Raw genomic sequence first — 288,358 nt, 5'->3', positions numbered from 1 at the left:
CATTTCCTATAAGTGAAACTGTGACCAGGTGGTAATTTATTTAAAGAAAAATACTGTTAAGCTCTCAATTCAGTCATGTCCTGAGAATGTATTAAATTCATTCTTCTTGCATATACCTACATACCTGCTTAATATAACGTATTCTTAAATCATGCCTGGGGTTTTTTTTGTGGTTTACATTAAAAATTCACCAAAGCTATAGGCTTTTTAAGCCCATAGTCTCTTTTAACTAGTGAGTTATGTGTATTACTCTTTAGAGAACAGTGTATTTTTTTTATTTTTTTTTTTATTTAAAGGCCACAAGACCTAATTTTAAAAGTTTCTTGTGCAGTTTCTTGTGAGCCATTGCAGTCTTTTGCTCCATTTCCAGGAAAATAACTTCAATAAATGTCAGTTGTAGAATGCCATGACATGTAATGACACTGCTGTAGCAAAGTTTGTAGATTTGTCACTCTTGCCTTAGACCATTGTCGCCAAAAATACCTGGGGAAAAAAAAATCCAGTGTGGTTTTCAATCCTGTTGTGTCTTTTGGAGACCATGCCTAATTCTTCTCTCTAATATGTTAAGATAAATGAAGACTGAACTGATCAGTCTCATAGCTGTAACAGTGTTGCCCTTGTTGAAGAAGAAAGGCTTTTGCCTGAGAATTGTGATAGTTCAGCATTGGGTACTTATTCCGCAACAGTGGCTTTTGGTTGTTGTGTTTTGTTTTGGGTTTGTGGAGGGTGGGGTGGTGGTTTTGTTTGTTTTTTGAGAAGCCTCTGCTGTACTGATGCATCTAGGGTAGGATTCATAATAATCAGCATGATTCCTACATGATGACTGATGTTCTTAGAACTTAATGTAAAAATTTTAGCTAGAGCAATACTAAGCCACATATTAGCAGTTTCCATGTGCACTTAGAATGTAACATTCAGTAGTTTTCAAAATGTAAATGGTGTTGTATTTTTGCATGGGATTTTCAGTTTGGGATACTTCAGCCTTGTTAATTGCACTGGATCTTCCATCATATATTAGTCATCCTCAGTGTATTAAAACCTTTAGAGGCACTATGACAGTACCTCAAGTTGATGTTTAGTGTGATTATTTGAAATGAGTCCTGAAAATGAAATTTGAGTAAAAATTATGACTTTTAAAAGTCTCATTTTGAGAAACTCATGAAAGAAAAATTGTCATTGAAAAGAATTTTTAAAATGACAGAATTCTTGTCAGACAGGTGCATTTTATTGCCAAGTCATAAGATTTTCTTACCAGGAGGAAATATTTCTTTTCACTTAAGAAGTGAAGGGAGACAGTCCTGCAGGTATTCCTATTTCCTCTTTCATAGAATATCCATGGGGAATAAAGCCATGTCTGTCCACAGTGACACAGAACTTCCTGGGATCTGCAAAAATATGCCAATTTCTTGTATTTTCTTTCCCTTTTAGGGCCCTCATCTTGGCTTTAATAAAAGGCCAAAGCACCATGCTAAAGCTATTATACTAATATCCTAAGGATTTAAGGATATAAAGCTAATACCCTAAGGAATCAGAAATTTTGTTCTATTTGGAAATGTTGTGACATCTTGTTGCTGTGTTGTAGCATTTTGAAAAAAAAAAAAAAAAAAAACCAACACTAATGAGTAAAATATCACAAAGCTTAAGTAGAAGTTCATGATGTGTAGGCCACTTCTGACTTTTAAAAGGCAACACTGATCTTTATGGAAAAATGAATGAATAGGTAAGAACTTTGCTTCAATTTCATGTCCTGACAGTGAAAAGAGCTCCATGTGCATGGAAACTTCAGTGAATGTCACTCCTTGTCAGGGTTTGCCAAAACATTTCTAAACATGTTCTAAATGTACTTGGCAACTTCTACTGAGAATTTGTAACAAGACTGAAGCAAGAATTTTTTAAAATTAACTCAACCTTGACATACAGTTGGCACATCATGGAGAAAATGTATCAGAACTCTGGATTAGTAATTTTCTACAGAGAAAAGGTAGATTTAAGGTTTCACAGATCCAGCTTTGAGAAGGCCCAAATATGCATTTTCATATTAATTCAACCTGATTAAGATGATTGGTATGCACAAGCTTACCTAAGGTAAGAACACGGCCTTATATCATCAGGGAAATTATTTGTGGAGGCAGCTTGTTTTATTCAGTAATAACCAGCTTTTCTATATCGAACCATGTCAACAACCAGGAGTTCCTTCTATCTCTGTGTATTCAACATTGTATTCCCTTTTGTGCCTTCTCAAAAATAAAAATCCAGCATCAGTCACTTGGAACAAATCTTAGTGATTTCTATTTGGTGCAAGCAGTGCAAACATGGATCATGTTTACTCTGACCTGTTGTGTATTCTGAAGTTACATATGAATGACTTAAGGATCAATTTGATCATTCAAGAGTTCATCAAAGGAACTTGAATGACTACAGCCACCATTTAGATATCCCCAACTGCCTCAGAATAGTTGCTGAGACATCCATCTAGTGCTGCTATGCATGAATTTCGGTGCCTTCATTGTGGTCTGCTAATAACCAAGTGACAAATTGTTTAAGTAATGCTTTTGCCTCTGATCTTGGAAGAGGAGCTTTCACAATGTGTCCGTGCCTCATACTTTCAGGGAGGTGGAAGTGACAAGAGGTAATGGCCTCAAATTGCGCCAGGGAAGGTTTAGACTGGATATTAGGAAGCATTTCTTTACAGAACGGGTTGTTAGGTGTTGGAATGGGCTGCCCAGGGAGGTGGTGGAGTCCCCATCCCTGGAGGTGTTTAAGAGTCGGGTCGACATAGCGCTGAGGGATCTGGTGTAGTTGGGAACTGTCAGTGTTAGGTTAATGGTTGGACTGGATGATCTTCAAGGTCTTTTCCAACCTAGATGATTCTGTGATTCTGTGACAGTGAACAGAACAGTGAATCCTTTTGATAGATGAAGAGGAAAAGGGGGAGTTTGTCCTGCTGCAGAGGGCCTGGTTAGAATATTTACCAGTGTTCTGGGATATCAATATTCCATCTCTGAAGCTATTCTAAAATTAAGAGTATTGGCTACTCTTGGTGCAGGCTGTAGAAAAGCATAAATGTAAGTATGTTTTAGTTTATGTATATCAATGCCACCACCTTACTTTGTGCCAAGCTGGTGATCAGCCTCTGGGGTTCCCACTGCATCTGTTTCAGGGATTTTTTTTTTTTTAATTTTTAAATATATATATATATATATGTGGACAGTCTCCTCCCTTAGTTTTATGGGCAGCTGTAGCACTTCTGTAGTGCCTGAAAAGTCTGTTAGGTACATAAGATGCCAAAAAACTGTATGTTACAATATGAAGTATTGTATTACTTAAGGCTATAGACCCTGTCTCAGGGAAACAACCTTTTGATCCCAATAGAGCTTTTGGTAAAGCTGAGTTGGAGCTTTGTTACCCATCTTTTTGAGGTACTTAGAATAAGGCAAGACACTCTTTTTTTCTGAAGCTACTGAAAATTTTTCTGCTCAGTAGGACTCTGTGTACCTGTTACAGACCTGCTGAGCTAGTCAGGCCTCAGATGCCAACCAGGAGCTAATCTGGTGTGTTGTATCAAACCTGAAAAGGGACTCTCCAGGCCTCACAAAGGAATTTGAGAGATGTTACACATTGGCATAGCTGAAGGCTGAAAGCAAAATTCACTCACAGTCCAGCCCAGATCACAGTTAACTGTTTGAACGGCCCCTGTCCTAGAATCCTATGCTTAATTTGTACTAAGTTTTGCTTTTCTCATTAGTCCTCAGGATTTATGCCAGCAATAACAGCCAAAAGATTTTGCCTCCAATAGCTAGTTTGGATTATGCATTTATTTGCCAGCTGAGCATCCCATTATTACAGTTTACCCCTCCCCCGTTGTGTTTTTAGCCTATCTGCAAATGTCACAGTTACTCCATTTCTTCTACTGTGGAAAAATGAGCATAATGTAAGGCTGGTTTTCCTGACCTTCCTAATCATGGCTTCACATGATTTTTCCCTGTAGAGTTGCCATGGTAACACTGGTTCTTTTAAAATTGATAGTTGCATTTACTAATAGTTGCTATTTATGCGGTCATTTGAGCTGCTAGTAGAGAGGAAACAAGTACATTCACTAAATAAAACCTTATTTGCACAATCCACATGCTCAATAGAACTTTGTTTCCTATATTACTAACATTTATTGTGTCTTGTAATTTTCCATTTGACTTACTCTGTTAATTTGTTAAAAGCCAGTTTCTTCAGCTTTTTTTCACATCCTTGTTTCCAGAGCACTAGCAATTCAAATGCTGTATGAAGTTTCTGTTCTGTTTCTGCCACAGAAGGCACACAATCCATTTCCCCTTTTCTTTTATAATTGGATTTGTAAATGAGTATAAATTTAAAGGACTTGCTCACAGTGCAGTAACAACCATGTGCTTACCCAGTAGCAAAATTTTGATAAAGCTTACTATTAAAGTAATTAATAGTTTAAAAAAAGGTAATGCCTTGAGATCTGTTCAACAAACAAAACATATGGTACTAATTTCTAGTTTACTTGTAGGAATGGGTGATACTGGAAAATAATCTAGAACAAGAATGCAGAATGAAGAATTAATATTCTTGTCATCTCCACAAATGAATGTGAAGTTTTCAAATTGTATAATGTACCATGGTAGAGGGATTTTAATACTTGGTATCTATTTACTTGAGGGTCAGCCTTGCGCAACTTAGATGCCTCTTGTCCTTGGACTCTTCACAGAAATGTGTATAAATAGCTGCCTGCAATGTTTACAGTAACTATGTATGGCAGCCGCATTCATGTGGAGTAAGGGAGGGCTTTCTGCTGCAGATTTACTACAACTGTTTCTCAGACCTTGAGAACTTCTCCTTTGTTATCCCTGCTTGACTCATTTGTCTCCCCCCCCCCCCACCAAATAGGTTGTTTTGTTGGTTTTAATAAAGTATTGTAAGCGCAATGTGATCAGCTCAGCATGGAATAAGAAAAGCATATCCCAATAGGCAAAATAGAGGCAGATCTTCATTGCATACTATCAGTGATGGGGGTTTATGCCTCTTGGAATTACAAATGAGATTATGAACTTGTTAGTAAAAATATTTTAAAGGGCAGGAAATAGCTAGTGTACAAATTAGAAAATGGGTTCCAGCCAAAGGTGATCATATAAGAAAAGACATGGAAGTAAATGTTGAGAGAGGAGGACAGGAAAATGAAGGGAAGGAAATGTTTTCTTGAATTCATAAATCTAAAGAACTGATCTGAATCATCCTGTAATGTATCAAAATACATTGATCTCATGTCTCTGTAACAAAATATTTTGGATTTTGGCATGAAACTACTTAAAAGCAAAATCATGCTGAAAAGCAGTAACGGCCAGAGGGAATTCTTTAAAACAAAGTACATGAATGAATATATGAGCCAGAGTCACACAACAGTGAATGCCAAGACTAACTATTACTGTGTCTGTCAAGTTTGGGAATGTAAATATCATGCCAAAAATGGAAGAAACCTTCACAAAGGAGTAAGAAATTTCACTGTTGTCAGAGCTACACAGAAGTTCATTTAGATACATCACAAAGTTGTACCAGGATAATTCGTGGTGAGAATTTATAAAATGTGAAAGTTGTGACTATAGAGAAAAATAAATAATCACCTGAGAAGAAGGCCTAAAAGCAATCTAATGAGCAAGCAACTAAACATCAGTAGAGATTTTACCTGGGATGTTTGCTACAAAAGACTTCTTACAGTTCATTTCTCAGTTACCTGGAAGTTAGAATGAGTTCAGAACACAGCAGGGATGTGACTGGTTTGAGTTTTGCATTTGCCTGCCTCTAGTGGGTTTGGGGATGGTGCTTACCTCTGCTTTCACACATTCACTTCTGGAACCTGGAAGTCTGTGTTGGGATTTGGGGAGGAGGGCAGGAGGGTTGTGCATATGTGTGTGTGACTTTTCTCCTCTAAAATACAGACTTCTGAAATTCACAGAGGAGGACTGGGAGAGATGGAAAGGTAGAACTTAAAATAACACGCAGGTAGCATTTCTGTCGCATGAAACAAATTTTATTCCACAGCAGGCTTAGTGTTGATGCAGGAAAGAAACCACCATTCAGAAATACTACTATTGAGACCTTCTTGATTCTTTGCAGGATTGCTCAACCTCCTCAAATCAGGTTGTTAGTCCACAATCATACCTCATTTAACCCTAACACAGTGTGTATATATATATATATATATATATATATATATGAAGCTGTATAAAGATGGTAGCACATGTGTAATGTGGGAGTAAATACGATAGTCTAAAATACCATGCTGTGTGATTAGCCTTTCAATATCTTATATCTGGTTGATATTGTGAACTGTTGTTTTCCCACACCTGAGCCTAGTATGTTTAAATCATAATTTGACTTAACACAGAAATCTAGCATGAGGGAGCAGGTGGAAGAGGGAGCAAAAAAAATGTAGCAGTACATTGGCAATTAGTATTTATACTTCCCAGTTAATAATGAGTTTTTATTCTTCAGTGAACAAAAAGCAAGTGAAATTAGAAACAAATGAAAAGCATTTAAAACTTTTCAACTGTGCAACATGACTGCATCCACTGAGGAACAAGATCAAAGGAGGTGCTTGGACTAGTCTCTCTCTGAAGGCTGCTCAGTCCCAGCCTTGCTTGTTGGAACACAGAGCTTTGAATCCCAGCTCAGCTCTGGCAGCTGGCAGCAGTTTATACGGCTGCGTTTTAACCCTCCATCTGCCTTCCCAGTGCTATCTTTGGTCTGGCTCCATGATATCTCAAGGATTAGCTGCGTGCATGCTCCAACAGCTTTGCATGTCTCTTGGCAATATCTAGCTTTAAACTTAATACAGTGGGAGGTCATTCTTCCCATTGCTATGCTTCTTATTTGTTTAGATTTCATTCAGTCGCTGGACCTGCCGCAAGCTTTGAATTCTTGCGTACTTGGTTGGCTAGTAAGTGCACGTGTGTAATTTACTGATAAGTGACACATTTTTGTCATTGTTTCCAGGCTGGTGTAGTTGTTACGCTTGCCTTGTGTGTGCAGTTTTGTGTTCAGTGGTAATCTCTTTCAGATGTTGTATGCTAATGTAACTTAATAAACTATTACTTCAGACAAAGTACCTGAATAATTTCATTATGCTTGTATAAATAAACATCTTTGTTGTTTTAACCCTTATCTTTCTAAGCGGAGATGTTAAGGCATAGTTGAGATAAGAATGCAGTAAACCAGTTTCCAGGACTCAGCATCATAATGGCTAGATACATACCCACCACCTTCATTACACTGGTGCCCGGTGATGGTAATGGTGCAAGGGTCACCAAATGAAGCACAGAGTTGCCATTGCCTTAAGGATTTCCATTGTGTAAGGATGTCTGGGAAGCTTTATTTACTTGGCTTTGCACTTACTGGAGGAAAAAAAAAGATATTTCTCAACAGGAAAAAGGGCAATTGTCTTCTGTGATATCCCTAGGTACTATAAAGAGGCTTATGGCATCACCAGGAATTTTGACTCTGATCTGAGAAATAAAATGAGACAAATGGAAACTGACAAGCAATCAATATTCCCTTTTTGTTTCACTTGCCAAAAGTCCTAAAAATCTAACACCAAAAATCTGTGCTGCAGTGCTCTTGCTTGTTTCCCTTAAAATAGTTCATTTCTTATTATTCTTTAGAAAATATTATCATATCATTTTTGGCTAGGCTATTACTGAAGAAAATCTCTGCTCTGACTCATATGATGCTTAAGCAGAACAAAATAAGTGGCAAAAAGCTCTTAACTCTTACTGATGTTCAGTCACCAATTAACTTTCTAGAGCATGATGCCTTGTTTGACATTCGAGGATTTATTGAAACATTGTTACTGTTTTACTTTGTTCAAAGTTTTTTTAAGCACAACAATGTATGTCTCTACTTTGGATTTCTTCATCCTATAACTTAAAACTAAATAAATGCATTTTAGTCTTGTAACTTTTAAGAATAAACTAATCTCCCTGCCTTGGAATAGCAGTTTATGCCTTAATCCTGAACCTGCACAGTCATACTTTGGAAATGCCAGTCACCTAGTGCTCACTGGTTTCAGAATGAAACACAGAATAAAACAAAAAATTTCATTTTGAGAACTCTAAAACCATTAGTTTTTACTTCTATACAGTTGTATAGAAAAAAGAAAAATCAAATGGTGTATAATTGTCCAAAACACTGTGTATTACTTACTCAAACTGTGTATGTATATTTGAATTTCACGCAGGGTTTTCCTGTGTTTTGCAGATTCCTATGAAGAATTTCCAGCTGATGCCTGGCTGTAACAGTGATGGCTCCTACCCCTGAGACCAAGGAGCAAGGCTGGAGGGCCAGAAGAAGGCCTTGCTGTTCGTTTTTGTGGCCACCGGGTGTCATCCTAGGAGCAGACTTTGGCCCGCCTGGGAGCACTACTATGGCAGCAATACTGGAGGCTTCACACGGTAAGTTGCCTTGCACCAAATCAGCCTGTAAAGCAATGATTATTCACCTTTTCTATTTTTTTTTTTTTTTTTTTTAAGAAAATAATTATTCTAAAGGATAAACAGTATTGTTGCTTTCCATTTCTGCATTCAGAATGTGAAACGCTGGAATGTAGCATAAAATACTGAGGGAGTTAAAGGTTTTTGTGTTAAGATGTTCTGTAAATGCTACATATGCAGCTTTGGAAACTTTTGCATCTAGACATCAAATTTGCATAAGCTTAAACACAGCATTTCTGAAGATGTTAATAACTATTTTTAATAATTACTTGATTAGTAGTTGGTTTGAATTTGTACATAACTGACATTTTACAATTAAAGTGTGGAAAGAATGGGGAAGCAGAATGATTTCTAACAGAACCAAGTAAGCTCTTTCCAGGTGGGTTTCTTCCTAACTCATGTCCAACAAAGAGGAAGTCCTAGAAAAGACCCACAGCACCATGTAAAGCACCAGTATGGGCTTAGCTTGGTGTTACACTGAACAAAACTTACTGAATTCAGTGTTTAACATATCTTGCTGGTCTTGTTTTAAACAATTTTTATGAGGGGTTTGTGTGGGAGAATCAGCAAGTAGGTGCACTGAATACATTCAAGAACAGGAATAGGGGCATGAAAAAAGCATGTGAAGGAGATGAAAGGTTTAATGAAGTGGAGCAAGGTCCATAGTACATGAAGCAATAAGGAGAGATTTTGGTAGAGCAGAGATTTATGGAGCCTTAAAAGTGAAGATGTGAAGCCTGACCTTAAAGGGGAAGGGCACTGTAAGAAAACTGAGATGCAAGCAGGAGTAACAGTAAGGATTTTGGAGAGCACTTTCAACATACTGAAATGAGAGAGAAAAAAGGGATTTTTGTCCAATTATGTGTATGGTTATCTTCAGCTTAGCATATTTGCGTCTTTAAGTGATAAAATACCACTAAATTGGAAGCGTTGGTGTCAATCCAGATAAATTAATCTGGACACCTATGCAGAATGCTACTAAGTTGCTGAGAAATTATTCAAGAAAACTGGGAACAGGCTGATAGTGAAGCTTCACAAGTAACATATACCAGAATCTAAGATAGTCCTGGAATTCTTGTTCCATGTGATGCTTAAAAAATAATTACACATACCATATGTAATGGTAATTCTCATTTGTTCCATTGCCATCCAACCCTCAACAAAGACACTTGATGTTTAAATTTTAAATACATTTGTGTGTATACATATAAATATATATATTTAAATGGTGTTTCTCCTAAATGGCACACGGAGAACTGTCAGCGCCATCTCGACCTACAGAATACCCAGAACCTACCAGGGAGCAGATACATTAGGACTTCCTGCTAAGCTGAGAGCAAGTTTTGTGGTGTGTTTATATGATGCAGGGTTTTTTGGGGTTGGGTGGAGGGGAGCAGACACATTTGTCCTCTTTGTGAAGGCTGATGCTTCTCCTGCCATCTTAGAGCTGGAATATTTCTCATATTTAGAATTCCCAAATGAAGAATGTTCATTAAGAGGACAAGCTGCAAAAACTGGCAGGATAAATAATGAAGAAATCGTTCATGGTTCTTGTTTTCTGTGCTTCTGAACAGTCTCAGCCTGGCTTACTCATAACTTGGGAACCTTTTTTTCTTGACTGTATGGGAATCCTGTCATGAATGTTGTCCTTACAACTATTGATGTAAAAATTTTTTTGAAGCAGTTGGACAACTTGTGTTTATCAGATAGATGAAATACAAACTTTGTTTTCATTGGATCAGACACAGGAACACTTAATTTTTTGTTATTCCACTATGGTTGCATTTCTAGTAGTGTCAGAACTTGAAAACTTCTTCTTTTCAAACCAATAGCTGTTTCAAAGACTGTCACATCTACTGCCAGTAAGCTTTCTTGTGAAGGTACTTCCATGAAGAATATAGTCAGGCCTCTCAAAAGATTTGGGCTTTACCTGAGCTGTTTTTACATTAGGAAATTAGTCCTTTTTTAATGCCACATAAAGTTGTGCCCTTATTGTTCTGTGTGGTACGGTCGACACGCTGGAGGGAAGGGATGTGCCATCCAGAGGGACCTGGACAGGCTTGAGAGGTGGGGCCGTGCAAAACTCATGAAGTTCAACAAGGCCAAGTGCAAGGTCCTGCACATGGGTCGGGGTAATCCCAAGCACAAATACAGGCTGGGTGATGAGTGGATTGAGAGCAGCCCTGTGGAGAAGGACTTGGGGGTATTAGTAGATGGAAAATTGACCATGAGCCAGCAATGTGTGCTCACAGCCCAGAAAGCCAGCCATGTCCTGGGCTGCATCAAGAGAAGTGTGGCCAGCAGGTCAAGGGAGAGGATTCTTCCCCTCCACTCTTGTGAGACCCACCTGCAGTGCTGTGTCCAGCTCTGAGACCCCCAACATAAGAAGGACATGAACCTGCTCAAGACAGTCCAGAGGAGGCAAAGATGATCGGGGGCTGGAGCACCTCCCCTGTGAGGACAGGCTGAGAGAGTTGGGGTTGTTCAGCCCAGATAAGAGAAGGCTTCGGGGAGACCTTATAGCAGCCTTCCAGTACTTAAAGGGCACCTACAGGAAAAATGGGGAAGGACACTTTATCAGGGAGTGTAAGGATAGGATGAGGGGTAATGGTTTTAAACTGAAAGAGGATAGATTTAGGTTAGGTATAAGGAAGAAATTCTTTATTGTGAGAGTGGTGAGACACTGGAACAGGTTGCCCAGAGAAGTTGTAGATGCCCCTTCCCTGGAAGTGTTCAAGGCCAGGTTGGACGGGGCTTTGAGCAACCTGGTCTAGTGGAAGGTGTCCCTGCCCATGGCAGGGGGGTTGGAACTGGATGATCGTTAAGGTCGCTTTCAACCCAAACCATTCTATGATTCTGTGATGATTGTCTCTACCATGCTGTCTGAGCATCTGCTAGTATTAGGTTAATTAAGGTGACAGGTCTCTCACATGATGCTTTCCTTTCTCTTCCCTCTTGCCCCTCAAATTTTTCTCCAGGAAGAGAATGCTGTATATTATGTGATGTATGTATGGTTGAAAGGGCTTTTATACACATGCTACTGTGCAGGTGTTAGAGACAGCAAAGCCAAACTAGTGTGTAAGTTCAGTTCAGAAGAGACATGCCTTGCAGTAGTTGCTCACATGAGGAAATGCTGGGTTTTTTTAATTTGGGCTGGAATCTGCTTTCTGAGGGGTTTGTCCATTTTCTGTGCTAGGCTTTTGATGACTTGGAAGAAAAAGTCAGGAGACTTGAATCCAGCTGGACGATAGGGTATCTCCTAACAACTGAAAATAGCCAAACTGTTAAATGTACAAGTTAAGCAGGAGCATAATGTCAGTGAAACCTGAGAGATAGTAGGTTGAATCAGCCAAGTGTGGCTGAGCAGTTTAAAACTCAATGGTACAGCACTGTGCTACCAACTCCTCTAAATCCTTTCCTGTGCATGATAGCATATTCTTCTGCTTCAACTAGCTGATTTTAATTAAGAGCTAAGTCATTCAAGTATTGCTTTGGCAAAAGTTAATATGATCAGAGATTGTGAATGATCTTACTGTTGCTATTTTTCACGTTTTAGTGCTCTATTAAAAACCATTTTCTGTCATTTCTAATCACTGCTTTAAAGATTGTTACTTCTATTGCCAATAAGCTTGCTTACTGGAATAATACCATGAAGAAAATATAAGCCATGTCCATTCAGTGGCTAGATGTAGATATCGGAGGTGGATTTCAGACTTTAAAATAAATGGTGTTGTTCCCATTCCTAAAAGGGCCCTTAACGTTTTAGTGTGTTCTTCTGGATGCGTGCCACCTGTTTGGGAATGAAAGTTATGTCATTTGTCAGCTTCGTTTTGCCTGGGGTTATAATAATATGCAGTTCACGTAGAACTGTTGGTATGTCTCTCAACCACCTTTTCTTTGCAGCAGAGTATTTATTGATTTATACCTGCCTGAGGGAGCTTCTTCCCAGAAGCTGTCAGTGGTGGTACAAGTCCCACCCGGGCTCTTTACAGGCTGATCCTTGACAGGAAACACTCCTTAGCCCCTGGATGCTGTTAAGAACCTCAGTTTTCTTCTGATTCATCTCCCATCTTCCTCCTCTTCCCCACCCTAGCTCTACACAGGCTTAACAGTGAAACAAGAGTGTCTATTTAGCAAGCATTTACAATCAGGATTTTAGGTAAAGGATTGGAAACAAAGATACATGTAAAAAGCTTTAAGATAGGATTGTGTTTTATAGCTCAGATCTGTAGCTGCCTAGTTTGCTTAACCTACTTTCTACCCCAGCATCAGTGCTAGGAATTCAGTGTGTAGTGACACCGTATTTCCCAAATGCTGCAGTCACTTCTGAATTTCCTTCCAGTGACTCTTGCCTTGGTGGTAAATTTTAGGAAAGAGATGAACTGTCATGAAGAACAATGACACCTAAAAGTAGAAAAGCTGGGTACTTTATAGAGATTTCTGCTACCTTAACTGATACCCAGTTTATTGGGACCTCAATGAAGCACTTCTTTTGACTGGATAGTTTGGTTTCTTAAGAGCCACTCATGTTTTAGCCAGTTGGAGGGATTGCACAGCGGCTCTTGGCTTTGACTTTCTACACTTAATAGTTTCATTTATATTAAATGTCGCCACACACATATTCTATGAAGTCTGTGATTTCTAAACAATCACCAAATTTGTCTTGTGAGTGCACATGATCCTATTGACACAGATAACTGATCTAGCCACATACTGTTTGGCTTAGGTGTATCTGTGAGATCAGGTCTTGATTTGTGCAAGTGTGTTCCCAATGTGTCATCTTAATCCTGTATTGGAGACAAAGTTTTGATTTTATTTTTATATCTTTTATAAGAAGTTACAATAAACAGTTTGGGGGCTTGCATGAGATCTAATTATACTATTGGGTTCTTAACGAGACAGAAAAATAGTATGTTGCATACAGCTAGTAATTACTGGGAGACTCAGAAGATATATTTGAAAAAGATCTAGTGGTAACTGCTTAAAATATTGCAGCTGCTGCAGAGTTTGCTTTTAATGTTAGGTTGGGTATATATTCATACAGAGTACATCTAGTTACCAAGTCTGACTTAACTAGTAGTTGTCTTGTTTGTAATGTTGAGCAATCAAAAAAATACCACGACTTCCTGTTTTTTAGTTTGGAACTTGGGTTCTCTTTCTTTTTAAAGGAATTTTTCTGGAATATCTAAGAACTACAGGGATTGAATGTATTGTCTTGAGCTCAGTACTACCAAGCTGAGTTTCACCACCTGTGCATTCTACCCTTTCAATGTGGAACGTGTTTAGAAGAGGGGGAAAAAACAGAGATCATAGTTTGCCAGAAGAGAATATTCTCCCCAAATGTCTGCCTATATAGAGTCACGTAGAGAGAAACATGGGCTGCTTCTGCAGTGATATCATCCTCTTCTTAGATATTTAGGTACCACAAAGACCACAGAATAAGGGAGGGAGTCTACACAGGCCCCGTTATGACTGAATTGCCAGGTTTAGACCAAGTTTCTTCTCAGGAGCACTGGAAAGTGAGTTTTACCTTCTAGCTCCAAAAAACTTTCTTGTTTTCATTTTGGTAGTATGATTCTAAGTTGAGAACCTTCAGCTGTGCATGCATGGCCTGATCTCTTCTTAAAATACAGAAGTTTGTATGTCTTCCTCAGTTGGAGAAAACTCTATTTGCTGTTGTTTACTGTTGCATGGGATGGGATGTTCTTGGTAATCCAGTCTGGTGCACTGTTTCAAGTATTAGCCATCTTTAACTCTGCTCAAATTTGTCTAAAGAAGAGAGGATGTGACTTGAAGCATGAAAATGCTGGAATCCAGCAATAACCACTTGTGCTTATTTGGAAAACAAGAAGTAGATTTGTTCTGTCCTTTTGCCCTTTTTTGGGGTGTCAGCCATAGATCAATCAAGTAAGACAGATTAAATCAAAGTAAGAGCTGGAACTTAAAGTTAAAATTGAGTTATTCCTCCTTCCGCCAGCTCAGAAGACAATACTTGGGTCATGTAACAGCACTAAAGCATGGAACTTTGTACTTTTTGGGAAAATGGTATTTGGTGAAAGTCTTTGTCTCCCTTCAGGTATAAATTAACTATGTTAGCTAATGAACATAGGCAACAAAGTTCTGTTCAGATAGTATATAAAATAGCTGCATTTAGTAATAATAATAGTGTGTAAATATCTCCAACAATTAACCAAGATATGAAAATATCTCTAGTTTAAATATTACTTTGTGTGGTCTTAGTTCACTCCAGCTCTCTCCAAGGCTTTTACTTCTATCTCCAGCAAACACCCAGAATCAATATGCACTGTGATATCATCAGATCTGCACTTCCAACACAGAAACTTAATGGTGACCTGATATGATTATAGCAATAATAACAGATCAGCATGCTTCACAGTAGCGCAATTCATGTCTTTTATGATTTATTTTGCCCTAATCCCACTAAGTGTGTGCAATATTTGTAGAGAGCTACTGAGTGACTGGAAGGCAACAAGTTCAGTTACATGTAGCTCCCATTTTGGAATTGATTTAGCTCTCTGGAGATGTTAAGTGAAGCTTTATTAAGGGTAGATACAAATCCCCTTTGATTTAAGGGTTGATTGTTTAGCAACATAGAAATTGAGTGGTACTTGTTTTATGTTCCAGAAGGTTACAGATTCTTAATTATTTTGTAACACTACCTTTTTCTGTCACTTTATTGAAATAGCTACTCTATTTCATTATCCTTATAGGTCTAGAGTTTCAGATGAACTGTTTCACCGACTGACTTTTCTCAAAAACCTGTAAAATTGTACTAATTCTTTTGGCTTTGACAGTTTATGTAACAATCATGGCACACCCACAAGGTCAGCTATAATTCTTTGGAAATGAGGCCAGGAACATTTCTTTAATTTGCGTTCTAGCAGTGTACAAAGAAACATTATGTCCTTATATCAAATGTTTCAATTAGACAAGACTTGATTTCTGAGGCTCTGGTTGGAAATCATCACAGTTTATGTGGCTGAGGTGTGGAGAGCCTAAATCTGATTCTAGAACCAGATGTTTTTTAGCAGACCACCGATTTTTAAACTTCAGATGCAAACCAATAATGCAACATATATGAGAGTGAGGGTGGAAGAGAACTCCCTCAAACCTTATGTAGAAAGGTAGCTGGAATTGATGATGTTGAAATAGCGAAACAAATATACAATTAAATGGAATTGATCAAGATTTCTTCATTGAACCTGTTTCTTTATTGAAGTCACCACTTGTATATTAGAATAGAAATTCGGCCTGTAGGTTTTTGTATGCACTGCCATTTTGGGAAGCTCTCTGAGACTTAAGGTGCAACCACACACATTTTGGATTCCCCCCCCCCCCCCCCCCCCCCCCCGCTGTGATCACTTGTGACTGAGACAAAATGTGTTCTTTAACATCATTGATTGTTCTAGCAAACAATAATAAGCTAGGTATTGCTTTCTTCCATCTAATTTGTATCTGTGTTTAAAATGCTTTTTCTGGTTGAGGACTAGGTCATATGGCTGCTAAAATTCTAAGTCTTTGCTGAAGGAACCCCCAAATCAATGTTTTGGGAGAATAAGGGTGAAGGAGTGGGTAGGCTTTAAAGTATTTTGTTGGGGGAGAGGGTAGATGCAGAAAGGGAGCAGAATTATTACCCCTTCTCTCTAGAAAGCTATTAATTTTTCAAACAGCATGATGCATGCTTTGACTTCCTATGTATAGACTCTAGTAAAACAGAAAAGAAACCCACAGAGTTGTCTTTTACAATACAGAATTAATCTTTGGGACTTCCCAACGAGGCCAAGAACTTATTTTTGTTTCTTTGGAAGGAACTAAATAGATAATTCTGTGGATGAAACTTCTATGAGTATATTGGAATAAAACCTGGTTTGATTTAGATGGATATAGAAACATGAATACCCCCTAGTCAGTGTAAGCTTGATTTTTTTTTTTTTTTATTTATTTTTTTTTTTCTGTAAGTAGTTTCTAGGACTGGTTAAAGAAACCTATGAATGACAGTTTCAGATATGGGGAATCTAGAGTTCAGTGACTTATGGCTCTCAGAGTAAAATGCAGCTTTCTACAGTAGTCTCATTTCAGTGTAGTAAAATGTGGAACACTGAGTTTGTCTATAGCTATTGCAAACATTTGATGGGGTGGCTGGCTTGTTCATGCAAACCACGATACCAGCTGCATAGAATGATATTGACACTTGTGTAGGGACAGGTAAAAACATTTGTTATGTTTTGCACTTGTACACAAATACCACACTATGCATAAAAAATTTAAAAAGCTAAAATTCTCCCCGGGTTAAGTCCCACTCTGTGTTAGTATAGGTGTGTCCTTTTACAAGCCAATCTTTAGTGCTTTGATTGTTGTATTCTTAAAAGGCAAACACTACTCCCTTTGGAGGCAGTTTCATAATCAATAGACTTCATTACAGGCAATGTTTTCCCTTACTTTGTTCATTTTATTAACCCTAAATGACTCTTGCAATCTCTCAGGAATCTAATCCTAACTCTGTTTGGATCACTCCTGTCCCCAGCCCCCACCCTTACCCCACGTACTTCAGAGATACTACACAATGCCTCCTAGCAAAAACTTGCAGGAATTAACTTCTCTTTGCACTGCTGAGCAAAGAGTGCACATAATTATTCATCTGATATACCTTCCAAAACTTTTTTTTTAATTACTTTTCTTCCTATTCTGTTTTACCACCTGGTCCCATTAAGAACAAAATTAGAACTAATTTTATTTCAAATGTTTGGGAAATCAGAATGGGGTGCAAGTCTAGGTTTGGAGAGTGCAATAAACATACAGCTGTGAAGGATGTTAAACTTCCAGTTGCCTTCCTAACCAGCACTTAAAAGCTCTTTGAGATGAGAGGGATATACAGGTTAAACTGATGCAACATAGTGGAATATACAAATTAACCTTTTTCTTTTATATACTTTATCTGCATAAATTGATGGAATAGGTCCTTTTACAAGTACAAGATTAACAGGTGGTGATCCCCTATCAGTGTGAAGTTAGAGATTTTAATTTTTTCCTCAAGAGTGCAGTAAACAGGGCATGGTATACAAGGATTAGCTTAACCTGGTATGTCTCCATTTATGAAAGGTCCTTCAAAGGAAAATCCTGATGTAGTTTGACATAAAAATGCTGTCAGCAAGAAGTGGGTTAAGCAATTTACTTTCCAATTAGAATATATTTATTGCTTACATGGGCCAAAATATTTGCAGAAACATGTTGAAACTCTTGTTCTTTTTCTAACTTGCCTTAAAATCATATCTCGGTATAATCTTATTCACAGCTTCTTTTCTTTAATAGTATTTTTTCAGACCATTTAAACCAAAAGCTATTATATCTTTTCTGATGGTGGGAAAGCTTTCTATGGTAGAGTACAGCTAAAAACAGAAACTGAAATGCTTGAATGTTCACCAAGATGGAACAAATTATTGGCATCTTTTTCTTTTGCAATTAGAATGTAAATATCGAACCCTGTGAGAGGTGAGTGTATAAGAAAATTAAAAAGCAGATTTCTTTCATTTTACTTGCTTCTGATCAGGTCAGAAAATGGCATAAGCTTTTCGTTGTCTGGCAGAGTAGGACAAAAAACAGTGAATGAACCTGAACAATTACTGATGATGTCTGAAACATTGTATAGTTACCACAGACCTATCATGGCATTGTTCCAGAAAAGGGCAAGCAGTTGTCTTATCCAGCACTACCAAACAGGGCCAAAGCCTTTAAACTCTGCCCCTTGAAAGCAGATTTTACAGTTTTTAACATAATAGTGATTTGTGGTTCTTGTAACTCTTTATATCATCACAAAAGCAAAATTTAATACTACAGAGGAATTAAAATAAACCCTCCATGCTCTTGCCATATCCTGAACTATTCGTATCCCTGGACCTGAAAGGATGAGCACACAGGATTCTGCCTGCAGTGTGCGGCACCCCCAGGTTATGAGTATTTAGTAAGAACCATGCCTATTTCATACTTTACTGCTTTCTAATGAAAAAGATAAAATTCTATGAGCATAACTATAGCAGCATGATAACGAGGAGAGTACTATGGCTACCAACTTCCTATTGTACAATAAACCAATATTTACTAATTTCAAAGTTTCCCTCTTGCTTAGAAATATGTGTAAGCCTCATCTTGCTCAGCTATTTGCAGATTGTTTCATTGGGCAGGAAAGTGAAACAGTTAAAATATGCCCTTAATGTGGGATTTCATACTTAGGCCATTATTCCAAAAAGTCACTGGTAAATTTTCCTTCAAAGACCAATCTGCCCCTCAGCAACTGAAACCAAACAAAAGTCAGTCAAGATCCTGTAGTAAGCTGTGTGTATTAATCCTGTTCATAAGCTTGTATAAAATATGATTCAGTATGTATGCTCCCATGAAATACATGATTAATTGTGTGGAAAGCCTTCACCCTGAAATCTGAACACTGCTGTGTGATGCAGGAAAGAGCATTTTATCTCACTGTGGGCTAATGATTTATTTAGAGCTTGGTGAAACATCTGTTTGAGGACAGCAGATGACCACGGCTCGTACAGCCATGGGATATTAGCATTTCTAAGGAGGTGGAAGCAGTTTTATATTCCAAAGAAGAATTTAAACTGTTTCATGAATTAAATAACTGGTACCAGTTTTAGGAAGGTATCTCTCTTTCCTAATGGAGCCCTGTGGGAGAACTTGGGCTTTTGAAAACAGACGACAACAAGAGAGGTGGGGAGGTTGGGGGGGTGAAGTATTTGTGACCAAAATAGGATTCTGTTTGCTGCCAGAAAACTTGAAGACAAAGATCTTACAGTACGGGGGATTGAGTTTACATGATTGAAAAACATCATAGCAGCTTTACAGCTCAGTACCACAATGTGAGAGAAGTCCCTGGGATGTGATCCAAAAATCTTAGCATGATTTTTTTTTTTAATACCCTTGGTTTACCTGCCTTTGTAATACATTGTATATGTTTTGGATTGCTAATGAATAGTTTATTCTTTATCTAAGCCTTTTATGCAAGGTCCCTTCAGAGTAAGTGTAGCGCACATGATTCTATTCTACTGGATGAGACAATTAAAAAACCAGGATAGTTGGGTAACTTTTATAGAGATCTGCAAAAATTGTGAACTCCTTTGTGAAGCTGAACGTACAGGTATGGAAGTTTATAAATACATCCATGTAGGAGACATTTGTGGTGACCAGAAATTTACTTGGCATAAAACAAGCCAATGGGGAGAACAACAAAATGTTTTTCACATCTGTTTTGCAAGAACTAGGAAAGATATTTTCGTTGTTGTAGGGTTTTTTGTTTGTTTGCGTGTGTGTTTGTTTTCAACTTTCAGTTTGATATCACAAAGGAGAAATACTGCCTTAGCCAGACTATTATTTTTTCTAGACTCTTCCCTTACAGCTAATCCATAAGTGTGAGTTCCAGAAGGGACAATTATGATTTATTTCTTCTTGGCACAAGCATTGTGACTGTCATGCAAGTCTCCTGGAGACTGCAGCTGAACACTTCTCTAAGGTTTATACTGCTTCCAGCTTGTAATTATTAAGGTCCAAAGGGAATAGGGCACTCAACTACAAGCTATTTCTATAACATGTACCTCCTCTAGACCACTTCGACAACCTGAATTTCAGCTCTATAGCCTACCATTATAATTGGATGCTTCATCTTTCAAAGTGAGATGATAAATATTGTAGTTTTAATGTTATAGCACTTCTGATTGTCCTGCTTTTCAGTAGCCTGTTCTATTCCAGCTGAGAGAGGAAGGAAAAAAAAAAAAACAAATTTGAACAGCCATATTTGCAGTCCATTCCTATTGTATTAAATAAATCCTGTTTTGAAGATTATTTAATTATCATAATCACTGGTGACACTAGAAATGCAAACAAGTGCTCTGGGAAAGCTGGTGAATGAGTTGCAATTAGAGAAGTTTATCAGTTTGGGATTTTTTTTTGCTTCTGTGTACCTTATGTTAAACTGATTGTATGATTCTATAATCACACAAAATATTTTTTGTTTGAATTCTCTGTGAATATCAAGTATTTGTACTACCAGGATATTGTCTTAATATCTCTATGTAGTCTGAATCACTGGTAAACTGTCAGACTGAATATTCAAAATATGTATCATAAAAGAACAGAGTGGACCTACATATTGGAATTTTACACACCTATATCTCATCTCTCTCAGCAAACTGTTCCCATTTAACTCTCATGATATATACTCCCCCTTGCAGCATCATGTGGTATGTGCACATTGTATATTTTCTCAGGAAAATATCTGAAAATAATTCTGCAATTGCAAGCTGAGAACATGCCATTCACCCTCTGCCTTCTGCATCTCAATTTTCCCTTGATTGCCGGAGTCATCTCTGTTGTCACTACGAGCAATGCATTGATTTTCCCCTTCAGATCAATTATTACACCACTTCTACAGTAAAAAGAGAGGATGAGTCTGTGCATTTGCTAGGAGTTGGGGCTCCAAGATTTATATCAATATAAGATAGAAGAAGCTATATTTCTGGGAGAGGGCAGAGCAGCAGGAGCTGCTATAATAGTTAAAAAGAAGTAAGTTATGTACTCCTACCAGTGCTAACTTCAAGAGGTAAGCCAATAAAAAGCAGAGCCCTGGCTCTGGATGCAGAAGACATGCACCTGACACAGGAATTTCTGCCAGCAGCACAATTTGGTTTTCTTATGTAGTCAGGAAGTCAAGCAGCTGCTTTATGATTACCTTGAGCACACATGCTCTAAGGGAGCAGCTACTGTTGGTTCTTTCAGGTATGTCCAAGTAGGAAAAGTCAGTACTTGGGCCTCTGTGTAGACAACCTGTAGATTTGCTGTGACTTACTGTACATTTTCTGCTTTTAAGATAAATGCTGAACCCCAGAGCAGTGTACAAACTTTGAAAAATAGTTGCATAATAAACTTAGTACTCCCTGTAGGCCTAGGCAGTACAGTATCTATTCTTGAGTTTCCTTTTTTCAGATTCATAGTGGATTGTTTAGGTTTGGTTCTTACATTCAATAAATTATCCAGGCTAGTGGTTGCTGCAGCTGTCAGTCCACTCTGCCCTGACAGATATGAAAGCAGAGCTCTTGAACTTTACATATTCAACTGCATCAAAGGAGTTCTCACTATGCCAAGCTGTGTAAGACGTGATTTTACATATAATGTATTAAAAAAAAAAATGGTTCTATCATTCTTTCTTCTCTCTATTATTAATTTTATCTGTTTTTATCAAGGATTAGCAAAATACAGACCTGGAAAGTATAGAATACTGTCTACTGTTTTGAAAAGATTCCCTCTGAGAAGAATACTTTAGAATTTCTCCACAGCCTATAAAACCTACATAAAATCATAAATTTTCTTTGGCAATCTTTCATTTTAACTGAAGGAAAGTAAACTAAAGATAATTTAAATTGAAAAAAAAAAAAAGAAAATGGTGGCCTCATGGGGTTTAATGGAGAAAGCAGATTATAAAGCTTGCTTTGGATCAGCTAAAATAGATTTCCTGACCGTTCCTAAACGGTTGTCTACTTGCATTCCTTTTTGAGAATTTTTTGCCTTGTTCCAGATTGGATATTGCATATTCATAGGACTATTTTAAAAAGCAGAGATGATTTAGAAATTTTTGCCTTGAAGAAACAGTCATAATTGGTTCCTTTCTCCCTCAGTTACTTACCGTTTTTTTTTTTCTTTTTTTAACTCTTAGGTGGCTAAGCTGCCAAGAGTATGCACATTACACATCCTGATTCTGGGTTTTGATAAACCAGACTGTAAATTGGTAAATCTCTTCTCTGCAGTGAGAATCTAGATATATAGGGAACAGAGAATTGAGCCTAGGCATATCGTATTCCAGGTAGTGTCTTAGGTACCCAGCTGTAAACATTCTTTGTTACTTGTCTCTTTGAGGAGACTCCAGCTAGCTTTGATATGTCTGGGTATGAGGAATACCCCCAGTAAGAAAGGCAGAGGAACACCTCATTTGTGAATCTCATCCAAACCCGCACAGATGCAGCCTGAAGGGGGTTCAAGGTAGTCTGAACTGTGGGGCACTGGCAGAACCTCATCAGCTCCTCTGTGGTTAGATGGCATGTTGCTCTTCATGAAGGTCTTTGATGCCTGCATGGTAGAATCAGACCCCATGAGACAGAAGTAGGTGCCTGGTATCTGCTGAGGATCTAAGCCTTGACATCTGTATAAGAATAATATTTGTGGCAGGGCAAACTGTATGTACAATCTGATACAGATTAAGTGGTAAAATTTATTGAAGGGTCTTGACAGACATGTTAGGGTGTATTCATCATGTGCTTCAGTTCTATTGGAAAATGTTAAATGTATCTTGTCAAGACGTGCATCTCTATTTGGTTCCAACCCTCTTCTGAAGTTTTGAATTTTTCATGTTACTGCAATCTGGATTTGCACTAATGTTACCTGGTAAGCAGATAATTCCCAAAAGGTAGACTGCAAGTGTAGATGAATATTGAAAGACTGAACCTATGTAAATGTGAATTCTTCAGGAAGTGACTGACCCGGGAAAGTTCAAACCTAATTCTTGACCTGAATTAAGACCTCTTTCTGTTGAAGCCCATGGGGGACTGCTCCCACGTTCTCCATTGCTACTTCTGCTGTGCCATTTAGTTTTCCTAATACATTGTTAGTGATTGACATTGTAGAACTATCTTCTCCCCTTATCTATTCATAGTGCTCTGCTGGCATACATTTTTCTTTTAAAATGGTGTTGATCTGCTGATAACGTGCTAGGTCTGTCAGTACTGCAGGAACTACAGGCTATGCTAAGTCTGACAGTACTGTTTAAAGTCAGGACTTCAAACTCTGTAGTCTCAAACAGTTCACTACTTCCCTTTTTATCTCCATATACTCCTCTTTACTTCTTTTCTGGTGTGTTTCTTAATAAATGGAGTCCTCACCTTGACTGCGCGGGAACTGAATCAGTCACAGGAGAATATGCACTAAAATCAGTTTTTAGACAGAAACATCAAGAAGTGAAAGGATGTTGTAAGCTCTGCACGGTAAAAGAAAGCTGAAGACATCTTTTACAGTCAGCAAACTTGGTAGTGAAGTTGGAGGAAATCCCCAAAGAGAATGTAATGGGAAAGGTAACTGGAAACAGAATAGTGAAAGAAGCTGATAGGAGAGGCTGGAAGTCCCCTGACTCAAAACAGTTAGTCAAAAAGTATTTAAAACAATAAAAAATACCAAAAAAACCATGGACTGCAAGTAATAAGGGGAATTTGTTGTCAGTTTGCCATGTAATTCTGGGCTTATTTGTCTTCTTCATGTGATGAATCTGCTCCATTCAACTTTATCAAGTTGAAAATTTGGAGGATTTCATTTAATTTCCCAGAAAATGAAATTGCATTGGAGATTTCACAGCAGTTCTGAAGTTATTAAACTGGTTTCAAAATGAGAACCAGTTAGATTTTGTTTCAAAAAGGAGCACGGGAAAAGGCAGACCCTTTTAAATAGTCTCTGCTACAAGCATTTCTTAAAACTGTAAAGAGCTAGCTAGATCCTGGAACTGAGAAAGGAAAAGGGCACATTTGAAAGGTGTTTCTCCACCTCTCATGTGGATAGACCGTATTTCGTCATCCTTGGAGTCACTGTAATAGGAGATCTGTTTCTGGAGAGGAGTATGAGATATGGAAGAACAGGACAGGCAAATCAGCCTCTTGGAAAAGAAATATCAGCAGTGAAGGGAGAACAACTGACATCATCATTTCACTTAGACTCCAAGCTTGCTAGCTTCTTCAATTGTGTAAAAACTTCTGGGATTATGGTTAAAATTACTGAATATACTTGCATAGGGCTAGCTAAAACATCACCCCATCTTGCCAAGACCCATGTTATAAAGTAGCAGATGCAGTACTAGAAATGAAAGAAAGAGTAATTAAGGTTATGTAAGGGTGAGAAATGCAGACTCCACACAGGCAGCAGCTGCTAATTGTGGCAGTCATGTAGGACAGTGGTCTGAGAGATGGCTGTGTAGCCATTTCTGAATTAGGTTACCCTTTGGAGAGGATGTTTTGGATGGGTTTGAGTGTGCTATATCATATCTTTGGATCTGTGGCATGACAAGTTCTAAAGGGAATATGTCATTACAGAAGAACTAACATTTTTTTTTTTTATATACCTACATAGCATACTGTAAGATTCTGATCTTTTATCAGCAGAGGTAACCCTAGTAGTGCTCAAGATTCTGAGCACAAGCAAGGAAAATTGATTTACCAGACATTCTGAAAATAGGAGAAAATGACAGTGATGATACATGTTGCTGCAGGATGCTACAGCATAAGTTTTCACAGGTCCTTTAAAAACCCAAGCACAGGGCATTTCTTTGGTATCCCTAATGTTCAAAGATTTAAAGTAAGATTAACACTGGTGGGTTGCAGTACTACTGCATAGTTAGTTCTGAGCATAAACTACAACTTCCTCAAGCCAATACACAAAACCAGAGTTTTTAATCTTATGCCTTTAGGCCTTGTATAGGAATAGAAACTGGCAAAGTCAGTTTTTCCACGACTGAATCAATGTCTTCACTTGGAAAGTCTGCCTCATTCATATTCTGAGTAAATTGTGGTTACATCATATACTATACCAGTGTCTGTTTTTGTCAGTTCAGTAATATAAGTACCAGCATCGAAATGTGTAGTTGAGTATGAAGATCTGCAAGGTAGAGACCTATGAGGTAGGCTTTTTTCTGCATCTTATTGCATATGCCAGACTATTTCCTACAATCTGTACAATTACATTTTTCTGAAAAGAAGGTAGTAGAAAAAAAAGTCTAAATCTGCATTTAAACTTACAATTGCGTAAGATATAGATATCAAAGATCTTTATTAGCAGTAGCCAGTTCTTGCTCAACTTGTTAAATCTATGCACTGTGACCTCTGAAGTCAGTTTGCTCATGCCCCTCCTTCCCTCCCTGGCACCTAGCTACCTGTTCAGTCTTGCTTGGGACAGGTTTTTCAGATGGAGCTGTAACTTTAACCACTTCCACTGAGACTGGACATATCAGGGAGTGAATTTTTCTTGAATCCTGGTGCTTTCCATCCTGTGGAGTGCACTGTGCCTGGAGTGGATCAGAAAAGCTGTAGCACTTGGCTGCTGGATGTGTAGCCAAAAAGAAAAGGAATTTGCTAGTAATAGTGCCTGAAATCTGTTAATTGAAGAGAATAAATACATAATGAAGAATCCAGGAAGGTAAGTGATTGTTGAAGCTTGTTAATGTATAGGAAATAAGAAATGATGTAACATAAATAGCAGTGCTGAGGGAAAAGTCTTATGAGCAGAGTTCATTTGAGAAGCTTTATGCCTTATACTCACAGAAATTAAAATAAATTTGTGTAGAGTACAAAATACTTACACTTAGCGATTCAGTCACACCTGAAGTCTGCTTAATATGAATCAATCATGGTGACCTAATACTTAGTATTTCTAAGTCACAAAGCACACTGTATATCTGTAGAGGAACAGTTGTTCAGCAAAAAGAAATATGTAGATAACACAGGTCTAGAAAAATGTTTTATTCTGTTCTTAATATATGGGTGATCAGATAAAAGGCTTTTTAATCAGAAATGTTAGAGGTTGTACTACTTTTATCTATTTAAAAATGAAAACAACAGAATAACCTGTTGCTAGGCAACATCATGCAATAAGTTAAAAGTTGGCAAAAATAATTACTACAAAAGATGTGACTAAGCATGCTGTGTATGAGGCCTGTCCTGAGCCGCTTTAGCTGACTCTCATAAAACACAAATTTAACCATGGAAGTATTTAGTGTGCATTTGGGCAACACTTACACAATAATTGGTCCTGAAAATTCCTCTTGCTAATGAGTTTTATGTCACTTGATGTGGTTGTGTCTGTATTTTAATATCCTCTGTGCTTTAGGACATCCTGGATGTACCAAAGTAATGCTGACAAATCAGATTATTCAACTGTTAAGTTTTCCTTGTGATCCCTGCTTCTCCATTATGGCTTACATTATCACAGTACTTCTAATTTAAGCTCTCACATTTGTTTAGAGGGGAATGAGATTACAGAAATATTGCTGTCTTAAATTATATAGCCCAGAGGTAAGGAAAATAAGCATGGGATAAAGCAGGATCTAAAGCACACAACCACTACTGCTAATTGTTTCTATATAAATAGCAGAAGATGGGCATGGGTTATTGGAGGCATCACAAGGTAACTGTGAGGACAGCTGCTTAATTGTTGTTAAATACATTGAAGATTCTAAAGTAAAGAAATGTTTGAAAACGTTCAACAGATTTGGAGGGGGGCGCTTTTTTTTTTCTTCAGATAGAAAGAGAAAGGACGATACCATCCAAGTAAAATAGTCCCACCATATGTGTAAAAGAAAGAGAGAAAAGGGGATTTTTATAGTTTCCCATTTTAAAGCAGTATTACAGATTAGACTACCAGGTCTCTTGTAGTGACTGTATAAGTGTTTGGCACAAAACACAGCTAACCAAATAACTATCAGAACATAATTTCAGTGTGTGCTATTAAATATGAGTAAGTATGCTTGAGGGCAGCTCAGAACTCATTTTCACTAGTATTAGCAAGAGCTTACAGAATACAGTAACAGAAACAACACTAGAAAAAGGGACATCTTCTTAGGATAAGAAGGTTTGTAAGGAGTCAGTGCTGGAAACAGAGCGCTTTCCTCTTCTCCCTTTGCCCCCATTTGGCTGGAGGGTTTTGCCAAAACAATTAAGATAGTAACAGGGAACTCTTTACTAGCCCAGCAAAACGTTTATCTTGAGATTTAGAGTCAGCTAAAGTGGTAGTTGACCATAGGGTCTCTATCAAGCTCATATTCCTGTGATTATTCTGCCTGGTAGCCATGTACTGTCACTGCTTACAACCTAAACCATTGCAATGAGTGAAAATGGCTAAAATGTATAAAAGAAAAAACACAAAACCAAAACCAACTCTTTCTGTAAAGCCTGACTATAAATGACTTGCAGTTGAAAGTAGTAGAGGATCCTACATAGAGCCAGCACTAGCTGGTGTATTAGTGCAGGATACTGATACATAAGCTAGAGCAACTGCGAAGCCAGTAGCTGATACTGATCCTACCAAAGCCCAAGTGAGTTCAGCATTAGAGCTTCTCTTCCATTACCACTACTGCCAGCCCCGCAGGTGATCTTTTTGCATCATGAAATTAGTGAATTAAGAAAGAGAAAGTAGAGCTACTTCTGTGTGCTGTATAATTACAGTATTTCTATCACAGGATGTGCTAGAGCTGCAAAAATGTTGTAGTAAAACTGAGGGGCAACCTCATTGCTCTCTACAGCTTCCTGAGGAGGGGAAGTGGAGAGGGAGGTGCTGATCTCCCTGGAATCCAATGACAGGATGTGTGGGAATGGTTCAAATCTGCACCAGGGGAGGTGTTTAGACTGGACATTAGGAAGCAGTTCTTTACCAAGAAGGGGGGTCAAGCACTGCAACAGGCTTCCTAGAGAGTTGGTTGATACCCCCAGCCTGTCAGTGTTTAAAAGGCATTTGGACAATGCCCTTAACAACATGCTTTAACTTTTGGTCAGCCCGGAATTGGTCAGGTAGTTAGACTAGATGATCATTGTAGGTCTCTTCCAACTGAAATAGTCTGTTCTATTCTATTCTAAACTGGGTAAGGAAAAGGGTGTGTCTATGCAATGCTGTAGATGACACTGTCACATGCAGTGATAATCAGGAAGAATGGAAGGGCACCCGCCCAGAGAGCAAGAAGATCAAAAGATCCTCACTAAGTAGCCTAGGCCAACTAGCTTTCCCACCAATAGACTGTTGCTTCTGCATGATGCAGGAAGCAGGATTCCAGAATCTTAGTGCAGGTTGGATGCAAACTATTGAAAAATTCCCAGAGAACAATCTGGTCTGGACCTTTATCAAAGCAAACATGCAGAAGCTGATACTTTGCAAGCTTTCATTGATCTGACAAAAGCACTGGATGTGGTAAGTTGCTGTGGTCTTTGCAGCCTCACAGAAAGTCCTTATCTGTTTAAGAAAATTACAGTAGACGTTAGAACTGCTTCATATAATAAAAAATTAAGTTCAACAGAATGATACTTTCCATAGAACAACTCAAAGAGTACATCTTAGAACTAGTCTTGTTCATGCCATTCAGTAAAGTGATGTATATGATCACTGCGATCTTAAAATGAGCATTTGGATTTTTGAAATTCAGGGCTGTCACTTATTCTCTCCAGATAGTCTAGTGGGTCTAAAAAAGCTAAATGGGCCAGATAAGAATTCTTGATTACAGCTACTCATGGGTTATCCACTCCAATTTCTGATTTACAACTGTTGGGACAGAAATGTATTCTTCTACAGACAGCTTTTGATTTGGCCCTCAGATGAAAAATTAGGGCTGCTTGAGGGAACAACAACAACAAAAAAAGTGTCTGTTGCCCCCTGAACTGAACTCCTCATTTGAGAGCTGCTTAGTTTTGGGATCTTTCCGAGTGATAGTGAATGCCAACTGAGAAATGGACTCTGAGAAGGACACCATCACTAACAGGCACTTTCAAGAAAATAGTATCACAGAATCAACTAGGTTGGAAAGGACCTTGAAGATCATCTAGTCCAACCATTAACCTAGCACTGCCAGTTCCCATCTACACCATATCTCTCAGCGCCATGTCGACCCTACTCTTAAACACCTCCAGGGATGGGGACTCCACCACCTCCCTGGGCAATCCATTCCACTGCCTAATAACCCATTCTGTAAAGAAATACTTCCTGACATCTAGTCTAAACCTTCCCTGGCGCAACTTGAGGCCATTCCCTCTTGTCCTATCACTTGTTACTTGGTTAAAGAGACTCATCCCCAGCTCTCTGCAACCTCCTTGCAGGTAGTTGTAGAGGGCGATGAGGTCTCCCCTCAGCCTCCTCTTCTCCAGGCTAAACACCCCCAGTTCCCTCAGCCGCTCCTCATACGTAGTTTGGCATCAGGCTCTCCACCAGGTGTATTAAGGTTTTGTGCTTTTTTTGTCATGCAGTGTAAGTCTTTAGAAGCTGGACAGAAGATAGGTCTGTGGACTAGAGGAGTTCTGCTATAGACACCTGCTTTCCCTACTCTGGAGGACCCTGTGATAAGTTGATCACTGGCAGTGTTCTGAATGTATGTTCACCAAGGCATTCTGAGTAAAGTCCAGCTGTGACAGGCCAGAGGTATTATCCATTTGATCTAAATATGAGCACCCCGTTCCTGTGTGGTGAGGTCAAATGGGGTTACAGGAAGTACAGTTACTGCCTGAGGGGCTTCTGAGGCTGTAAACATGCTCCTGTCTGCTTGCAACATAGTGCCTGACTCTTCAAGATCTCAGCCACGTGTAACAGTACAGGTAGGCTGCCATTTTGAGGGAAGACACAGGTCTATCCAAACTCTTTGGCTGGAAAAGCATTCAAGTCAAAGGATGTACCTGGCAGCAACAGCACATTGGCACACATACTGACTGGCAGTGTAGATTATTTACTACCTGTGGGTCTGTGTGCACCCCTAGCCTTGATTCACCTATGCCTCATAACACTGCCGTCCTCAGCTTTGAGGAATTTGCACTAGTGACACCAAGAATGATGTTAAATGTTATATTGTCTCTAATGTTAAACTTATATCGTACTGTAAATAATGAGCTTTTGACTGCTTGAGTCAGAGGTGAACCTGTCAAAACCACATTTGCTTACAATCTAAACAGGATTAAAGTTCTGTGCTCCCACATGCACACACAGAAATTTCAGAGGTGGAAAAGAAATGTGAAAATGAGATGAAATTAAAGAGGATTCTCTGATGGATGTGGGTGTGGCTGTTTTGAGGGTTTAGTGACCTGAATTATTCATTTTTCCTCACATCAGGACAACAGAACAACACACACACTTACTTTAATATGGTAATTGGCAGCATGAATAATTAAGTTAAACTGACAGTGAATGTAAATGTGTGTTAAGATTATACTGTGTAAGGCAGACCCAGGATGTTCATTTTATGTGGACAATTGTCTGCAGGAAAGGGGCAGTATGAGGTGATTCAACAGCATCAGTGTTTTTGAAGTGTTACAGCCAAAGCTTGCCTGTCTGAGACCTAGGTCTCACAAAAATTACTTTGCCTCCCCAGCTGCATTTCTTTATAGCAGTATAAATCCCGAGAATGTCCTTTTATACCTTAGACTTTTTTTTCCCTGTGCTTACAGCTTAAAACATCTTAAATTTTACATAGCGCTCTCTAATAGAATGAGATTTAAATCCTCCTACTAATTCTAATATTAATACTTTTATGCATACATTAATATCGTGTAATATGAATGTGAAACGATGCACAGCATTGTTCAAACAGGAGAAAAGTTACGGTCTGTACCTTCAGGCATTTATAATCTTTGGGCCTCTTCCCTCCTGAAACAAAGAGAAGTTCTACAGTTGTCTGTAAAAGATGCAGGACTAGATTCTAAATCATCTTACAAAGCATTAAGGCTCTATTAAAGAAATGTACTTTCACTAAGGAGCTGAAGAAAAAGCTGCCAGTCTAACTTATTCCGTATAACCAAGAGGGTGATTAAATGTTCCAAGTATGCAGAAGTCAAATGTCCCATTTCTGCTTTAAATCTTTTCCTTTTATAGGCTGTGGGTTATACTCCCTGCTTTGAAAACCTGTGCTGTTTAGGAACAAGAATTTATTTACAGTTTTAAAAACTTGCAACTAATCTTGGATGAATAGTCTAAATTAACCTTTGGCAGAGAAGTTGTAATTTCTAAGCCAACACATAACTGCATTTTGCATTAGTTCGGGAATATTGGGTACTTTGAGGGGTTAAGAAAGAAATATTTTCCATGATTCATATCTCTCTTAGCTTGAAAAGTCAACAACTCAGTTCCAATGTAGCCAAAAGGGTTTTCAGTCCAGAATGTATCGTTGCTTGCAATTAATTTGGGTTCTTGCAGTTAGGGTTTTGTATCACAATGCATTAATGCATGAAAGCAGCTGCACAATGAGTAGTGCCACATGTTTGAACTAAAAATAATCTGTGTATATTGTTGCTGCACAAACAGTTGTATATTTTGGTCACTGAAGATAATCTCCGTGTTAGAACAGTGGAGAGGCATATGGCAGAATCAGATGCTTATTGTAGAATGGTGAGGGGACGTTTGCGTGTGCCTGCTTGTGCCACATAACTACACCCCGTCCTTTTCTGTCTCAGCAAGGATGCTGAGTCCTATTATTTAAATTCATGAAAAAGCACAACAAAACTTTTAGTGATAAATATACTTAGGCAAATGGAAACAACTTCTATTTTCCCTGAAATAAGGATTTTGGAACTTAGACAACTGACGTGGTGCTTTAGGGAGGGGGAAAAAAGGCTTATACTAGTTTAGAATTAATTCTGTCTTGCAGACATATCTATGAGGGAAACAATAAAAAGCCCAACTGAAAATGGTATGCCTTCCAACTTGCTGAGCTCAATTCTTCTTCCACTTACAGGTCAGTGTTTTGTGGCCTCACTGAAGACTCTGTGCCTTTCAAGAAACTCCAGAAAATTAAATCTGATCCCCATCCTGCTAAGGTACATAGAGTGGCTTCCCAATGGATGACTCCTCATCCAAATTTAGAGTAACCTTTGGGTCTCAAAAGCACTTGCTTCTACTTCCAGCCTTGCACCTTAATCTCTGCTCTCCGTTCTAAAGTAAATTGTACAGAGGAAGAGTTAAAGATTATGTCTAAGTTTTTCTTTTGTTCCTATGTGAAACCAGTTCTGTGGCCTACATCTCCTACTATGTGCAATAGTAGCTCTCCAGTGGAATATTGCACTACACTAGAGCCCAGGTCTTCATACATGCTGGGAACTGCTGGTGAAGTGCGACATAATGGAGAAGATAATACCAATTTCCATTAGAAGATAGCAGGGCTCCTAACTATCACCGCTTAATAGCCACTGACATTTTAGGCGTGTTGTCTGTCTTTATTTTCCAAGCTTCAGTACAGTGCAATGTGTTTAACTGTCAACAGCCACAACTGACCGGCTTTGGTTGCTGCCACTTGCAACCTTTCAGCTGGGACCAATGTCTCCAGTCAACAAGATTGGATTATAAATTGCCAGCGGAAATGATGAAGCTCCGTTCCTGCAAGTAAGTCTTGATCTCATCTGATGGGATGCAGTTGCAGGTGGTTGTTGATTACCAAGTGAAACCCATACAGTATGTGCCCTGTCTGAAAATAACAGAGTGGTCATATGGTTGAAAAAACATACCCAGTTATAGTACTAGCAGATAATTTATAATAGAGCGTATTATAATTGTGGTTTATAAACCAGGCGCTTAAACCATTTACCTATCATTATGTAAATGTCTAGTGTTTTCAGTAGTTCTCTTATGTCTGTTATATAGGTTAATGATGATATATTATCGAGCTGATATATGTACTTGCTGGTTGTCTTTCTTCCAAAATGAAACAGCAGTTGCATACTGACAGTGGAGAAAGGGGGTCTGGGATCATGCAGCTGAGCACGCAGAGAAGGCAGAAGAGTCAGAGAAGTGTTCAGGTCCCCATTAGGAAGAAGCCAAGAGAGGGAGTTTAAGTCCAGAGGATTAGCTATAAAGAGACTTTGATTTGTGATTAAAGAAACTGACCGCTGTTGCATCTATTCCTGAGAAAATGGGATATGAAAATGGATATGTTCTCTCAAATTACAGCTAAACTTAACTACTTCTAAAAGTGAAGAACTTGACTATTGACTGAACCAGAAAGAGTGATGGTATTTGAGTACTACTTTTTTTTTTTTATTTCAAACATAGTTTCTGCTTTTAACTGTGTGTGCCTTTGTCCCTTTTATTTTTCCTTTTTTTTTTTGTTTTGAGAGTGAGATAATAGTAATATGTGCTGATGGAAGAACTTGCAATGTACAAGGACTTCCACTCTATATTCGCAGGCAAGTAGATGCAGTTCTGGCATCTCATTTGTGCTCACTAGACCTATACTGACAGTAAACAAACAAAAAAACCTGTGTGCTAGCAAAGTTTTTATTTGTAATTTTGCCAAGATGTGCTTGTTTGTGCACTCTCTCTGTGCCAAGATTTTCAATAACAATGGCGTTAAAATGTACCCTCTTCTCCTTTCTGTTATAACTACTAAGCTCATTTATTTTTCTTTAAATTGGCTATTTTAGAAATGCTGTTATCAGTTAAAACAGCTTCTCTTTTTTCTAGAATAATAGCATAGCTGTTTGTGTAAACCAAAAGTTCAGACTACAAAAAGCTGTTGTGATGTGGAGCTAGAGAAAAAGATATGCTACTTTCATATTATATTAAAGACTTCTACATTTCTCCCTCTCTTTACCACAGTAATTTGTTTGGACTAATTTTAATGTACTGTTTTGCCCTAGAAATTTCCAGGTTCTGAATTCTGGATTTTTTTTGAGAAACTGCCTAAAGCCAGCATCCCTGTACCTAAGATTTCTTTCTTAAACTTTATTTTATAGCACATGAACAAGGGACCTAAAATATTCATAAGCACAGAAAAAGGATTAGGATTCTTCAAGAATATCTAGGACTGCACATTATGTGTCTTCCAAGAAAATAAGTGGTAACTATAAACCCCTGAGAACGTCTTTATTGATTTATATAGAAAGTTTAACAACTAACCCCTAGGCTTCAAAGCCTACCTTCAAACCCATGTACACTGTGGGCAGTGCTCTGGAAGGTTTGGTGACTAAAATGGAATCCAAATGTTTAGGTTTCAAAGCAGGCATCTAAATGCAGCCAGTTAATAAGCTGCATCATTATTTTTTTGCATCTAATCCTTCCCTTCTCCTAGGTTTAAGTGTCTCTCTTTTCACTCAGAATCCACAGTCTAGAACCCTCTCTTTGTAGATGATGGAAAGAATGGAAATCAGGTTTTGTATATAAAAACCTTCTTGACTAGGCTGCCTGTCCAGCAGGTGGGGGAATTTCCTTCTAAGCCTGAAGAGTGACTGAACCAGAAGGATACAGTCTATCTTGGAAAGGGGGCACTATTTTTCTTTTGAAAGCTGTCCCAGGCTTCAGGGTATGAAAAAAAAATGCATCGTTCAGTAAACCCAAGGGTAAGCATCAGAACGTATGTGACAATTTATTAGTTTATTGGTTGTTATCTGTCTGGGATTGAGAATACCCCAACTATGTCAGCATTTCATATTAAATAGTAGCTAAAGTACTATATTTAGTGTTGGGAGCTGGAACTGAAAACTAGTGTTTGCACCATTACAGTTCCTGGATGACAATTTATCACTTTGTTTCCATTGCTTACTGTTCCTCAGGCTGTATGCATCTAACATTCACTGTTGCAAAGACACTCCATCTCAACAGCAGAAACAGAATATCCTCCACCTATCCTCATTTTTGCACAATAGCTGTGGTCTGACCACAGACACCAAATCAAACTTTCAGGGTCTTACATTTGGGGAAAACTTATTTGTCAATCCCAAGCCACCTCGTACATGGAATAATCAAGCAGGTTTGGAGCTCAGTCAGTATATTGATGCTTTAGGCTAGTCTCAATTATGGGATATTTTTAGTCATCATTTTAGCTTTGCTAGTAAAAAAAATAAAGGTGTGTGTTCACTTCTAATTGCTTAAACATATTAGTTACTCTTTTTACATCTCTACTGTTTTCACTGCCTTGGACTTCAATGTCTATATGCTATCATTTAATGTGCTCTTTTTCTTCCTTCTTTTCCTCTATCCTTGGGAAACTCAGCCCTTAGAAAATGAGATGCATCTGTGAAACTTTCAAAAGCCAAGATTCAGACAAAAACTTTGAAGGGGAAGGCTAAGGACGAAGGCATTTCAGGTTCCAAGATAAAACAGAGTAATACAGGGTTTTGAAAAATTTCCCGTTTGGATTCAAACACCTAAATTTCATTTCATGCTCATGTTAGGCACCTAAGTCAGTCTTGCTTTTTCCTTTCATTTTAAACAAGCCTATTGAGTCCAGACATTGTAATGCTCATGATTTTGTGTGTACTTGAGAATTGTTTAGGGATAGTTACTGTACCCAGTTGAGATAAGGCTGAAATGCATTCCCACACAACTGCATGTGTTGTCTTTCTGTAGATGCACTCTGTAAAGTAGCATAAGGAACAGGAATGAAGATGATGGGAGAGCTGAGGCAGAAAAAGGTATGAGAAAAGGGGGCTCTGGGCCTTTACCTTCTCTGTTTAAGGTGTCAGAAAGAGCATGTGTCATTTATTCATCAAGATTAGGTTTGTTTTTCAGTTTTATAAATATAATCCACAGAAGTGGTCCTTGTACAGGTAACAACCATTCCTTTTGTTAGTGCTCATGAAAACATCACAATGACCACTGTGAAATGTGGGAGATAATTAGCAGCCTATCAATTAACACAAAACAAAAAATTAAATGGAGCTCTGACCTGCTGGTTCATTTACACTTTCAGAAAGCTGTAGCTTTCTCATAAAAATGTGTACTGTTCATACCGATTTGCACTAAAATGATGTTCATATAGCCCAACTGCAGTGCGAGACATTTCTCTCCCATAAGAAAATGTAGATACCTAAATCCAGAACTGAGTCTGTAACTTGGCTGCTACAGACTAACACTTATTCCCTCATGATATGCAGTAATGTGGCTGGGGAAGTATTAGCTAATTGAGAGCTTTCTGAAAAAGGAGCTGTGGCAAGAAGCAGAGGTGTGAGAAATCACAAGACAGCAATGGAAGTCATTGGCCAAAGCCCACCAGAAGAGAGGAGACTGAGTGATCAAAGAGGAGCTCCCAGAAAGCTGTGAGTACAGTCCTGCATCCTGTTCTGAACAGGAACGCTTAGGCAGTGTGCTGCAAGCTCCTGGTGAATTAAACAAGCGGTACTGGAACAAGAGAGACAAATAATGCAGACGTCAAAGTAAGCAGTTCTGCTGTGTACTGGCACTATTAAAATACGATGCAAAGAGTTGGAAACGGAAGACTGTTCAATCCAGTGTATCAGTGCCAGAGATACTTGTTTGTATCCCACTTCAGGAACTTAGGGAAAAAAAAGACTGGAAAGCAGCGTATGTAAAGAAAGAGAAAAGGGGTGAGTTTAAAAGGCACAGAACTATTTAATTTTTTTTGCACTTAAAAAGTTTAATAAACAATGGGCACCATGTGATCAACCTGTGAATACGAGCTGAAGCTCCTCTCTGCATTTAGATAAGACATGCTAAAAAAAAAAAAGTGGATCTGCTGTGTCTGAACCACCTAGAAATGATGCTTAGGAGTATGAATTTGACCAAGAAGTAGGAAAACTAGTCTTCTAAATCATGAAAAAGTCTGGCTAGGTGAAATAGGACACTAAAGATCAATCTCGATTTCACAATGGCAAATAACTGCTTAATCAATAGCATGGAAGGTTGTTAATTGTGTGTGTTTGTTCAAGTGAAATAAATTATTTGCAGGCAATGGGTTTGCAGTAAACAAGTTTGTTTCTATGCACAAACAAATGAGAAGAGCATTCTTCACAGCAGCTCTTCACAGAGGACAGTTTGGGGGGGGTTGTTTTGTTTATTTGTTTTTTTCCACTAGCAGTCCTAAAGGGATCTAAACATAGTGTGGATCTGAATCAAAAATGGTTTCTTCTCAGTTTGTTGAATTGACAAGCTGCAAACAATTTACAAAAAAAAAAAAAAGGCATTTTAAATCTAAAATATAAACTAGTCAATCTAGTGAAACCTGGTTTGTGAAAAAGGGATGAAAGCAAACATGGAGTTCCATAAGGAATATATACGGGGAAGAACAGAATTGTGTAGACTAATTAGGAAAAAGTAACTGCAAATGAATTATATAGTAGTACTAGAGTATTAATGGTTTGTTTAGTTTAAAACTTGAAAAGATTAGTGCTTTGTACAAAAACACTAGTGGCTTTCTCCTGAGATACCTTGTGGCCTGAGTATGGTTTCAGTTAGCCTAGATTGTGCCCATCCCTTCCTGGGGGCTGGCAACATGTACTGCTCCCTTTTCCTTGCTCATGTTCTCTACCGATGGCACTTCTGAACTCCAGGCTGCTAGGTTCAAATGATGTGTTACAAGGGTAACAGGATAAAGGGTCTGTTTGTTCCTTTTTGTATTTGGAAAAGCAGAATGAGAAAAATGTGAAAATATCTGGAAAGTCTATTTTATGTTTAATATAGCTTCTGTCATTCTTAGAAAATAAGTACCCATATCTGATAAGAATATTGTACTTAAAATGCAAGTTGAGTTTATCCCAGTTTTGAAGTGCTGTTTCCACTTAGTGTAGTCTGCAAAGCTAGAAAAAAATAAATAGGACCAAGTTAACACGAAAAAAAAAAATTACTTAGCTAACAGAGATGAAGACTGTTGTAGGGGGTCAGGTCGGTGTTGTTTTGAGCCATTAGCAGAAACTGGTGTTTTCAAAGATGATGTAAGTTAGTCCTCCTCCATGTTTAGAAATCAGTATAATGTAGGTCAGGTGCAGATTTCTTCTTCCTGTTTCCTCACCAACGTACAAAGAGAAGGGCAGTGGATTGAACAGGTCTGTAAAAGCAGCATTCTGTTGGCCAGAACAGCTCATATGATACTGTGCATTCCTCCAGTTAAGTGTAGCTGACAAGTCAGTTCTGAATACTAAAGTCAACATCTTCTGTGCTTTTGGGGATATGCAGCTATGGTGAAAGTGCTGCTGCAAGTTTTTAAACTAATTTCTATTTTGCTTTGGAAAAAGTATATGGCTCAGAAATGCAGTTTTGGTGTCAAAAAGCTAGGCAAGTGCAAAATAATTATTCTTCATAATAGGTACAGCCTTTCTATGTATTATTGTGTATTAAATTATTAGTAAAATAAGTGGTAATTAACCATTAATATTCCAAATGCTAGTTGGCTTACAAATTTAGGTCTGGCAAATGGATTTGGAAGTGACAAGGTAACACACACCTAAAGAAGCCTGGGCACTGAATTTAGTAGTAGAGGTTGTTGCATCCCAGTCTTCACTGCAATTCCCTGTGGCTTACCCATGTAGGTACTCTTAATATTCTGATTTGCTGTCCACAAGAGAGTACAGAGCAACACAATTCTAACCTTTTATTCTGAAGTCCTTTTTGTAAATATAGCTAATCAATTCTTAGTATTAATGATACATAAATATGTTGTGAAAGTATGTATTATTTCATGTTAACTCCATTCTCAATATTGTACTGAACAACGTGCTAACTTTGTGTAGCAAAAGGCAAGATGAAGGTAGGTCTCCTGCAAGGTCTTCCTTTTACAGAAGTACACTTCAACAGCTGGAGCTATTTTACATAGGATTTGAACAACAGTAAACAAAAGACAGACTAGAGATGCTGTTAAAGCCTTATTCACAACAGGAACTCAGTTTACCACCAATTTTATGATCTGTCTGCCACTGTCTAAGCTTTCAGAAGACCAGAAGGGGCAGGGTTTTTGGATTGAGAGGCTAGATAACTATAACGCTTGGAGAGTCTGAATATTTCACAGCCACTAGGAAGTATAATCCTTAATCCCTCTAGAAATCTTGTCCCAAAAATTGAATGCAGCTATCAGGTCCCCTAACATGGGAATAGGGTCTCCTCTTCTTCCCCCTCCAAAGATGCCTGAGCTACCACCCTCTTGTCAGCTTTGTAAGACTCTGAACATAAAACACCTGCACACAAGTAATTACTGAAGGGTTTAAGTCAGTCACACAGAGCTAAGGTATCCACTAGAAACAGAACAGGACCCATGTACTCGTCTCAGACCACTGCTCCCACATGGATTTGGTCTGAGAAATACACACCTCTGCTGGTGGGTGTGGAGGGCATCTGAGCAGGCTGGTGATGGACACCGGCAGGAACTCACACTAGAAAGCAGGTAAGTCTAATTTCAGGCCCTGAATGTATGTACTGATACATCTAAATCCCTTTGTGTATATAACTGTATTCTGCAGCCTGCAGACACAGTAAGTTGCCTGTCACCATCCACTCAAATGATTTCTCAGATTTGTTTTCTTCACTGTGATTGAAGCATCAGCATTCTACTAGTACAATTTGAAAATCAAGTCTCATTTCCAAGTTTAAACATTATAAATCCTCTCATCTTCTTCCTAGTCAGAGAAAAATGCATTTCTTACTCAAGCAATATTTTAGGAACCTGAATTCATTCACATATCCTAGTTCATTTTATTAACTGAGTATTATCGCAGCAGTAGTAAAAAGAAAAATCAGGATAAAGGCATTTACATAGGTTATTATAACATGTTTTGTTAATGGAAAGCTCCTGTACGCAACTGAGAAGCTTAAAACATTTTTAGTATAAAAAGCTGTGGAACTGCAAAATTGAGTAGAAAAGAACTTGCAGAAATATATACCATAGATTTTGTGTTACAACTACCATGCATCAACTAACACTTCATGCAGCATTTCCTTCATCATTTAATTATGGATGTTGGTTACATATACACGCAACTCTGGGCAATGCTACAAAACATAAACTTGATGTTACTTTTTTTTAAAAAAAAAATAAAGCCAACTTAGTGATCAGAACCTATAAATAGTATTTCACACATTAAAATGCAAGCAAATTATGTGCTTTGGCTTATGTATACTTCTCCAAAAAGGATGGGATTAACAAGGAAAAAGAGAGGATGAACAACTTTGTGAGTGACATAGTAACTCATTTGGGAGAATAGTTTATCCAATATCAATTTAACAGGAGGAGCCCAGACTAGCATCTGTAATATCTTAGCTCCCACTTGCACCTTTCCTGGGGCTATACATATGTGTGCATTTACTGTTGAATGCTCTGGCCCTATATGCTATAACATCAACCTGGGGTCTACTCCTTCCTTTGGTTTGCCACTAAAATGAACTTTGCTCATCCCTTTCTGAAGTGGGAGAAATGAGAAATCCTCATTGAGAAGGTAAAAGTGGAGCAGTTCAAAGTGGGTAATTATTATAACTAACAATAGTTGAATAGTTGCTTTTTTTTTTTTTTAAATATCCACACTGATATTGAAATACAAAGCCCAGGTTATTCAAATGAGACTAAAAGGTAGAGGAAGCTGACCCTTTAGGGATGCTACTTATAATTAAGTACCAAAAGAAATGCTCACATAAAAATTCAGTTTATAAGTCTTGCTACAGACTGATATTTCAGTCCTTTGAGTCCCATCCTTTCAAATTATATTTGTGTTGGCACTTCATTGGCCTTTCCCACTCAGCCTCACTAGGGTTGTTGGGAACTGATGTTATTTGGGAGAGTTTATTTCTTAAAATATCTTCCTCTGTAACGAAGCTCATAACATAACGGTACGCCAAGCCAAGAAAACTAGTCTAGTTAGAAAAGAAAGCAGGGTAGAGGAAGTCACAGTCAGTACTTGTGTACACACTCTGGCTGTGGTAACTGGGACACTTTTCCTTTTGAGAGGTTTTGTGGCTTTGAGCAGGTTAAGTGGAACACCCCTCTGTTATAGGACTATGAAAAAAACCATAGAAAACTGTTCTGGTGCACCTTTCTCAACACTAGGTGCTCTACAGTCAAACAGCAAATATAAACAGGATTTAGAAAAGATCATTTTGACTATACACATTACACAGGCAGGAGAATATTAGACTAAACAAAAACTCAGCCCCATGGAAACCACTAAATAAATGTTTCCATCAAGGGGAAATGTATTCCACTTACAGCTTTCAACACTATATCTTTTTTTCAAATCAAATCTTTTTTCCTTTGCATACAGAATAAAAATGAAAGAGTAAATAAATAAATATGGGAAGGTTTCTCCATCAAAACATTGCCAGTGACAGTGACTCTGTCATCCTCAACAGAATTATTTTCATGATGTTCTTTGCAAGCATGGAGAACAAATTCATGAGAAGACCATCTGTTACTGTGTAGTGCTGCACCTGCTTATCTGTCTTCTGCTGTACAATATAAAAAACTAAATGTCATAATTGGTATTGCAACTGAAACAATAAAAGTGGCAAAGACTGAAATGAAAGTTTGTACTGAAGCTTTAATCTACATGTAAAACACAAAGTTTTCTTCTGGAAACTGATGGGGAAATGTTTCCCTCAGCTTGAAACCTCATCCCTTTCTCTAAAGCCTCTAACCATTCAAGTAACTGTTGGTCTGGTGACCTGTGGCTTCTTTTGTTGTAGTGCTACAGAGTGAATTGTGATGATTTCATTTTTGAAGTATCGTGTTCTTAAAACCAGCATTTATATGGAAGAAAAAAAGAAGCAGTAGTGTTACAGCATATCACGTAAGATGCGCATCTTAGGGTAGCTAACTTGCAAGGTGCTCTCATCATCTGTACCTTCCCTCCACCCCAAACTTCATTACAAATAGCTGAAAAGAGTCACTGTTCCTTCTACGTTCAGTCAGAAAGCCACACAATGAGACTGGGCTGCTCCTTGTCAAGAACCTCCTACAGTGCATTAGCATGCCCCATGACAAGTGAAGACCAAGAGACCATGCACACAGGAAGATAATTAGACTATGGTAAAAGAGTGACTGCCCTGAGGGAGTATGCAAATATAGTAGTGTCTATAATCTCTCAGAAGTCAATAACATCATAAATTAGGCATATGCTATGTTTACAGTTGTTTTTAAATTTACCCACCGTAAAATAATATTAAGATGAGATGTATAAGAGAACAGAATTTCACCATAGGCATTTCTTTTCTAGTATTGAGATATATGTGGATAATGCTTCCCTTATGAGAATGCACATACACAGAACTGTTTCACATCCTAGCAGATAGATAAAAATACACCTACTTACTGACACAGTTTATACAAGTGTTACTCTTCTGTCTCTCCTCTCACCTTCCCACTATGTGAACGCATGTCAGAGTGGATTATAAATAGATGTTTCATTATTATTCTCATAGTGAAAGATTGCATTCAACATTAGCTTTTAACAAAAATGATGTTCTCTTTTTTCTGTTGTTCTCTCCTTGGCCATTTCCTATCTCATTTGTTGGTTTTGACTACAAATGCAAACCCCAAACTTCTACTTCACAGCATATAATAGGACAGATTTTGGTGACAGAAGTCTGAGTGCCCAAACTGAATTATGAACTGCATTTTGTGATCAGTATGCAACTGTTAAGTCTTTGTTGTAGAGCTGGCTAAAGCTACAATGCCCAAGGAAGCATGTCAGTTTAGTGTCTTCCTTCCCAGTCCTCCTTGGTGGTAGAAAAGGTGGCAAGATTTGCTACCAGCAACCTCAGGGGCTTTCCCTTATACAGCAACCACTGGTCAGGCAGGAATGAGCGGGCAAATAACAGTGACTTTCACAGCTGGAAAGAGAGAGTGAAGTGTGGCACAGAAAGTGTATTCAGTGCCAGACACATCCAGGCAGGGAAGATGGAAACACATCAAACGAAGCCTCATACCTCACCCACACAACCAGCTTTTGCTCATATCCTTATGATTTTGAATTACTGGATCTTACTCGGTCTTTGAATTCACAGTTAATTTTCTGAAAGGCTGAATTAGTTCCATGGGAAGTCATACTTTTCCAGGAGGTATAGGCATAGGCTAGAACAGACCAGTTCACCGTTCCCAAGGCACTAAGAATGCACTAGGCTAATAGTTACCACATGCACATACAAATCCCAAGACCCATTTCCCTCATCACTGAAAAAATACTGGGGAGAAGAAGAAAAAAAAAAAAAAAAAGAGATACTGAAAAAAAAATGCTGAAAAAGCTTTAGTCTCTGACAGCACAAACATTAAGCTGTTTTCCTGATGTGAATGATCTTGGGGAGAAGAGAACATGAAGCTGCATCAACCACATCTTACAGAAGGTCTTAAACATTGTGCCCCTTGGTATAAGCAGAGGAGGAAGAACAAGCATCCTGTTCAATACACACAAGGCCTATTGCCATAAGCATTTTCTAAAACCTAGAATGGTGAGTTAGAAAATCCATTTTGATTTTATTCTGATGCTTCTGAAAGTCTTCGTCAGCTCTCTGTTGAGCTTCTGCACTCGTGACTCCAGCCAAAATGGAACATCTAATTTTGCAAGTCTTGATTTTGGTATAATTTCTTCCCTATTAAGAAATCAAACAACAGAAAACTAAGCCAATCTCCTGCATACTGATGAGACCCTCACAACAGATTTTTGAACTCTGTTAAACTGTAATTTCAGATCACAATTAAGTAATTCTGGGAACCCAATGAAGTGCATTACTGATATACTGATATAGTATGGGAGTGCTACGGTCCCTTGCTCCATAGCCACGAAGGGCCTTTACACCATGAATGGAAAACAAAGTCACAGAAACCTTTGATATCATTCCAATAAACCCTCACCACATTCATAGCCTCATAAATTCTGTTACTTGAAAAGCAACAGAACATACTCACATTGCTTTCAGTAGAGGAGGTGCTGGAAAGGACTTTCTTGTTTCAAGAACTTTTGTAGAGGGAGTTATAAAAACAATGGTAAATCTTCCCTTTGTATCCATCAGAGTACAAAACACTATTATCTAATTTCTGTCCATGCAATGACATTGCCTTTCCAGCAAAGTTAGTGAAAGCAACAAAGTGGTAGGGAAAAAAATAAATTTAAAAATCACTCTTGTGAACAAGCTCTGAATGCAGAAAGAAGCAAGAATTGAGGTTTCCTCTCCTAGATTTAGTGAAATGAGATTTGATTCTCAACAAAATACAATATGGAAGGCAAGAAAGGGTTGTGTTTAACATGCTGCTCACATCTCGTTCCTCACTCTAGCAGAGAATTTAGATTTAATTTACTTAGTTATCTGAGAAATTGGTATCTCTCTGCAGCTACCTGAAAGTCTGTTGTTACTGTGAATAACGGGAAGTGTATTACAATTTTGTTTTCCAACGGTTTTTGTATTTACTGAAAAAACTTCTACATCTTGTGGGGTCTAGAAAACTGGTGAAAATGGAGACAACTCCCCTAACTACTGAAAATAACATTTTAAAAACTACAACCAGCCAATGAAAAAACTTCACAAACCTAGAAGCATTTGAGTTTCCTTACTTATTTTTACTGGTATATCTTTTGATACAGCCAATGCACAAAGCTACTTCAATGGTATCTATAATAGGTTCTCAATATTAATATTCCTATCATTTATTAGATGCTTGTTTCTCCATCACTTTTAGAGGCTTTTATAGCTAGATGTATGATATGAAAAGCAATTCAAAAAATGTCTTTTGCAGCTTTAAATATCAAACACACTACTAGGGAGATAGATTCACCTTCTGAACCAGGAAGCAAAAGAAACAGATAAAACACAGAACTGATAGCAGAAGGATCTTCAAGAAGTCATAAATAGAAATTATTATTTTCTCAACACCTTTCACTGCTTTCTTTTCTGGACAGCCAGACATGGGGGCTTGCTGCTATACCATCCCTACACTGGAGGCAGATTGAAAGCTTTCATTCGTGAAGAAACTGATGCATGGCAACACGCATCAGGTTTTGCTAATGAACCCTATAAAGCAAGGTTCATTTATATTCAGAAATAAACACCTTTATAACATTACAGACATTATCTATACTTGATACATTTGTCCACTTCACAGGTGCACAAGACAAAATGAAGTCTAGTGCTTTTAGCAATTTTTAGTCTTGGAATAAACATCAAAAATCTGTTCCCTTAATTTATTCTGTAAAACATGTTATAAAGTTGCAGCCACTCATTTCTTTTCAGAAGAAACCTGAAACTTTTCTGAGATTTAGCTATACATTCACTCAGTGTAAGTTGTGCAGGCAGTCTGCCTTTATACAGAAATATATAGTAACGTATCATACCTACAGCTGAGCTTATCACCTACAGCTCAACAGCAGCACTTCCATGATCAGAGTGTCTGTTTACAACCTACTGCTCATCTGATTTATACCACTAGAAATCTAAGACAAGGTTTTAAAAAACGCATTTAAAAATAAGAAATGCAAGGTTAAAAAAGGGAAGGGAGCTTAATCCAGCTTTTCTTGCTGTTTGGGGTGACTTGGCTTGATTGCAATATTCATGGAGTAATGTTTGTAAGATGGCAAAGACTATATAACACCATTTGAGTTTTCTGAGCCTGACCACCATTTGGGGCTACAGTGTTCCAGAAACACAGACAGAATCCAAAGCTCCACTTCTGATGCAGAATTTCACCTGATTGATGCACTTCGACGACTAACTTGATGCTTGTCCGAGTTAAAAATCACTTTTCAGGCCTGCTCTAGTCTTTGGCTTTGCATACCTTACATGTCCCTGTAAAGCATATTTTATACAGTGGGCCTTTATGTAGTTTTCAGTAAGGTTCCAAGGACATGGCTGTATGTTTTTTTTTCTTTTCTTTCTAAATTTAGTTTGGTCAGGTTAATCTTTAAAGTTTACTTTGTTCCAAAGGGTCTGTAAGGATGCATGTTTGATTACAGTGTTTGAAAGCTCTTAACCATTTCCTTATTTGCACAGGAAAAAAAAAAAAAAATATTCTTTTAATGAGACATTTCCCACAATGAGAGTATTTTGAAGAGTTGCATACCATTGCTGTAACAGTGGCATAAGTCAAACCATACATCAAATGTTTCACAATTTGTAGTTTCCTTTACTAAGCATAAGGATCATCATTGAGCATAATACCTTATTCTGTCTGGAGTTCAAAACACTTTTCTAATATGTTAGGCCACTTCCCACAAACTTCAGTCTCAGGAAGTTTGAACTGGCTGCTTTTCCAAAGAGGTTTGAAGGATGCCAGTGTTCTCAGCTTTGTAAACTCAAAATGAACTTGTATTCATGTTTCAGATCAAATGAAGGGCTCAAATTTTGTATTTTATTTTTTAATCACTGCGGTAGCACTTTGGAATCCAAATATCCAGTTCTTTTTTTTTCTTCCCTTTGTAAGGGCCCACTCTGGTATTTTGCCTAGTCCATCTGCCAGAATCATTATCTTCAGACTTTTCACAGCAAAAGTAGGCAAACACAGATACTGCATTTCTAAATCAGAGGCTAGAGGAGAACTCAGAAAGGCTCCATAACAATAAACAAAACAAATATTAATGATTAACTGAAATAGCCAATACACAGTGGTCTCTCCAAGCACCTGAACAGATCCAGTTGAACACATCTCATACATTTATTTTTCTTTTTAGATGATGCTTATTAAATATATAAGCCTTAAATATTTTGGAGTTGAGTAGTATACTAAATAGTGGTAATAATAGCACTAGCAGGAGCAACATTCTTTTCTTAGCTCTGGAGGAAAACAAACCAACCCAATCAACCAAAGGAAACAAAACAAACAAACAAAATATCCCAACCCACTCGTTATCCCAAGGACTTCTAGAGCAGTATCAGTTCAAAAGTAAATTTTGAAGTGCAGCCACTCACAGGTATAATACAAAACAATTTTTACAAATACCCTACACAAATGGTGAGCAAAAAGAAACTAATAATACAAAAGAAAACACATTTGACTAGTAACTAAAAGTCTTAGGCCCAAATTCTAGCACAGCCCTATGGACCACTACTCAGGCTGTAGATTTGAGAGGGCTGTCTCAGGCCCAACCAAGGACAGTCTATTATTGACTGCAGGTAGCTTTTTCCTTGAGAATACCATTGACATTTCCCTCCAAGTTTTAATCTGTGCTCATCACTATCAGATACATATTGGACTATTTCCAGGAAGACATCCTTCCAGTAATCATTCAGAAAACCATAGGAGTCCACTGATATCAAACAAGGGTCAGATCCAGTAGATATATAGGCTTGTCAGCCGAGGGGGCCATCATCTACGCAGAAATACTGTGAAGCAGCCATAGTTCCTATTTTTAGCCATGAACTAACTGAAGACAAAGGTGGCTAACATTTATAACCACTTACTGAATTGCACTACAGCAGTTTACTCTTCTGCAAGAGCAGGAATCTTCAATTTCAACCTCCTTTCAGCTCTTCTCCTCTCCTACTTATGAGTGGTTTCACCTTCTGAAACAAAAGTCAGTATGACCCAACTGTCAGATGTGGATTTAAGAGAATACAGGATTTCCATTCAGTCGCTAGATAAGGTTCTTTAAAATAGGATGTGGAAAAATGTTCAGAATGAAAAAAGCACACGGAGCCAATGCTGCTGCCTACTGGTTGTCAGCTGGTGTACACAGCCCATTGCACTGTTGGAGGGAGCATAACAAACTCCTCCCAGTGACTGGAAGTGAGCAGCTCAGCTGAATATATTGGTTTTGCCTTCATGCCTCACGTGCACCAAACACCACCCTGACACAGCCAAAGATGACATCCTTCTGAAACATATTTAGATTTAGCAAATTAATTACAGTGTATCGCAACAAATGTCTATACCTACAAATCGGACTGAAAGTCTTTCAGGAGCTTGAAGTGTCTTCTCAATTACTACATTATTGAAAGAACTGTAGGGAATAATGTTTTACACGTTTTCTGTGTTTATTCATTTGAAGGGTTGAATGTTTGGGTGCTTTAAAAAAAAATGCTTTAGAAGAAATGAAAAGGAAACCTTAGAAGTCTTCAAAGAAACGCTGCTACTACCAAATGTAAAACAGCACTATAAAACAGTCACAGTCACATCATTTAAAATTTGTTTTGCACGTAAGTGAGCTGCACTACAATAAATATTCTGGACAGTAGATGTCCTAATTGTAATTTGGCAACACCCTTTGGTTGCACCAATGTAGTTAAATAAAGTAGGTGTCTAACAATTACTGAGTAAAATCTGCCTTATAGGGCAAAGAAAATACTTTAATCTGAGATGTGTAACAAGCAAGAAACATATACTATTAGGTTTTTCTTTTGAGTTAAACATAACAAATGTTTTTCTGCTCAAAGGTTCACAGTCTTTTGGGCTTTCTGGTGTTTCTTGTTTTGTTGGGGGGTTTTTTGGTTTTTTTTTGTTGTTGTTGTTGGGATTTTTTGTTTGTTTGTTTGGGTTTTTTTAATATTTGTGAGGGTTTGCTTGGCTTAATGACATGGACAGTTAAAACAATCCCTGAACCATGTTAATGTGATGTGCCCAGTCAGGGAATATATCAATAAAACTGGTGAATTCATTCACAAGATAAAAATAATGATACAGTTAGGAAGATCAAAGATAACCTTCATCATTGATCAGTGTTTGAAAGGCAGATACATTATACTGTGTAAACACAAAGGTCAGATAAGCCTTTTTTTTTTTTATATAAACAATAGGCAAAAGTGCTCTAAGACACAGAGAGCCTACACATTTGAGACAATATATATAAATGGATGCAAATTGTCTCCATCTACATCCAGTCAATCAATCCTACCCTTCAGTCTCAAGCTTTGTTGGCCAAATAAATGCAAACAGTGATTTTATTTACTCTATGGTAAGGGAGAAGAAGGTAAAGCGGGAAGAAATGGTACAATTCAGCGTCCAAACTATAAATAGCTTTAGGTTTTAGAAAAATATAAACCAAGGAACTGAGCATTTCTGGATAGCAAACACAAGGACTGGTTTTAGAAAAATGCATGCAGTAGGTCTTAAAATAAAACTACAAAGTAAAACTGTCAGTTATTTCACTGTTTTTCCAAGCTATTTTGAAATCTGTCTTCTCTGTAGAGAATAAATTTCAGTTGCAAGAAAAAATTTGTTCCATCACTGCACAGGTCTTTTCGATAACAAGAGACAAACCTAAGCATATTCAGAGTATCAGCTTATCATTTTCTAAAATTATCCAATATATCCAAGAGAATTTAAGTGAGTTAAAAATGTCATAGAAATAAACAATTGCTCAAAATTTGAGAACTCCTTGCTCCTGGAAAATACCAGAGGTGCCAAAACAGCTTACACAGGTCAGCAGCAAAAATTCAATGAATTTATTCTTGATACAGAAACACTATAACAAATGAAGAGTCAGATTTCTTGTCTGACAGATCCCAGAAATACAGGGAAACAAAGGTATTTGAATACAGACCATCAAATTATTTAAAAAAAAAAATCAATTAAAATATATGTCAGAGTTGGTACTACATTTCAGACCAAGATTTAGGGGTCAGGAAAGTAGTGAGAGCAGACATACCATCTGTTTATCTTAACCAACTGCTCAGAATTTGTTCACATCTAAGTAGTTGTCTCCAACTACTAATATAACTTCAGTCTAAAGCTCACACCAAATGCGCAGTAGTCGGCATATGTTAAATGAAGAAGTTTCTGCTCTGTACTGTTGAATTGTTTGACTACATCCCTCCATACAAATACCTATAAGGGTTATTGACTGAAGCAAAGCATGGTCTGAAAGAGGAATTGCCGTTATTAGATCAGAGCAAGGTTACTAGGATCTTTTCTTCTGAATCCAGCGTAAATGAAACCATACAAGAGGGCCATGTTATGATGCCTGTTTTGAAACCTTACAGATTCTGGATGTTAATTCAGAAAAACACCCATTATAAAAGAAAATAGCAAAATGTAGGCTGCAGCTTTTGGACCACAGATGCTATGTTTGTCAGATTATACTCAGTATTTCAGGCTGGTAAGACTTATCAGCTGAGATGAACAGATTCAGGGGGACTGGGGGTGGTGGAAAAGGGAAACACACTACTATGATCTTACCATCCCTTCCAGTTATGTCCTTGCAGATAAACAGTTCTCTTTCAGTAAGGCACATGGCAGATGTTAGCTGTTAACCCAGTTCAAACTATTTTTATTTCTTTTCCAGTACGTTCCGATCAGCGGCATGAACCACAAATAGTGCCCAGCAACTGGCGAGTGGCAGATGCCCGAACACCACGTTTTTCATCTCCTTTCAATACCCTTGACTCATGCATCCTGTCTGAGCTAATGTTAGTTTCCTGATTGCAGTGTGTCTGCACCCTTGGACTCTCAACAAGGGCCTGAGCCATCCCAGAAAGCTCGCTGTTCCTCTCTAGACTTCAGCTTCCCTGTGCTTTTAGAGACTGTCACTCAAATCTACCTTGTTATGCCAATCCACATCTGTAATCTCTGGATTTAAACTGATAGAGCAGTCCACTGCTTTTCCTCTGTTTTTAAAATAATTCTAGTCCGTCACATAAAAATACCATTCAGTTCTGACTTATTTGACCTCTAAAAATAAAATGAGCTACCACCACCACCAATTATACTCATCTGTCCTGGTTTAGCTAGGATAGGGTTAAGTTTCCCCAGCAGTGGTGGGGGAGCTCTAGCCGGGTTATTCAGATACCATGCTGATGTCATCTCCTGGCGCCAAGCAAGAGGGGTCGGTTAATACCTGTGTTATGCCATCGTGCTTCTCACTGCTGTACTGGTAGATATTTTGCTCTGTTCATTGTTATTACTGTTATTCTTATTGTTATTGTTGCTGTTTGTTGTGTTGCTGTTGCACTGTTGTATTAAACCTCTCCTTATCTCAGTCTCGGGGCTTTGTATTTCACTCCCTTTGTGGGGGAGGGGCAGCGGCCGCGTGGTTTCAGACCCTGGCAGGGACTAAACCATCACATCATCCTACCACCATTATTACATAATCACATTCTCCCATTTGAAAAAAATGCCCCCCAAACAGATCTGAACCAGAACAGACCCATTCCTTGGTTTTAAGGTACTTATGGCTTTATTTCCCTCATGCTCTGAAATTCTCCTCTCCAAATTGCTGTCATGTTCTAGATACTGTAGCAGTGATTTCACATTGCTTATGACCATTTATATTTCTACAAGTATGAAGATAAATTATGAAGTGTAATGAGGACTAGTCCAAGGTGCTGAGCTTTGAAAGTAAAATGATGCCTGTTAGAACAGAAAGAAAAATGAAAAAAAAAAAAAAAAGATTTATTTTTAGCTCTGATTCAGGAACAGCAGCCAGGAACAGAAAGAAAAGAACAGAGTTGCCAGGTAGCAAATTTTCATGAGCAAGTACCCTAGCTGTGATTAAAGGACAAAGAGTTGCAGTTGTGTTGCAAACTCATTAATAGCATTAACCAGGGATGCTAAACAGTTGTCTTTTTTCTCCTTTTAAGCTACAAAGTTAATGCAAAACTCAAATTCTGGTTATAGCTTTTATTTTTACATGCCACAGCAACAGGCCAAGTAAAAATACATGACAGAGTTGAACAAATGCTTTATTAAACTACTGATTTCAAACTTTAGTTGTGTTTATCTGCATGATCATTTATTTACCATAAAGTGCTTTTTCCTTATCATTAAACCTACTATTTCCCTACCATCAAAAATATTTCCCCCCAGATCTTGTGACAGGGCAATATTCTTACCTCTGATTTACAGAGGAAGGAACCAAGATACAAGGTCCATACAGGACATCTGTGGTCCAGCCAAGACTCCAGGTCTCCTGAGACTCAGTCCAACACTTTGACCACAAAGTCAAGCACTTTATCCTCTGCAGTCTTTTGATCTTTTATTTCCATCATGAATGACTAATCTATAAGGAATCTTTGTCTAAAGAGCAGACTTTAAGAATGAGTACACACTTAAGATTATTTGCAAAAACTAATCAAACATGCTTTTTAAGCAAGACTTGAGTCTTGCCCAATTCCAACTAGGTATTCAAAGCATGCAAGCTTATATGGAACTATAGACACCTAATGTTGTAAACATGTTCAAAAGTTTTAACAAATACAAACTCAGGGCCAATGAACTGTGCTCAAACAGCCCACAAAGAAACATACCACATAACCATCTTCAGTTTTCAAAAGACCAGTGCATGTACATTATTTGGGCAATGAGGGAATGTACAAGGCCAGAAGTCTACACGGTCCCAATTCAAATTTATTTGCTTAAGTAATGGACTATTCATCTAAGCAATAATTACCTCTATAATTAAGTGGGTGGAGGACAGTGTCTCACCTTAAACCATGACAGCAAGGGAAGAAATAGTAACAGTAGTAGCAGCTGCATACTCTAACACTTTGAGTAGGAGATTTACTTAACTTGAGGCAACAGATACAGGTTTAGTTGGCTGGTTGTTTTTTTCAAATCAAGAAAAATGCTGTTATCCCAAGGTGGTGTCCATGCTAAAGAAAAACTCAAAAGATGAGGAACCTGAAGGGTAAACATGAAGGAAGGAAGCAGCAAAGCAGGAAAAGGGATTCAAATGTCAAAGATCATGTTTAGTAAGGTATAAATCATACCTTACTACATCATAAACTTCTGTCCTCCTGGTTGGGGAAGAAAGTTATCATATTTTCCTTCTTCCATGGGCTACTTCTGCTGATTACTCACAGTGTTTATTCTACCTACCAACAGGCTGTGAAGGCATTAGCTGCTCTACCATCAGGCATGACACACACAGAGCAGAATCCTGCTGCAGAGTTTGGGTTGAACAAGACTTCCTCTTATGCACCAAAGAAATCCAGTAGTAATGCTACTACTGGGATGTTCAAAACAAGTACTAGTCATCTTCTAGTGATGCTGTGATAACCATGATTAAGTAGCTCTTCCTCAGTTCTGTTTTTAAGCACTGGGCACTCTCCTTTATTTGTGAAACAATAAAATCAACTTTCAAATAATACCATTTTTTTCTGGTTGCTCTCCTTTTATAATATAATACAAAATTACTGATGAAGCAGATCACTTTACAATAATGCAGTTCAACACTGAAGAAACGTTGAATAAAGTAAGATGATAAATATCACAACCCTGTTCACCCCAAGAAATTGCATGGGGTGTGCAATGCACAGCTGATTTCTGCTGTGATTTTCACACTCTACTGTTGAAAAGTTACAGTGAAAAAAAGAAATTGGTGGTTTTCATTCTGATTTGAAATTGTTCAGAAAAGTCTGTACTGGAATCCATGCTGTGCATCTGAATTATTCAGATGGTGTTTATTTGCCCACTTACTTTGTGAAAGGATAGCTTATAGCCCCTTTGATAGCTGAAAGGAAGCTATCAAAGATGTAGGAGAAAGAATTCATTATATTCCTCCCAGTATTTTTAAACTTCCCTATTCTTGAACCAAAGCATAGACTGCTTGATTATCTGTTCAGACCATTTATAATGAATGTGTGCAGATTAATACAAGAAATCTCTTCTTCCCGACTGTGCAAACACTGATCACAACAGCAGTCCCTAAGACCCATAATTTTCAGCTTCATTCCAGAAGTTTTGCAAAGCTGTATTTAACAGATCTCATAGCAGAGATCAACAGCAGAAGTTGATCCTTTCCCCTCTGAAGTGAACACGGGGCGGGGGGGGGGAGGGGGGCAGGGGGGAGTCGTCCCCAAAAATAAATGCTTTTTAAAAAAAAAACCAAAACCACTTTTTTTTTTTTTTTTTTAAATCTGATTTCATGGCTTAACTGAGAAGTAAATATAATGCTACATTTTATATAAAACTGCTTTGATATAGGTGTGATTATCTACATATCTTATTGTATAGGTTTAACATGATAGGTGTGACACCAGATTGGATATGAAATCCACAGAAATTAAACATCTTGCCTATGATTTGTTGGCATGGGGTTTTTTTTGGGGGGGGGGTGGTGTGTGTGTTTGTGCCTTTATTGACTGTGGTTTTTGAAAACCACTGCTATACAACCTTGATCATTATTAGCCAAATTTTTGCCAAAATATCTGTTCAAAAATTGCCCTTTAGATGTAAAAGTGTTTTGAATTAAGCATTTTGTGATTAAGAACATCACAATTTTAGTTCTTGGACATATCAGACATTCATTCATATTACATCTAATCAAGGGTCAATAGTTTCTCCTTGGAAACTATTCCTGGTAGAGTTTTTCAGGAACTGAGTTGTGATGTTATTATATGGATATTTCTCCATATAAAATATGGTTAAAATATTCAGACTAGCTAAGAACCTGATTCAAATCTGCTGTTGCAAAATGCAAAATGACAGAAAGTGACAAAGTGTGATGTTTTACATGAGCTGAACTCACAACATAGAGCACATCCGAAATTATTCTGAAACAGTCTGAATATTAGAACTGATTATGGTTATTTGTATTATCACTAGCATTTATAGGTATATTTTATGTTGCACTTATTGGAGAAAGCAACTGTATGATGATGCAGAATGCCCACATTCATCATATTCAAAGAGCTTACAGTATCTATTTCTGTGGGTGGTTATGAAATATTTATTGCTGCACACAGCTGATCTGATTGTTGTTAGCAAATCATACTGATAAATTTATTATGGGAGACTGGTGGCAGTAGCATATATAAGACTGAGAAAAGCTTACTGGTTTATGTATTCACATGATACCGTATGCAACACTTGTTTAATCAGTAAAAGCCAAAACAGGCCTGAATACAAACTGCTGTTTTCAACTTAGTCCCAAGAATGTAAAGAATTTACTTTTTAAGATTTATACATCTGTCTTGTCCACAGGGAGAACAAGCCCTAGCAGTCTATTGCTCTAAATTCAAAGACTGATCTCATAACATCTTATTAATAAAACTGTCAGTCACAACACTGATCTTAGTTTTTTATAGATTTCTTCTTTATTTTTCTATATCAAGCTCACAAAGACTTTTAGTTGATTACTTACTGTATTAAGAATAAAACAATATATGCCTAAGAGAAAAAAAGTGCATTTAAAAGCAAGTTATATTTTAAGATGTTGCAGGGAAAAAAAAAAACAAACCATGAACTGGTTTGAGAAAATAGAAGCTGCTATAGCACATGGCAAAGACTACCTATGGTTGGTATCTGATATACCGTTGTTTATCACCAAGTTCAGATGGGGTCCTGTAAAAACAAAGGTCTACATGTGAATGTTGGTAAAGCCATACCAATGATTATCTTCTGGAAGAACAAAATAAAAAGTGTGTTCACCATTCCATAACATATGGAACTTGGCAAATGGAGTCAGGCAAATCTTAAAAACAAGGGAAAAATATTTATTTGCTATTATGCCTTAGTCACATCACATTTTGCTAAAGCTATATCCTGGTTGATCATGTATGAACACTTCGCAGCAGTACTTAAAAGCCTGAACTGAACATCTCACCACAGTGCCTGGAATTTTATTCACAGCAGCAGAGTTTGGATCTTCATTACCTCTCTGCACATTATGCTGCAGGACAATGATGATTTCTTTCAATCTGCTGGAAGTTTTTGTTACTGTGGTGGTGAACTCAGTTCAGGTTTATATTTACCAACATCATTCAGGACAGCATATTTTCTGGTGGAGTCAAGTTAGGTTCCCAGTAGTCTTGTTTTGAGCAGTCTTCCCGCTAATCTTGAGCGCCTACTCCAGTAGAGCCCCGATTCTGTACAGATACTTCCTTTTTTATATTCTACATAGTCTCACTTGAATTTGAAGAAACCTAAATTTCTGCAGTTATTGCCATATCCTCTCACCTCAGATATTTTACAACCAGTTCAACTGTGATTTTATTTTCTTTAAAACAGTCATAACAGTCATAAACTTTTAATTAGGCTAAATAAAATCAACTGGTATAGACAACAGCATAGAAAACCTAAGATGTTTCCTATGGCAGGAAAAGTAATACAGAAAGCAGTAGTACATACCAATTTTTAAGAGAGTCTAAGTACCTCAACTAGGCCAAGTCAGCAACATATCCAAGATTTCCTATCCAAGATAGGAACGAATGCATAGGCAAAAATAGATGAATATTTGTTAGACATGTCCTCCCTCTCACATGGCTGGCATACAGACTTAAAAATGTAACAACGGATTTGAACCTAAATAGGACACCGTTTGGTCTACTCTCAATACTCTGAGCTATCTGGTCTTCCAAGTCCTCTTCCCTCCACAACATTTACAAATGACTCCATCAGAACCTCCCTCATTTAGGGGGAAGGAACAGGAGATAAATGTTTAGGAAGTTATCACTGTGCAAATTAGCTGTATTTCACAATTAATTTGGCTTGTGAAACTGAAGAGACTCCACCTACCCCTTTCCCCACACAGTAATGACAGCCTACTTTCCTAAGCATGTGTACCTATCTAAAGTTTCACAGCTCAAGCCCCAACTGTTCTTTGTATACAACTAAGCCAAGGTTCATGACTTTAAGACTTCAGTGACACCCACTGAATAGCCCAAAAGCCAAAAGTGCAATCATCATTCAGTTACTGTGAGGAAGAAGCAGAAGATTCAGTTCACTACAGTCTATGAGATTTTCAAGACAGCGTGATGAAGTTACATAGACAACTTGGACTTATTTTCAGTGGGGATGAATGCAGAACTTCCATAGAAAGGGGTAGGCAAAGTCTTAGGGACTGGGAATTACCTGCTATATTAGCCCTATACCTATTCTTTCAAGAAGAAAAGCATTAGTTTTGTTCTGTACAGGTGGATGCGCATGAAAACCTAAGCACATTTAGAAGCTTACCCACAATAATGAAAGTAATACCAAGGATGTTCTGAGCACTGTTTATCTACTGTTTCTGTATGAGAAGAAATGGCATGGTTACACAGGATGGGGAAATGAAATCTACCTCCCTTAAAAATAGTTCTTAACCAAATATGTACACGGCAATACTCTGTAGATGTTATTAGGAAACTTATGTCTTGATTTGTTATTTATCACTGCTGGAATGAAGTCATGCTTTTTCCTTTCAAGCCTCAAAAGACACTGTCAACACCAAATTGTTTTTGTTGCTTAAAGAATTAAACCATTTACACAATTCATTATTACTATTTTGAAGAAATTGAATTTTAATTTGAAGCCAAGTGTGGAAGCTTTGGCTTGGTTTTTTGGGGTTTTTTTTGTGGGGTTTTTTTTTGTGGGTTTTTTTTTTTTTTTCAGTCTAGTGCTGACACAAGCAATCAATCCATTTCTGTTCCGTCTTATTTCCATTCTCATCAAACCTCCCTAGCTCCTGAATGAGAGTAATTTCTTACTGAAAGACTGTTCCTTGTGCTGTGCCTGTGACTTCTGTGAGGAAGCCACAATAGTTTCTGGATAAGAACTAACCCTAAATGTTGTGCTATTCTCAAAGTCACTGCAGTGGGCTGCATTGCCTGAATCTGTTTAACAACAAAGTCTAAACATATCGTCAAGTGAATAATATAATTATACCAGAAACATCTACAACATTTTCTGTGGAGCTAGCTGAATTACAATCCTAGTATGACATGTCTACAAAACTTGCTAAATCTTCCAAATATTATCACGTTCAGGATTTTTTTGTTTTGTTTTTTGCAAGGGTGAACCTGTAAAATCATTTACATATAAAGTGCAGAATATCAGCAAATAATAGAAACTATGAATTTCAGTGAAGCAATATCCATTAAGAAGGATCCTGTCCCTGTCTATTAGTTCAGCATACCTACTGTAAATGAACTCGGAGTGTAACACATTTTGAAGCAATGGAAGTTTTATATACTATCTTCTCTTACAAAGTTGCCAGCTTCCAATATACTTTACAATAAATATAATGATTCCTATGCCATTCTCGGAAACCTTTGTAAGTTTGATTTTGAGCTCTAAGAATCAGTATTTTAGCCATTCTTAGCAAGTTTCTTGCTGTTCTGTTTGCTGTACACATCATGCATCTTTAAAGCCTCAAGCCTTCAGCCACAACACATCATCAAACCTGGCAAGACTATTGTTGATCCCACACATCTGGAAACCATAGCTTCAGAAAAATAAAAAAAAAAAAAAAACCAACCCAAAAAACAAGAAACTAACAAACCAACCAAAAAACAACAAAAACCCCCTGAACAACCAGAAATTCTCACTGTTAATTTTATTTGATCATACGCACTATACGTTTAAAAGTAATTTTATATATAAAGATTACACTGCTAACTGCAGTTCACTCTTATTTCTTTTATATACTATGCTCAATACTGATTCAAATTCTTTCTTTTAAATAAACTGAAAACCCCCAATTTTCTGTCCAAAAAAAAAAAAAAAAGAGTGTGTTTTCTGCAAGTAATACAGACTTTAAACGATAATAATTTTGGTTTCTAGTGATTCTTTCTAAAATAACTTTTCATTTAAAAAAGCAGAAATTTAAAGCACTGGAAGGTGTTTATTTTCATCTAACTTATAAATGACAGAGGCAAAAGAAATCCAGACAGTCCCCTTATTCTTTTTTGGTACTGTTTCAGAGTATGTTGTATTCTTAGACTGTAAGATCAGAATGGCAAGAACATTTTAATTTCCACTAGCGAACGCTATTACTGAGAAGGAGGAACAGGAAAAAACTCCTTGCACTGCTGTAGCATCCTGCATCACAGATCCACGCATCACTGGTCAAATGACCATAGGTCTGGATTTGATTAAGTATGTTTCTGTGGAGTATTTTGATTGTTCCCTCTCACTGTGGTGCTTGTGAATGGCCTAACAAGTGCCATGCTGGTCCATAAACTACCTGACTAAAAACCCTAAAACTAAGTTCTGATAGATACTGTAGCCTGCTTTTTCAGAAAATACAAGCAGATAATTTCCATATGCTGTGCTAAATAAACTAGCAGTTGATTAGCTCTGACACCTCAATGGTTGGTAGAAATACATGCAGAAGTAGTCTCTGCCACCAAAAGCCATATAAAAGTCTATATATCCAAGACATAAGACAACAGATGGATGCATATAGATACATTTCCTGCTGGCTGTCATTCAGGGTTATTATGTGGTGCAGGAGCCAACCTCCATAGTTAACCAGCTTCCCTTTGCTGTATTTATTCAGTAACGTCAGCCCCATGTTTGAGCTAGGAGCCTCTAATGTGGCAGCAACTGTGTCATTGTTAAATAAGTCAGGCAAGGTTAATTACCAGTGTGTTTATGTATAAAGATGATCTGTGACAAGAAAGACAACTCAGGAAAAGTACAGGGTGATTAAATACAGGTAAAACACCAGGTTGTTTGTTTAAGCTTTTCATCACTGTAGAAGTAATTTTCTATCTCATGAGCACAGCTTTTTCTTTTAGTCAAGAGGCCAATTCACTTAAAAGTTACCTTATTTAATAATAAAAAAAAAAAAATCAGCATCCCTACAGCACATTTTTTCCCCTCATAGGCTATCTATGTTGCTAAGTTGGGCAGTAACTGAATAGCTCTCACATGCAGATGTATTACAGACCTATAAAACATTACCACAATTTACAGAGCCTGGTGGGGATGCTTTTGTTACAGCTTTTGTTTTAAATCCAGTACTCTGTCTGCCTCCTAGACCCATGAAGTAAGTCTCTTTAAAAAGAGCTACAGATTTATTCTTCCACTTTGAATAAGTGAAAATGTGTTTTGTTGAAACCTCCTGAGAGTAAATGGATTTCCTATAGAATCCTCTTTTGTTTATGGGTTTGATGAAAGCATTTGGCACTTAATGGTTCCCAGGCTATTCCCAGTTTAAAAAAGAAGAAATCAAGTGTGCTGAGTGTTAAAATGTTTTCCACTAACCTCAAAGCAAATTTAATATAAAGACTTGCTTCAGGTGTCAAATTAGTGTGGAAGGGTAGTGCTTACTGTCTTGCCTCTTCAACATTTAAACTCCATATAATGTCATATTTTGTTCTTAAAACAGAGCTAAGGGGTGAACCTATCCAGGTAGCCATCTGAAATCCAAACCTTTTCCTCTCAGTCTTATCATCTGCTACTCCCATTACAAAAAAGTGATTGAGATTACAGGCAGGTGCTAACTCCCCACAACCAGCCCTATAACAGAAAGGACTGCAGATTGAAATTTATTTAAACGCAATGAACTTCCATTAGATTATTAAACTCCTCCTAAGAGATTGTTTCATATTCCACCACCAAAGTTGTTCAATGAACAAAATTTCTAACAGAGAGCTACCGACACTGTACATACACATACTAATTGTATACACATTGATACTAATTACTCATAATAAATTACAAGGAATTAACAAACTCTTTAACACAGAATACATCACCTACAAATCTCAGAACTACTTAGTCCCATTTGGAATAGTCAGGAATTTTTCAACATAAATATTTAAAATGTAAGCCACCTAAATTTTCTCAGAAACTACCAGCCATGTGCCATCCTAGATAACCGGTTTCTAAGAAAAGCTCAGCCATAACTTGCTTATCTTAGCCTATTCTCTAGCCAACATATTTCTCCCTTTCAGCACTTGCTCCTCCTTGTCAGCCTCTTGGAACTCTGCTCTTAGTATCAGTCAGATTGGTCATATTCCTCAAATTCAAAGCATTTACTTACAGAAACTGCAAGACATATCCATGTTCATGCAGAGTACAATGTATGATGTGCTAGTTATTACTATATTAGTTATTCTCAGTCTAGAAGGACATCTATAGAAAAAAAATCTCTAAGGTCATTCAACAGTTTATATCCTTTTTCACAAAGGCAGTTCAAAGGGCTTTCAGTTAGTCCCCTTCCCCATAATAAATCTACTTTAAATTTTTTCCTTTCAGGGGAACAAACTTCGTACTGAAGACGTCTATATAAGTTGTTATTTGAATGGATCCTTCAACAGGAAGAAGACAGACACCATATAACATGACTAGGCACGCAGAATCACTCTGCCAAAGAAGTTATTCTGTCTCTAAAAAAAAAATTCAACAAAAAAACACACAAAAAAACCCCAAACAGAAAAAGAATAAGGATAATCATTGCGTCCTAAAGTTCTTTCTTCTATCATGGATAGCTTTAGTCTATTCCCTCAAATGAATTGTTGTCAACAAACTACTAATGGAGACTGTGAGGAATAAACAGATATACATTTATATAGTTCTGTGATTTCATCACAACTTTCTTCAGTCACTACATACATCTAAAATCCAAGAGCTACTGAATGTTGAAGATACAGCAGATTTGGCTATCCAAACACACTTCTTCAGCTTGGCAAAAAGTTCTTCAGCTTGGCAAAAAGTTCCTCAGCTCTAAAGGGAAAAACTGCTACATTAAACTCTCAAGGTAATCATCCTTTGAAACCTGAAATTCTTGGAATCTTGGCCTTTTTGCTTCTATTCCACACACAAAAAGGGGTCTACAGTGAAAAACCTTTGAAGTACCTCAGGATATTTCTTACATATAATCCATTAATTATTTTGAGAAAGCCAATCATTATAATTCTAACACATTGGACTTAGCTTGTCTCTTGCTCCATTTATTATTGTTCTTTTAAAAAGATACAGTGTAGTGATGGCAAATCCATCCTAATTAGCAGACAATCACCTGCCACTGACCAGTCAAAACAGCCTTGTTCCCTTGTTCAAAGTCATCAGTTGCAGAGCCATTTGCAAAAGTGCCACAGTCTTATGATCTCTTGTTTGGGGAAAGTTTCTAAACTCCAGTTATCCCCTGCTCTATATCTAAAATAACCTTTCCTTTCATGTACGTTGAAACATGGCAGCATAACTAAGGCAGAATAATTTCCAAACTACAAGAAAGCAGCAAAATAAGCATCATTTTTGGTCTGTGTAACATCATTTCACCCTCACAATTGCCTCCTTTGACAGTTTAAACCTGCGGGTTACAGACCACTGACAGGCCCCAACTTGGGAGTAAGAGACATGCAAGAGTGAATCATAATTGCAGTTTTATGTGCATGAGCCATTAGACTGGCCCAGTTTAAAAGGACTTAACTCCTTCCCTTTGGACATTTTGGGTTCCCATTGCTCCCCTCCATGAATCACTAAGTCAGATATTGTGTAAAATTACTTCTCTATTTCTTTAGCTTCATTTTCTATTATACCAAGAAGTAAAAGGAGCTCACACAAAGAGTCTATGCACCATTCCTGACACAAGCAAGTGATGAGAGTAGCACTTCTTGTTTACAATGGCAGTGAAATTAATTGATTGTATAATTCTGTAAAATACAGTAAGAGAAGAAAAGCAAGCCAGCATCTTAAGGGTACAGTAAACAATCCTATGAAGACATCAGCTCAGTATAAAATAAGCCTACATTTTTGTTCTGAAGTGAAAGTACAAGTGACATTATTAGGGAGAGAATAACAAGTTTAGCACAGCTCTGATTTACTCTGGAAATGTTGCTCTTCTGTAAACTCACTGTCAGCAGACCTATGCAGAGAAAAGTGTGTTCTCGCTGGGGGGCATCTTCAAATCTGAAAATCAACAATCTGAAAGCTACTGACTGAAGCAAAGCTCTTAAGGAACATAAATTTTTTGCATCATCTTAACAAACCTTTATTACTAATGTTTCCTTTTTCCTCATTTTTTTTTACCATTTGCTCTTAACCATCAAAAAAGATGGCTCATGCTACTAATAGTCAGATAATGGGCAACCACCATCCTTTCCCTTCCCCAGTGAAACAGCAGAATCCCAGTAATTTTTCTTCTTTCCTGTCGCTTTATGCATCTTGGTTAACCATTGCACCATCCAAATTACTAAAACAGTTATAAAATTTAGGATAACATACATCTTGGCAAATTGCATCCCAGGAAACCTTAATTCACAGGAGATTCCCTGAAGCTTTATCACAGACTGATGGTGTCTACTGAAGCATAAAACCACCTACGCGACAGAAGATATATTCTCTTCCACTTAAAAATTGATCTGGAATATAATTCCTTGCAAGTAGCTGTCTCAAAATCAGTAATGTTTTCCTGGAAATGACACTGTGTTAACCACTATACCTGAATAAGCACAGTCCTTTGCTGGGAGTCCATCTCTGTTCCAGATGCTGAATGCCTGTATGGTTCTCTGAGTTGCAAAAGGATTGCATATTTTATGTTAAGATCATGTTAAATAAGATAACAAATCCTCTTTTGTTTGGTAAATTAGTTGCCATCTCTGGCAAGTGGAAAGAGGTCAATACAAAGTTTTTACAAAAATAAAAATGCTGTCACTGGTCAACAAGCATTTAACATAATTCAGGAAAGAAAAAAGCAAGACATCCTATTGCACATTACATAAGAGAAGTCACCTTCAGTTTTCTCCAAAGTAAAGCAAGGTATAGGGGAAGTCATCAAAACAGTTTCCCTTTCTTTTCCCACTACCAGATACATGCTTCCACAATATACCTGTGCTGGCTGTAGTACTCACTGAATTCAACTCCAGGATTGGTTTAACTCACCAACCTTGTGGAAAGAAATGCCATTTCCAGTCATTACAACCCAGATTATAATTTGTTGCATTTCAGATTATAATTTGTCGTATTTTATGAGTTGATTCAATTTGCCAAGGTTACATAAGCAAATAGTACAAATGACCAGTATAGTTCAGATCAGCTTGTACTGAAAACCTGACAGCCATACATGTGTCAACATTTTACCTCACGTCTACTTTAGTGCAAGTCTGGTCCCAGGAACTAATTCGCCATTAACATTTGAACTTTAATTTATGTGCCCTTCTAGATGGCATTTCTCATGTTAATTTAGTATGATGGTAACCTATTTTGTGTGCTTGAAGACCCCTCCATAATATGGTCCAAAGCAAATCAGAACAATCCAGAGATTTGCTTCAAAAGCACATCCCTGACTTGAGCTAAAATGCTAATGCAGAGGCAGCCCTATAGGTCCCATCAGCATCAGGGCCATTACAAAACAGGACCATAAGAAAATAAGGAAAGGGGTTAGAGGACACAAAATCATACTCTTTAAATAACAGTGAACCAACTCAGATACTCAAGAAACCACAGCCAGTGCTGTTCTGTAACCTAGTTCTTACATTTTATGTTCAAACAGCCAGGAAGCAAAACTAGGAGCAGGCATATTCTGTGGTATACATGCAAATATCTCAGCAAAGGGAGGAATACAAGCATTGCTCTTTTAGGAATACTCTTGCTTCTGGCAGCAAAGGAGTGTGAATAGGTCACTGGCACTTGCTCACTCACTTGTCCCAACATTACAGAGGACAAAGACAAGCCAAAACAGAAGGTGAACTTCTTACTTCATCTATTATTTTATGTTTTGCATTAAGGATAGTGTTTTAAAGGAAATTGGATAGGAATTTTTTTCCTCCACTTTAAACCAGTACTGAGTAGCATTTCAATCTTAGTACCTGCTTAACCGTATTTTGAAAGAATATGGCAGTATAACTTCAGACAATGTTTAACAAACATTACCTTCATGAATCAGGCTAGTAGCCAGCATATTTTATCTACTGATGATTAAAATTGGATGTTTCTGAGGAAGGCACAAACTGGATACTTACAGAATATCATGTTCACAAGAGAAGACTTTCCCTGAGCCCTATTAACATTTCAGCACTTAAAACCTAAATCATTTCTGTTCTGTGCCCCTTTGCCAAGTACCTCTGGCACTTTCATACCTTAGCATGAGCTAAAGCAAAGTTACTGGCTACTTTCCAGATTAATGAGTTTCCAGTCTCTAATGAAAAGACTAAAGAGAAACTGTAAGAAGTGCTTGCAAACAACTCAAGTAGTTTGCTGCACTAGCAGCGCATCTGCCTGGGGAGCAGCAGCCATCAGACCACATTTGTCTATTTTGGCATCCCATCTCTCCTGACTCCTTTCCTGCCATCACTTTTTCCCACCTAAGAAGAGTGCCAATATCAGCCTAACTTAAAAAATTAACTCCCATAACATCTTCTTGCCCTTCATGCTGTTCCTGTCTCCTCTTTCTCCATTTGGTTCTGGAGATCAACATGACAACAACAGCAGCAGCTGCAGCTGCATACGTTAGCTGAAAACATTTCAGCTGTAACTGATCTGAGACATCATAACTGTACTAACGTTCTCATTGTTAATTTGTAGTGCTCTCGTCAGTGCTTCAGACACAAAAAGAGATTTTTGCAATTGTACAAGTGAATTCATTCCAGTCTTGGCATAACTTTCTAAGTGGTTTCAGAAGTCAGTCAGTACATTCACTGAGGTAAATCCTAGTACACAGCATTAGTCATAAGAAGAGAAGAACCATCGTAACAAATACAGGAGCAAAGGAAACACAAATATCCCATATAGCAGGAATATTCCTTTCCAATACAGAAACTGCAAGATAACCACAAGTTTTAACAGTCTCAAGATATAAAGTGCTACTTGTAATCATCTGCCTGCTCACTGATATAAGGCTTTCCGGGCAGTTCTTGGTTTCTGACTGTCATGCTGGGCCTACTGCATGTGTGAGACATATTAAAGCAATTTTCTCCTAAAATCACTGCAGTGATGTTAAATTTAATGCATTCTCTATTTTGTTACACTTATCATTAAGCACAGCTACTGCTCATCCTGTATCGGTACCCATCTTCTTAAAACATGATAACCACAGACCTATTACCAGACTATTTCTGGATCACTCAAGTCCGCATTCACTACACACAGTTGTCATGGCAGAACAAGTTCAAGGTATAATACCACAACATGAACATGACATGAAGGTAAGAAATTCAGAGTGCCTGTGAAAAAAGAATATCTGGGAATGTTAGAAATTTATCACCAACATGAAAGAGTGATCACTTTATAGTCTTTAGAGGGGAAAAAAACCCCAACAACTCTTTTATACAGCACCCAGGAACTGTTCTTGGAATAAGTGCAAAGACAGAATACAATCCTATATTGTACAATTCCTAACTCTCCTATACAATTGCCAAAAACCAGCAGTTACTTCTTCACATGCTTCGTAACAGTTCCAGGAGTTCTGGGTAAGAACTCTGCTGGCATGTCATGCTCACTCAAAATTTCATAGAGGCAGTGGGGAGAGAACATTCAGACTCTCTCCTTCTACAACTAGCAGCTGCAATAACAAAAGCTACCCAGGACTTTCATTTTATGGGTCTGCATCAATCCCACTGAACAAGACTTGCTGCATTCTCTATGCATATATATATATATGCCAGCAAGCTCATTCGCTTGTTTTGAACTGCAAGAAATGGTAAGCCAATTCTCCTCTATTAAATTGATGTAAAGAAGGAAAAACTCAAATTAAAGAGCTTTATTGCCTTTTGCTTGTGTGTGCTTGTCTGCAAGTTTCAATGGATCCTAGGCTGGAATGTGTACGATTTTATCACAAAGAAAGTGTGATGGTATTATTCATGTTCACCTCTACTGGGATACAGAGTCCAGCCAACAGGAATGCCTGCAGTTTTGGGAAAACATAGGAAGCAAGTAGGAAAAGTTTCCCCTCTTGCTCCAGAGAGGCAGCAGAAACCCTATTTTCACTATTTTAGAGAACTCCCCTCTCTCCTCTCTCCCCATGCACATGACAATCCTACCTGCACCCAGCAGCAGGGCAGCCAGGGACAGCCCCATTGATGAAGACATTCACTTCGACCAAACTGAATCAGTTCCACTGTCAGGGAAAATGGCCCTGCTTCACTCTCAGAAAACCTACACCAGTGCCTAGGCCTCCTTGTCCAGACATGAAAGAGAAGTGCCACAGCTGGTTAAATAATTCTGCTCAGAAGACTAAGTATGTAACGCAGGCTGTCATGCTTTCTGTTGTTCTGATAACCGTGCACTTTACGAAAGATGCCAAGTGCTATTGCAAACACAGTTTCTACTTCCATGACAGTAAGTGCTTCTCTGCTCCTTTTCATTGCCACAAACCAGCACTTTTGATCCATCAGCAGTGCTCAACGCACATTCCCAAGGGAAATTCTTTGAAATGTACCTTCATCTTGATCACCAACCTCAAGCTGGTCCATACCATAAGCACTAGTGCAGAGCTGAAGTTGCTTTGTGCAGAACTTTATCTGATTACCAGATTTCAAAGCAGCTAAACCCAGGCTAATCCACCACATAAAAGAGTCAAACTATTTTTAATGCAGGTTCTTTCTTTCAGAACCCAACAAGGGGCCTAAAATTCAGACCAAAATTTAGCATAGCTTTTTTCTGTCCCAGACCAGTCTGCTAGTTTATCATGAAAGATTATATTGTATTAAAAATATTATCCTAGAAATAATAGATCATTAGAAATACTTAGGAAAATCAAACATACATACAGATCCAAGAAAATGTTATGAATACAACCCCCCCAAATACATGCAGAAGGTGAAAATGGAACAGCTTCATCTATTCATAAGCAATTAGCAATTATTAGTTTATTCTGATACTACTAATATATACTACAAGGACCTCAATGTTTTATATTTTGCTCAAAATAATGACTAACAAAGACTGCACATAAAGACTAATTCATTTATCTACTCCATTTGACACAGAAGTCACTTCATAGTAAGCTGTGTCAATTCTTTTTAAAAACACATAACATCTGCACCACTTAAAAATATATATATATGCTTAGGGATTGGGAGTTCCAGCTGCTGTGAGAATGAAGGAATCCTTATGACATCAGAAAGCAGGAATTATATTTCATTCACCCTTTTTGCCATGGTGAAATAAGAGTCAACATGATCCAGATGTTTGTTCTGGGTGTTAAAGAGCGTCTACTTGGTAATTATTGTCCGAGACACAAGCTTCTCCTTTATAATGCTGAAATAATTGATTTGATCCAGAAGAACTCAGAAATACAGCAACCTTCTTCCATTACCCTTCAGGGTAGAGGATATAGTTTAATATTTTTTCACATTTTGGTACCTAACACGAAGTCACATGAATTTACCCAGTGGCCAAACAAATCAAATAACATTCTAATCCAATGAGTATGTAAGAATAATAATTATATTAGTAAATAATGATGTAGTAGAATGGCAAGTTAGGTTTCCTACCAAGTCACGTGAAATCCTGTTTTTTGGTAATTCATGTTATTTGTCAATAAAATTACAACAATTTATAATTATTTTCAGCTCTATGCGAGAACGATTCTGCTTTTCTTCTCAACAGGGAGAGAAACTGAAGTTTTGAGTGCAAGGCATATTGCAACTACCCAAAATAATTTCTTTTTCTTTTAAACCTTGTGCACTTACTTGCATCAAAACCACTATCTCTGAGCTCAAACTCCCGAATCCACTCCTAGGAGCATGTATAAATATGGAGGAGCCAAGCATCCAGGGAGAAGAGAGCTGTCTCATCACAGGCCTAGCACGACTCCAGTGAGGTGACAAGCTGTAAAAGCACCCTGCTCCTCTAGACCAGCTCAGGCTTTTGTAAATACACCCAGCAGAGTCAGAGGTTTAAATCAGCCATCAGAATAGACACTTAGGCCTACATCACAACAGAGCATTAATATCACTGCTCTCAGAAGCATCAGGTGAAATGACAAGTATTCCTGTGTAACAGAAAAGAGAGGAGCAGTAAATAGCTACAAAAGCTTGCATAGAAGTTCCCATCATTAAATTACAGGAGAATGATATAGTATATATTTACAGCACATCCCCTTTCTTAACCTGTTTTACAATACCAGCTGTAAGGAAAAAAAAAAAAAGAAAATCACATTTCCTTATTTCCCTAACTGATGATCAGTGCTTCTCTGACACAGACAACCGTCATGTTGCACAACCTATGCAAATTCAACAGCAGCATAAATACAATTATACTTGCAAAATTATTAGAACTCTTAAAACAAAATACAGTATTTTTGTAACAGGACTGCTTCCTCTCAAGCAGGCTTAGAATAAAATGGAATTTTATTCAGCTGCAGAACCCAGATAGATCTAGTAACAAGCACACAGGGAATGCTCTGGCCTTGCCTCTTTTTGCTTTAGTCTTCGTGCCATTACCTTAACAACACAGGCATCACAGGTATAAATTAAAAGCCTCACAGGTAATAACTGCACAATTCTCATCTCTATAGTGAACAATCCACTGTGATGTCTGTAAAGCCTTCTAAACTCCTGCATATTGACAGTACAGTGCAAATAATTAATATAACCGATCAATCAGGCTGATGCAACCTTACATGTAACACCTGACTTCAGAGACTCCATCAACTGGAAAAAGATAATGTGAGCCATATAATGAAGAAATTTACAGCTCCAGTTAACTGAGTCTTTATAGACAAAAGGTATACGCTCCTTGTGGACCTGCATTATGTACCAAACAGAAATTAGTCAGAAATGCTGGTCTTCAGATACTGCTTAAGGGAACACACTTGCAATGGGCATTTATTTTACAAAGCATAATTTATTGCCAAATGCTGCAGATCCATACAAGCTGTGACCATGTTTGCCCACATCCGACTTGTAGTATTGGAATTAATCATGTGTTGCTGCAAAGCCTGAAATATATCTGGATTCCTCTGTAAAGAGGTAGCATATATGGCACAAAACTTAAAAGCCTCTGGAACAGGTCCTACTGAAACTTCCCTGAGGTGATCAGGAAACGATAAACTACAGTGAGGCTTTAATCTCTATCGCCCACCATGTTCGTGATTTAGCAATAAGAGGAGCTGTTCTAGGAAGACAGATGCTGACTGACATCTCTTTTGGTACAGAATGGCTATAAGATCACACTGAAGTTTGACAGGGGGCAGGGTAGGAATGAACCCAAAATACTGGCACCAGGTTTAGGAAGCTGTCTGGAAGTGCACAATTCAGCTGGGATACAGGACATTTCAGGAAAAGTAGCTAAAGCACAGATGAAAATCAAGTCATAATGTTCATGAATATGTTGCAAAAAAGATATCCTCTGAAAAAAAAGTTAGGATTTCAAGCAAGTTCTTGAATAAACTTCCAAAACAAACAAAAAAAACCAACAAGCAAACAGAACACATTTAAGTGAAATCCTATTAATTTTTAAGGATTTCAAGAATGTGTTGAACTGTTTTGTTGTCTAATGATTTCTTCAGAGCTTTGTAGATGAGGAAAACTTGGGCTCAATCTGTTATTCCCATTAAAAAAAAAAATCCAGTTTGTAACAGTCTGTGCATATGTATAAGGTGAAGAATGAAGGAAAAAACAAACAAACAAACCCCAATACCTAGAATGATTTAACAAACTACTTTTGCCCATATCCTTCTAACCATTTCTAACATTTTTATGGAGAGTGGGGCAGTTTTATGGAGAGTGGGGTGAAGAAAAACATCCCTATTTTTTAGAAGACTGAAACTTCTAATTAAACTATTTATGCAAGCACCCTACTTCCAGTGGTAGCAGCTAACACATCAAGACAAACTTTTTTTTAAACCTGATTGGTAACATGAATCCAGTAAGTTCCTTACACAGTCAATGTCCCCCATGCAATGATATGCATGAGTAGCATGTTCAGAAATGACTTGAAAACAGAAACCCCATTTCTTTCAGTAGTACCTCAATATTTGTAGCTGTATTTGATGACATCTTCAGACACTGAAACACCTTAAAATCAGGAAAGGTTTTGGTCTTAATCTTTCTGTATCTTAGATCTCCACTTGCAGCTAAAAGACCAGGATGCTGTTGCTTTGACTACCACTGTAACATGTTAACGTGGAGTTAGTCGGCAACAAGGGTTTAATCAATTTTTTTAATTTTTTTTAAATGAAACGTAAACTGGCAGTGAAGTACCCTGGATGTGATCTAGACAGGTACATTTAGTGACATAATCTCCCTTTACAGACAAGAGGAAGAAATATTTCTAGGAAATAATTCATTTTGCCACTAATAAGGCATCTGAAATAGGTCAGAAGAATCACCCCCTAAAGTTCTCTCTTTCTCTTCGAACATTTTAAAAGGAACTTAATGAGCAGCTAAGGGGCAGGCACCTACATCAGGAAAGTCCCATGTCCAGTTCCTGGCAAAGTTTCTAGGGTTGGTGTCATCTTAGCACTTAGGTGCAAGAATCACACCATTATCATTTCAGGATTTTTTTTTTTTTTTAAAATATGGACACAAGCCATTTTAGTGCCACTACAAACATTTCATATCCTGTTTTTCTCTCCAGAAGTCAAAAAAAACCCCTGCTTGACAAGTAGAGCATAAGAAGTGTGTTCAGAGCACATTGCAACAGAATATAAATTTCTCAGAAAAACAGGACTCCCTTCTCTCTTTTTCTTCCCTGTCAACAGATCAGTAGTAGCCTCTGATTACTCTGCCACAAAAGTTAACTGGCGGTTTAGAGGACTTTATGTGTTGCAAGACAGAGATTCTGTTTCAACATACAAAATCTTCTCTGGAATGAAAGAGGTTAAAACATATGCTTAAGTTAATGAAATTCCCAAAATGAATATTTACACAAGTGAAGATAAGTCTTCATGCATGTTTAACTTTGCAGCAGCCTGGGGAAAAAACAGAAGCATATTTTGTGCCAAACTAGACATCTCATTGTGTTTTTGTGGAAGTCATCACCCATATTCCCCATCCTAACTGCTAATATAGGGCCTACCTACCTTGGCAGGAAGAAAGAGAAGTCAAGGAAAAAAAACAAACTACATTTAGGCTCTATAAAAACAACAAGGTACAGGAAGTTCCCTTTTCACTTCAATTGGACTGAAATTCATCAGGATCATTAGTCTTGTATCTCATGTTCTTGAGGCTGCTCACAGACTAACCCCATTTTCCTTGTTTAGCCTAATTATTCAGCATCTCCTATAGACCAGCAGGCACGTGAGCAAATCAGGGAAACCACATGGTCAGGCTGAGCTCAGTCCTTGTGAATCAGTAACTGTTACTTTGTTTAACATAGTTGTGAAGGCCACATACCACAGCCTCAGAGTCCAGAGCATGGAAACCACCATCCTAGCCCTTCATTATAAATACCACAGTTATCAAATATAGCCAGTACTGAACTTCACAATAGACCACAAAATTATACTTGCTGCAAAAGCCAGAGTGGTCCTCCATTTCCACACACACCTGTTTTTGATCAGTATATTTGCATGGAGTTTTGGCTACTTGAAGCAATGTACTGGAGATGATACTATACATGGCACACAATCCTGGAACCCAGAACCACAGAAGCAGCAGCCCCGTGTGCCAGCACTGCACTCCCCGCCTACCTTCCCACACTGGTAGCTTTGTGCTGAAACACAGGGGATTTTTTCCTCCCCTCATTCACATAGGTAACGAACAGGAATTCTGTATGTAGAAGTCCAAAGAAAACATGGTCATGTTAACTAGTCAACTATCAAGGAGAGTATCATGCAGTATATTATTAAAAAGCAAGCATGCAATTAACAAAGGAGATATTGTAGGCAGGGAAGAAATACTAAACAATAAGAAAGTGAAATAAGCCAGGGACAAATAAGGCAACTCACTAGAATCTAATCAAGTTTGCTGCAAATATATTTCAACATCACTTTTGCACCTTTATATTGTTAGCATGCACAGACAGATTCTTCGGGAAGTTTCATTCAAAAAATGCGCACCTTAATTCTTAGAAAATGCGGATGTAGCATACATGGCAGCAGGGGTGGTGTGAGAAAAGAAGGAGGAGGAGGAAGAATGGAGGCAAAGCTCCCAATTATTTCTAAACAGTCAGGAGAAGATATGTTGCAGTCTCCACCACCAGCATAACTTTGGGGTTAAACAGCAAGGGGTTCATCAGTTGCCAACAGAGGAGAAGCCCAAGACCAAGGTGATAGAAATGCCAAGGTTGCCCCAGTCCTGCAAGCACCTTCTCTTGGCTGTTGACTATTTTGGGACTCTTAGCCTCTGTCCTGCCAGGACACAGGTTCTTTTCCCACCTAATGTCCTGGCTGGCCTAGAGCTTTATGGGTGATGTTAGGTCTTGCGACTTGGTCACAAAAAAATTCTTATTTGTAAGTTCATCTACTGTTTATCTGTTCTTTTGAGTTGCCCAGGCCTTTGGCACTGCTCAATGCATGTATTCAGGAGAGAACAGCATCAGACATACCAGTTGACCCCAACACTATTCTAAAAGTTAGAAGATTAGGAGTGCTTTCTGTCTTCTCATGCATTTTGACAACTTCTAATTAAAGCAAGGTAACAATAAGTAAAAAGGAGTTTAAACTACTTCTGATGGTTTTCAAACTGTATGTTATTCTACTGTTGCAAAAGCATCTGAAGTTTGATTGTAAATAACATGCGTCACTGAATGGATATACCGTACTCATGCAAGATTTTGTAAAAGGTGAGAATAAATTTCTCTTTTCCATCCTAATAAAAATTATAAGTGTCACATAAGATCACAGACAACTTTTCATACATATTATTGTAATGTTGATACTGGCTCCAAACAATATAAAACCATATCATTATGGTTTACTAGAGCACAGGAGTGGAGGACAAACCACACCTTACTTCATCATCCTGCTGTTTCAAGGAGTTAAACAGTTTTGGTTTTTTTTCAAACCGCTTTGGTTGAAGAAGCAATAGAAGACAAAGAGAAAAGCATCTATATAACAGAGGAGAGATGCTTGCTTAGGAAGCAGATTGAACAAGCACAGTCCTTATATTCTTTTTAGTAAAATACAGATGTATGCACCTACTTTGCAGCCAACGTTAAAAACAGAAAAAAAAAAAAAGAAATCTGCAATTTTGCACCTAATTTGACCATATTAAAAAGGAATAACATCCCAGGTAATTACAATCATACTAATGTACAGGTGGGTTGAAACGATTGTGAGAAGTACCAATTCAGCAAAACTCATTTTTCTTTTCATTTACTTGGAAATAGGTATTATCTTAATTACCTATCATTAAAATAAAGCACATGTCATGGATTTATTTTTAGTAGTTCATAAGATTCTTAGATTTAAAGTGCTGCTTTTAAATATTTAAAATGAACTATTTTTCCAGATTTTGATACTGGAGAATCAAAACATTTTCTTCTTTAGAAAAACATTTTTTGCAAAGTTATTTGGTCTCATGTAAACAATATTGGATTAATGCTTGTAAATGGTTTTTGTTGACATCCTTGTAATATTGCTCTGGTGTCCAAAACGTAATGACATTTTGTACATTTAAAAGATGGTGTTTTATTATGCCTAATATAACATATGAATCTGTAGATATATCTGAAGACAGATACTGAAATGAATAAACTTGAACAAGCACCCATTTGCAGTTTCAACTGGTGATTGATTACTTTCTTCTGAAATACTGTCAGACAAATCATTCCAAGTACGCAATGCTGTACACAACACGGCACATCAGATCTGTGCAGACAGAAGTACTTTGCTTGTAGAACAGGAGCAGCTTAGAAATAGCCATGCATTTATAGGCTCCCCCAAACCACTACACTTGTTTCTATGCTTAACCAGTAACTAACATGAAAACATCCCTATTGAGCTGTCAGTGTTTGCAGAAACAGTGTTTTACTCACCAACTCTTATGTATTTACCTCATTTTAGAAAGCCACAATTAGTGATGACAGTTTGGAGTTAGCATAAATGTATTCAGGCAACTTGAACACATCAGCCTGAAAATTTCATTCTCAGAAATCTTGTTTGGCTCCCACCTACCCTCTGAGGTACCTATATTTCTTGAAGGGGTTAAGCAGGTGGCTGAGACTCCTTCTGCACGAAGAGAAATATTTGCTTCTGGGCTTGCCCATAACTGCCCAAATTTTGGCAGAGCTAAACAAAGAGCACAGGCCCAAGCCCTGCCAGGATCTGCAAAGGAGGCGATCCCCTCCCTTGCCAGGCTTTCTCAGCCTATGAAGTGTACTTTTTTTCTTATCATTCATATTTGTATTCTTCAAAAAAACCCCACCAATCCTCACTCTAAATCTCACCTATCTGAGAGGGAAGGGAGGGATCTCCTCTACCCCAGCACCACCATTACTGGAGCACCTGGCCAAGGAACAAAACATGGCTTTAAATTCCCATCTCTGCTGAAGGTGATAGGACATGAAAAGTAAACTCTACAGGTTTACAGGGCTCTCTGTCATCTTTCTCCACAGAGGTAATTCTGCTTGTGTGGAAAGATTACATTCTTCCCAGGTCAGTGAGAACAAGAAAGAAAAAGATCGTAAGCCATTTTACAGTCCAGAGAGTGCGTAACCTAAGAGAGAATTTATTCAGGAGAGGGACAACTGGCCAACCATGCTTCATATTTTACATTAAACATGCCATCATTTCAATGGCTAATTGAAGCAAAATTGAGTGCTCCATCACAGAATACTTTTCCACTCCATGGCTTAAAGCATTCCCACTGGAGATAACTAAGTAGAGTTCAAACCTTTCAATTAGAGAAGGGACTTCAGCCTTAGTTTTTCAAAGCCTAAGCAAATATTCTAACCTCTAACTAGATTTTTATTTTGCTTTTAAGAGGTTATTGTTCCAACAATGTTTTCTTTCCAAGAAGCTTATAAGGAATACAATCTACTGATGGGATGGATATACTACGGCCACATTTTGTGGGAACAATAGTTGGTTCTTTTAAAACAAGCCAACCACAAGTGGTTTGTGTCTTTGGAACAGAAAGGAATTTAAACACAGCTCAGTATCCCATTAAATATCTGATTAGCTGTACTTGCCAGATTATCACATTTACTGACACCAGATTTATTAAATTTGATGAAACCAAATAAAGCAGGTTGGAAAAGGAGTGCCAGAAAACAGTACCTGCCTGTGTCTTACAGTGCTTCTTCCTTAAGGGCAACCGGAGGCTGCTGCAGTTTCAAAACTGCCATTTCAAAACTTTCTGGATCTTGGCCACAGAACATTCTTTTCAAAATTGCCATAGACACAGATCACTCAGATATGGGACACACAGAGACAAAACAAAAAGCCAGAGAGATACGTAGCTGCACATAAGCAGTTGCTGACTTCTGAAACAGGTCACAAGTGGACTATCCATAGGCCTAGCAATAATATTCTTTGTCCTTCAGCCCCCATTAGACATAAAAACTACAAAAACATTAAAGTATCTCTTAATTTTCTCAGCAGCTACATAAATACTTTAAACATTTGTAGTCTACTGTGCTTTTTCCTAGCCTTCTACACACTACAGATTTTCTTTAAGTATACTCTTACCCTTTGTGACAATGAAGATCACAGTTCAGCAACTTGCTTCTTTAAAAGACAAACGCCTGACTGCCACAGGAACAAAAAAGAAAAGAAAAATAGCAAAGTTCACAACTCTAGGCACACTGGAAGACCTCCATGCTAGTGCAAACACACTAAAGTACACACAGAGGCTCAGCTTGCAGAAATTGCACAAGCAGAAAGCACAACAGGTGTCTGCAATTGTTACCAGCTGAAGAGCAACAGCAAAATGTAATTGCACCCAACTGCTGGATACTGCTCCAGAACTCCCACCTGCCTCTGTCCGGCTGCTTTTGGAAGAGCAGGCCTGCAAAAAATACACTCCTGCAAAGAAGTGGGGGAGAGAATAACATAGGGAGTGAGTATCAATGCCTTTTCTTTTTAGATTAGTATATTTATTACTATTATATCAGGTGGGCACCATTTCTGGCACCATCTTTGTTTTAAAAATCCCCAACCAACAAAAAATGACACACATGTCCTCCCCGAAGTGATATGAATCATTTAATAAGAAACAGCCCTTTTGAGATTTTGTCAGTGCCTGTAGGCATTCCCTGTGAGCATGCAACAGATCAGCAGGACTGCCAGGAGCAGTGCAGCCAGTGCCCAGATTCCGGTGAAGGTGAAGAGGCCAGCTGCTCGCATCCCCCAGGCAAGGACAGCCTGGCCCAGCACAGAAACACATCTGCAAGGCCCTAAGAAGCACCTGGGGAGGGGAGGCAGGTGTTGCAAATTCAACCTTAGGTGCCACACAAAGAGGATATTTTACTTTTTGATAAATACTTTGAACATCCTAAATCCTTCTAAGGTCTCCTCTGGAGTGGGCCACAGTTGAAAAACTTGGTGTTACTTAATTTGCTTTCCAATTAATATGGATAAGGGAAAATATGAACCGCAGAAAATTGATACACAAACATTCTTAGCTGTCAGAGATCTGGTAAGGTTTACCCATGACATTTTTTTACTACACAGACAATGAAATGATTCACATAATAGTTACACTTTTTTATATCTCGCAAATCCTGAAAATATGTAACAAGCAAGTCTTAAAATAAGAATTGTGGAAGGGGGATTTCCGTCTCAGAAATAAATTATTGACAGAAAGACAAATATTTCATATAATGATGTTACCTTACATTTTGTTAAGTGTTTTAGCAACAGTATTACTATATCCCTTCTCCATTTGCAGTTCACTTACGTGTTCCTCATGTCTTTGCGTATGGTTACTAGGTATGCCTGTTTTAAGAATTTAATGCAATCTTGAGCCATTTCCATATTAGAAAATCCCAATGCCAACCTGCCAACTTTTCATGAAATGAGTGTATCTGTGTCTTAATATTCCAGTACTTAAAATAGAGATGAGTTTCAGATCCATTAACTCTTATACCATATATTAACCAGTAATTGTAATGCAAATAAGTGGGTTTTCAGCTTAAAAGTGGTGGAATTAATAACTATTAGTTTCCTAGGTGCTAAGAAGTGCAAAAGATGCATATTTTTGTGACAAATGTTTGGCATTGATTGATGGTTCAATTTTCTGTTTGAAAAATATAGTTGCTGAAACACAGGTAAAATGACATTATTTTGCATCTTCCAACTTCAGTAAATTAATCTGCTTTGTTATTCTTGTGAAAGCTGTAAGGTCATACAGTTTTACAAAGTGAAACATCTGATACAGGAAAATTTCTGCTTCATCAGGGTAAAAAAGTAAAACAAAATATTAAAGCCAATTTTCAAGAAAAAAAATAGTCTGTATAAACATCAATTGTAATAACTTAAAAAAGAACAAGAAACAAAATTGAAACACAGAACTGTTATTGCATACTGTAACTGTATTTCAGGTTGTTACTCTATGTTGCCAGAAAGAACAAGCAGATAGTTTGGGTTCTTTTCTTACAATCATTGCTATGATTTTAAGAACATGGGAATCTTTTAACTTTTCTTTCATATTTTCAATGATATTCATGACTTTTTTCTAGCAATTAATTTCTGCTTAACACAAATAAGCAGCAGGATTTAATTTTGATCACAGGACCTTAACCTTTTCATAGAATCATAGAATGGTTTGGGTCAGAAGGGACTTTAAAGATCATCTAGTTCCAACCCCCCTGCCATGGACAGGGACACCTTCCACTACACCAGGTTGCTCAAAGCCCCATCCAGCCTGGCCTTGAACACTTCCAGGGAGGGGGCAGCCACAGCTTCTCTGGGCAACCTGTTCCAGTGTCTTACCACCTTCACAGTGAAGAATTTCCTCTTTATATCTAATCTAAATCTGCCCACTTCCAGTTTAAAACTATTACCCCTCATCCTGTCACTACACTCCCTGATAAAGAGTCCCTCCCCATCTTCCCTGTAGGCCCCCTTTAAGTACTGGAAGGCCACTATAAGGTCTCCCTGGAGCCTTCTCTTCTCCAGGCTGAACAACCCCAACTCTCAGCCTGTCCTCATACAGGAGGTGCTCCAGCCCCCTGATCATCTTTGTGGCCTCCTCTGGACCTGCTTGGGCAGGTCCATGTCCTTCTTATGTTGGGGGCCCCAGAGCTGGACACAGCACTGCAGGTGGGGTCTCAGGAGAGCAGAGCAGAAGGGGAGAACCACCTCCCTTGACCTGTTGGCCACTGTGGTGGTACAATTCTTACCCCTCCCCACCTCTCCTTGTTGGGCTGCTTGGTGCTAGGTGTGATTCCACCCACCTCCCCCAAGCTATACACCAATCTGTGGAGATAAGAACTGATAACATTAAGGTGCCCCCTTAACGAGCCTGGCTCCTGCCCCTCCCGATCATCTCCTAATGGCTTGGCACACCTGTGCCTGGGATGTGGTCAAATGGGAACAATAACAGAGTTGCACATTCGTCAAGTTCTTGTGCAACTGCTGGAAGGCACCAGATGGTATCTGACAAAAGTCAATTATCTCAGACCCTATAAACTGCAACCGCAAGGGAGACCCTTTGAGCTCTCCTGGATTGTAGGGGGCCTGTGACCAGTATCTCCCCTGAGCTGGGACACCTCTCAGGTATCAAAACCCTTAAGGTGTTGTCTGCTGACAGAAGGCCAGGGTAAAGTCAACCTGCTCAAGTCTCAATTATCACCCATTGAGGAATGCCAAGGCATTGTGAGTATTTGCTCTAAACTTGAGAAGAGGGAAATTTTCTTTGAGCTAGCTTCTCTTTCACCTGTTCTTTCTCTGTTTATTGGTGTGTGGGTATGTACTTCATTTTATTGGATCCAAATACTTTTGTTTCTGTGTGTGTTTGTACATTTTGTGTATGTGCATGTATATATGTATAAATTAAGGTACTGTTAAGTAAGTTAGTGTGAATCTTGTCATTTTAGAATCTGTAAATAAGTTGATTTTCTTTCTTTAAACATTTTGGAATTATTTTGTAGTGATAAATTGCTGTTAGTTGTTAATAAATCTAGATTTCCTACTAAATCATTACCATGTCAATACTTTCATCTGTGACAGCCACACTTCTCTTGATGCAGCCCAGGATATGACCACAGGTGGCTTTTTATTGCATTCTCTGCTGCAAAAACAAGTTGTTAGTGTTGAGTCTGTACACCTTGCCAACCAGTATCCTTAGCAAAAAGAATGCAGATTTATTTTAAAAGCAATCTTAAAATCATACTACTACCTCTGAGATGAATAATCACAGTTTGCACAGCATAAACAAATCAAGTCTATTCCTAGCTTTGTAATTTTTCAAGTTTGTGTGATGTTCCATTTTAATTTCAATCATCCAAACATTAGAAAGTCAGGTAAAAAGTTTCATTGCGGTTGCTCTTGCTGATAAAGTGTTTGTCTGGGGTTTTTTGAACTGCATTTTATTTATCCTGGAAGAGAAAGCTTACACTTCTAAAACATGCACAGAAAGTTATGCACCATCTTTGAAAGCCACATGTAAAGCTTAGAGACCTCTGAAAATGCTTAACTGGTTTCCTGAAGAATTAAAAATATTATTCATTGAAATATTAGTTCACCACCTTTCTTGTAGGAGCCAGAAAAACCCATGAAGCAGCAGAAAAATATAAACTACAATTTATGTGTTGATTCCAGAAAAAAATTAAAAAGTTAAAAATAGATTGACTATTTACATGTAAAAGAGTGGCAGCATCTTACTCATGAAGACAGTGAGTGGCAGTGGATGGTACTTCTCCAGAGAGTAAAATTGCTGGTGAAGAAAATGAAGGTTGTTTTGAGTGACAGACAAACAAATCCTGCAGGTTAGGGTAGCAGAGGTAGAAACGTGGCCTGCCATGGTAGTAAGGGACTCAGTGTGCCACATGGACCTTTACACATTTGCTCTCATTTATCCTCCAGCTCCCTGTGGCAGTCAGTGAGTGACATGAAAAGACCAGTAAACTCACTCTTACTGGTTCCTGTCTCAGCACATACACAACGCTGCTTGTGCATGACACAGTTGCTTGTACAATGGCCCAGGCAGCATGTGAGGAGAGACCTCTTTCTCTGCAGGGATCATATTACTGCCTAAAGCATGAAGTTCAGTTTCCCTTATCCAGCCATATATTTTGTGTGCAAGACACTTTGTATTAACGAGGACAAAGAAGTAAACTGTGAAATACCCCTCTGTGCTACCACGAAAAATGTGAACAAGTTCTCCTAACAGGAAACCTGTTACCTGATATATCTTGCACTGCATGTGATTAAAATCAAGCAATTTTGAGGCAGATTCTTAGTTGCGATATGGCTGCTTTTTGCCACCCTGCACTGCTGCACTTCTGGCCAATGACTGCAGTCAAGGCAAAGTTTAAACAAAGCCTAAATCAGGGCAGTCCTCAAGTTGTTTTATGGCTTGTGGAAAGCAGCCCAGTCTGCAGGGGACCACACAGCTGCAGGAATACAGGAAGTGAAAAAATAGGCCACTGTTAAAAACTTGGTGATTCTGAGCATGCATGAGAGTAACTGCAAACTGGCTTAACATGGAACCATCTATCTTCACTTATCCATTTGAAGAGTCAAGGAATTTAAGGTGTCTTTGGAAGTAAGAAGGAACTTGGCTCTTTTCTCCCAGGAGCTTCATAGTGAGTAGCTCTGATGATGGGAGTAATATTATTTCAAATTTACAGTGGTGCAAGTAAGAAAGCAACAGAGGCTGGCTTCCTGCCCCTTTTTATTTGCATTGCAAAAACCATTTTTGCACCATCTGTGATCCTGTTGATGTATCTACGTGGGAATAAATATTACCTTCAGACTTTATCACAGATAAGACCACACATGGCAAAAGGCATGAAGAATGAGCTCCCTGGGGCCCTATTCCCAGATGTGGCTGAGTCTCCTCCTCTCATGGGTAACCAGCTGATCAGCTGCTGTATGGGCAGCTCCCCCAATTCCTGCTCCCTACATAACTGGGGGCAGCAGGGATTCAGTCATTCTCCCTACCGAGCAAGGAGCCGAAAGGAAGATTTTAATGGTCAGCCTTCTGTAATACATGAATATGCTTCCACGCTCCCAGAAGAGAGATAAATTGGCTGTACAACCACTTTGTACCAGACCAGAACAACACAATAAATCAGCAATGCTTTGTCAGGGCTGGGGACGTGAACTGTGGTGCTTGGTTCAGGTGTTTCTCAGCAGCTTTCAATATAATGTGCAAAGAAAATGCCTGCCTGGAGATGCATCTATAAAGCCAGCCTGTTCGTTGCCCATGGGAAGCAGGCACCTCTCATATCACCCTTCTTTCCCTCACAGTGCTTTGATTTTAGTAGTATGCCAAAACATCAGGCCCATCTATATTCAGGCACAGCTTTTGCATGGAAACCTCTGTATAGTGGGCAGCTTTCTGGCTTGTTTTTCATCACAAATCTTATAGAAGAGCAGCAGTTTCAAAGACTTTTACAAGGAAGCCTCGGGGCTTGTTTGCCAGACTTCAATGGATATGTTTGGAGCATGGTATATGGACGTTGAACTGCCTGACTCCCATTAACATTAATAGAGTCAGGAGGTGCCTGTGCACCATTCTGATGGCATACCCACAGCGTCTGGCAAGTAGCCTGCTGCCATTTCTAAGTGCTTTTGGATATGATGCTTCCCTCATCTATATCAAGGTGGCAAAATGAAACAAAGAGGGACAGCCTAGTTTCCTTCAGCTAACACATTCCACACAGCACAATAACCGTGGGTGTTTTGCCTCGATTTTAGTGACCTTCCACTTGCATATGAACTTCCTTATGTATAAGGTATCTAACAGCATTACAAAAACTGATTTAAAAACCCCATAGCAAACATAGACAACAAACTGCTAGCAACCTATTGGTTTAATATGAAAGGGTAAGCTAGCAGTTACCCAGGATTCATGGTCCCACCAAAATTCTAGGGTATTTGGATTATATGAGCTCCTTGAAAATTATAGATAAAGGAGGTACTTTTCTGGGATCAAACATAAGGCTGTTGCACAGCTGAATCAAGTAGCTAATTTAAAATTTAACCTGTATTTTTTTTTTCAAGATCCTTCATTCTCTGTTTATGAACACCTGCAGTTTATGTCACACACATTTTCATTGGAAACAATCTGTTAAATCTGTAAAATTATTATAGTGTAGTCCCATAGTATGTCACACTGTGGCAGTACCTTTGATCTCAGCCCCTGGGAAACATTTTTTCATGTGGGCAGCAGCAGCAGCTGTAAATACAATGTTAATACTATTGGGGTATTAAATTTCCCTTTTATTTTGCTGGCTGAAGTCTGAGGCCCTATGCAGTACTACACTTCCCATATAACATGCTTTCAAGTTTCTGAAGTTTCAAGATAATCTAGTAAATGGACTGTCTTAGATACTTTTACAGTGGTGTTACAAGTGAAAAAAAGAACCTCCCTGTTTCTTTCAAATCTGGGAAAATATACTTTGGTGATAAATCTTAATCTCTCAACATCTTGATCCTCCCCTCAATTGCCTCACAATTCACAGCTTTTCTGCTTTAACCTGATTAGAAACAACCTGCTGGCTAAATTACTCTCTTACAACCTACAGATATCCTGTATGTTTGAGTTTTTCACATGTGTAGTCCTACTTTAATGAAAAAAAGTCTCTTATTAAAATGTTATCTCTGTCCCTGATGGTTGTCTCATCACAACGCTAAAATTCTAGATCATATGCTGACTTTGCCATGCAAAACAGCACAAAAATCTGCCCTTAGCTTGCCACCCTGCTATGTAGCCTATCACCCATCACCATCACCACACACCCATCCCAACTACTCCTGAAGTCTATGGAATAAAGATTAGATAATGCTCTGAGCAGTGTAAAGAATAACTTGAGCTAGCCCTTATTCAGAGAGCTAGATTAATGCCACTCTAAACCCTACAATTTTATTCTGATGTAGTTGCTTTGCAATAAGAGCTTGCTTGTTCAAGTTTTATACTGGGAAAGTTATAAAGATTAGGCACTTCTTTTATCTTCCATGTACTGAGGGTACTTCTTTAGGAAGAATATTTATTAAACAACATTTAAAAAAAACCAAACAGCACAGACATTCTGTTAAGCAAAAATTTACATTTATACACATATCAGTAATTCAAGTGCCATTTGCCTTTCAAGAACATTTACATTAAAAAGGTTTTAAGAAAAGTAATTCTACCAAATGGCATGCGAACACTCTGAAGTGTCCAAATTATCTTGATTTAGCCTCTGCTATTCAGTGCTTTGCATTCTGAATGAGACACACAAGCCACAAGACCTGTTCTTCTTTGCATGGTCTGTACAGCTGCTGTCAAACGTGCATAATGACATCCATTTTTGTTCATTTTCAAATACCACTGTAATAGCCAGTTGTTTGCACACAAAGCTTTTCAAATGGGTATGTTGGGTTCTGTGCCTTAGGGCAAATCTCATTTTATGCTCTTTAGTATCAGTATAGTTTGGGAATGCAAGGACTGAAGCCTAAATTCAGGGTCTAAATCCAGAAAAAGACATAAAAGACCTGTTAGAGAGAGGGGGAGAGAGAGAGAGGCAAGCAGGCAAGTACACTTCCTACCAAGGCAGGTACATCCCTTTCCTCTTCAACGTTTGAGTATCCTTAGGCATCCAGTTGAGATTTACAACAGCCAGGAGGCTAACGTTCATGAATTTTTTTGTTAATCAGTCATCAGGTAAAGCTTTTAAATAACCACTAGCAAGGACTAGAAGTGATCCCTCTCCTTTTCCCAGGCAAGAGCTCTAACTGCCCCAGGACACCAAAATAACGTGACTATTCTGGCACAAATTCTGTGCATGCTCCTTCCTACCTCCCCCAGCTTTCAGTTTACTTATGGAAATAAGTACATATTCCTTTAAAATGCAGAGCTGTTTCACAGAGGAAAGCCATATTAGAATAGCTTTTAAATGGAAGATTGGGGTGAAAGGTGGGTATAAACCCTTCTGCCAAGCAGAGATTGAACCCAGGCTGCCCACATTGCCTACTCATACTCCTGTCAGAGGAATGAATGAGGACTCCCATCACCTCCTGCTGCTGCTGTACTTCAAGCACAGCCTGCACCATTAGTCATGCTAAGAGCATGCCAGCTGGATAGAGCCCCTCAGGTGAAACAGACTGAGGAATGCCTTGCTTATGAATCCAAATTAGGCTTAAATGTAAATTATGGCTGGGCCACTCTACACTAAGCTAGTTCTGGGATGCCCAGGAAAAAATTTACAGCCTTCAGGAAATACTGGGGTTTTTACATGGACTGGTGGCTAAAGACAGCTGCAGGTTCAGTCTGCACTCCCTCCAACCCAGCTCCACCTAAGCCTGCTTCCTTTGAGAAGCTGGACAGCCATGCCAGAGTGGCAACATGCTGAGGGCTCGGAAAAGTGCAGGACAATTAAAGAATTCAGATGGCTCCAAATTCATGCAGTCACTTAGGGGAGTTCTAAAGGCTGCAGTTTGGGTCACGGAGCCTTAAAGCAAGTATGAGGTGCCTTTGTTCTTTCAGGTTTGTCCTCTCTTGACTTTTTTCTGATTATTTATATGTTGGAAAATCCTGGTAAAAGAAATTCAGAATTTTAGGAAGGAAAATTTCACATGACTTCAAAAGTCTCAGAGGAAAGAATTACACAATCACACTGCAAAAGAAGGTGGTGCAGAAGAGAACAACCTGACAGAAGTGAGCAAAGAATGGAAAAGAAGGTGAAATACATGCTTCTGCAATGGAGAGACAGTCTAAAGCCTAAACAGATTCTAACAATTTACAGGAGAAGGCCTGAAACAATACAGAAGGCTCAGTGAAAGTATTTATATGGACTTCACTGTGAAAACAGTCAGTCCCAACATTTGGAAAGCTTTTTAAGAAAGTAAAATATAAGATTGGTAGTGATATTAAGGAAGAATAATGAAATTATTCTCTAAATTAAAAAAGGAACAAATACATAAATATTTGTGTGGTATGTAAATGGTAAATTGAGATGTTTATTTTGATAGAACTCTTAAGCTACCAGTGAAAGATTTGGTTTAGGGCTTTTCATGTAAAGAAATTTTTACCTCGAACTGAGGATTTTTTAAAATGATAAAGCTATATTTCTCATGTAATTTTGCATTCCTTCATTTTGACACAATCTGTGCCAGATTCAATAAGCTATGCTCCCCTTATTGAAGTGTTTGGTTAAGAAAAGAAAAGCTATTTCAGGTAGCGACGTATATCATGTGAAAAGAAAGAAAAGCTTTAAGAGTGAAACAGTAGGGCAAATATAGAAAATGCTCCTGAAAAAAGAAGAATAAGAGACATATTAAAGAAAGTGTTGTCAGTGTTCAGAAATCCCTCTCCTGGGAATTTCACTGTGGCTTGCTGAAGCCAAATATTTGGGGTGATTGCAATCTGAGACTGGTAAGCTTGGACCTCTGATGAGTGGGCAGCAGCACTTCTTGTGCTTCTCAGTTGTTTGTGGGATGCTGCTGAACCTACCTGACTCACCTATGCAGGTACCAGCTCTTGTTTGGTGGGGAAGATGGGGAAGAGAGGATATTTTCCAAGTTTCCAGTCACCTGATCTAAAACAGGCACATTGCACGAGGGGCTCAGTATGAATGTATGACAGCCTCCAGTGGCCCAAATCTATTTGTCTGCACTGAGAAAGCTGGCTCTTGGGCCACTCACTGCAGCCTGGCTCTGGGTCACAACTGCAAGTGCCTTTAACTGTGGTGGTAAAGAAAACTGTATAAGAACAAAGAAGACAAGAAGGAGAGATGTCTCTTTATAACTTGGAAAACCTATCCTGCCTGTCATATCAAATACTGTAGGGCTCCCACCTCAAAAAGTGCACAGGTTATCTCCCAAGCCAAAACTCCCATTCCCTAATCTCTTCTGTGTTACACACCTATACAGTTTTACAGACTGATAGGAAAAAAATAAATAGATTTGAATCAAAATAATTCTCAAAAATACTGTGATCAATGACAGGATGATGTATTTGTTATGGTACTTTTAAACTATGATAATGACATGTTCTTTGAGTACAGTTCTGCTATTTCTCGCTCTTGTTGCTGTACTAGACAGAGAGGAAACACTATGCTATTTATTCTATAGAAATCAACAAACTGCATTATATACAATGTGCGAAAAACTTAAATCACTTTTGTCAGAGTAAACATTTATAGATCTGTGACTTTAAAATATTGCAGTATTGTTTAGTAAAGAGTTTTTTCTGTAGTTCAGAAATATGAATTCTGGTCAAGAAAATATCTAGAAGTACTCTTTCCCACAGCATCCTGCTACCTGAGTTGGAACATAATTGGTGGTGGCTCTGGATGGGTGGTCTACTAGATGGGTGGAAACCTGTCTGGGCCCTGAGGCCCAAAGGGTGGGTGGTTAATGGAGCATCTTCTACCTAGAGGCCAGTTATGATTTTTTAAGGGGTTGTCCAGTGGTCCCTTGGACCTCCATCTGATGTCTTTTTCAGTGACCTGGAGGAGATGTCAGAGTTCGACTTCATTGAACTTTCAGATGACACCTAGTCGGTACATGCAGCCAGTCTGCTTGAAGGCATGGCCGCCATCCAGAAGCACCTAGGCAGGCTGGAGGGATGGGCTGACAGGAACCATAAGAAACAATGCAAGGACAAATGTAAAGTTGTGTACCTTGGATGGATGAAGGCCTTGCACTGGTACAGACTGGAGACCGCCTGGCTGTGGAGCAGCTCTGTAGAGAAGATCCTAGTGGACCACAAGCTAAAGTTGAACACGCTCTGGCAGTAATGGAGGGTAGCAGCGTTTGGGCTGTATCATCAGGAACATACATGGTGGCAAGGGAGCTGTCTATTCCCTTTACTTAGCACTTGTTAGATCATATCTAGGATAACTGTGTTCTGTTGTGGGCCTCTTGAACACGAAGGGAAGATATTGATAAACTGGAGCAAGTTTAGTGGAAAGCTGCCAAGATGGTTGGGGGCTAGAGCAGGTGTGCAGGTGTCCTGTGAGGAGAGGCTGAGGCTTGTTCAGCTGGGAGAAGGGATTGCTTCAGGGGGACCCAACAGCAGCCCCCCAGTGCCTATGGTAAGTTTAGCAAGACAACACAGTCCATGCAGGAGGGTGAGAGACAGCAGACAAACTGAAACAGGGAAGGTCCCACTGGAAATAGGAAGATGCTCTTTCACTATGATGGCAGTCAAGCAGTGGAACAGGCTGCCCAAAGAGGCTGTGCAGTCTCCAGACTTGGAGGCTTTCAGGACCCAACTGGATCAAGGCCTGAGCAACCTGGGCTGACCTCAGGACTGACTCTGCTTTGAGCAGCAAGCTGAACTAGAAACCTCCTGGGGCAATTTCGAACCTGAATTAATCTATGATTCATTATACATTTTAAGACCTTTCCCAGAGCTCCTTAATCACTACCTTCGTTAACTTTTTTTTGCTTTAGCATGAAAATCTGTTAAACTATTTTTAAAAGTACATCCCTCAAAATAACTATTCTATTCTAGATAAGTACTTTCATTATGTGTATATATATATTTAAATTCTGAATACTTCAGCTCATTTTGAAGGCCTCTTCATAAAATAATGAAAGCAAAAACAAGCCTTTTAAAATGAAATGTAGATGAGCTATGTAAGAATAACTTAATGCCTAAGGATATTCTGTCATATTTAAATCTAGGAAAGTATAATTACAAGTGCTACAGGTATAAAACAGAGCTTCTTAGACAGAGAAATTAAGACTTATTTAAGAAAAATAAAAGGAACTGCAAATGCCTGGGTGACTTCGGTTTCCTTCTTTTGTTACTATGGCTACAATAAAGAATTACCAATGGAGAGAATTGGATTGGTACGGTATTAAAGATTTGGCATGCTAATTAGTATTCTCCTTTTATTACTCTGATGGCCACATAATCCAAAGCCACTTTTTCTAAATCACTTAACTTGGAATACTTTTTAGCATTGTTTTGCAAGTAAATGCCAACCCTATTTCTTACACATTTGCCTGTATTTAAAAAAAAAAAAGACCTCTTTCAATTAACATAGTTTTGAAGTCTAGACTTCACCATTTTTTAAATACTCCAGACAGCCATTTATTATCAACTTTCTAGTGATTTTCTCTTGCACAAGTATATTATACGGTATGTTTCCTCTGATATATAACCATTTATGTGGTGCCTCTACACTTCTGGCTACACAAAACTGTATGTGTATTTGAATGTAAGCTTTCTCTATCCAAAAAGTAGCTGGTTTAAACTGAAACACATTCAGTTTTTGTACCATTTTAATTACATATTTTTATAATATTTTTCTAACATTGTAAAATTATATTTAAAGCCAAGCTGTCTATTCTGTGCTTGAAAACTGGTACAGTGCATTTTTCATCTGAACCTATATTCCTGTCTGAGTTTGCAAGATGTACATACACAAATAAAAAGAAAAGCATGCAAAGCTGTTTACAAATAAAAACAAAAGAAAGAAATAAGATACTTTTCTTGGGCACAGTTATATATTCAAATGTCAAACCAGTTAGTGAAAAAGAACATTAAATGGAAAAATCAAGAGGTGAGTTATTTCTATGTGTTAGGAGCTGAGCTTGGACTCAGATTTTGATCATTCTTGGCTCTGTCACAGACATGATAATGGACAAGCTATCTAATCTCCTTTCTGCCTGAGGCGGTAGTTCCTAAAGCTGATCTGCCTGCTGGCTGTCTCAGTCCTGCCGTCCTCCCTGTTTCAGCTCTGACCCTGGCTGAGCCATTTCGGTATGGAAGGCTATATGAAAGGGTTTTGTTCTCCCCTCCCTGCTTTTCAGGTTAGTTTTCTATAGCTCTAAGGCACTGAAACAGCCCAAAGCAAGGCTGGACAAACATTAGAACTAGTGTGACAAGAGGATTGCCAGCAAAGACAAATATGAACAGCAACAGCCCTAAGTGAGACTTAGTTACACTGCATGGGACAGCCGCTTCAGTTTCTCTGCCTCTAACATTGGCTTAGCATTGGTTCCCTCTTTCCTCCTTATTTATCCTAATTTGTTACCTGTAGCTTTTTTTTTTTTTTTTTAAGAGTGAGCCATCTTAGGTTAGTCCTGAAAATATTTGTGGACACTTATTACCTATACAGAAAGACCAAATGCATAAAAGCACTAAAGGAATGATGTTAGAGGCAACAAAAGGAGGCAACAAATGGATTTCTGCCAATAATGTGTTAAAATTAAAGGCTTCTGAGAATGTGTTTCAGCAGATGTGTAAGAGTATGATAAATATTTGAAAGCACTGGAGGACAGTTATACTCTCAGTCTTCATCATTACTATTAATAGGTATTTTTATAGATGCATTAACAGCACAATCTGCAATAATAAGACCAAGCAAATCACAGGGGCTTCCTTAAAAACCTTTCTGACCCAAAGATGGAACTAGAGGTCACCAGTGCTTCGCCACATTTTCATCACAAAGTGATTTGTTTGCTGTTATGTCTGGTCTGGAAAGAACATTCTGCTCCAGAAATGGTAAATTGGACAAGTTTATCCAATCCGTTCTGCTTACTATTTGAGCAGACAATAATTGCATTTGGCCATGCCTAGGTGATATTAACATTTTTTTCCAAAGCAAAAGGAACAATTGAGGATTTGACTGAAAGAAGGGCCAAGCTATCTTTTAATAATTAAGGGTTACAAAACTTATGTAGGGGAAAGAATTGGAAAATATTTAAATCTGAACAAAACCCCACTGCTTCCCAAGAAATAATGGGACAGAAGATACTCATATTTCTCCTTTTGCAAACTGTCTGGGGACACCAGGTGTGAGGTAGGACAGTGCTACTGATCATGTGCTTCAGAAGAATGCTAGTTTTTTAACGTGGGGTGGATAGGTGCAATTGCCTAGAAATCCCCCAAATCTGTGGGCATGGATGTCCATATTACATGTGACCTGAGAATAGTTTTTTTACAATGCTCATCCTCCTTGCAGAGTTCACTGAAATATCTGAACAGCAAGGAGGCACACCTCGATTATCTTCATGGGTGGACAAGACAAAAACATGTGTGAAAGAGCAGACAGATAACACAGGGGTCTGGGTATCTTCCAGTAAGCAACATAAGCCAGATAAGCTCCCTCACAGTAGCGGTCCTTACAAAGAAAAATGCTGTGTATAAAGACATGTATATTCAGATAATTTTTAAAGTAACCTTCTTTAAAAGCTTATACCGGCACTTCATGTACATAAGAGGTCTCATTGACTATAGCAGGACTACTCATGTATGTTAAACTGAGCCCATCTATAAGCCTTTGCAGAAGAAAGCTCTTGGCACGTATGTGAAACATGCTGGTGAGAATGAGCTGACAACAGTGAAGTTCTTTAAGAAACTCAGATCAGACCTGAGCATTAGGAGAAATTCACTGGGGAAAGGACTGGTGATCAAATGCTGTGCTACCCAGCTGCTACCAACAGATGGGTAGCAGTCCTGGCACACCGAGCAGCTTTTACAATGCTACAGTAAGAACTGAGGGTAGGAAAGGGGACACAGGTAGTAAAAACATGGAAGCAAAGTGGCAGGGGAAGTTACTGTGAATTTTTGCATAAACAGCAATGATCTCATACGAGAGGTTTTTTTTCATTCCTTCACAATCTTCTAGTAACTAACAAGCACAGAAGACCAACACTAGGTACAAGATGGGTATTTGGCAGCTACTGCTGTAGCATCAATCACTTGGCACGCAGAGTGAAATATCAGAAGAGAAGGACCCAGAGTAAACAACCTTCAAAATATATTCTTCCATTACTAATGGCTTTATAGAGCTATCAGAGCTGCAAGAATTCTGCAATATAAAGAGGTTCACCAAAACCCATACATAATCCTTACGAGGAACTTAAAGCCAGCCTGGGAAGTTTGGTGTCAGTGGCTACTTTGCATGTCCTTCACCTCAGGATAAGCAGCTACAGAATCTTTGAAGAAAAACAATAAATAAATTAGTAAAGCACTAGAACTGTGATCTGCTTGGGGAGTCTGTACGACAAATCAAGGTGGATTCATTGTTGTTAGCACCATTGTCAATACTCTTGTGTGCAGGGGACAAAGAGAAGCCTCTGTCAGAGGACAGCAGGCAGATCTAGACCTCACCATCTATAGAAAACTTTGCACAGCTTTCTTTGAAAGAGCCTTGCCAACATCAGTGACACTCACAATTCAAGTGCTACATTTATTACCACCATGTGACAACCCTGTCTCCCTGCCCTATGGAAACAAGATAACAAGCAGAGTTCTGGAACTGTCAAGAGTATTTGGAATTATTTTAAGGTCCACATCAGGCTTTTCTGTTCATTTTGTGTGCAAGATGCTCAAGTGTTACAGGGATGAGCTACAATAAAAAAAGCAACAAAGTTCCAGATAAACTTCATTTCAGTGACTTGCAAAATAACAATACCACCACCACACTGACAGAAATAATTCTAATAAGTTTTAATGTAAAAAATAGATGTAAAAACACAAGGATTTTATGACTCACCTGATGATACATCACATCTTAAAGGGATGTAAATAACACTTTAACAATCAAACATTTGGTCTTAATTTGATGCTATTATTGGGCATGAAATGGCACACAAGCACAAACATGATAATTGTTATGTGGCATTTATTACTTACATCACATAATGATCTCTAGAACAGAAATTCAAGAAACTGCAGTACAGACCCTGTGCTTTCCATCGAATTTCCTCGAACCCATGTCAATCTGTAAATAGAACTGTGGGGGAATTATTTGCATCTAATGTGTGCTGTTCATGGTTACCAGTGAGACAGATATTCTATGAAGTCTTTGATGAAGGTGGGTTTTTCAATATCTAGGTTGCATATTGAAATACTGCCATCAGAAGAAATCAGTCGTCTCTGGTATAATCACTTTGATAGGAAAAAGGCATTGGCATGGCACTGATATATCATGTAGGCACAGCAGAATCTCATCATAACTCAGAACGGCTAAAGCATTTTTCACTTCTGAAGCTAGAAGCTCTTACAATTACGTTTTTCTCTTCTCTAAATGTAATTTCTCCTAAGGAGTGATAAAAATAAGTGCAAGAAGAAAGGAAAACATCCCTCATAAATTCTTATAAAATTCTTGTTTGCAAATAGTTTTCAGATCAATGTCTATAATAATTCCAATCTCTTCACAATATAATTGAATGAGTATTGACTCATTTTAGAAAAAAAAATATTTCCTCCATTTGTCTTAAGACTTGTCCCATATCTTATTTCTGAGTATCTTTACCATTTTAAATAGAGAAAAATGTATTAGATTTATTCATAGGTAAATAAATGTTAATTGTAAATAAATAAAATATAAATACTAAAACCTTTATTTCATGATCACAGCTACAACAGAAATTATGTGCATGATTTTCAGTACTGGCCTATTCTGATTCCTTACAAAAGGAATTTCACTTCTTTGGACATAAAATTATGACTGATAAAAACTTTTGCAAACCACATTGACATGCATGCTTACCTACATAATCTGTTCAGTTATTAATTTACTGAATGTCTCTTAAAAATTCCTAAGTGTTCACTGATCATATCAATTATTAATATATAATATACATGCGTAAAATTTGTCCTATATATTTTACTGTCATTTAAGCTTTCTCTCAGTTGCCTTAGGGTATCAGTCAATCTCCCCTGTCCCCTTAAACTCATGATTTTATCTTCAAAAAAGTCAAACAAGTAAAGGGAAGCAGAATCTGACATATGCATTATTCAGTCAACTTCCTGTGTTATTCTTCCCTTTAAGTGGTTCACTGAAAAGTGCACCACTGTGCATAACAAGGTTATAGCACCTAGTCAAAGAAAATACATTTAAGAACCACTATTTCTTTCCCAAACTTTCCACTGAGACCATTCTTCACCTGAAATAGTTTGCATTTCTAGATTTTATCTGTTTAGTCTGATTACTTATAAATTTTATTACGTATAAAATATAGGCAGAGGAGCAATCAGTCTTAAGGAATCTGACAGTATAACACTCAGACACAACAATGACACAATACATCAGTGACTCAGTCTCCAAAGAGGCCTGGTCTTAAGTAGCTTGAAGGGTACCGTTATTATATCCCTGTATTTATTAATTATTAATAAACTGAATACATTGATTGAAAATACTGTGTGACCTTCAGGCTTTAGCATATGTTAATCAAGAATCTAGATATTTAAGTACGGTCACTTGAAATTTCAGGGCTATAATATTAGCAGTTGATAAAAAAGGAACATGCAGAAATGTCTGTGGAAATACGCTTGCTGGAGGTTCTGCTGGTTATTATTTCTTTATAGTGCAATCACGTCATGCATATTACTTAGGGTGTACTTTCATTGTTCAGTTAATGTGTCTGCACACGTAAATGGGCAAGGGTTGTGTATTATGGAATGTTGAAAGGAGTACTGCATTTGCCAAGTCGAACAAATACGAGTGCTATTCAGTCAGCTAAAGATGGCCCGCATGTACAACTCACAAATTGTCAGCTGTCTGTCCCTAATTAAATTCAGCCAACTCTTGCAATTTGGAAATGAAGGCATGAACAGCTCCAGTATCGGGCCAGTCATCTAAACATCTAGTGCCTCTTCCATCTTCTTGTATCCTAAGTGTAAAAGAATGTTATTTATAGCCCAGTACTCCTTGAGTCGTTTCTTGGAATAACTGCTAAAAAGGGAACTCTGGGAATTAAAAGCAGCAGGAAAGGACACTTTACCCATCTCCCCTCTTTGTACAAACTTTCACAGTATACATCTTAAATGCACAGTTTCTTAACAGGAATTTCATATATACCTATATACCTGTACAAGAACAATAAAACCTGTCCACCTTGATCTTCCTGATAGTGTTTGTGAGATACCTGAGGTTTTTTTCACATTTTCTGTGAGGATTCAGTCTTTCCATTCCTTACAATAAAGCTTCTCTCTAGTCTGCTCAGGTCCAGCAACTGAAAAGGACCTATAGAAAAATATGGGAGAACCAAATTATTCAGTTCAGCCTCTTTCCTGTAAGTAAAAGGCATGTTAATTAATGTCTTCTATGATGTTCCTGCAACTATTTTCAGACAAGATAAGAAACAGTTACTTCTAGCCAGTGACTGATTCGAAACACAAGGAGTTAAAGCTGTACACTGGGCTAATATATGGAAGTTGTTTTTACACATAGTGAAATTCTTTGTGGGTGAAAACGCATATACCCCGTCCAAGAAAGTGGTACATCATGATTCACACAAGAATGAGGGCTCAAAGATTGTACCTGTTGGAATCAGAAAATAGTAAAATAATAGAAACATGGTTCAGGTCTCACACATTTGAGAGATAGATCTAAAGGTGCCATTCAGAGAAGGCTTTTGTCTCTTTTTTCCAAAAAACTAGCAATAGGATTACATCAAATTGACTTTCTTTTCCAAATCAAGGGTCACTTCAATCAAATCAAGCTGTACTGAAGTCCCACCCTTAATTTGATTTAAAATCAATAGACTTCAGAACATGCCTAAGATTTCAAAGCTTCCAGAGATTTACACAACAAATCTGTACCGCACCATGCAGATTTTTTCGTTTCTGAGCCAACCAGCTGAGAGATGGTGCACATTACCTCTCATGCAGCACTATGCAAATATGCTCAAACTACATCTCCCTTCACCTACAGCGTCTTCTCACAGCTTTTCCTAGCACTTTTATTTCCGTGTTTAAAGTGGCTCGATGGGATCAGCTCAAAATTTTCAACCCCTGCTGACTCAGGCATGTCCTTAGACTTTGACACTCCGAAGACTCAAGTGTACAAAAGTGTTTGGGTTCCTAAGTGCATGGGCTAGACAGAATTTCAGTACCTAATTACAAGAGAGCAATTCACACAAAAGAAACTTGCCTCCTACTTGGGCAGCGATGAGCCTGGAGAACCTGAGTTTTCCAGCATCCCCACTGGCTACAAAGACCCTAGGCTCAGCCTACACAGCAGTCTGTGGGACAGGCACAGCAGCAGTGCCTCAGGTGCCTCTGTCACACAGGCCACACCAGCGTCACATACAGGGGCTCTGGCTCCTCTGCTCTTCAGGAGGCTCAGCCTAGCAGGGCTGAGGTGCATAGCCTACTTTGAGGCAAGAATGATTTCACAAAAGGCTAAAGGCAAGGATCCAAATCCAGGACTCCCATCTTCCTAGCTAAATGTCACTAGCATTGCTCTTGTGTTTAGTTTTACCTTGTAGCCCAGGAGTTTTTTCTTTAATGGAATGGGAATATAGATTCAGCTGAAATAGCAGAGTGCAACTTCACCCTGCATTTCCCGTTAGCCTTGGGATTTAGGGCAGCATCAGAGAAGCAGTTAGATAATGAAGCTGAAACCATTCATGTTTAGGAAGACATGGGATCTAGGCTCTTACTATTTGGTTGAATGACCTGCCTTAGTCAAAAATAATATAGACATATCAGCATGGCCCTGTTCCTAGTTAATAAGCCTTACCTCTGGCCATATTAGCTCAGATTTAGTGTCACATTAATGTACTCACACTGTTTCGAGACCCACAACAGTGACTGCACTGACATCATATGGCCAGTTAGGTGCTAAATCAGACCTAACTGGCCTTTTTCCACCATGCTCCATCACAAAACAGATGGATAATGTCAAGTAACTAACACTGGGGACCTGATGCTGAATCCTTTTGTGGATGTGGCCTTATACAACTTCTGAAAGTTATCCGGTTCACTTTAGTCTTTGGAATTTACCTTTCATCAGTTTTTCTAGTACAAATGTGAGCCTCATCAGTCAAACAAGGGATAAAAAATACATGACTGGTACCATATTAACTGAGCAGGCTCACTTGAATGTTCTTGAAATTTCTACTTTTCTTGTGACTTAGTGAAATCACCTAGAATATTTCTTTATATATGTCTGTTTAACAATGAGTTCAAGGCAAAACAAGGAAGGGGAAGGGTGGGGGAAGAATGCCTCCTGAGAAAAGGGGAAGATTCCTGGAAGCAAAAGTAACACTCTCAAAACATATGCCACTTTTAAGAAGTAATTACTGTGAGGAATTTGTGTGATAGTCTAGTTATTCTTTACTTCACTTGCTTTCCAGAGACTCTACAGTCTATAAAAGGACTGGAAATTCCTATAATGAATACTACAATGGAATTTATTATGCCAGCAGAATTAAGCTGATGTCAACACTTCCATTATAAAATCTTGCTTTTAAGAGTTTGTAACTTGTCTCTATAAATACTGCATGCTCCACTTTATTTCTGAATAAGTCAAGATAGTATTGTCTCACAACATAACACTGTTGCAGTGACATTATTGACTTTAAATGAACAAAGGTGTTGATTAACAAAGATGAAAGAGGGAAAATAACCTTATTGCTTTATCACTAAGCTGTTTATTTTTGCAACAGCGTGTTTGAATTTTAAAATGTATAACATTGGTTTGGTGTTTTTGTTTCTTTGTTTTGTTTCCTTTTATAATTTAATGCACCACCACTCAGATTCTTTCTGTGAAGAAGACTAGGTTGTTTTTTTGTTGTGGGTTTGTTGTTCTTTTTTTTTTTCCCAAACCCATGTCAGTTACAAAATTATGTTTTAGTCCCAATTTGAAAAATGACACTCTACAATTAGTGTGGGAGATGAAGGAGAAAACAGTCCTCATACATCTGCAGAAGCAGATTAAATGGCATAAATGGTATGAGAACAGATGTACCATCCTTTCTCTGTTCTACCTTACGTGCCTTCTATTCACTGCGACAACAGCAAATCTGATGTTGCACAGGAACAAAGCAATGTTCAAAGCTTTTGAGTTAATACTTGCTGGATTTATGGATTTACTTCAGAAATCCTAACTTTGAAAGGAGAGAAGAAACCAGGTGCTGTAAGAGCTCATGGTAATTAGACTGGGGGTAGGGAGCAGCTTTCCTGTTGTCGCAAGTGTAAGTGTAAAATATACACCACTGAAGGCTTCTGTGTTTAAGACATTACTTTCTGTGTAATTTTCTCTCTTTAGCACTCATTCTCTTGTTAATATTTGTATGCTTTTTGTTTTCATGAAGCTACCAACACGCTAGGAATGGCAGCATAGCAAATTAATAAAAATATGTATATGACACACAAGAATATACGTTAGGAAGACAGAGCTAATTTCATATAAAAGGTAACCGCTGAAACAGATGCACATGAAACCAATGCACATGCAACCAGGGATGTTTTTACATTAAATGAACAAGGTTTAGCCTATGAATGCACAAATAAAGAAATGCACATATAAAGAAGTATCAATTTTAGTTTTGAAACATCAATACTAGACCCAAGAGATTTTCAATAACCCAGTGCCAATCTAGAGCCACATTATTAATTTCATGTAGTTTTAGGCCTTTTTTGAATTATACCAATTTAGATAATCTGTCTCAAATTTTTTATTCTTACTGATAAGTTTTTACATCTGTAGCTGCCAAAAGAAGTATAAATTGGGATTTCTTGCAATATGAGGAGTGAGAAAGAAGAAAAATATATTCAAAAAAGCATTTGAATACTCTAAGATATTTTAGGTTATAAAGAAGCACGTCATGTCTATAAAGAAGATTGAGTAGTATAAAATTCTCCCAGCTACTTCAGAAACAGTTCTTAAAAACAGAAGAAAGTACCATTAGCAAATTGAACCAAACATTAAAATGGCTGCTAGTGAAATATTGAACATGGTTTTCTAATATATCAAATACGCAGTAAAGTGAGGGAAAGATATCTGATCTGGTTTCTTTCAGAATTCTGAGCGATGACCAGATGAGCGAAACAAGTAATTTCAATTCCATTAACCTGCACATGTCCAAATGATACATAGACAGTAAAATAATTTCCTTATTATCCTTCAAGCTATAGGTGGCAAGAAACAACTGCAAGGAAGACACAACCGCTAAAAGAACAATTATTCCCCTAGTCCTGGCTTTTCAGGTAATTGACTCTGTAAAACCAATCTTTGCTGGGCTATATTGTCTCTAAAGCAGTGGAGTCACAGACAAAACCACAAATTGTGGAATCCATTGTAATCTTTAAATAGCATTCCTGCTAATTTGGGAAGAAAGTTGCATTAATGAAGATATGTTAAAAAAACCAATCAAAACAAAAAAGTATTAGAACTGTTTTAATGCATACCTGAGTTACTGTGAGAAAGCAGAAGTTTCAACGTTATGAATGCAACACTTTGTGGAATAATTACCTGGGTGAACCACAGTCCTCCTCTCATGTGGCAATGCAATTACATGCCAGGAACTTCTGCAATTCCACTTCTTTTTCCTTTTGTATACCCCTGGGTCCATCTATGTGGTATTATTCCAAACAGCCTCATACCAAATAAAGTTGTATTCAATATTGCATTTTGTGTTCCATATTCAGAATTCAAAGTGCCTTGTAAAAAGAAGGTACCATCACCTACATCCAACAGGGTAAATTAAGAAAGGGAGAGTGACTTGCTCAGCATTACATTTGGCATCAGTGGCAGTGCCAGGATTATAATGCTGATTTCTAGTCTGACAGGTTCCCAACTTGAAGGAAGGGGAGGATGAGATGATATTATTATGTTAAACCTGGAAGCATAGTCTTTGCTTATAATAACACAGAATCTGTAGTTCCAAATAGCAGTCTCAACTTCTCTGTTTTCTTGTAATGCATGAAATCCTTAGTGATCTGGTCTGAAAAAAAGGAGATTTCCCATGTAAACTGAAAGGGAAGTTCATTACTATGTAATCTATTTATCTGTCAGTTCATTAAAGGCATTTCAGGAATATCACAAGATACAAAATATGCACACATTTTAGTTCAGAATATGCCTCTATCATCAAAGAAAATTCAATTTTAAAATCACTTGAAGCTCATAATAATCTAACTGCAACCTTGGCAGAGAGTACATTAAGCAAAGATCAGTATTAATTTGGAAAATTCTTCCTTTTTCATGCTAGTAAGAAAAGATTACCATTAAAAGGAGCTATTTTAAACAAGTATTCATACTGGTAGTCTTCCATCTTTTGTGCACATACAATTGTGAAGGAGGTATACAGGTGGAGCATGATGTAAACAGTGTGATCTGCTGTGCACAATCTATATGTTTAGGTATTTACATGCATTCCTGCTTAAAGAGTGCACTGTGCAGACACATCCATAGAAGACCATGTGGGCAACTTAGCAGCTGACAGACTGTTTGATGGGACACCATCCACTTCTTAAAAATAGAAGAATATAAGATGATTTGGATATCTGCACATTAGGGAAAATGTCAATATAAAGGGACAGTAAAAGCATGGAGCTAAGAGGTCTCCAGCCCAGGTCTCCCAGGCTGAAGGAGCACATTGTAATAACACTAAAATTTCACTTTGCTTCAGTGGTGTCATGCACCAGAGGTGATGAGGTGCACGGGTCAGGCAGCACCTCCCAGCACACAGCCCTTCCCTCTGCGGCTGCCCAGTGTGCTCTGCCGCCTATCCAGCAGTAAAGAGGATCTGTCTGTGTTTGCTGTTGGGTGAATGAAGCCATATTCATACGGCTAATACAACTGAACTGACAGTCAACATACTTGCAAATGGTCTTAAGTTCTCTTTTAGTGTCCTGTGAAAAGACAAAGGTCTTAGGCAAAAAACCTCAATGCATATGTCATAAAGTTTGCTAACTTTGGTGAAAGGCTGAATATTCCACAATAAATAAAAAAAATAATTTTAAAGATCTCTTGCAGAATGAACACATCACATTATTTTCCTGTTCTTCCCACATGAACCAATTTATTTCACCAAAGGAAAGCTCAGGAAAATGTACTTAACAGTATGTAGCTCCAGTAAACAACTTTGCTGGAGCTCCAATAAAAAGAAGTAGTTTAAAAGAGCACAAAATTAAACATAATGCCTCCGCTTACCAAAAATACTACACCCACAGTAAAAATGAGATCAAGCACAATAGGCTAAGGGAACACCAAGGAACTTAGCAAAGAGAAGACTAAACTTTCAAAGTAAAGATATTCTTGATTGCACAGTGGGAGATTGCCAAGAGATGTACCCAAGCTAGCTTTTTAAAAAAAATTAATTTCCCGCTTGCTAGACTTGAGGCTCAAAGTACTCATGTCACATAAATGGCCACTGCAGCAGCTCACTCCAGGTGCAGATGTTTAGGATTTGCTGAATTAAATAGTAAGAGACTGGAGCTGAAGAAGACATGCTACAAGAATTAGGAAATAGCCAATACATTGAAACTTTTTTTTTTTTTTGTTTAAAGCTAAATATTAGCCAGCTCAAGTCACAGTAAACTTATATCACAGGTCTGATTCTAAGTTTTTATGCATATTGTATGTTTTAAGCAAATGCTCAGCCTCTTGAAGTCTTCCTCAGTCATGTGCAACCACAATCAGCTCTTGTCATTACACTCTTGAATGGCTTTTCAGAAAAGAGCAGACAGCCTTTCTAAATCCCTGCACCACCTTGCAATGTTTTCCTCTATGCTTTGCAGATAATAAGCAAAACACAACACGAAACAGTTGGAGTATTTGGTTCATTCAATTTAAACACAATGCATGTCTCCTTTTAATCTATTAAATGCACATTCCACAGTCAGCTTAAATCTGCTACAAAAGCTGTTCATTTTTTTCCTTGCTGCAGTTCAGGTACCCATTATACAGCTTTTCAAGCCAAAGAAACAATATGTTGGCCTGTCCTCCAAGAATTACACCTTACCCTCTCCAAAGTAAATCTGCTCGCACAGGACAGATTATTTCTGCTCAGAGGCTGTGAAAGCTTTATGCCTATAGACGTCATGAACCCTCTCTTCCTTCTCCTCCATAACAGTATCTATGATAAGACCCATGGATCACAGAATGTTGCTATAACTATAGAAAAGTTCACTTTTTAATTTACTAGGTCAAAATTCAGGTTCAGCAAACAAAAATCAAACAATAAATATTGTCTGTAATCCCACTATATAATCCCAGAGTCAGAAGCTTGTGTAACATGACAAAATTAAATATTTTCAAGTATCCAGGTGGTAGTAACTCCCACTACTGCATTTCTTTAAGATGGAAGTAACCATCTACTGCTTCACAGATGGGCTGTCCCTTCCAGGCTGTAGCCTTCCTCTCCACACTCTTTCTCCACAGTCCCAACTCACTGACTGATGTCTCTGAGCTACAAACTTTCCCATTCAACTCCAAAAGCACTTGGCTTCCTGATCTCTGAATATTTCCCCCCTACAAGAAGCACACCACAGCTTAGTCCCACCAAAGCCCCACTTCATTTCACTGTCTCAATAGTTCAGTCCCTCCGCATCCAAGCTTGCAGTTGCCAACAGCAGGTAGTGGTTGACAGGCACTCTCTGCATTGCCTGCTCTTCCTCCTGCACTCTCTTTACGCTGCCTTTAAAAACAATCAGGTTTTGGCAACTGACCAAGTTACCAATGGACAAATGAATATCCCTCAACTGAGGTATATGGGACCCTGGATGCACCTGTAGTTAGTACTGATGCAAAATGAAATGCACTAGCTTGAGCCACCATTACAGCTGAGGCTTACTACTAGTAGCTGCAGCCCAGACCACTGATACACTCTTTCTGATGGCAGGATGGCAAAGACAGTAAAACATACAATGAGAAGAAGAAAAGGCCAAGATAATATTCTGATAAAACCTACTTCTTTTATGACCTGACAAAGTAATGACGACTTTGAATGTGAATGAATGAAGTGTGGGAGCTGAGTTTCCTTCTACAGCCTGAGAGAAGCCATACCACGCAACGCATGCAAAAAAACATCGCACAAGACAGCACATTTGGCACCCAGGTGTGAAGGCATGGCAGATCTCTCACAGTACAGCATATCCTCTGCCAAGATCCTCTCTGTCCCTGAGGGCATACCCTCACAAAGGCAGTCAAGAGTGCTCCTGCTTTAGTAGCCTTTGTGTAGACTTTTATGTAGGTGGAGGTGAGCTCCCTTCAGCCTGCCTGAGTCAAGGTGCCCATTAACAAGTAGGTCTCTGCCACCCTTGTTTTTAGCATCTTACACTGCCAGGAAGACTCAGAGCAGTGTAAAACTCAACTCATCCACCTGCAACTGAGAGGCGCACCCGTGCCCTTCAGAGCTCATCAAACAACGAACACCATCCGTTCCCAAACATGGTTATCTTCCTTTGCATCACCACCCTTAGTCTTGTGTTTAGTTTCTTCAGTCTTCCTGCACCTGGGTCCCTTTTCAAAGATATGTTCCTACCCTCATTTTCCTTTTGCTCAAAGGGGAGATTTTCAAAGGCCGTAATAAAGTGAGACCCTGCAGCCCACTGGCTCCCAAGAGGTGCTAGGTGCTTACCTTAAATTTGTGTCCATAAAAAGAGTTCCTCTGCCTCCTTCATTTTTCATCTGTAGAGATCCCGAGCTTATTTATTTGCACAGACTAACTGCTCTTCTCTGCTTACTAGTCCTACTGCTTAACTACGCTAACACTGATCTGAAACATCCAAAAAGACTGCATGCTTCCACTTTCTGGGGTCCATTAGCACAGCTTGAAGGCAAGGAGAAAATACATAGGCTCAGGTGGTCTAGATTCACTGCTTGTATTGCAGAAGAACATGTACAAAAAGAATATATGAAAGTGAATAAAGCTACATATTAGATTATAGGATACTTATTTTAATCTTCTTATATTTTCCTATGAGAGGGAAGGAAATTTAAGTTTTAAGAGACAAAATAATCCTAGCTGAGGAATGGGAATCCTCTTTCTGCCAATTGGGAATGATTTCTCTAGCCGTTTTCCTGAAACTTAAAAATAAATCTATGCCTGGCCTCTTCTCCTGAGTTTAAATAAGAGTGCTTTCATGACCTCACTGCTTAAAACTGTCCCACAGGTCACAGAGATTTTTCACTGCAGCCATTGCTCAGAGCAACCTTCAAGGAGACTACGAGAGCAGCCAAAATTCTAAAATCCATTAAGACTGCTTAAAATAGTTGAAAACTAAGCTACCATATTTAAGGCAACAATTTTACCCCACCACACAAAGTGGTTTAACATGATTGAGTGTGGTTAGTATAGCAGCGATATGTTAATGCAGGTACTTTGTAGAGTAAATTATTTATATAGAGGATCTTGTTCACTGCTTTCACACTGGAAAGAATGCTGCTCTTACTGATTTAAATGCCACCCTGGAGCATGGGTAAGGGAAACTGCAGCACTGCTTAAATAAATACTCTACTTGTCATTTCGCATTCCCATGGGGCACAAAGAATTTGTAAGTATCAGGGTAGTTTAACTAGCTCTTCATTCCTTCTTTTCCAGGAAGAGACTAGGATGATATCATTTGCCTTTACATATTCTCTCAAACAGAATAACCAGGACAAGTCAGTCTTTGAAGAAGTGGATGCTTTCCACAGTTGACTCCCAGGGGTACTGGTCCCCAACACTGCATCCTGTGGGTATTTACATACTGGACTATGTGTGAGCTGGTGATTATCATCGTCCTGTGTGGCACCGTTCCTGGCATTGCTGCCTCTGGGCAACATGCCATAAAGTTGCTCTGATGTCATTTCCTGAATGACTAGCAACTCCTGATCTCTATTTGCACTTATGAGGTAGGTACCTTTTGTCACGGCAAAGTACCGTTACCAAGTCTGAGAGAAAAATGGCTATGTTCTTATGCACTATGTAAAGCTAAACTAAAACACAGAAGGACTATTAGGTAAGCTATTTGGTAACAGTTCAAGGGCTATCACTTATACAAGAAACTTGATCTTACTTGAAAAATAAAGGTGTGATTTCACACAGGATATTGGCCTAGATATAGGCCTTTTCCGATCTCATAACATATGACTATTTCACATTCTTATCTTCAGTTTTTAATTTGAAAGTAATAATTAACAAAGCAGATATGAACCCTTAGAAGCCTATTCTGGGAGAAACTGAAGTAAAAGAACTTGTCATCTATCAGATTGTAAACATTACGAGGCAGTTTGATGCCTAGGTATATCCTTTACGGTGTGAGGAAATACATGACTCTCTGCTTATTAATTCTTAATTCTATGATGATTTGAATATCTCTGTGTTAAGATGTAGATTTAATGTTGGTGGACATTGTATGTGTGCTAAACACAGAATGGCTGAGGTTGGAAGGGACCTCTGGAAATCATCTGGACCAACCCCTCTGATCAAGCTGGGCCACCTACAGTCAGTTGCCCAGGGCCATGTCCAGATGGTTTTTGAATATCTCCAAGGAGGGAGATTCCACAATCTTTCTGGGCAAACCAAACTCTGCCAGTGCTCAGTCACCCTCACAGTAAGAAAATGTTTCCTGATGTTCAGAGGGAAAGTCCTGCTTTTCAGCTCATGCCCATTGCCTCTGGTCCTGTCACTGGGCATCACTGAAAAGAGCCTGGCTCCGTCCTCTTTGCACCCTCCTTTCAGGTGTTTATAAACATTGATGAGATCCCCCCAAGCCCTCTCTTCTCTAGGCTGAACAGTCCCAGCTCTCTCAGCCTTTTCTCATATGAGAGATTCTCCAGTCCCTTAATCAACTTAGTGGACTTTTGCTGCACTCTCTCCGGTATGTCCATGTCTCTATTGTACTGAGGAGCTCAGAAGTAGACACAGCACTTCAGGTGTGACCTCAGCATTGCTGAGTAGAGAGAAGGGTTCACCTCCTTCGACATGCTGGCAACACTCCTCCTAATGCAGCCCAGGACATTACTGGCCGCCTTTGCCACAGGCACACATTGCTGGCTCATGTTCAACTTGGTGGCCAGCAGGACCCCCAGGTCATTTATTTCAAAGCTGCTTTCCAGCTGGGTGGCCCCAGCATGTACTGGTGCCTAGGGCTGTTCCTCCACAGATGGAGGACTTTGCACTTCACCTTGTTGAAGTTCATGAGGTTCCTGTCAGCCCATTCCTTCAGCCTGTTCAGGTTTCTCTGTATGGCAGTGCAACCCTCTGATGTATCAGCCACTCTTCCCATTTTTGTGTCATCTGCAAACTTGCTGAGGGTGCACTCACTCTGCCCCAACAGCCAGATCATTAATGAAGATATTGAACAGGATTGGGCCCACTGTTGACCCTAGGGGTACACAGCTAATTACTGGCATCCAACTAGTTTGTTCCACTGACCACCCCTGGGCCTGACCATTCACCCAGTTTTCAATCCATCTCACTGCCAGCTCATCCAGCTCACACTTCATCAGCTTCTCTAATGTAGCTGTCTAGCTTAGTTTCACAAACTGCATGGGATAAATCCTTATTTTTACAAGTAGAAAAAGAGCTATATTAGTTTGGCATTAATGTGCCACACTGCTAAACTACTAGAAGTGTAAAATTGCCAAGGTAACTGAAAGGAAATCCTCACAGACCACATTTCCATTGTGGTTTAGGCCATAATTTTGTCTCTTTTATTTGAGGTGTTAACGACTCATCTCTGTTTAGAGATGGCTATGCTTTAAAGTTCTTGAATTATTGTTACCAATAGTAAAAGCTTCAGTTCCAAAAAAAATGCTAAAATTTTAATTTATCTGAAACTGATGAAGAAAAAGTATGAAAAATGTATGAAAAAAGGTTGCCCAACCTGAGCAGTGTCTTAGGGGTAATTACATGTATAGGAGGAAAGCATATATAGCACATTGACAGTGCTTTGTTACAGCAAGTAAATAGTCTGTATGACACTACTGCTTTTATTGAACACTTCATAATGCATGCAAGAAACGTGTTGCTTTTCTTGTGTAAATCTATTCTTCATTATCCCCCTGCCCTTCTGGTAGTGAAACAGCTAATCTGCCCCTTTTGAACACATTAAGCTCAGGTGTGGCAAAGGAAACCAAGCTTGTGACACGATAACCATCTCTCTGTTAGGCAGGGCCTGTGCTGAATTTCAGCTCTCTCTGATCACATCATACAGAAGACACATTCATTTATTTAAAGGGGTTGTGTTTTACAGCTGCTGCTGAGGATGTTATGGCCTGTAATTCAAACTCTGGCTAAAGGAGTCCCAAACTACTGATTTGTGGAATTTGGAAAGCGTAGTGTATTTGTACGCTTTCACTGACCATTGCCATGAATAGAGACAAAAACACTGAACTAGATGAACATCTGGTCTAAAGCAACACAGACCTTTCACTTCTTTTCTTATTCACAGACTCCTAATTCTTCATAATCCATAACCAGTTTTCTAAGTGGAAGCCAGCATGTGGCCAAGGACCACATGCAGATCATATCTCTCAGCAACATGTACAGAATGCTCCCCAAAGAGCCAGATACCATAAAGCAGTCAAGAAAGGATGCCCTCTCACCCTACCCCCACAACCAAGAGGTGATTGTTCCTGCCTGTATCAAAAATTTGTGTTTAAACTCTGAGATTTCAGTACAAAACATAACATGGAATGAGACTGTTGTTATGGTTTACTGAATGAATCAGAGCTCTAGTTACATAAGCCTCTGGCTGAAAAAGCTTTCTCATAGCTCAGATATACATTGCCTTTCAACACTCTATCTTCAACATGAGACATGAAAAGTAACTAAGTGGGTCACATGTAAACAAACTTATTTTTGAGGCTTTGCATGTAGGGCATATCCTTTCTGGAGAACAGTGGTGGAATTTTGTTCATTTGAATTCCATACACCCTTCAGTGATATCAAGCCTGCTATGACTTCACAATTATGTGAAGCCCCCCAAAAAGCCAATTTCTGCATAGCGCCTCATTTGTATAAGTATGCCAGAAGTCAGCTTAGGCACGCATGCATAAAGATGCTATTTGGTAGATAGGTCACCTACTTTTCCTCACTGAAGAGTCTATTCACAAATAAGAGATGTCACCCTGAAGGCAGAAAGAATTGGAGGGGGACCCAGCATTTTAACACCTGAGGAGATAGAGAGCTATGAGTTTATTTTACTGTTTTTGAGGGAAATTACTCAATTTATGACAAAAGCATACAGAATAAAAAGCAATTAGTCAGGGTGAAAAGCAGCCCCTCTTCTGAAATTGTGGAAAAACTTGAAAAGAGTGAAATGAAAGCTTAAACATCATTTTCTTCTCATCACTCTGTAAATGAAGCCTTTTAAACAAAGTGGTGCAGTTAATTTTATTATCTTTTGATTCACAAAGTTGCTAACTGTACTGATCACTGTGTGATGCTGTTCTTTAAAAAAGAACCCTAAACATCATGGCCTTCACTGGCCTTCTGTTTTAAATGAGTTTCATGTAGGTCTCTCTGAGAGGCAGAGACAACTGAAGCAGGACAAAGTGAGACAGATAAACAAGTTTTCTTACCAACCTTGTTAACTTTTTGGGATTCTGCACAGTGAATGAAAAACAAGTTCACTAAGAGAGAAGTGGTTTGTCACTTACTCCGAACAGAAGAGACACCAGAACCAAGCTGGCTTGCATCTGTCTTCAGTGCTGCAGAATCTGAGGAAGGCAGCATGGGCTTGAGTCAAACTGGCACTTCTGTCTTTACTTCACTAGGGAAAATAAAAACTTGCCAACTCAGCTGTATGGAAAACCATTCCAGACTGCAGAACTTCTTGAGATTCTTCTTTGAGAAATTTGTTCAGAAAACAGGCCTGTAAACGGGGTATTCCCATTGATTAACCTCATGCATCTAACAGAGCTGCCTCAACCAGGAGGGCCAGACTTCGACTCTACACTCGATGAAGACAAACGAGCTCAATGAAGACTGACACAGAGCATGATTCAGAGCAGGAATCTAGCTTACGTGCTCTGAATCACACTTTCAAAAAAGCTGTCATCTTTCTCCCTTGACTGAGCTGTAAACCTGTTTTTCTTTCAACAACCTAGGGGAGTTTCAGTAAGGCAACAGGCAAACTGTCTTCTCTGAAACACTTTGTCCAATTTATGCTGAAAAAAGTAGCCCTATTTTTACTCTGTGATTTTGGCAGACAAACAAAAACACTATCCCTGGGTTTAAAAGGGGCTGAAAGGACTTTGAAAGGCAAGTTGTCTGATAAAGCATCCCAATGCAAAAAATAATATGAAAAGCAAACTTACTGAAAGTATTTTAAATATCATATCGCAAGCAGCATCAGAAAAGTAAGTTGGTCTACTTAGCTTCAGAGCTTGGTTTGAATGAGAATCTTGCAATCATGATTTTATGAGAGAGCTTTTAACAGTAGCACTACTACCATGTCTTCAGAAGTCAAAGAGAAAGTAAATGTTTCCAATTTTTATTTCCAGAGTTTGGTGCAATCAAAGTGAGACTATTTAAGCAGCTAGTATCTGAATTGCAGATTTATAAGGGTTTCAACACAGTTCTCTGTTAGAAAGGACATCGGGTAACAGCTTACATTAGCTGATGCAGTAGCTACTAAATAAGGTAGCTTTGTGCTTCTGTCTGTCTTTCCCTTCCACACACACTGTTGTATCGTCCACAAATTTTTTCTCCTCTTCTGATGAAAAGGAGCTGTGAGCCTGTGCAACCGGGCAGACAAAGAGCAAGGAAACTTAAAAGAGTTTAAGAGCCAACAGATCTGCAGTTAACGCCCTTGGTGACTAAAGTTTTGGTGCTGCTCCACATCACTCCCATGCTGGCCATGGCTGACAGGAGGGTTCCAGGAATGTGAATATCTACAGAATCCATAAAAACAAGGCTCACCATCAGTCGGCAGCTCCCCACCTATTCCTCTGGGGGAAATAATTACTTTTAGCCAAAGCCATTTATTTGGAATATGATAAAACCTACAAAATACAGCCTACACTACTTGGACTTTGTGTGTTTACAGGAGCTACTTTATTCCACTCAGCTGTTTCCACAGCTTAGGCCCATTGGAAACAGTCATTTCACTCTTTATTCCCAAACACTGATGCTTACATTAGTGCAGTTCAGCAACTCACGGCTTAAAATAGACAGCAACAATTTAAAAAAAACTCCACAAAGATGCAAGATCAAACTTACAACTTCTATTCCACATAGAAACCCACAGGCTTTCTACCCACTGGTGTCAATCTTTTTCTACACATACGGCATCCTTGGCATTCAGCTGCGATGACATGTAACTGTGAAAGGCACCGTTGTTTGCTTGTTAGTAATTCATGATTAATATCTTCGTTAGTTTTTACCATGCTTTTTGCTCAGAAAAAACAGAACATAAATAATATTAATGAAACAAAACCCTGAGAGGAACGTTTCCTGGATACTGTGTGTAACTGTAGGTATAACAAGCCTTGGCTCACCTCGAGGCTGCAAGAAGTTAATGCTTCTCAAACACCTGACTGAAAAATTTCACCTTTGGGTAAGAAAATCTTCTGAGGGAGAAATTAAAACCTCTCAGTGGAGGAATTTTAAGTAAATTAGGAGAGGTAAAGTTAGGCAATTGTTTCTCTAAGTATAGTGTGAAATAATTCCTTTATGCTAAAACTGTACCTACCATAATTGCTACATTTATTACATGTAGTTCTAAAGTTTTAAATCAAGTATATTTTTCAAAGTTTAAGACCAAATCCTGGCAATGTTCAAGGCATCCTAATTAAACCCAGAGCCATGCGTCTCCCTGTTTCATCCCTTCTGCCGGCTGGCACCGTCCCCGCACTGCCTGCTGAGGACAGCCTTGCACCTGGGGCTGACAAAACCTCCCAAGGGAGGAAGGTGTCAGGGAGCTACAGGCCTCACGGTGGGGGAGCTGTCAGCAAATTAGGAGCTGTCAGCAAATTAGGAGACTATGGTCGTTAGCACCGTTTCTCTCTTGTCCTTTTCTGCTATATTTGCCCCCAGCAGCCCTGGCCTGGACCAGCCCACCCATGTCCCCTCACCCTTCTTTGCCTTGTCCCGCATATTTTACCTCACCTTACCCTTTCCCACCAACAGGAAGTCACCAACATGATTTATTGTTGTGACAGCAGCTCCCCTGAGCTGTCACAAGGACATCTTCAAAACATTTTAATGCTCTTCTGGATGCAAAGAGCACAGAAAACTGCAGGAGACCAAGCCTACCGCACACAGGCAGGACGCAGTATGGGTGTGTCCCGCCAGATCACCAGCAGTAGTTGCCCGCTGCCGGGGGCAGCTGCTCTACCCAGGAGGACGGAGGAGGTAGCACAAAGCAGAACTGCACTCTTCATTGCTTCGCTCGGTTGGTATCTTTCCCAAATCCTGCCCTTTAAAACAACTGAGCCTGTCCATACTCTTTAAGCTAGGGAAGAGGTGGAGTGCTAAATCCCCTGAATATCTGAGGGCAAGTGGAAAAACAAAGTCCAGGCAGTGGTAGTGAGAAGACACAGCTTCAGCATGGAGCTGAGGAGGAGGGAAAGAGGTTATGATGCTCGGCAAGAGGATGGCAAACAGAAGGGATGGTGATTTTGGATCAGATGAAAAAGAGCACTGTGAAGGGGGGATGTAAAGAGCAAAGGGATAAGGACTTCAGCTGCAGGTTTATAGCAAGCAATTGGGAACGAAACTGGTGCAAGAAATTGGGAAGGAAGAAAACGAGCCAAAGCCGGGGGGGAAATAGAAGAAATACTTGTGACCTTTGGAAAACATTACGCTACATACCCTGTATGGTTCCAGAAACTCCCCATTCCTCTGCTGCCACCAAATACCTAGCCCAAAATGCATGTCGTGCCTTCTTCCACTATCAAGTCCACAGAGAGGATGAGACCTCCTGCATCTCCTACAGCAGAAATTTCTGTAACCAAATTACATTTTAAAATTCTTCTGCTAAAGTATGATGCCAGAGGCTATGATTTCTCAACTCTTTTATCTCGACTTGCTTTTCAAAAGCTCTTTAAATCACAAAAAAAGGACAATATTAATGCAGAAAAATCCTCAACATCCCTGCAAAACACTTTTTATTCTGATCAAAGACTGAAAATTCAGTAAACCAGGTTTCTTGTGTGACCATAATTCTGCATTCTGATATAGGGTTAATATTCAGACTGGATAATTATATGTCACATTTACACCAGACATTTTTCTGTTTGGTAGGAGGTGAAGGGTGGGGCAAAACAGACCAGCTAAGACAGAATCAGAAGCCACCTGAGAATGTGCCAGAACTGATATCAGAAAGTCATGCCAACTTAGAAAAACCTCCACATTTTCATCAGAACTCATTTTCACAATGGAAAAAATAACAGAAGATGTTATTTCAATTTGATATCTTCTCATCCACACAATTTTGAACATTTTGAATGTTTATACAAAGAGCATTCCTTCTTTCCCCTTTTTCTTCTTGTGGATTTACAGTAAAGCAGAATTAATAAGGCAAGCGGAAGTCCTGGTAACAGAAGACATTTGTTTTCATAACTGACTTTCAAAATGGTAAGTGGAAGATCACCCTCTTTAACTTCTCCTGTTATTGTATATTGAACAGATACAAGTATGCAACCACACAAAAACATTTTTTCTCCCCAAATTAGCATTATTACTTTATTTGGTGATTCATTACAATCTGCAAATCCAATAGTCAAAAAAATAAACTAGGCATAATGCTAAAGCATTTTACAAGCAAAATACTTTACTGTTTCTTTTTCAATTTGCATAGGGTGGGATAAGTGTATTGGTTAAAGAATACAACCTACAGAAGAACAAAACCATAGTTCATCAAACTGTACCGAAGGGTGTTATGATCCTGTGAGTGAACAGTACTTAAACAGCTATAACCGTCAATGGAAAACCATACACTTGAACATTAATAAGGCTGCCTCCCCATGACTATGATGCATCATCAAGGCTGCAAGCCACTGGGCTTCTTTTCTTATGTTGTAGATCATCCTACTTTAAAGAAATTAAAGAGTTAAACAAGCCAGAATGCATCTACCTATGTTCATTTCTTTTCTACCTGAACAAAGGCCAGTATGAAGAGAGGGAATTTTTAAAGTCCACTTCTGAAACTACTTATAATAATGTCTGTCTCTCATATTTTCTGTCATGGAGCTAGCAAACTTAGAGCTTCATGCACACATCTCTGTTTATTATTACTGTGCATCCAGGTAAAAAACTTTTTTTTTTTTTCACTGTGTAGCAACAAACTGCAAAGAGATCAGGCTCCTTTCCCATTGTAACTACATCTCTGTTCCTCCAACTGTATAAATCTGGCTTTGAAGCCTCACAAAACTAAAAAATAGTTGATCTAGGCTGTAATAAAAAAAAGAATATTAAATACCTTTGGTAAAAATAGATATATTTAAACAAGTTTAGAAAAGCAAATAGTTATATTGTCAAAAGGAGAGTATAAAAATGTACACGATAAAAAAAATAACAAACAAACAAAAAATCATCAGCCATAATAGTAAGAATAAAGGCGCTGTTCTTTTCAATGTTTGCTTCCTTAGCTCACGATATTGTCCAGTCTTCTTTCTAAAAGGCAGGAGCTGTACTAGAGCATATGGAAAAATCCAGTCCTTCCTACCAGCATTGGACAAATTAAGTTTAATTCAGAACAAGACAGTCTGTTTTAAACCAAGTTTATACAACAGAGAATGCTTCGATTTAGAGTACATAGGAGTAGTTGAACACAGAAAGAAAGATTTCAGGTGTTTTCAACCAGAGGCCAGATGTACTGGAGCTGTAGAAATGAGACAGCCAGCAGGATCAAGTCTCCATGATGTGAGCCTTCTAACTTTATTTTTACTCCTACATTATAAATCCATGTATTGTCAAGAAAATTGTGGGGGACAAAAACAATACATCTATTTTAAATCCCTCATTGATGCCTTTCTCCCATCCTTTCACTGGGCCTCCAAACAGAGCTGTCACACAACATATAATCCCAGTTTGGCTTCTCCTCTTTTTAGAGATCACTGTAAATCTTGAAGATGGAAGATCCCCAAAGCAAACAACTGAGATTACAGAAGGAGATAATGCACAAGCCCCATAATAGAATCAGCCATTGATTGAATGTGCTTTGAAAGAAAACAGCACAATTAAATCATGTTTATCCTTCAGTATTCCCTTTGCACACACAGTCACACTCCTCGTGGTGTTCCAAGGGTACATCTGTCAATGATTTATGCAATCCTCGGACGCCAATCCTTGGCTTCAGCTGAAGAACCTAAAGGAGAAGCAGCCAAGCATCAAGAAAACAGCAAGTGCTTCATCACACACCTAGACTATGAGATAGATTGCACTGGAAACACACTGGATGACAGGAAGCATATTAAAAGAAATAGGCTTTCCTCAGCTGAATTTCTTCATTTATTCTACCCACTAATCATTATTTTTGCTTTTACCTCAAGCCCTTTACAAAATTGATTAAAACATGTTGAACAAATACTTGCTTTTATCAAAGAAGAGAGTCTTGCAGTTTCATATTTCTACTTAATTTTATTTAAGGGCTAATATTATAGTTAACCCAATGGAATTCTTAGATAATTCTATATTAAATAATTTAGCTATAGATTTGTAACAATGGAAATGGACAGATATCTGTTCCTTCATAAAGTTCACATCTACCACTAGAGAAAGCTGAACAAGGAGGTGTGGTTGTGATGTGTCTGAACTGCACCAGTAAACAAATACCTCAGGAATGACTTAATAGTTCCACAGAAAAGTACTTTAATAAGGAAGATATTACTTTTTTTATGTAACACCTCATTAAAATGATAAAAAAAATTTACAAGTCCAATATATAAAATTTTAAAATATTAATATTGGTAATATTTTAAAATTGGTAATTAATACTGGTAATTAATAATAGTAAAAATAAATTCCTTAATTGGCTTTCAGTATTTCTAAACATGCAAATGTAAAAAAAGCGCGTACCTCATGGTATTTTTTGGTGACTTTTGTTGGTACACATTGGCACTCATTGCAACTCTGGTGACAACAGGCACAGTTTCCACCACAACGTTTCACCAGGAGACACAATGGCCAGAAGATGGTGTCAGTTCGCTTCAGCTCCTCCCTCAGTGACACTGAGAAATTGCGAGGAGTACAACTGTACAGCCGCACCTCCTCCTTTAGGAGGTTGAGATCGACCACTGCAAAAAGACAAACAAACTGGTGCTTTTCTGATTTGTAATCCAACTTAATTGGTGGTAAATCAACTTCAGCAGTGCAGAACCTTTGAGGAAAGTTCATTTTTGCACAGGGGGTACAGGTTCAGCACACAAGTATAACACTACAGTTACATGAATACCATGAAATCTAAATGAAATGATCGTTGCACAGGAATATTCACCAATTATTTTATAACTCTGGCAGAGTTGGTTCAAAGTAAACAAAGCAAGCTTTGGCTACTATGTTCCCATTAATGTTTTATCAAATCAACCCTAATGTAGTTCCCTTTGTTCATGCTCATCCTCTGAGCTCTAGTATTGTTGCTATTCTACATTAATTTTGGATTGGAGAAAAGCACACAACAATTAAGGATCCTGCAAACCTCCAAACACATTTTCACTCATTTGCATAAAGCATTCAATCTTCTCTCCAAATGTACCACCATTAAGGAACAGAAGTAATGTGTAATTCACAGGGGTATTCTATCTGATAAAAAAAAAAAAAGAAAACCCTATGATAATATGGCTACCGAGACAACTGAAATAGAGGTCTCAAACAGTTAAACCAACTGTTTTTGAGCTAAATCAAGAAGAAACTAGGGAAAAAAAACCCACAGTGCATTGATGTTACTTGCCAATTATTTTATAGTTATTGCTAGCAGTTTGGAAATAAAAAGATATAAAATAAAGCTAAAATACGTCCTTGATCTGAATCACCCTCTAGAGAAATACTGCTTTTCCCCCCTCTACTGACTATGTAAAGAGCCTCTAGAGCTCACCAAGGAGAACTTCAGCCTATCAAGGCAAGATAAGACCTCTGAATTCTATTTAAACATGTAAGAAATAAAGAGAACTTAGAAGTTGCATTTCTCTAGTAGAAATGCTCACTAGTACTGTCCCAGGAGATCTTTGGGCAGCAATTTCATTCCGTGTTTCTTCAAACACTTCTTTTGCAGACCATACCCATATACTGGCATCCATAAGTAAGGGGTTTTGCTGTGAAAGGTCAGTTAAACACACTGAAGCTTTTTCTCTGCACTTACAGTGAATGCCAAGCTGGGGCACTTCATTCCATCACTATCAGGTTAACATAGGCTCCTAAATAAACAATCTGATTTTTAAAAGCAAGGAGTGTGTAATAACTCCAATAAAGTTAATGATAGGACGCCAGCCTGCCTCCCACACTGCAAGAGCATTCCTTGGAGAAAGCTGAGAAGGGAACAGAGGGAAAGAGAGACAAAACTTCCGGGGGAGAGATTCACTGTGAGAAATTAGAAATGATTTAAGCTCTTCTGATCAGCTAATAGCTCTAGGCTGAGTCATTTAGAGGGTGGACATGTCTACCTCCATTAATCAAGGACTGCGGATAGGAACGGAGTACTTCTTTCTCCTGTTATGTTTTCAAACATATAAGTAGTGAACTGACTGAATAAGGATAAAATGCCTAAAGCACAATGAGAGAAATGCTAGTCCTGCTAATACTTTCTACTGGTATATTTCTACAGAGACTGATGTGCTTGGTACAGTGAATATCACGATAAGCCTATGCGTCCTAACACGATTGCTGCTCAGCCCTTCACCATGAGAAACTGAAAAGGGAATCTGGGCACTGATGCCTCTTCCAGCAAGCTCACCGGCCAGTGGGAGAGAGATGCCTGTACGGTGCTGTGCTTCTCCATTACCTCCTGCCTACTGGCAGCAGCAGAGGAATGCATCCATTTCCCAGTACTAGCCGTAGTTATAACATTGAGAAAAGGGCAATGCACTAAAATGAGCAGCAAGTGTATTATGCATTTTGTCACAAAATTGGAATGAATTTGACCTGAACCCCTCAGACCTGCAGACCCAAATTTTAGAAAGGTTCTGTGGAAGAACACGCAATCAGGTCTTATCATGTATTTTTAGTGTGCCTTACTGGTACAACAGGCTTCAGGAGAGATGAAAAAATGTCATGTTTGGTTTCCATGCTTTACAATGTACTAAGGCATATTGCTATTATACCTCACAATGAACCCTTGCCCTACCTTATGTAATTCAATTTCATTAAAAGGTCTGTGGCAAATTTATCTAGTGCTTATATAATCACTTCTTTGAAGTGTGTGAATGAAGCTGTTATTTTTTCAAAGAATATCTGTCTGTCCAAAATTTATTTTAACACACTGTGGGCACGAAGCTAGATGAGAGAATGTATATATTCCCTTAAAAGTGTTTACTTAACCACAATAAAAGGTTATGTGGATTTCCCAAGTGCACTGAGTTACAGTACCTGTTATAATGTGAACATTTAAACACTCCTTCAACTTGGCTTCCACTCATGTATCATGTTTGACACAACAGTCAAAGGTCTTTTGTCTAGCACTAGCTCAGGAGGAATGGAAGACTCTGCAGTAGCACATGAATGGGAAACACTAAAATAAAAATAAGGGGAAAAGGAAGAAAAGGGAGAAAAAATGTAGATGCAGGCAGGTCTACAGTAAAGGCTATTTCAAAAGTGTGCCTTCACTGGCACATACAACTGAAGTAATCCATGTTCACACCAGCCTGAAAGTAACTGCTCTGCAATTGGCAGTGCAACTGTCTGGCATCTTCTGGGGGCATGTATCAAGTACCACAGGGAACCCTCTTTCTCAAACATTTTTTAGCTGAATGCTGCTCTCAAAGTCAATGAAACAAATTAAATGATGGTTGGGGTACTTGTGTGTGGGCACAGATAGTCACAGGATGGTTTTCATTCCTAAGAACCTTGGAGATGTTCCTAGAAGTGTAAGTTTACTGACAACAGGACAGGGCTATTACAAAACCCCAAATGAGAAGTAAAAAAAAAAAAAAAAAAAAAAAAAAGTCACATAACCATATGAGAAAAGCATCTATTAAGGACTATGGTTGGATTGTGACTCTTTTCTTCTTAAGCAGACTTCAGAATATGGTCTAATGATTATGCACAGATTTCTGTGGGAAGCAATGGGATTTTTTTGCACAGCAAAACATATTTTTAAGGATGTTTAATATTATAAAAGAATTTAGGACTATATGTAGACATCAAAGCCTCTGAACTTGGTGTTTCTTCTTTCCTGGCTAGAAGGTTTTGGAAGCATTTTATCCAGAGAAAACATCAGACACAGAAGTTCTGTGGAATTTAGGTTGTCTAAATATAGGCTTTTTCATATGAATTATTAAGTAGGAGTAGAGGACAATACTTTTCTCTACATAAAATAACATACACTTTTAATTACATTTTCATTTTATCTAGATGTAAACTGATGTTTGTCTATGAAAGCAGGACATTTAGCTTTTACACTGAAATATTGCAAAAAACCCCCTGATCTAATAATAGAATCAAAGAGTTTGAAAAAAACAAACATTTTAGGGCATGCACTTCTCCCAAACATTTGTTAAAAAGGTTTTTAAATACAGCAAACATTCTACTAGAAGGAATAAGATTTAAAAGGAAGAAAAAAAGAAAAAGAAAAAAAAAAAAAAGGTTTGCTCTCTTTATCTATTGAGCAGACCTAAAAGTTGATACTATGTCAGCTCAAGTGGACATATTTTCCACCTCAGGCTATTACATTACACACTCAGTAATGCAGTCTGAGGGTGGTCTCTTAAAGATAAATGTGGCAATGCTGTGATATGTTTATTCAGTGAAAAAATCTATTTCAGCATCTAATTAGAAGTCTTTAAAAGATTTACTCTGATAGTTTCTTTCTAAGATATGTCTTGCAGGGAGTTCCTTTTGTCTACATAGATGTTATCCAACACCTGCATTTTAGTTTATGTAAGGTTTCACAAATTACATTTTGTTTTTCTCCCACTTACTGTATGCTTATGGCATACATTTGGAAAATACTGAATCTCTTTAATTAGGAAAGTGTTAAATGACTATCTGAAAGGCATGGTCCATTGCTGAAAGCTTTTAAAAAGATTTCCTCCTCTTTGACTCTTGATTTAGTTGCTGTGTGCATAGTTGTAGCAATACAGATAGGGTAGAAGGGTTGATTTTTAGGCTATCAAAAACTTAAATTTGAGTTATGAAAGGCTTTACTTCCTCCCTTTTCTTGCTGATCAGATGATAGACTAGTTTACATCTGTCAACAGAAGAGTCTATTCAGTTATGCTCATATATTTTCATTTTCATGCTGTATGGTGGGCAAGGAAGAAGGTATTGCCTGAATGCTATCCATCCACATGAAATCCATAAACATGAAATAGTGGGTGGCATCTGGATGATATGCAGTAGAAAATTCATGAATGTCAAATGTAGATGGAACAAAATGACTTGCTGAACAAGAAATAGCTCCACAAGTCTTGAAATACATCATCTACTTTACATCTGATTAAGTTGACAACTGCATGATCAGACTGGACATGGACAGAGGAATTTCATGAGGTATCATGGAAGAGAAATATTTAGTTAATCGCTCTCAATTCATATGGTGTAGAGACTGGAGCAATTCTAATGAAATAAACCAACTGTTCACATGATACACTAAGTGTAAGAAATTACCTACCCCAAACAAAAAATAAAGTTTTTGCCCTCCATAGAAAAAGAAACCCACAAAGTTAGATTATGTCACCCATCCAAGATGCCCTGCTACTTTGTGGAAATAAAGATCTCCCAGGTTCCCTAGAGAAAACTATCAGCTTCTATTTTTTTTTTCCTTTTGTAACTTTATCCTGCTAAATTCCTTTAAGTTTTGAGTTTAGTTTGTTGTCATTTTTCAACAATGTAATGGTGAGAATAGCTAACAACAGTGATCTCTGCTGTATTTCTAACATATTCCTTTCTTGGAACCAAAATTCAAGGTGAAGAATGCTCTTAATTACTGTTTCTTTGTTAAGAAAACATACCCGTAGAAAGCTGCTAGGCCAGACAGAAGAGTAATTTACCTCTTGATTTTCTCCCATGAATATATGCCTTTCCAAGAAGTTGCCACGTTGGCCTGTACAAATCTTCCAAATCCAGTTGCCACCGATCTGGTTCAAGGTACCGGATAAGTTCTTCCACAGTACTAAATCCAGCAACGGCATTGTTTAATACATCTAATGGTAAAGCTGATGGGGGTAGCAATGATGGGCTGGGTGCTTCTGTGTGGTGCTGCAATCAAAGCCAAGAGAAGAGTACCAGTCAGAGGGTTAATGGATCTGCTTTGATGAAGTGCTCTACTTTATGAAGTTACATAGCTGGGAAAGTTTATAAGTGGCTAGCTTGTTTCCAATGTACAGTTTACCTAATAAGACAAATGACAAGAGTCAAAAAGTACCTAATTATTCTTCAGCGATAATTGTAAACAAACTTCCACTAGACAGAGTTTTCCCACTTCTTACGTTTCTGGCCTTGAAGATAGCATGCCACTATACCTGTCTTTGAAGAAGTTCACTGAGTGAGGGACAAGATTTTAGAAATGGAACGAGTGACTTGAAAATATGGTTCCATTACAGGCAATTAGTGTAAACCTCTAGAAATCTGAGGAAACACACATTTCACATGCTGCCTTTCCTCTGAAACAGCCACAATCTTTGTCTTGTCTTTCAATGTAAAATATGCACATACCCTAGCACAAAGATAGCAAATATTCCTGCTCTCTTCTATAGATGAAAAAAAAAAATCACCAATTGTGTTTCAGACAGTACTAAGAATTAAGTTTCTAATTAAACAATAATGAACAGAGTAATAACAACATCTGGCATTACTGTAATTATTTCTCCCTTAAGAAGAAAAAAATCCATGTTCCCAAAGATATCAAAAGTAGTTAAATGGTGAAACTGAGTACTGAAAAAGTCTATTTACTTTCCCACAGCACAAATCTCACTGACAAACTCACTGGATCAGGGGTACTCAGTCACAGGCAATTCAAGCAAAGTGAGACTTCTGGTTTTGCTCACTCTACAATCTGTTCAAAAATTATGGATTGATTCGTATTTTCAGAAGAATAAAAAAAGGCAGGAAGGGAAACCTAAGCAGGAAGCTGCATCACTGTAACTTTCTTTAGGCTTTTAAATAGGCAGATATCACTACAGACATTATGTCCACAGTACTACACTAGAGCAATTTATCTGGACCATGTAAGAAGGATGAGGAAAGATTTGAACATTTCCCTGATTTAGGGGATGGGAAGGATGAGAAATCTTGAACTTAAATGCGTAGTGCTACATGCATCACTGCTCTCAAGTGTAGTCTATATAAGATTTAGGGAAAATTTATTCACTGTAAGTACAGTCAGGATTCGGAAAAAGTTGCCCAGAGAGGTTGCACAATATCCATCATTGGAGGCTTTCAATACATGACTGGATAAAGCCCTGAGCAATGATTTGACCTCAGAACTGACCCTACCCTGAGCAGAAGGTTAAACTAGAGACCTCCTGAGGTCCCTTGCTGAATTTTCCTACAACATAGTATTAAGAATGAAGGACTGAATGTTCCTTCAGTAAGTGAACTAACACGCTTCTTGTCCCTTCCCTGTGCAGTGCCTGTTAGTACTGCACAACATTTACATACACATATCTATATTTATTAGTATGTATTTATAAATATTCAAAAATCCTCATACCACTTAGTGCCAAACAGCACTCTCAGTACGCTGTGAAGTGTATATATATTGTAACTTTTTCATCAATAATGTCAGATCAATTGTATTCATTTAACTTTTCAAAATGATCAGAGAAATTGATGAGAAATGTAACAGTTATGCAGTAAAAAATTATGTAATAAAATAATCCTTGCAACACTACATACTAACCAACAGTTTTCTAAAATAAATATGCCTGTGATAGCTGTATTTCATACCTATAAATATATTTTCATTTTTGTGCTCTCAATTTATTAAATGTGCATTTTTGGTTTCAGCTAAATGTGTGGTAGAAGGGGCAGCAAATGGAAGTAACAACCATGCCCTTCCTATTTTTTGCTTCAAGGTTTTTTCTCTCTCTATCTTCAAGAAATGCAGTCACTAGAATGATTTGTGCTGCTTTTTAACTGGGAATCTTACAAAGATAATACAAAACATAGATCTAGTGTGCTGCTACTGTTAACTTTACCGTATTTTCATCTTGCAAATCTATCATCATTTCCAATAGAGTGAGTGAAATAGTTGCTTCCCATTCTGGATGAATGTGGATTTCAAAAAGTTAAAATATTTCTTTTCCTCTTCTCTCCACTGCCCACATTAAAAATAATAACATGTTGATCCATCTATTAGGTTATGATAATAAAGCAACAGATTGTGGTCTATAATTTAAATATTTGCTCTTAGCAAAATATGCTACTCAGCAAAGTTTCAAAATAGTGCTGTGACACTATAATTCAGATGGTCAAAAAAATAATTCCAAAATTTTTCTTCCTGTTTTTCTCCACAATGATGTATTTATAACAGTCACATTTCCCAGTTGAATGTGTAGGGTTTTGCTAAGGTGAAAAACAAAATAAGGATCAAATAGTAGAACTAGTACCTGGAGAAAAAAAAAAAAAAATCTTCTATTTTGTTTCCAGCTGAAGAATTTACTTTGGTGTCTCACTTCTACTGGGATTTTTTTTTTGTTGCCAATGAAATAGATGGATTCCAGATGAAAATCCATTGGTCTAGAATCTATTTCCACATTTCCACTAATTCATCGATTTGTGTCATTCTGGATTCAGTAGGCATTTGCCTGAGTTAAAATATTATGAGGATATCATGAATCATTGCACTTAATGGTAACACAATTAAAGTTGTCATCACTTTCTAATTATTCTCACATTTCTCTAAAGAAAAAGCAATTGAAACAGCAAAATTGCACAACTTCGAAGATGTTTTAGAATAAAGTAGTTAAAATCAAGATTGAGAATGTTGTTTCTAATAATGTCTTAATTCAGTCAATTTAAATGACAGTTAAAATGTACCAAAGATTAAAGATAATTGATATCATAAACCTATAAATGCTGTAATTTATATTTATAACATAATAACCTTTATGAAATATCAATTCAATAAATTGTTTAATATAAATAGTAATTCAAATTATATTCTACAATACTATTACTTGCTAATAGGTACTACTTATTTTATAATTTAAATCTTTTGGACAGAATGTCTGGGGCAGCATAAATGGTACTCCTTCCTTAGACTAAAATTGTATCTTGGAATTTTATACAGTTTATAATTTCACTTGGCTTTCTCAGTTTTATTTTGTGTTCTATAGGCAATGTTTACACCCGCAGTAAAATGACTTAATGCAAGAAATTAAAACTCCACTGATGGACCATACCTTTTAGAAGAAGCAAATACAAAACTTCATCATAACTCTGAGATGTAGCATCATAGTCGCAACTTCAAAATGTTGAAATGCTCCTTAAATGGAGCTCTCCCTCACTTTATTGCAAGTCCATCACTTCCATTATAATTCCTTCCAGTTAAATAATCTCAGATAAAAATCCACATGTCTAGAATTTAATCTACATCTCTCTTGATATTCCTACTCTGACCCTTGCCTCCACCTACATGCCTGACACAAACTGGTGTTGTCAAGCCACTCTCTGTGCAGCGTTACTGACATCCATACTCAGTAGGTCTGAGAGATGCAATTTCACTGCAGAACGGTGGCGTGAAAGCCTCACAGGAGAACCACCAATAAGCTCTAGCTGTTTTGCTGCACAGTGTTGATGGAGACAGTAAAGATGATCTTACAATGAAGTAGCTATCCGTCAACTGTACATCTGTAGCTGGCATCATCTAACTTACTCCACAGAACTATAATCATGCCTCCCTTCGCAGGTCAGCTAGCACATAATCAACGTTTGATATAACAGTCATCTCTTTATCTAACAGGGAAGACATAACCAAAGACAGCAGACACTTGCTTAAGTACAGCAGCTATCCAAAATAGCTTTCCTGATGGAGACCACTTACTGGGAAGTGATGTTCTCCAAGCTTTTCTACAATAAATACAGACAGTAAACACTTTTTCTGTCATAGCAGCACATCCTCAATTAATAACCAATGTTTTTGGTTTGAGACCACCTTCTTTGTTTTTTTGCCTGAGCATGAATAATTTCTGTCAAGACAGATTTGAAAAATACATCAACAAGCTCTGTATTTTAATGTGATTCCTCTAGTAAACAAAACACACTATGGCTTTTGTGCCCAGGAAACAATTTCAATTTACTTTAATAAGAACAAACATGTTTAAAACCAAGATAGAGCCAAACAGTTGCATCTTTACTGTTAGTTAAAATGATTCAGGATAAAAACCAGAGCAGAAAACATAGGGCTTCTGCTGCCCTGTAGAACAGCCAAGAATGACAATTGGTGTTGGATCAAACAGAATTTTCATTAGGTCTGTTTATATTGTATTTCTGTATGTGTACTTCACTCTATCAAAACAAATACCTTATAGAAATTCCCTAAGGTGTTTACAAGTGTAAAAGACAGGAAAATAGACCAAATTTAGGCAACAGTTTAAGATATAGATTTGGAAAAAAGGAAGGAAATAATGTAAATACCAACTTCACAAAACTATCCAGCCCTGAAGATTATACAAAACAACAGTACCTCAGAAAAAACTTAGAGAGTAAAATGCATTTTAGGGTGCTCACAATGGTGGGTGTGCCCTATTAAAGGAATCAAAGCTACTCCATCTAGCCTCTTTCTCAAAGGGGAAAGGATAAGGCACTCTTATAAGCAGAATAAGCAGGTGACCATCAGTGAAGCAGTAAATCTGAACAAAAACTGCAACAAATGAATTTGAAATTACATAGTTGAAGCTCAGTCCTAAAGGACAATTTAGTATGTAGCCTAACTTGAAGACTTGTGATTAATTTCTTGCTCTGACACATATTTCCTATGTGATCCTGAGCACAGTATTTAGGCCACAGCTTCATGGTGTAAAGCATCTGGCAGTAGCATTTCCTTGCTATGCCAGCATGACTGTGTATGTGGCTGCATCATAAACAGAAAGCATTCTTTCTGAAAAAGAATATTTCTCATTTCCTTTTTTCTTTAACCGCAACCTTATTCACAGTGCAGACCTCCAAAGGCTTATAAGGCATCACAACCAAAAGCACAGAGGCTGCTAACACAAATATTTTTAGATTCATTCTGGCACCAGGAATTTCATAGCATACAGGTTTGTAACACAGCCTTATCAAATCTGTAAAATGAACAGAAAGGCAATTCCTTGATCTCAACTTCTGTGAGAGAATGAATATAACAACCATGTATTAGATGCTCATTACTGGTTTACTTGAAGAATCCAGAAGTAATTTAGATAGATAAAAGGTAAAACTTTGAATACGAGACTGTATGGTATGACCCTTCCTGGTCTGCCACTATCCATCTGTTCTTTCCTTGCACTGAACCTGCTCCAAGGATAAGCAATTCAGAACAAACCAGCACTCACCTACAATCTACACAAGATCAGCTCTTAAGCACCATCATGATCTAAGCAAATCCTTCCTTTTGCTCCTGTCTCATAGGGTAGGACTGTCAAGGTACTGACACTACCCTCTTCCAGTTAAAGGAGAGGCAAGAAGTAATTTTGTTGGTTTGCTGCAGCCAAGAGCGAGGAATTTCATGTTTAATAACGCAATCACTGAGTTAAGACTGGAACAACAAAAACAAGTGAGTCAAATACTTGGCATGACAGGACACTTACAAGTAGTGAATAATATGTCTAAAATAATTCCCTCCCCACAAAAGAAATCCCCATTTTTTAATTTCTTGTCTTGAAGAAAACATTGTCAAGCAGTTTGAGTGAAAACCCATTCATCAGTTGGCAGAGTTTGGAGAAACTGTTAAACATCAGCATGGTTTAATCAGACTAGAAGGGACTCTGTAACAAAGAAAACCTCAGAGGAACCTCCCCTCCTCCAAAAAACAACTAGGATCAGTTCTTTGAAAGAAATAACATATTTCTTCTAATGAAATACCCTCACAACTTTTTTTTTTTTTTTTTTTTTTTTTAATTATTATTGTACAGGAACACTCCAAGTCCTGCTTAGATTTAGAGATACGTTCTTGAAACTAATAGTACATGCACATTCTTGTAACACTCACAATAAAGAAAGCCTGTTTTCTTCCTTTATAATCACAAGTAGCCCTCCTATTAGCATCATTAGAAGCTACTGAGGGAAAACAGATATACAAGTCTTTCCGAGTTTGCCCTGAGGACATAGAAGCTTCTTGGCATAACAATAGTTCTTTCTTTTCTCCCATAAATACATGCGTTAATAACTGTGAAAAGCCTCTAGAAACCCTGACCTACCTGAAAAAGAACAAACTTTTACTTGCTGGCATGTATGCAGTACAAAAAAGCTAATCCACTCCTGAAAGTCTGTCACTTGTAAAGACATCATTAACCTGCACCACTGCTATACAAAACGTTAGTCCTGTTCAAGTGGTAATGTAGGAGGAATAGAAATGATCTGTAGCTGGGCCTCTGTGCAACCACCTAAGTAGAGATATCAAGTTCCAGGATCCTCCTCTTGTACCTCCAAGAAAAGAAATGAAAAAAAAAGAGGAACAAAAGCAGATAATCAATTTAGACTGCCAAAGCTGGGGAATAAGGCAAAGATATTTACTTGCATGTGATGGGGATGGAAGCCAGGAAGGCCGGCGCAGTTCCCATCCATTGCAGCACTTCTTACTTCTTTAGCTGAAGTTACTGTCACAGAAGCGAGGGTGGTTGCATGAGACACACAGCAGCTCCAGGGCTGCTAAGTACGTAGGTCTGGTACATTAAGCTCCAGTGCCACTGAAGTAAACATAGATCTTGTTCAGCTATCACTTCAGTGACATAACTTCTGCCAGTCAGATGACATACAGGTAGGGGTACCAACCCTCCCCAATTTATTCAGCTACTGCACACAAGATCCAGAATGCAGGATGACAGCACCTTCTTTCCTTACTGGGCCTCTAGCTCTCTCTCTTTCATAGGCTCCCTAAATTTTCTGTTCTTACATTGTGCTACAACTGCTTATCAAAATCTTGTCCAGCCGCTCTTCATATGCATGCAGGGCTTTCCTTTTATCTCACTGAGAATCTTACTTGCGGAGGAGTATCCATGTGCTTGCATCAATTTACACCTTAAAGCCAGACAGAGATGGCTTTCCAAACTCTACATCTGGTATTTTTGTTACAGCACTTTGGGGAATGCTTCCCAAATTGTGCATTATTTCTACTTCCCTTTCTGTAACTGCTAACAGGAAAAAGGTCACAAGGGAAGGGGAATGTGTCCGTGCCTTTCTGTCTTTGCCTGTCACAGGTGTGAATAAAAGAATAAAGATGTATAGAAGTAGTGTTGGGAGCAGCCTAAGATTTCCTCAGGTTAAAGTTTTGAGATAAAATGTATTTTTTGAAAAGTTTTAAATATTCCCCCAAACAGAGTTTCTGTACAGTTCACAGAGAAGACCTGGAATTCTAATTGTGCTGAAAACAACTGGGAGATGCTCACAAGGAAATCAGCAGCATGGAAATAGCACAGGATGTCTCTAACCAGCAGCTTTCTTCTGGCAAATTGAAGTTTTTTGCATGAAGCCTGTGTACCCTGACATCCTTTGAAATACACAGCATAGGTGTGAGAGCTACTGTTGTGAGGACGAAGATGACACATATCTAGAGCAAGTTCATAAACTCTCAGAGAATGCGATCAATAGCAATAATCTCTGGATTATTTTTCAAATCATTTTCAAAAACCTAGTGATTTGGTTAGTTATTGTCATAAATATGTATAATCAGATATGTGTACACATCTATATGTGTGTTTATATACATATAAAAATACATTTTGCTTTTTCCTGTGATCACATGTATCAGTAATAATCCACAGTAATTCATTTTAAAAGCAAAAAGAAGAAAACTAATGCTCACAGTACTGTATTGTATGGAAGACCTTATTGTCAATAGACTTCATCATGATGGTCATAGTGTTTTCTATTCCTAGGAAATATATACACACAGAGAACTATCTTTCTTGGATGCAGTTGCATGGAATTATTGATTTTTTCAGTGCATCTGGTAAGTTTCACTGAAGCAGTGCAAATTACTTCATCAGGATTTCATAAGCACTACAAAATTACAAAATTTCTCTCTCCTGTCTCTCCTCTACTGAAAGTATTTGTTATTCTACAAAATGATTCTTGTATTCTTTTGGGCAAGAACTTTAATTCACTGATTTATTCTTTCAGTTAATTAAGGAGAGAAGAGGTATAAACAATTCTGCTTGAAGCTGTGTCACCAGCATCTCTGGCAACTGCAGAGGCCTCAAACCATGAAGCGTACAGTCCCTGCAACCCCTAGAATCGACAAAGCTTGCAGATTCAGCCTGCTAGTTGCAAGAGAAGTCAAGTTTTGATGCCTTTCTACCTTTGCCATGGGTTTTTACTATATTTCCTTACATTAGGAGTTTGTGGCCATAGTACTGAATTACAGGATTCTAGATAGATGATTCAAAGAAATGCAAGACCTCTCATGACTTGGACACATTTTGATTCAGTGGCCAAATACTCAGCCTTGTTCTGAAAGCATGCCCTGACATACTGAGTTGAACAGGGAGCATTTAAAAGCAAATACTTAGTCTGTAATGAATCAGGTCTAATAGCATAGAGCAAGTTATGGCATAGACAATCTCCATGACAAAAACTTTCAAAGTGAAACCAGTATGTCAGTTTTCATCCAGAGTCCCTTCCTCAAATAATTTGTCTTTTTGTTGTTTTCAGATTACTGTAGATATGCAAACTAATTTTAGGTATATGATCCTTGAGTTTTGGTTCCCATAAAGTGTACTTGTGACAGAGAAATATCTAAACCATAACTACTTCCAAAACTTTAATTTTTAGTGACCACTATCTTCTTGTTTATCCATCTCTCTCTTCTAAATGAGACTTTAAACAAAATTTAGTGAGCTCTCCCCACTCCATACAGTTGTATATATATGCAATAAGAAAAAGTAAGTCTACCTTTTGTATCCTAGTAACAAATGCAAAATATTTTGATTTCTGAACTTCAGAGAAACTTGCCTTATAACGTCCTCGAACCAAACATACGCGATACATTGAAAACTAACTACATATTTACCTCATGCATGTGCACATAGAGTGACTATAACCGCACTTTAAAAAGTTAAAATCCAGTAGATAATTTTCTTTCTTGTATTATTTGAATGCTTAAGAAAAAGATTTAGTCTAGTTCGGATCATGGGCAATACTAATATCTGTATACACATTTTAAAGAGCACAAAGTATGTGTTTATGCAGATGAAGTACCTGCTGAAAACAACTGAAAATAGACTGTGTATAGGCAAAATGAAGTCCCAAAGTAATTTACTTAAGTACAGTTTCTCCTACCCCAGTCTCATAAAATCTTTGTCTGGAGAAAGCCCTGCAATGTGTCTTGTGCTTGCAGTATGGTGCTAAAACAAGTGAGCGTCTAAGAAATCATCATCTTCAAGTCTGATAGCATTTTTTTCTGTATTCACAGAACTATCTAAAACAAGTTAACAGCTGCAATGAATCATTTCAGTGTGTGGAACGTGTGAGGGAATGCTCGTCTTTTATAAGCGTTTGCTAAAAGTTTGGTTGAATCACTTGTAATGGATGTTGGCAGCAGTCTTTTGCCTTGATGAACCTCTGTTCAGGACAGCTGGGTATTCACACCATGTGGGACTGCTTCTGATTCCTGGATGTTAAGTTTTGAAAACACAAAGTATTTTCTTAAACAGTAAATCTGTCCTGCGTATCTTAGCACCTTCCTATCAACTCTTCCTTACTATACTAACTACTCGTCATAGTATTCAAGAACATTTAAAGTTTATCCCCTGCTTATCTATCATCTCTCGTTGTTAAAAGGCCATCTGGAGTCTCATGCCCATTTCCAGGGCAGAACTCGATATTGCTTACTTCCTGTATTTCTAATAAATGTGATGTTTTCTCCTCATATTGCTCTCACTGAGGAGCTAAAGTAGGACTCTAGAGAGACCCTTCTAAAACTACCTCTTCATGATTTCATTGCTTTGTGCCTTTCTGAATATATCCACTATCGCCTTTTTATATTTCAGCTATAAGCTCTAGAGGTAACTTGGTTTTTGTTTTATGCTTGAATTGTGCTGTGATTAAGGCAGTAGGGTACTTCATGACTGTTTTAACAGTAATAACAAGACTTTGCACTAAAATATTCTTTGATGGATGTCCAAAGATACTTGAATGAATGTATGAGTAGATAGCTGAATAAGAAGTGTTTTTCAAATGCTGGTATAAACAAACCCTTTACCTTCTTTTTGTGAATATAAACTTAAATGCAAAAATGTGTAGGGTCAATAACAGAGATGTATAAATATTATATACCCTATCCAACACTTAATTCTATTGGATGAATTAGATTATTTCTTCCTTATATATAGTACAGTAGCATTGCAACTGATATATTTTGTCCATTAAATGCTATTTTCTAGAACGTCTTATTTTGATTAATGTTGTGTCACATTTGCAATTCCTTTCTAGAAGGGAAACTTTATAAAGAATTAGATATCAAACACTGCGAGCAAGAAAGAGAATCCCTCTTCTCAGTATTTACAATGAGATCCTAATAAATTTTTTTACAGTTCAGATCAAAAGACGTATTTAGTGTACAAATATAGAAAGGGAGAAACAAAAGAATCCCACCACAGATTAACTTCTTTCACTGAAACTTTGATACTATGCAAGCCCTGTATTCACATATGTTGTAGGCTGAAATGTGGAATAGCTTTTACTTCAGTTAGGAGAAGTATTTGCAACAGAACAATCTGAATTATGCTTAAAATGTGAAATTATCATCTAAAAGGAGGAATATCATTGTAATTGAACAAGCAGTAATATAAGACCCTCAGTGCACAAACGAGCCAATGCAAAAAGAGATTCCCACAACCAGACTGCAGTGAGCACAGAGATATAGTCCAATGAATGTTTGCTCAAGTGGGGTTACCATGATTATTAATCACTGCATTCATAGACACACCTGAAATTCATAAAGGAAACACACTTGTATCTGTTACATTTATGATTTAGAGAAGGATTTTTTTTTTTTTGTTCTGTACACAAAGCTCTAGTTCTTACTTGACAGACAGTAGTTCATAAGGAATAAACAGCCAGCATAAATGCAGCTGTTCTGTATAGAAAAAAGTTTTTGTATGTTCTATAACAGGGGATGTGGTCAGCTATAATTAAAGGACATCATGTTTGCAGACCTTTTTTTAAAATTACTCATTTTTCTCAAAATACATGAATACTTATAAAAAGCTTAACCAAATGGAACAACAGCAAGTGTTTGGAGTCAAAGAATGAACTGCTCTAAGTTCCCTCTAGGTATTAGAGATGGGTAGTTGTTGTTAACAAAATGTTTACTTATCCCAGTAGGTTCACAGGAGGTTCATCAAACATTAAACCCTAGGAATGACTGTTTATTACAACTGGAAAGTGTATTTGGCAAGGATGATGAAAATTACTTCTACAGTGCATGCAATTTTAATTTGATCCTTCAGCATACATGTTGAATTGCATTCCACAACAGGTTTCTGTTCATTTCATATCACAATAAAAGGAACACACCCAACATTCCTGTACAGCAGACATTGCAAATCAGAGCTTGTCCTGCCTTGAAGGTAGAAAGTCCTTGAACAAAACATTACTTTACAGGGAAGGACCCTCAGCTCTGTCCTCACATATCTGTTCTTAGTGTCATCAAACATATTAGAGATTTACCATAATTTAAGATTTGTGAAGAAAAGTATTTTGTACTGTTTACTTGTCATATTTAAATTTGCTTTACACGTAGCATACACATCACAACCCAAAAAGCATGGTAGAGACTATGGCTACATTGCCCACATTAAGATTCTCACACTGTTTGAGCAAGCCAAATTTAGAATTTTTGAGCTAGCTTTTACAGCTCTATACTGCTAACCATAATGTTGTCCTAACATACTTTTAACGTGCATTACTCGTTAGCAGTATCCCTTCTACCTACATATTTTCCACTGTCTTTATCTCCTAATTTCTATCTCATGTTGCCTCATTATACTTTCATATATATAATACACACAAGTATAGTGTATGTGATTACACAACAACTGAAGATTAATCAGGAAAGTATGCTTAATAAGAGAAATTTAAGGAAAACATTTTAAAACCCCTTGCATTTAAAAGTAAAACATTAAAAGCATAAATGCACAAAATAAACAGTGTTACAGGGGACCAAAACCTCAACAGGGGACAATGTGATCCTGTTATGAAAAAGGCATATCTCATTCAGATAGATTCAGAACAGCACCATAAAGCCAGACCAGTGAGCTGCCAGAGGTCTCAGCTGAAATGCAGTGTTCAGATTTATCTCCAGCACTTTTAAGATATAGGCAGAGAGAAAAAGAATATTCAGAGGAAAGAGCAAGAAGAAAGAAAATATGAACTATGATAAAAGATTGAGTGATACAAGTTTCTTTAATCTTGACAAGACTAGGCTGACAGGAGATGTGATAACTAACATGTAAGACAGCATCAGATGATCAGCTGTTCCCTAGTCCATCAATGACAGGAAAGATTTATGTTACGTCTTAGAAAACAATTTCATACTATGTAAAGCAGTGCAACAGATGATCGGGAAAATCTCGGAAATCTTCATCCCTGAACTTCAGGAACAGGACAAATATCTAGCAAGAATGAGCTTGGTCTATCTACACCCTGCTTAGGGCAGAACAATGGCTCAGAAAAGATCCCACTGAATTCCCTTCCACCCCTGCATTTCTATGATTGCATTACATAGCTTCAAACTGGAAACCTCATTGTTTCTAGAAAATATGTAAAATTATGATGAGGGAAATGCTGAATTCTAGAAACAAATGAATTTAAATAATTTTAAAATCTGCGCTGTTGCCTAGCTATGCCCCAAACTCTTCTGTACACATAACCAGTCTAATACACCTTTTTCCTCAGTGATTATTTCTCCATTTGTACATTTTAACCCTCTAGATCTATTCTATTAATGCTGTAATAAAAATCAATAACTGCATGCCTGTATACCGAGATATGGAATATTTAGTAGAAAAATATGTTGGGGTTTTTTTGGTGCATGTCAACCCACAAGCCCTTAACTAACAGGAGAATATGAAAATTAATGATACTCCAGTTTTGGACTTTAATTTAACTGCTTTCTCTTGAAGAAAAGTAGGAAGTCACAGGCTTTTAATAAAATTTTGTTCCTTGGGAGCAGCAGAAGTTCCTTTGGCAGTATCATTTACAATTTCTTTGAAGCCTCAAAATAGTATGTAATATAAACCTTTTAAGAAGATGGTTTTTGCATCAGCTATAAAATAAGAGTAGACGCATGTCTGCCATGCTCTACTTTTTCAATCTCTATGACTGCTATTTAATATGGATCTTTCAAAGATGGTTTGAAAGCAGATTACTTCATTCTATTTCTGGTACACTCCCATGAAATTTTGTGCTGCTTACAGCATTAAAATATAACACGTTGAATTTGAAGGCACCACTACAAGTGCTTCGGCCTGATTCTTGGTGTTATTAAAAAAAGTATCTTTGAAACAGTCTAATTACTTTTATTATAATGAATAAATATGTTTTCCTGTGCACATGCAATTCCTTCTCAGCCCTTTCCTTCACACATGTAAAAAGGACAGAAAGAAAGATTAAATCTGCCAAGTAATAAACCCATAGTATTAACAAATCTAGTTACTGACATCATCTACCTGGACTTGTGCAAAGCATTTGACACTATCATCTCACACAACATCCTTGTCTCTAAATTGGAGAGACATGGATGTGATGGATGGACCATTCAGTGGATAAGGAATTGGCTGGATGGTTGCAAAGAGTTGCGGTCAACAGCTCCATGAGTGGAGAGCAGTGACAAGTAGTGTTCCTCAGGGGTGGGTATTGGGACCGGTGCTGTTTAACATCTTTGTTGGTGACATGGACAGTGGGATCGAGTGCACCCTCAGCAAGTTTGCCAACAACACCAAGCTGTGCGGTGCGGCTGACACACTGGAGGGAAGGGACGTGCCATCCAGAGGGACCTGGACAAGATTGAGAGGTGGGCCTGTGTGAACCTCATGAAATTCAACAAGGCCCAGTGCAAGGTCCTGCACATGGGTCGGGGCAATCCCAAGCACAAATACAGGCTGGGCAATGAGTGGATTGAGAGCAGCCCTGCGGAGAAGGACTTGGGGGTAGTAGTGGATGGAAAACTGACTATGAGCCAGCAATGTGCGCTCACAGCCCAGAAAGCCAACAGTATCCTGGGCTGCATCCAGAGAAATGTGGCCAGCAGGTCAAGGGAGAGGATTCTCCCCATCTACTACACTCCTGAGACCCCACCTGCAGTGCTGTGTCCAGCTCTAGGACTCACCACATAAAAAGGACATGGACCTGCTCAAGTAGGTCCAGAGAAGTACCATGATCAGGGGGCTGGAGCACCTCCCCTGTGAGGACAGGCTGAGAGAGTTGGGGTTGTTCAGTCTGAAGAAGAGAAGGGTCCAGGGAGACCTTATAGTGGCCTTCCAGTACTTAAAGGGGGCCTACAGGAAAGATGGGGAGGGACTTTTTACCATGGAGTGTAGGGATAGGACGAGGGGTAATGGTTTTAAACTGAAAGAGGGTAGATTTATGTTAGATATAAGGAAGAAATTCTTCACTGTGAGAGTGGTGAGACACTGGAACGGGTTGCCCAGAGAAGCTGTGGCTGCCCCCTCCCTGGCAGCGTTCAAGGCCAGGTTGAACGGGGCTTTGAGCAACCTGGTCTAGTGGAAGGTGTCCCTGCCCATGGCAGGGGGGTTGGAACTAGATGATCTTTAAGGTCCCTTACAACCCAAACCTTTGTACAATTCTGTGTCGTAGAGGAAATCTCATTCTCCTGAAGACTGCTAGTAAATCAACCGACTTCCATTAAGTCTGAAAGAGCTTCAGTTATAACACTATCACTGTCCACAGATGTGGCCAAATTATGTCTAACTAATCTGGTCAACTAGATCAGCTTTATATATATATAGGTATATATGTATTTAATGTCATTAAATTGGGCTCGTTAATATAATACGAGTAATGGTGGCACTCTAACAGAAATGATGGAAAAATCATAGTGACTTATGTTCTCAACCAGTCCATTAATCTTCCTTGTAATGTTTTAGGCAAGTTTATTCAGGCACTGATTATGCCCTCGATCCTGTAGCCAGAACTTCTAACACTATCACACTGATATAAAGGGACTTCTTTCTGTGTGCACACAGCTGCATCTTTCACATTGCTTCTCTGCTCTTGCACGTTCACCATGCTCTAAAGCTACAAAGTCAAAATGCTTATCTGCACAAGAAAGGAAGTGCCACAGAGTAACGCTGCACTAATCTTAAGCCATTTACAAACTAGTGTTCTACCTTACTATTACATTTAAATGTGAGGTGTGGGGTGTTTTTTATTTCAAAAGCATGATTTTAAAGAGTTTTAAAGCCTTCTGCAGAGGCACTGTTCATTCTATTTCTCAGATGTACCTTTTTTTAAAAAAGAGTTTTTAACACCCATTTGAAAATGAATATATGAATACACACATATTTTTCTGCTTGTATTTATACTTAAAATATTTTCTCCCTCAGTCTCTTATTTTCCTGTTCACTGATTCAGGAATACTGGGTGTTTCTGATGATTTCATGTAGAGTATATGGAACTAATTACAGAACACAGACATCAAAAACTGTGGTTTTCTAAGCTTTAATTAATTGTGGTTTCACAGGCTGCTATTCATTGCAATCTAGGAAGTGGTTAGATGCGGGGTTTATTATCAGTTTAAATAAAGAGCCAAAGTGTGAAGCACTGGTTCCACCTGAATTTTCCAGCCCATAAAAAAAAAATATGATTTTCTGTGAACTGCAGACATTGTTTTCATTCTGTTGAACCCAACTTTACACAAAGTTATTTGCTGCATTAACCTACTAGACTGAAAGATACCGGCAACCACAAGTTTATCAAGATAGAAAGTGTGCTTCAAAACTGTATGATTGAAAATGCTCATTTGGATGCTTGACAAAGCACTGTTTCACAAATAAGCCAAATAAGATAAATTAAGATGATATTAAAAAGACATTATTTACAAGCATTGATCACTGAGTATATATCTTAGTATGTTTTTTCCTGGGCATGAGGGACAGACATTACAATCTGCTGTAGAAGAGGGGGAAAAAAAGAAGTGGGGAAAAAAAAGCAACTTTGTAAGGAAACGCTGGTCAAGAACCTTCATTGAAGAGATCTGTGTGGCTACTTCTGGTGGGATTTTCTTCCACCTGCCCCGCACAGTGAAGCCCCATTAGATGATCCTTTTGTTTAAATAAGAATAGAAACCCATTCTGAAAGTTCTCAATACAAGACTGAAATGTAATTGAGATGTACTGCATAAATTACACATATGAAGCAATGTCAAACAAGTCGGGTAAATTGACTGTGATGACTGCTATGCTTTGCCAAAGAGTCAATATAGTATTTGGAGAAAATCTTTTCTGTTTTTGTAAATGGTTATACATTTAAGATACCTAATTGCCAAGAAGATAGTAATATAATGTTCTTAGACTTCTTCCACTATTTACTATTTAATTTGAGGCAGGTTTGCATCTTTCAGATTATCTGTCCAGTCGCACTGGACAAACATGAGGATATAAATGAACAAATTCGGATGTGTGAGCACAAACCACTTGCGGAATGGGAGGGGAGACAAATTGTTGTTTCAAGTACATCACCATAAACTTGATATAATTTGACTGAATTTAGATGAGTTAAAATTGCCTTTTTAAGTTTATATAGCAGTTAAAAGTTCAGAAGAGGACATTTTGCTATTTAACAATTAAGGTTATCTTTTCTCCTTAACACTATGTTAGGATTAGATATGGGTTACCTTTGCAACTACTACGTGTTATAAAAGAGAATTGTCCGAAACATGTTTTAGTAAGCAACTAAAATACTGACACCTCTTTTCCTTTTTTCTCCCACAGAAAATTAAACTAATTTTTTTGAGATAAACACTGATTTTGATCTCGGAATGATAACATCAATACTACTTTTAACCCAATTACCATCAAAGTTAAATTCTTCCAGGCAGTCTTTACTTCATTGCTGAAACTGGTCCATGGTATATAATTCACTCAGTTTGAAAATTAGAGGAATAGGTAGCAACTGTGAAATAAGATCTCACTGGGCAGAACATTATTCTCAGTGTAATAAATGCACATAGAGAAACAATTATTTGCCAATTAATTTATAAATATATTTTAAAAACCAATAATCTGCTTAAACTTGGATAACGTGGCCATTTTTTTGATGATGTGGTCATTGTTTTTCAGACTCCAATACCTAATATTTCCTGTTGAAGGCAATGGTAACTGCTTGTTTAAAAATCTGTCACCAGTCCCACTGTCTGTATGCAAGGAAGAACTAGAATCAGAACATCCAAAGATTTCAAGAAGTCTATAAATTGGAAAGTATAACATTATCTATTATTGCACTTTCAATAGTGTGCTTTTCACTATATAAATAGAAATGAACATTGAAATTACATGCAATAATAAATTCAAGTTGATGCATTGTTAGAATAACTTTAAAATACAATTATTCTACTGACAAAAACCACAGGAATACCATTTGCAAACAGAATGATTCAACCATGACAGTTTGGCACTATAACTATTGCCAGTTACTACCCCTCAGGTAACCTGACTATTATTTTCTCTTTCTCCTCTAAACCTCAACACACATCAGAAAACAGAAAACAGCTGCCATCCTTTTCCTGCAGCAAAAAATATCAGTGGAAGGTACAAGTGCCTGACTGCAAGGAAGCCATGGCCTATGACAGACTGTTACTGGAGACAGAACACTATGTGACAGAGCAGGGTACAATATACCCAGGTGTGCCCTGTGCAAGATGTGTTTCTTCCTGGTTCTCTTTGGGGATTCTCTAATTGCTTCATATTAGGAGATTATTTTTTGTAAGTATTTAATTAAAGAAAGAACAGTGTGGAATCCTTCATAAGTAAGTATATTCTCACACTTTATTAAGGAATTATATTTAAAGAAAAATAAAGATGGAAATTTTTTTTCTCTTAAAACTCTGTTGCTAAAATTATTTTCCTCTGGTTTCAGATTTTTATGATGACATCACCTTAGTATTTTGCCACTCTTCCAAGTATTAACCACAAAATTTAGTCCAGTCCCTATCTATACATTATCCACTGGCATTTTTGTGTGGCACTAGCTTTGTAAATTATAGCTTTGTACGGCTTGCTTAATGACACTCCTTAGGCTCACGTAATTGTTTTTAAAATTAAACAGCCTGCAGAAAAAAGTTGGTTCTGTTCACACTTGGGCAGCTTTTAATTTATTGATTTTCCAAATTCCCCTAGAATCTGTAAGCAGTTTCAGGTAATAAAATATCAAACCTTATCATGTAAATTTTCTGATTTTTTTTTTCTTCTATAACAGCATAGCAACTCTCTTTTCCAATTTAAAGTAGTGCCTTCCCAATGTAGTTTTTAAAAATATTAGATGTACTAGTAAGAGATACATAGTTCATAGAAAAGGAGTCAATAAGTGACAAAATATACAACAATATAAAACAATGGACAGCAACCACAGTCTCGGAAAATGATCACAAAAGTCCATGGAAGCGTACCTATTATCTAAAGGAACAACTGCAAAACCCCCTCACTATTTACTAACACTGTTACATTCAAACATTAGGAGTTAAAATTAAGACTAAACAGAAGAAGAGAAACTAAGAAAATGTATAAATTCCTGAACTACATAGAGATACCTGCTAGTAGCTTGCAAAAGTAACAGCTGATTTTACTTTGCTCTTCAGTCATGACATTACCTCAAAGGTGTTCTTAGGCTTTAACTTAAGTAGGAATATAGCACTGGCTCTGCACTATGTAACCAGAACAGTTCGGTTCACTACGGCAGAGCAGAAGGCTTCTGTGGGGTTGACAGCTGCCCAAAGACCTGCACTTGTGCTTCACCTCCATACAGTGGGCTTTGCACAGGATTCAGGTTCACCTGTCTCACATTTGCAAAATACCAGACATTCCATCTGATCACCTCTATCACATCAAAGATGTGCAGGTTTTTTCCTTAAGTTCTAATATTTTTAGATATGTTTTGTTAGCAAAGTAGTAAATTACTTCCAAATTTTATATTGTCTTTCATCCATGTAAATACCTAGCTGTAAAAGTAATTATTTTTTTTTATTCTTAACGACAATTTGGAACATAATTGAAAAACTCTGACAATTTTTCATTTGTCTTTACACTGTTGACTTGACCATTTATCTTTGATTTTTTGATGAAAAGCTAGGCTGTACTCTGAAGTGTTTTATATCAGCAAACAGTTTCAAGACACTCTTATGAACCTTAATTCTACATTTATGGTGCATCAAAAGATGTACTGCTATTTTAGGCACCCAATCACAAGGGTTTTTTCTACATGAAAGGTGCCTATGACTTTCTTAAGCAGAAAGGCAATCAAAAAAAAGTAAATACAGTATTTAAAGTTATATATATTTATGGAGCGCAAACAAGAAGAGATCAATTACAGAATTTACTTTGACTAAAAGACAAGAATTACAAGCCAACAAGGCATTACACAGATGACTCAAGAATGGGAAGTATTTTATTATTAACTTTTGATTACCCAGAACACCTCACATTGAAAAGCCCAAAGACAAATATGCACACATAAGTCAGAAGAGTTCAGAAGATCAGAGTGATTTTCAGAAGATAAGCAAGGGCAACCCTATTAACAGCTTACGTATTAAAAGCCTACATATATGTGGCTCACTGTCCTGCCAGTTATCAAGTTAAAAACGATTTGGCATTTGGCCCTTTCCCCCAAGAAACACAGATGATGACTGAGTGACTTTGACAATTTGGCTCAACTTAGTTATCTTACTCCTTGGCTACCTAGTTATTTTGGTCATGTCAGCCAGCAGGTAAATTCAGGGTCAGTTGCACCGAGTTAGCAAAATTTGTCTACAAAACAATTTTAGATTTTAGATGTTTTGAAGTTTCAAAAATAGTGACCTTTTTATATTCACATGCAGGCATAATAAAGAAAAATACTGAAAATAAAAAGTGAAAATTCAAATTTAAGAAACTATCTTTACTATGCCAACTATTCACAAAACCATGAGGATACTGATTTCTAACAAAATGACCTTAGCACAGCATCTGTCTTGTTAAAGACAGTAATGCTGTTTAAAGGGTATTTATCACACTGTTAGAAGAACATCTAGAACAAGAGATGTCTACTGAGAAACTTAAGTGCTACCAAAAGACACCAGGGCTACATATGGGACAATAAAGTGTCAAATGATTTCATTATCTACACCACTACACTGAAATTCCCCATACCACCTAACAGACTTACTCAGATGAGATCCGAGAACTGTTGTATGTGGTGTCAGGGTAGAGTTAGTATGGAGTTCCCCTAAGGAATCCTTTTGCAGCTGAAAGGGAAGGGCTGTCAGGAACCACCAACTTCAGTGTCTGTAGGATTACATGCAAACTTTCTTCCAAAGGCTGTGCCATCTGCCTTCACACCTCCACTTTTCAAGTGCCTTTGAAACTGGTCTTTCATGCACTAAATCACTGCCTTCAATTTGAAGCCCAGCATTTTAGTTCTCCTAAATGATTCTTAATATTTTTCTTCCTACGATTTATTTCATAGCTCAAAAGCAGAGTGAAATGAATACTCAAACAGCCCGAGTACTCTGCCTCTGGAAATGTCTTTTGCCAAACAAATTGCCCTCCACTTTCACATGCAAGGTTTTGTTAATTTAGTTTTCTTTTTTTAAACAATTACAGTTCTTTGACAACATGCACCAGCTATCAGGAGCAAACATGGAAGCAACTCTTCTGAATTCCTTCTCCACCACCCTAGCCAGAGATAATTGAAAGAACAGATGTAACTGAAAACTTTTCAACAAAAATCCTGGCTTCTTCAGCCAAACCTTTCATCATCATCATTAAAAAAGTTTTGAGTACTTATGAGAAGCTAACAACTGACAGCTCATAATCCCCATCTGTAACACCAGAGGCCAGGTACCACAAAGACAAGACAGGTGCAAGTTTTGGTATTCCCATAGTGCTTATTATCTATCCCTTTTTAGAAACAAAAGGATTTCTCTTAACACCACTACCAATACCCCACATTAATCTTTCCACAAGCAAACTCTTACCCTGAAGCTACAATACAGTGTTATTACTCTGTCAAGAATTTTTTCTCCTGAATTTAAAGAGGTGCTTCCACTAGTCTGTGGAGTTAGACAGTGCAGTCAGTCATCTACAGAAGCTGCTCTGCAGCTGATTTGATCTCAAATGTCTGGAGCTGCACCCATCATTCCATTTTTTTCCATGCAGTTCTGATGTTCCTAAGAGCCTTTCAGATCTGGACCATATGTTAAAAAATTAGACAAGTTGCACTGATTATGTCTGTTCTGTCCCAAATTCTTTCCTTTCGTTCCTGTTTTCACCTTTTTCTACCAGAATTATGGCAAGAAAAATTAGCACAGTACACACCACTCTAATTAGTTACTGCCTGTTTCTTTGGGGTGAGGTAAGGGATAGGACTGCAGCATGACTAAGATATTAATAATGGATAGGGACATGACATGAATGTAGCTAAAACAGCATAATTGAAAATTATGGTGCTGCCTGCAACCTAGTATCAAATATATATTTGCTTACCTTTTTTTCCACTAGCAAGCATGTCAGACACAACGTCTCAGTATTTGAAAGCACAAAAAATTTAGGACTGTGCCAGTTACACAGGGGATTACTTTGAACATAGGACAGAGTCACTTTGCTTTGGAATTTGTAGAGAAGCCACCAGCATGCTTTCTCAAAAAGCTGTGAATAACATGTTGATCCTGGAAATTGGAAAAGGGATAGTCAACTAGACAATTATGTAATACTTAAAACATAAAAAATAAAGGTAGCTAAAAAACAACAGGCCACCCCAGTAGAGCTAAAGGGACCTGGGAGAACAGGAAGGTGGTGTTGGAGGGGTTTTTTTTTTGTTTGGTGGTGGTTTGGGTTTTGTTTTGTGGGGTTTTTTTGTTTGGTTGTTTTTTGGGGGTGGGGGGGTGGTTTGGGGTTTTTTTTAAGCAAACATATAAGTGAAAAGTAGCTTATATAACATTTAGTAAAGGTTTAAATAAAAAAAGTCACAGACAAATAACTGAAACATTGCACTCTTCAGAATGGATGTGACCTATAAGAGCGAACAAATAAATTTGAACCATAACTACAGAATAATTTTAAAAGACTAAAGGAACATTTGAACATCATTATAGAATATTTATGTTGAGGTAGCATCCAACAGCTCCAATTACATGAGATCAGTGAGTTTACAGTTTAAGAGTGACACGTTTATATATATATATATATATATATATATCCCTCTAAAGTAAAGGAGTTTGAAGTTTGTCTTCTGTGAGGTGCCTATACAATCTGATTAGAGCAAAGGATGTTGTGAAGGCATGAAGTTTACCTGGGTTCAAGGGGTACATGGACAATTATTTGCAAGGAACATCTGTTACAGATTACTAAATAGACAAAGCACACAGGCTCAGGGAATCCCCCTCCTGCAGAAAGTAGCTGGTAAGTGGGCGAGTTCAGGAGGGGTGAAGAATCACATCTGTTTGACCTCCTCCCAGTGCTCCCTGCCATCCATTTATGAACACCACTGGTTGCAGGCTCCTGGGCTAGAGAACCTTGTGTTTGTTTCAAGGCAGCCTGACACTTGGGAAACTGGGAAGGCAATTGGAAAGGCTTAGAAACTTGACATGACCTGTTGAGTAATAAATTTTCAAATTCACATGCCAATATACATAACACATTAAATGCTTTACTGTAGTGGTACTGACAGATAAAGACTAACCAGCTTGATCTGATCCTCATTCATTTATAAAGAACCATTTTAGAAGTGAGATTTTGAGAAGCAAGAGAGAATCTCTCTGAAGATCAGTTGGTACAAGTAGAGAATAACATTTTAGGCTAATATTTAGAGTTGCTACAGAGTGGCAGTATTATTCTTTTATTAATTTCTTCTGTGTAATTACACTGATTAGACCTAACTCAGTCCTCCTTGAGGGAACGTAATGAAAGAAACCAAACCAAAAAGACTCAAATACTACTTGAAAAAATTTTATCAGTTAGTATAATGGTAGCCATTTCATTAAGTAAAAAACTCACAATTTGAAATGTCCTGCAAACTCTGATGTCAAAATGCAATAAAAGACATACTTATTTTTAAATCTTGAGTTTTGATATTTGTGTTTTACAATAATGACGCACTATCATAATGAGGACTCCCAGAATATACTCAGGACTACAATATTAAAATGTAACGGTTGAAAGTTGTTTTCATTAGGTGATGTGTTCCCTGCTTATCAGCAGGTGTAAATTTTAGTGTCTATTAAGTCAAGTTGAATGAAAAAAGTAACACCCAAGGTAACTGCTGTGGTAATCCACAAGGCTGGTAATTCACCCCAGTCCACTTTCCTCATGTACCATGTATTCTATTCCTTGCATCATTACTGCAGATTGGATTTTCCACATTACTGTCTTTCCTGGATTTGTACACATTTTTTTTTTCTTTTTTTATTTTCTCATCAGTTGGCAAAATATACTTCTTTCAGATTGTTCCCAAACAGAAATAATGTTACTTAAGATCCCACATACAGCAGCGAGACCACTCCCAGAGTCATGACATTGCAAGAGACTTTTTAAATTGCTCAAGACAAAACCACTCTTCTATCTTTAACTTTTGTAGATTTTTTGTAAACAACCGAGCGCACGTTAAAACTTATACATGCAGAATTTGTTTCAGAACACTAAGAATAAATGATAGACCATGTAATAGTAATACTAATTTTCAAATTAAATAAATACGCATAAACTTCCAATGAAAATGCTGAGACACACTAATAAAGCTTCCAAATAATAAAAAAGTCCCTGACAACACAATGCTTATTAATAAATAGAAACCTAAGAGAAGCTTTTACTTATTTACAGAAATTAAAGAAAAGAAATTGTCTCATATATTTGAAATACTTTTCCAATATGTTTTCTAAACTTTTTTACTTTTTAGGGTATTTAAAGAGGTTAAACATTGTTTGCACTGAATCATCCTACTAACTGCTTTTATGTGGGAATAGAGGGTTAATGTGTGATCAAAGACATCATTTGGGAAAAGGAGCAAAAGGGGCTGTCTGCTTTTTCTTGACAGTTGCAGTACCCCATCTCTTGTTTATGGCAATAATTTCTGCTTGAAACAGGTTGCCAGAGTGATCTAACTTGGACATAATGCTATTGATGACTAAAAGGAGAGCTGTTTCCACAAGCTCTTCTCTACCTCACTTTTTATTTCCCCTCAATACTGTCTTTCAAAAATACAGTTTAAGACTTACGTGAATGCTCCATAACCAGTATCAGTTATGTTACTTGTTGAACACTCCTGAACTTTTCAGGAAGAAATTCTACTGAAGTTGTTGAATAGAAAAAACAAGGCATGATATTTGAGGTGTGGTAACATAATTGTGTTTAATTTTGAAATTATTGTTACTTATTTAGAAATAAAATCAGCTGATTTTTTATATCTTTTGCCACAGTGAAACGGGGTGGGATATACAATAAACTTCCAAAATCAATTAAAATCTTAGTCAAATATACAATGAATTTGTAAAAATAAAGTCTATCCAAGAAGACAAAATTACTACTTCCTACATAGTCAGTGAAATGATTTCTGATTCGTTTCAGCCTGAGCCACTGTAAAACTATCAGGAAAATACAAAAGAAATGGTATATACTACATGAGAAACTACATGCAAATTTTGGTCAGAGGGAAAGGAACCTAGCCCTTCAGAGTACAAACCTTGCTATCATATATGCATATTCATTCCTTTTAAGAACTAAATGACAACCAGTTTGGTTCAAAATGTGTCTCTTCAGAGGAAATCCACACTGACCTCCCAGGTTGTGCGGGTCAAGGACACACTTCCACGGACTTCTGCACAGGCCCACAATTTTGCTAGATTCATTTCTAACCCCGTCTCTCTGTGAGGCTACTTCAGAAACACAGATTTTAAAATTTTCTATGATGTCTAAGTGACAGAATGAGATATGGTCACAGGAAAACAAGATGTTTTGATTTTATTAGGAAATATCCTTCAGAGATTCTTTCTGCTTCTCCTCTCATTGTAGTCCCATGGATAACAGCCATCCTCAGTTTTGTACTTTTTGTAGTTTTTTGATTAACCTGAAGCATGTCGCTCCTATCTATGTATTTTGGGGTGATAGGTCTCATTTAAGAAATTTTAAAGGAATTTCTCCTTAGACCTCAAGCACAAATTTAATGCAAAATGAATTCTTCAAGGAAAGAATTAGTCCAAAAACCTCTCTGATTTACAATTTACTTTTTGCCACACAAAAAAAATTTGAATGCTTGAATCTGCAAGCTGGAGCATCTTTAGTAGTTTTTTGATTTATCCAGGCTTAGGTTTCACTATACCTAATCACTGGAAACTCTGAAGTTTCATTTAAGAGTCCTTCCCATCATATGAAGGATTTTCACAGTCCTTTTTCACTTCATGTAGCATTGCAAAGTGCTAAATAACACTTGTACGCTCTCCTACTGCTTCAAACCACCTTGGCTTAAACAACCCCGAAATTGTATTATTTCCAAAATCTTTTAATTACTTCTTAAGACAGTGTAGAAAAACCTTTGTTTAGGAGATCAGTAATGTCCTTTATGATGTTTCTGGATGGATTTTTAGCGATTCCAGCCAGAGTTAAGCCTCTCGGGCTTTGGTACTGACATGTGAGATACACACCTGATATCTGTGAAATCTGTGGACTTTTGAAAGGAAGGGAACGTTAGGTAAGAGCTTTCCTTTCTCTGTTCTGTTAGTATGCACTTCTATTAGTATTTAAATTTTATTTGTCTTTTCCATTAAAAAAGCTCAATTAAAAAGGTTCCACAAACAAAATTAATATGCTCAAACCTAAAAGAGCAATTTGGGTGAAATAAAGGAACAATTATTAGATAGCCCTGAACAGATTATCTGCACAGTATCAAATTTAATCTTCATTAGTGTTAATAGCAAGAGTACTACTAACAGCATCTCTGCATCAAAAAAAAAACAAACCACAAACCCCTCTTGGATTGAAATCCAGGTAGCCATACATGTACTGCACCAAAATCACAAAACACCTGCCACATCACTTTTAAACCAGGTCAGTCTTTATGCAACTTCTTGGATTTTCCTCTTCATCTTTACTTGCATAGAAGAGGGTTAAGTCTGTTCTTTGCAAAGATCTTTGGCATGATCTTTGATGACAAATGACATGCTACCATATGCCAAAAAAGAAGGGGAATACAGTCACCCCCAGCTTCAACTTTAACTGGAGCTGCTTTGTTCTGAGTGCCCTGAATAATTAATAACTACTTTGGCAATCAGTCATGCATTCCTTAATGGCACCTCAGGCATCAAGTATCCCATTCACCCACTCCCCAAGTAACAATGGACTTTATTACATCAAGTTTTCTCTGCCAAACTTGTAACTGACATAATTTAAACTAAACAAGTCACTAGGAAGACTGAAGCCCAAACATATATTATAAGCATTTATAAGGTTTCTCTCAATTGCATGTGGCTACTATATGGATTAGAGCTGTAACTGGGGGAAAGTAAGAAGAAGGGGAAAAGAAATGAAATATGGATTGTTTTTGCAATAAAGTTCTAGGAGGGTTTAGGTGGTATAGTGCTGCCAAAACCAGGACTTTTAATAAATGCATAGCTGAACAGTCAAAATGCAGAACAACCGCTAAGCAGCCCTTAGTGAATAAAGCAGCTCACCAGTAAGCACAGACTAAGTGACAGGGCAGAGCATGAAAAGAGTGACTAAGAATAACAGCTGTGCTGAAAGTAGCATAATAATTTTGAAATAACACAAACTACATTTTCTTAGTAAGAATAAGCTTTTTCAACACTTCCTTTCACTTTATCATATTGCAGACAAAATTAACTTGCAACTATAGAACAGAGGAAAGGAAGGTGGGGTTAGACCAGAATTAAAGAATGTTCTAGATGTATCCAGGGTACACAATTTAAAATGGAAGAAATTCAAATTATTAAACTGTAATTAGCTAGAATCTGATGAAAAGCTTCATGTTTTTCTCACGGAGCATTCTGCTTGTGTACAGTACGTGCACTGCTTTTATACAGTGCCTTACAATCCTATGGCAAACCTTTCTAAAAAATTATGTTGCATCTATTGACATTGGAACTGCTGTGAGTCCTTCTGAGTGACTAAATCTTAGAAGTAATCAGATCAATAGCCATTCTCCCCTGACTTATTCATCATGTGAAAAGTTGGTTTGAAATATAATATACAAAGTAAAAAATATATATACACGATAAATTACAGCAGATTTAAACAAAGCCATTTCTCTTGCTCTTTAGAAGACCTGAAAATGTGTCCAGTCCCCCTCTCTGTGTGTGGCCTCCAAATACAGAAACAAGCTTGCACTGTTTTATTTCAGTTTTGCTTCATTTCTCCCCAAACAATCTCTCATTGCTAGTCTACCAGGCATCTCCCCCTCCCCCTCTTGTAAAAAAATTAGGGAAAAAAAAAATTTTTAACTGTTTAGGACCAATTCATTGAAGTGAATCACTAAGTGAATCAGTTATGTTTCTGCAAGAATTATTTAAAATTTACACCCATTCCTATAGCTGACATCTTTTTTGTGGAGAGGTGGGAGGGGAGGCTGTAAATTTTCATTTCTTTTGAAATGTTGTGTGAGATAGCATTATAGTTTTAAAGAACAACACTTTTTTTTTTTGCATCAGTTTTCAATTGCTTTAGGTACAAGAAACAGGTCTAATCCTGAAACTCAGCAATACAGATTTCATTTACAGTCTGCAGTCTGAAATGTGAAATTGTATTTTGCATGGCTTATTAAGACATAATTTTTGATGAAAAAGGTCACAGCCCTTTTAAAGAGAGGTTTGGAAATTAATACTCACAAACCAATGAGTAGTTGTTATGCTGCACATTCTGGGGCTAGTTCTGAATTCCATATGTGAGAGATAACATACTTGGTTTCTAAAACACTCTGTATGTATACTTCTTATGCCATATGAGCTTTGTTAATGGAGAAAAACAGGGAACTAAAAAGGCATCCTATGATGTCAACTCTGTTTTTGTCTATTGAATAAGTGATGTAAATATTTTGAAGATTAGAGAGTTGTTTTTCAAGTGTTGATAACTTAAATTTATAACCAGTTTTCCCCATCAAATGTCAGGGAAAAAACAGTCCATTTGTACAGCATGGCATAAAGATAATTATACATACACTCTGATATTTTTAGGTGCCTTTGTTTAATTCATTCCACAGAAATTGGATCATACGTAAGTCAGATAGATATGTAGCAGGTAGGATGTAATACTAGAGCTGCAACAACGAAATTTGGCATCAGCCCACAAATACATCTATTTAGGGATTTTCTTTTACCATTTTCTAAAAGTAAACATACTTATTACATTCTGCCCTCGGGTGTACAAAAGTTTAAACCTGGCCATATTTCAAGTTGGTTTGGAGACTGATTGACATTTTATTTAATTTCAAAATTCATCGTTATTAGGTCACACTATTGTACTAACAAAAGGGTCTAACTCACAAGAGAGTCAAATATTCAGATCAAACTTTTAATTGCTTTAGGAATAGTTCTTAGTTAGGCCTAAATATTTAAAAATACTTACAGGAAAACTACAGAAAATAACATACATATATATATGTGTGTACATACACACTACTACACTTCACTGACATCATCATCACTATGCTAAATGTATTATGTAGAAGATTATGTATTGTTGAAAAGATACATGGAATTGTTCTTTGCTTTTCAGTTACTGAAGTTTTGCACACGGGGAGAAGAGGCAAAAATGGCAAAAGCAATAAGCAAGCCAAATGCATTTTGAGTGAAGTGTGTGTCAGTGGGGTTACAACATGGATTCTTTTGATCAATTTTTTATTGAGCTTGCAGATATTTTCCACCAACAAAATACCACAGACCACAGAACTACTTCAGAGATTCACAAAGTGAATTATGAGGAATTTAACAAAAGTACTCCTTACTCTCTTTAATATGGAATACCTATTCTAAATCAAGTCAACCCTTGTTCTGCTCCACTCTAATGTTTCAGAACATCTCATCCTTAAAAATCTATTTTTTTTGTTTTGCTATCACAGATCTTTGCTATTTTATTGTTTTGCTATCACAGATCTTTCATTTGATGAAAAAAGGTAACAGAAATCTGTTGACAGTGAAAATAGTCACATTTTAGACAATGACTATTGTTTAATATCTGCAATTTACAAGCATTAAAAAACACTCAAGAGAAGTCTAAAGTACAGTTTCCAGGGAAAATGCAGTAGAAAATGAGTACTATGCATTGTCTGCTTTGTCACTATAATAAAACAGTCAAGAAGCATAAGGACATTTCTGGTTTTGAACTAGATATAATCATTTGGCTGTGTATGTCTAATAGCAGCTGACTATTAAAAACATTAATTTCTTCAATCTTTTAACTTCTTGATGCTCTTTCAATGCCACACAGCTGATTCATATGCTGATTTTTCTTTTCAAAACTAGAAAAAAAAGGGGGTTTGCGACTGTACTGTATTAGGAATGCAAACATTTTATTGAAGTTTCCACACAAACAACTGAGCCCACAACTTCCCAGTCCAAAGCCATCCAAGAACCACCACAAGAACACTCAGTTAGTTAAAAAACAGGAACAAAATGTACAATTCTGGAAGACAGATTTATTATTATTATTATTAAGAAATAAACCATAATTAATCCTAAACTATTAAAAGATTATTTTGAGCTACCACTTCAAAGATTTTGTCTTCCTGAAATGCTCCAATCTGAAACATGTTACTTACTGGCATAAGAAGTGTATAATGGATGCAGAATCCAGGTTCAGAAGGAAAATATTCATCAGACACAAATCTTATTCTGATCTGGTTTCCTTTGGAGATTTGTCTGCTTGGCACACTACTGGAACCACACCAGCGCCCTAAAACAGTGCCATCACTAGGCTCTTCAACTTCTACAAAGTCATACCTGAACAGAAAAGAAAATAAAATGTTTATTTACTGATAACATTTCTATAAAATTCCTGCTTTAATCAATAAACTGACTCAGCAATTTGCAATTTTTTTTTTTTTTAATTTAAATGCTAAAAGTATGCTACCAAAGCCAGCTATTTTAAACTTAGCTTCCAAGTTGCTACTGGCTTAAATACATAATAAAATCATGCAGTCAAGTTAAAAAAATAAAAGCAGAGTTAGCATTTTGAAAAGACCCAGGAGTATGGTTTTGTTTGCTCCTTTTATGGAAAGCAATTACAACATGTGGGACAGGGCAGAACAAAGTCAAAGAAAAAAGACTGAAATTGCCTAAGCATGGCACAGTAATTTGTACTGCAGTATCACTAGCAGTATACTGCATGTCACCAGTGAAAGTTCAGGAGCTTTCTGGCATGGAAAACTTGCCCTCTTGAAATACCAGCTCCTGAAGGTTCAGGTGGCGTAGGGAAACTTGGAAGCGCATTTAGAGTTTATACATATCCCAATGAGACGTTTGTTGAGCAAAGACCTAGACATACTGTGTGTCAGAAAGAACCTGATATTTTGGTAATACGAACAAGAGAGATATGGGTTGGGAGCTTTGAGAGAATGAAACATATTGAGTTTGATTTAGTTTCACTGGTTTTTAACATGTGGTCTGGGTATCCCTGGGGATCTGTGAACAACCTCAAATAGATCCATGAAAGGTGACTAAGAAACGCCAGTCAATTGTCATCTATAAGCTTCAACATGCCCCACAAGGTCCTTGCTTCCACTGGAAATGTTTAGGGGGTTCCCAAGTCATAAAAACATTGAAAGCCACTGCTCTAGATGGTACGCCTGGTTTCAGTGTTTTAACCTGTTTCATGTCAGCTCCCCGGCTGCCCACTGACAGAATAAACACTAAGCATTTCAGCTGGATTTCCCCTGCTGCAGCTTGAAACCCTCCAAGCCCCAGCGGCAGCACAGCTCAGTGCTTTGGGAAGGTGAGAGTGCGTCAGTTAAAGCATGGCAAGCATTTGGAAGTTCACAGCTGCAGCTTTCCGAGTCACAATTTTACTTTTAAACCACAATTTGTATTCTAAGCACAAGCATAACACACCTCTGAGAAAGTTTCAAAGTTTCTGATATTTTTAATGTTCTGTTACACATGTAGTCATATACTAAATACATCTCATGCAAATCTAAATTGGTAAATAGCATTGAATCCTTTTCAAGGGTGTAAACAGCTCTACTTCTGATGATAGAAAATACTCATATTTTAGAAGACACGCACACACACTCTACCAAACATGCCAAGCAATATTTAATGTGAAAATTATTACCTCATAAAAATTTTCTACTAAAGCTTTTTCTAGATTTTTTTTCAGTAAAGCTAATCTTTATAATGATTCCCAGTTCCCTAGTTAGACAGCAGGCAATAAATTCTTGTGTTGCATGTTTGTGCAAGACTGACTTGCACATTTATTATCTCCATTTAAAGGACCAGTATTTTTTCCACTTAATTAGAAATGAATGCAATGAATATGCTCATTAACTGTGTTCAAAATCCATTACTGCCATGTACCACAGGTTTAAATCTTTGTTGAACTTATGATACTAATTACTTTATCACCATCTTTTTTCCCCTCAAACACTAATTCCTTTAACTGGTCCACCAGTGTTTTTACTTTATGAGCAGGTATACAACTTATTACAAAGGCAATGTGTACATTAATTGTACTAAGACTTCAGGGCTCAGCACATTTATCAAATTGATTCTGAACACTGAATCTTTTTTTTTTTTTTTAAGATCAGTTTATGAAGTTTCTAAAGATAACCTTTTTTGGTTTTTTTTTAGTTAAGAATATGAAATAATTATCTACTTTTCAGATTTGTAAAGAGTGAATAAGAATCATTACATTTATTGACTTTGGCTTAAGATGTCTGGGGGGTCAGGCATAGTATAGGTGTTAGTGCTTCTACATAACTTTCAGAGTACTTTCTATTGCACCTTTTGGTCTCCAGGAACCCCTGAAGTAAAAGAGAAACTCAAATTCCATAGTTTAAATCCTAGACCCTTAAAATAAATGCTAATTCATTCCATTAGTTGAGAGGTAAAATAGAGGGAAATAAGTATGCTGAAAAACCCAAATAAAATTCAGCTTCCTGATGCACATGGCAGATCCACATAATTCCGTTTGTTGGGGTGTTTCTTCTGTATTCAGTTCTTTCCTCCTTGATCTTTATATGTGATATTTGTAAATATGTTGTCATTTGTAATCAAAATAATTTCTGATTTTTCAGTGTGTTATCAATGTTACCTTGATTGAGAGGTTTCTCAATCATTCTTCCCCCACCCTAATACCATTCTGGTCATCAGACATCCCCCTGTTTCCAAGTGATGAATCCGGAAGCAGTCTAATCAATATACAGCACTTGCTAGTACCGCATTGCAGTGTGCACAATTACCATTATCACTACTTAAGGGATTTATTAAAACTTATTTTATAAGTCAATTGAACTTTCTCATTTCAACATGGTACAGTACATGCGGCATGGTTTATAATGATTACTCATTCTTTTATATTCAACAAACAAGTCTGGTGTTGTAGAAGATTTCTGTTTTCATAAGCAAATATAGGAAATATAATTATTGGTTTCTTACTGTTGAACACAGATGTAGGTGGAGCTCACTGCACAATATAGATATTTCACCATCAGCAAGTGGAATCTTTAGAAATTTTGTCTACATCAACAGAAAAAGTCCTTCACATGTTTCCTGTACATAATGACATTTTTAGCCAGTAACTTTATTCCTGTCAGTTATCTAGGCTGAATGTGCTGCAAGAGCCTGCCGAAAGAATCTTCTGTGCAACTAAAATTCCTTGCATTGCACATCTGGACTGAAGTCTGAACTTGCTGTGAAAAGTAGCAAAACAAAAGTCGTTCAGATACTTCAGGCATTTACAAGATTGTGCTACATAATTCTGCAACTTCACGTCACAGGGCTAAAGAGCAGCAGGGACAATAGCACAGCCAACCCAAATTATTTCCTCTTCAAGAGAAGCTTGTACTTGAAATGCAAGAAAACTAGGATAAATAACCAAGAACTGAGAAGCTATTTTCCATCTGCAATGCAATAAAAAATGTTAAACTGCACGTTGAACCAAACAAAGAATCTTTCTTTTCTGTGCAGTGTAAAAAGGAGCAAACACAACCCTCTTTGACAACGACTAAAGAAATGCTCTGGTGGTGTATCTATGTTCAATACGTTATTCAAATACTACTTAAGTACAATTTATGACAAAGAGGTAGTCCAATCTCCTTTTCTGGGATGAAAGACGTTTTTGCCTTTAGTCATGATACCCACAATGTCTTCCGTTATACCTGCTGCAGAACATGTATTCCTCTTCCCCATGGCCTAAGGTGCCTGGGACCGTGGATTGAATTAGCAGTCTGAACAAAGACAATTCATTGGAAAAGAGCAGGGAAGCAACAGAAGCGACTCTAAACTTCAATGCCTTTCCAACAAGGAAATGTATTTTCCAGAGGAATAAGTTTTCTTCTCCTTTCTGTATTTTTTCTGTGGTTTACACTGTCGTTTGCTAAACATACTCTGACAGGCTGTTTACCTTGGCTTGCAGTTTTGTGACCTTTTTGTGCCTTCCCTCTGCCTTTGGAATTCCACAAATATGTCAATGAATGTAAGAAGCAGAAACCCATGGGGTAAAATGCTTTGTCACATCAGTGATGTTGGACATTTCCATCTGTACATAGATGCGTGCTAGACAAAATCTAGCACACCCATTAAAACAGCTTGAGAAAGGTGAAATAGATTTTCCTTCTGCCTTTGATAAGAACTCGTTTCAATTTTTTTGTTTGTTTTGGTTTTTTTGGGGGGGCGGTTGGGATTTGTTTTGGGTTTTTTTAAGTGAAGAAATAGGAAGTTGATAACTTTCCTTGTGCCGACATAGCACACTAAAATAACTACCTCAGCTGCAGATCAAAAGCATTCAAAGTCCTCTGGCAGTTCACCAGACAAACTGTTATTTAATAGAACTTAGATAGCTTATATTTGGACAGCTTCAATTTTGGAAACATTGGAAACTACTAAAAAACTGTCATAATGAAAAGATAATTTTGATCTTTTTCTAAGCAAAATTTTAACACCATCATTCTAAAGGAAAATTTCCTCTCCCTCTTCCAGCTCCATTTGAAATAATTTTCATTTTTGCTACCGAAATATTTAAATTTCCCTATGGAACAAAATGTTTGGTTTCCATAATTTGACTTAGCTGTGTATTTGTATAGACAAAACTGTAAGGGTATTTGTGACACCTTACATAGTCTTCATTTCTTAGATCACTTTTAAATCACATCTGAAAGTAATCATATTGCTCTTTGTGAAATAAATATCTTTACATATAGAGGTAAGTAAGGCTAAGTATTTAACTTGAAGACATTTTTTTCAATGCTTGTCAGCCTCACTTGCAATAGATTTTGGAGGCCTCCTCCAATCAACTCAACTCTAGTAATGCTCTGATGAGCAGATTCATGCTTATCTGAGTGGAAAAGAATCACAGAATCATCTAGGTTGGAAAAGACCTTGAAGATCACCTAGTCCAACCATTAGAGGGAACACTAGAGCATAACAGAGGCACTGAAATCCATGGTATCTAATGGCAGACCCAATGTGTTTAACCAACCTTGTTATTCCCATGTTGTACAGCCTCCAGCAAAAATCCATGATGGGACAAGGGGAATGCAAAGTCTATGACAAAGGGCAGGAAAATGGGAGGACCCCAGGAAGGAAGAAGGCAGAAAAGGAGAGAGTGGCATGCTTGATTAGAGAAATAAGTGGATTTCAGGCAAACTACAAGCCTACAGATGTAGCAATATAGTTGTTAAGAGTGTACTGCATCATTCATTCAATAGAAAAGAAGAAAGTTCTCCACCTGTTACCAGTACTGCCTCTCTCACTGAGGCTAAACTTTCCCTCAAAGACCAAGGCACAGAGAGAAAAGACACATCATGTGAGATAAAAATCAAAATGTCCCCAAAATTAAATAATTGGTAATAATGAAACTGCAGATACTTGTGCACTATTTTGCAGTTTATGTAATAGGAAATCTTACTTTTGATGTTATCTTTTTTGCCCTCCCATATGGCCAGGCCAGGCAGTATAATCACCTACCACCCAAGTTTACAAGCTTCAGAACAGCTGTTTAATTAATTCCTTTGCCTTTCAAATGCATTAATTTACATCATATTGCTTTGTATTTGTTGCCAGACAACAATATCTATATGAACCTCAGACTGGGAAAGATTGGCCCATTCAGTCCAGTCCTCCATTCAGCCCAGTAGATACAAGATTCCTGAAGCCACAAACTGCTAGCAGTGCACATCAGTAAAAGTTAGCTATTAATAACTCCACTTGTCAGCAAGGTGGCAGAGAAAAAAAAAAATCTCAAATGATACAGAAAGCCAATTTCCTGGAGGAATGGAAGGGAGAAGGCACCTTGGCTGAAATGTTGACCCTGTGACAGCACCAGCAAATACTCCACGCAGGGTAAAAGTTCAATAAAAATCATTCCACACGATGTTGTCAGAAATGTTTGACTGGGGCTACTCTGAGTGACAGTAAAGTCAGGATACTGGAAGAAAACTGTTTTTCTAAAACTACGTGATATAAGATTTTAATAATTTAAAATATTCCCCCGGGATTTTGCCTTTCCAAAGGAGTTTCTGAAAAAAGTTACTCAGAGTCATTTAACTCCACTTCCTGAGGTTCACAGCATGAGCAAGTCACCCCTAGAATTCATCCTCTTTAAGAGGATTTGGCAGTGTCTTCCAATATAAGAGGAAAGGCCTTTGGATTGTCCAAAAATTGAGAAAAGAGTTACATTCTGTGTTTTCTGTCATGCTTGATGTTTTAATGTTTAAAAAAAAAAAAAAAAGAGAGAAAAGATGATGGAACAGAAATGATTTGACATGAAATAAATTTCCATAGTAGTACCTGTATCTGCTGATCCTACACACAAGAAACAGCACACCCAGATATAATCCAAATAAAAAACTGATGAGGTCAGTTTTTTGTACTCAGAAAATGATGCTTAATTATACACAAATATCACTTCCAGCAACAGACATCACTTCAAGCCAATAGACCCAATGGAGCATAAAACCCCCAAGTATCCTGCCATGTCTACATTTTCTATGAAATAAAGATATTCAAGGTATAAACAGAACATTTCTAACTGCCATTCACCAAATATGGATTGTAGTCTTTGCACCAACCTACTTTGAATGCATCTATTTTAGAATATGTAGTACTGCACATTAGGAACTGCCTTATGGAAACACAGATTCATTCACAAATGTTAGATGGTTGCCATGGTTCTCTCTATTTAATCTTTCCTCATACTGATTAGTAACAGCCTGAGGCTTCTAACACAACCGCACAACTCTCTCTGTATTTCTACCTTGTTATTTAGGATACACAAAAAAAAAGTTTAATCCTTACATTTCAGTTTTTTTCCCCTTCATTCACTGTAAGCCACTTTGATCATAAATACACATTTACAACACTAAGTGAAAGGGAAAAACAAGACAGAGTTCAAACCCCTAAATTCTACCCTTCAAAGATTTGAAAACTTTTCATGAAAAGGATGCGCTGGTTATGATTTGGAGAAGTTAACTGTTGCATCACTACTCTCCAGTCTACCAGAAAACATATTTCCATTTTCTGTGGATCTGCTGAAAAGTTGAGGCACCATGTGAAGCTGAGACATACACATTTCTCATAGTAGCTTTTGTCACCTGGTGAACTAGAGTCAAAGAACTGTATGCAAAAATAAGAAATCCAAAGAAATGTATCTCTTCACCCTCCTCCCCAAAACTCTCCTTTCTATCACAAGTTTACTTCAGTGCCAATTGAGTATTGCTGAAAACATATCCTTTCCTTGATGACTAGTAAATTGGCACACAAACACCTCCAGGAAATAAAACATCATGACCGGTGTCTGAGTGCACTGGTAAGCACTTAAGTATCCTCATCTTAAGCACATGAATATCCCATAGTCTCTGAAAGTAACTTCTGCCTTGTGGGAAGGAAGGGGCATTAACTCTTCCACAAGAATGATAAATTGTAAACTAGATACATTGGTAAACGTACTTCAGGCTCTAAAACAAAACAATTCTATATTCAGACAGCAACCCTGTAATTATTTAAGCATATGTTAAACTACTGATATGGATAAAGCATGTAAATAAGTATTTTCTGGAATACAGCAACCACAGAATTCAGTCCTGTTCAGTCTGTGTTAACGAACTAATTTATATTGGTATAACTTCTGTTGATACATTATTTCAAGCACTTGAATAAGAATCTTATAGAAAGAGACATTATAATCCTGCAGATCAAAAGTGGAGGTAAGGGAAGAAGACGGTTTCCCAAACTCCTCCTTTTAAAAGGCCAACTGCCAAATTTCTTAGAAGCCACCTATACTTATCTTCTTTATATCAAAGAATGGCAGGTAGTCCTAATGTCTGTCAGGATAAGAAATGTGTTTAGCTCTCTTTAAATAAGTGTTAAATTTGGTCTAAAAATGGCACATTATGAGTAGAACAGAGATAAAAAACAAAAAAGTGCATGAAATTTCATACCAACATTACTATTAATCGAATACAAAGATGAATTTGGGAATATTGGAAAGCTTGGAAAAACATACTAACACATGTGAACCAGCTTGCAAATGATGCTCCAGTCCATTTACTTACCTTGGCCTTCATCTTAAAATGCAAAGGAAGTTCCTCAGGCAGTTTGGAAAACTCCTGTGAGTTTCCATCACCTAGGGTTACTATGCTATGCTTACCTTTTTCCTATTTGACTATATATTCTCCTGTAGCTATATAAAATATAGTGAGTAAAAAAGATTTTCCACAAAACTAAGAAGTCACTTGGAAAGGTTATTTTTCAAGGACTAGAAAATGGATAACATCTACATGAAACATTTTCTTGTACTGTTTCACCACCAATCTGTCTGCTTTCTGCTACTGACTGCATGTATGGACCACAGATTTCTTTAGTATCCTGCGCAACTTATGACTTGAAATAACAATGCATATAACAAAAATGGTAGGAAGAATGTTCTTATTGTGCTGCACACTAGTACTCCTATTCTTCATCATCCTTCCCCCGCCCCTGCAAAGGAATACCCATACAATTTGTTATTATTATGTACTTACAGTACAACACAATGTGGAAAAGGCCATCAGAATTCAGGGTCCTGCTGCACTGGACACTATACTCTCCAAAGCACATTTCCCATCAAAAAGAGACTGCCCATTGCTCCCAGACAACGTACCAGCTCAGTAAGTATCCTACGTCATGCAGTACTACACTCTCCAGATTTTAGAGAATGAAATGCCTTACCAACTCTTTCCCAGTACTTCTCTGTAAAGTCTGGTATATTTTACCTTTGGAATTACAGTGATCATAATAAATCATATGTTCCTACTGTACAGATCAATATTTTGTAGAAAACCAAAAACATTAGTGAAGCTCAGAGTTCACATCAACAGCCAAGGTTGTAAAGCATTCTTCCTAATCCACCATAAAATTTCTACTTCTACTCACACTGTTCATGGTGGTCAATGTATCTGTTCCAGCTTCTGTGAATCCATAATCATGTTTTTACCACTGTTTTTCAAGCAGCATTTTAAATATTTATTCTAGTATCCCAAATGGTAATTCTTTCTCTATGCACATTCCTTATATCCTGGAATGTAGCGATGGCTCCAGTCAACAATGAAAACTACCGGCTAAGCAATTTCCTAGTAATATTCAAAGGCATATTTTGGAAAACAAACAAACAAGAAATTCCTAAGGGGCATTTTCAGCATGTGAAGATTCACCCAGGGCAGTGCAGGCAGCACCCCTTCCCCTCAAGCACCATCTGATGATATAGCAGCATTACACACCTGGTCATTTCCCCTACTCCTTTTCCCTCTCTCCTGCCTACCTCAATGGAGATTGGGGTTCCTATCTATGTTTATTTAAATTAAAACACCTTTATTTCTTTAGTTCAACGACACAATAACATATGGTCTCTTGTCTGCTACACTAGCACACAGGATTTACCAATCCAGGACAGACCATTTGTCATGAAGTCCAATATCCTGCTTCAGGACAGGCTAGTAATTGCTATTTGAACAGAGAGTGAAAAATCCCTATAACGTAACCGAGCAGCCGCATAACACCACATGAGGCAGAAACAATGTGTTCCCAACCCTAGCAGGAGATTAGTTTTCACCTGAAGAGTGTAAGGAGTTTCCTCTCACTTCAGTTTACCTAGTTATAAATTCACCGTCATCAAATTATGCAAACCTATTTTTAATCCAGTCACAGCATATAAATCAAAGGCTGGTCTGAAGCAGTACTTCGTAATTGCTGCTAGTTTACTGGTCTCCCCCTTCTCATGTTACTGTCAGAAAAGGAAAAGATCTATTTATTTTGTCTTACAAAACCCCTAGGACACTCCCACAGGACCATCAAACTTTTTTTTATAGTAAGTAATCTTCCTTTTTGGAGTTTCTTATGCATACGTATCTTCTCAGATACCCCGATGATTGGATGAGAACAGATTAATGTAAATTGCTTTACATTTCACTTGTACTTTATCCTAATGGAGCAGCACCAAGTGCAAGACAGAAGTGTTACTGATTTGTCTGACAATATTTGCTAGCAATGCTACTACAATTTCATGTGAGCAACATACGTTGTTAAAAGGCTGATGATACACATAAAGAAGCAACCACAGCATCTAGTGCTAGAGAGGGAGAGAGGAAAGGAAGAGGACAAGGGGAGGAAGAGGAAAAAAAAAAAAGCTGTGTAACAGGTGAAGAAACACAACTGTCCATCTAGGAATAGGACAGTTGGTATGTCTGCTGTTCCTGGTGATTAAAAAGGAGAAAGCTTCTTATAAACCTGACGGTGATCCTATGGGCTTAACTGTACTTAGACTTTCAGTAACAAGAAAACATCAGGGAGGAGTGCGTGCTATGTATAGACTGGAATATTTAGACACCACACAGGGTAACTTTAGATTATGTTGCTGGGCCTGCCTTTGCAGCTTGCATTTCTCTTGACATCAGGACTTAAGAGAGACACACCAGAAACTGCAGGTGGCTACAGGGCCTGTCTATACCCCTGAGCTCAGGTGGTGGTGGCACATGATGTGTTTTTGTGCCCCCTTATAGTAGACGTTTACTTCTATCTTTTAATAAGTGGTGGGCTGGGAGCAGCAGAACTTCATTGATAACAACTGTTTCCAGAGTACCTGAGACAGAAGAAAGACCCAGCAGTGCCACACTCAAAGAAAATAACTTCAGTCTACACCATTGGAAACACAGCCAACTACAGTAACATGAAACAATTTTAGAAGCAATAAATTAGGATTAGGACCGTTTACGAAAATATTTTGATACCGTGGACATAGTTTACTTTATTCAAAGAGCTTGCTTGAGACTGAGAGGACTGGGAAGGAATTTTAAGGAGCCTAGAATGTTTTTTAAGTCAATGAATGTAGCCTCTGGTGTGAAAAAGGAGTAAGGGATTATGTCATCTGCCCACTCATCAGCAATCACTCTCCTAACACTCATCTGGGCTGTGTAAATAGATGTTAAATTACTTGCAAAATAATATGCATTATAGTGTCCTTCAGCAACAACGGATACTAAAAATGAATGCTGGATTTACTATAAAGGAGGAAAAAGTAGGTAGGCAAGAATGCACTGATAACCCCTAAATTTGTGCAGCATGTTCTTCTGATCACATCGTATAGGCTATGATGTCCTCCCATTCCCCTCAGAGCAGCATCTCCTTCTCTTCCCTTTTCTTATGGTTCACTCTGATTTGCTTAGAGTACAATTTTGGATCTATATACCCTTTCTGCAAAACTGAGTTTACTCTTTTTGAAGCTTAAGAAGTGTATGTTACAGAGTAGTCTCAGTTATAACCATACTGCATTTTGGTTTCCTAATTTTTAATCTTCTTTGACTGCCTGCGATATTTGTTTTGTCACACGTACAAAACTGCTATCATGAGAATGGTATTATGCAACTTCTAATAAGCAATAGAGAACCTAAAGGAATGTGTATACTTCTGGATATAGTACACACCTCTGCCACAGTGTGAACTATGGACAGCAGCTAAACCAGCAGAATGGGACCTGCTGAAAGATGAATTAGTGTTCCAATCATTTGGTAATCAAAGAATCAATTTTTTCTGGACTCCTGGAAAGTTGAAAAGAAAGAGCTTTCTTAAAAAAATGAAATAACAATGAAAAAAGAAAAACAAGGAACCTCTATTTTCTTCAATGAAATCAGAATTGAAAGGAAACAAATCCAGATACTTATTTTGATGCAAAAAACTACTTATTTTTTCTTCAAAACATAAGAAAGCAGGATGCATGAATTTACTGGACTCTTCTGCATTCATTAAACTGGAATAATATTGTTACAACTGAACTCACGTGGAAGAAATAACCTTGTAGTATTAATCGTTTTTCTTTAAAAGAACAATTTTTAGATAACCAAAGGACTCTGGTCCTAAATTAATCTAACTTCTTAAAAACTTTGATCTCCATCCGCTACTCTCATCCTCCATTTAAATCCACTTCAGCATTTAAACCTCTCTTGAACTGGTATCACTAATTGTCTTGCAAATGGATTGAGCAACTAAAAATCAAAGCCAACAAAACCAACCCCATAAACACCAGAAGAAATTACTCCATCAGTTGCCTTAACACAAGTTTTATGGCATTTTCTACACACTGCTCCTAAAATGCCACCTTCCTGCCACCAGTAATCAATGTTCCTACTAAGGACTTCAGCTTAAATTAGCTATTTCATAATAATTCTTTCCTATCAGTATTTCAATCAATCTAAGGCATTGAATGCTAGAACTCATCCCAGCCATTTAAATTATAAGATCTCCTTTCAGACTCTGAATAAAAATGATTAACAAGTAATTTATGTGTTGGGGAAAAAAAAAAACAAACAGTAAAAAAGAAATTGTGAACTGAGGAATGAGAGTTCATATACTTTTTATAATTCCATATACTAATGAAATCAATCCTATCCAAATGGATCTGACTTGCAGAACAGAGCTATAATAAAATTTAACTTCAGTATGATTTCACTTTTGCTGAAGAAGTTACAGCCAATGATGAAAGAGTCATTTAAGTATCACTGATATGTAAAGTCACCTAAACAGAGCCCAGCCCAACTTTATGTGCAACATCTCATAAAAAACAGGTGGCCTAAATGAAACACACTGAAATTCTAAAGCAACAGCTGTAAGAAAAGAGCTTTAAGGACTGGTCTTCACTGTAACATTAATTTCTGCTCTCAGAGTCTGTGGGTTTTGGTGCTCACTGTATTTTTTCCAATTTGAAGCCATAGAAATTTTGGGGACTCCTCACTGTTTTCTGAATTTTCAAATAGAGGTGGCAGCAGCAACCCCCTGCATCTTCAGAAGGGAAGGGGTGGTGGGGGTGGAGGTGGAAGAAGCACAAATGCCACCAGCCCAGCTACTTAGTGACATGAGTCGCCATGAACACTGTCTGCACCAGTTCCTCTTTAAATACAGAGTTCATTTAAAGGTCTTTGTCCAGTTATTCAAAGCCAACTTGAACTTTGTACTTACCCAAGAGATAACTTCACCCTCTGTAACCACAGTCCACAAGAAGCATTTAAGACTGTCTGACAGTAAGGACAGCCCACCAGTTGTCCAGAAAAGAATTTTCTTAGGAACTAGACCTTGATAAGGAACTCACTGCCCTCAAAAGCCCCAGAATTAATTCTTACTTTACGTGAAGTTATATATTTTTCCTGAATCTATGCTTGATATTAGTATGTTCTTCACACATTATCAATATTGCCTCTATAATGTACTCAAGGCAAAACAAAAAAATTTATTTTTTTTCTCTGGGGGGCAGGGTGTGGGTTGGAATTTCATCTTTCTAAAAGAAAAACATACTGACATTATTCTTTCATGCATATGCACTGTTGGTGCTGTAAGGTGCTTCCATGACAAGGGGCCAAACAGAAGCAAAGTATTTGTCCTCTTTTTTACCGAAGCACTCAGGGGTTGCAGTTATGCATCTGTATTTTACTCCACATGCTAGATGCACAGATATGTAGTAATTACAAGAAAGGAAGCTCTACATGTTGAAAGTTACTCATTGTGCCTTATATTACACAGAAAGGTCTCTTTAGAAAATTACATAACAAAATGTTTAGCCTTTTTATTGTGTTTACCATAACTTATCACTCCATAGAATGCATTTGACACAATTTATGTCAAAGAAAAAAAAAAAAAGACACCTAAGCAAATATTTTCCTTCTTCATAGCCACTGACTAAAGACAGCGCCTGTATGTTTCCTCTTAATACACTTGTTTTAGCCTTGTCAGACTGAGCCAGATCTTCTAATTTTTTAGCCCTTGCCAACAATTTCCTAACAATACATTCATTAGCAATCCATAACTGTTGAAGCTGGTTGGACTATGGTTTCTACCACAGAACCTTGGCGTTTCCTGAATGTAAGGGAATAGCTTGGGCACAGTTCAGTCACAACAAATCTGAAGTGAAGGCACATAGCTTATAGAAACATTAGGGAAAAAGGAGGTAGTAAATTTAATGCATGTGGCTTTGTATCATGAAGCATCATCATAAGAATCTTCAGAGGAAGAACATGTCTGATATTAAGAGTTAAGTATTTAATTTGATGTGAAGAGGAAAAAAAGTCACTACTCACATAGATTTTACCCCATGTTAGCACTGACAGCTGCCTTGAGCTTAACCAATTTTCTTCAGGCAAAAATTCTACATATTGCACATATTAACTAGACAAGCTTTAGGAATTCTTTCAAAACATTATAGATAAATGCTTCACATCTACAACTACATGAACAGATTCACATATGCAGCTGCTAAAAGCCTCTCCACACCCCAAAAAAACAACAAAAAAACCAACCCACAAAACAGACCATAGCTCATACTTTAAATTATTAGAGGACTGAAGAGAGTCGGAAATGAGTACAGCTATCATAGTATGAAGATGATAGTCAAATGACATCTATTATTCAATTATTGTTTGGTTCCACATTCTTTTACTCATGTATTTTATCCTTATCATCTTATCTACAGTAATTGGACTTTGGATTTGTGACACATTTCTGCGTTTTATTATATATAATAAAAGTCAAACAGTCTGTAAACATCTGATGATTAAAAAGACCAGCTGCAACCACCACTAAGATGAACTAGAGCCATTCTGTGCACAGGGAGAGAGAGAGTTTGACACATGCTACTAATGTAAGAAAGGGGTTTTTTGGGGGGGGGGGGGGAGTGGGGGTGGTGTTTGTTTGTTTGTTTTTTTCCTGTGCAGCCTTGCACTGTAATGCTCCAATGTACAACCTATTCACAACATCAGACTGCCTTCTAAAGGGAGCTGTAGCATCCATGTTCTTCCTGGAAGAAAGCTAAATCTATGTCTTCCTGTCACAGAGTTTATCACGGAGCTCTTATCACTGCATGTTCTCAGAGACAGAAAGCAACGAATTTGGACAACAAGCAACAACTGAGCAAAAATCAGTCCCTTTAGGTCAAGAAGAGTTATGGCATCTCCCTGATGGTAGGAGCTGTCAGGCGCAGAAGTCTAATGGCTTCATGATTAAAACAGCGTTGAGGGGTTAGCATCATGAAAATAATGACCTGTCATATCAGCTATCATATCAGCAGAAGAAAAGCTGCTTCTTTTCTTCATCACAAAGGGTGAACATACAGAATGTAAATCCACTATGCCTCTGTTAGCTGGAAACCCCCTTATGTAAGGAAAATTCACTGTCAGTTCTATCATCTGAACAGTACCACACAAAACAGCCAGGAGATTGCATCCTTCCCCTTTTTTGTTTGTTTGGTTTGCTGGGGGAATCTTTTTGTTTGTAACCTTTTTCTTTTTAAAGTCACAAATTAAATCAAACAAAGCGTACAAGACTGAAATTACTGCAATATTGCAGAGATTTGCATATTCCTATTACCAAGCAAATAACCCAAATCTCTTCTGAGATACATGCATGGACCTAATTTCCACATAAATTGGAATTTGCGTTCACTTTGGAAAGGACACGCTAGGATTCTTAACATTTTGATGATAGAAAGGATGCAGTGCAGATGAAGTAGAACTATTGTTAAAAAAATCATTAGCTGTATTTTAAGCAATCACAATTCTACAACCCGGACAAAAAACACCTAGAGAAATGCAGGCAAAATATCAGAAGTTTATTCTAAAAACCTGCAATTTAAACTTTGTTTCCAGAACATACAGAACACAGCAATCATGCTTAAGACTGGTGAGAATTAGCACAACTATTAGGACTACGCATTTTAATGCTGTTCCAGGTAAGGCTGGGTCAGGGTGGCTGGTCATAAACGCAGAATTTGCTGTGATGCAAATGCTCTATCTTAATAAATACTGTAAGTTGAATTGCAAGTAAAGACAGAGTGGGAATAAAAGCCATGCAGGATCACACTGATTCAGATTCAGGCAAGTATTTAAAGTGGAGACTAGACTGGTACCTTCATTGTATCTGTAAAATGTGATATTACTTCTAAATGAAAAGACATCACAGAATAGCTTGAAATGTCAGAACTGACTTTGGAGAAATCCAAGTGTGGAGGTCAGATCAGCCAGATTCAGGCAAAAACTTGCCATACCTTCAGGATACAAGGACATTTCTTACCACTCCCATTGTTTTCCTGTTATAGAACTATGTTAAACAAAAAAAGTCTTAATATACCTGGATATGTTTTTGGAAACAATGTGTGAGCAATATTTGAATTACTATGGGATTTAAAAGCTGCTAATTATCCTAAGCTAATATACTCCACCGTATTCTCTCATTGGCCCAGTGAGCTGACACTACAGGGCATTACAGCCTATAGTGATGGTAGAGAAAACTCTGTTATTGCACAGAATGTGCAGCTTAAGAAGCAGGTAGAGGAACTGAAAACTGTGACAGTTACCACAGCAGGTAATTCATGAGGTCCTCTCATACACTAGAGAAGAGAAAAAGATGTTCTGGTATGAAGTGTATGCTGTTGCATAGAAGGTCTAATGTTACCAGGCTGCAGTTTTTACCTAGTTTCAGTCATAGGTCAGAACTAAAGGATCAGGTCACTGTAAGGTATAAAGTTATAATTTCATGTCATATTTTATTCTGTCCTTTGTCATATAAACTTGCCTTTGAAAAAACTGTCAAGTATTCTACAGCAACAATACTGATTTGGGTGTTTCAAGATGGCAGAAACACAGTGGAGTAATAAAGAGTATGGGATGCAGTCAATAACAATCCTTAGCTTTTCTACAGAAGGTAGTGGAAAGAAGATGAAATAATTTTATTAAGAACAATGAGAGATAAGAAATGCAAGACATTACTTATAAAGAGATATTACTCTGATAACTGGTAACTTACTTGGGCTGTGTAAAATTGTTTTACATAATTAAAACACAGAGAGAGTTTAACTAATTCCTCAACTTGTCAATTATTTATACTCCCTTCACATCAAACGACGTACACTTTCTCTTTCTTTACTTTGTTACTGAATCTAAATTTCATAGGAACCCTAGCTATGTTTTTTTCTTTTACTTAAAAACAACAATATAACTCTCTTTTTCAGCGAGTCATATCTTCCAAGCCAAAAAGCTCAATGTGTCCTCAAAAGTGCATCTATCAGGAATTGCATTCATACAACCTCCTGGTATCCCTGCACAAATACAAGCATGATGAGGTTACGACTGAGTGAAGATTATGAGGGAGCAGTACTTTTGTATTCAGCACATTGCTTACTTAAAATAAATGTACTCCCATTAAAATACTATTCTAGTTATAATATTAAAAATATTTTAACTTATCTTACTTTTTTCTTTGCAAGTGGACGAATGAGTCACCCTACCTGGATTTTCTTTCACTTGCCACTTCACTCTGCCATATGCAAAGAAAAGAAAAAGCAAGCTAAGTTTTCATTTAAAGAAAAGAATCATTGTGCAAAGGGAGTGCACTCATCTGAGCAAACATATGTTTATAGTACTTAGTATTTATATTTGACATGGCCTTGACAATTACTCCTTTCAGAATTATGAAATATCTGCCCATCTATTATGAACCTCAGCTCCCAAATTAAGGATAAGTGCAAAAGTAGCCTCTAAGAAATTCAAATTTGCTATCAAAAGTTGCTACAAGGTATAAAAACAACTGAATTGTAATTAATTAGAAAAACTGAAAGCAAGAATCAAATTGAATGTATGTACAAGGTACTCAAAAATAAAACCCCAAACACAACAACAAAACAAACCAAAAAACTACTTTGAAAGAAAAATCTTCTGTGAAGTACCTCTCCAGGAACACATCAAAGGAGGAAATGACATATTTTATCTGTAACTTAATTTACTGAAAAGAGTTCAGACAACACACCACTATTCACACATTGGGTTTTTTTATGATGTGTTGCTGTGATGGCAGATACAGGATACAAGAGTTTAGGATCTCTCCCCTTCCACTCACCCACAGGAAGCGTATATATAATGCCAGCCCCTGCTGCCCCACAAAATATGCAAAACGTAATCAATCAGATGGCTCGGTTCAGAACTACATTCCTTCTGATGCCTGTTATGTCATGCTGTCTCTCTCCCGAGCTACAGAATCTTCAGCTGCAAATCATAGGAAGGAAATACAGATTCCACAGGTCCTACAAAAACCTGTGCAGTGACTGAGCAGCCAGAATACTTGTAGTCGCGAAAAGAGAATATGACTGAAGAATGTCAGTTAATGCAATACTGTAAGTGCTGTTTTTCGTAGAAAACTGAAAAACTTGACCATTAAAGGCCATTTAAATATCCTGCAGTAGGGTGTTGGGATTTTTTTGAACAGGGATGTTGTATGGTGGTGTGACCTGAATTCCACTTCAGGTAACTTGCTTACCTAAATTTTCTCTGTAAAAATTAAACATGCATTCCCCTAACATTCTGTCAAGAATATCTTCTCAGATGTCAAAGCTTTTATTTGAGAGATTAAATATTTCTTATTTTTGTATCATAAAATATCTGTGGCCCAGACACTGAATGCAGAAGGAAAAATGAGGGGATCCCAAAGCTTTCAAGTATGAAATCCTTTTCTAGCACTGCAAAAGAAAATAATAAACTAATATTTTAAAAGATGCATTTTATAAATACATTGACATGCGGGTGTCACATTTTTGCAAAACTCAAGCAACACTTTTATTCCAATCCGCACACCTCCGTTCAATTTTTGTAAGTTAAAGGAAAGGTAACTTACTTGCAAATGTCATCTTCTGGGTCCTCAAGCCCAAATCTTTCATCAAAAGTAAGCTGTATCCATACATTTTCATCTACTGCTACTAATCTCCACACTAGTACAGTATTGCGTGGGTACGTGTGTGGAAACTTGGGGCTGTGAATACTTCCATTAGTAGTCACAGTAATTATCTTCTCATGCTGAGGATCCTGCACACCTGTAGTAAAGACAGAAAACAGATGCATCAATATTAATTTTTTCTCCTTTTCCTGAAGTGTTTGTATAGTATGCACAGATAAAGATACTTCTGTTTGTTTGCTTTTCTTCATCTTGCAGGGAATTTCTGCTTGGAAAATCTATATAGTAACAACTACCCAAAAGTGATAAGTATTACTTTGCTGGCAAAAAGTTATTCAAACCCAAGTCTCAATTGTTATTCAGAAAGCAGAACAGAAGTTCAAGTGGAGATAAGAGAAACGTGACTGCAAACACCTGAATGCAAGACTGGACTCCTGATATGAGCCCAGCAGCCCAAGGGACTACATCATGCAGCCTGCTGATGGTTTCAGTTCTTTATTACTGGAGATTGCAGAGAGATCACACACAAGTACAGGGAGAGGTTTGCTCACACCTACCACAAAAGGGATGGTTTAAATTTGTCTCTTGTTAATGGAGACTGCCCTACATTTATTGAGTCCAGTGATGGCTGCCTCCTTCCTGAGGGCTGTATCAGAACAAAGTTATCCCAATACAGGAATGAAACTAGGACATGCTTGGGAAACCTGGGAAAGTCACCAAGTGTAAGAAATCAGGTGTTTACTGATGGGCTTCAAGTGAGGGTGTTCCTCAAAATTCTTCACAGCATTGTTGGATGAAACACATGTAAAATTAAATGAAAGTCTTACAATGAGGCAGTAAATTAATTCAAAAGAAATAAGCCAAGTATAGTTGATTTTTAAAGCACACAGTAACACTGAAACTACTGAAAAGACTCTTCAGGTTATGAATTTATAACTGTGAGGAGTTACCAAAAGGAAAGGACTCATTTAGTGAGCAGCAGAGGTGCCTTTCAGAGTCCCAACAACTCTCTTCACAGTAACTCAAGAACTTCATTCTCAAGTGCCCAGTATTAACAGGAATTCACATTCAGCAGCTGGACTCAGCTCATATTGGGTATTTAGCTGCAAAAAACAGAAACTGACCTAATCTGGATACATTTTAACACTGTAACATAAAATGAGATCTCTAAACTACGAAAGTTAATTCCACAAGCACATCAAATGAAAAAAAAACTCCTCCTTATGCTATAGCACATGACTTTTACTATCTTTGTTTTTTTTCTAAAAATCTGTATACAGTCACATTTGACATTTCAGTCAGTGAATCACAGGAATTCTCAGAGGTACCTATTAATAACTTCAGTAACAAAATAAGCTTGTAGTTTTGTGCTGGAGAGTTGTTACTTTTTTTTTTTTTTTTCAGCTATTCATCGTCTCTTTCAGTTAAATACTTTATCTTACTTTTCTAATTGTTTTATAACCAGCATTATGATGAACATTTATCTGAAGCTATATAAGACATATATGCTTCAGTCTGCAATGAAAATATAAGCTGCAATTGTACCTTATTATAGCTACATGTAAAGACTGACAGCTAAATGAATGCAGTGCAAGAAAAGAAGGCCACAGAAACAACATTGCTATTTTAAAATAATTAATCTATACTTAAATATAATTTAAAGTCTGACAGACTTTTGCCTTCTATACTGATAGACTTGTGCCTTCTACTTGTGGTATGAAAATGGTAAATTTTCTTTCAACTGGAATTACTGCTAATATAAAACTGATGGAGTTTGATCTTGCCAGCATCCACACACAGATGCAGAGGACTGTCTTGTGTACAAATAAGAGACAGCATGCAGTAATAATAAAAAAAAGCACAAAAAGACACAAAAACCAGATTCCTAATTTAGACACTTCATTGGGTTTTTGTTAGCTGAGTCACAAGCATTTTTCTATAATGTATAGTATGTCAGCTGAGAGCTGCATGCTAAACACAGGAGCCAACAATAATAAAAATTACTTTCCCAGAGATTAGTACACCAGAGTGCTATTTCCAAAGTATGCAAAGGACCACCAGTTCAGACAAACATGTCAAACTGTGGTGTCTGACAACACTATATTCAGTGGTTCATTTTGTCTTTAAAAGCACACACTGAATTACAAACCATGTTATATTTCACAACATATTAAGAAAGTGTTTTCTTTTGTATCAGGACAATGTTAACAACAGCACTGCAAGGACTGTAAATAGTCCAGGCATATCAAACGAGAAGTCAGTAAAAAGGGGCAAAGGAAAGAAAATGCATGTGGCAATTTAGTGAACAGAATTTGCAGCATCTCCAGTACCTTCAGCTCCTTCATTTGTAAAGGAAAAATATCTATTTACTTTAGCACACAACAGTGTTCCATGAACATATCAAATTCCCACACATCACTTGCTCCATTTCAAATATTTGCTCTTGAACAGTGGAATTTCTTCTCTTACAAAAGAATTATTTTGTATGACTACAAAGGCAAGTAATTGCTGTCACTGGAGAATGAAGCTTGCTATTTGTCTTCAGATAAGCCGCAATATTCTTTTTTATTCATTCTACATAAATTGTACCATTGTACCTCAAAAATCTAGCCTTCTTCTACTAAGTCCATGCATGTTCTGAAAATTTCTTTCAAGTAAACTGTGTGAAGAGCACAGCTACCCAAACGTGGCTAAGATGAGACTATAGTCTCTACCCTTTGTGGATTTTAGGGATATTTTAGGAATAAATCAGTCCAAGTTACACTTAAAAGGGAGTAACAAGTTCAGTCAGATTTACTGCAGTCAGCTGTCTAACTCCAAAGCCATATATATTGCTATATACATTGCTGCCGTGATGTCTGCCTTCCTATTAACAACCATTCTCCCCACCCTCCTCCCAAAAAAAGAAGATGATAAAATTATTACTGTACAGACAGCCTGAACAACACTGAAGAATCAGTTCAGGCAAGGACTGAGGTAGGCAAGGCACCATTTCAGCCAGGGAGCAACAACACCACACAAGGGAAACGGGGACAGACAAGGATCACAACAATGTATTTGCATCTTCAGTAAAAAGCTTTATCAGCAGATGGGCAACTGAGATCACCTGTAGGAGAAACTCCTGGAAACACGGCACACTAGATGGGAAAAATCCCTAAGCTGAACCAGGGATATGACATGGTTACACTTACTAGGAAAGGACAGCACACACTTAACACAGCCTGAAGTTGAAGAATGAGTTGCCGCAGCTGTCTTTGATGTGGTACAAGATGCTATCACCAGATTTATATATCTATCAAGGTAGAAAGTCTGCCCCTGAAAATTACAAGATTCCAGGCATTCTGAAAGCACTGCAGTGCCTAACCCTTCCACCAATGTGGTAACGCAGATGAAAAATCACGGTATCACCAAACAGATCAGCAGATGCCACTGTAAACTGAAATTAAACCCACTGACTAGACAAGCTCATTCCTGCCTACTTCAAAGTAGGTCTCTTCCCCCATGGGCACAACACATCTCACAAAGATCAGCACTGACACTTTTTAAATATAGCAAATACCTCTTTCCTAGTATATCATAATCACTACATTTTAGCGAGGGTCATCGGTAAAACTCTGAGAAATCACATACAGTTCAGGAGACAGACGAGGAGCTGCAAAAGAAGAGAGGAGCACCATGGGTGGAGTAACAGCCTCAGCACTGATTCACTTAAAAGGCTGATTCACTTAAGAGGTCACAAGTACTAGTAGAATTTTTAAAACTTTTTGCTAAACCTACACTAATTTCACAACAGGAGAATATGAGAGTACTGCTAATCATGCACTGTTAGTATATTATTTGGTTAAGTTCATTCAGTAGCCCTTAATCATGAAAATCAACTTTTAGGCCTTCAGAAACAGCATTGGCTCATGTGTGGCTATCACTGCTCTTAAAAAAAAAAAAAAAGCCAAATTCAAACCCAAAAAAGTTTCAACTCTAAATATTTACCAGTTAATACTAGAGCTTTTTCAGATATACAGTAATGTTGTAAGTATGTGTGAGTCCTCTGCTTTAAACTCAGAAACAGAAGATGACAGTAACTAGTTATTCATTACCACAGAACTTCAAAGAGAAGCAGGTTTTTTTAATTAAAGTAATGGAAAGGATTTCCTGAAAACATTCCCATATAATTTTTACAACACTCCACATATGTACAGAAACTGAGACTTTGCAGAAGAAATTCTTTGAAATGTAACATAACATGACATTTCCTCCTCTTTCACCAGACTTTCAAAAAGCGGTAAGTCTACTTTCAAAAGTAGTAACTTTAGACATAAAGGGGTACCCCTTTCTGTCCTCTGTCTTTGTTTCACTTGCCTCCAGGCACTTCTTAGCTATTATCTGAATTTGACAGTCAAAATGAAATTTAACTCTTTTGCTGGGTACAAAGGAAAATCTGGAAAATCATCTGTTATTGGCAGAAAATTGAAGACAAATAGCTCTGTTCAATATTGTTCATATATAAAATGAATATCAGGGCAAAGCTCCTCAAGATCATACAAATACTGCTTTGAAGAGTCCTCTGGAGAATTCCAGTCCCAGCTTGTCCTTGGGTTACAATTCCCGCTCACACTACAGCAGGTCAGCCATTTGAGGGTTAGCATTTTCTAGCCAATACTCAACTCCCTCACAGATGGAAACTCCACAGTGTCTTGGGATAACCTGTTCCAGTGCTGTACTATCTCCCAAGGAAGATGTTTTTCCTAATGTCCAATCTGAACCTCTCAAGATGCAATTTCCAGCCATGGGTTTTTCGGAGTTTGTTTTGTTTTTACACTCTGTGACCCTAGCAGGAAGAGTTTAACTTGGTCACCCTTGCAACTGCTTTTCAGACAACTGGGGGCTGCTACTAGAGTTCCCCATAGCCTTCTCTTCCCCAGACTAAACATGCCCAATCTCCTCACTCTCCACTCACTGCCTGCCACCAAATAGATGCTGAGCCTTCAAGCCTGGCCATCCAGTCAATTTTCAACCTACCTAACAAGGAGTCTGTTCTTCCCAATCACTGTGCCTCAAGTACCACAAGAAATGCTTTTGAAGCACCCAGGGTCTGTTTTCATCATCAAATTTTCAAGTAGTGAGAAAATAAAACTTCATACAGGCTTGCTATCTTCTGAGATAGCTTTCCTAAGTGGTATGGTTTGTGGCTTTTCTGGGTTAAATCTCTGAGACACATCTAGCCTTCTGTGGATTTGCCATTTTGAGTTGCTTCTATGCTTTGATATAGCTACCTATTTGAAATCTTGACATGATTCTTCGGGTATTAATATGAAATAACGTAGAGAGATCTGCACATATCCATAGTACACACACATAATATACACATATGACCTGTCAACTATTGTAGCGTAATAAATTCAACTTCTGACTAGAAATCTGCTAGTTTACACAGGTATTTGTGTGTAAATTAGCAAACATAATAAATACAACATATAAAGTTGTAAATATGGATGTAAAGTAACAAAGTAGAAACATGCAGGAGAACTATTACATCTTGTTTAGATTATTCCTCCCTCTGACACATACTTACCTCACACACTTGAAAAGGCATGTAAAAAAATTCCAGTTCACACAACTCAAGATGAATGTATAGAGGATTGTATTTGGTTTTTGGTTTGTTGTTGGGTTTTTTTTGTTGTTGTTGTTTTTTTGTTGTTGTGTTTTGTTTGTTTTTTTTTTTAAATTCTACAGTTTAACCTATTCCTTTTTTCTTCAGTTACTATTTTGAGTTCAAATTTGTACTGCTACCTTAGGCACTGAATATCATACACTATTTAACTGCTGGCTAAAGGTCTTTCTGCTGAAGCAACAACGTAAAGAACATTATGTGAAGGACTGCACACAGATGAAGTGAGCAGAGAAGAAAAAGCTTTCTAACCAGTCTTCAGGAACCCTTAGTTTTGGCAGTTGTCCCAGCAGAGAAGGACAAAAGGAAGAAAAATAAAGGAAAAATAAAACGAAGAAAAAAAAATACATCATTGGAGAACAGAGCATGGAACTGTAGCAAGAGATTTAATAAAGTTTCCAAACAGCTGCATGACTTAACGTCTTGCAGAAGATAATCATGACTAATCATCCACTAACAAACCTTCTTTGATTCCAAATTGCATCAAGAAACAAAAATGAGTTTATACTTTTACTTTACAAGTTTATACTTTATAACCTTCAAGTATTCTGCCAGTGCTTTGCCTAGTACTCTGGCTTCTGCTCAAAGAAGAGGATGGCAATTAAACAGGGTCTTTTGTGCATGGTAAATCTTCTTGCAATAAAAGTAACCTCTATTGAGATCTGTTTTCAGACCAAACTCTTTTGGAAGGCAGTCTTGGTCCTGCACTTCTCAATATCTTTTAAAACTAGATAAATACTACATTTTAGCCAAGATAAAGAATTCCTTTTGTTAAATGTTAGATGAGGTAACTTTCTGGTGTTATCACATGCTTTAAGATCTAATTGTTCTGGAGTGTTTCAATAAGCATTTATTCCAACGTCCACAGGTAAAGTCTTGGCTGCACTGGAATCAATATTAAAGCTCCTGCTGACTGGAATATAAAAGAAATTCCATCCTTATTAAGTACATAAAGCTGTTGGAATAATTATTTTATAATGGACTGAAATATTGTCTTCTTTTTTCAGTCACAGGCCAATAATTATCCTGAATTAAATAGGATTATTAGTATGTTCCATATTTGTAAACTAAATATATATTCCAGTCATTCAAAAATTAACAAAAAGCTCTGCAATATGACAATTAGAAAAACTGACTATAGCAATATAGTTTTTTCTCTTATGGATAAAACAAATGTCAATGTGGTCCTTTTCATAATATTTTTTCACATCTTTTCTTAGCTTTTTCCTAATAACAATATTCTATGGTAAGTAAACATAACATAACATACAGACTCTAAGTCAAGGACTGATCCTTATCTCTGTCTTCTTCCATTAAACTGTTAGCTTGAGTGACCCGAGTCATATGAGACAGAAAAGGCATCACTTAAGGAAATAAAGTTCTGGCCTCTTCCCACACCCAAAACTATTTAGATATTTAATGAATTAATCCAGAATCATGAGTTGTTCTGGAGGTGCAAGTGAAGAGGCAAGCATGTAACATTTCCAGCAGAAAGTGCTGTGGAAGTTTTATAGGCACTATATTATAGTTAATTCCAGCAAGAACAGAATTATTTGTAGGTGCACTGCTATATGGAAGCACAGAAGTATTGATAACTGTAAGAGCATACATATTTAAAAGATTACAGACTGGATATAAAAGAGCCTCCTTGCCAGATACAGGCAGAATAAAAGAAGCTGAGAAGCTAATCTGATACACATCTGTACTTTGTAAGCAAGAAGAAAACACATCAGGCTATCGCCAGTGCACACATTTTTAGTTTTTAATGCTATTGTCTGAAGAAATATTGTTCAAGAAAATAATTCTTATTCTCTATTTTTCATTAGTCATATATGGTTTAGATAACAGCCAGGCATTTGACTCCCATCTATATGCCATTACTGTATTAGATACAGTAGAAGAATCATTCAAAGTTCAGCAGCCAGGATGAATGAGATAGAAATAAAAATACCTGTTGTATGCACAGCAAAAGAACAGCTGTTTATACCCCTATTTTTCTTCCCTTTAAATGATTTATGATTCATTTATATTTACAGTATGGTCTCTAAATGCTGAAGTAGTATCTGGAACTGTGATGACAAAAAAAAGCCATAACAAAACATGTAACTACTCAAACTATTTTTTTAGTTCCTAAAGGGGGAGGGATGGAAGGAGAAAGAGTGGAAAGGAGAGGAGAGAGAGGAAAAGAAAAGTAAAAAAGAGAAAAACACACCATTCTGAGTGAATCACTCCCCCTGCCTGTTCAAGGATGGACAGATAGTAAACAGCTCCATAATCTATAGTATCAAGGGCCGATAACAGATATAATCAGCCTAAACACCTGACCTTCACCCATCAAAAGCATGAGGTCGTCACCACTTCCTCACCTTCCTACAACAAAACCTTTTCTTCCACTTTGTCATCTTTCTACAAAACCTTTCTAAACATTTTTATTTTCTGCTATATTCCAGACCATCAATCCATTACACAATATTTTTTGTTTTCTGTACCCTATTTTCTCTTCCCCTGCGGAAGGGGGAAGTGTTTTACATATTCTGCACTCACAAGTCCCTCTATACAAAATGATGTGAAGAGATACTGAAAACTGTCAAAGTTGAAACAAAGCCTAACAGTATGCAGCAATGGATCCATTTTCCAGGTGTATCTAGTGGAAGACCAGAACCGCAGGAGGTTCAGTCTTATTTAACAGCGAACAGGTAAAAGGAGAAATCCTCAATGCTAATGAGCTCTGAAAGGGATGGGCTTTTGAAAACTACTTACCCAGGTTTTAACAAACACGTCATTAAAACAGTCTGAGATAAGAAGAATTGTAAGTCTCCTTGGAAACGTACAACTTACGATACATGAAAACTGTTGTCAATAGAAAAGACATGCTGTAAGATTCAATGATGAGAGAGACAAGGAAGCAAGAACAAACAGTAAACCAGGAAAAGGGTTGCCCAGCTGGAGATATTTACACCTATTAAGAGATAACAAAGTTACTTTATTAAAAAAAAATGCATTTTTAAAATCTTAGGTGTTTGGGAGGTTGCATGGAAAAAAGTTAGTGAATATTTTCAAATATGTAATCTTCCCAACTCTTCTGCTACTCAAAATACTTCACGTGTTTGGTTTTTTTTTTTTTTCCCCTACGGGAAACTGATTTAGCAAAGCTTTGAAAAACCTTAACTAAATTCTTAAAGGTAACAAACATGAACATAAATTATAACTAAAAATAGTATCTATGGCAACAACAGAAACTCAAGCGAATGTGAAAAACATCACATGTAAATGTTCAAACCCAGCACCTCCAATTTGTTTTCAATTTTACGACAAGAGCATTTACAAGCTACATCCAAAATTAGTTCTGTTAGTACTAGAGACCACACACATGCCCAGACAGTATCAGTCAGTCTGTTTTGAAAGACTGTACAAACCAGCCAAGGTAGTAAGGGATAGGGAAACAGAATAGTATTACCCCAATTTTCCAGACTATGCATAGCACAGAGTGGTTACAAGTGCAAGAAGATAACTTCAACAAAACCATGACATGAACGTGGATCTCCCTTCATCTCAGTTAAAAGCATTAGGTTTCAATGTCATCTCTTAAAACCTACTTGTATTTCATTTTCTATGGCTCCCTGTATGCTTTTAAATGCATGTTATTCGTGCCCTTTACAGAAAAATTCTTTAAAATCTGACCCATTTGAAAATTTCATTTCTTGGTCTTAAGTCAGACTTTGTTGAAAAGCAAGGCTTAATTTTATTATGCTCCTTTTCTTTACAGTTCCTTCAGTTTATATTGTGCAGCACTTCTTAAGAGCAGATACTAGTAAACATTTGGGGAAAAGATTATCCATGGTCCATGTGGAATTCAGTCTGAATAAATAGACTCTATGGATACGGTATGTGTTAAACAGCTACATCTCATTTTAGGTATTATTCAGAATGAAAAATATAATCCTGTCCTGATAGTGTTTCAAGAGGGGAAAAATAAAATAAATAAATAAAAACACTACACTAATCTTTAGAAATACCAGTCCTGAAATGTTTTGATTTGCTTTTTCCATTGCTTTGCTATTTGTGTGGATTTTATTTTTTGAATTCTTCACACACTAGAGTGTTATAATGATAGCAATTCAAACATTTATGAAGATCATCAGTCATATTTCAAGTTTTTAAAAGGAAGTGTTGTTCAAGACAATTTTGAAAAGTGTTACTGCTTAGCTATATGAAAATATAACTCCGGTTAACATTTTTAGTCAGAAAATTACAGTGAAGAAGTTATGTAAGAGGAGACATAAAAGGAAACCACAGACTTAAGGGGTTTGTACACTACAATTGAAGGTGTGACTGCAGCACATGTAGGGCTAGTTTTAACTATAGAGCAAGAGTAACACTAAACTCAATGTGGCATTCAGTTCAGTGTCAAAAATGCAGAGGGTCCTAGGCAAACTACAACTTTGTGCCAAACTTTTGGTACAGAAATAAACATTGCTACTGGAAAATCCAAAGATCAGGTTAAAGCTGCCCCAGGCTTACATTACATATACAGAAAATGTACCTCCAGCATATCCTTATGTTAAAAAGGCAAGAGAAACAAAGTACCATAAAGAAATTATCTGGCATCTGTTCATGTATTTTCTGAACTGGACTACATTAGAATTACAAATTCAGAGACAAAAAAAAATTACATCTTTAATATCCATTAAAGCAAAAAAAGATTTTAGCTGGTTACCTGCTAAAACAATGCTTTTGGAAAATTATAATTACTTCATCTCATTAAAATTTGATTGCTAGAAGATGAGTTGGCAGAAAGTAGTCATGCAGTATCAATACTGATCTGCAGAGATGAATGCAATGCAACTGTTACTGAATGGGAGGAACTTCAAGCATACAGAACTCAGCACAAAATCAAATTTGAAACACTCATTTCGAGTATCTTTGCATGGAAGATGAAATCATGCAACACCCTAGAAAAGTCCAGAAGCAATTTAGAAAGGAAGCACATGTCCAGCTACAAAAGACAGTCTGTCCTCCTGCAAGGAGAAAATGAGAAGGTTTTGTACAGTATAAAAACTGCCATATGGGGGAATAATAGGTTTTACAACTCCTTCTGCTAACATGCATCTCTGATCCTGCTGGTTATTGAACTCACATGTACATGAACACCAAAGGATATCTTTTATAGACAGGCCATGATGACAAACAATCAATACTTAGAATAACTGATGAGAATTTTCTTAGGATAAGACAAAATTTCTAGCTTCAGTGACAGAACTCTTTCCATTCTCTCTAACTTAAGTGTAATACATGCCATTTTCAGTCAATTGCAAGTGGTATGAGCCTACCTGATCTTTCAGCCTTTATTCACACCAGGGACTTTATGGAAGTCAGATGAACAATCTTCTCACAATTGTACGCAATTTATTCTTACTTTACTCTGACCTTTCTATTTTTCCAAAGACAGACCATAAAGGCACACTAGAGCAGCCATAAGAGACCTATGTCCCATAGCACATGTAATACAGCAGCCTATTTTAAGTAAAACTGCTTCCAAAAGACCCTTTTGCTAATCTAGTACAGCAAGTGTCCTTGAGGAGGGCTAACCTTGAGGACTATCAGTCACAATTTATGTCACTGAAAAGATTATATGCAGTGTTATGGTCTTCAGAAATCTATTGGTATACCAATTTAGTCTTCATTCCCCAGTGCTGCAGTTGTTCACCTTATTTCACGTGTCAACTTATGATTTTATTTATTCACATACAATTTATTACTTATTTCACATGTGAAGCTCAAGCTTTTACCATTAGATCTTTTTCTGCCTACTTTTAACATAAAAATCTTCTTACAGAGGTATGTTTAACCCAAGATGAAGCAGCCTTACAGGGGATCACCTGAAAAAGTGCCACAGCTGCAAAATGAAGTGAGATTTAAAACTCAAGTCTCTCCAATATCCTCAGCTTCAGGTAAGTTTGCCATTTGTCAACCTTTTTAAAACTACGCAAGAGAACCATCTCTGGTGTTCCCAAGGGTCTTGGCAATGCTGTACAGAGATGTATTCCTTTAACATAATTCTCTCAATCACAGCATTGCACCAAAAGCTACTGTTCAGTTTGAAATCCAGCATTCCAGGTATGCTGCTCTCCACAACAGCATTCTCCTCAGTGTTATTCAGGATCACATTTAAGTAACAGATCAGTACTCAGCCAGATCTGTCACTTTACCTTTTTTAAAGCTTTAACACTTGCCAAACCATCTATAACATTCTTCAGTACTCTTCAAATTCTTTGGAAAACACATATAGGCATATGGGAGGATTAGGGGAAATTGAGGGTTAAAATGCATTTTGCACAATTCCCCTGCACTTCTGGAGAACAAGCTAACGGTGTAAAATGAAGTGAGACCCTTAGTCTTAGTAGCGCAGCTTGACAACTGCCCCGAGGAGACTGGCTTCAGTTTAGACAACATAGCTTTGGTTTAAGATTCAATGGTAGAACAAATAGTGATACTCCTCAGTAGTGGTCTCTTGCCCAATATGGATATTGGAAGCCCATCCGTCCACCAATAAATAAGAGCTGCTTCACTGATAATTTATCCTAGCCTAGGTCAACTGTAAACTAGGCCGGGATATTTGATGAAAACCACTGTCCAGTAGCTTCACACACCTTTCAGAAGGTGTTTTGGATGCCTGCTATGGCTGAACCTATATCCTCACTTGAACTCCTTAAGGTGGAACTATTCATTTCACAGGCACAGCACTGCATTTGTTAACTGTAGTTTGGACAAGTTGAATTCAAAGTTCACATCACATCGCATGAGTCTCAAGAAATTAAATCCCAGGACTCTATTTACTAAAACAAGTAAAATAAAAAGGATTTTGCCCTAGTTACACTTGAAATCACTACAGAATGACTTGAGTGTTAATCCCCATGCTGTAATTGTAAAAGGGAATTATATACTTTAAAATAGAAGAAAAGTGTAGCAATTTCAGTGAATTGAAATTGTGCCTTATATTAAGGCACAGCATTTTTCCAGGGCATAGCAGCAGGTTACTACAAAGAAGAGAACAGCTTTTATGAATAACCACATCTTGATGCACATTTCATTTATAATTTTATGGTTAAGCATTCCAATGTGTTCCCAACACAAGGCATTTATCAATGGTTTCAACACTAGTAGATGAAGCCGGTAATTCAACTGCAAAAAAAACGAGATAGGAACATCAAGCCCTCAAGATTATGCTCTCATGTAAATTAGAAAACAATATATGTATAATCTAATCCAGCACCACAATTAATGGGGCATTTGAATCACCTGGTGATAAACGGTCTACAATAGCTAAATGTGCATATCTCAAGCACATGATGGCTGAAGTAAATATTTTTCATATCTAATCAGTTCCCCTCTGCAGAATTTCAATAATATTAGTGTCTACAAACTTTGATGGTCCATAATTTTGTTTACTTAGTCCACCATAGCATTGCATGAAAAAGAATTCTATACACACAGTATGTCTAAAACTAATCTGAAATTTGTTAATTCAGTCCTTATTGAAATGTCTAGCCAAGTTAATCTTCTCTTCTTATTTCTAGGCACCTTAGCTGAAGTCTATTTTATGAAAATCTTGCACAGATAAAAAAAAAAGGCCAAAGTGCTATAGCAGCTGTTTGATTGAAACTGAGGGCTTGAAGTTAGGATTATAATATGCCACAGGTAAAGTATTATCTGCACATCAAAGCCTCACTGCCGTAAAGAAATATGAAGCGCTGGATGCCAAATGTTGACTGCCTCCATTCTGAAGCTGAAGAAGCGAGCAAAGATTTCTGAGTGAAAATCAACTAAGAACTTTTTTTTTTCTTTTGAGGGGTGGAGTTGTTGTCTTGTTCTTATCATTGGGGTTTTTTAATACAGCATATTAACATTTTAAAAAGATTTCAGGAACTAAGTGCAGTTTTGGTCTTCTGCAAAAAAAGACAAGTTAAATAATGTCACAATGTCCTTTCTAAACCTGTCTTGATGACTGGTGATTTTACTGTTTGAGGACTCCTTCCTCACTGGCCAGATTTGAGAGAAGTAATTGATTTGCCTCTTGCTGGTTGCAATTTAAATTAACACAATTTATTTGTGTAGTGACAGAATGGTGAAGTTAGCTTCTGGCAACATTATTCTCTCAGAAGACTGTTTTAAAACATGGACATTACATGCAATTTTCCTGGGCATGCTCGAAAAAAAAGAAAATAAAAAAATTCAAGCAAAGTTCCAAGTAATTTTTTTAAATCCAGAGATGTCTTAAGTTCACCTCACTTAGTGTAGGTCTTCAGCAAGCATTAGGGCATGAGAGGGTAAAAAGCAGAAAGAGGAGGATTGGTATTTCATGGTATTACCTATTTACATAGAACCAAGTGTTACTGGAACAGTTGATTTCACTGCAAGTGTAATAGTTTCTCTGCAGTGAGAAAAGTTTTCAAAATAACCTTTAACTTGAGGTGCACTGTTAAAAGAAGAAAGGCTGGACCACAAAGGATGAAAAACCATATTTCACTTTAAAACAGGACTTCTCTTTTAAAGCTAGTAAATACAGACTTGCTAACAGATATGCTTTCCTTCATATGGTATTAACTTTACTCTGGCTTCAAATTTCATTTCCACCAAAACATTACTTTAGAAAGAATTGGAGTTCACTCTCTATTAACAGTAATTAGACTAACTATGAACTATGCTGCAGTAGGAAACACATGCTGATACATAAAGAACTGATATTTTTTATTATTATTAGAATCTACAAAGTGGAAAAAATCCCTACGTACAAAACTTTCACCTAAACTGTTTAAACATTCTTGGATAAAGAACAGGAGGCTTTATGAGTTGCACTGCTGCAAAAACAAACCACATGCATCCATATGCAGGCATTTATTGAAGAACTGATGAAAAAAAATCTGAGCTCTTCCATCAATTAAGAATATTTGTTACATCACAGTTCAACAGTAGCAGCTCTGTGGTCTGTAAAGTATTTTCAGGTTTCACTCTGTGGTTTACAAAAAAAAAAAGTTTTCTTGGAATAAGATCTCATCCTAATCTTTTCAATTTTTATGGCATGTCTAATTACTGCTAAGTGCTCTTCTGGAAGTAACATCAAATCTACTTGTAAGATCCAGGGACTTCACAGCACAAGTGAAAGTGAGAAAATAATTAAAAAGAACAACAACAAAATAAGTCATCATCTCATTTTGAAATTGGCCAAATCTGATGAAGGCTAAAGTGATCACACACTCTCAGCTCATGGGAATGCAGATTTGCCTCTGGAAGATTCTTGTTTTCCCCAATTGGAAGAGGAGAGCAAAAACTGTTTCTGATATCTTTGAAGACCAGCTGCAGGCCTAAAACTAATAAAGATTAAAGTCTTTGTGCCCACTTCAGAAGAGATGGATGTGAAATATATCAAATATCAGAGGCATACATGAAATCAACAATGCTAACAGCCATGTTAAAATAAGTCCATACTATTAGAATCGTTACTAGCAGAAAAAACAATTAAGGGTAGAAATTCAAAATGTGGCCAGATTCAGACTGCCTCATTCCCCAGGATTTTTCAAATTATAATCCAAGTATATCCTCGAATCAACATTAACGAGTCTAATCATTCCACTGTCTTGGTGTGGAAACATTAAAAACATGCTCCAGTTCAGCAGGGACTTTGAGAGACATTAAATAGACTTTAAGTGTGACAAAAATGGTTAAAGATCTCATCGCCAGGAGCCCAGGTGATTCCACGAATCAAAAGCACAGAAAGTGTCCTCCTCGCCTCCTGCAAGTTTAATTTCCCATTTGCTCCATCTTTCTACCAGGATTTAACTGCAGCTCTGAAAATTCCAGTGGTGGGGCCCTTCCCCAGTGTGCGGGAGGCGAGTTCACCACAGCACAGTGCTGATGATGCTGCTTTCTCATATCATCGTCATTAGAGCCAAGCCTGGAACTAGTTGCACTACAGAACTTCTGGCTTTAAAGTAGTTCCCATCTCTTTGGGATACCATATATGCACACCATCAGAAAGCCACTAATATCTTCCTTTTCATACGCTTCAATATCTTTTCATACGCTGGTAGAAAGCAATTTCTTTAAGTTTGCTGGTCAAAGTGGAGAAAACAGAACACCCTGTTTATACGGATATTCATTCTCTCACGCACAGATATTCTGGGTGCAGTTTTCCTGAACCACATCATGACCATCTAATGTATTATAAGAATGGTACTTATCTGTGAGATAACAGACAGAAGAATGAATGTATATTAGGGCATTTCAGACGTTTGCTGTACTGATAGGATTTCCTTTGGGAGACTTCCCATAAGGGCTGGAAGTTTCCATAGGGGTCTGCATTTGCACTTTGTCCAGTGTTGCTTATTATCCTTACTACTTCTAGAGACTGGTCTAGGAAAACGTTAGGCAAAAGCCCAACTGAAACAAAGTAACCTTTGTAAAGTAAAAATAGTATAGATTAATAAAGGGGCTGGAAGCACAGTTTCTTTCTTTATTTTGGCATTTTTTCACATACAACTCCCTCTAACCCCCACCAGTTGGAAAATTGGGTTTCATTCCATTTTCTGGTACATCCTGCAGACGACAGTAAACCTGCTTTATCCATTTGAGAAATCACTTGCTTTCCTTGCAATTGCTGTTAAAATTCAAGCTGATAACAAAAACACTCCCTTACTCACAGACACACGTGCCATTCCCCCAGCCCATACCCTTCAAGTTCTAACGCCCACTGCAGGATGAGATCACTTGGGAGAAGTCGTCAGCAAAACCGGACATCTACTCACAGCTAAGCCCAAAGTCATTCATTAAGACCATATTCTTGGATTCACCGAAGGCATTTAGTTACATCCGTTCAGGTTTCCTATTCTAATTCTCTTCACAGGACCACTTTTTTTTTTTTTTCCCCCCCTATTAGTGCTACTGGAAAATAATGCCATATGAATATAAAAGCAACATGGATACTCATCAGCAATTCCCAATTAAATAGCCCAAGGACTTGTTTAATTCGTCTTCTAAAGTTTTAACTTTTACAGTTACTGTAATAAGAGGAGAGAAAAAGCCACTTCTTTATTTGTGTTATGTCATTTTAATAATATTCATTCAAATTCTGGTTACAAGCCAAAATAATTGTGTCTCAATATGAAAAGGCAGGAGATAAAATAACAAGTTTAAGGGCATTTTGTGTAAATATAAATGAAAAAAAAGCAACTTGTGATAAATACTTGCTGTGTCTATCTACTCTTGGAGATAAATCCTGAAAGATGATGAGAACCATCCCTTTTTTCAACAAAGTATGTAATTATCTTTTCACCAGGCTCATATTACCAACCAGTCTGGGCTAGAAGACCAGTCTTAGATTGCTAACATAACAAAACCTTACACTTTTAGTACAAATTTATCTTAAATCAAAGCAAAAATTAACCTAAAACATTTGATGACCTCCAAAGCTAAAGAAAACCCATAAGTGCACTAAACAGTTCACCATTATGTCTAGATTTTAGTATTATCTTGATATCAGAACATCAGAAATTCATTAAATCTTCCTTTATAATTATTATCGTTATTTATTATTATTATTGGGGGGTGAGAGCAGGGAGTTGTTTGCTTTTTATTTTTTTTCCTTTAAATTCAGAGTACTGTACCACTATTAATACCTGAATGTTTGAATGTTTAAATTAGCCATAGTCATTTGATGACACAATCTACTGGAATCCTTCTCATCTGCTCTTTCCCTCTTTTATTCCATGTACGTTACAGCTGGTAACGTGGATGAAATCCAGATGTTATGTAAAACAGCTGCAAATATGTGCTTCTATCTAAGCCTCCAGTGCTTTTACTCATACACAGAAAATGCTTATACTGTCAGTGTCTGTGAGATCAGTTGACTGAAAAAGAATTAAGTCAGCTGCTATGCCTCATTAACAAAAGTCAAAAAGAACCCCCAGCTAAACTCAGTTCTTGACTTAAATTTGTACACCAGTTGGTTATTAAGCTATTCAGTCAATGACAAAATGTACCATTTTGTGCATCAGTTTTGTGGTTCTTTCCCTATAAATTCATTATTCATTTCATTTTACTTTTTTATGTTGATCCACACATACATAACAGCACTATATAAAAGCTGATTATCTGTTCTCCGAGATTCATCAGTCTTATCTAAATCTGCAGTCCTAGTTCATTAATGAAAATGAAAGCTCTAATTTTTATCCCACTCCATTGCTTTAATGCAGAATCATATTATTTCTATTCACAACACTCTTTTTAGGCAAACTAAGTGGAAATATTGCTTGATCACAGTAGAAAAGCAAAGAAAAATAAACTCAAGCAATATGTGCATAGAATACAACCATAATAAGCACAGTTCATAGAAAAGAAAAAAAAAAAAAGAACGAAGAGAGAGACATGGATGGGTTGTATTTTAGTCTCATGTAAATACCAGATTTGTGAACTTGAATATGAAGTATCAAATATCAGTGTTTGTATACATGTTATATAATGAAAAATTATATTTGTCCAACACGGAATTAGAAGGTAAACTGATGACAAATTATGAAATGATCCTGTTAAACCAGCTATATTAACAGTCTGTATCAAGACAGTAAAAAAAAAAATAAAAATCTGTTCCAATTTTTTTCTCTGCACACACACAAGATGATACTGTCCTAATGCTAATGCAGTCACAGAAGATGGAAGAAAAAAAACTAATATCCACTTTTGATTAAGCAATTTCATCTTGAAAGGCAATACAGAATCCTCTTTTTAACTACCTACAAGGCTGTAAAATTTTAATCATTAGTCATCATTCCAGACTTGTTCCCAAGACCGGTGTCTTTGCAAGGAAAGGAGAGGAAGTAACCCGCAAACCTTTTCTGTCATTTATGATGCAGAACCCAGTATATTATTTTGACCAAATTAAGAGATATTATTTTTATTTTTCTATATATCCATATACATACACACATATACATATAGATACATATGCACACATAAAGGACATTTAAAGAATCGTGTTTGTGAGGATGCCTGTTGGGATGTACGGTGTCCTGGGAAATGTACCCAGTTCTGTCTAAATTCTAGCTCAGGAAGAATTACCTACCTGCCTCAGCATACTTAGCACACATGAGAAATTCTGAGCAAGACATCATGCAGGGACTCTCTGTAACACAACAATAGCTAACTGCCCAACTCTGTATCGCCAGTTCCCATTTTTTACTGTGGAGGGGTCTTCCAGAATTTTAGCATTAATAAGCAGCTGAGCACAGTCTGAAACAGCTGAATAATAAAGATGCGAGCATGAATGCAAGAAATAGTAAACCAGTTGCTCACTATGAGGCTGCAGAGAAGTTCTGAACACTCAGTACTGGTCTAAGATTACAGGAAGAGAACACTGAGAGCATTTCTACAAACGGAGTGCTGCAATATCCTACTACTGTAAGACTAAAGAAGAAAACTTAAAGATTAAAGAAAACTTTGATAGGTATGTATCTCCTCATTACTGGGGATGTAAGAAAAAATAAATGCTTCCAATGAGTTAAGAATAATGTGTGTCACAAAGCACAAAAAGAGGCTGACAGTGCAGTGCTGAAACAGCTAGGGTAATAACTACCTACAGTTTCTCATTTCCATGGGTCTCCATGCAGCAGGACTGTGCAAGGAGCACAGATGTAATTTGTCTCAAGTTATTTCTTTTTCCCTTTGTCAGATCATAATTTTGCTGGGTTTGTTTGGGTTTGCAACAGACGATTGCAAAGATTTTCTACTGGGAAAACTATTCCACAGATATCGAGTGTTCTCAATTTTCCCACCACAGCAACAAAACTGGGTAGTGCCCTTCCAGGACACTGCTTAACAAGTACTAACTGACCACTTACCATAATTGATTATAGACTGGATTATACCTTAACACGTTACAGTAAAATATAAGTGAGATTATCAATATGGGCACCAGTTTAGTTCATAGAGTAATGGCTTACTGATGATTGTATTCCAGAAGAAACAGTAGAAATGTGAAAACCTAACTCAACATTCATAAAATTCTGTATTCACGATTAGTCACCAGTTTTAACTGGGAAAAATAACTTATCATTTTCATTCCATATTATTCTAGGCTTTTTGATTCTCCATTTTTTACAACAAAATGCCATTTCACATGACATAATTCAGTATCGGCTGCAGTCAGACACTGACAGTAGTGCTAAGAAGTGGTAAAACCTTTAAGTACATGTATCCCAAATAAAAGACCTTTTTTCTCCCAAAACTATACTCCTTCATATCCCATTACTCACACTTTCCACTTCCATTTCCAAAGGCAGGAGTTTAAATTTCTTACATATCAAAGATGAAGCTTTACATTTTCTTCTTACTTTATTACGTTTATGATTTTCCCCATCCTTTCAATTTTGGAAAATTATGAAGTGAACAAGGAGGAAAAAAGGTCAGTTCTGGAAAAGAAATCTCTGCTTTGTTTTTGGAAAAAAAAAAAAGAAATAATTAAAAAAATATTTTCACCAAACACTACTACTTCTTCCCTCCCTTCCTCAATGAATCAATAAGAAAATAAGTACAAACCTTTTAATAAGTAATTAATCATTTTTACAAGTTGAAACACTTTTGATTTGTAAGATAACTGCTTCAAAATTTAGGTATAAATCTCATTACATTTGTTACTTTCCATTTACATGGATAAATTAAAAGTTTTCTGCACAGATCTTAGAAAATCACAGATATTATGCAAACAGATATTATCCAAACTTATGCAAACAAAATGAGAGTTCTACTATCCTACCTTATGCAGATTAACCCTATTTTCCAAAATAAAAACCCCTCAAGTTGCTTTTGATTCTTTTAGCAGATTCATTCAAGCTACTTTCATCTCTCTAGAAAGATAAAAATCTAGATAACAGTAGAACATAGATCAAAAAGCCTTTGCCTATCATAAACAACTTCAAATTAATGGCTCATAAAACAATAACACTCCAAAGTTTACTCACTGTGTCTGTTTCAGAAAGGTGTTTTTAGACATTTTTCCTGTAAGTTCACCTTCTTTCTTCCTTCTATGTGACTACCACTATTATACTGATAAGTCTAAGAATGTAGAGAAACAAAACTATTTCTAAGAATTAGAAATACTAGCATAGATATCTTACAAGATCAGAATGGAGGATTACCACATACATGCACATGTACAGCTGTTTAATATTTCTTAATTTAATACTATCTGTGTGCTTCTGCAGCCACCAAGAAGGTGCTGTGAGTGCTTTCTGGAGAGATACAAAGATGAAACGTTTTGATACCAGGTGCCTCCTTCCAGAAGGACAGGCTACCCCATGTGTGTGTAGTTAGGGAACAGGCAAGCTAAACAAACTAATTTTAAAGCTTATCCTTGCAGCTGTCTTCATTCTCTTAGTACAGCTGTGCAAGCTATGAAAAGTCTACGTCATAATTAACTATTTTGTTTTCACTTTTCATCTCCTCCATAAAAGACATATAATCAGTCATTTTTATGCTGAAGCTTGTAATATACATAAGTATAATTACCATTATGATAATTAAACCAAACTTAACAAGTGCTATTTAGTCAGAATCATAATGGCATTTACAGTGTTAACTAATGTCTGCTGCTAGTGACAAATTACTCTCAGTATGTACTTCATACAGCAAACGTCATTTCTCTTTCGGCTGCATTACTACTGGATAAAGAGATCACTTTTCTTTTTTTTTGAAAAACAGTTCTCAGCAGAGAAAAACCCAAACTCCCAAACTTAATTTGGGATTAGTTATAGGATGCTTATGTCCTGTTTTGCATTGGTGTTGTTCCTGTGCTCTAACACGGGTAATTTAGTAGGATTCTAATATCCTGCTGTTACCTCCTTTTTTCTGTCAGACTATATGTAAATATTCATAATTTTTGATAGCTGTATTATGTAAATACACTTTTTAAAAAAGTGTGTATAAAATATCTGAGAGCTTTTCCAGTCTAAATACTACCCCAGTATTTATTCTCACTACTATTTGTGAGGTCTCTGATTTCTGTAATCACTCTTGCAACTTACAACACTCACCAAGATCTAAATGACGCACAAAGAAACAGCTTCTGCCATCTCCCTGAGGACTACACTCAGAATAATACATTATTCATAATGATTAAGTCCAGTGGGATGCACTCCTCAGGAATACCAGACAGGCTGAATTAGCAGCATCTTCAAAGAAAAAAGTCTTCAGAGTAAAACTATTTTTTCAGTCTACCTCTGTTTGAAGCCCAACATAAGTCTAACAAAATAAAATAATTCTGTGTTTGCATGGCTCACAAGTGGTAAGAGTCAACTTTTGTCTCACAGAATCCAAGTTACAGTCAGGAACGTTATTACGAGCACACTTGCCATCTGTACTCAAACGCTAATGGCGCAACTGGATTGACTGTATATGGACAGAAATGGTCTCAGAAAGATTTGGATTACAAAGCAGATAAAATATAACAGATGTGCCCATCAGCAGGCAGGCTGGCATTCGCTCCACAGCAGCTGAAGCTTCCAAGAGTTAGCATACTGGAGTAATTCATCTGTTTTGAGCTTTCAAGTCACAAAAAAAGCACAAGTTCAAAAGTACCCTAAATGTGGGGGGGGGGGAAGGGGGGGAAGAGATTTCTTTCTTGGACCATGGATGATAAACAAGCTCTAGCTCTAAACCCTGTAGTACTGTTCTACTCTGGATCCAGCCTCAGCCAAATCATTCTGCAATTCCCACATGTGCCCTGACTCTATGGAGAGCTGGGCAGACCAGCTCCTTGTCCACAGGGACTCCAGGCACATCAGAAATGGAGTAAAATGAGAGCAAACACCATGATGCAAACCTGCAATGAGCAATCTTGCATTACCCACTTGACTCATGTAGGTTTAAGTGTTGCAATGTCCACAAGCCCCAGTACACCCACGCTAAGCAAAAGTCCATGGAGAAAAGCAGATTGCTTTGAAGAGTGGTCCTTCCCCACGGGGGAGGGCACTGCCTAAAGCTCACTAACGGAGGCACTAAGCACAATGTTATACAGCCAAACTTGGGCTCAAACTTGAACCAGACCTAAGCATTACGCACTTCTATCAGCATCAAAAGTCTGCCTTCCTCATGGGAAAACAGAGATGTTTGAAAATCCTGGGAAAATCTCCTCAGGCTAGGAACTGATCAGTTTCCCAAATCCCAAGCAAGCCTGTTAAGGCAAAGGGAAGGGAACCACCACCACCTCTTCTTGTAATCTTGTTTCTAAGTTACCAAAGCCAGTAACAGATTTACACTACAATTTTTTTTTTTCGCAGTATGTTCAGATGGTGTTCCACTTGCAAAGACCATAATTTATTTTGTATGTCACCATGTTCAAGGGGAATTTTTTTTTTTAAATTCCATCTTTAAATATTTGCCAAGATTCTACCAGAGTGGTAGGCATATCTGACAAAGTTTTATCCTACTTCACTAGTTCTGGAAAAAATGCAATAGATAGAAATACTGTTTCCAAATTGAAAGACAGAATTTTGGAAGAAGCCCATTTTCTTCCACTCTACTGATCTGAGAATGACATAATGACCTGATGAAGTCAACTGCCAAATACTTCTGAGGCAGGCTTCAGGAGCACCAGATGGCATTATTCAGAAGTTCTTGTAAGTCCTGGTCCTACTGGCTGCCTCAACGGCATTAAAAAAAATTATTTTCCATATGAAATCCTACTTCTGACCAAAGTAATATTTCCACTACAAAAAGGTTACATGCTTAGAAGTGACACAAGGCAGACTGGGTTTTGTCTCCAACCTTCAACTGAAATTAATATGTAGTAAAGCAGCAGAATAAGTTAAAAATCAATACTGTATCTATACTAAAAGTCTAAACAAAACACAATTGAAAATTAGATCTTGCAGATTATATGCATCCCAACCTTGTCTTGCCAGTTCCAACTTTGAAAAATTCAAGTTCTCAGATCATTCAATGCCAACAGAGCTTCTAGTTTTATATGAGCACTTTATTATACCTACTTTTGTCTCACTTGTAAGCATAATTTTAAGAAAAAGCATCCAAGTCTCTACAAAAGATTCTCCAAAGGTTAGCAAAAATACTGTCTATAGAAGATCTGAACATCAGCCTCATGTCAGAATTTAAGCATCATAGGAATTTGCATTAAAAGCAGCACAGATCTCAGTTTTCAACACATCAGGACATAACTGAGAGGATGTTATTATCCTATATAAAGAGATGCTTCCAAAGTTGTTGTTCTTTCTTCTCAATACCAAACAAAATAATAGTATAATCCACTTTGTTGTAACAGGAACTGGGCTGGCAGAATGAATGCCAGGTGTATGAGCTGCAGCGTTTGATTTTCAGTTGTTTTTTTGGGAGGTCTGGTCAATTGCTTTAAAAAAAAAAAATTAAAAAAAAAAAAATACTACCAGCTAATAATGGTGCTGGCTACTACCACCCCATCCTAAGGACTGACATCATCCTGCATATCATCTTTGAGAATCAGTACATAAAGATACAGAATAAGAATTCAAGTATACCTGATTTACAAAAGTCATTAATTAGCAATTATTTTTTAATGAGCCTGTTATACAAAGAGAGGGCAACAAAAAGAAAGGTTAATGACAATGCTCTGGCTGTGAAAGAGTTCCCCTCCTATTTGTCCTCCCTCTTTCCTCTTCAACTTGAGTGAAAAGTTTAAGTTTGACCTGCCAGCAATTATGCTCTCATTGCCACAAAATCTGATCTTATTTCAACATTACTAACTTTACTTTGCTCAGATTTCTGGTGGGCATTATAAAACAGCACAAATCAACAGTCAGGATCAGAATTAGCAGGCTAGCTGAACAACATGAAAATATCTTCAAACATATGGTCTCCAGAAGGCTGCACGTGAACCCAACTGCCATTTCCCAAAACAGCCAATGGTACATGAGGCAGATATTTGCTTCTAAAGAGACTGATGTTGGGCTGCCGGTGAAAGCACAAAGTAGTGTAATATCTCCAGTATGAGGTAACAATTAAGAAAAGACCAAAACACAGACAAAGAACAGTTAGACCAAAAATATCAAACATTATTGGAAATGTTTTAGTTATTTATACAAAATACCCAACAACGTCTTTGAAAGTTACTGAAATAAATTAATATTGAGGCATGCAGCAGCTGAAAGTCTGGTATTTAGTAAGGAATCCTCATTTGCAGGACTTATTTCTCTAAAGTCAGCATGAGCAAAAGGCAGTGCAGGTTTTTGTTCTTTGAAGATTATTCTGCACTCTTAATTTTGATCATTCTGAAATAAGAAAACAGTGTTGCAATGCCTTGGTATGTTAATGGCAACTTTAATAAGTTATTTACGTGAACTGTAAATTTACAAAATCCCTCAAAACAAACAAACAAAAAAACCACATCAATGAGACACATTTCTCCCTGTGAAACAGCTTATTATTTACAACCTCAATTTTGAAAACACTTATTCATGTGCTTAATGTTAAAGACTGCAGTTAGTACCACAGAGGTCAATGAAATCGTATAAGTAAATTTATACCTACACAAAAAGCATGCACATAAATGAGTAAAGTGTTTTTAATGGAATTTTTTGTTTTAATAGAATTTATGTAGAAACCTTTATTTTTTATTGTTTTTAGATGACATTTATAAGAGTGCCTTAGGTCAGAAGTGGATTCCCCAAAGACTAATAACTGGTAAAATACAGAAAATGAAGGGCAGGTATGTATTTTGAGGGTGTTTTGTTTGGTTTGGATTTTTGTTGTTTTCTGGGTTTTTTTTAAAGAGACAATCAATGTAGTCCTTCAAGAAACAGTGCTGCGACTACTGTTGTTGGTGTGTTTGTGATTTTAGAAAGTAGCAGAAAAGTGAAACAACAAAAAAGTTAATTAGAATGCTCATCTCTAAGGAATCCATGAGAAGCTGAAAGAAGAGTTCACAACAGCAACTGATAAAACTGCATCTGCAACGAGCACCAAGGTACACTTAGGAACAAATCATTCAGAGACCCTCTGAAACTATCAGGTCAAACTTCAGCTGTGATCAGAAACTGAAATATAAGATTGTTATGCCAGGAAAAAAAAGGCAAGGAGGAGGATCCAGGGGATGACAGTCAGTCTCAGTTCAATTCCGGGGCAGCAAACAGAATAAGTCCTAACTGAAACTATCTCCAAGCACAAGAAGAGCAAGGACATGACATACAGAAGCCACCACTTACTTGCTGTTCATCAACCCATCTTCTGTCATGAGATGGCTGACTCTGTGGGTGATCAGACAGCAGCCCATTTCATTTACCTTGACTTTAGCAAGGCTTTCAGCACTCCAACATCAAATATCCCATCACTTGTCTGTGTAGCCAAACTGAGGAGATACGGACTGGATGGGTAGACTTCAAGGTGGGTGAAAAACTGACTGGACCATCAGGCTCATAAGGTAGTGGTCAACGGTTTGAAGGAGTTTGTATTGGGACTGATGCTGTCTAATATTCTTACCAGTAACCTAGTCAAAAGGAAGAAACACAAACTCCCTATGTCTGAAAGTGAGAAGAAAAAGGGGGACGGGCTGGAGGGCAAGGCTGCTGCACAAAGGGATCTTGGCGGGCTACAGAAGCAGCTTCTCAGGAGCCTGCAGAGGGTCAGCCCAGGGCAAGGCAGCTGCCGGCAAGGACCAGGGCAGGCGAGGGCAGCTGCTGACAAGGTGGCAGCTCTGCAGGGAAGGTCCTGGGGGTCCTGGTGGGCGTAAAATGAACAAGTCAGCAGTGCACCCTTGCGGCAACGAGGCCTAAACACACACCCGGCTGCACACGCCACCAGATGATGGAACTGATCACTCCTGAGGCTGTATGAAGAGACCTGTGCCCAGCCCGAGAGAGGTGAACAAACTGGAGGCAGTTCAGTGGAGAGCCACCCAAAGTGCTCAGGTTTTTGCAGCAAATGATGCAGGAGGAAGGACTGAAGGACCTGGGTTTGTCTAGCCTGGAGAAGAGAAGGCTAAGGATGCATCTCATAGCAGGCTTCTACCACCTAAATAGGGGTCAAAGAAGAAACAGTCTAACTCGGGGCGCAAACACCAGGACAAAAGCCAGTGGTTGCAAGCTGCAGCAAGACAAGGTCTGACTGAACACAGGGATGACAAGTCTTCACACAGAGCAGTCAAGCACTGGGACAGGCTCCCAGGTAGGCTGCAAATCTCCATCCTTAGAGACTTTCAAAATTCAGCTGGGTAAGACCCTGAGCAGCCTCACCTAACAGCCTTGCTGTGAGGAGGAGGCTGGACAAGGTGACCTCCAGAGTTCCTCTCCAGACTAAGTTAGTGTATGACTCCAGGATGACTGGTGTGCAACAGCTTCGTTGTGATTCAGTGAAGCTGGAAAACAGTCAAACTGCAAGTCCAAAGACTACAAATGGACTTGTCATATTCATTAATAAAACACAGTGATTTCTTTAAACTCCAAATACTCCAAAGAACCTCGCATGTGGTTGCACTTGAAGTCTGTTCTTGACCTGGATTCTGCGTCACATATTACATTACCTCCATGCAGATGCAGGCTGGCTCCTAACAAACTCAGTGCTCCAGGCACACGGACAAAGATCTGCAACGTACGGTGGTTAAATAAGTGATGGAATGCAAGACCAGGTCTTTTCTTGTGTACTCCTTTATGATAACTACCTGGAGCACTGAGGGCAATCCAGAACAGAAAAACATTCACAAGCATTACTTTTGTGTGTGTGCAGAACTACTGAGAAAAATACATTTAAGATTAATGTAGAGCTAGATTACCTTTAACATTAATCCTATAAAGTTTAAAACTGTTTCAACTTCAAATTATATAATTACTCCACAGAAAACAATACAACAAAAAATAAAACTTGTTGGTAACTTACATGTTATCCTAAAACATTAGGATAACTTCACTACAAAAAGAACAAGACACATTCTCTAACAGTCTAATCTAAAACACACATACAGGGAATTCAAGTAGTGAATCCCAAAAGTCAAGGTACCAAAAAGACCATGTACCATGGGTACTGATTCTTTTATCCTTATCAGCAAAAATAGAAAATGTATGCCTACGTATCAATGATATGCACTAGCAACTGTCAAATGCAGTTTCTTTTCAGGAACGTGGTGGAGTGTTTCAACTTCTCACTCTACAGACAGACAGAGTAGAATGGAAAGCAAAGCATTTTCTGATGTATGCAACAATATTACCTACATTAAAAAGAAAAACTATAAAATCTCATAACTTTTGTCCATACGAAAGCCAATCTGCTGGAATTATTATATGTTCATGAAAGAAACCTGAAGTCTTTAACAGAACTGTACTTATCAAAAAACATCAAGTGCAGTTTTCCCAAAATAAAAGCTTTTCTTCCAAAAGTAATAAAAAACCCATTAAACAAGAAATTTAGGGCCACCTTCTTTTAAAAATTGGAACCAAACTCTCTCTCCCTCTCTATTTTATAACTCTACACAACAATAAATTTGATTCAGCTTTTGGAAATAAACTAAGGATACAAAAGTTGCTTTTCCTAAATATATTTATTAGTAAATGTACCTGTCCCTCTGATAAGAAAAGCAGGTGTTGCTTATGCTATGTGAATGACAGTAGAATGGTATTTCCTGCATTAGTAGCATTCTGCTTAATTGTTAAGTGTTTGTAATTTTGCACAAACAGGATTTACAATTGAACCAAATATTGAGAAAGTTAGAAAAAGATGTGTCATAGAAAGACAATTTTTAAAACTGCAAGTACAAGACAGTCATTCCCATTTAAGACGATGCTATCTCATGCAGCAACATGCATGGCTGTCCTGCAAGATATTCTGTAAAATTGTCCTAAACAGTAAAGAAACTGCTAAAAAAAAAATATTGAAATGCAACAGCTTTGAAATCTGCTTCACAAATTGAACTAGGTAGAAGAGATTTTACACAGAGAAGAAAAAGAGTAAGAAAATGCGTACCCACAGAATTTCTCCTTCATAAACTCAAGAATACATCTGCAGAAATTCACACACAGATTTTGCTATGTACATTCAACGTGAAAGTGAACACAAACCTCATGATTAAACCTCACAGATTTTTTAAGTAAGCAACATGCTTTGATTCAGCATTATGACCAATTCCGCAAACCAACACACTCACCAGGGTTATAAAATTATTCTGAAAGTGTGCCAAAAAGACATCCTTTAAGAAAAGAACTCTTTCTCTGGAAATGATAAGACTTACTATGAGTTGCAAGAAATGAAGTGTTCCTTGCACCAGCAATGTCCCAGAGCATGCTGCTTAGAACTGATATAGACACATTCACCAAACACTCACAGTTAGGACAAAGAGGACAAGTTCCACACTGTATGGAATTCATAAATGTATGTGCTATAGAAATGTTTTAATGAAACAAAAGGATGATTGTATTGGTTCCACCAGCCAAAAAGACTTCTACCTACATAACAATACTAAAACATTCCCTAAAAGCTGGTTGCATAAATGGGTATTCAGTAAGACTGCAGAAGAAATGAATACACCTAACTTGGCCTTTCCTGACACCACTCCAACTCCACACAAAAGAAGATATATATTAGTGATTTTTTTTTTAAATGTAATGTGATTTAATTATGCTTTTCCTTTAAGTTATTGTATTTTTCTGCTCATTCTCTACATGGCTTTTGCATTTAACTTGGCCTGACTACAAAAACAGATATTTGGTTGCGTCTGAAAGCATATAAGAGGAGGAAAAAAAAAGGCTCTTTTTCTCTCTGTTGTCTCATTAGGCATGTAGCTTCTTCAGCTGAAATGAGAGGTTGGGTGGGGTGGTGTAAAAATCTTAGTTTGCATAAGCAGTCATCTTTCTATGCTCAAATTTTTGTTGAGAAATTGGACTAGCAGTCACCAAAGTGTATGTGCAAATCTAGTAGATTACAAGTGAAACATCTATGGCTCAATCAGTTTCTTAACATAAATGGAATGAGCCAGAGAAGGTAAATTTACTTCCTCCAATCACTTATATCTAATTTAACACCTATCACCACAAACATTTACTGTCAGCTGTTGTTACAACACTATTCTCACAAGTTAATTTCTACAAGAACAGGTCCTTAGATAACAATGATAAACTGTAAAGTAATTGTACAGTGCCACAAACTTTATGACTCTCTAGGCAATCTTAGGAATAATCAATAAATCAGTAATTGTGCAGCTTATCAAAGGCACTGAAAATACAGAACACAGGGCTGAAGAAAAATTAAAATAGCAATAAAAGTATAAAGTAACAAAGATTCTCTTTGCTAATTCAGAGGACTCAGTGGCAATGGTGGAGTCCTCTAGATTGACCATACTAAATTAACTGTTCTGCACTGCCAACCAGAAATAGTATCGTTCTTTGGACTCCTCTCTTTTTCTACGCTATGCCCAGCTAGCTGGCAGTAAAGCAGATTTATAGAATAAAAACAAATGGTTATTATTTCTTCCTGACTCTTGTTTTCTTCTGATTATCTTCTGAAAGCTTTGTAATAGAGCCAAAGGTAATTTATAGCCAAAGTTAAATGAAATGAATAACAGGAAACTGCAAAGTGTTAGATTTCTTTATAGGGTAGCACTCCAAACAGTAGACAAAACAAACTGGCTTAGGGAGGCAGCTATAGTAAACTACGCTTCATTAAACACATGAAGAGTTTAATTCTGTTCAATAAGCTTTTGTTAAATTTCTGCTTCCTTGAAATCAAATTGGTCATAAAAAAGTAAAAGTGAGGTAACTTTAAAGGATTATAGCAGGAAGGCATCTGTTGTCCCACAGACATTCAATGCATTCATACTGTATTAGTGAAAGGGCTGAGAAAAGTGACGGAAACTCCAATTTCACAGCACTACAAAGTATAGTGCTCTTCAAGCTGTCCTTCAGTGGGCTGGCCAAATGAGGTTAATGATTCGAACTTTGAACATGCTTCCCCAAAAACCATGCTGTGATCATTGCTCCTGGGACCAGCACTGCAGGAAAAGCATTGCCACCAAATTTTCTGCTATGAATGACTGAAGAAATGGACCAGACAACACAATCGTACAACAGTTGACACAAACCATTCACAAACTCCACTTTTTAATACATATTACAAACACAGGAAATTCCCTCTACAAAATTACCACTACAGTGCTTCAGCCATTCTCACCCAAGGTAATCAGCAAGCTTTCAAGGACATTTACTCCTACATTCACTCTTCACAGCACCTCCATTAGCTGTTCACAAATCAAACCTCTTAAATTAACATCTACTTTCACTAACCTCACATTTCTTCCCAACGAGCCACAAAAACCATTCACTTATATCTGCATGTCCAACCAGATTGACAAATAAGTCTGTAGAAAAAAAATGCTAGGAATGCCCTTTTTTTTCTTCCTCTCAAGGGCCACACTAGGTCAGTCACTTCAAAGCTTAAGCTGGAAGTGACCAAAATTCTGCAGAACAAGGTCAGCACACAGGAACACCACATAGGCAGCTAAGAGGATGGCAGGGTTCACATCCTTCAGGTACTCCCATTTCTACAGTTACAGTTCTTACCAATAGTATTGGGTTTGTGTGGCAAGGTTTTGGTAGCAGGGGGGCTACAGGGGTGGCTTCTGTGAGAAGGTGCTAGAAGCTTCCCCCGTGTCTGATGGAGCCAATGTCAGACAGCTCCAAGATGGACCTACCGCTGGCCAAGGCCGAGCCCATCAGCAATGGTGGTAGCGCCTCTGGATAACTTATTAGAGAAGGTGAAAAAATGTGCTGTGCAACAGCAAGCAGGAGAGAGGAGTGAGAATATGTGAGTGACAACTCTGCAGACACCAAGGTCAGTGAAAAAGGAGAGGGAGGAGGTGCTCCAGGCACCGGAGCAGAGATTCACCTGCAGCCCGTGGTGCAGACCATGGTGAGGCAGGCTGTGCCCCTGCACCCATGGAGGTCCATGATGGAGTAGACATCCACCTGCAGCTTACGCCAAAGCAGGTGGATGCCTGAAGAAGGCTGTGACCCCTTGGAGAACCCGCGCTGGAGCAGGCTCCTGGCAGGACCTGTGGACCCATGGAGAAAGAAGCCCATGCTGGAGCAGGTTTGCTGGTAGAACTTGTGACCACGTGGGGGACCCACCCTGGAGCAGTTCATGAAGAACTGCAGCCCGTGGGAAGGACTCACATTGGAGAAGTTCATGGAGGACTGTCTCCCATGGGAGGGACCCCATGCTAGAGCAGGGGAAGAAAGTGAGGAGGAAGGACCAGCAGAGACAACATGTGATAAACTGATCACAACCCCCATGCCCCATCCCCTGTGCCACTGGTTGGGAGGAGGTAGAGAAGTTGAGTCTGGGAAGAAGAGAGGTCGGGGGAAGGTGTTTTAAGATTTGGTTTTATTTCTCATTATCCTACTCTGATTTTGACTGGATATCAATTAAACTATTTTCCTCAAGTCAAGTCTGTTTTGCCCATGATGTTAATTGCTGAGTGATCTCCCTGTCCTTATCTTGACCCACGAGCCTTTCATCATATTTTCTCTCCCCTATCAAGCTGAGGAGTGATTGACTGGCTTGGTGGGCACCTGCCTTCCAGCCAGGGTCAACGTACCACACCAGTATTAAGGACTACATTCAGCCCACACGAGGAGCATATATGGTGGCTTGTCCTGAGGCTCTAGATGCACAGCTGGGAGCCAGAGTCCACTATGGCTCCTGTCTTACCAGTGTGCTTCAATGTCAAAAATGGTTTAGAAAAGGCAAGAAGAATGACATAGATAGGAAATATCTTCTATTCAAGGAACAAGTAATCAATCTACAGTTCTTGCCTGGAAACAGCAGGACAAAGGGGTAGTTTCACAGGCATCTCTCAGAGCACAGGGTTCACAGAGAAAGGTGAGTGGGAAGAGGTCCAACCACTGAGGAACCGCAAATACAACCAGTGAATACTGGGCTCAAAACAAAAGAAAGTAATTATTTACAAAAATACATGACTAACCTGTAAACATTTTTACAAGACACTACTGTGGCTGCTGAAAATATACACAGATTGAAGGGGAAGCTGGACATGTTACCAGAATAGAAGTTCACTGTGCATAGAAACTGCCTCTGACTCATGAAGTCTCTGAATAACAGACAACTGCAGCCTGGGGGAGAATTCATGGATTGTATATGCTTATTCTCTTATATATTTACCAATCTGTTTACATTTGGCCACTTCTCAGCCAGGGAACACTGGCCTATACAGACTTCTGAACATGCCTACGCTCATGTTTTACAGAAAATAAAGTTACGTGTGTATTTGCAGGCTTTTCTTTTAATGTCTTCCAATATTCCACATTTTCATCATCAAAAACATAATCCTAAATGACAGACTAATGTAATGGATAATAATGGTATTGATTTTTACATTAGTAATTGCTTTGGATCGAATTGTAATTAGAGAGTACCTTATCCTTATTCGGTACAATTTGGCACAATAACATGGGAAAATTCAGAAAAAGGATAATTATTGGGTTAGTAAAATAATGTCTTCTAAACTGCATCACAGTTAGAGATGTAACTATCTAGTCATGTTACAGTTCCTCCAAGGCACATAAATCAATCTTGTCTTGAATTATCAAAAATATCTGATTTGCCCAATCTGCACACTATAATTTTTAAAAAAAAAACAATAAATGCAGTGAAGTAATTTAAATATTTAACACACAACAAAATACTATGTTGCTAACAGTAATAAACCAAGAATTTGGATTTTGATACTCTGACACAGGCTACAGCTTAGTCTACCCAACCTGTATGACCAGACACTCTCCAAGATTCCAAAAGAGTATTTTGAAAGAAATATCTTGCAATCCGAGCTTTCTATCAGGAACACAGGATGTTTAAACACAAAAGTTAGGAGCCTACTAAGTTTTTAATACAAACTCCCTAAACACTCCCTTCAAAGAGTGTTTTCTTTACCCTTCCTCAGGAGCAGAGCTCCTTCCTCTCTGCTCTCCCTCCAGGTGCTGTAACATTGCATTCTTTATTGCCCATATCACATTCTCAGGAAGAGGGATGAAGAGTGCTCCTATTCTCATTTGTATACAACCTGGTATCTTCTGGGATGCAAAAACAGCTGAGGAGAGCTCAGAACTACCCCCCTCATTCTTGGATGAATACTCTGAATAGTAGGCTACCATGGCAAAAACATGAGAGACGGGACCACCACTTTTTCCAGCCTTCTCTCTTTCAGGAAGAAATAAGGTAACTTGCATATAAGACTGCCTCACATGCCAAGGTAGGCATCCAACCCTTGCTAAATTTTACATAGGTTATCATTCCTGTAGAGTCAAGGCACTAATTTTTTGACTCTGGAGAGAAAGGAGATCAGGAACAGTAAAGAAATAATTGATTGGTCCTATTTTTACCCAGGCAGGGCAGACACTGTGCCTGTTCTTTTTCAGTTTGATGCAGATAACTAACTACATATTTTCCGCTGCCTATGATAAAAAAATATAAAAGAAAGAGCACATTACTTAACCACAAAAACACATCCAGTGTTGACAAGAAATTGAGATACAATTTGCAAACAAAATGTGATACACATGACTTTGGTTTCCTTCACTGACATTTAGCTGCCAGTATATGAAAAGGTCCTAAAAACTAACTAGAGAGACTGTAGGCTAAGAAACATCTGTTTAAAAAGGCACTTTATTTATAGCTTATTAATTTCAGGCAGATGGCCCTGGATCAATATTTATAGTATTTTTAACCAACAGTTGTTTAAAATAAATTATTTAATTCAAAACCTATTAAAAATAAATCCCACAGGGTTGCAACCTCTGCAGTTTTACTACTGCAGCACCAAATGATTGGTAGCAATGTGAGGAATGCAGGTGTTGAAGAAGACTGCAGATGGAAATACAGCCCTTCAGAGAGTTTCCCTCAAATCTATTCCAAGCTTTGAAGATAAGGATATTTCAAACCTTCTCCGAATGGGGGAAGGGGGACAACAAACAGTCTTTACTCCTCTCTTTCAACAACTGTTTGACTAATAGGGGTGGTGGTCTCCTGTGCAAACTTAATATTTGAGCCTGGGTTCAAAGTATTCTCAGGAATACACGGGCTCCTTTTATACAGAACAGACTAGGTCTGCTCTGGTAGTTGAGTATACAGAGCCCTGTATTAACTTCTCAGAAGGGCAAACTAGCCCATGCAGAAAATCCTGGTCCCAAGACTCCTGGATAATGCTGCACAGAGTGGAAATAAAGCCCTTGTATCCCTACTGAAACACTCCATAGATTCATGTTGCTTTAAAACAAAACAAAAAACCCCGAACACCCCAAAAACCCTTCTGCCATCCAACTATGCTGAAAAGACTTAGCTCTGCCAACATGCATGGGAAATAGTGCTTTCTCATTTTTTCTTGTCTCCTTAAAAGGAGATTTTTATTTTTTTTTTTGTCTTAAAGAACATTATCTACATGTTCCTAATAAGTCACGGAAACCAAAGTCTGAAGAAAGCAAAATGTTATTTTGAATGTTAATGTATTATTTTATTTTCTAATTTAAACAGTTATAAGAAGCACCAAGTTCAGATTTGGTATAAACACATCCAATGCCATTTAATATAAACATCTTCCTTACAGTCAGTAAGGATCAGCATGCCATCTTCAAATATATCAAGCCTGTGCACCCTGACCACAAACATTCATTCTTAGCCTAAACTACTGAAGTCCTTCTTTCCACCATAAGCAATGACTACATTGCCACACACTCTTCAAACAGTAAACTCTCCCATCTCAGATACTTCTAATTAGAGGACAAAACTAAGCTGCTGTCTAAATTTAACAGGGAAGGCCAGAGTTGAGGATCGTAATTCTGGCCTCAAGGGCATTCCAGTCACATCCACCACCTCCAGTCAGAGCCCACAACTCTCACATTCTCCAGCTAAGTTGGTAACACAACTTGAGAAAGCTCTACCTCCTCTGTCTGCAAGGCACCACTCTGCAGAAAAAACTGTTCTCATTAGTTCTTCAAAAGACATGCAACAGAAATCCAAGTCACTGGACCATGTTTTTGCAATTTTCCTCATCATCCCCAAATATATGTAAAATTCCTAAATGAATCCCTGCAGAAAGAAGTCTCAAGAAGTGTGTCTTGTTCTAGCCACCACATATACATATGTAATTCAGAAAATGTTGAGTGTTGAGTACTGTTTTCCTACCTCCCTTGCCCTTTATCCTCAGTCACAGCAAAAAATTGGTAGAACTTGAGAAAGAAAAAAAAAGTTACAACACAAAAAATGCAATTAGTAGCAATCACTGCATCTTATTCTAGATGGTTTGTAACCTACCTGAAAGGCAGTTTTCAAACTTCTCAGGAAGAGTTGTTTGTGGGTGTATGTGAAAACATGTGCTTATAACCCATCAGCATGATTTGTGATATACAACTTCTCATTTGAGAGCTGCAGCCTCACAGACACTGTCTTGCTTACCATATATCAGACAAAGAAAACATTATGTAAAAAACTGAATTTATATCACAGAACTTTCCAAAATAAGGAAAAAAAAGCATATCTGCAAAACATTTAAGTCTGAAAACAAAACAAATTTACTGGAAAAAGTTTTGGACTGACTGCTTGTATCAGGCACAGTAGTTAAAACATGGTTGTTAAAAACAAATTAAAGAACAGAAATACAGTACCACTAGAAAGTTTAGAGTTGGATTATCAGTTTTGAACTATATACCATCACATAAAGTCCTTTTAAACTGCCTTTTAAATGCTTGTTTCCACACTGAGTTTTTGACTGATCTGCTTATAGTCCAGAATCATTTTGTTATCAGTCACAGTGATTATTCATTTTATTTCATCTACATTTGAAGAAATGCTCCTCCTTAAAGGATGTAATTTCTCAAGGGAGAGGTGTGTTTCACACACCCTCATCCTGGCAACGTGCCTCAAGTTCCCTAAGGCCAGTGATCTTTGGATTCTACTCACTGGTCAAATTGATGTAACTTCCAGTGTTACCAGAAACACAGTATCTTAAGCAGTATCTGAAGTCCATTACCTCCTATGCTTAGCTTAGCATCTATAAATATATTCAGGAATTAGTTGTAAAACCCACATTATAATCATTAAGCCCCAAAATTTACAGGAAATATTTAATAAAACCAAATAGTCTTTCGGGAAGCTGAAAACACTTTCCAGCCCCCAAACAACTTGAGACACAGTTTAAAAACGACTGCCCATCTCATGCACAGGAAAAAAAAAAATATCATTGTTCTGCAGATTTACCAATGATGAGGATTACAGCATTGCCAGGAAAATTAAGTATCTAGAAGACCGAGCGTTTCTGTTTTCACATTAAATTATCAGCTCACACCTCTAACATATTTGTTTTAAAAAATCTGCAAGACTACAAAATTTTTCCTTAGACTCAAAAGTACATTTAGAGAGAGAGAGAAACTCAAAATTTGGTATTTTTAAGTGTTACATTTATATTTCAAAATATTTTCTCAAATTCTATATATTCTAAACTGGAAGGAACCATCCACAACAATTCAGGTTTTCCCAAACTGCACACAAGCATCACACATTTCTAAATGGAAAAGGCAAGAAGCAAGGTAAATTCCTTAAACTCAGCTGCATGATAATTAAACATGGTGTGCAGTTGTAACAAAAAATGTAGGAAAGATGGGTTGATTTATAGCTATTAAAATTTGAGAGGAGGACAAAGGTTTTTCTTTGAAGTTTGAGGAACGCAGATGTCACTTCAAGGTTGACTTCCGTAACTCCTGCTTTGCTATAAGCAGCCATATTTGTCTTACAAGTCAGTCTTAGTGTATCTAAGCATTTTACTGATAAAAGGTCAGATAACCTGAAATTGTTCAAATTAAATTTGAATGGTCCACTGAACCCTTAATGATGTCTAATCCCTTCTTTTTTGAGATTTTTTGAGTATTTTCCAAAAGCCTGTTGAAAAGACTATCTTCAAATAAGCCTGAGAAGCTTCTTAAGTCTCAAAGAGATTCAGAACAAGAGAGTAACCGGATCCAACTTAAAACCAGGAAAAAATTGTAGTGAATAATTCCACCTACAGTTAGTATAAAAACACACAAAAACTTAAGTCTTGAAAATGAAACAGTATGGTTTATACACATGAAGTTTGTGCCATGATTTAAATATCTATTTCACAAAACATTCCTAATTATTAATTTGCATTACCAGGATCTGAACATCTGGTAAATGTATTAGAAAAGCTTTTCGACTGAAAACCTTCTGAATACTTTTGCTGACTGCAATGTCAAAATAGTCACTAAACACTCCTAGTTCTAGTCACAAACTTAGCATTAATTATTAACAACCTTGTTTAGAAAACTTCACATTTCAAAAATAGAGAACCATTGATTTGTAAACAGATTTGAATCCATGTATATGCTTGCACATGCAGCATAAGCAATAATCTAAATTACACACAGCTTTAAAGACAAAATTAAATGTCTTCACTCCACCAGTTAATAGCTCATAAGACTGAAAAGCACACACTAAATTAATCCAACACATGCATTTTACTACTTAATAATATTACTTGATAGCATCCAAGAAACTCTTATTTTAATGTTCTTGGAGAGGCAATTAGAGGCAGCATTGCTGAAAAGAGGAAAATATAAATATCCCCTGTACATATTTGGCTGCTGAAATAATAAAACAACCACATCAGAATTTATTCCAAATGACCATGAACTCAACTACGCTTGAAAAGAGAAAAAACAAAAGAAGAAAAAAAGACAATCTAAATATCAACGGTTGTTATTATAGGCATAAGCTTTGCAATGAAGTTTCCTACACAGGGAATTCTCACTAGGATACTGACACAAATTTCTTTACTGAAAGTTTCAGCTTACTTAGCAGACAGTAAGAGAATCATATTATACTACAGATATTGTACTCCGAATTCCAATGTACACCTACCTTAGGTTTTTATGCTAACTATATTGCTTAATTGTGCTTTTAATAGCTGTATATTGTTTTACATACAATAATGCATATATTTATAATTTTAAAATATTTTTTTGTAGCAGGAAAAGGGGCTAAGCTCCTCTTAACCAGATTTTAAATATGCAGCAATTTATCCTATCACTTTTGAAAAATGTGTTTGTACAAATCACTTCAGCTACTGCTGAGCTTTCACAAAACAAGCATAGAATTGAGATTTAAACATTCCTGAAATCATTTTACAGGTTAGAAAATGGGATTGTCAGTAGCCAGTTTCTCTAAGGCAAGATTTCTCATGATGTGAATTTTAGTCCAACTATATTCAACAAGTGGTTCAGATGCACCTTACACTTGGTTCAGTGCACATGGAGAAAGATTGAACATCAATAAATTATCTCTGCTGTTTTCTTACGAAAAAGACAATGTCCTGCTTGCTCAGACCATGAGTAGTCCCAGCACTATCAGCTGACGACTACTGAAATTGCAGCAACCACTATAATGGCTCACTCTTGTGTTATTTTTATGAAAACTTGATGACTTATCATGAAACAGGGATGAATACCAAGAGCAACAGCACAGTATTTTGCATTTTTCTAATTAGCTGTATTTGAACATTAAGAGTGACATAAGCTTAAAGTAAACAGAAAGTTGTAATTCTTTCATAGTGCCCTAGGGACCAAGGCCTCAACAGATGTGACTTTTACTGCAAGGAAAACTGTTGGTTCTTCAGATACTGTGTCTTGTGGCTACTGATTTTCTTTTTTTAATATTTGGCCGTTTTATATTCTACAGCATCTTTCACCAAATCTCTAAAGGGGGTGTGTTAACAAGATGCTCAGCTGCCTGTATTGCCTAAACTGTACATGCAAATACCATTCTGAACTGTGTTTAACAAACATGGTATATTTTAGATTTTCCCCACTCTAGGAAGATAGTGGTTAAAACGTCGGTCTTAGAACAGATGCTGTAATATGGTATTCAAAGGACTTAGCATAACTGTGCATGGTTTGCTTTGATGAAGATTGTCTCACACTCTGCATTTCTAAAATTTATACCACTGTAGAAAGCTAGGTAATTCTGACTATTAATGGGAATCTCAAGGGAATCACATAAACTAGTAATCTCTCATGACATACACCTGTCCTACTGTGAGATCCTTAAATAATTATCAGCAGCTTCACTGAAAGCAACAGTTGATAAAAAGGGAAAGCTGATGTATATTCCACTACTTTACAAGGGGAATAAATTTTCTGTAAGGTCACGTTACATTTTAAAATCTGTCTTGGGAAAAAAAAAAATGGCATTCACAATTTTCACCATCTGCTTAATATTCTTTAAAACTTTTTTTTTTTTAATTTAATAATGCAGGACTTCCTTAACCTCCAAAGAGTAAGAGTCAATCCTGAGAAAAATAAACATTTTCCTCATTTAAAAATATGCTTGTTTGCCACTCCCTTAATTATCATTCTCCTACTGCAGCTCACCAGGAACTTTCAACAGACAAACCTTGCAATGTTAATCAAAAGGTTTAAAACCAGTCTACAGTAGAGAACTCAACCAAGAATTGTCTGTTGGTCCGCTAGCCGACTCAAGACCACTTCTGAGCAGCACACAGCAGGAGAAAGCAGTGTTGTGGGAACAAACATGCAAGCAGGGAAGCTTAAAGCTTTCACAGAGCTACTGCACAAGTTAAAACCGCTCATAGTCACCAGTTCAATTTTTCCCTAAACAGAAAGAACTTTGAAGTGCATTCATGTAAATTAGCTTGAATTTTAATGAATAAAAACTGTTTAGAAATCAATGGGAGTTGGAGGGGAAATCAATGAGGTTTTAAGGTTGGGCGAGGCCACTGAACCCAGACAGCCCAATGCATGATGTGCATCTTCAATCTGCCACTCACCAATCTCAGTTCTTCCCAGGTGGATTGAGCAGATGAACTGGATAAACTGTCCCTTTTCAAGTTGCTGAACACCGATAGAGTGAACTACACTTGTTTAAGATCTAAGTTCTCTGGGCCTTTTTAAATAGCTATGCATTATTTTGCAGACTTAGAAAGTGAAGTGCCAAGTATTAATACATTACATTTTGAGATAAAGACAACTGAACTTGTCCCTCTAACGTCAGAAGGCAGAACAACAGAGTTGCTCTCATTTTTTTTTTTTTTTCAGGCAAAATGGAAGTAAGGAGAAAGAGTAGGTGAAAAGCACGTGCAGCTTCAAATTCCTCCAGTAAATAGTTTTTTCATTGCACTCAGAAAACTACCATATTATTTCATGTATTTTTTCAAATTTCACTTTATTCCTCATAACCAGATTTTTCTTTTTTCTTCCTCTTTGAATGCCTGTCTAGCTACCATTTCTTCTCACACCCTCCTAAATATTTTTTCCCTTAGAACTTAAGCAATTTCAATTGGTTTAAGGTTTATTACATTTGCCTTAGCTATTGCTTAGCTAAAATACACATATTCAGCTCATAATTTGCTATAAATAACTCTGCAACTTTCCTTTGAGCTTTATCCAAGTCAGAACAGTATCTAGCTCCAAAAACAAGCTCATTGGAGTCCTATACTTTAGAGGAGGGAAGTTACAACTGCCCAGCATCTCTGGTTTTCATACAATAAGTTGAAAGAGTCTTTCTTTGCTACCACATGGCCTCACAGGTTTTCACTTCACTCCTCACAGTCCTCTCTGACGCCACTACTTTCACTAGTTCTTCCTTGGATTGAATTTCCATGTTCCAGTGGTATCAAAGTAATAATATTATCTTGTATCTTGTATCCATATTTCTTGGTTCTTGGCTTTTTGGTATTCATTTTTTTATCTGCCCATGAACAAATATTCAGAGAAATTATTCCCTCTTGATTCTGGTGTAAGTTTTGTTTTTGTGGTTTTCATAATTTGCAGCACACATTTTTCACCTCTTTTTCTGCTAAAGATAACAATATCAAGAAACCATAATACAATGTTACCACTGTGCTGCAGCCTTGCCCTTCTCAGATTCAAGCGAACTGAAGTCAGGACTTCTGAATTTCAATTCCCTTCTAATGAAAATATTGCATGAAGTAAAGTCAGCTCACCATCAAAGTTTTACTGTACTTCCTTATGCCCCTACTCATACTTTCCCTCTCCCTTTAGTCTTCTAACAGGAATTTCAGAGACAAAAACCCCCAAAGAAACAAAACACTCTGATGCTTTTAAAGATGGAGTTTGATCAATTTATGAAACATACTGTTCCTTCTAAACTGCACAGTCTGGGGCATCCAGTTCCTTGCCTCTATTTAAATAAGTTGCTTTTTAACCACTAAAATTTACAACCGTAGAGCATTCAATGTTGAGATACACAATGTTCAACCACAGTAACAGTGAGGAGCTGTGTCTCTAGAAATACTTTTTCTACTGCTCTATGCCACAATGAGAATGAGGATCCAACTGAAAGGCATCATGGACAATCCCCAAACAAGCTATAATTTAAGGTAAAGGCACTAAGAATACATGTGGAGACTGCACATTTAAAACCCAAGAATCCACAATACAAAGAAAAATAATTTATTTTTTTCCCTTTTGCCCTACTGGTATTCTTCTATTCCAGTCAACTTACCTAAAATTAATTATAATTTTTAAGAGGTACAGATTTGCGGGGCTGTTTGAGTTATATTTCCATTAGAGACCCACCACAAAAATAAAGTGAACATGCACGGAGTTCTCTTGTGGATACAAGTTGTACATAGCTGACATCCTACACTGGACAAGAGGAATTCCCCAGGCAGTACTCAAAAAACCCTCCCAAAATCAACACAGAAAGTAACCCTGAACAACTAAAACCAAAGATACTTATTCTGACTCCTGGCTTAGCCATAGAGATCTTTTGAATCTTTCCATGTGGCCATGCTACATACACAGTTTCTAACAAAGAGCTGAGAATTTGACCTAGGAAGGGGCAAATACCCAGAGGATACACCAGATTTCATGCTGTGAAAGCTATTCTTTCTCCCCTTCTCCTGCCAGATAGGTGTACGTTTATTTGTACACACACATACACATGCATGCACTTCCACTTACCCCTTCAGCCCCTGAGTTTGCTTCTGTTATCTTTAGCAGTGAGGGAAACTGTCACTTTAGAGTGGAAAGTTGCATTAGTTCTTACAAAGCGGTATAGATTTTTATTTCAGGGCCACCATTTTAATATGGCTGTGTGAAGCATACAACACTCTCCTATTTAGATGGGGAATGGGTATAAATATCTCAAATATGAGGTTACACAAGGAATTATTAAATACTCTGCATCATATGAGTGAGTCATGTTGGAATAAAATCCCAAACTATTTAAAAAACATATTTCCATTTAAAAGTACAGATTATCTACCAGCCCCAGATATTAAAAGACAAATTAAAAAAATGTAAGATTATCCTACAAAAAGGTGTGAGTTGATCATTAACAGAGTGCTATACTTCAGTTAAACAAAACCCCATCCTTGCAGATGCATAACCTATCAGTGTTTTGCTCAAAATAAAAATAATTACTTCATGAAAATTTTTAACTATGAAACTTTATAGTGTTACTGTTCTAAACGGCATCTAATGCAACCAAAGTAGTCCTTTTACATGAACTTCTGTTGTCACCAGCCCAAGATCTAATCCTGCATTCAGTGAATTCAGACACTGTTTTGAACTTGCTTTTAAAGCAACTAATTTGCTTTTTCAAGAATTAACCAAAAAACCCAGTACACAGGCATTTTTCTTACCTATGGGTAAAAATGGGTTAAAAAGTATCATAAACCATCATTATCTCATTTATATGTCCACAACTATGCAAATACAAATCTAACAGTTCACTTCACATGGGACTGTATGGCATTAGGACTGAGCAATACATCAGTGCTAACAGTTTTAAAACTGTGTTTTTAAAATTTTGTTGTGACTGACAAAGTTCTACCAGAAAAGCTGGCAGAAGGCATCCTAACTGCCTGTATTTGCAGGTTATCGAATTTCTTTCCATACATATTGTGGAGTTCATAGAAAAAGACCCAACAGTATAAATACATAGCAACAAGACATCCTCAATAGCAACTAGAGCTTCGAAAGAAAAGTCATCCTATGGAAACAACTTTTTTTTTTTTTTAAGGAAAATTTTAGATGTTAAACAAAAATACATACATATCTATCTATCTATCTTCCAAATCCTTCTCTTGCATATAAATACTTCAGCCAAAAGTTTTGCCCTAGTACAGATGAATGGTTTACATTAGTTGAACTTTGGAGCCTTTCAAGACTAAACAACACTTGTGAGTCTACTCTGAGGTAACACTTTGCCATAATCCAAGATTAGGACTGCAACTGGAACATACAATCTTGAATGCCCCAGAAATTTGCTCGTCTCCACATTCTGACTTTACTGTAGTGTTCATTATCCTTGTCCTACAGTAGTTACTTTTGTGATCTCTGGACTGTAGGCCTAACCCACAGAAAGAAAAACAATTGTCAACACAGTAGAGAAAAACTAATCACACAAATCCCCCCCCCCAGTGTTGTTATATTTATATAAATTTATAAACAACAATTTATAAAAATAAATTGTTGATAAAATACTGTGAGCACTAAACCCAACAAGAAATATCACTGCTACTTTAGGTGTGTTTCCCAGTATCCCATGTTCCTGGAAATGTCAAAAAGATACAGATTCATTCAAATGTTGCCAAGAAACAAGTGCATCTCAAACAGCAGTTCTGAAAGAAAGGAAGCTCAAATTTACAATGTCACACAACACTACACAAGCACATTTCCTCCACATACCAGGTGTATCTAGCAAAAATACAGATACATTGGAATAGCAGGTGGTCTGCATTAGAGACAATTTAACAGACATGTTCCAGTGCCAAAAAACCATTTTCTTACTGCTGCGAATAACTGGTTGACATTCTGAGGAAATTATAAACTATATTCCATTTTTAAAATCTGTGTTATTCAGAAAATTTCTACATGTGTACCACAATACAGAGAAAATTACATATTGTTTAAAAATACTGAATAACAATAATAATAATAACTGAATTACATGTCAAACCACTCATAGTTCTTGCTTGTTTCTGCAAAAAGGTCTAAACAAAAGAGAAAAAGCAGGCTTAATAGTATTTGCAATACGAAGACACTGAAGTATTAAGCAATGTGTAAAATGCCTTTTTAGCACAATCTATTTTATCTTCTCAAAATGGGCTCTGACAATGGGCTGCTTCAGAGTATAGCAGCATACTTGCTTTTTCCTTGCTTTGACTTACACTAACCACAGGCTTAGGCTGAATGACACCAAACTATTTCAATCAGTTTCAGTCTCATATTAGCCACTACAGTTTATCTAGTATTCTGTCTTTCCCAAGCAGATGTATTTATCACCTTCCTCATCTGGTCTTCTGTATCTGCCATTTCTTTCATTTTTCGATTCCTCCACAGGAAAGGAACTGATAAACCTTTCCACTTCCCTTATTTCCTCATCCTCTAGGATCAGTTCTTACATTCCTTTCCATCTCAGTTTTTTCCTACTTATTCCCTGTCTATATCCTTCTATATATGAAGGCATAGGAACCATATTCAACCACCACAGTACAGCTAATACACTCTTCTCTAGAAATTTTTCCTGCTGTGAATTCATCTTAGTTCTTCTTAAGCACTTTGGAATTCAGAACCAAATCTCTAGTAAGCAAGCTCACAAAATTCTTCAAGCAACTACCTTATAGCACACCAAAATTTCCCAATACATTATTTAGGAAAAATATATATATATAATTTTTAAATCTTCATCTAATGTAACAAAGAGACAAAGATGTCCTTCAAATCCTGTGCTATTGGCTGTTGGAAATGAGTAATGAATAGCAGGAACAAGGATGGATAAGAATACAGTGTTATGAAAAAAACAAAACAAATTGAATTATTTAGCAGTTTAACATTGGACCTGGACCATGCTAATAAGGAACACCACAAACACACACCTCATGAAGCAGAGTGAGAGAATCCTGTGTTTGCATGAGGAAGGCACAGAGTTGGAGCTTAACACACTCTTTAGCTGAAACGTTTATCTATAGAACTTCAGATTTATGCAGAGATTAAATCTATTACTTAAGAACACTCAACCACTGCTTCTCCATGGGAGGCCTGTTATTAAGATGTACATGGTGGGTTTCTGCTGTGAAAACAGCTGATGACAACAGTTAGGTCAAAGAAGTCAACTTCAACACACTACCAAAAGGAGTTGAGCACCACTATCTATCTAAGGCTCGCCAACACACACGGATATTAAATGCCAACTTCTATCCTTCCAGCTTTGTTTAATAAAAAAGACTGCCTGGGATCTTTAAGGGAAAAATGTTTTCAAGAAACATTTTCTGTGTCTCTCTTTCCTGAGACATACACTAGCAGGGACTCCTTGGTCAGAGCCATGTTCTGAGAAGAGGTCCAAACTAGTATAAAGCAGGATCACTCATTCACTGGGGTCAAGGAAAAGATTCCCAATGACTTCAGCAGGCACCAAGATGGGTTCTCTGTGTCCACAATCATTGTACACAGCTGATAGCTTGATTGCAGTCTTTTTTATTTATTTGTTTGTTTTTTAAAGCACTTGTCTGAGATTAATTACAGCTTTAAAAAAACATAGTCTTTGAGACATACAGTTAAGGAAGGGAAGACAAGGCACACAGCCCAGCAAAGTGAAATACAGTTTTGCAGGCCAGCTAAGAACACAGTCTTGCATTACCACATCTTCCAAAGAGAGAATTAACTCCAATTTCACATACTCATGTGAACTACTAGGTGAACTACAGCCTAAAATCAAGAGAGGTATACATTGCAATAGTCAGAAGTTTGTCATTGATTCAATAGTCAAGTACACACAATTTTGAGCATTTTATCATTAGCAGGAAATGTCATACAGGCATGTTACAGTGGGTGACACTGAAATTATCAGGCCTCTTGAGGAAAAAAAGTCAAATTAAAAAAAACCCAAAACACTGCAACTTTGTAACAAGCCTGAAATTACATGGAAACACCAGGTTTAACTCTAAAATGACAAAAAAAGCATCAAACCAAGACATTCATTCCATGTTCTACTCTGCAAAGGTGACAAGGATGCTGTTTGTTCACTGTGAGCTGCTGAGACAGCGAGGTTAAGCCAGGTGTCCTTGACACTGCTTCTGGCCTTTGTCATTTAAACCCTTCAGGGAAGGGCTGCTCCTATAGGAGCTAGAGCAGGGTACAACAGTACCAAGTCAAAAAAGATTAACACCCATTATTGTATCTGTTGTGCTTTGCAGATTTTATGTCACACATTAATTATGAGAGCTATACTTTTCAAGTCACCTCATTAAGCCTGAAACTTAACATAGTCCATTGTGATGATTATCTGATGATGGAGCAGCAGTTCTGAAGTCATTAGGATGATTTTAATGCTATAAAGAGATCCTCATGCAGAATGGGTGTAGAATGCAACCTCAGCCACTAAACAAAGTGAAAGAACAACTCATCTTTGCAGCCATTGGTGAGAGAATTGGCTTTATGAATGCCTGGCACAGACCTGCAACTCTTTTTTGCTTGCCATGACTCATGAGACTCCTGACAGACCAGACACAGTCATAGACCTACAGGATTTGGCCAGGTAAATGGTGAAACTGCTGCTTTGTGGCCAGAGCAATTTTACACAAGCAGAGCAGCAGATGACAGAAAAAACCTATGCTTTTATTTTCTGGGAAAGAGTTATCTCTACATTTTCCACATCAAATCAGTATCAGACCTAAATCCCAAGTAATGGAGTATATAATGTGACAACAGCACTTTACTGAAAGCTGAGATTAATGTAGACAAATAAAAATTTAAAACCAGTTCAAAATATTCTTAACCAGCCTTTCACTATTTTGCTAGATTTTGCAGGGTTTTCTTCTTTTCCTTTTTTTCCTTTTTAAAAAAAAAAAAAGAAGCAGTAAGGCTTCTCATATCAGCTTTTGGGAAAAGCGTTTATGAGATTCAGTGTTTGCAGTCCAGTGTGAAGTTTTGAACAGAGCAATGTTAAGCTGATAAATGTGTGACTAATTCACGGATTATTTAAATAGCATGCACAATATTACATGGGTACTGCTCAGATTTCTAGTGCTAAAGATCTGACCATGTTCTTTCAGTAAATTCCTGCTTTTACAGGGATAGAGATTAATATTTTGTAACCAATCTGGAATGGAATGGTTTACAATGTTTAATTTCAAAAGCATAACTAGGTTTGTGTGTGTTTACATATTTATAGGGCTGAAGATTCAACCATATGCATAAATTTAAGTTTATGTGTCTCAAAATTTGTAGTACATTACACATCACCTGTCACTTCACCACATTTGTCATTTCTGAAAACTTTGCTTGGTTCTAGCCATCTTCAAAGGTTTTCCTTCAAAACCACCAGCTAAACACCGAGTTTTGCTGTTACAGCATTTTCCATAAAAATATTTCATATACGTATATATGCTTTTATCTGTTTTCACATACATACAAATACCTCCCCATCAAGGAAAAAAATCCAGGCCTCATTTTATTATGTCTTTGTCCAAAACCAAAACACTGCTTCCTAAGAACAAACTAAAAATGTGTTTTGTTCTGTTTTGTTTTCAGGACAATTATGCTTTAGAATGTCTCTTGCTTTATTTTCTGTTGGGTGTCAGCTTCAAAACTGATCTGTATCTCTCAAGCTCCACCACAGTCAGGCAACTGCAACACTGCTTCTTGATGTATCTACAATCAAGACAAAGCACTGCGCATAAAAGTGAAGTAGCGTGGTCTGCTCATGTTATCAGTTTCATGGACTTTCAGTATCTGCAGGCTACTATCCTTGATTTTTCACTCATCCAAGCTATTCTACATTGCAAGACCACTCCATCAGCACAGTTTCTTAACTTCCCATTATTTTCAGCATTTATGAAGAACATGTCCAACAGCTTTTTTCACAATTTTTTAAAATATAGACTTCACTGACAGCAAAAATGTAAAAACACAAAAACAGATTTTTAACACAAGCTCATGGGCCACAGAATATACACATTATAAGTTAAGCATGTTATTAATTAACAGTTTAAAGAGAATGTGTGGGATGGAAATTTATATCTCCACAAGTTTCAAATTTTACTTTTAAGTTAGGAAAGTTGTTAGGGCTGGAAATGGAACTCCATTAGCCACTGGTTACATGATCCTCAGGGACCATTCAACAAGCTTTACCCAAAGAAATAATATGTAAAGTAAACTATCACCATTATTAAAGGGTAAACAACAAAGATTGATGAAGCAATTTGCCAGATACCTTAGAAACATACCCCTCACGGGAAAATTTGTGCTGCCGACTGATCTCATATCCCAGAATGTTTTACAAGTTACATGTAATTTATTGCTTTCTTGCATACATCCTATCTGAGGGCTTTAAGCAAGATCAGCCCTAAATGTAAAAACCAGCATTATTCAGGCAGTCTCCTCATAGTGCTCGAGCAGCCACTTTTATAGCCTGAGAGGACCACCTGTGTGAGCTTAACTTTTAGTAATAAAACTAGCATTAAAAAAATACAGGGAAAGAAACATAGGAAACATGGAGAGGGGACAGGATGGACACTGGAGGGAAGATGAGAGTCCTGTGATTAATTTTGTACATGCAAAAACATCATCCAATTTGTAATCAGCTCTAATTATTCAATGGTTTCTCACCAGCAAAGGATAGAATTTCAGGACTCCAGTCATACTATAAAGCCTACTGATTTAGAAAAGGTAATAATAATGTCAACAAGAAGCACTAAACATAACACTTCAGTGTATTCACCTTCCTGCAGAGAAAAAGAAACTCATCTCATACATAACATCAGACCTTTTAAGATCTGCAGGCATTCTGAACTGTTTCTTCACTAACTGCCTAATCTTGTAGGGTAGACATGACCTTACAGAGCACAACACACATGAGATATATTCTAGATACATGGATATAGAACATGATCACAATTTGCCAGTATAGCAATTAAATAAGCTCTAAGCCAGACATTTCATTGGGATCAACTCCACAGGCTGTGAACAATCCCACTACTTGTGTAAGGCTGTATGCAAAAGATCAGAGGCTGATTCTACCTAAATATGCACGCCCAACAGGGTCTCATTCCTGTTTTATTATAGAGGAGAACAAAGGTTGAACGGAACAGTGCTTCACTGCTTCGCATGCAGGGGACAACATTCACCCTTCTCTTGTGTCAACGCAATATTTTAGCACTGACAGCATGTCTTTGATGATAAACTAAAAGGCTTTTCAATTTTACATCTCTCTCTTTTTATCTCTCTGGTTTAACATCTCCTCAGTTTAAAGCACGAGAACTCTCCTTTTATGGTATGATACAATGGGCTTATGTAATAAATGGCTTCCACGAGAACTTGGGTATAATGGCCTTCAACAACTTGCTTACATGAAAATTCTGGTTTTCATATACTTGTCATGCAATTAGAGTTTTGTGGTCACTGAAGATCTATGTGTTTATCCATGCTCCAGTCCTTAATAGGACCATCATACTAACAGTACACTTTTCTACTTACGAAACAGACCAAACAAGACAACAATATTGGTACAGACTTGTATGTGGAGAAAAAAAGGAGAAAAAAACCATCTAGAATTATCTTAGAAGTCAGTGATATTTACATCAAGGCAAACTGGGCAATTTGAAAGCAACAACTGGAAATTGGAGATACACATCACCTTTACCAGAAGTTGCAACTCTCTTATTTATATATACACTGAGCTTTTAAAATTTCTGGCAACTAATTTCAAATTTAAATTGGGATAACATTATGACAGTCAAACTCAACCCTGAGTTCAGTTGAACTGGGTGTGTTTCCAACTTCACATTAACTGCAAAATCAAAATCTCAAAAGCCCTAATCAGAATGGTCTCAGTTTACCTTTCTTCCACTTAGGTAAGGCCAAAAATGTTTTTTTGCAGAATGAAAATAGATCACCAGAAAAACCATCAAGTCACAGTTTCCAGAACATCATTTTATAGGTCTGTCCTCCAGCTGGTACACGTATTGAAGTTGATATGTTATAATGCTGTTTATCCACATTTACATTTGTGAGTTTACAAGACTCACACATTGTATTACAACATGTTCATACAACAGATAAACAAAACTACATTTGCCGCTTCATTTCCACTAGGTATCTAAACAAGAGGACTTAATTATTTTACATTCAAATTATAATACCTCTTTAAAAGGTATCATATGCATCCTAATATTAAGTATAGAATTATTATTTCATACTCTCATAGTAGCATCCAAATCGTTATAAATACACTTACTGTACTTCATAGATTTATTTTGCTCACATGTTTCCAGAAACCAAAGCTGTATCAAATTCTCTTGCAAATTTGATGACTTGGGACAAATACTGAGTCTCTGAAGATAGTAAACTTTAAGCATTAAGTAGTGTTTATTACCTGTTGCACAGGCAAAATTCTCTAGGTTTTGTACTTTAGGGTTTTTTTTAATAAAGCATAAAGGATGAGTTATAAAACAGATTTCTGGAAATCTCCCAGTCAATGGGCCTCAGGTTACAGTTCACTGGAGGCTTTAGTCAAACAAGAGAAAAAAAAAGGTGACTAGGAGAAAGAGAAATAATGGTGAAATGAGGAATTCAAGAAGCTGACTTGACTGACCATCTCCGACTAGAGTACAGCTATTTTCTTAAGTTTGTATTTATCAAGTGGAATAAGATGATCAAAAAAGCAGCCCATCAACAGGAATACTTGCTATCTATCTATTGATACTGAAATGTAAATTATCAAAGTTTAAATTTTTAAATACAATGAACCCTATTGTATATTTTCACAAGCTCCTTGAAAACCAAGATCTTAAAGCCATGTTCCACAGATCTGCACTTTTTCTCTCCTCAGTACAGACTGTTCTTTCAACAGATTAGCATTACATAGCAATGAAACATGTAGATTTTCATTTTACCCAAAATCATGCCATAGAAGTGCGGTTTGGGTTTTTTTGGTTTTATTTGATTTTGAAAGTGGACAATTATCAATTTTTAGAAGAACCATACAAAAATCAGAATTTCACAGTATGAAAATATAAAAGGAAAGTTACAAAAAAAAAATCCCATAGGTGCTGCCATATCTAAATACTGGGTGCGTGGTTTCCAAGTAAATCAGGAAACCTGTACTAAGTCCCAGGGAGGGGGGGGGAGGATTTAAACAACAAAAACCCACACCCCCACCAGTTCAAATCAGTATGTGTACACTGGAAAGACTTAAAGCAGACTTGAGAAAATAAAACATTATGGCAGAGGAATATGTGGGGTTTTGGGGGGACTTTTTTTTTTGTGTTGGTTTTTTTTTTTTTTAAAGAAGTCCCCCTTCTTTCAAAGGCCTCAGTACCCCACTCAAAGTTGATCTATGTAGATCTGTAAGTCAGAATCTCCTTCCAAAGTTCTTAAGGTGCTCATTTCTTTTTTAAAACCAAACAGAAAGGAAAAGAAATGGGCAATTCTGCAACCCCACTTCATAAGCAACAGCCTCGTAACTTAACAAACACCAGGACTATTCAAGCCTTGGTTCAATTTCACTCAGAGACGTGTTCTAATTTATCAAATGGCATACTCTTGGAGGGATCCTTAAATGCCACACTACAGCTTTTCTCCAGAAATGTCAGATACAAGGTTTGAAATCCCTCAGAAAAAGGAAAAACCCTGTGCCTCTTCTGTCATGAGCTAAGCTTGAGGAAAGAACAGTGGATTTCTTTACTGCAAGCAAGAGGCACTGTCACTGTGCTTTGTGGGGAGCATATTTATGTAAATGTGTATAAAGTACAGTCTAATTCCCAATTAAAGCCCAGCTGGGAACTTCAGCAGAAGACCGTCATCTGCATTTGGAGACAGCTCACATGATGACAAAGCATCACCTCAGCTTGCCAAGAGTGGAGTATTTCTGGATATACATAAAAGCTGAGCTTTTTAGGTAGGCAGCAGTACTAATAGGAAGAGTATCAAGAGATGTTAGCTCTTTCCACGGTTAGATTATATCTCAGGAGCCAAACGTAGGACAGTCATTTTATGATGGTGAAAGTGATACTTGAATGACCATAAGTACCTAGCCCAGAATCACAAAAGAAAAACCCTGGGAAACCTAGAGATAGAATTAGACTTCCAAACCAAGGTCAAATGCCTTAAATACAACAAAACCTCACCTTTCCTCATGTCCATTCTGTGCACTGTATGCACTTTAACAAAGAAAGACAAAGAAAATGCCTCCAGCAATTACTTCAAGTATGAATTATGTCAGTTCAAAAATATTCTTATTTCATTATAACTTTAATTAATAATTTTAGCCCTGAACTTGAGCAGTAACTGAAGATACTATTACAAATATAAAATTGGCAATAAAATCTACTTTAGCTGAGTCTAACCTACTAATAACCAAACTCAGTGTACCATTCCCCACCTCATCACTTTAAAAACAGTACTTCAATTTTCCTGTCCAAAAGGTTCAAAATCTTATTTTCACACTGTTTTTCTGTATCCTGTTAAAAAAACCAAACTCACCAAAAAAGCCCACCCACACCGCAAAAAACCAAAACCAATCACTATCTGCTGGGGGTGCAAGAAAGGTTGACTCTAAACAGACAAAACTGAAAGGAGTTGTGAAAGCAAAGGATGCAACAGCTCCACAGTTCTGACCTTTAGAAGAACCCAGCTTTTCAGCAGACATGAATTTTTTGTATTGGAGGTGAAATGGCAAATATTTCCTGTTATTAAGGAAGGTTTTGGATTACCTTCTCCCCACTCAAATGCAAGACTTCTGATAAGTAACCACAATGACAATAGACTGTTAAGACTATCCTGAAGCTGTGCTAAAAAGCATATCACAATGTTGTTGGAAAGAACAATAAAATTGTACACATGGTCATCACAAAAATTGCATTAAGCTTTTTTGATGGTGTAAACAATTTCAGGGCTCTGACAGCTAAGAATTATTCCTCTCCTAATTTCAGGTACAAAACAACAACCATGGAACATAAAAACTAATGACCTGCTGCTTTAAAGGTGGAGAGATCAGAAAATAAAGACTGAACTTTAACCCTTTGGTGCCACCACAACCACAGATCCCACAAATATCCCAGGCTTACAAATAGAGCCTTTCTATCAGCTTAGGTCAGAAAGAGCCACAGGAATTTGAATCACAGAAAGGTTTTGTCTTTGGAGCTTTTCACTGATGATTCCACAACTGCAGAGTTTTGTTCGTTTCTTCTCTATATACCATGTTTTCAGCTTCAATGGTAACAGAGGATGCCATCTGCTTCATTATCGTTCAAAGCAAGAGGTGGCCTTTAAGTAACCAAACACACTTTTGTGTGGTTCAGAGCAACAACTGATGTTACATGCAGACAGACCATAAAAAGCACAGATAAGATGCAAAAACAACAGGGCCCTCCAGTTTAATAAGCAAACTGATACTTTGCATAGGTAATCAGGTTCAAATTACTATTTTGTAGCATCTATTTCTGATGTATTTGACTATGCGGGTATAATTCACGTGTTTCTATTTCAAAACACCATATTGTAACGAACCTTTACATTTTAAGCATCACTGCCCACTGGATCAGAAGAAATAGATCTGAAACTACAAGACACTCAACACTGACCCTGATCTAGCAAAGCACCTGAGCAGCAGCTGAACTTTTAGCACAGAGTCCTTCTGAAGACCTTCCTGGTAAGGATCAAAGTGCTCACTATATCTAACACAAGAGAATCACCTCCTATCTATTAAGTCATGGATGTGATTCTCACCTAAAACATTAATTAGCTCCATGATACTGTGTATGTCTAACTGGGGAAAAAGTTTAATATACAGCACAGGAAAGAGATAGAATAAGACCTTTGAGAAGTCACCTAGGTCATCCTCCTGCCTTCAGTAATGACATCATTAACCAACATCAACTACAAAATTACACAGAAGAGAAAATAACTCTTATAATGGGCTACCAATAATTATTGTAAAAGGTTTGAAATGGAAAAACAGTACAAAAGGTAATTAGTCTGATATGAGGAGACAGGAAGAAACAAAAACCAAAGAAAAAAGAAAAATAGCAAAATGGTGTCCTGGTTTGTAGAATGAGAATTCACAGAAGACATATTTTAGTCTAACATCAACAAAAAGGCAGCTTTAACTCAAAAATTTGCAGATTAGTTATTTGTAACTCCAGATAATTGCACATGGCATGCCCTGTGAATTAAGAGATTATTAAACACATTAAGTGACAACAATTGAGTTCTAAGAATACACTTGATCCCCTTGAGGCCCAATTTTCTCTGTTCTAATCCTGCTCACTTATTTCCACTTAAGTAATAGCTTTGCTTGCCTCTGGCTGAGCAAAACTCAGGATTACGCCACTAATTAACTAGTGGCACTGGGATTTCTAGGCCTATACAAAACAATGAAGAGCTAAATTAAGAAAGTGCCCCAGAAAGTCTATTATGCCACTGATTTTTACTTCTTTGGAACAGGAATTACTTTCTTGGCTCATCTTAAGGCAACAGATGATCACATAACTGTTTTCTCATTCATACAACTTTCCTGACTTCCACACAGGTAAATTAAGCAAGAATATGAGTTACCAACTCCTTCATAAACAAGAGATGGCAAGTGGCAGCTGAAAGTTCACCTGAAAGTAAAGCATCAACAGTATAGATTTGGCAAATTCATTCCTCTTGTGTGTCATATTATCACTTCTCTGTCCCCCCTCCCTTTTTTTTCCCCTTGTTCAGTAAACCCCTCATGACACGTTATCCCAAAAAGTTAATTTTACAACCAATTCTTCATTCCTTATTAGGAAAAAACCTACAGTACCACAAAACTTGAGAGTTTTGCCTGTGCAAGAACTAATAAATACAAGTACTACCTAATTCTTGAGAACTGTTTTACTACATGTTTTCAAAGATTACATAAACACTGGTTAATGCAAGAACATGACCTTGGAGAGAAGGGTCCCTATATTAGAAAAGCATCTGCAAGATGATCTTAATTCTTGTCTGAATTCCTACTTGTATGGACTGATTCAGAGAACTTAAGTCACATCCCCCCATAAAATTTTAAGCTAAATCCTTTATGGATGTCTTCACTGACTGCAAATTTAGACTTCTGTGTTCTAAACTGAAGAATACACCAATTCTACCTTTGCAGAATGATATGACCAAAGGCAGCCTAAGTGAAAAGGAACTGGCTATCACATACAATCCATCCTTTCCAAATAGAAAAAAAGCAAGCTTCCCAAACACTTGAATTGTAACCATGTAAAACGCATAAAAGCACTATAATTCAAAATATATTCTTGTAATTTATAATGACACAATGTTATTATAATGTTCAGCTTGCTGTGATTTTATTTTGACCTAATTAAGCAGTCTAGAAATTGAAAAACACTTCAATGGCAAGGCTCACATATTTCAGTGAAATGCATTTTTGGGAAACTAAGTGAAAATTTTGAAACCTATCCGTTTTTGTAATCAGCAAGTGATTATTCTTTTTCCTGTAGGCATTCTTCTTTTTCAGCAAGTATTAAAGATTTTTCTGTTTAATCTGAAGACAGCAAGCAACTGGTTTAAAGAAAAGCTATTTAAAACCTCTTAGTATAATAGCCAGAGTGAAGTACTGTGTGCATCGTGGCATAAATTCTAAAAACATTTTTTTAATAGCTAAAAAAGCTATAGCTCTTGTAGTGTATTTCAAGTGTTCCAAATTTTCTAACTTCAGATTATTTGCAGTCTTCGAAGCTCTGATGATCAGAAGTGATACAGTTGGTGGAAAATTAAACCCCACCTGAACACATATTTTGTACTGCACACTACAGTTTCCCTAAAACAGTTCACCATTTCACATGAAAAAGATAACAGATGTAATATGCTCTCTGCAGCTAAATTGCTTCATAAGTAAACTACTGCATTTGTGCCTTCTATATTAACTCAATACAACAGTACTTTTTAATAGCAGTGACATTTAAGTGTTCTGTATTCATCTCACAGTGTTGGAGATCAGTCAAATTGAATGAAAATTTTCTTTGATAAGTGAAAAAATAGACCTGAGAGTAGCTACTATTTTTGAAATATTTTCACGTCACCTAGATGGGTTTTTGTTTTGGTTTGTTTTGTTTTTTTTTTTTTTTTAAAAAAACCCCACAAAATCAATTATTCTAAGAATATTATTGCTAGAGTATGTTGATCTATTTTATTGCTAGAGTATGTTGATCTATTATGATCAACTGACACTGAATATACAGAAAGAGTTCTGGATAAATTCTGGATATTCCAATAAACTATTATCGACTGAATCTCTCTTGATAAACAGATATTTTGAGAAGAAGAGACATAGTCATGAGAGCTGGATCTAAGTGTTATTTTTAGAAGTGAATCTGAATAAGGCAATTCAGCTTAGCAAGGGCATCATCATCAAAACCTGTTTTTTTTTATCCTAAAGTATATTTCCACTGGAAAAAGAGAAAAATTACTTTTTGCCTTTAATCCCCCAAACGTCTTTATTTAAACTCAAGTTTACAAAGCATCATCTGTGAGTTTCTGAACTGCATACTTGGAAATGTGTAGTTCTCTGGATAGCTCACAGAGGGAAACACCCCCTCCTGACCATAAAAGGTCCGAGTGCATGTTCTCAAGCGGAAAACGTGTGGGATCTTATTTACAAATGTATAAATACATGCCATTCCTTTGCGCTCACAGGCACAGTTGAAAGCAAGCCAGAAAAGGAAGTACTAGCAACTTGATCTGAGATTTCCATTACATTTCACCTAGCATGGTATCACTTCAGCCTATATTTTCCTAAAAGCCTGATTATTTTAGTGAATAAAGCCACATAATATTCTCTAAATAAAGAAAAATATGAATCATTTTTATAAGCATTTTTCAGTTTGTGTACTGAACATCCATTTCTCTTCTTTCCTTCCCCTATACCTTTAGGCCCTCCTACGGCAGAATCAGGAGACTGGGGAAAAAGGCCCAGGTGATCGGTACTGGATCCAGCAGCAACCAAGAAACACATCTCTCAGCCAGCACCTTCTTCCTCTGAAAGGAATTCCCACAGACAAGAACTGCTGGTGAGCAGCATGCCACTGACACCATCCTCAGGGACACCAGTCCTTGCTGTTAATGCTGCCCACAAAGAACCAGGCTTGGATCACTACAGGCTTTACTTAACAAGGACATCCAATACTACTGAAGACAAAGAAAAAATTTCTGCAGAGTATGCATTAGGCTGTTCATGACTGCAGAATTCATTCCTCCTCTCTGAATCCATCGAAAAAAACCAAACCAAAAAACAGGACATCTAATAGTTCAATTGCTAGGCTATCTTTAAACATAATAGGCAATCTTGAAATTTATTTCTTGTAAGTCATCTCAAACACAAAAATGCTTACCAAATAACTTACCAGGGTAAATTTAAAGCTGACTTTCAATTACGCAATTTAAACATAACAGTGCCATGTCACCAACATTAACCTCATCAGGTAGAGGTGACAAGATAAGTACTAGATAGTAGCAGCTACTTTTTTTCTGGTAGTATTTTTATTTTTAAAACCTGCAGTTCTAGAGTTAATAAGGATTATCAGTTAAGTAGGTGTTATTTATTGTGTGCATACTAACCAGAACTTCAGAGCACAGAAGCCATCAGAGGTACACAAGTTCTCTCTTTAATATACTTTTCTATGAACAAATATTTTCTATTTATGTTTCAGTCAAAAAACACATTCCTAAATGCAGAATAGCATCCAATCGCTGAGTCAAGAGAAACTAGAAACATACAGTCTGGCGAAGCATCCGGTACTCTGAAGGGTATGGTTTTCTTCATTTAAAAATAACTAAGAAACTGTAGAAAATATTCCGTTTAAAAAGGAAGGGCCAGGGGAAATCAATCACTATCGTACACAAGATAGACAAAGAAATGGGGTTACCTGTGAAATTCACTGGCAAACTTTGTTACAAATAAAATTCAAGTCAGAAAGAGGGCAAGGAAAAGGATGGGAGACTAGCAACTCCTCTGCAAGATCTAAATATCATTGGCTACACTGAAGAACCTCACTGAAGAACCTGCTTACTTCTAGGGCAGGTTCCCCTTCAACTGGGGAGCTAAAATAACCAGCAAGGACAATTTACTGTCATTATGATGCTCAGAAAAACATCTCTAGATCTAATGCAAAACAAACTTTTCTACATGTACATGTCCTTCCCTCACATGAATGGCAAACAGATCACAGTTTTCACAGCCTCCATGCCACCTTCAGAAAGCTGCGATTTGATGATGACAGTACTGAAAAAAGCTCTTCACATAAACTCAGTAACTAGACTTGTTCCTTTTGCAGGTTGGTAAAGTAGAAGGAAAAGTCTCTGTTCCTCTTAGGCAGAGGCCTAATGAAGGAGTAGAATCCGGTCCTGAAGGTTTGCAAACCAAAAAAAAAAAAGTTTGTGGAAAGAAAACCAAGGCCAAAACAAACAGAACACCACTTGACACCATAACCTAATGCTCAGGAAAGAACACTTAAGAAAGTTTACTTCCCATTTTTACAGTCACCACCTGAATGACAACATCTTTTACCCGTATTAACAACAATATATTTGAAGTGGAACATGGAAACAGCTTGCTCCTGGGAAATTTACGGCTTCATCTCACTGCAGTTCCCACCACTCCCAGATCTGAACACAACACAAAGCAATTTCTCAGTGTCTTTCTCATGTGCAGAGCTGTGATTGGACTGGAACAGGATTACACCGCCAAGAAAAAAACTTGAATATTAAGAACCTGCAGCAAAAGCACAGAGAACGAGAGAAAACACTATCACTGTATAAATCCACGGTGTATCATCTCAAATACTGCTTACCAATACTTTCGATACTTGGAATACCAGAAGATACATACATATGCATTTTTATTCATATCTCCTATACCACACACATACATATGTGCATAGACATAGACGCAAACACTATACAGGAGAACAACATGGAAGATCCAAAGACTGAAGAAGCTCTTAGGTGAGGCTCCACAATAGCTGGTCAAATCTAAAAATCATAGGCAAAACGAAAGAATTAGATGACACTGAATAAAATGATCCAATAGTGCATGTGAAACAACCAAAAGAAGATATTTATCTGTTACACAGTTAAACTTTCTCATCACTAGAAACTGTAAATAGCAAGAGTTTACAAGGTTTCAAAATGCTATTGGACTACCAAACCCCAAAATTCTGTCTGCATCTTAAAAAAAAATTCTGACTACTGAAATTCTAGAAGGCAGAAGAGTAGATCAGGGAATCATCATTACGTTCCTTAATGTCCTGTCAGACACAACACGCTGAGTTAAACAGGCCCTTCATTTGGCCTGGAATGGCTGCTATTACCTTCTAGATATTTCTCAGGGAGTTGCTTTGGCACACAGGCTACATTACTAGTGCTTTCTTTTAATCTACAGTATTGTAGATCACAGCTTTATACTTAACCTTATCTCTTCCTTTTGGCCTCATTACCATGGAAGATATTCAAAATGCACATATTATTCCATATCTTTAATTACCTCTCCTTGACTACCTTTAAGAAAATTGTCTTATCTCAAATACAAAACACTTTTTTTTGAGTACGATCAAGAATACTTTTCTTGAATTCTCCTCAGCCTAATATTTAATAAGCTAATTAAACCTAAGTTTTACATCTTTAAAAATTTCCAGATTTAGAATGTAATTTGGTAATTCATAACTGAAGTTTTCTTGGTAAACTGGTGTCATGTTTGAGTCAGCTTTGTAATTGTTCTGCCCATAACTCCGTTCAGTTTCCCTTCTCTTTCTTAAAGATTTCAGCTGTGCTTTCAAACCCCAGTGCCACAACTGCTACAGTTTTTCTTCCTGCAGTTTCCACAAGTTAAAAATGAAACATAATAAACCATCATTTTGTCACATCTTTCATGTAAAGATCCCAAACAATACTAAAATATATCCAAAGTTGTGTAAAACTGGGCAACAGAACGACAATTCCATTATTATAGATCCAAATAGGGGATAAACAACGCAAAAAGTAGCTAAGTAGCAGCTGCTCTACACTGAAGGGATTATTGTAAAGCAAGAAAATTAAGTGTTTAGGAAGGAATTTATGGGGACCAAGAGCAATCCTCTGATTTGAATTTGGTCAAAGCAGCGTGTTATTCCTGCAGCAACTGATAGGTGATTTCAGCCACCATCTCAATCCTCCAACATGAGTAGGGGGAAAAGAAAAATATAGAACAAAACAAACAGCAAAAAGCTCACAAACAATTACAGGAGTAGCATCATGTCACATTCAGTACCAATACAAATGGAAGACTACCACACTGTCTCCAAACCCTCTTCATCTAACACTTTGTATATCTTTGGAAGCCTACTCAAGTAGTGGCTAAACCTAATTTCAAGTAAACTGCAAGAACAGAACAGGATAAATAGCTAGAGCTTGTGCTCTCAATTGTTCATGCTTTATTACTACCTGAATGATGCCATGATATTAAGAAATATAACTGAAGTGTTACACTGATAGGCTGTCATTATTAAGTGAAGTACCCGGCAATATTTTTGCATTAGAGAAGCAATAAAGAGGTCTTCATGATCCTGGAAGATTTCTGCAGGTACTTCAAGAAAGTTGTTAACACTGTTGAAAGCCTATCATATAGCTACAGCTTGAAAAGTTATAAAGCGATTGTTGGAGGTGGAATTATCATCATTAGGTAACCCTCTGCAGTTATATTAAGATGTTAAAATTTTAAAGTCAGGTCTTTAAGCAATTCATGTGTTTATGAGAAAGCTATGGAAAGAAAACAGAAACATATCAAGCCTGAGAAATTAACAACATAGAAATATTTTTTGCACTGTAAGAAAGGTGATGAGGTATCTGAAGCTATTTAGAGAGTTATTTTATGGACACAGTGTCTTTGAACGTAATATTGCTTATTTGAACTGGTAAATTTGTAAATAGATGTTTGAAGAAGCAAGGAAAAAAAAATGTACCCAGAACCAATGAACCAGGTACTCTTTTATCAAGGAAGAAAATTCATGAAAGCTGAATTACATACAGAAGACTTCAGTTCTGGAAGGGAAGGAAATTCCAGAGCAGCAAGAATTTTAAGATGAGGGCACCTATCCTAAAAACAAAACACAAAAATAATTGTCAGAGATTGAAAGCAGATTCCTTGAGCTGCATCTTGTTTGCTTAAAGACATTCTTAAATTTTTTATAATATTATTACTTTTGCCTTGCTTCTGTCACTGTCTTCTGTGGTTCCATAAATACTGTCTTGAAATAGAACTATCTTAATAGCATCTCTTCCTACACTGCAGAGAAAGTACCTGTTTACATTACCTAGGTGAAAACCACCAGTATCTTTCATGGAAAAGATCCGGAGCAAAATTACTTGCCAAACATGGCAAACATTTCACCTTATTTTTTTTTTTTTATTAAGACCATGTTCTAATTTTGCTCTGATCGTTGTAATTCTTTTTTAACAAACTATGGAGTTTCTCTACTGTTTGCTACAAAAGGTAGCAGTAACATTAACAGCTTGATCCTTTGAGCAAATGATCCCATTATGTTTACGGTGTGTTCTTTGTAATCAAGTGATATTGAAGAGAAGGACTGATTCAGTTTTGATTGGGTTTTTTTTGTTCGGTTTTCAGGAGCTGAATCACAGTCCACTCCAGCCACATGCAAGATTTCACAGAATTTTCACAGAATCATCTAGGTTGGAAAGGACCTTGAAGATCATCCAGTCCAACCATTAACCTAGCACTGACAGTTCCCATCTACACCAGATCCCTCAGCGCTGTGTCAACCCGACTCTTAAACACCTCCAGGGATGGGGACTCCACCACCTTCCTGGGCAGCCCATTCCAACGCCTAACAACCCGTTCTGTAAAGAAATGCTTCCTAATATCTAAACCTTCCCTGGTGCAACTTGAGGGGAAGATCATTCCCTTTAGCCCTTCTCTAACTGTGACAGAAAGCAGATGCTAGCTGAGAACTTAAAGCCTCATGTTGACCACCATTTTATTTCTGCAAAAGGTGACTCCAGGGGCTCCAGGGCTGTTCACAGACAGAGAAATTACCAAAGGTCCTCTTCCTCCTGCTTTCCCCATCCATACATAAATACACATCTAACCACTTCTGACTGAAATCTCTTGGGCAGGTGCAAGCTGCTGACCTTTCCACTCGAACATCAACACTGTAACCACTGTCTGGATCACACCCCTTTTCCTTAGGGCTCAGTTTATTTAAAAAAAAAATAAAAATAAAACCCCCTCAAAAACACAGATTCATTAAGGCTAAAGCCACTGCTTTTCCAACAGCTGCAAAATGGTTCCCCTTGTATTTTACTTCATTTTCCTTCTCCCATCATCTTACCACAGGAATGCACTTGTTTTCCACTACTCCCTCTTTAACCAAACCACCCATTGACTTTTATAGTCATTTGGTACATCACAACCAGGAGAGTGCTTTCAATCACAAATGAAGTCAGACTCACATTGTCCCTTCTTTTGAGAGAACATAATTTAAAACTTTCTATTAGATACTCTTGTTACTTTTGAAAAAATCCACTTTTAAGATATAATACAGGAAGTTAGACCAACTGGCTGCCTACATATCTAGATACTCTTGTGTAATGCACCTGTCAGGATACCAACACAACGGACACTCAATGCTCATTTTGACGAAACAACCACTGTTACAATTTTCAGTAATTAGTTTGATTTACCTCCTCATGAGCTTCTCTGTGCCCACCAAATAGCAATTATTTATTTCCATGAAGACTGCCTCCTCGTGGTTTATAAACATAGGCTCTCTTAACTGTAAACACAACTCTTGAAGGAGGGCATAACGTTATGTTCCTCCTATTTTGTTTTTTTTTTCAGTACACACACACAAAATTTATGTCTTACCAGTACAATGTTTAACAGAAGCTCTAAGCAGAGCTCCTCAACCCATACAAATAATTAAAAGTTAAGGGAAAAGAAGAAAGAAAGGGGTCTTGGTGTCAATCTTGTTTCTCCTCAGAAACATTTCAGGCGTTATGAAATAATTCTTTCCAAAAGTGCCAGGAATAACAAAAAAAAAACCCATAGTTGCACTAAATCTATTCTGGCACCAAGGTGCCATTGCGCAGTTTGTTACATTCTCTCCTCTTGCTTTAAGGATCAAGTTCCTAGTGGCAACGTAACCATGTGCCAGAAAATAAAGTATACTAAGAATTTTCAGAGAAACATATGATTTTTCCATTTACATTAAGCTTTATTTTTTAAATACTTGAAATAATACTTGAAGCTATTATCATTGCTCTTGTTTAAAGTAATGAAAATTATTGGTACAAAGCTGTCTCTTAAAACCACACTTACTAGCCACACAAAAGAGAAGCAATTCAAAAGGCCATGTCTGACATTTTGATTTTGGTGCACAAGGAGAAAACAGAGAAAAATAGAGATTGCTTATGTTGAGAATCCAATACCAATAAAAAGCCTAAGAATCTGATACTTTTCTCTATACATCCTCAGACATATAAATGCTTACATGACACTGAAGAATGTTTTAGGATGAAAAACTATCACAGCTGAAGATTGGTTTCTCTCTTCACTCCCTGGATATGAACTCTGATAAACACGAAGTGAGAGAGAAAATGGCACAGTATTCATGTCTTTCTCTGAAAAAGTAAACCTCCAGTCACATTGATCATTACAGATTAATAACATAAATACAAAGCCAATGACTTACCAATACTGCTTTGTAACAGGCCAACCTCAGGACATATTTAATGAAGCACCAGCAGCTTGCCTACCAGAAGTTTAGCTGAATGACAGTAAAGACCTACCTGTTCAAACAACCACCACCAAAACACACATATTCTATATTTTGAGGAACAGCACTTCAAAAAGACCTCCAGTCGTGCTGTAGAAGGACAAACGAAGCCACTATATAATAGTGTTCATGAAAACTAGATTGCAGTCTTTGCTGTTTACAGCTTCATATCTTGACTGTTACAGTGAAAAAATCTCTCAAACACCCCTTTTCAATACCTTTACATGGTGTAAAAATCAGGTGATAACTATGTAGCAGACTTATAAAATAAGATTTTCATGCACAACAATATGAAAAAAATTTAACCGCATTTGGTAATCACCAAAGAAGGGTTACTGTGCTGGAGCCCTTTTCTTCAGCCTTCTACTACAGAAAGAAAACAGATACACAGAAAGACACTTTCTATGCAGTGGGTTTCACTCATAAGATTTTTTTTTTTTCCTATAGATGGCTTTCAACACTGTTCTCCTTTTGACATTTCTGTCTTTACTTCTCAATGTGTACCACTTCTCTATATTATAATACATCCAACATTGCTCAACTATTCCATGAGCTGTGGAAAAGAACATTTCTCTCTTAGCATAAAGGCAGAAGCATTTCTGTTACAGTTCTCATCAAATTATTTTTAAATTCTTATCAACAGCACAGATTTCCATATCGGTCCATCAATATTTTACTGTAAATGGGGCAGAAGTCCTGTTGTTCTACATGCAGCTTGGATTCCTTAGCTTAGGAAAGGCACTGAATTAAAGAGAACTATAAAAGAAAATAATGCTCAAAATATGAAAGTATGATTAGCTTTTATATTTCAAAAAATACTTTCCATAAATAAACTTTATTACGCTTCAACCATTATTAATTTCATTTTTTTCCAGATAAGAAAGCAGTTCACATGCAGTAAATGATTTTTATAGCTAGACAGGCACAACTATCATAGCAAACATGAATACAATTGCTGAGCTTAATTGCACATTTTATGGACATAATCAAAAGTCTGAAAAAGAAGTCTTCTTGCTAGATATTTCCTTTTTCCAAGCTTCAAATTAATGACAATGGCTTGCTCTTGCAAATGTGCATCATGTAATTTTTTTCCTAGTAATTAGATCCAGTCACTTCTCAACTTCAGTGGAATTCCTCATACACAGTGAAAACTTTTTGGATACCTTAGTGAAAAACTGCTCAATATAGCTTTGCATCTTTTACACCTATCCAAAGTACTGTCATTGGGGAAGTTTAGGGATTAGAGCTAGTCAACTAGTAACGCACTATTTATAAGGAAGTATTCATGCTTATAAAATCACTTGTACATAGAATAGTGTGCATTATAATAAGCAGCAAGTTTAGAAAACTGCCTTTATATTAAAGATTTGACTAAAGCAGGGGCAGGAATTAACTAAATGCAACCTATTACCACAAATGTTAAATACTTTACAAAATGTCTGTTAGGGTAGAATTCAAGCTTCAAAGCAATGAATATCCTGCAAATTGATATTGGAAAGAAGTCTTAAGCCAGCCAAGGGAATGCCGTAGAGGCAATAAGAAAAAAAAGGGGAATGCTGCAACTCATTTATAAAACCGTTCACTTAAAAAACATATTCCAGAGTTGCCTTCTAAGATCCTGAAGAAGGGCTGGTGTGACAGAACTCAGAAATCAATACCTATTCTATTTCATATTCAGGGGCAACATCGGGGTGCACATGCACATTCCAAAACAGGATGGCATAAACCAGCTGCAGCCACACAGATGAGACATTATCCCCCTGCGGAGCATATTAGCCACATCCAAGCTGTATGTTGGGCTATGATCCACATGTTCAGCAACCTCTATTGTCTGGAATTAAATGAATGTAAGAACAGCTGACATGTAGAAGAGCAAGGAAGACCCCTTTTTTCCCAAACCCGAGAAAATGAAACTGAAATGTAAATATTATTTGTCATGTTACCTAACATTAGTTGATCTTCATATATGCATACAAGATTATTATTTAAACTATATACTATTTCATTTGTTGAACATCTGGGGACCCATTTAACGTACTGCTAACCCGCATTTAATTCAGTCAGAATAGTTTTAGCTCCAATATTCACCATCGCATGTCCAAACCAACTCAAAACTAGGGATTCTTGCTTTTTAAAAAACTACAGAGAATATATTCTCATCTGAAATGCGAACAGTGAACATAAAGTTTACCAAGTACTTTCTGAAAGTGAAATAATCAGAACAAGTCAATCTATCTCAAGAATATACCTCAATAAACAGAATTAGAACAAACATACATGAAGCATCCACATACATAAAAGTGTCAGAATAAACCACATAGAAGTGCACATTATAAATCTGAGTAATTAAAGACCATCTATTAAGCAACTGCTTCTAGAAATAAATGTTGTGCTGTTAAAATTGTCCAAAAGAAAACTAAGCCTCCATTCTATGGTGAAATATTTTAAACTGATTCAGATGAATCAGAACCATTAAAAAGGTTTGGTTTTTTTTCAATAATGAGCAAGGGAAATCAGCTTTATTCAAGGGCATTGACACAACCTTGAAACAGTATTCTTAATTATAACATTGTAGAGTCTCAGAGTTAATCTCAAAGAGAAGCTAAAGATCCTGTAAAACTAGCAGGCAGTGTTAGATATAGTACAGGCACATCATCAGTTTCTTTCCCTAATGCAAAGAACTAACCAGCTCTAAATTTTGGTAATGTAATTACATTAAAAGCAGTAACAATACAGAAGCATATCACAACTGTTTCATTAGGTATTATCACTACACAGTACCTTCACATGCATCTTGACTAATGAGGCCAGAGTTTTGTGAGATTCTCGCTGATAAGGCAAACACGTGCTTTAGAAACATATTTATATTTCTACTTGTCAACTATACAAAACCCTCTTTCCCCTCACAAGCAGTAAGATAAATTCACAAATCAGGTAGATATTTAAGTAACAGAGCTCTCTTTACTGGTACACTCACTTTTCTGAGGTGTGGCACTCTTCAGGTGTTAGGTAAGATCGAAGACAATCTCAATGGTATCTCTTGAGATGACAGTTAATGAGCTCAAAAACTCGCTGCCAGTCTTGTTTGGACTCAGTCTCAGACACCCCCTTCCCCACACACATACTACTTCTTGCTGTTACTGAGAACAGGTATAAAATAAAGATGCCGAATGAAAAAAGAAAAAAAAAAATATATGGTGGTTCTCAGCATCTTATGTCAATCTTCATAAAAGATCTTATGAAAATAGGTAAATATTGCTTAAAGACACTACTGGCAAAGACCCTTAGTGGTAATGATACTGTTCATCACAAATTAAAACTCCACTTCAGAAGGAATAACTACAAGGCTGCATTAGCACTAGAGCTAAGTACTTTGTGAACTCCTATACCAGCAAGTACTATGAGAAATACACTGTTTAGCAGAAATTTCTAGAGTATTTCAAGTTTTAGACTCTAGTCTGACTATAGACATGCAGTGCTCCCGGGGACTGGGTATTTTTTGAATGACACAAAAAAAAAGAAAAGAAAGCAGGCCCAACAAGAATCCTTAGCCATATCTTAAAAAGTAGCAGGTAAGGTCATATACAAGAGTTACATCTCCTTGTCTAGAAATCATGTCTGTTTTGGAGACACTACTTTTTAGCTGTCAATTACGGGACTTCACTTTCAGGTCCACTATAGTTACACAAGCAACAACCTGTTTGCAGGTATGGATCTCCCTGTGTAACAACAGACACACTAAGTAGTAAGGCACTGAAGTCTTACGATATTAAGGTAGATCACTTCCCAAAATTGTATTTTTAAACCACAAATTGCCAATAATATAAATAAAAACCTTTTGCAATTGACACTGTACAATGCAACATTCATTTGAATCACTTTCTGAAGGACTTCTTCAAATACTGTATAATCACACATAAATGCTTCCCAAGTAACAACTACTATTTTCACAGGCACAGTATCAATCATCTAAAAGAGAAGTCAACAGTTCATTATTTAGCGCTGTACCTACAAATAGGTAGCTTCACCCATGTACAGATAATTACAACTAACTCCAAACTTTTGCTGAGTATAAAGTTATTTGCATTCTGAAATGATCTGCAGATTTTAGTGCATGAAGAGTTATATAAGGTAGTTGAAGTTGCATTGGTAATAGCAGAGCTGAGCAACCACGTCTCTCGAGAAGGAAAGCACCCCATAGTAGCTAACATCAATGCCCCTTCCCCAAACTTGGGAAAATTGTCCATACATAAGCTTACATTCACATTGAAGCATATAAATTACCCTACAGAATGTATTTTAACATGCAAAAGGATTAGTTATCCTCTTTTTCATTCCACTTTTTCAGTACTCTCTGACAAATGATGAAATGAGTCACAAGGGTCTTGTGAGCTGACACACCATAGATGTGTGTTCAATGCTTCAATTAGATCCAACGTAAGTTTCTGAGACTAGCGCAGTTTAACTTGGATCACAGTTGCTGCTGTTCTGTGCAAACCTATTTATACAAACACAGCAGAGAGCCAAAACGGTTGCTTTGTAATTAGTTCAGGCATGTTTGAATCCAGAAAGGAAACTCTTTTGGTTTATTTTCCCCGGGAATGCTAAAAGTTCCACTACGGCTTTGCAGTGTAACCACGTGGATCAAGAAAGACCCCTCATTCACCTAGAGAAAGAACAAATTATACTACAGAATTGTTCACCCATTTCTCAGCTTTAGTCTGAATGCACTGAAATGTTTGAAAACACCATTTCTGAGAATTTGTCATCTGTAGTGTCAATGGCATTCCTGGCAGAAAAATAAAGTCTTGTTGAGGGCAAAATTCAGTCAAGATGACTGTAAAACCTAATCCACACCTATGAATTTGGACTGAATCTCCATCACTTAAACATCTTGTAAATGACCCAATTTGTTTACACGGCCCTGTACCATTTTATGACTTTTCCATAAAGAAGTTATTACATCCATTCCTTTTATTTTGTTTTAGAGCATTTGAATGAGCCCCAGAACCACAAGCAAGTGAAACAGACTCTCTGCAGATGGAAGTGGCCTCATATAATTCACCACTACCAGAGAAATAGTCAGAACAACACTTTCAGTTTGGAAATGCCATACCTTCACACACAGCAAAAGAATTTCCTGTGCCATATGTCTTTTTTAATGTTTAACTATTGTATAAAATGAGTGCTGGTTTCCTGTCAATCCAGGGAGGAACATGAAGCCCCTAGGACTCGTGCCTCTGACTGTTTTGAACAAGGGTGAAGGCACTCAGAGGGTTACGTGCTGAAATACACTGGGGGGGAAAAAAAAAGATTAAAAAAAAAATAAAATCAAACTTCTTAAATATTCTAGCTGCTATCATACAATGGCTCATCCAATGAAGCTCTCCAGATAACAGTTTAATAAAAGACTGGGCAACTTAATTCTGTGGAAAAGACTATAGCTAAAGATAACAATGAAAACAAGCGATATTATGCAGTGTTTCACAAATCAGTACCTCTTCCAGTAAATCCATTTTCGCACTTCAAGTGCTTTTAAACAAATGATGCTTAAAAAGTGGCATAGAGAGATTAACAGCTATGGATTGACATGAAAGGTGTGCTAAGAGTGTCTCCAAAATGATTTTTCCAGTGTAAACCACTCTTCAAATATGACACTCCCTCGTCTTTTACACCTGGACTTTTCCTTCACAGAAAATTACGACTTTGCTGATACGTGCCAAACCGAGTAATGGTTTAAAGATGTAGAATAGAATATCAAAACTACAAAAAGGGCACTACTCCTTTACCTTTTACTGCCTGAACCTAGTTTGAAGCCCATTTATCAGATTACAGGACCCATTCCCTAATTAACTGCGGTATCTAACCTCCTGCCCCCCCACCTTCTTACATAATTTATTGCCAGTTCATAAGAATATTACAGCAGAAGTAATGCAAAAAGGAATTAAAAATACAGGAAACACGAGCAGCATTTTCTCCTTTTCCCAAGACATTCTTTGCTTTTTCTGAGACAGACTTAATATTTCAAGAAATGCCACGTAAAGGTGATAAGGGAGTTTAAATCTAGCACTCAAAAGTTATCACCGGCTGTGCCAGGCATTTGCTGAAAACTTGGAAGACCTCCCTTGTTTTCCTTTAGTAGAGCTGCAATATCATAGGGAACATAATAGGATAGCTACCCAACTAATGCCACTGTTCATCTAGAAGACAGAGTACGAAAAATTTCAAAACAAAGATTTCTACTTCCAGCCACAATGCTGGCAAGGCGCATGACCAGAGGAAAGCCTTGGCCTCCCTGCTGCTGCCTGGTCCTTCACCTGGCTTTATTCAGAACCAGTGCATTCCTTGCACATCATGTAAAGAAATCAGTAGAACAGTGATCAAAGTGAGCCATGCCTCCATACTATTTTAATACAGTTAATAATCAGTTTTAACAAACTCAAGGAGAAATTTCAGTGTTTTGGGCTTTCCGGGTATAGAGGAATAGAAGTGCTCTTCGCCCTAGAAGAATCTCCTTAAAACATCTGTGTTTATAATGATACTTTGAATGAATTCATCATAAAGCGCGAGATTAATGAATAATTTATGAGGATTAGTTCACAGAAAGGCACGTTGCCACTGAAAAAAGGTGTTACTGGTTACTCCCTTGCAACTCTTCCATTCTCACTACTATAAAAGGATGCCACTACATGGTAAATAACCTTTGAACATTTTCTTATTTCATGTGCAAATGCTGTTTCTGCGTGTATCATGTTCTTTCATATTCTTTTTCCTCAACCCCAAACAGCTGCACATGAAAATGGCAGTAAGAAAACAAAACAAAAGCAGCAACTAGCACTGTGAACATCTTCACTGCAGACTTAACCTGCATAGTCTCAAATTAGACTGAATTAGATTGAATGAGAACAGCCACACAGGGAAATAATAATCCAGCGGCTCAAAGAGACTTAACTAAACAGCTGATGAGCTCTTTTAACTTGAGTTGCAGCCAGCTCATCTGAAGGTAACAGCACATTGACACAGGTTGAGGGGTGCCACACACTCACAGGACTTCAGGGGAATTCACAACGATAAGAAGCCAAGCAGCCTACGATCCCAGTGCAAATGTATCGTCATGCCTATACAAGATGAATGTCAAAGTCCAAAATTGTGGGTGTGTTTAACAAAGATGGAGTATTTGGAATAGAACTAATTAAACTCAGAAGACAGACAGCCCTTGCTAACCCTAATGCAGAAGGCCTGCAGGAGATCAAGAAATTAGCTCGGCTCTTTCCTCTCATTTATATTAATTTTTTAATAGTTCTTATACTGTCTGTGTATAAGACTTTCTCTGTGAGGGTCTAGAGTCCTGCCCTGTCTCACCCAGCCCACCACCTTCTCTAGAAACTGATTAGCTCATAAAAACATGTAGAGGTGCTATTTTACATGTGCTTTGTAAGATAGGGTACCTTACATAAAAGAAAACTGCTAAATATTCTGTAGGATCATGAAATTAAGCACAAATAACCCAATGTAACACTGGGGATACGTTTATAAAATCTCAGCAGAAGAATGTTGAGAAGATCAGAAGACAGATGAACTCTAAGGCTAGGATGTCTCCGGATGGAGCCACCAATTTCCTGACATTGCCACCTTAAAATAACATCCTACAATTTAATGAAGCCTCTAGAAAACACAAATTTATATTTTAGATTTACAATAGCACATTATGAATTTTCACTCACCTACCTGAATAAAAGCATTTTCTATTCAAACACAAGCTGCAAAAGTCTTCCCCAAAAGGGAATGACAGGGCTGAGTAAGTTTTAACGTACAATTAATTTCTCAGAAACTCCAAAACAACTAAGCACTCATACAGATACTTAAGTTCTGCTAAAATAACTGCATTTCTACATGTTAGCTTATTCATTTTCTGTTCTGTAACTTTTTCTAAGTCCTACAGGTTCCTGCTAAAAGACTACTTATGTACAGGCCAATTCCCAAGAAGCTTACATACCGGGAAGTGTATTTTCTATGGCACACACTTTGTGACTAAAAAGCAAAAGCATGGCTCTCCGGTAAAGCCAAGAGCTATCTATAAAGCAATTGAAGAGGCTCATTTCCAGCTAAGGGAAGTGGGCTTGCACAGCATGTCCTCTTTCTAGTAATCAGGAACTGCCAGACAGCAAAAACCAAAAGCAGCAACTACCCAACAGCAACAAGAACCCCCAAAACCACTCTACTATAATGCACCACCACCTCTGTAGGATGCAGACCAGTACTTCACTATTACATGTTGAATATGTAATAATTAGATTCAAAGGGTATGGATAAAGTTATAAGGTATAAAAGACAATATATTTATGTGAAGACAAAGCTCAACATAAGCCCTTTGGTAGTATAGCTGTCAGCGTCTCAAGGTATGCCGTGTGTTTCTTCTCCATTATAAAACCCTGTATCTCACTGAAAGGCAAACTAAAACCCCCTAAACAACATGCTATAAAGCTTTAAAGTTTGACCTGCAAACCTAGTAAGAACTAGTTACCACAAAACTAAGATGTTACATGTTTCTCCCTGAAATTCTATTCAAGATATTTTACAAAGGCACAGGAAGGTTGGAGTGCCTACATATCTGGGACAAGTAGCAAATGGTCTGTGCTTTTAAAACCCTTGCTTTTACTTAACAGAAGAAACCAAGAGAATCAGCAGGACTAAGAAGTCCCAAGCAGCACTCTGCTGAATGGCAGACAATATGCCAGATGCCAACTACAAAGACAGAAAAACGGTTTTAAAAACTTTCTTCCCCTACAATTTATTGCAATGCTGACAAAGTTCTCTAATTTGCCACAATCTTTTGCTTAAAGTCAAAAGAGGATGTGGTGCAATTCTTCACTCTCCAGGAAAAGGGCTTTAAAACATTTCAAAACAAGTCTTGGACTAAACAGAAATAGATTAAACTTGAGAAAAAATGCATTGCTATCAAGTTTCTCTTTAGATGACACATGCTCATATTTTATACTTCCTTATCTTCTCAAAATGAAGAAAATTTCTGCTACACAGCAGTAGTCAACAGACTGTACTGCTACTCATCAATTCAACAAGAGTCAGTGGAGGTATTGCTTTAAAGTATATTGGTTTATAAGAGAAAACTTTGCAGTCAAATGACTGCACTCAAGCAAAAGCATTGACATCCCCATCTGCAAGGATTCAATGCACTGCATCACTTGGAGACCCACACCTTCTTTCAGGTGTTCAGCCTGAGTTAAATGAACTTACTCATAAACTCTACATTGTGATGCTGTCCCCGCCCTTGAATAAACTGAAAGCTCCCTTTGGAGATGCATGAACCAGCAATGTGCGCTTGCAGCTCAGAAAGCCAACCGCATCCTGGGCTGTATCCAGAGAAACGTGGCCAGCAGGTCCAAGGGAGGTGATTCTCCCCTTCTACTCCACTCTCCTGAGGCCTCACCTGCAGTGCTGTGTCCAGCTCTGGGGCCCCCAACATAAGAAGGACATGGACCTGCTTGAGTGGGTCCAGAGGAGGCCACGAAGATGATCAGGGGGCTGGAGCACCTCCCCTGTGAGGACAGGCTGAGAGAGTTGGGGTTGTTCAGCCTGGAGAAGAGAAGGCTCCGGGGAGACCTTATAGCGGCCTTCCAGTACTTAAAGGGGGCCTACAGGGAAGATGGGGAGGGGCTCTTTGTCAGGGCATGTAGGGATAGGACGAGGGGTAATGGCTTTAAACTGAAAGAGGGTAGATTTAAGTTAGATGTAAGAAAGAAATTCTTCACTGTGAGGGTGCTGAGACACTGGAACAGGTTGCCCAGAGAAGCTGTGGCTGCCCCCTCCCTGGAAGTGTTCAAGGCCAGGTTGGACGGGGCTTTGAGCAACCTGGTCTAGTGGAAGGTGTCCCTGCCCATGATGGCAAGGGGGTTGGAACTAGATGATCTTTAAGGCCCCTTCCAACCCAAACCATTCTATGAGTCTATGAATCCTCTAGGTGGTTGTGTGAGGCCACGCACATGCTGAGGTGTTGAGAGAAGCTCCCTCTGACACTTCAGCTACTCGCTCAGTTCCAGCTGCATCCACCAACTTTTCCAAAGGATGGTCTGAGATACAAAAGTCTCAAACTCCAGCTCAAGGTCTTCTGCTTGGTTTTCTTTTTCTTTAAGTGACATAAATCTTGCCCATTTCAGAAGATTTAAGAAATACATTATGAAGTGATCAATTAGTGAAACTTACCATTAAGAGTTTCTATTCATGCGGTGGAAGGAAAAAAAACCACCAACCCCTTAAAAGATTAAGATCTATCAAAAGACAGATCATCACCAGTATATTACCTGCCCTGCAGGACTGACAGAAATAAATTAAGTACTTTGGTTTTCTAAGATTTACTTCAGCAACTCTATTTATTGCTGTTCATTCACACTTGAAACTGACTGCGGAAAAATTAATGCTTCTAACTAGTTGGTCCTGGTGAGTTGCTAACTGACCTCAGTTTCTTGTCCTTCTGTAGTCATTCATTACTACATTTTAAATGTACATGCCACATAAGCTATACACTTCATTACTTATGGCACACAATAGTAGTTTTTATTATTTTCTATGAAGACTTCCTCATATTTCTCACAGAAATCATAATAGCTGATATCTTAGAAAACTTACTTTAAGTATTTATCACATCTTAAGACAGCCAAGAAAACAGAACTGATTCTCCTGCCATCTCATGTTGTAATCAAATATAGATTAAACTAATAATATCATGTAAGCAGATGCACTCAGACCACCAGAGTTAAGACATCAGAATTAAGTCATTCACATCACTCAATCCACCAATATCTTCCTCAGACATTGCTGAAGCTACAGAAACAGGATGAAGATAATACCTAAAAACCCCAGTCAAAAGTAGATGAAAAGTAGCAAGAACTATAACAGAAAGAATAAATAACTAAACCATCCAAGTAATCAAATTCAATATGCAAGCGCTTCAGTTTTGTTCCTCAAAAGAAACTGAGTGATCAATTTTTCTTGACTCTTTACTTCTATATGGAAAAATGGTTATAAATATGTCAGACAGCCATAAGAGAACTGATAAAGCCACCTAAGTATGAAAAAGCCTTCGAAGCATAATCTGGTTTTCAACATGACAAAGAATTGTGGCAATGAAATCCATCCAGGTAAATAGGACCCATCACTACACACACCATTTACTGCTACTTCAGTTTCCAGAAAATTGTTGCGTAAACTTCTTTGATACTCCAGATGAACATTTATTCGGTTGAATAAAATAAAAACATTAAAGATAAATATGAATTTTTCAAGGAAATCACATAAAACCCCTTACTGTCAAGCAGAGTTACAAATAAAACCTGTTCTTAAAGAAAATCTGACTATAACAGTGGGCCAATAAAAACAAGGAGGTGATTTTAAGTGGTTTCAAATGGAGCTACACCAGCCCCACAACAACCATCACACTGAATTCCTAGCAGGTAGCAGCAAAATACCGTGTTCTAGGAATATATAATTTACAATTACAAAGAAATATTTACACTAGGAAATTGCCACCTAAAATGACACTCACTATGCAGCAGAAATAAGAGAACTCCTTATGTCAACATTTAGTAAATAAATGAGTCAAATTGTAATTTTGAAGTTAATAATCATTTAGCTAATAAATAAATAAATGCCCATTATGAAAAAATAAATCCTTAAGCACATGCTTACCCTTTGTAACACAAGTAGTCCCCCTGATTTAATAACTGGTCATAGACATCTTCAGTATCACCTCGAAGCAATAGCTACAGCACCCACGTGTGTAGCTGAGTAACACTGTAATCCATTCTACTGCAAAACTTCTTGGCCATTTAGCAGTTTTACAAGTAGAGGACAGAATTTTTATTTGTAGACTGCGTGAGTGAAAAATCTCCCTCTCCTGACCAAAGATTATTTGGCATGCAAACAGCAATATCTCATTCTCATACTCCAGGGAGTTTTAACCTGCCTCTAGCTAAAAGCTATACAATCTTTAGATTGCAGCAGAGTGTAAAAATCACTCTAATTAAATCAAGTAAGAACTGGTTCGACCAGTGTTACTGATCCCCCAAATAATTAAAATCAGTTAAGAAAATTCAGGGGTTGGTACTTAGCAGTACCTGAACTTGTGCTAATTTTTAAAACAATTTTTGCAACTGAACAACTGGGAAGAAAACTTGATGGAAGCTACAAGAAGAACCTGGACTGTTATGAGTATAAAGTACCACAGAATGCAGTTTCAGGGCACTTTAAAAAAAAAAAAAAAAAATAATTCTCCTGCCTTTGCATTTGTTCTAAGATGTAGTGACTGTATCTTAGAGCATGCCAAATTGCGTTGCAAACCAGTTGAAGCCTGACCTAAGGCAGCTGCATTTCTGATATATGTGAACAGAATCTAGTTTCTGTTGCTGCGTATATCTATCAGTTTTGTTTCTGTGCCATACGATCTACCTTTTACATTGTTGCACTCATTGTTATGTTGGACCCTGGTGGTCCTTCAGGACCCTGCTGCGTTACCCTGTAACAAACCTCTTAGGGCAAACTGACAGCATAACAGGTTTCTTTCCAGTCCTGACAAAGTTAAAGCAAAGCAATGCTAACTCTGTGTGTCGATATGCTTCATACGCACACCATGCAAATTTAACAGAAGGCAGCATAACAGCATGAGACTTTAGTATTTTAGTGCCAAGTCCATTTTGTCACAAACTGGTGCCCTAAAGCCTCTAAACACCAGGTAAGCTGGGAAGGGGTAGAAAGCAAGTGATTTCTTTTCTCACACAGAGCAGATAATTTCCTGTACTATGCACCAAGTCTGATTGGTTTCCTGTCAGAATAGCCGGGTCTCTGAGTCTTTTGATCACTTTCCTCTGGCCCTTCACAGTTGCTCTGATTAGAGATTGATCCCCATGCTGCTCTTTGATCAGCAGCTCCGGCAGTCCACAGGTGCCATATATCATCACATTAGCAGGCCACAGCAGTATTAATCTCCCCCTGCTAAACTTGCTAGCGCACTGCATATTCCACCCATCCACAGAGGTCTCCGAAACTTTGCTTTCTATTAAAAGATATGACGTAGAATACTTTTATCTGGGGAGTCCCAAGTTCAAAGTTGAGAGAATTGAATTAGCCTCGAATCCGCGTTTCTGCTTTATTTCATTACAGTTCAGAGTGTTTTGAGAGCTCCCAGCTTGGCCTTTTGTGTTGATTTGTGCCCAGGGAGAAAGCTTGTTCTAGCTGACATGCAAAGTACTAAATTTTTCAAACACCCCCACCCCCTCCTGTACATTAAGCACCAGGGTTTCCATGAATGTATGCTAACAGCCTTAATTTTTGATATTCTACACTAAGTGTGGTTTCATGCAGTATATAACGTTTCAGTTTGTAAAATATTCTTTAAAATGACTTCATAATAGCAGATCAAGAGGCAAGGCGCTTAAAAATCTGAATAATGTAAATCATATGGAGTTCAGAGGCTAAGCAAATTACACACCCCGAAGCTGCCCTTGCTGTATGAAAGGAGCCTTTCTCCAGCTCTGCGCAGCCCCAGCCCAAGGGAACTTGCATTTGAGAGTTTTCTAAACATTTCAGGTACACTTGAAAGTTGAAAGTAATTCTCATTTCCTATGCAGGATTAGCTCGTTTCCAGCCCGCACAAAACACCACTCATTGAGGCACAGACACAAAAACCCACACCCCCCTAGAGTTAAGAATTTAGGGCACAGAGGTGCGCGGGTCGTTGCTTGCTTTTTTTTTTTTGGGGGGGGGGGGGGGGGAAGGGAAAGGGAACATTCTGCACCTCCGACCGCAGAGGAGGGAGCCCCCGAGCCGGCGCTGGGCTCCCTGCAGCCGCCTGACCGCTGCCCTTTTACCCACAGCGCTCCCCGAACGCGGCGGGCGAACACCGGCTGCCCAGCCCCGCTCCTGCCGGCCCGGCCACGGCGCTTCCCACCCCACACGCACCCCCCACCCGCAACCGCCGCCCCGCGCGGGGCCGCGCTCCCTCCGCGGAGCCGGGCAGCCCCGCAGGCGAGGGAGCTCCGCGCCGCTCCGCGCCGGCCGGGCGCCCGCCCCCGCCCTGCCCCTGCCCCGGGCTGCGCGGCGGCGGCAGCGGAGCTCCTGCTCCTGCTCCTTACCGTTCTGCTCCTTGGCGCCGGAGAAGGCGAACTTGGTGCTGAGGTCGGACTCGGCGGCGGCCCCCTGCCTCCGGCCGGCCAGGGCAGATGTCAGCAGGAGCAGCCCGAAGAGGAGCATTGGGCCGGCGGGGCGAGGGGCTGCGGCACGGCAGGCGCTGGCTGCGCGGCACCGAGGCCCGGGCGTCTCTCAGCAGCGCCCGGCGCGGGCTGCGCCGCTGGGGAGAAGGCAGCACTGAGCCTGCTCTGGCAGCAGAGAATTGCAGGGTAGTTTCCACATAATCCCATCCAAAACTTTTTCCTAGAGCCCTTTTCTGTGTCTCCAGGTTTTGTTTTTCTTTGGCGCTTTTTTTTTTTTTTCCTCTCTTAAAAAAAAAAAAAAAAAAAGGATCAAAGCAAAATCTGGACTCAGACCAGCTTCCCAAGGACTAAACAATCCGGGTCCGTGCCGGGCGGGGGCCGGAGAAGCCGGGGCTGGTGAGGGCGCGGGGCACGCAGAGGGGCCAAGAGAGGCGGGGGCGAGCGGGGCCGCTGCTGCCGCGGAGGAGAGCGCACCTGTCAGCCGGCAACCGGCGGCGGGGCGGGGGTAGGGCGGAGGGGGGGCGGGCCGGCGGGCAGGAGGCAGGCCGGGCAGGAGGCAGGCAGGCCGGGCGGGGAGGAGGCCGGGCCGCGCTCCCACAGAACCACCTTCTTCACCCTCAACTCAGCTGCCAACTCGGGCCGCGGCTCCAGCCCGCCGTCCCCTTCGTGGTGAGGGCGGCACCTGGGGCGGCCGTTTAACGCCCCGGGAAGTTGTCGGTGGGGAAGAAGGAGGCGACGGGGCGGCCTTCGCCGCTGCCCCCTCTTTCACTGCCAAATGGCGGCGCAACAGGTGCCGGGGCGGCGGTGCGCGGGCTGCCGCTGCCCCCGCGGGGAGGGACACTGTCTCCCCCCGCGTACCGCCGCCCCAGCCAGCAACCGATGTCCACGAACGGGTCTGGGGCCGATTTCTGGGTTTGGTAACGGGGGTGAGACGTTGTGCCGCCTTAACGGTGTTCATTTACCGGGTTGTTCTTATGGTAATTGGGTTCGCGCTTGAAAATTTGATGCTTAAGCTTTTCACCTGAAGCACGGCCGTGATACTGAGAAGTAACACACGGAGAGGAGCCTTTTAAAAGACTCTGGATGCAGGTTATTTTTCTTTTGACAGAACTTGCTGTTTTGGCTACCCTGAAATGAGACCCCTGGTATTTACATAACCAGCTGGAAACACAGGTTCAACTTATTATAACTGCCCCTCGCTTGCTGAAATGCTGTGCGGTAGGTACTCGGTGAGGTGGTATCCCTAAAGCAGATAGGATTGGGTTTCTTTTTGCTGTTTCACCAGAAATCGGAACTGAATTTATGGTGAAGGGTATCCCCCATTAACACTGGTGAGAACTGGAAAGACTCTTGATATTCAACATCCATTAAGATGATGGTGTGTTCAAGCTTCTCTGCTAGAGCTGGCATTTCTAGATCACTTGGAGGAGGGTTTGAACCGTCACTACGTGATGGGTCTGGGTAACAAAACTGAATGCTAACTAGATACCAGGAGGGCAAAAGAAGCAGTAGGAAGGACAAATCTTTTTCTCTTGACTGAGAAGGTTTGGGAGAGTTTTTAAATGGTGACTTTAGCCCCCATGGCTCTGAGGTGCTTTTGAGGATGGATAAGACCTGTATAGCCGTGGTCTCGCTCGCTGTCTGTGCAAGATACGCAAGAGCGAAACTGAGTCTGCACTGCTGGAGTCTTGAGCACACACTATACAAATCTCTTATCCTTTGACCCAGCTCTTTCCATTATATAACTGAGCTGTTTCTTTGCCTCAGCCAAAGTAACCCTTGAGACAGTGATAAACATCCCTTCTGTTCCTAATAAGTGACATATTTCTAGTAGCAACTGAAAACTGTCCAGCCAAGCTGGGCTGTCTTCTGAAAGGCAGACTTGGAGCATACTGTAAATAGCAACCATTCCCTTACAGAGCATGAAGAAACAAATGTACTGCACAAAGCAGACTATGTAGTTACTTTTATTATTGTTATCATTATTATTATGATTATTTGGTTTTCACTAATATTTTAAAATGGAAATAAAGCCAGCATGCACTGCTTTTGCATGTCTTCCACTGATGATCACAAGCAGTGGGGAAAGTAAAGAAAGCATTGCACCGTAACTTATCCTTAGTCGTCTGAGGATTTTGTGGGATTCTTTGTATTTTGGGGAATTGATGACAGGTTGCCCCTGAAAAACGGACATAATGCCTCACACTATTAACATGAAAAGTAAAGCATCCTTCGTCTCCCATAGCTTTGAAAACCTAGGCTGCATGAGACCAGTGTTTCATCTGGCATCCTGGCTCTGACTTTTCAAAGGAAAATGCAAGAACCCACATAGTGGATGAATATGGAATAACACTGCCAGGAGAGGAAGCTTTAATTCTAAACCTCCTGTAATTAAAGATCAGGGTATATTTTCTATCATCAAGGCTCTACTTCTTTTCAGAAATGCTTTTGTTGTTAATCCTATCCAAAATATTGTGCATGGTAATCCCTATCCTTATAAATGTCCAATCTTCTCTGAAGTTCATGCTAAGCATTTATCACCAGCGTTCTATTTTTAATGTTATTGCTCTCCAGTTTCATCAGGTATATGTATGTGTTTGAATTATGAAAATAGGTAAATAGAAATGATTTAACTTTTCTACCTAGTCCATTTTCTGTGTTAGAGCCCTCTCGGATCCTTTCCCAGCTAGGCATTTTTAATACATTTTTCATCTGAATATCTCTGTGCCTCTAAGCTTTTCAGAGTCACATATATTTTTGTTATGTTTTATTTGGAGTGGGACAAACAGAACATGACATTCCAAGTCAAGGCCTAATCTTAATGTGTATAGTGAAGATAGAATGTTTGACTGTATATAGTATTTCTTATGCATGCCTTCATCTCTTTATTGGATCTACTCATGCAACGATCCACAGAAGTACTGACATTGAAAAATATTCTGAATGGTCAGATAATTGCAACAAGCTAATGTATGTGTAGTTGAGATTGTTCCTGCCAGTGCACGTTGCATTGCCAATACTGAATTTCACTTGGGACCACAATGCCGATGCATCTAAGAGTTCTGGTGACTCCAGTGCCCAGTACAGATTTCCCTGGATAACATCAAGACTCATCTGTATTTTGCTACTACAGTGTTCACATTCTTTTCTACATCTATAATAAATATTTTTAACTACACAAAGCTTTGTATTCCTAACTTTTCTCCATGCTGAGAATTGCACTTCAGTCTTTGTCTTTTGTATCAGTCATCATGCTGTATCTCATCTCACAACTACTTAGTTTACACTATGTAGTCTTTTTGATGGTGTATCAAAGACTTTTTTTCCCCAGAGGTCTTGTAATATGATCTAGAAAATTGTGTATCAAGTGGTTTTTAACTTAAATATTGCACAGACATTTGTCCATTAATTGCCATCCTCAAATAGTTTGAGACACAGACTTTGTTCTGTAGAATAGCTATGCTGATTTGACACATTTTCAGATTTTTATGACTTTTTTTTCATCATCCCCATTTAGAACATTTTGAAGCAGTTTTGCTTGTACTTGAATAAAATTTGAATTATCTGGATTATTCCACAGGAATTTATTGTTATTGAGACCCAGCCACCAGAGAAGGCAATGGAAATTTGGCCTGTTAGGACTCCAGAGACTTACTGGGGTAGTGTATAGCCTTTGTACTCCTGAACTATAAATATCCTTGAAATGAAAAGGCTTTCTCTGTGATTTATTAACTTATGGAGTTACCATTAAAATACACATTCATCACACAATCTTCACAAACTTCACTTATGACACCAGAAAGAATTCCTTTCACCAAAATCAAAATAACATCATCACAGCAGTGACAGAGGTGGATGGTTTACACATGATTCACCCTTTGTGCCTTCATCACTTTACAACAACAAAGATGCCCCACAGTTACTTGTGGCAATGGGCTGGAACTGACAAGGCGCATAGGTGTTCACAGGCCGCTCTTTATGATTTGAACTGATACCAAGAGATCTCGACTGACTGCAGGGGGCTCTAGATATCCCAAGCAAGTTCTGCAAGGAAGCATACTATTTCCTTTTCCTATATGCTGTCATCAGAAAGACATTTTCCCCCCTTCATAAGGTATGTTAGCGAGATAAGCATTTCTCTCCTGAGGAGGATTAGGGTGAGGAATGCAATATTTGGGGGGAAAATAGGAAAAGGCTGAGATAGAAACACATTTTAGACATGGTGTACAACCAAAGGGGAATGCTTCTGGAGATATGTAGCCCCACAAACGCAATTGTTTCTATCAAATTCATGTCTCGCAACAGTTAGAGCTAGGCATTTACATAACTTTACAAGATCAGACCCACTGTTAGACAAAGAAGATCGAGTCCCTTCTCTCCCCATGGCTTGTTTCACTTCCTGTTATGAATGAGGAAAAAAAATTACACATATACTTTTATATCCCCATATATTCTGAATGTACCTGTAGAATCCTTGTGAGATCACACTAAGGAAATAAAAGTATTTTGTAAAGCTTAGCATGTAATTTAAAACTATTAAATATCTGCTCATCCAGACACACAGGCAGATGTCTGCTTTCGTACAAGGTGCTCTTGATTTCAGTGTAGTTACGTATTAATTGTTTGCTGGTATAACAGGGTTGGGGTTTAAATGCTTATGTTCACATTATGGAGTTATTTTAAACTGCAAAGAAGTCTTAAACAGTTATTGAATATTATGTTTGTACAAAATCTTTTATGGATGAGTGATAAATATGAAAACAGAAATTTCAGTAGAAACACTAATTGTCTTTTAGAAAAGCAACAATATGATATTCTGCTCTTATGACCACGGAGCAATAGAAAAAGAGGCATTTGTACAAATAAACGTGACTCTTGTAATCTTACTAATATGAGGTAAAGAAGCTACATATGGAATTGAACAGAAAATAATTCCTGCATTAGAAAGTACTCCTGTAAATGAGGTAGTGCTAAATTTTAGTATGTCAGCCTTACTGTCCATTTCTACTGAATTTGTAACCAAGTTGAAGATTTGTGATCCTATTGCGTTCAAAAATATAATGAAGAAAAAGAGTAAAGTCCAAAGAGGCTTCAATTATGTTGATGCTTGTACAGTATGGACTGCTCAGACACAACCAGACAAGAAGGAGCTCCAAACATACTTTGGTCACTTGGATCATAACTCTAAATAAAGTGCCATTTATATTTTGCAGATCCTAAAATGAGGCATGGGACTTATAAATACACCTAAAGAAAAGCATTTGAACACAGACTTCTAAATACATCGATGTTGTTCTGCTCAACATTGCGTAGCTTAAACAATAATTTTTCAAATTGAGTCAAACATTTGAGAACCAAAGTCCTTATTGTATTTTTGTGTGATTTCCACTTATAAGTATTGCTTTAGAGCAGTCACATTTAATAATTCCAATTATTTTATCATCTACTACGTACACATACATAGTCCAAGCTACATGCCAGTGCAACTTTGCTTTACGTAGTCTGTGGGAGATACAGTGCAACAGAAGACAAGGAAGGAGGCCCACTAGAGGTCTCCCAAACTATTTAAAAGAATACTACCCACTTCTGGCACCTGGTGGCTCATTTGGGTCTTGATGGGCTTGCAAAGTCAACATGTGAAAAGTGGAACGTAACTAAGTCACTTAGGCCTTGTAACATGTTCGCTGAACTTAAGCGTGGACTACACTGAGGCCTAAAAGGGCAGCAGTAGCCAGTCTTGAAGTTGGCATTTTCACATGGGGTACATAGGATTGTTCTGGGTACAAGGGTACTCTCTCAAGGCATTCACTTTCTTCTGTATGCTTTCAGAATAGATCCTATGATCTCTTAAGGCTTATACCCCAGTTCGGATGCCCCTCAGTATTCAAACACCCTATGCTCTTAAGAACATACTTGAGTAGGTGCATGAAAGTCTGTGCCCAGATGACAGGCTTGCTCCGGTACACATGAATGTTTGCTTATTTATGACTATGTGTGTGATGACTTTGTTTATGTCAGAAGCTGGATAAGCTTTCTGGCTGCTTTTTAATCAGATGACATCAATTATGGATCAATAATGTCTTAGGTTCTATCAGCATGCATGAAATCCTGTCATGATTACAACTGAAGATGGCATGTCTCTATGTCAGCTCTAAGTAACTATTGAATTCTGAATAACTATTGAATTTGGTCTTCCAGTCTGTCGCCCTTTCACTGAGCATTGCAAGATACAGGTTTGTAATCAGAATACAAATTTTGATTAGTATTTCCAAGCATTACTAACCACTGCTATTTCAAAAAATACTATGTATCACATAGTTATAAAATTGGATAGTTCTATCCAGATTCCGTAAAGTTTAGGATACACTGTATTATCCAAAACACATATAAACAGATTATTTCATACACTGGTAAAAAACACTAGTAGCATTACAAGATTTTTTTTTTATTTATTTTCATACCAAAATATTTCTAAACTATTTATGTATGAATATTCTATGGCTTTGAAACTACTCTTCAGAGAAATGCTCAGGTATTTATGGGATGGCAGCATAATTTTGCTACCAATATTTGCAACGTACCTAGCAGTTAACTGAGTTAACAGTCTGAATGCAGACTGTCTATTGAATAGAGATACTTAGCTATTTGAGTTGAATATTTACATTTATTGTGTTTGGAGTAGAAAAATAACACTTCTTGATTTACTTTGATGTCACAGATATTTTATGTTTACTAAAGAATATTATTGATACTAAGAACTTTGGCTCATGACTATGTTTAATTGAACTAAATTTTTTTATATACCTGTGGCACTTCAGCTTTAGTCTTCCGGTACTCCAGGCCACACAGAGCAGGAGTAATGCTGAGACAATTACATTACAAGTTATGAGCCTTCGCTTAAGTTGAAATTCAGCAGAAGAGAACAGGAATCATATTGACAGCACCAGCCTCCACAGAGCATTGTCTTAAAGCTAAACTGAGATTACAGTTTAGTTGGTTAATGAAATCCATCTAAGGAGATATTGCAAGCAAGTTCGTAGGTTAGCAGAACTTCAGAAATCTAACAAGAGTAGAGGAGTAATCGGGAACCAAAGAGCAGACACAACAAACCAGGAATGATGAGGCACTGGAGCAAATGTGCTTCTGCTATGTATGCAGTATCTGTCCTCCCTAACCCTGACTCACCACCTTACATTTCCTCTCATTTGTGCTTGTCCTGTCTCTTCCCTAGTCTTCCTCTCTTTTACCTCTTCTGTTTCACCTTTCTTAATTAATTAGCTACCACTTCTACAGCGCTAATTATTTTATTAAAGTGTTACCTCCTAATCGTATTTCTCCACACTTGATTTAAGTACTAGCTTTCCTAATACACCTCCTTGGCTTCATAATTGGTCTTCTGATACTCCCTTGCACTAGGATTTGTCTGCTCTTAGTACTTTGCCCTGTCTTATTTCCTGTCACTCTCCAGTCCAGATTTGCTTACCATGAGAAACCTTTTTCCCCCTTATCATCTCACAGAACGAGACTTTCCCAGAACTTTACTCAGAGCTTTCATTTGTTCCACATAGGCTAGAGGGATGAATCAGTTGGTGCGACAGACCCAGCATCCACACTGTGGATATTTTGGAGGAGATCTTTTAGTATACTTCCATAAGAAAGTTCAAATTCTGCAAGACAACTGTGAGATGATAATCAATGCTAAGAGATGTGCTTCAAAAGGTATCTTTCTTATCCAAACTAAAACCCTAATGTAAACATACCCACTATCTTGTCTGCCCATCATTTATGACATTCTTCCCAGATCGCTCTTCTTTTAATCCATGGTACATACATCTCCTTATTGACAAAATCTCTCTACCTGTGAATGAGGCAGCTTCCTGGTTCTGCATTGCGTGGAGTCAACTGGAGAGAACGTATGCTAACAATTCAGCCCGATCTGGAGCATCATCTACAGAAACACCAAAGTTTTATTCACGCCATCTGGAGCTTTTCCAGAGGAGAAATTAAGAGCTTCCAAGGAACCAATCTGTAAAATTTAAGACTTTACTGATCACATGCAAATTGTAATTTTCCAAGTTTCTTAAATTTGAGTAGTTTATGTAAAATAAAAGCAGTAGGCATATGTTCGACAAAATAGTTAATACAACTTTCTAAAACCTGGACTCAGTAGAAATTTGGAAAAAAGCTTTAACATGGGGGGCATAAAAAATCATAAACACTGAGTTTCTCATTAGTTGCCTCATTCACAGAACTATCTGAATTATTTTGGCAGAAATAAGGTTCAGAATGGAACATGGAGGCTTTCATCCCATGCATTTTTCCAAACTCAGAAATAGGAAAAGTCTTTTAAAATATCGGGTCACCTTAGTAGATGGCAACAGTTCTCATATTTTTAGAATTCTTAAACAGATTCATTCATTAATATGTTTTAAAAGAATAAAAGATTCTACAGGAATCTTTTTCATGAGAAAAAATGTTATTGCCAATGCCTTAGGAGCCTAATTCTACCAAATTCTTTCCACCTTTCTACATATAGGTATTATTTCTGCAGTTTATAAATATATTAGAATAATCTGATATGCTAAAGAGCAGTTAAATGTTTACTGAGATTCACTGCAGAAGAACATAGACAAAAGCCTACTTTAGTATTAATATTTCAAATTATACATTAGTTTTTATATCTGTAAATCCAGGTATGCTGCAGCAAACTTAAAACTTAAGGGAATCAAGGACTGCCAGTTGGATAAGAGTATAAAAAATGTACAAATGACACATGATTCATACCAGTAAATTCTCATTGTTATTTCCTTGCCAATCCACAGAATGGGAATATACTACAAAGGAAAATAATTTTAAAGCTTTTTCCAGTAATTTTCAAAGCTATCCCACTATTAATCATTGAAGTTTGCGTCATCCAGTTAAGAATGCACAATATTCCAAAGTATTGCCAACATTTTTCTTTATTGATCAAACACTGGCATCGAATCACAGTATCTCATTCCCACAGCACCGTGAAGAAAAAAGAACTTCAGCTTCACTACCATCTGGATCACAGATCATCCCATAAAATCTGTTCAGGTTGACAGTAGGCCTTTGAAGTACTTATTTCATATTATGTTTCTGATACTGTTATATGTTGTGCCCTGTCACAATCCATTTTGAAACAAATACCACTCCATTAATGTTCAAGTTTATAAAAAATACTATTTTCTCCTTAGACAATAATCTATGTTTAGTTAGGTATTCAGGGTGGATTTGTAGACATAAACAATGATATTGTTATTCCCTAGTGCTCTCTCGGCATGCTGGTTACTGTCAATAGCCTGCAATTTAACCAGGAGCTGAAGGTGCTGAAGATGCTGAAGTTATCAGCATCTTTTTGGGTGGCACTCAGTACCTCACAGGTTTAGGCTCCCATTCAGAAAGCACGTCAGCAAAGCCCAGAATTAATTGTGTGATTAGAGGTGGGCCTAAAGAAGCCCTTAACCAATGAAAAATATGTATGTTATTACAAGGACCTATTTTGAAAGTGTAAACCAGTTTGGGGATGATATTTCTTAATCTACACAAAGGATGCTAATCTAAATGGATTTGTAGGATCAGATTCCTAATCCTGCCCACTACACTACTGGATGAGAGCCTAAAAACTCTTCTGCATGAGGAGTCCTATCACACACATAGAATGAGTAAGCCTGTTCATGCCTAAATAAAGCAAATATGACTTGATCCTCTGTAGCTCAGCACATTTCTGCTCAATCCTGTGAACCACTGAACTGAGTAATGTTAATTCCATTATATTCATTAAAAAATCAAAAACAAAGCTAAGAAAGAGTGCTCAGTCCTTCATGTAATTGGAAATTAATGAGAAAGATAGTTCAACAGTGGGTTCTCTGCATTCAGCTCAACAGTCCTGCTCACAGCCTGAATGGATTTTGGTCTTTTTTGATGAAGAAAATAATGAAAGCTCTATTTTCAGTGCTACACCTAGTCATGACCAGCTAAATCATACTAAAGCAGAATGGTCATTCTGAGGGCTGGGTAAAGCTACAGAAGCTGAGTTGTTTCCTTTTTTGTTGTCCAGTTTGTATCTCCCTCCTCAGTGTTCAGGACTCACACATTTCTATTCTTTTTCACCCATCTTCTTATTAAGTGCATGATTGTGTACTTGTTACTACCTACAAAAATATTTTATCATATAAATTTACTTCTTATGTTTCATATATTTCAAGAAGAAAAGTTCTGTGTGCAGTAAGTTTTAAGAAGTAATTACAGTAATAGCTTTTCCATGAGTGTCTTATATCTTATGAAGACAGTAGGAATTTTACTTTACCAAAGACAGCAGAGGACAACCAGTAGGCTGTCCTTTTTATCATGGTGTAGATGCTGTAGTGCAGCAGAATTCTGCTGATGGAAAGAGAAATTAGTGCTGGTTTTATAGTGGAGACTAATTATTATCACAGAATCACAGAATCACTCAGGTTGGAAATGACCCTTGGGATCATCGAGTCCAACCATCAGCCCTACTCTACAAAGTTCTCCCCTACACCATATCCCCCAACATCTCATCCAAATGACTCTTAAACACATCCAGGGATGGTGACTCCACCACCTCCCTGGGCAGCCTATTCCACTGTCTGACCACTCTTTCTGTGAAAATTTTTTCCTAATGTCCAGTCTGAACCTCCCCTGTTGCAGTTTAAAGCCATTCCCTCTTGTTCTATCGCTAATTACCTGTGAGAAGAGACCAGTACCAACCTCTCTACAATGTCCTTTCAGGTAGCTGTATAGAGTGATGAGGTCTCCCCTCAGCCTTCTCTTCCTCAAACTGAACAGTCCCAGCTCCCTCAATCTCTCATCATATGATTTGTTCTCCAGGCCCTTCACCAGCTTCATTGCCCTCCTCTGCACTCACTCCAGCACCTCGATATCCCTCTTGTACTGAGGTGCCCAAAACTGGACACAATACTCAAGGTGTGGCCTCACCAGTGCAGAGTACAGGGGGACTATCACTTCCCTACTTCTGCTGGTCACACTATTCCTAATACAAGCCAGGATGCCGTTGGCTTTCTTGGCCACCCAGGCACACTGCTGGCTCATGTTCAGCTGCTTGTCAATTAGAACCCCCAGATCCTTTTCTTTTTTCTTTTTTTTTTTTTTTTTAAGGTCATTGTAAATCTCTTCTACCAGTTTTATAGGCATGGACCATTTTTATTCTTCCAGCAGTCTTAGGTCCTCATATTTATGGGAGAGCTGTTTGTGAGGGCAATTCTGTCAAATTACGACTACTCTAGTCACTGAAAGAAGATCATTCAGTCACCATGCTCTTTCTTCCTGCAAACCATAGGCAGTCAAAAGTCCTTGTACTACAAGTGCCCACTTATTGCAAATGTACTTTTAACATCTGCAATTTTAGTTGAGACTAATATATGGCTTTAAGTAACTTAGAGAGATTAATACTAATTGAATAGATGAGAATAATATTATTCATTGCACAGAGTAATTCAAAACTGCTAATGCAGTTATCAGACTGAAGTTAGATTTGTTGTATCAGTTAATTCTTATATGAATATTATGGTATTGAGAATAGCTGCTTCATGTTGAAACAGTGGAAAATTCTAAATGCTTTTTGCAAACCTGTTCCATTTCTTTTTCCAAGGTTGTTAGCTTTGATTTGTAGTTTTTCATCTAATACTGAATTAATTTTTTTTTGCAGGACAAAGTGCATTAATGGCTTAGGGCAATATTATGAGTTATTTTAGGTAAATCTGCTCATAGAACAATGTTTACAGCTGCTAAATAATACCATTTTGGTTTTCAAGGTTATTAAATCAGGTTCTAACTTGTAATGACACCATGCAAAGAAAATAAGCAATATAATAAACTATATATTATTTTGGAAATTAATAAGCTTGAGAATCTGTCAAGTATTCAGTGTATAAAATAAGCATTCACTCCTCAATTTGCAGATGTGAACTTGTTCATTTTAATATATAGCAGGTTGCAACATCCAGAAGGGAAGAAGAAAAAACCAAAAAACCTTCCAGCAACACATTCCCTTTCTGTAGTCACTCATCACTCATCCCTGATATATCAGGGACAGAAAGTGAAGTGAGTGAAATATAAGAACCACCAAGTGACATCTGACATATATTTGCTCAGAACTGCTGAAACAGCTGCAAAAAAGAAAGCAGAATGGAAATTTTCACTTCAGAGAAATCACTATGGGAATTAACCAAGGGCTAACTGAATTGCATGCAAAGTTGTGCTAGCATGGCCATGCTACTTTTAGGATGTGAGCTTGTATATCTTTGCAGTGCTGCATTCTGCCTTCAGGAGGTATCAGTCCTCTCAGATAGCTTGAGTTTTTTCATCTTGGACCAGATGTTCAACTTAAATCCAGCCTGATCATGTGCCTCCCTGCAGCGGGTTCCACTGGATTCTCAGTTTGAAGATTACAACGATGGCACTATTGCGGGGCAGTGGAATCATATATTTGTCAACTCCATGTAAGTTTAGATTACCGTCATCTAAATTATGCCACAGAATGCTTATATTCCAGCCTACTCAATTCTCCTGATACTCACATCAGCTGAAAAATAAATGCTTCTGCAGTTATGGAAAAGTCTGTTAATACGGCATCTCCTATGGAGATTATATGCTTTCTATTCCAAAAGTAGCTGAGGAGACTGGTAAGCAGCAGCTACTAAAAATAACCATCTAAGGAAGCAGGTCTTACTGACTTGCACCTGACCCAAGAAACTTGTCTCAAGGGAATTTAAATATTTGTGTTAATTTTTGGTAAAGCTTGGTCTAATAGTTCTATAAAACTGGGAAAAGCAAGTGATTATAGCTCCACCTTAATGAGAGTGGGATATAACAGTCATTGCCACCTCATGTTCTGTGCCAAACTAAATTTAAAGTTCTTATCAGCAAATCCCCAGTTACTTAAAAAGGGGGACTAGAATGATCCAAGTCAGAAGAGATGTGTTAGCCTGACTTTGATAAATTAATGGAGAACTAAAGGTGATCATGTTTCTATTCATTAGTTGAAGTCATTCAGCACTGTTTATGGCAGATAGAATTTGACTTTTTTTTTTTTTTTTAGTGAGATTACACACTTAACTGTTAAAAGTAATAGTGTTAATGTAAAATGCCTCATAGAAATTTGAGTGTATGATGTGATACAACATAGCTTGTTGGTTAAAAACTGGAACATAAAATCAACAAGGAATGGAAGGTAGAGTTGTTTGGAGCCTTAAGGGCAGAAGGCAAGAGCAGTATCTTAGAACAAGTGCTCAGCTTCATGATTCAGGAGATGTGTAAGAACTCAGAGGAGCAATGCTACATGATGCCATTTAAAGTCTGACCCTTGAAGGAGTAGGTGAGGAACCTTGCTTTCACTGACACTACTAAAAAGCTAGAATTGATTTATTTACAGCTGTGACATGAGGACAGGATATGTCCCAGTGCGCATTGAGAAATAGAATATAATACAAACTTGCAATGAGATCTCCGACCAGCTGGCAAATTTTAATTAATTGGAATCACATTAGACCTCCAAATTAGGATAATATTAAAATGCATTGATTCTCTGCAAATCGTGAGAACAAAGCCTCCTACTAAATGTCTACTCATCAAAAGAGTGCCCCAAGGGACAGCTGCCTCCCCAGCAAATAGAAGGTTTATTATGATGAACCACCTCTGTTATCTTACATCCTCAGTGAAATCCTTCAGACCTGACTTTGGCTGTATGACCACCAACTGTGGTGCTGTGAATCTTGCTAATTTGAAGTCAAAGAGTGAGTGGACAATTTAAAAAATTGGTGTCCTGGTGCCCCCTTTCTCACAATACCTAGAAGCCCTTTAGTCCAGAATACAGGTTTGAACCTGCCTCTCAAGAGCACCTTCATGAGAAAAAACACTTCTTTGCCAAAAAAGCCTTGCCTAATATTTAAAGCTCTGTAGTGGGAAGCATAGATCAAAACTTAGTAAGGCTGAGAAACATGCTAAACCTGGGTTTCTGTGCAGTGTGTGGTGGCAGTAACCACTGTTACTGAGCAGAATGTAGAAGCAACTACTCTTCCATCTATCATTTAAATGTATGTGCAGTTAAACAAAGAGATTCTAGGCCCTAAGAAGACTTTCTTTATATGAAGATATTTTCAGCTGTAAATGCACCTACCTGACATGCTATATACAGGCAGGGGGAAATCTTACATGACTGTGGATTTACCTCCTAGCTATTTCTCAGAACATACACTGTTGAGAATCCAAATTTTAATGTGGCAGTTCTTATATATCATGCAGGGGAGCCTTTGTACTTAACTCAGGGCTGTAAAGACCACCAGACGACACAACATTTAAATAAGGTGCTGCAATACTCAATTCTATTATGAATCTTCTTCTAAAAATAATACTTTGCCTGATTAGCAGGTCATTCTAAGTTACATCACAATGTGACCATGGAGATCAGGCATCATGTACTTATTTAAGCTGACATCTGAAGGTTTTTCTAAAAATAAGCTTCCACTTTGCAGAGAGGATTTCTCAATCACCTTAATCTTTTGTGGTACTTGGGGATAAAAAGATGCTCCAATGGCTGGAAGATTTCCAAAAGGATGTCTGGAAAATTGCAAAGAAGTCATATGGTTTATGAATTGGCCATTCATTCAGGAGATTATCCTGTCATACTTTCTAGCTGAGGGCTGAAGGAAGCAGGCACTGGGTCATTCAACTTTCAGGCTCTTTGTCTCTGTGTATTAGATCCCTCCCTGGTACATCAGGAGGTGTCCTCCTACCATGTGAATCACCCATAAAGGATGCGCCTGCCCCATAGGGAGCCCCCTCCACTGCTGGCTTAGTGTTTGAGTACTTAGTAAAGAGAAAAACTGGGTTTAATTATCTCCTCAAGCTGATGGTGGCCTACTCACATGTCCTCCTCTGAGAGGCTATGAGGAAGACACATCCTCTACATGACCAGTTAAAGTGATATTAATGTTTAGCATGAAATCCCAGTTTCACTTGATGAGAGGAAGAAAGCACTGGCTCACTCAGCCTAGTTAACATTGCTTAGTGTGGACAAGGGAATACTAAACCCCTACTCATGTATTTCTTCCTAGAGTTTGGTGGAAACTACATCAAACTAGGATTTCCCAACTCAATTTTCTCTCTTCAGTGCCCTAACAGGTAGATAGTAGAATCATGTTCCTGTTTTATTCTCTTATGTAATCTTGCATTTTTTGCACAGTGACACATATTCAACAGGAAAGGCTTACGATATTTCTGTAGTTTCTGTAGTTTTGCATTGGAAAAGACTCATATTGTAAGTGTAGACTGGGAATTCCCTAAAAACATCCTATGTACTGGGCCCCTTCTGTTTTTTTCTGGAGAAACACTTAGTCTCCTGACTATTCTCCTGGGAGCCCATCAACCTGCCCAGTCCAGAGTGGTTCTGGACAGAAACAATACCCTGGGCATCTGAAGTACTTCAAGGCTCATGAAAGGAGACAACAGTAAGTTTAGGAGCTGCCAATGCCTAGACTAAAGCTAGATGGTTTTGTTTTCTTCAGTTGTAGTATCAGGCAGTCATGAGTCATGATATCGGACAAAGGGAGAGCAAAGTGTGCTTAATTCATCATTCAGACTGATGAGTATTTAATTAGCTTAATTACATTTACAAAACTGGGAAAATAACTTTGTTGTTTCTCAGATGGGGAAACTGATGCATAAAGAAAATAAGGAGTTATTTTGATATCGGTGTTACCTGCTCCCTAGCTGAAGTCAGAAGGCCAAATGTATTTTCCCCTGCTTTTCTGGACAGGCTTTTAGTGAAGATTAAATAATGAAATTGTAGTGAAGTTTGCCAAGAGTTATAGAAATGAGTACCTAGAAGAGACTTCCTGCATTATTGAGACCTCCCTTACCTGAAGGCTGCATTTTAGAATTATTTTTCTGGAATATTGCCCACAGTATTCCAGATGAGATTTTCACTTGATTTAATGCTTCTCCATCACTGCTTGAAATACTAAATCTAGTTGGAAACCTTATAAACTGCTAGCCCTCAATGCCACTAATGTATTTGTATCTCTGCTGTGTGGCAAATCCTAATAGACCTAATCCTAATAGGCTCATAGGAGAAATTCTTATTATTAATATCTTTTTGTCTGAATTTAAGTTTCATACTATTTTCCATTTCACTATTATTTTTCAAAGACTCACAATCATTCTTCATGTAAAATAAGCTGTTCTCTCCTTTCTTCATAATTCTCCCAAGCTCCACCATCAGAAAATTTTGCTAACACAGCAAAGCCATTAAGGAAATAGAGATCACTTAAGGGAAATATTAATTAAAAATCTGATTGAAGCACATGTTCAAAGGTAGTTTAAGACAGTATAGGATAAATAATTATCTCTTTAACCTCCTGCCACTCACCAGATTATGTTCCACTTGTGGGATGGATTTAATCAGGATGGTTACCACCATATCTTGGAATCTTGAAATGAGCTACACATAATTAATATTCCAGGAGCCCCATACTGCTGTTCAGAAGGGTATATTTGGATGTTTCTTGTTTGGGAAAACCAAAACAAAACCAAACACAACAGTATATACCAGATTATTATTATTATGTTAAAAACCACATATAACTACAAAAACAGAAGAAGAAAAAAATTGTTGGTCCTAAAGTGCTCGTAATTTAATAAGAAGCAAAACTGGGTTAGACAAAAATGTGGAAAAGTAGTGTCATAACTACTGCGTGATACAGTCATTCTTAAAAAAACAAGCCAATAATGAACTCATCTGCCTATCAACTCGCTGCTTATGCTACTGAAAAGATGTTTCAGAGAGAACTGAAAGAACCGGAGGGAATGTTTCTGAGAGACCAAATTTTCCTTTATCCAATATTTTGAAGTGAGGTGCAAACGTGATTTAGGTACTTGACTTTCATTTAAGATGGATTGATATTTTCTCACCAAAACTAAGCAACTTTCCTGATTTCTTGCTGAAACTATATACACTTTACTGAACTTTAGTCAAGTAGATAGTTAACTGAGTTCCTGTGGGGCTTGCCAGGCAGGCAGATTGGCAAGAGCAATACATATGTATCCCTGATATTTTCACAGGGGGTTTGGGTTTCCACAGCCCAGAGGTCTGAAGCAGATCTAACCAGGCTGTGTTCAAGTGCTGAAGAACCATAAAACCTTACCCCAGCTGTGAATATCTTAGCTTCAAAGAGGGAATTGGAAAGCTGTGTCTGACCAACGCAGCAGGTTACATTGCAAACTGGTGCCAGTTTGGGTTCATCTTCAGCTGTAATCTGCAGCAGGTCAGAAGTACTCTGCGTTAAGGTTCAGCCTCTCTCTGCTTGTTGTAGAAATGAAGAGTAGGTGAACACATGAGGAGAAAGAGAGTCTGTCACCTCTGCCTCTGAGCAACCACTCTGAAAGCCCAAACCCCATGAGGGCTCAGTCAGGAAACAAAATATTGATGGAGTGCAGCTGGCTTACTGTGCATGGTGTTCTCAAACACCACAAACACAGTTTCCAGTAGGGAACTTTCTTGGAATTTCTGGTTGCAGGTCACTGGAATGAAATTAAAGTTACAAAATATTGGAATTTCCCAGTTTTACTCACAGTAGCAGATCCCAAAAGTACAGTTAGAAAGAAACCTCTTTTGCAGTATTTGTTAGTAAAAGATTACTTTTTTTTCCCCCTTCCAGAATGCCAATAAATAAAAATGTTATACAGAGATCTGGAGCTGAAAGATTAATGAGAGTTAAGGCCTCACATCAGCATCTACATCATGTCTTTTGTCCAAGCTCAGCCTGGAAATGGCATTGCCTCATGGCCAGATATTAGATTACTAGTAGATCACCTACTTCTCAGCAGTTCTGTCTCTCTTATTCTCTAGTTCTGTAGTCACATAACATCAACCCTGTTGCCATTTTCTCACACCTTTGTTCTTTTTTAAGATGTTCAATTTAACACTGTCAACCTTCACCAAAAGTGGTTTTTGTTGTTGTTAAGATAATGTGCAAAACATCTCATAACAGAATATGTATTTTAATATTAATGTTTAGAAATAATATAAAACAACCTAGGTTGTTTGACAACGTTGAGAGGTAACCTGTTTGACAATATTACCATGTTACGTGTGTGCCAGCCTGAATGCCATTCGAAACAGGGAAAATGGGTTGAGTGGCCACATGGCAGGATTCAGCACTATGCCTCCTGGGACCATAAAAGTAGACAACTCTTGGATACATTTATAGAGGACTTTCTTTTTGGTTCATTTCCCTTCATATAGTCCAAAAAAATAGGTAGGTGCTCAAGATCCTGTCTATTGTGTAATACGATTTTAAAATAACTCAAAATAAGGGTTTTTTTTATTTTTATTTTTTATGTTAAACAACTTTGCGAGCGTTTTCTGATATTTTGCTAACATCTTCTCAACCCTTTAAGAATCCCCAAGATTCAAAATTGTGAGATGATCTACTTTGTATAAGATGCATCCTGCAATGAACGTCTCTAGTGAAGAAGGCTATTTGTGAGAATGCTGGTGCTAGGGACTGCTGCAAATAACCTTGTTATGCCTATAGGTCGTCAGGAATCTTCTGACAGAGTAGCTTTTGCTTAAAATCCAAAAAAACTGAGCTGTTTTGTGAAAATACTAATTATCTCTTGCTGACACAGTACAGGCTCCTTTGCCTGATTAATGTCTGTCTGTGATTATAACTCAAGCATCCATGTGAGTAACCTTAGGTATACAAATGAGCAGAAGGTGACCCATTGGACTTGTCCTTCTTGGTGTGTCTGGTTTTATTTGTCTTTATGCTTGTTTCACAAATCTTCAAGCCTCCTTTCCTAAGCCTGGGTTTTCTGGAGACTGTTTTTTGAAAAACCAGATTTTGCAGGAATTTGTAACCTAAGGATCTGGGCTCTTCCTTGTGATCTCAGAGACGTGGGTACAGGTCCTCTGCTGCAGCTCAACAGACCTGATACCTGAACTTGTATGTCTGCGTTCCCAGCAGAGTGGCCTGGACTTGGAGTTTCCCATGACAAAAATGCACGTTCTCTTCTGAGATTTCCTTCTTCGTAAATCTTGCTAAAACTAATGCTGTCCTGATAAAGTTTGATAACAGAATATTCTAAACTGGCTCCACCTGTAATCACTGATTTGAGGTCAAGGTGTGATGACTTCTACAGTTTGGGAGAAGAAACACTGACACTGTTCCCATTTCATTTTGAAGAGTAAATGTGAGTCATTTAGGAAGTCTCTGTTTGAAATTCAGAGCCCCTAAGAAGAAAACTAATAAGAAGATACCTGAGTGACAAGTCCTTCTTAATCAACAAAGCACAGACCATGGCAGCACTGAACAGTGGATTGTGTGTGGCCATCTAGTTACACACAAACGTAAATTGTTTAATCACTAGAGACATGGCTGTGGGTAGCTTATGTGAACTAACTTGCATACTTGCATTTGATTCATATTGAATCTCCACATCACAAAATCTATGTCCAAATTATAGAATTATAAATGATTTTCCCCGACACAGAATGTTTTACCAAAGCACCTTCAGATGTTTAACAAACATCAGTCAGAGAGGTCTACTTAGGTGGTGAATTTTCCTTCATTTGCTCTTCCTACATATTCTGTGCATAACATATTTCTTTGACTTTATTTCTCTAGGTCATGTATGAAATAGCTCCTGCAAATATTCTGTGTTTAAAATGTGCCTATTTGTTTTGACTGAACAAGCACTTCAATCTTGTTATTTTTCCCTGCCGTGATGTGAAACTGGCCTTCCATACCCATTTTAGAAATGTGCATTTCTACAACTGTTCTTACCACACACCTTCACTCTCATTTTAGAAAGAATAGAAGCAAAAGTGATATATGTATGGTCAAAACTAATTTTGTGAAATAATGCTTTTCTCTCCCTGTTCTTAACAGCTTTTTTTGGTTTGGCTTTTTGCTTTTTTTTTTTTCCTTGGTAAACATAACCATGTTTCCATCGCCTTTTGGACTGAGATGCAAGTCGGTACCAGAACTGCAAACAGAATGCAGAAAACCTACATGTTGTTTCTCTGGTGTTGTAGTCAGAAAAAAAAAAAAAAAAAAAATCAGTAATTGACTTAACATTCATAACATACAGTGCATTTATGTTGGTAATCACTTCACTTAAACTCTGAACTCTAAACCGTAAGGATACAAGAATAAACTTTACATATAAAACTTTTAAAATATGTTTTCTGAGTCTCTCTCTTCTCATTGAGACCTTTTCTAAGTTCTTTAAAAGATTTCAGACAAGAGACGGTAATTGGATTTCCAGACCTGTCTTTTATTACTTGAGCTAGAAAGAGACGTCCAGAGTGAAATGGTCTAACTTCTTGCCAGAATGGATTCATAACTAATACAAACTGGCTCTGCTTTTTGCTTCCCTAGGGAAAAGAGCCCTCTCATATTTATGCATTTAAAAAGAGTCTGATGGTCTTTAGAGATGTAAAAAGAAAAGTATTAGCATTAATTGCATCCTGATCTGCAACAATTATGTATATGCTTATTCAGAATTTAAAAAAAAAAAAAAAAGGCAAGACTGAGAGTAAAATGAGTATTAATGGCTTTTAAAAATGTGTAAATTTTTTTGTTGTTGTTTTTAACATTATCTTTTTCTATGCTAGAAACATTCTTTCCAAAAGCATACTCAGTCTGACATTCTGGTACTTTATTTTTCAGCAAACCTGCTGCTGTCTCAAAGTAGCAGAAATCTGTCTCCTTCTTTTTCCATCAGAGGTTTCCTAAGAATTTCCTAAGAACTAGGAATTCATTTTGGACAGAAAAGATGCCACCAACTCCATTACAAAAAAAAAAAAAAAAACAACAGGAAGAAAGAAAAAGATCTTGTTTTAGATGCATCTTTCTTTGACATTCTGAAATTGAAAACACCTGGGAAATTTTAAATGCATGTATAAACATTCTTTTCTATGTATACAAAATAAATTACTTCCTTAGATTTTCTGTATACTGAACTGATATATATAGGATATATAAGTAGTTATTTATAATGCAGTGTTGAATGGCTATAGGTTCCTTCTTATATGGAGAACAAGGCATTGTTTCAGACTGAGCTTGTATTGCTATCTCAGGATGTTTCTAACATGTCCACTATAGGGCAATACCCTCAAGGGAAATGGCTCTGACATTTTGGAGATTCTGTAGAACTGGACACCTGAATGTCAGTGGCTTCATGTTCAAACTGTTTGCTACTATGGGAATTTCTCCATTCAGTCTCTCACCAAATCCTACACGGACTGAAGTCAAGTGGTGGTTTTGGCTCAGATATCATTAGATCATGAAAGAGATACCTCCAAGTTTAAAGTGTTGGTAGGCATGACTATACTGCTAAACTAATTCTGTGGATGGAATAGATGTCAGAGGAAAATTTAATTTATTTGCTCAGATTGGTCTGTTATACTAACCAGATCAATGTGCAGTCAGAAAAGTAAATGCATGTTTTAATTCTGATTACACCTGGGGATACATCTTTATAGTAGATGGTGCCAATTTTATATGACTGTGAATACCCTTTGAGATTATGGATGGGCATAATTTGGGTTTCAAATCTATTTTTTTAAACATATTCTTTGTACCTTGTTTCATTTCCATCCTTAGATTAAGAATATAAATTTTTTACCCTGAAAAACCTTAAGAAAGACATACTGTAATTGTGGCAGAGAAATGTGGCATAAATGCTGGAGAGATAATGAAAGGCTGTTCCCACAGGTTTCTAGCCCACATCAATTTGCATGACCTTTGACTAATTCAAGTAAACCTCAAATAATCCTGTTTCTTCAAATTAAATGTAAACTTTGAACCTCTTAGAACTGCCTAGAAAAAAATATCCTGGAAATTAATACTACGTGATCCTCTATTTAAGCGTATTAATTGCACTGACCAGTGTCCAGAGAAATGACTTTTAATCTGCTCTGCTCCAAGTCAAGCATAACTACAGTGAGAGTACTGTATTCACAACAACTTGAAGTTAGCATGATACGCTAAAAATATCTTCAGACTTCCTTTCTCTCCACCCACAGCTATGGGCCTGATTATAGTGTCCTTAAATCCTGTCTGAATTTCTGCTAATTTTGCCAAAAGAACTGATTATGAAGCAATATTGAGTCACGCTGTATATCTAGGGAAGCTGTAAAATATAATTACAATTATGTGCTGACCCCTTGGTGAAAGTATGAGGTCATATATAACATATAAATGGTATCAAAACTTAAAACCAAAGTACTAACAGAAACAACGGTGGCAGTCAGATTTTTTTTTCCCCCCTTCTTGGATGAAGACATTCAAATGACTAGAAAATACATTTGCTCCCATTTTGGACATGCCTGAATTGTGCCTGAAAACCAGATGAACCGAGAAAGCAACTTTGCTGGGATGTGACAATCTTCAGATAGTTTACCTAATTTGAACATAAATTTATAAACAATCTCCATGATGCCTTTCATGCTGTTTTAATCTAGTTGTATTTGTAACCTCTTTCTTATTTTCTAACTTTTCCTGGTAAAAAGTCACTATAGGACAATTTAACCTACACAGAATGAATGGTTCTGGGGATAGTTGCAATCAGATGCACATACAGAGACAAACTGCCTGCTGACCTTAAGGGTTTTGGTACGAGATCTCAGCTTCAGTGCCCTGTTTCTAATTGCCCAAAAGGAGATTCCATTCCAAAAGGCAAGTAAAGGAAAAACAAGGATGCTCATGACTCAGCAGATAATAGCATATATTGTAGGAATTCCTGGCTGAGGAAATCAAACCTGGTCAGTCTCTGTGATGCCCCTGAACTGGAATGAAAAAGAAGGATGTGTATCAGTACAAAGCCTAGAATTTCTAACACCGGGCCTATGAGCTGAAATTCTTTCAGCAGGAGCAGCTTTGTTTTACATAAGTGAGAGAAGGATTATGACTCCTCAGCTTCCATACCAGCATTTGCTCTTCCATATTTCAAGATATTTTATTCTAGTTGCAGTGTTTTATTGTACTCTGCCAGTTTTTGTAATTCAAATCCTCAAAGGTTCTTGGGTCTGCAATGAATTGTAAGACTACAGAAAATACATTTCCTGTCTAATTAAAAGATTTGCAGGGAATCTTTTACCTAGTTATAGAACAAGGCTTGCTATTCAGTCCATCACTGTTAAAAGAAAGTCCTGGTCCTCCCTTTATTCATGGCTTGCTATTCAAAATAGGACTGTGCTTTTTGGGGTTGAGTGAACTTTTTGTCCTCTTCTGTTTCTTGTGTATTTAGAAATCATCCTTGAACAAATCTCCCTGAGGAAGAGGCCCATGTGATAGCAACCTGAAACTGAACCCTGGAATGAAATGACATTTAAAATTAAATTACATATTCATTTACAGAAATGCTGACTGATTAAATGCCTTAGGACTGCCAAGGTTCCCCTATGTTGCTAAAATGATTTTAGAAAAATGGTGGTTACATAACATCTGCTTGCTCCCGTCTGTTCATGTCCAGCCTGGTCTGTCAGGAGAGCCCTCCCGAGCCTCCTGCAGCCGGTGCTCATTTATTTGTTGAGGAGCCCCCCTGTTCCAAATAAAAGCACAAGGCGGTTAGCGTGGCCTAGAAAGGAGTGTGACTGCTGGTGACAGATGTGGCACCAGAGGAATCTGTGTTGTTCTTGGCTGCAGCCACTTCCAGGCAGGAAAACAATAGCTTGTTTTCTTCCTTCATCTCACAACCCCCGGCTTTCAGGACAGGAATTTCATTATACTTTGGATGGGTGGAAAAGCTATAGAAAAATGCCTGTGGCAGGTAGACAGGAAGTTTGCAATAGGCTATCAAAGCAGAGGGAGCAAGAAAAAGACCTTAAAGTTTCAAGAAAAACAAAACTTTTTCAAAGTGTGTTTTAGGGAACAGCACCTATTGTAGCTCAATCAGCACTCCTGGGGTTGATGGCTCTGCAGTCATCCCTGCTGTCAGGAGAGGAGTGAGAAGTCAGGAGGAGAGATTAGCTATGTCTGTCATGTGAAATACCAGGAAGAAATTGCTTTGTGTTCTCAAACCACAATGTCAAATATTTGTTAAAATGAAAGTCCTAGAAAAAGTGAGTAGAGGACTTGACTCTTTTAAGCGATCTACTTTAAAGTTTTCCAAGCATACCTAGCGTTTTGTAACTGTTAAACCCAGTGTGAGTCAGAATAGGACATACACATCTAATAGAAACGCACAAATTTAACTTCAGTTTTCTTTGAAAGTTGTTGGTAGGGTCTTATGTTTATTTTAATTACTGTTTTCCTTGCAAACATCCTAACTTTTCTCTCAAGCAAAAAAAGATGTAGTAGACTCCAGTACTGAAATGAAAAATAAAAAAAGAAAGCAACTGAGAGCACTTGGTTGAAAGTGAATGTTTCTGCATGTGCTTGTATCTGACTTTAAGCAGGGAGCCAAGGCCTGGCTTGATGCTGTTTTACATCAGCAACCTCACAGATAACCCTCCAGAGGAGAACAAAGTTCTGCATCCTCTGGCCTCTCAGCTCTTCATGAAGCACACTAGTGAGTTACCGGCTCTTCTGCAATCCCTCCAAAAGCCTACTAAAATAGGAAAAGACCAAAGAAGAAACTTACTCTTCATTAGACTTTAAGTACTGTATGATGGTGCATTTTCTATGGCATGCCTATGCAGCATGGTGGAGGCCTCTTCCATGACGGAAGGTCTGTGAGCCTCTGCTGAAAGAAAATAATGTTCTCATAGACATTTTGGGTTACAAGCATTTCTAATGGCAAATTTTATGTGGTAAACTTTTTTTTTAAAAGACAAATTTCAGTTGTTTGAGTTTAATGCTTTGAAACCTAGAAAGAACCTGCGAGTTATTTAAATGTGAGCTGCCAGTTTTCATTAAAGAATGGGAAAACTTCTAAAAGTAACAAACATTTTAAACAGAAAATAACCCCTGTGTCTTGTTCAATATAGGTTTGTCGTACTCATAAGGCTAATCTCATAAAACTTAGTTCTGAAATTATGGATATGATTTGTATTATGTGCCTTAAAGCTCTAAAATAGATTGCATAGAGGCCAGCTGTCCAAGTTTCTATGTAACAAAAATATAACAGCATCCTTGCTTAGATGGGAGACCAACATTCTCATCTAATTCTTAACAACCCTCTGGACACTTCTTTGTTAATTTCTTTTTCTCCTTGAAATATATAACTATAACACTATATAACACTGACTTCAACTAGGAGTGAGATAGAACTGTGTTTGTTACAGACACATAGTCCAGTAGTGCTAATATTGACATGTGTGTCTGAACTTCTTCATGTAAGTAATCCCACCGAGGTCATCACCGAGGACAAGAATACGCTAACAGCAGTAAATGCAGAGCCAATGTATTCTCACAAAATACCTTCCCTCTCTGATTTGAATATACTTTTAAAAAATGCACTTTATGCTTTTATGTTAAGAATCACTTTACAAGTTTAAATATTCACAATTGTAAATACAGTATTCAATTAGAAAAGGAATAACCATGACCCAAACTTTTAAGAAGAATTAACCCTTTCAGCCTGAAGTCTTTCATCTAGTTTATACCAGTGAGTGTCTCTGAAACTTTTACTTAAAATAAAAAATTTAAAAAAAGCATCGGAATACCTTTTCTTCCGACATAGAAAAACATATTCAGTAGATATCGGAATATTTCTTCAAGTTGGTAGTCTAAAGACGTTGTTTCCAACAAGCTTTCCTGTCTGCTTGTTTGCCTTTATTGCTCTACAGGGATAAACTGGTTTACTTTTAGTAACTTTTACAATTGTTTAGTCTGAGTTCTTGTGAAGTGATTCAGTCTTAAGGAAACAGATTAAACCAATGCTCTTTTTAATTTTTTTTTTTTTTTCAGAAAGCTTCCGAAAAGTCTTGTTGACCAGGAAATTTCTGAAGGGTTGGGTAAGGTTATGAAGTCAATAGCCTAAAGAGGAAACTGCTGCTGGCAGTTCTGGATATATTGAGCAATTGCATTTTCGAGTAATCCTTGTTTGTTTTTAGCTTTTATGGTAACCTTTCATGAGGCTTCATGTGGCCGGTGTTTCTGGTGTAAGCGCAAAACCTGGCTGAGAGATTTATTTTTCTTTTTAAAATCCTTTCTTCTTTTAGAACTGGAAAGTAAATAATAATTACTTGTGTAAGCACAATGACGCAGGAGTTCAATACTAAAAGTAGGGAATTGCAGAGTACTCATGCATGTGGATATCAGGAATATATGCAATTTGTCAGTAGTGATGGGAATTTGGCAAACACTTTTAATTTTTCTCACATCCTTTTCCTTTCATGATGTTCCTTTGGGAGTTGCTCATAAAAAACTCTGGGCAAAATTTCCCTGAAGTCCCTCACAACATTTCAGTTTGGACTAAAGATTATGCTTGGCATCAAGTCCACAGCCAGTAATGAACACTAGGATGGACTGCTCAATATACATAGCTATTTATCAAGGTTACAAAGTCAGCCAGCCTCCAATATAACAGAAATCTGAGATTATACTTTTATCTATCAGTTTCAAATAATTTAAATTCAAAGATTTATGCCAATGTGGATCTCTGAAATGCATGTGTGATAAAAGTGAGCTTGGGTTTTTTTGTTTAAAGAGAACTAATTCTAACAGAATTTCAGCACTGAATATTTATTTTATTACTTGTGGATGTGATCTCAACTAAAGATAACCTGGAAGATATAGACAAAAACATACTTTAAATTCCCGTATCAGTAGAAACTGTTCTTCAGAATTTGTAAGCTTTTGAATAAAGCAAATCAAGTCATGTTAAATGCAAAATTAGACTTCATAAGGGACATGTCCATCACTGTAATCTTTCAAAAACTCCTTTAGCTTATGAAACCCAGAAAATGTGTGGCTAAATTCTCTGTGTGGCTCTGAAAATGTTACCTTGTAGTTTAAAAACCACTGGAGTAAGATAGTATTTCCATATGGAAAAGTTCTGTCACTGATGGGGCCTTGTGTCATTCATCACTTTATTTTTCTCCGTGGAAAACAAGAAGAGGTAAGGAGGGTTGCTTGGTCTGTATAGGAGGAAAGGATAAATGTAATGCCCAAATAAGAAAGAGGTGGGACATACACTGATATAATATGTACTTTCTATTTAATACGTACTGTCTATTAAATATGTGCAGCCAAACTCAGCCCTAGCAGCAAGCAAAATGTTTTTCATTTTAAGCAAAAGAAATAGGTTAGAAATCAAGGAGAAAGAGTTAGTGGCTCAAAAGAAAATATAACACCATTAAAAAGTGAATTATCACTGGATAAATTAAACTAGCTGATGAAACACAACTCTTGAAAGTGAGAAAATCCATCAGCCAGGATGACAGCCCAAACAATAATGCTTTCTGCCTGAGTAGAACTTATCTCTAATTGGGGTCTAGTTTCTTTTGAATTCCATTCAAGACAGAAGTCAGAAGATTTGGTAACTTGAACTGGTAGACTCCCATTTTGGAGGTCAATGACATATCTTATCACCATCATGACAACTGCCTGAAAATGTCTTTCTCAGCCTGCAGTCCTGTAGGTAGGTATTCTGAAAAGTATTTCTAAACTGTGGTTCTGTCAAAGCTCTTTCTCATTCTTTTCCTGGGAAAGGTATGTATTCTTTATTCCTTAGGGTTTATGTAACTAGTGATTAATACCCAGGGGGAAAAAAAATAATCCCACAACTGATATTTCATTCTGATGTTTCTGTCACTTATTTAATTATTAAAATCCTTTGAAATACAACTAAAAAAAATTTCCAGGAGCCTTGTCAAACATGATTTTACCCCTATAAGTCAGCAGTAAGCATTTCAGAAGAGCCTCTTGTGCAGTCCCATTTTCAAAATTACTAAAATGTGGCTGTGTTTGTCTCTGAAATGTCGTAACTGGATCCACTGGAGCCTGGAAGGTCTGAACTGAAACTATCCAGAGGATAGGGACTGCACACTGGCCATACGGTTGTGCCAGGCATTGTTGGAGTTAGGTGGATGGTGTTGTGAGCAGGCATGGCTTTCTTTAACAAAATCCATTCTTGTTGTTCACACAAAAGGACTAGTAAGGCCATAGAGAAAAGGTCATCTCCTCTGTGTATACTCTTCCTGGTTGATCTACCAATACTTACAACTCCCATGGAAACCAACAGGAGTTGCCTCAGCTCAGGAGCAGAAAAAAGAGCAGTGAAGGAAAAGTTAGGGGCTTATTTTCTCTTATTTCATTTATCCCTGTTTGAAAGCAGGCCCTTATCACATTGTGTTTTGAGAACGCTTTAACAGATAAATGTAGAACAATACAGGAAGAATCTGTTGGTGAAGATATATTCTTAAGGATGGAAGAAAGTATTTGCTTGTGCCTCTTTGCTAAGTGAAAGGATTACAGATTAATCAGTGCCTGCCCACCTTGGAGGCCTGCTCTTCTGTCAGCTCATCTGCCACACCAGTTTCCATTTTACGTGTGATTTCTATAATATCTTCTTTCCTGTAAGTGGCCATTTCTTTAAACTCTACCATTCCTCATTGTATAAGCTGCATGTTATGCAAGAGACAGTCAAAACTGTTCTCTGTATCCTCATATATGGAAGAGACAACAAAACAGAGTTCATAAGTGCCATTATTTTCCTGTGAGACATCAGATTTTTTTATGGCAATTATTGTTCAAAGAGGAACTCAGAGAATGGAGATCTGGGAATGAAACAACACTTTATTGGTCTGTTGCCAATGATTTTATTTCATAAAGTTTATAAAATTGGGAAACTTATTATCAAGCTTTCTAGATGCAAAACATGAGAACTAACTAATGACGAAAAGAAATTTTGGGAGAGAATAGAGGAGAAAGGAAATTTTACGAGGTGCTGGACTGTCTTTTCCCTTTTTTTGAGGTAGCTGGAGTGAGGTCACTGTCAATGCTCACCCTGTTCTCAGCCACAGGGGTTTTTTTGTCATTTTTATGTGTGAGGAATTGTGTAGAAAACTGCCATTATTTGAAAACTGAACAGATTGTCATTCTTGCTTTTAAAGCATTCTGCTGTGTAAGCCATTGTCATAATCCACCTGTATGTCAAATTCAGGGATTGTGTTATAATATCATTAGATACATGGAGACGCCAGGGACTCTGCAAAATTATCTTTACTTTGCCAAAGCAAATAAATGAAGGGAAATCCCCAAGGGTAAGGGATGAACGGAACAGATGTGATAGCTTTACTTCACATTCACTCTGCCTCATATATAGGTGCCACGTAAGAGGTATAGTTTGAGTGTTGTTATACTTAACCAATAGTCAGCAATAGAAAAGTCTCTTTTAGTATGTGGGCAGCTGAATTTAAGTCATATCAACCCTAAGGCTGCTGCAAATTATTCAAGATGCTGAACTCAGGATAATTTACAAATCTCCTTTTGAGTTGAGGCATACCAATCACTTGAAAAGAGAATTGCAGTTTCATCCTTGTAATCTTGCTCTTCTACCCTTTACACCTTAATAAAGTGGGATTTTTTTTCTGCTGCAAAACACAAAAGAGAAGGAAAGAAAAAAAAAAGTTGCCAACTGGCTGATTTCCAATTTACATGGGTATAACTGAAAACAGAATCAGTCCAGTAATTGGCTTTATTTAGAAACACAGGCCTTTGTCCAGATCCCATTAAGACTGATGAAAAATGCACTTCATTGATTTCACTGACAGTGGATTGAGCCCATTAAGAAAAATGAGTTTGGTGTCAGGGTAGCGACAGTTTCTGTGTAAACTGGAATGGATGTAATCATTTGTAGACCAAAAGAACATATTTTCACAACTTTAATATGAATTCCAAACAAATGCATTGGTTGAAAAATAATTCAGAGTGAAGCTAGTGCCTGTGCACAGTTGTGTTTTTCTTACTGAGCAACACTGCTGGAGGAGTATAATATGTCTCTTGGTTATCCATCAAAAGGAAAACAAAAGTATTTGCAAAGACTGGGATTATATTCCTAACATATCGATCACTGTGGATGTACTAACTTTAAAGAGAAAACCATTAGCTCTGATAGACTTCTAATAGATGACTCCTATCCCACAGTCTAGGGAGAAACAGATGAAGAACTGATATTTTCTTTTACTGACACTAAATGGCTAATGTGAAGTTAACTCAAAACGACTGTTTTGCTCTGGGGGAAGAATAGCTGCACATTTGTGATTTAGAGTACCAGAGGGGTTGAATTTGCCTTGCACTTACAGTTGGAGTCTTGCAGGATGTGTCAGAGCGTGTGACTGCTGTGCTGGGAAACGGTTTCCCTCCTGGTGGAACCAAGGTTGAAGCCACTCATTAGAGTGCCCTTGACTCACCTCACTTGCAACATTACCTCTTCATGCATGTGTGGTGTGTGCCTACAGTCAGATATTTGCACAAATATAATTTTTGGTAAAGACACCATATGCATATACAGTCCTAGGACCATACAGAATTATAACACAACAAACCCTTATTCCTTCTGTTTCACTCTGCACCACTTAGTAATGTCAATGCAATCCTAGTGCCTGTTAAAATAGAATTTTCTCTTAAGCCACCAGAAGAACAACATGTCTAAAGAATCTCTCCAATTTGCATCAGCCTAACAGTGAAGCCCAAATCTCAGCCTAGTCCATGCCCATGAATGGAGATCTATACTGTGTCAGATATAAGGAAATGCCTCAGTTCCTTAAAGAGAACAAGAGCATGTGGGGAGATATATTACGGGAAAGGTAACATTTTAATTTTTTTCTCCAGCAACACTATGTTCTTATGACACACTGAGTTTATTGCTTTTTGAAGAATGTATGCTCCCTGAGGCAGTGAAAGCAAGGTGAGTCTCATGGAAGTGCTGGAGAGATTTTACTAGAGAAAAATCTAATAGTAACTTCACTGCTACCTCATCGCAGAAAAAAAAAACCAACCCACAAACAGGCTTGGCAGGGGCCCAAGCCTCTCTCTCCATTAATGTGGATAGCCACACCCATCAAGTCAAGAGGAAAAAGGGCAAATACAGGGGCTTCATTTATATTCAAGAGTCCTTTCGAAGAAGGGTGTTTTTTTACCCATTCCTTCTCTTTTTTCCTTTCCTTTTTTGTGCTTTTTTCTTTTTTTTTTTTTTTCCTTTTAATGTGTTTTTCCCTTTGCAGTTTCTTTGTTGTTGTTGGGTTTTTTTTTTTCCTTTTTCTTTACTGTCTAAATCAGATCCTGTCTAGGGTTCAAGTTCATTCAGGATATGATAAAACCTGACCTCACTTCAGGGCTGAATTCACTGCTGGGATATATGATGTTGCAACTCTGTCCCAAGGCAAAGTCAAACAGCTTAGTTTTGTGTGGTTTTCCCCTGGCACAGAGGAAGGAAGCAGTGCTTTCAGAGCTAGGAATCATCTCTTGCTAAATATCAGTGGCCAGCAGCACTGGCTCCCAGCAGATCTGGATGGGAGACACCTGGGTGGAAAGAGCTGGAGCTGCTTTGGATGGCTGGGTCTCCTTTCACAAAATTGCCACGTGGTCAGAGCAGGCCAAGGTGTGGGCCAGTTTTGGGTGTTTTGTCAATCAAAATTCAAATGCAGCTCATATTTGGACTGAATCATCAGTAAACATCAGTGGCTAGTTTTATGGAAAAAATACATTTTTAAAATAAAGATCTTTTATGTGGCCTATTTTCTGGTTCATCTAATAAAAGGTTTTGGCTACATTTCTTCACGCTTCTATTTGCATTTGTTTATTTTCCACCACTTTAATAACAAAACTACTGCTCTGAACTTTTGTTGTAAATAGCTGACTGGCAACAAAGTTGTTTTGAAAGACAAGAAAAACAATAAAAAAATCCTTTAATCTACACTGCCAATAATATTCTGTAACTAGGACTTCAAAATCCTGGTTCACATGAACTAAAAGGGAATGTGACTGAGCAAGAACTGTCCATGCTTTTGAACTAGTCAACAGGTCTCTTTTTATTTTGGTTTGTTAGGAGAGTTCGCTGGAGCATTTCAGGGATAATGGTAACAGGTTGCGTAGAGAAAGATCATTTATATGTGGCTTTTTCATTCTTAGCAAATCACAATGAGCATCTCAAGATTTCTATGTTTTGCTGTGATCTGTATCTCTATAAAACTCCAAGCCAAGGTACTTATTAAAGAGAAATATTTAGTTAATTTTAATGCCTTTAATAAAATAAACAGCAGAGTTAAGCATTGTTACAGTGGTCTTAAATCCATTTTATGGAAAAGGCCCAGTACCTGAAGTGATTTAAGAAGACTGTAAAAAAGGAAGTCACCTCATTTTTGGAGTGATCAATCTAGCTACTGATCTGAAAATTCAGAGAATCCCCTGATTATTAGTATTTGTGGAAATTAGCCACAAGTTTAGAGACAGGAAAGGAGATACTGGTTATACAATGCTGGAAGTTTGAACCTGATGCTGGTTCAATTTTATTAAATTATGAAAAGAGAGGAAAGAAGGAATGTGAAATTCTAGAAAGGGAAAGGGCATAACATATTTCTTTTATAAAATTGTATGCACCTAAAAGATGATGTGCTAAGAAGCATACAATATGGGCTTGTCAAAACACACCAAGTGAACCACCCTTTTACACCACAGCTAGTCTACTCTATAAGTGAATAAAGTAGGTGTGAAATAATTTGACTTTAGTAAGGCTGAGCTTTGTTATCTATCTCAGCATAGACAAACAAGGAAATGTGGTCTAGTTTGAACCTTATTGATGCTAATTTAACATCCTTATCATCAGCTTTTAGCTCAACATAACCACACTTTGTTCCCTCTCCCTTAGGCAGCATTCCTGATTCCCAGTGCACTTCAGTCACCATTCAACTGGGAAGGTCTCTATCTTGTGACTGCCAGCCTAAACATCTAACCTAAGCGGCGTGACTCATCTCCTTTATGCCACTTGTCTAAAACTGTTTTATCTAGAGGTCCTTAATTCCAACTGAGGCTTCACTGATGAGCCCACCCAGGCAGTTTGCAACCGAGTCCCCCTCACTGGGAATGGGTGAGAGAGCCCTGATATCGCCCACATGCTCTGCGTTAGTGTCCAGGCCCTCATGCAAGAATTGGAGAGTGGGATTGGACTGTCTGACGGTACTCATTAAAATCAGATTAGAGTGGGTGCTGAGAGGCTGGACTGGGAAACTCCGTAACAGGAATTGGGTGAAGAATATAGTGAGACCACAGTGACTGCAGCAGAGACTAAAGTAAGGACAGTTTGTGTAGTAAACAAGGTCCAGGCAATCTGGTGTCAGAGACACCAGGGTCTAGCTAGGGATGTGTATCTGAGATGTGGAGATGTAAAGGCTGGAAACAGCTCTGGACAGCACGCTGCTGTGTTTACTTTACACCGTGCTGCAGCATGCTGCTGCAGTGAAGAACCATGGCAAAACATTTGAGAGGAGGCTAAATGGCAGCAAAACATCTCCTGTGATCTGTCTTCCTGAGTTTCATAGCTGACACATAAATTGAGAAGTGTAACTGCAACACCGATAGTACGTATTCCTTGTGTGACTTTGAGACCAGTTGTCTCCAAAGCATTTTATTTATGCTATCACTTTTCCAGCAGGAAACATCACACTCAGCATCTAGGCCATTAAGTGGCCAGTGAATGATGTCAGTAATTCAGAGCCTCCAGATTCTCACTGACTGTAAGGAGCTAGACCAGATGAGCCACCAGAAAAGAGGCTTCCCTGGGTATTAGGGAAAGTTGATGGGACTTATAAATGCTGTAAAGCCCATTAGAGATACACTTCTGTCATCATTGCTGCCAGCAGATGCATATAAAGGCTATGGTGGCTATCCCTAGTGTCACTGTACAGTTTGCTGACATCTTTACCCAGTTCATTATGTTGGTATATGAATACCATGACTTGGTCTCAGCTTCTGGTTCACATACCAGCCACAAAGAGATTGTCCAGGTCCTTTGTAAGTGTAGTCTCAGCGGCCTCTGTGGCCTTTCGCTGGTCAGCAGCACTTCCAGCAGCAAGGAACTCCAATGAGACAGGAAACAGTTTCTGGAGACTGGTCCCTGAGAGGTACTCAGGACAGCTTCAGTCACATTCTCCTAGGCATTGGACTGGAAACCAGAAACAGTCACTGTCTGGTCTGTCTTCAGACAGATCTTCACTTGGAACCTATATGTTTGGGTCCAGACACTGGCATGCTAACCTAAGACCTTTCTTCACAAACTGTTGTTAGGCAGACCAGAGTGAAGCAGGGAAGGATTAGGATAAGGCAGGATAAGGATTGGAAAATCACTTCTACTTGCAAGCCTGAGTGATTTTTGGTTTTATGAAACAAGGAAAATGGGGAAAAACTGTGTTCCTGTGCACAATGGGGCAAATATACTGCATGTATACTCCTAGCCAAAGGAAAACAATGACATAAAGGGCCTGGGGTTTCTGGCTGTTATTTACCCAGTTATTCTGTCCTACATCAGAAGGAATTTGGTCCTTGGAGCTGAACCATCATGCTAGACTTGACAGCTGTGACAGCCAGTCTCAGGCTATTTCTCTGCAGTCTGACAGTTCCTCTGTACACCCAGACTGCCCCATATTCTTCTAATTTTGGAGGAGCAGGGCAGCAGTACCCTTGATATGTGCATTGTTTTAATATACTAAGGTCTATGTACTTTCACAACAATATTAAGAAATCCCGAGTTGAAAATGGATTTAGAGTTTGGAAAGGTATTTGGGTAAAATATAACATCTGCTGGTCCTGTTCATACTCTTCCATAAGCATCTGCCTGTGGCCACTGTTTCAGACAGGATGTTGTGCTATGGGGTCCAGTGGTCTGAAGTAACATGGCTGCTTTTATGCAGTCATTTGACAATCTTCATCAAATATTTAATGTCTGCAGGGTCTTCATATGAACAGTACTGCAATTATATTGCATACAGAAAAACAGAATGGTACTTTGACACAATATATATGTCTTTGCAGGCAAGCCCCAGTCCTAATCCTTTAGATGTTCAAAATGGAGTATTTCCATTGAGTTCTGCATTCAGAGTGACTGCAGGATCTACGATTTTTAACTACAGCATTCAAGAGAAGCACTAACATAAATGCAGACCTTTAATCAAAGTATTTCAAATCACACTTAAGGACACGAATAATACTACTAAAGGCAATGGCTCTGCTGACTGGCCTAAGTTGATATCATAATCAACCTATGTAAAGGCAAAAATATAACAGTAGTCAGAAATAACCTGAAAAGAAGAATCTATTTTTTTAAAAATTAGGTTGTTTCCAGCATAAATATAGTTCTCTCTAACAGCACTGACATCAGATCCATTAGTTTATATCTGTCTCGCCTGGTTCAAGACAGGAATGTCTTAGAAGAAAGAAAATCATGCTAAGGATGCAGTAAAAGGTCAGTATGTTCTTTAATACCAAATGACCACAAATGCTAAAACCTCTGGCATCTCTGTTCACAGTTAGACATAAAAAAAAGAAGTGGCAGCACAAGAGTTTTCACCAAAGCTTCTTGAACTTTCAGTGCTAAATTTATTTTTAATGTTGATGTAAGGTACGTAATTTACACTGTGCATTTCAGGCATAATGTGTAAAATATTTGTTTCCATAACAAGCTGTCATTGTAGGATGAATGGGATTTCTACAGGGATTTCTCTGTAACGTATTTTTGGAAGTTTCTATTTTGGAAATTAGTAATTGCTATTACAATTTCTGAGAAACCATGTAGTGTAATAACTAGGCACCAAGTATATAATTATGATTACTCTGAAGTGTGTTTTTCAAACTAGGAGGACACAGCCTTTCTTGCATGCTTAGTTGTATTCAGACCTTTCAGAAGTATGTTCAGTCAAGAGGGTTCATATAACAGTGATTGCTCCAACCCCTAATTTTCTCCAACATCCCCTATTCTTGAAAAATATCTCCTTAAATTGTGTGTCACATACCTGCATCTGTTCCTCAGGCACCTGTTCTTCTTACTGAGTTCGTTCATTCTCCAGGACTTCCAGTGCTCTATAAATAATGGTTCTTCTACATTTTACAGTCCTTATTTCACTCCTTACCCGAAGAATCAGCAGTCAGGCATCACCCATTCTTTGGGTTTTCTGAAATAAAAGTAGCAGAACTTTAATTTCAGGGTAAATTTAATAGTGCCTTTTAGGATCTTCTAAGTCAGATTCGTTAAACTGCATGGATTCTTCCCACTGGTGTTAAGGGTGAATATCCAGACATTCTCATGGAAACTACATTTATTAGGATGGTGTCCCTTTTCTGAATTGTTGAATCTGAATGAGGAAACAGATCCTAAAGTTATGACTTATTATAGCACAAATGTAGAGAATATCAGGTTTTTAGACTAAGAGCCAGACTAAGCCCTTATACTGAGATTCTGCTGAAATAGCTGTCTTAAAGGTAAAAAGGATCTGTTTTCTTTAGGTAGCAGGCATATGATGAATTTTGGGGCTCATGTCGAGTTTGGAGTTGGAGCCCGGGATAGGCACAATTCCTTATTACACAATGACAGTGTGCTAGAAGTGTTCCAAAGACTGTGACTGAGCATTTTGTGGGTTGTAAGAAATTTGCCCTGCGGGCCTTTGGCACCATATGTCTAGCAGGTAGCTGACAGCTGTTCAGACTGAGTGCAAATCAAGAAGAATTTAAGTAAAAAGCAGATACTATAGTAAAGCACATCAGCAGTGTGATTTAGGCAGGATGCATGAGCTATGGTGAGCAAAAAGGAAATCTGAATGTGACATTGCAGGCTGTCCTCACTTCTGTCCTCAGGAACATCTAGGTATCTTTCCAACATAGTCAGCCAGGAGGAATCCTGGTTCAGACTTAAAACTCTTATTAGCTGGAATTGCCTTGACTTGCACAACAAGGCATCTGTCTCTTCTCCTCTTTTTATTATGTAAGTAGAGGAAATAAAGACAGGTACTTAATCCTGTGTAGCACTTTGCATGCAATAAGTGCCTTTAGAAAGTGTTTATGTTGCAGAAAGTATAGAACGTGTTGTTGAATGACATTTCAACTGTCTTCCTGGTTATTTTCAAGGTACAGCTATACTGTTTGTTGATTTGTATAGAAATAGCTGTGGTACAGTTATTCATCAGGCATGCAGTTCATGCCTGTAGCATGTTGATAACAATTACTAATCATGCATTAACTCTTCACAAGTCATTTACATCTACCATTTATGCATGAACAAACACTGCCTCTTAAGAACTTTGAAGCTGACAGACTAATCCTTTTCACCACTGACTTGCATCTCAATTCTTAAATGACAGTATAATCCACAAAAGAAATGACGTTGGCACTAAATGTGTTCAGGCAATTAATTACCTAGTTTTATTGAAACACAGGGGTTAAATGTGAGCATATAGATTAAATGCGGATGCATACAAATAGGCATCTTTTGACTTGTTATTTTTTTTCCCCAAAACTAGTGTGACAATCTTTCTGAACTTTCCAGATTATTTTACAGGTAGAAAACGAGCCTGAGTAATTTTTAAGAGAGGTTTAGTTGGTCTTTTAACACTATTATAGGTATATGATTGTGTGCAAAACTTTTTTTAAAGGTACTATGCTGACTGTGGGTGTTACAAGGTGCAACAAGAGTTTAAAGTTACTGCAATGTCACTGATAAAATACTCCAACACAAGGAGAGGTGTTTCAGATGAGAGAACACTTTTTTTGACAGTTAATACATTTCTCAGGCTGATTAACCTGTTTTTTAGGAACATGCAGAACTTCACATAGTAATATTATTAATACCAGGTTGTAGACTTATTTGCATGACAACAGCAGTTTGGGGACTGTTTTTTAGGTTGAAACCTCCATAAGAGTTTTTCACCCACTGATATCAGCAATGTAAATCTTACCAGCTTCGGTGGTTTGAGATTAAACTTTAATCTCTTTGGCAATGACATTAGAGAACTGCAGAATCAACTGCTATTCACATACTCCTCCCTCTTTCGTCTCTCCATACAGCATATGGATATCTGTATTCTAGTATGGATACCCCTGCTTTTCATATTGATCAGCATGTGTACTCTGTTGTGTTGTTTTTTTTCTCAGCTTTGGGGTCATTGCTACAGTATTTTCATTTTGGCAATAAGAGAGCAGGGGAAAAAAATCTTGAAGTCATACACACAGTGTATGACAGTGCTTTTCACGTGGAGATCTGAGCATAGGCATAGTTACATAGAAAATGCAAGTATTAAAATGCATAATCCTGCAAGGAACATATATTTTGGGCATCTTGTATGATCCAAATTTTCTGTATATCCATGACAGTGATCAGATGTGGCTGCTTCCTGTGAAATACAGGCATTATTAATATGATTATGTCTATTATGACCAATGTATGCCATTGCTGTTTTGACAAGCTATTTACATAAAGCCTAATATAGCCCAGGCTTATTATACTTACCATCAATACCATGTTTGAAGGGGCACACGCTTCTAATCATTTTCTCATTTAATTTTAATAAATGAGACACTTCATTGTGCATGCAGCTCTCTCTAAGGCCTTCATTTTAGAGACTCCACCAAGGCAAAATAATCTGAATTTGCCAGCATTCAGATCGACCCTGTAAGGATCATCTGTCACACTCAGTATCTGTAGAGGAGAGAGAGATGAGGGAACTGGAACATTAAGGAGGACAGACTATAATTTTCTTCATCTGATGGTTCATCTGTTTGTTATTTTGTTCACTGCCGAGTTTGCTACTTAAGCTTCTGTATTTCAAAATGGAACGAAAATCACTAGTCTTTTCAGAAGGAAGGAGATCAAGTACCTTCCACAATTCTGGTCATTGGTACCAGAAGGGAGAAACATTTTATACCAAATACCTATTTTGTCCCTACTTCCTACAATGACCTGAGGATATATACCTCTTTACAATAGTAGAAAAGGAAAGAAGACCAAGGAGCTTTCAGCATCCTTTAAAAACTGGTCTTTCTTAGACCTGTAAACCTCTATACCTTCTGGATGATCACCAAAGCCATCAAGATGTGACAGGTGATTGAAATCAAAAACATCTGTAATTACAGAGGTGGCAGAACATGAAATCCTTTTTAGAATTATGTTTTCTAATTGTGTGAATTAAATCAACTCAATTTATAAGAAAAACTAGTTTGGCAAACATTGAAACTAATGAATTCTGATTCCCAATAGATGTGGGTCTTTGGCTGTCTGGCTTTTTAACTGAATTAATCTGAAAGCTAAGGCATGGGTTTTTCTGTTAATAGAAATTTAAAAATACATATCAGCTTTCCTGAAAAAGGCTTGGTAAAGACTTTAATAAAATTTTTTCAGCTATTTGACATGAGAAGTTCTGTTTTTCAGTCATAATTCCTCCTCTAGTAAAGCAGATACTTTATGGATTAAATGTTTGTGTTTAAAGAATTTATAATAACTTTCTCCCAGGTGAGTTTTCTAATGTCTAATCTCTCATGCCAGTCTGCTTTCTTTCTCACTTTTTTCCCTTCTGCAGGAACATTAGCTCAATCTGTCTTCCCAGCCAGCTGTCTTTACAAAACACTCAGGACTTAATATCTCTGAGCTCTCTGCCTTTTTTTTTTTTTTTTTTAAATGTGGTATCAGCCAGTTGGAAAAAATCAAAGGTTTGCAACAAGCTGTTTGAAACATGAACAGAGTGTTATTACACAAAACTCCTTACCTTAAGAAAGTAGACTAAAAAGAGCAATAAAACCAAAGAATTTCTATCTTATGCAGATATGAATGATCTTTTGTGTGATTGAGCAGCAGAGCTGGACTGCTGGATCTTCAGTCTCCATGTTTCACTACTGCAAACTAAAGAAAGGATTAATGTAATGTCCCTGGGCTGATCACTAGGAGAGGTCTTGTTATATTTAACTATTATATAACTATTTAACTATATATATAGTTATATATATTGTGTTATATATAACATATAACTATATTTAACTATAAATAACTATTTTCTAGTGATCAGGATAATGCCTGAGATCAGGATTCCTGGGAATTATTCCTGAATCAGAGAAACAAGCATGGTTAGATATTCCCAACAGTGGACACAGCAGGAGTTGTAAGCAGAGAAAAGACAGCAAAGTCCATCCCTGAACTCTGAGATACAATGAATGCTGAGATGGAGGTGGATCTCCCCTTATATATTCATTTACTAGTAAAACTTCTACTTCGTTGTCTTACTTCTCTTCAATAGGATGTCTGAAATTCAAAACACCGCTAAAACCAATCAGCAGAACCTGGCCCATTACTCGTGATCAACCGACTTGCGGTACAAGGCTTTTATAGGAGGCTTTTTTCTCCAGTCCTTCCCATTTGGGCATTGCTAAATCAGCTGGCACTGCAATAGGACACCTGAATGGCATTCAGGCTGTCCTTCTAAGTCCTGCATGCATGACAGCTCTGGCTTCTTCTGTCAAGTGCCAAGCAAGGGGGTGGTGTGAGCAGTATGATTACTGTGTCCCTGCTGGCCTGCCAAGAAGGTGCTGCCAGCTAAGAAAGCAGCTGTCTGTGACCTTGCCCAGCTTTTATATGGTGAGAGGCGGGAGAGGAGGCCTTTTGCCACAGATCCTTGACTGTCAGAACTCGCTTGAGAGCTGACACCCATTTAAGTGCATTAAAAAAAAAGTCAAGCATTATTGAAATATTTCTTGTAATACTTGATATTATTTGTGAGGTGTAAGACACCTAAAGTTACTACACAGATGTCTTACTGAAGAAGCTCCCTTTTCTTGTCTTTGTCACGCTTTTATTAGCTATAGAAAGATATTAGCTGTGTGCTCTTATTTAATGTGAACCTGAGGGGTGGATGGTATTAATTTCTATTTTATGCATTGTCCTATTGAGTTACCACAAATACTCATCTATCGTTAGGTGTTTACCACCATAGCTGCATCAGGAAGCACTTTCAAAGGGCACTGGATCTGCAGACAGCCGGAAGGAGGCAATTAGGTGGTTTGCGTACAAGAGGAGGTAATAAGCAGCCGGGCTCAGCAGCTGCAGGGAGCAGCATGCAGAAAGCGGGGCCTGCTGTGGCTGCGGGTGCTGACAGTCATTTGTTCCTCTGCTGCCGCTGCTACGCTGCACTGTAGATGTGTGTTCTGCTCTACTGTGTTAAGGCTTTCTCAACACAAACAGGGGACACATCTGTCCTCGTGTTTTAAGCATGTTGCTGTCTTATTTTTCATGCCCCTATCCCTCAGTATCACAACAAAAATGTAGAAAAATGGAAATGGCAATCAGTGGGTACCTGCTCTCAAACACATTTATGCCAGTCCTTCTAGAACAACTACAGCATGTTGGTTTCCGTTCCTGAGATAAAGTTTAGAAGGGTTTTCAAAAAATAAGCTTACCTTTTTTTCTTCATGGAGAGAGTGTCATGGGAAGCCTCTGGGCTTTCTTTTCAGGAAAAAGCTTCACATTGTTTAATTTGCAAGTTCCTGTGTTTGAGCTGGAAAACTGTGTCTTGAGATACCTGTGGCCTTAAAATGACCCATAGCAGTAGATTTTTGCA

The 288,358-nt window shown here is 37.7% G+C and overlaps 1 protein-coding gene across 1 annotated transcript; it reads right to left on the bottom strand.

Moving 5' to 3' along the window:
• Window positions 1-111,824: 111,824 nt before the first annotated feature.
• PDGFC (platelet derived growth factor C) lies at window positions 111,825-247,091 on the bottom strand. Its single transcript, XM_074821413.1, has 6 exons — window positions 246,739-247,091; window positions 167,994-168,189; window positions 149,426-149,606; window positions 119,311-119,518; window positions 114,188-114,405; window positions 111,825-113,477 (listed from the first exon to the last, which is right to left on the bottom strand). The coding sequence occupies exons 1-6, from the start codon at window positions 246,854-246,856 to the stop codon at window positions 113,361-113,363; spliced, it is 1,038 nt and encodes a 345-aa protein (XP_074677514.1). The 5' UTR covers window positions 246,857-247,091; the 3' UTR covers window positions 111,825-113,360.
• Window positions 247,092-288,358: the final 41,267 nt, after the last annotated feature.

The sequence above is a fragment of the Strix aluco genome, chromosome 4 (genome assembly GCF_031877795.1).
Source record: "Strix aluco isolate bStrAlu1 chromosome 4, bStrAlu1.hap1, whole genome shotgun sequence".
Classification (NCBI taxonomy): Eukaryota; Metazoa; Chordata; class Aves; order Strigiformes; family Strigidae; genus Strix; species Strix aluco.
This window is presented reverse-complemented; position numbering and strand designations above follow the sequence as displayed.

What these genes read in the sequence shown, in the direction of transcription:
- PDGFC (XM_074821413.1), bottom strand. Translation starts at nt 246,856, where the DNA reads ATGCTCCTCTTCGGGCTGCTCCTGCTGACATCTGCCCTGGCCGGCCGG. An exon ending in CGGCGCCAAGGAGCAGAACG is followed by an intron (nt 168,190 to 246,738) that starts GTAAGGAGCAGG and finishes TCTTTACTACAG; the next exon opens with GTGTGCAGGATCCTCAGCAT. An exon ending in CCAGAAGATGACATTTGCAA is followed by an intron (nt 149,607 to 167,993) that starts GTAAGTTACCTT and finishes TTTTCTGTTCAG; the next exon opens with GTATGACTTTGTAGAAGTTG.